The following is a 235,778-nucleotide window of genomic DNA, read 5'->3' as shown; positions in this document are numbered from 1 at the left end:
TATAACATATGCAACCAGAAATCAAAAGAAATCCAGAAACAGCAATATATATGCAATTAATACATGATACTTTTTAGAGGGGGGGATATGGGGAAGAAACTGATCACCTCTGATATAATCTCATTTTAAACCATTTTAGGGATGAGTTGACAACTTGTGTTTGTCTTGATACCTTTGATGTAAATCACTGGCAAATAGAAAGATTATGAGCTCTATGGATACATTCATTGAAATGATAACAATAGTGACCTTTCAATGATGGAATTTTAAGTGATTATTACGTTTTCTTTGTAATATTCTTGCTTAATATTTTAAACAATTGACATATGTCATTTAAAATATTATAAAGACATTATCAAAATTGAAGGACAAATAACAGAATAAGCAGTTTTAAAAATATATATGCATTTAATAAAATCACTATAAATTAAAAATTATATTCCAAATGACATGGTTAATATATGAAAAGCTGTTCAAATATTAGTAATTTAAGACAAATCCACTTTGAAATATAAGATTTCATTTTCAAAACAGCGTATTTAAAAGTGCTAATAATTCCCATTGTGGATGAGGGCACATGTCAATGGGAAGTCATAAAGATGAAAGCATGCTATAATAAAAAAAAATAAAGCATGCTGTAAAGCTGCTAAAAACAGCTAGCATTATATTAAGAGTTTTATTCAATTTTTAGTTCAACATACACTTATTGAGCATGTATAACTTACAAAAGAATGCTTGGCTTGTTCTCGTGGATACAGAGATTTAATGAGACAAAAGCATAAAATCAGAAATATCAGGTTGTCCACAAATGCAATTTGGATATCACATTGTATTCTTCTACAAGTCTATATCATTTTAACTTGGAGCCTCAATTATCTAAGTTGGCAGGATTCCAGAGTTATTTTGGGGACATATACCTCAAAACTTCTCCATCTGAGGTATCAAGATTCCAGCATCTTCATAAAATTCCAAAATTATGGGCCAGAGAACAAAGAAAGTATGTCAATGGTTTTTACTTTTCTGTTCAAAAAGATTACTAGGTTTATGGAAAAGCATACTTTGTCCATGTCCACTTTGTAGTTCTACAATTTTATGCCTTTCTCAATAGATTTTGTCAATTTTATTCAGAGGAAAATATAGTTTTTTTTTTGTTTAGTTTCTTTAAGTGGTGAATTACCTTTATATATTTTAAAATGTTAAGCTAACTTTGCACTAGGATAAGCCTACTTGGTCAAGATGTAGTGACCTTTAAAAAAAAAACACATTGCTTTATTTGATTTGCTAAAAATTTAGTGAGAAGTTTTGCATCTATGTTATTGAGAGTTATTGGTCTGTAGTTTATTTTTCTTCTAGTTTCATCTGCCTTTAGTATCAGAATAATGCTGGCCACATAAAATGTTTGGAAACATTCTCTCCTCTTCTATCCCTGAAGGAGTTTGTGTACAAATTGGAAGTATGTCTTTCTTCAATATTTGGTAAGTTTCTAGTAAAGATAACTGCAGGTTATTTAAGTATAAATTTATTTTATGTAATAGTTATTGGACTATTCACTTAATCTATTTCTTCTTGAGTGATTTTTCTCCTCACATGTATGGGGGATCAGTATTGGCCACCCCAAAATGTGTCCCTTTGGCTTGATTATTTTTAAGAAGAAAAGACTCTCAAAGAAACTTTGACCTTCCCCCTAACTGCCTAAAAGAATTTAAGATAGAAGTCCTGTTCCAGGAAGGAGCTAATACCAGAAGATAACATTGTATACAACAGCCCAGCAAACACTTGTTTAACAAGCGTTTACATTTCCATCTCCATGTAAATTGCCTTCCTCCTCTTTGAAGCCCCAAACCACTACCCCCAACATCCTCCTCTGACTTTAGCTGAAAATAGCATTTTAGGTGGCAATCACCACCATTCTGGTGAGTTACTCAGTTTTCCTGGGTTTCTCCTATGTATAAGCACTATAAAGATTTGTTTTATTTTCCCTTGTTATTCTGTCTCATGTCAATTTTATTCTTACACCAGCCAAGAGGACCTAGAGGGTAGAGGAATTGTCTTCCTCCCCTACAGTGTGGCAACTTACACAGGATAAAACTTCACTGACTGGATACTGCTTGCTCCTGGACTACTGTAGCTGAGAGATCCTGGACCCCTGACAAGAGCCAGCAGAAGGTAAAAGTTCTTACCATGTCAGTTTCCTGGATCTCTGCCTGCAGGGTCCAATGGAAGTGAGAGTGGTGAGTTTTGTTTCCTTTTCTAAATTTAGATTAGCAGGAGAAAATATTGGTGAAGCTAGCTCCTTAGACTCAGTGACTCTAGGAAATTTGGTTTGAGTACCTATTGGTTAAGATTCTTTTCCACCCAGAGATGGTCACTATTTTTCCTTATTCTGTCTTTTGTGTCATTTGTCATAAAAAGGAAAAACCATAGGGCAAATTCAGGCATCTCTATAAGCCTGTTGTCTGGGCTGGTCCCAGAGTAAACTTCACCGTGCGTTATGAGTTTTTTTTCTTTTGTCTTGTTCTGTGCCTTGAGAGCTTGGCTTTGTGACCTCTCTGCCATCCAGAGGATGCACGTACCAGTGTACATCTTGGCAGCCAGTCCAATAGACTGGGGTTCTGAGACATACTCTCTTTGTCCAGCTGTGTCAGCTCTCAGGGGAGTTTGTCATAAGGGGTCCCAATTGCTTTCATTAAAGGCCTTTGTTGTTTCAACCTTCCTTGCTTGTTAGTGCACTCTGCCTGTGCAACGAAGGCTTTTGTTTTCTTAGACTATTTTTGGGATGAATTTTCTGGAACTTGTGAGGGCTGCTTCTTTTGCACTCTCATTTGGGGATGCCTCTCACATCCATGGTTAAGCTGTAAAAGGCTTATTGCTTTGAGTAGCTATTAAGATCCTACTCATCAGTGTGGCCAAACAATGAATCATTTAAATTGGAAAAAATTATAAATTGAACAAAACTTTTGAGACCTCTCATCATAATTGTTTTATTGGTACCTATGAAAAGGCCAAATTAAAAAAGTAAATACAAAAAGAAAATGATAACTAGCCTTAAGACTCTGATTCGGGCTACAATTAAATTGAAAAAAAAAAGTAAAACTATAAATGCTGATAAGATTATAAAGGTTGGAATGTTTGAGCTAATTTTATATAAAGAGGTTATATCAACTTTGCCTGAATGTGTTTTAAAAATAGATGTTGTGTCTGGCTGGGAATGCTTCCCCTATCCAAAATTATAAGACCAAGACCTATTGATAAAGTCCTAATGAAAGCTATGATTAGAGGTATAAAAGTTGACTGAATTCAGATGAAAATTTGCAGGAAAACTGATATATTTATGGGCTTTATGTGAAGTTATTGCATCTCTTTTTGCCTGATTGTATTATAGATTGTATTATGGGGATAAACATTGTAACTCACTGAGGAACATTTCCCCTGCCTGATTGTAAGACAGCATATAAATCTACCCTTCAGACAATGTTAATTAAACATGCTAACAGGAAGTTAATAGGGCTGCCTGAGCCCACAATATATGAAATAAAGGCTGGAGGCTAATCTCAGGTGCTAATAAAGAAGATAGTAGGGGCCCACCACCCCGAGGTAAATTGGTCTGGGATTGAATTGTACACTTAGAAAGAAGGCCTCTGTTAAATGCTTTGTGCAGACTTTTAAAGGTGTAGTACACTGTCTTAAAGTGTTAAAACAATAGTTGTGGAGTCTTTGTGTATGTGTGTTTATATGTCCATTATACATGTGTGATATTTTACCTCCAGACGGTATGGCCAAAATGAAGATCTCTGTTTAATTGGCTTAAAGTAAGCACTTACATAAATTATTTCTAAATGTAATAGAAATTAACCCAAATGTCTTTCAAGTTAATATGATATAAAACATTCTTTGATAAACAAAAGCTTATTTGGGTTTGTTGGTTTGATTGAAATGGGCACATCTTCAGAGTTATCAGCATTGGATATAATGCAGACAGGCAGCCTGGGTTTACTAGTCAAATGAACTCATGTTATCTGTTACAAATTTGTCAGCAGGAATAACTTAGATTGATAGCTAGTTTTGTCTAATGTCTCATGAAGTTTTCGCGGGTAATGTAAACATAGTTGTTGGGAACAAATGATTTAGATGTAAGTGAGATAAGTATTTATAGATAAACTTTTAGCAAAATTATAGTTTATGGCATGTGTATTTAAAATGACTTCCAAAATCTCTTTGGTAACTTGAAACTTTGAAGTGTTGTAGGCTAATTTAAATGATAAAAATTGATGATTTAGATCATTTCCAAATAAGATAAAATACTGAAATATTAATTGCTAAACATGTCTAAGTTTACCTACTTTTGTCTTATTACAGAAAAATAAATGTTTGGGTCTATTAGTAAACATGTCTTGTATTTTATTAAAAGATTGTACTATAAAGTAGCACGTTTCTAGAAATTCAAAAACTATTTATACACTTGACAAGCCACAGAATGCTGATGTAAAAGTTTTTGATTGCTACTTCTTAGTTTTCACTAAAAATTAAGGTTTATGAGTTAAAAATTTTAATTAATATATGTAATTGAAGCTACTGAAAATTAATAAGGAAAACATTTTTGTATTCAAGAAAAGAAAGATATATGTTTTCAGTAAAGAAGGTATAAAAATGGAAATATTTGTGTTTAGTTGGTTAAGAAAAATAAATTTCTCCTAAAGTACTAGAAGGGGGAAAAAAAAGAAGGCATAGGACAAATTCTGAATGTAAAAAAAGAAAGTTATAAAAAGTTTGTGAAGGAATAACTCTCAGAAAAGAGTTCTGTACATGGTCAAGCTGGCTAAGATTAAAATGAATTTAATTAAGTAAATAAGTTTTAATATAAAAAGTAAGCTGGTACAAGGTTAGAATTAGGTTTTTTCCCCCTCTTAAAAGGATAATTTTCTTGAACATTTAGTCTGTTATTGATAAAGAGATTATGAAACGTTTCTCTTTGAGTAGTCTACCAGAAGGGTAAGGATTTTATGTTTTATCAAAATAAATTTCCAGTATTGTTTTTACCAAGTCTTTAATCACAGGTGCTAAGGATTTTCTTATGGCTATTTAATCTTCTGGAATTGCCTAGAAATCTCTAATTGTGACCATGGTTAAATGAATAACTAAGCATTGTTTATTGGGATCTATGATATTGTGTGGGTTAATGAATTTATATAATAAGTTTTTTAAAAATTATATAACATTGCTGGGCTGGCCCCATGGCTTAGCGGTTAAGTGCGCATGCTCCGCTGCTGGCGGCCTGGGTTTGGATCCTGGGTGCACACCGATGCACCGCTTCTCCGGCCATGCTGAGGCTGCGTCCCACATACAGCAACTAGAAGGCTGTGCAACTATGACATACAACTACCTACTGGGGCTTTGGGGGAAAAAAAATTAAAAAAAAATTATATAACATTGCTAAAATTCTGATCTGTCCTGGTTATCAGTCATAATTCTAGTTATTATCTTAAAATGTTGTATGTCACAGAAATAACCAAGTTTCTTTGTCAATTGCCATTTTAAAATCTTTTGTCATTTACAGACAGTTATTGTTTTACTCTGCTTTTGCAGATATGTTTCACCTTCAGAGAGATTCATTCAGGTTTCTGATAAACTTTCACATAAAACTGAACTGGGTGAGAAATTACAGAACTCTAATGGAAAAACTGATGACTTAATGAAACTGCTAACAGAAGATCAAGAGTTGATTACATGGGACTGAATGAACTGATGGGGATGACTGTAATTTTTATGAATTTTCATTTGAAATATTGCTGCATTTTTAAATGTTTTGTTTTTTCAGATTTAAGAAAAACTTTCTCTTTTCTCTTAAGCTAACTATAACTTACAGCAATTTGGTAAATTATACTCTTTTAAACAGAATTGAAACATTTATCTTTTCTCCCTACCTGATCCTTCCAGAATTTGGAAGCTCTTAGTGAGTAAATATTCTCATTTTCATGGCAATACAGTTATTTGCATAAGTTCCATAAGAATCTCTTCTCCTTATAACAGGACATAATTGGAAACATTTGTTATATTGCCAAAGCTTTAACTGGAATGTCATATTTGAGAGAAATATATGTGGACTCAGATATGACCAGACAGCTTTTGGGGAACAAAGATTGGACTTTATGAAATAAAGCCACTTGTAAATATTGGCCTGGTACCTTTTTCACAGGGTACCCAGCAACCTTACCAGATGAGTAAGAAAGGTCAAGTCTCTGGCAGGTGCAAGGAACCTTGAAACATTTTGGGGAACCTCAGAAGAAGACAGGAATTCACCCAAATTCAAGGTATTACAGACCTTGTCTGATAACAAGTTCTTGGCTTAGCCTGGCTTCGAGAGCCCTATAAAGTTCAATCTGAGATTCCTTATAAAAAGTTCCAGCAAAGCAGATTTAAAAGAGCCTATATGACCAATTGCTATTATTGCTGTACTTATGTAAATAACTGGGCCAAATTTATTGAAACTAGACTTATTTTGCAAACCAGTTATTCTTAATTTGGCTATCTTTGGTAAAAATGAGGGTGATTTTAGAGAGAAAAATTATGTCTCAGTAAAAACTATAGCACACATTTGTAAATATTATATTTGAGTTCTCTTAATTGTCTTTGAGGTTTTTGTTTTCTACCTGTAAACTGGCCTGGATTATGAATTCTTCTAGTCTCCTAAAATATCTGGCTACAAATCTCCAAACTAACATTTTCAATTTTTTCCATCCTTTTCATTTGGAATCATTGAGAACAGAAACCACGCTTGCTCCTGAAGCCCTCAAACTGAAGCTGGACAACTTGATATAAACTTAAGAGAGATCACCACAACAGCATGCTTGTTGCTATATAAGCCACTCAAAAGGATACCTGAACACCAGATGACATCATCAGAGACATTTAAAGCAGCAACAGATGTTTCAACCCTGACATCTAGAAATCTTCTTGACAGACTGCCCCCTGGGCTCAGAAACCAGTTTATAATTTGGTCCAACCATTAACCTTGTTTTTCTTTTTATTTCCATAGAAATGCTTCCTACTAAATACCTGATTGCTTGCTTATACAATACAGGCCAAATTTTGGGAGCCCACCTGCATCACCACCTTCTAAAATAAATTTAACTGGACTTAGCTGTTATCAGGACTAAGAAATGTGTTCAGTGAGATGGAACAATCCACCAACTCAGCTTCTGGACTGTGAAACTTCTTAAAGTTTCAAAGGTGAGACTGTGGGGGATCAGAATTGGCCACCTCAAAATGTGTCCCTTTGGCTTGATTATTTTTAAGAACAAAAGACTCTCAAAGAAACTTTGACCTTCCCCATAACTGCCTAAAGGGATTTAAGGTAGAAAGCCTGTTCCAGGAAGCAGCTAATACTGGAAGATATCATTGTCTACAGACAGCTCAGCAAACACTTGTTTAGCAAACATTTACATTCCCATCTCCATGTAAATTGCCTTCCTCCCCTTTGAAGCCCCAGACCACTACCCCCAACATCCTCCTTTGTCTTTAGCTGAAAATGGTATTTAAAGTGGTGACCTTGGCCATTCTGGTGAGTTATTCAGTTTTCCTGGGTTTCTCCCATGTATACATGTTATAAAGCTTTGTTTGATTTTTTTCCTGTTATTCTGTCTCATGTCAATTTAATTCTTACACCAGCCAGAAGGACCTGGAGAGTAGAAGAATTATCTTTCTCCCCTACACATGGATCCTATTTTCCTATTTCTTTGCTTGACTGGTAATTTTTGATTGGAAGCCAAGCATTGTGACTCTTACCTTGTTGGGTGCTTGATATTTTTGTATGCCTAAAAGTACTATTGAGCTCTATGCTCAATTTACTTGGAAATACTGATCTTTTTATGTCTTCCATTTAAGGATCTCTAGGTTACACAAGAGCAGTATTTAGCCTAGGGTTAATTTTTTCTGCTATGGAATCAAATTCTGAGAATTCTACCAAAAACTTCATGTGAATTCTGAGGTTTTCTACTCTAGATGATGGAAATAAGCACTATTGCCACCCTGGTGTGAAATTCAGGGAGTTTTACCTCTAATCATCTAGGATGGGTCTTTCCCCATTCTTACGTATTTTTCTCACATGCATAAGTGTGTCTTCCTATTCCTCTATCTTATTGAAATCACTCAGTCATTATTTCTTCAAATATATCTTCCACCTTTTTCTCTGCTCTGCCCTTCTAGGACTTTCATTATGCATATGTCGGTACACTTGATGGAGTCCCACAGGTGTCTGAGGTTCTGTTCCATTTTCTTAATTCTTTTCTTTAGTTCCATAAACTGGAAAATCTCAACTGACATCTCTTTAAATTCATTGCTTATTTTCTGACAGCTCAAATCTGCTGTTGAGATCCTCTAGTAAATTGTTTACTTCCATTATTGTACATTTCAACTCAAGAATTTCTATTTCATTCTCTTAATATTTCCGTCTTCACTCATATTCTCTATTTGGTGAGACATCTTTCTCATACTTTCCTTTAGTTCTTTAATGTTTGTGGATATTTTATTTTTAGTCCTGAGAGTATTTAATATAGTATATTTAAGCATTTGTCTAATAAACCAATGTCCAGGTTTCCTCAGGTACAGTTTATATTGATTGCTTTCTTTTCCTGTATAGGAGTCATAGTTTCTTGTTTCTTTGCATGGCTCAGAACTTTTGTTGAAAACTACATCTTTTCAATAATATAATATGGCAACTCTGGAAATCAGATTTTTCCGCCTTTCCCAGTGTTCGCTCTGGTTGCTGTTGCTTTTTGTAGTTTGTTTAGTGACGTTGTGTGAACAAATTTTGTAAAATCTGTATCCTTTTCCATGTGTGGCCACTGAACTCGGCACTTGGCTAGCTTAGTGGTCAGCTAATGAATTAGTGACCTGCAACCAATAAATGTCTCAGATTTTCCTGAGAGGCTCTGAATGTGTGTTGGACATGCCTCCAACACTCAGCCAGATAGTCTGATCTCTGACTTTGCCTTCACTTAATGCTTGTACAGAGCCTCCAGGTCATGCAGAGGAGAGAGCTTAGGGCATTCCCTAGATTTTCATGAGTATGCACCCACACCTACACATGAACATGACCTTCTAGACTCCAAAGAATAGTTTGGAGTTTTCTAAAGCCACTATAGATATTTTATTCCTCATCTTCTCATTTTAGCTTTTTTCGTTTGCCTGTTGTTTCCCTAATTGTTATCCATCAACTCAGCCATCCTGTGACCTCAAAACACTTGCCAGTAAATATTTGCAGCAATTGCCCCCAGGGGAGAGGCCTTTTCTGTTGATCAAATACAGACTGCTTTCCAAATAGGATCTCAGGCAAACCACCAGGCAGGTCAAATAGTGACAGTTGTTTGTGAATGAAGCTTTGAAATAACTCAAGCTTTGTTCTCCCTCTTTTGCTAAGAATGTAAGTCATCATTTTTCAAGGCTGCAGCAAAGCTAGGGAGTAGGAAATGGGACTAGGATATGTTAAAACACCTTAACACTCACTATTCTTACTAGAATTTGTCCATTTTTCTTGAACAAAATATTTCTTGAATTGCTGCAAGCTTTAGTTCATTTTCAGAGTTCTGAAAAAGTTTATTCTGACAATCTATGCCAGTTTTTGTTTTCTTTTGCTATTATGGAGCAACTTATTTTTGGAGGTCTTTATTCTGTCATTTTGCAGGAATCACCTCCATGACAATTCTTAGTGCTAGAATGCTCTTCTAATTTCAGACATTTATTGAGGTAAATTTGCTGGCTTTTACTTTTATCCAATATTACTTAAAATGATGAAAAGCCTTCAAATCATTTTGATCACACAATGCTTTCTGAAGTTAAAATTACTCAAATATTACTCAAAATTACTGAGTATGTTATTTTATTTTAAGAAAAATAATTTCATGATAATTCTCTGTCTACTATGTAACTATGACTAAAAAATGCCATCCTCCTAAGTAGCATGTCATTCTATTCCTTCTTTTCTTTTTTTTCCCCTCAAGTGTCACAGTGGGCACTAATGAAGAATGTGGCTCAAGACCAGGCCAGGGAACAAACAGTTCCCAAGTATCAGGATTATACTTTCTCTTCTCACCACAGTCTCCTTTATAGGCAAATAATCTGGAGATTATCCATACCTGGAGAACAAGGAGAAGATGAATAAGGGTATAGACATTGTCAGTTGCAGTGTGCACCAGTCACAAATGGAAAAAGCCAGTCCTCCCAGGAGTATCTGTCTAATACTGCAGAAAGTTATTATTATCCCTGTTGTCATAGCTATTGATTGGAGCTCTGTCCACTCTGACATTGGAAGAAAACATAGATAATAATAATAATTTCAGACAAATGGCAATTTCAAGATCAATTAAAGGCACCAAGACAATAAAAGCTCAAAACACTAACTTACTAATAGCGAAAGAGTTTGTAATAACAGTCATGATACAGAAGCCCAAGAAGCATAATGAGCAGTAAAGGAGGAAGGTGGGAGCAAAGGATGCACAGGTGTTAGCAATGGCGAACTAGAACAAACACCATCTGAACACCATCTTCCTAAGATGGCGAACCTAAGAAATAGTGAACCGTGTGGATTATTTAGGAACAAAGATAATACGTGGAAAACGTGACAGAAATTGACATCTTTTGAAATTTAGAATAAATGTTTAACAAGTGAAACACTGCACTTGAGACCTGGAAGAATAATTATATTAATCAAATGCAGAAATCACAGATGTCACCCTCCATATTTGTCAAAATGAGACTGTAGGAGAGAGAAGTCAAGATGGCGGCATAAGCAGACTCTGAACTCACATCCTCCCACGGACAGAGCCAATTTACAACTACTCGTGGAAAAATTACTCCTGAGAGAGAACTGAAAACTGGATAAGAGGAACTCCTGCAACAAAGGACAATCCTAATTGAGGTGTAAGAGGCAGAAACTCCCTTCTGGAGAGAAAAAAACACCACCTTCACAAGCCGCAGTGCCTCATGGCCACCTGGGAGCAGCACAAAGGTACACAGCCCTCCCTGGAGGAGCGAGGGCCCTGAGCCGGGAGCGCTCCTTTTGTGGACCCAGCACAATCGAGACAAGTGGCATAATATCTGACTTTGCCTGCTACTAAAACATTGGGGACTACCCCCAGAAAAGTTGGTTCGCAAAGTAATTAAAACTGGCTCTTAAAAGGCCCACACACAAACTCTCCCATTTAAGAAAGCAACCTAAAATCACTAGAAAGTAAGGTGCACAGTGCTTTGGTGAAAAGAGACTCACCTGATAGGATCTGAGTGCATCTCAGTGAGAGGTGAGACCTCTCCGGGGACTGGGACATTGGCAGCGACCATTGTTGTGGCCTGGTGTGGGAGTGCTGATACAGACATCATTGGAGTTCTCCCTGGGGCCTGCTAGCCCAGGGTCTGCCCCACCCACTAGAGCACTGATTTAATCCAGCTCAGCCAGGGCAGGCAGCCCACCCTAGAGATTGATCCCACCCAACAACAAGCCCTCAGGCAACTTGTGGGCCTGTATAGATTGGTGACTGGATTTTCTGCAGCCTGGCAACTGAGCCAACTTGAGCAGGGCAGGGTGTGCACAAGGAGCGGGTGGAGAGTGTGGGGCAGTGGTGGAGTGTGTGGGGCTCCCGCCATGGAGAGACTGGGTCCACTTCAGGAGGTCAGGGTGCACACATGGGGTAGGACTGTGTTGACTGTGTGTGTGAACCTGTGGGTGGCAGGGCTTGTCAGCTGCAGAAGAGCTGTGCTTCTCAAAGAATCAAAAAGGGGGTTTTCCCCACCTTTCAAAGCCTGAAATAATTGGATGCTCCCATGCCTGAGGCCAGCCCCACCCAGCTGTAATCCTCAGAGAGCTGACAAGAGGCCCAAAGGCTGGAGGCTTATAGCATTTGTAAGCCCCTGAGCCTAACAACCTGCCAGGCTGGGCGCCTACTCACTTAAAAGAAATACTGAAACACAAATGTGGTGTTAGAAATTTCAGCCAACTGTGCTGCGGCTACCTACACCTGATAAAGAGATTGAAGGGCACACAACAACTACAAGCAGATGAGCATTACAACAGCTGGGCAGGAGCATAACTCAGCCTCCCTGGGCACCTACAGGGAGAGCAAACAGGCCACAACAGAAGGACACACGTAGCACACATAGGGGTCACCCCTGGAACATTGAGCACTGAGGGAAGCACACTGCAGGCCTCCTAAGTCATCACTTATATAAGGTCTCCTATCCAAGAGCAGGAGACGTAGCTGACCTACCTAATACGTAGACACAAGCACAGGGAAAGAAGCAAAATGAGGAGGCAAAGGAATACATTCCAAGTAAGGGAACAGTACAAAACCACAGAAAAGGAACTAAGTGAAACAGAAATGAGCAACCTACCCGACAGAGAGTACAAACAAAGAGTGTTAAGGATGCTCACTGATCTGGGGAGAAGAATAGATGAATTCAGTGAAAATGTCAGCAAAGAAATGGAAGATATAAAAAAGAACCAATCAGAAATGAAGAATACAGTACTGGAAATGAAAAATTCACTAGAGGGACTCAAAAGCAGAGTAGAGGATACAGAAGAACAGATCTGCGAGCTGGATGAAAGACTAGACGAAATTACCCAAGCTGGACAAGTAAAAGAGAAAAGAATTAAAAAGAGTGAGGACAGTCTAAGGGACCTCTGGGACAACATCAAGCTCACTAACATCCGTGTTATAGGTGTCCCGGAAGGAGAAGAGTGAGACAAAGGGGCAGAGAATCTACTTCAAGAAATAATAGATGAAAACTTCCCTAACCTAAAGAAGGAAACAGACATCCAGGTACAGGAAGCACAGAGAGCCCCAAACAAGATAAACCCAGAGAGGCCCAAACCAAGACACATCATAATCAAAATGTCCAGAATTAAAGATAAAGAGAGAATCCTAAAAGCCACACGAGAGAGTCAAGTTACATACAAAAGAAACCCCATAAGGCTATCAGCTGACTTCTCAGCAGGAACCTTACAGGCTAGAAGAGAGTGGCACGGTATATTTAAAGTGCTAAAAGGAAAAACTTACAGCCAAGAATACTCAACCCAGATGGGTTATAATTCAAAATGGAAGGAGAGATCAAAGTCTCCCAGTCAAGCAAAAATTAAAGGACTTTCTCACCAAGAAACCAGTGCTACAAGAAATGTTAAAGGGACTGATTTAAGGGGAAAAGAGAAGACCACAAATAGGAAAAATTTTCTATTTCCATGATAAGAGGGTAATGGATACAAATGCACAAAAAAGATGTTAGACATGATATCAAAAACAAAATGAGGGAGGAGGGGAGTTAAAGAGTAGAGCTTTCAGACAGAGGTCAAACTAAAGAGACCATCAATTCTGTATAGAAGGAGAAAGAAACAGAGAAGGACTACTACAACACTGAGAAAAAAAAGTTAAAAAATGGTAGTAAGTACATACTTATCAGTAGCTACTTTACCCGTCAATGGACTAAATGCTCCAATGAAAAGGCATAGGGTGGCTGATTGGATAAAAACAACTAGACCCATATACATGCAGCATACAAGAGACACACTTCGGACCTAAAGACACTCACAAACGGAAAATGAGGGGATGGAGAAAGATACTCCACGCAAATGGCAATGAAAAGAAAGCTGCAGTAGCAGTACTCATATCAGACAAAACAGACTTTAAAACAAAAACTGTTAAAAGAGACAAAGAAGGACATTACATAATGATCAAGGGAAAAATCCAAAAGGGGATATAACAATTGTAAATATCTACGCACCCAATGTAGGTGCACCTAAATATATAAAGCAACTATTAACAGACATTAAAACAGAAATAGACAGTAACTCAATAATAGTAGGGGACTTTAACACTCCACTCACACCAACGGATAGATCATCCAAACAGAATTTCAATAAGGAAACATTGGCCTTAAATGACACACTAGAACAGATGGACCTAGTACAGATACAGAGCATTCCATCCAAAAACTGAAGAATACACATTCTTTTCAAATGCACATGGAACATTCTCCAGGATTGATCACATACTAGGCCACAAATGAGTCTCCATGCCTTTAAGAGGATTGAAATAATACCAAGCATCTTTTCTGACCACAACGGTATGAAACTAGAAATCAAGTATAGGAAGAAAATCAGAAAAACCACAAATATGTGGAGATTAAACAAAATGCTACTGAACAACGACTGGGTCAAGGAGGAAATCAAAGAAGAAATCAAAAAATACCTGGAGACAAATGAAAATGAAAATACGACATGCCAGAATTTATGGGATACAGCAAAAGGGGTTCTAAGAGGAAAGTTTATAGCAATACAGTACAGGCCTATCTCAACAAACAAGAAAAATCTCAAAAAAACAATCTAACAATGCACCTAAAGGAACTGGAAAAAGAAGAACAAACAAAGCCCAAAATCAGTAGAAGAAGGGAAATAATAAAAATCAGAGCGGAAATAAATGAAATAGAGACCAAAAAAAAAAAAAAAAAAGAAAAAATTAATAAAACCAAGAGCTGGTCCTTTGAAAAGATCAACAAAATTGACAAACCTTTAGCTAGACTCACCAAGAAAAAAAGAGAGAAGGCACAAATAAATAAAATCAGAAATGAAAGAGGAGAGGTTACAACAGACACCTCAGAAATACAAAAGATTATAAGAGAATACTATGAAAAGCTATATGCCAACCAATTCGACATTCTGGAAGAAATGGATAAATTCTTAGAATCATACAACCTTCCAAAACTGGATCAAGAAGAAGTAGAGAATTTGAATAGACCAATCACCAGTAAGGAGATCGAAACAGTAATCACAAACCTCCCCAAAAATAAAAGTCCAGGACCAGAAGGCTTCCCTGGTGAATTCTACCAAACATTCAAAGAAGACTTAATACCTATCCTTCTCAAACTCTTCCAAAAAATTGAGTAGAGGGGGAAGCTCCCTAACTCATTCTACGAAGCCAACATTACCCTGATACCAAAACCAGACAAGGACAACACACAAAAAAAAGAAAATTGCAGGCCAATATCACTGATGAACATCGATGCAAAAATCCTCAACAAAGTACTAGCAAATCGCATACAACAATACGTTAAAAAGATTATACACCATGATCAAGTGGGATTTATTCCAGGTATGGAGGGATGGTTTAACATTCGCAAATCAATCAACGAAATACACCACATTAATAAAATGAAGAATAAAAATCACATGATCATCTCAATAGATGCAGAGAAAGCATTTGACAAGATGCAGCATCCATTTTTGATAAAAACTCTGAATAAAATGGGGATAGAAGGAAAGTACCTCAACATAATAAAGACCATATATGACAAACCCACAGCTAATATCATCCTCAATGGTGAAAAACTGAAAGCTATCCCTCTAAGAACAGGAACCCGAAAAGGATGCCCACTGTCACCACTCCTATTTAACATAGTACTGGAAGTCCTAGCCAGAGCAATCAGGCAAGAGAAAGAAAGAAAAGGGATCCAAATTGGAAAGGAAGAAGTGAAACTCTCACTATTTGCAGATGACATGATTTTATATATAGAAAACCCTAAAGAATCCACCAGAAAACTTTTAGAAGTAATAAACTAATATGGTAAAGTTGCAGGATGCAAAATCAACATACAAAAATCAGTTGCATTTCCATACACTAACAATGAAGTAGAAGAAAGAGAAATTAAGAATACCATCTCATTTACAATTGTAACAAAATGAATAAAATACCTAGGAATAAACTTAACCAAAGATGTGAAAGATCTGTACACTGAAATCTATAGAACATTTCTGAAAGAAATTGAAGAAGACACAAAGAAATTTAAAGATATTCTGTGCCCTTGGATTGGAAAAATTAACATAATTAAGATGTCCATACTTCCTAAAGCCATCTATAGATTCAATGCAATCCCTATCAAAGTTCCAATAACATTTTTCACAGAAATAGAACAAAGAATCCTAAAATTTATATGGAACAACAAAAGACCCCGAATAGCTAAAGGAATCCTGAGAAAAAAGAACAAAGCTGGAGGTATCACACTCCCTGATTTCAAAATATACTACAAAGCTATAGTAACCAAAACAGTATGGTACTGGCACAATAACAGACACACAGATCAATGGAATAGAATCGAAAGCCCAGAAATAAACCCACACATCTATGGACAGCTAATCTTTGACAAAGAAGCCAGGAACCTACAATGGAGAAAAGGAAGTCTCTTCAACAAATGGTGTTGGGAAAATTGGACAGCCACATGCAAAAAAATGAAAGTAGACCCTTTCCTTACACCATGCACAAAAATTAACTCCAAATGAATTAAAGACTTGAATGTAAGACCTGAAACAATGAAACTTCTAGAAGAAAAGATAGGCAGTACGCTCTTCGACATTGGTCTTAGCAACATATTTTCAAGCACCATGTCTGACCAGGCAAGAGAAACAATAGAAAAAATAAACAAATGAGAGTACATCAAACTAAAAAGCTTCTGCACAGCAAAGGAAACCATCAAGAAAATGAAAAGACAACCTAACAATTGGGAGAAGATATTTGCAAACCACACTTCTGATAAGGGCTTAATCTCCAAAATATATAAAGAACTCATGCATCTCAACAACAACAAAACTACCAACCCAATTAAAAAATGGGCAAAAGACCTGAACAAACATTTATCCAAAGAAAATATACAGATGGCCAACAGACACATGAAAAGATGTTCAAAATCATTAACTATCAGGGAAATGCAAATCAAAACTACAGTAAGATATCATCTCACGCCCGTCAGAATGGGTATAATTAACAAGACAGGAAACAACATATATTGGAGAGGATGTGGAGAGAAGGGAACTCTCATACACTGCTGGTGTGAGTGCAAACTGGTGCAGCCACTATGGAAAACAATATGGAGATTCCTCAAAAAATCAAGGATAGAACTACCATATGATCCAGCTATTCCACTGCTGGGTATTTATCCAAACAACTTGAAAACAGCAATGCATAAAGATACATGCAGCCCTGTGTTCATTGCAGCGTTATTCACAATAGCCAAGACTTGGAAGCAACCTAAGTGCCCATCAAGGGAGGAATGGATAAAGAAGCTGTGGTATATATACACAATGGAATACTACTCAGCCATAAGAAACGATGAAATCCAGGCATTTGTGACAACATGGGTGGACATTGAGGGTATAATGCAAAGTGAAATAAGTCGGAGGGAGAAGGTCAAATACCATATGATTTCCTTCATTAAGTAATAGATAATAACAACAATAAACAAACCCATAGTGACTGAGATTGGATTGGTGGTTACCAGAGGGGAAGGGGGGAGTGAGGAGGGCGAAAGGGATAATTCGGCACGTGTGTGTGGTGATGGGTTGTAATTAGTATTTGCGGGTTGAACATGATGTATTCTATGCAGAAATAGAAGTATAATGATGTACAGCTGAAATTTATACAATGTTATAAACCAATGTTACTGCAATAAACAAAAATTAAAAAAAAATAAAAGATATTCTGGAAAGAAAGTAGTGAGCTTTTCTCTTTTAATTGATAGTTTTGGCTTTATGTAGAAGCGGCTTGCGTCTCTCCTTAAAATAATATCCACCTAAACTACAGCAGGAATCACAAGGAAGGCGCTAGTGATGAGAATTGTTATGCACAGAGTGTTTTACGACAGAAATTTGTGTAATCTCCTTCAGAGTATGATAAAATTAGGACTAAGTAGTTGTTCACCTCTGTGGGACAATATAATTATAGCTCTTCTGGAAGCCATGGACATTAACACGTTGCAAAGTTCATTATATCTCTTTGACATTGTGATTGGAGATTAAGTAAAAGAAATATGATAGTGTTCTTTATTGAAAAGAAATGAGAACACTTCTGCTTTTTCCCAGAAGGAATTAAAAGTTTGTTGTTCTTTACATTGAGAACTATAACTAGCCTAGTCATAGATCACTCTATTTTTACTGTTATCCACAGAATAAAAATATAAATGTTACATCAAAGATATAAATATTAATGTTCCCATATCAAGAAGTGTCCCTTGTTCTATCTATTTTCTCCCAAAATGCTATTTAGCCCATTTTATCATCACATACTGTATTTCATTATCAGATAAAGTTTTGTTAGCATTGTTATTGTTGTTTCAATCAAATAAAAGACCATGAGAAAGAGAGTGGAAGGAGCTTGATAGCAAAAATAAAATACAAATAAATGAATATTTTACTTGTTTTTTGCCTGTTATTGATACATATTTATTTATCTTTTTTTGATTCAATAAATGTTAATTGAACATAAAAAAAATGAGACTGTAGTAAAGCTCTCTCACCAACCTATCACCAGGAAGCCTCTTAAGCCATGTGACACCATATAAAAGAAGACAAAATATGGAAAGTTGTCACAAATGTTTATTATAAAATATATGAGGTTAGGATAGGAGATATGTATGCTGTGGTTAGAGCACTGAGGAGTGAAATCAAGAGATCTCTACGTGGGTCTGTATTATCAAGGTAAAGGCTAAAAGTATTTGAGAGGAAGAGTGGGATTACAATACATCAAATTTGCAGAGAGATTGCATAAGAGCCACTCTCAGCTGCGTCTGGGTTTAAAGGCCTTGAGAAACATATTTCAGCTCAAACAGACGATAACCCAGAAACCATTCCATTCAGTGCAGGAATTGATCGGAAGTTCACAGAGGAAAGGATGACGTGAGGCACAGAATAAGGAACATAGAAGGGAAAATAAACAAAAAGAAGGGAATTCACTATGTCAGGGAGTGGCAGGAAGGGGCCCATTCTGGAGTCAACTTGAACAAAACTACATGCGCTGATACTAAATTCCCAGTAGTATTAACATATGGACAAATCTTGATTTTGGACTGAAACATTTGTTGCTTTAGTAGTAGTATATTTAAATCATTGTAAGTCTTGTAAAAGGTGTTACTTTTGGGGTATTTTTACAATATATATTTTACTACTATATATGTATCTGAGAACTCATGATAGAATTGTGTTATCTTTTTTAAAAGAGCTATACTTAAGGACATATGGAAAACTGAGAAATGAAAACACAGTGAGTATAGTAAGAGTCTGCATATCCTAAATAAATCCTCATGGTACTGGTGCCAGAGGTTCAGAGGGAGAGATGAATAGTTGGAGCACAGGACATTTTTAGGAGATGCACTTCTAATGGTGGATACACGACATTATCCATTTGCCCCTAAAACTGTACAACACAAAGAGTGTGTCCAAATGTAAACGATGGATTTATTCAATAATGTATCAATATTGTTCCATCAATTGTAACAAATGTAACACACTAATGAAAGACATTAATAACATGGGAAACTGTGTATGAGGGGTATTTGAGAACTTTCTGTACTTTCTACTCAATATTTCCATAAACCTTAAATTTCTCTAAAAATTAAAGCCTTCAGTAAAAAAATTGTCATGATAAAGGGACATATATCAAGACGTTAATATAGTGTAGGTGTGGTGTTAAGGATGTTGTGGGAATCAGGGAAACTATTGCTGGGAAAGAAAATAGGTCAAGTGTTGAGGGCTCACCATTGAGAGCTACAGAGTAGTTTGAAGCCACAGACTACATATACACACAGAAATATAAGTAGATTTCCAAAACTTCATAATGAATGATAAAAAGCAAGAAAGAGACTGGATAAATACCATAATGCCATTTATGTAAATTAAAATACAGGCAGTCCCAAACTTGCTACAGTTCAGTTTACAATTTTCTGACATTAGGATGGTGTAAAAATGATATGCATTCTGTAAAAACTGTACCTTTCATTACAAAATTTGATCTTTCCCTGGGCTAGCAATATGTGGTACAATACTCTCTTGTAATGCTGGACAGCGGCAGCAAGCCACAGCTCCCAGTCACCCTGCTATCACAAGAGTAAACAACCAATACACTTACAACCATTCTATACCCATGCAAACACTCTGTTTTCCATTTTCGGTACAATATTCAATAAACTACATGAGATAGTCAACATTTTATTATAAAATAGGCTTTGTGTTAGATGATTTTGCCCAACTGGAGGCTAATGTAAGTGTTCTGAGCACGTTTAAGGTAGGCTAGACTAAGCTATGATGTTCAGTAGGTTAGGTGTATTAAATGCATTTTTGACTTAAATGATATTTTCAACTTAAGATGGGTTCATCAGGAAGTAACCTCATCATAAATTGAGGAAGATCTGTACCTATCTACATACCCAATGATATTATACAGTTTATAATAACATATACAAATAAAGAGATAAATAGTAAACACATTAGAAAGATCTCTGGTGAAGGATGGGAATGGAGACAAATGGAAATACATAGAAACAGATGTCCATATAAGAAAAAAGTCTTGCCCAAACCAATGAGGATACTACATCATGAATGAGGAAAATGATTAACCGAACTTTTTTGATTTGTTAAAAATATAATTGAGGAGCCAGCTCTGTGGCCTAGTGGAAAATTTGACAGGGTCTGCTTCAGCGGCCTGGGGTTCAGTTCCTGGACGGAGGCCTACACCACTCATTATTGGCCATGCTGTGGCAGCAACCCACATACGAAACAGAGGAAGGTGGGCACAGATGTTAGATCAGGCCAAATCTTCCTCAAGCAAAAAAAACCAAGATTGGCAACAGAAGTTCAGGGAGAATCTTCCTCAGCAAAAAAAAAATATATATATATACATGTATATATAGTTGATGCACAGTCTTGCTAGAGTCTTACCATCCCTTTCCTTCTTTCAGGGCATGCAGGAAGACAAAATTCCCCAAAACTACTGAAGTTACCAGGGGGGCCTAAAGCTAGGTCAATTGGATGTGGCAAAGAGTGGAATGCCAATTCCAGGGGTGATCATAAAATGTCCTTTGTGGGCTTACATACTCTCTCACAGATGTTAGTCCTACAATGGATAGAGCTGGTTCCGTGAGCCACTGCCTGAAAGATGAATACCCAGGGTGTTCAGTCTGCCATATCTGACTGAAACATCAGTGAGCACTATCCTTTTATGATGGTAACTGATTGAGATTTGGGGTAGCTAACTACCATGACTAATATGACACTGCTATGATGAAAATGCTGTTTGATGAAGATAAGTAGAAAAGTTTAACGAGCATTTTTGATTGGAGAAGGAGGAAGGAGAGGAAGAAAGGAGAACATCTAGGATGAAAAAGTGTGTCAGTCTTGATACGATTTAATGATGAGACCTTAGGTTAGGGCAAAAGTGGATGCTAGTGAAAAAGAAATGAAGGCACAGATGGATACAGAGTGCATAATGAACAACTTTGGGTGGATTTGCAATCTGACAAAGAAAGAAGTTAAGCCTGGAAAACCAGGTAAGAGAAGGACAGCTCCAGTGGTGGTGATGTAAAATGGTGATCACATGGTGAGTTATTGCCTTAGGCAGGGTTGAATCTACTTGATATCACTGGTATCTAGCTGCATTTCTTTCCTGAGTTATCTCTACAATCCTCATAACTATGAAAATATTTATATGGTGATAAAGACTAATATCCAGCCTTGACCTGTGACCTTAATACCTGAATCTCCACATGTATGTCTACTATGCAACTCCATCTCAGGAAGTCCAGCGAGATGTCTTGATTTTCTCCCCAAATTTGCTTCCACCTTAGTACTCTCCCATCTTGTATAGTGGCATCAGAATTTACTCATTTGTTCAGGCCAAAAGCCTATATCCCCTTGAAGATATCTATTTCTCCACTAGAAATCCCCCAATAGTAGAAAGTAATCTAAACCACCAGCAGGTCTTATTGTTCTATCTCTAAAACATTTCCCAAATCCAGTTACATGTTACCAGCTCCATGGATAACTCTTTAATTTACATCCCTATCATCTCTCTTCTGGACTATTTCGATAGCCTTCTAGCTGGTCCCTGCTACCCCTCAGTGAAGAATTGTGACCTTTAAAAGTCCACGTTAAAAAATTTCCCTTAAAAAATAGAGGCTGGGTAATGTAATGAGAATAACTCGGGCGGAGGCATCACTAGGTAGAAACTCAGGGAAGAGCTCTTTGAGGAGTTGATATCGGAGCTTGAAAAATTAGAGGGTATAGGCTGAGCCATGTGCAGGGAACAGAGTATTTGGAGTAGAAGGAAGAGCAAGTGTAAGGGCTGTGTGGTGGAACCAGCATGATGTTTAGAAGACTAGAGGGAATGGGAGACAGTGGTAGGAGAAGAGGTGAGAAGGGATGCAGGGGGAGATATAGTCCTGGAAGGACTTGGATTTTGTTATAAGTATATCAGAATACCATTGGAGTGTCACTTGGGTCCTGTGGTAGGAAGACAGGAAAAAGTCCAAGCTTGAGAATGCACAGATAAGCTCAGTGTGTGGATGAAATATGTCACATTAACAAGAGGCACATACGAGCAGGTGGTCCCTTTTAAAGAAGTGAGATACACAGTCTCAAAAGGTATCTAACAGAAATTAGGTGATTGTTAGGCAGAAATGCAGAGCTGTCTTCATTTTGCAGAGTGTTGAACTTGATACTTCTAAGGCTCCTTTATCTCTTTTAAAGTATCCTTTACTAGTTAAGATCTGATAGGATCATTTGACAAATCTGAACTATGGGTATTGAAATGAATCCTCTTACAACTGGTCTTCTGGCTGCCACTACTAGTTCCTACCCAACTGTCTTCACAACCCAGCTGTCACATCCCCATCATTCTTATACTCTTATTAAACATTACCTTGAAGTTTGTTACACACAAAAAAGTGCACAAATATGTACAAGTTTGTTAATTCTCACAAAATAAATATACCTATTTAGGCAGTTAGTAGGTGAAAAAAGAATATTGCTATCACACAAGAAGCCCATATTGTGCCTCTTCCTAATCACTGCTCCCACCAAAGTTATCCACCATCATGCCTTCAATACCATAGATTAGTTTGCCTGCTTTTGACCTTTATAAAGATTGGAATCATATGGTATGCAATTCTTAGTCATATAATGATTTTTCCATGTTGTTTCATGTGGCTATTGTTTGTTCTTTCTTATTGCTGAATACAAATTTATGAGTCTACCATAATTTACTTTTTCATTCTATTGTTGATAGTTATTAACCTGTACCTATGCTCCAAGAAGACTTATTTATCCACTTTTCTTTATTAGATTGCTTCATTCATTAATTCACTATACATTCATTCATTCATTATGTTATTTGAGTTAATGGTATAGAAGCCTGAGTCTGAACACTCAGGGAAATGAATGCTCTGATCCAAAGATCCGTGTAGGTAATATTTAATTGTGAAAAATTCAAAGGTCATGATTTTTAGTTGCACTGGGAGTGTCCAGTGACATATAAATTACCCTCAGTGCCCTCATGTGAGACATGCTTGGGTGACAGCAATGGTTGACTGCCTCCTTCAGAAGGAACTCTGTCAGGACACAGGACCTCCCAAAGTGAGGTGACACTCACCTGTCTGAAAGATGGCCAAATACCAGACCTCCCAGCAGCTGGGCAGCCATAAATAGGAATTGAGCCACTGATCTTAGTGATTGAGATCCACATACCAGGTCTCATTGGAAGAGAAGGAAAGCAGCACAGCACTTTTAGGAGAGCTTAAACACTTTCGTGGAAACTGACTCCAAACTCCTACATATGATGTACAGGATCCTCTACTGTGTGGGTCCTGCCTTCCTCTCCAACCACTCTCCACTAGCTTCCCACACACTAATAATACTGAACTATTTCAATACTTCAAATACAGCTGGCTCACTCTCTCTTCCCTCAGATCCTTTATATAGTCTCTATCCACATGTCTATATATATTTCTTCACTTTCCTCTTCGACCACAAGTTCCCTTTATTGTATTTACTTACACACATTCTTCAGATACTGTCTCAAACATCGTTTCTCCAAGAAACCTTCTGTCATCCGACAGGTAACATAAGAGCTCTGCCTTTGAGTTCACTTAGAAGTCTATATTCAACTCGTACAGTAACCTTCATCTCTGGCCACACATCCAATTACTTGAAAATCTTAAAAAATACTGATGCCTGAGTCATTTGCCAAGAGGTTCTAATTTACTTAATCTGGGCATCAGTTTTCAGTGAGGATTAAGAACCACTGACCTAGCATAACACTACTTTTTAAATTATAGGTCTCACCCACTAGATTAAATGATGTAATCACAGGTTCATATATACTTTGTTCAGTTCATTAATCTCAATACTAATACTCTTGACTGTCATAGTATAGATAAGCAATTACTATCTGCTGAAGAAATAAAAAAGGGCTGATTGCAGTATCCATCTGGGGACTAAATGTATAAAGCAAGTCAGTTTTTTTGTGTTAGTTCTAAACCCTTTGCTCATATAGCAGAAGATATATATGGGACCTCTTACCTCAGTCACAATGGTGGAGGAGAAGGAGCTTTAGTCATACACCCAGCCATCTACACAAGGCTCCGTATCCAGCTCAGTTGTTTCGGAGAAGGTCCCATTCATGTGAAGGAACTGCCACCGGGGATGGAGGAAGCGACGACATTTCTCTGGCCTCAAGTTTGAGTCCAGTGGGATGGAGATTCTCGGGCGGGCATCTTGGCTGAGGATTTCAGTGCCATTAGCTGAGACAGTGTCAATGTCAAGGATGTGGACCCAGAAGCGGTGACCAGGGACGGCTGCAGTGAAGTTCTCCAATGGAATATGAGGGTATACTATAAGGATGCAGACACAAAAGAAAGCAGTCTGAAGGACATGGAATCTCCCAGGCTTCCAACTTGATCCAGGAGGTCCTGAAAGGCCATCAAGGCTGAACAAGTGATCCCAAAGAGGAGGCACAATGACTTCACAGAGATAAGGTCAAAGAGAGAAAGTATTTCCTTTTACTATGTCAACTAAGTTCATGTTGATCCTGACATCACTTTCTCCTCAGGGGCCGCACCTCACCACTACAGAAGAGCAGTGGGAGGAGATGACTCCAAGTCTTTTGAGGTTAGGCAGCTAGATAGTACCAATAAAGTCACAGATATAATTATTTGGCAAAGAGACTTTTAGTTGTTGACAACTAAACCTGCTTAAAAGCCTACTCAGCTGAAATCCTTGCTCCACATCGTCAAAATCTCACACAAAACAGAAAAATTAAAGGAGAGGAAATTCAGTGCCATGGACTTAAGTAAGTACTATGGTAACCAAATGTAGACACAAAAGAATGATGAAATTGAATGTTCCATGGATCAGCCTGTAATTCATCCTTAGAGTAATGGGGAAAAGAGGAGGATTCAGAGCAATAAGTATTAACAGTGGCAATAATGATCACTAAAAATATATTCATATATGGGCCGGCCCGGTCGCATAGCAGTTAAGTGCACGCCCTCCGCTTCAGCGGCCCAAGGGTTCACAGGTTTGGATCCCGGGCGCGCACTGATGCACCACTTATCAAGGCATGCTGTGGCTGCATCCCATATAAAGTGGAGGAAGATGGGCACGGATGTTAGCCCAGGGCCAATCTTCCTCAGCGAAAAAGAGGAGGATTGGCTTTGGATGTTAGCTTAGGGCTGATCTTCCTCACAAATAATTATATATATTTATATTTATATTTATTTATTTATTTATTTATATCTTCCTACAAAGCACTGGGCAAGGTCCTTTCCACGCACCTGCTATTTATCCTTCACAACCACCCTATGAGATGGGTATTATTCCCCTCGGTTTGCAGGAAAAATATAACATGGAGAAGTCTGTAATATGCCCAACCAAGTTGACTGTTCTAGTAAAATGTGAACAGTGTATAAACTCTAATGAAATCTGGCAGGAACTCCAAAGTTGGATTTGGATATGTAGTGGGGGATGAACTAGCTGGCCAAGGATGGACAAGGAAATCAGGGAACTATGCATAATTATGCAAACACCTACCTGTAAATTCCCACTCCATCATCTTAGTACACAGGCTTCTTTTATGTCACAGACTCCATAATTATTTGTAGGACAAAAGAAGCCCAAGCACTGTGACATTGCTGTGAGTAGTTTATGTCTTATTGAAATGGAGGAGAGGTGGGAGATGCTCATTTTATGCTGAATTCCCATTGGGCACCACCGCTGCTATATCTCTGGGTTTTGTTGTGTATGAGCTCTTATCCTGATACATTGGTTTATTTATTTCTCCTTTCCTTCCAGCATCACTGGTTGTTTTGCTGGCTTGATTTAAGTTTCTGTAATTAGACATTTGCAGTGATTTGCTACTGTGTTCAGCTTTCCTTTGATCCCATTGAAACTCTTCAATATTACAAGAGGGCAAAACTAGAATTCACATCCATGTTTGCTTATTGGGGACAGAAGTGCACTAGACCACATGAGAAACTTCCATAAGGTAAGGCTGCCTTGAAAACTGAGGCTTCCTCAAGGAGCCTCCTTAGAAAGATGCCCCAGGAAGATGCTGCCCTCATCCCTGAATATGCCTCCTGGTAAATCAATGGAACCAGAACCTGCCCCACCTTTTGGGGAGGGAAGGAAATACAGACACAGGCAAAAAAATTCTATAGCATAAAATAAGCTTCATCCAAGAATCACCAAACCCCTGACATACAAAAGGGCTGTGATGTCTCCCAACTCAAACAAAAACAAAATAAACTTCTGACGAACCCACTTTCTCCTTCAGCTACTGCCCCATTATCTGATCTCATTGACAGAGAAAAATTTCCATCTCAATTACTTCCTTCTCACTTATATTTTTACCCAATCCTATCAGGCATTAATATCTACCAAATTTCTTCTGAAAGTCCTACTGTTTTCCATATTTTCAGATCCAAATGTTTATGTTGTAGTTGATAAATTCCTCTTTCTAGAAACAGTTTCTCTATTTGCCTATCAAGACCTTACTTAATTTGGGTTACTCATTCATTGCCGGCTGCTCTTTCTCATACTTCTGTGTTGGCTCTTCAAACATTGGAGTGTTGGAGGGCTCAGTTCCTGAATATTTTCTCTTCTCTATGTATACTCACTTTCCTCATCTCTTTACTAGCGGCTCCTGAATTCACATATCCAGCACAACCTCTCCCATAAACCTTAAGTTTTAAAACTTGCTCCAACTCAAAAGATATCCAGAATCTGACTGCCTCTAACTACCTGCTATATTACCCACCAAGTCTAAGTCACTCTTTTTTCTCACCTAGACTATTGTCCACTCCCATATTCATTGACATATATCTTCAAGTAAGTCTTTTATTGTTTTTTTTTATTGAAGTAACATTGGTTTATAACAGTATATAAATTTCAGTTGTAAATCATTATACTTCTATTTCCCAATAGATTACATCATGTTCCCACCCAAAGACTAATTACAATCCATTACCACACACATGTGCCTAATCATCCCTTTTGCCCTCCTCTCTCTCCCTATGCCCTCTGGTAACCACCAATCCAATCTCTGTGTCTAAGTGTCTATTTGTTCTTGTTTTTATCTTCTACTTATGAGTGAGATCATATGGAATTTGGCCTTCTCCCTCTAACTTATTTCACTTATCATAACACCCTCAATGTCCATCCATGTTGTCACAAATGGCTGGATTTCATCATTTCTTATGGCTGAGTAGTATACCATTGTGAATACATACCATATCTTCTTTATTCATTCATTCCTCGATAGGTACTTAGGTTGCTTCCAAGTCTTGGCTATTGTGAATAATGCTGCAATGAACACACATGTGTGTGTATCTTTACGCATATGTGTTTTCCTGATCTTTGGATAAATACCCAGGAGTGGAAAAGCTGGATCGTATGGTAGTTCTATTCTTAATTTTTTGAGGATTCTCTGTACTGTTTCCCATTGTGGCTGCACAAGTTTTCACTTGAACCAGCAGTGTATGAGTATTCCCTTCCCTCCACATCCTCTCCAACAATTGTTCCCTTTCTTGTTAGTTATAGCCATTTTGACGAACGTGAGGTGATATCTCATTGTAGTTTTGATTTGCATTTACCTGATAGTTAATGATGTTGAACATCTTTTCATGTGCCTGTTGTCCATCTGTATATCTTCTTTAGAGAAATATCTGTTCAGATCTTTTGCCCATTTTTTAATTGGATTGTTAGATCTTTTGTTGTTGAGATGCATGAGTTCTTTATATATTTTGGATATTAATCCTTTATAAGATAGATGTTTTGCAAATATCTTCTCCCAATTGTTAGGTTATCTTTTCATTTTATTGATGGTTTCCTTTTCTGTACATAAGCTTTTTAGTTTGATGTAGTCCCATTTGTTTATTTTTTCTATTGTTTCCTTTACCTGGTCAGACATGGTATTTGAAAATATGCTGCTAAGACCGATGTCGAAGAGTATACTGCCTAGGTTTTCTTCTAGAAGTCTCACAGTTTCAGGTCTTACATTCAAGTCTTTAATCCATTTTGAGTTAATTTTTGTGTGCAGTGTAAGATAATGGTCAACTTTCATTTTTTTTGTATGTGGCTGTCCAGTTTTCCCAACACCATTTATTGAAGAGACTTTCCTTTCTCCATTGTATATTCTTGGCTTCCTTGTTGAAAATTAGCTGTCCATAAGAAATTACAACAGACACCTCAGAAATACAAAAGATTATAAGAGAATACTACAAAAAGGTATATGCCAACAAATTGGATAATCTAGAAGAAATGAATAAATTCTTAGAATCATACAACCTGTCAAAACTGAATCAAGAATAGAGAATTTGAATAGACCAATCACCAGCAAGGAGATTGAAACAGGAATCAAAAACCTCCAAAAAAATAAAATTCTAGGACAAGATGGCTTCCCTGGTGAATTATACAAAACATTTGAAGAAGACTTAGTACCTATCCTTCTCAAACTATTCCAAAAAATTGAAGAGGACAGGAAGCTTCCTAACTCATTCTATGAAGCCAACATTACCCTGATACCAAAACCAGACAACGACAATGCAAAAAAAAGAAAATTACAGGCCAATATCACTGATCAACATTGATGCAAAAGTCCTCAACAAAATACTAGCAAATAGAATACAACAAAACAATCATCTCAGTAGATGCAGAGGAAGCATATGATAAGATACAGCATCCATTTATGATAAAAGTTCTCAATTAAATGGGTAGAGAAGGAAAGTACTTCAACATAATAAAGACCATATATGACAGCTAATATCATCCCTGATGGTGAAAAACCGAAAAATATCCCTCTAAGAACATGAACCACACAAGGATGCCCACTTTCACCACTCCTATTTAACATAGCATTGGAAGTGCTAGCCAGAGCAATCAGGCAAAAAAAAAAAAAAGAAATAAAAGGGATACAAACTGGAAAGGAAGTGAAACCACCACTATTTGCAAATGACATGATTTTATATATAGAAAACCCTAAAGAATCCATCAAAAACCTTTTAGAAATTATAAATGAGTATAATAAAGTTGCAGGATACAAAATCAACATACAAAAATCAGTTGCATTTCTATAAACTAACAATGAAGTCATAGAAAGAGAAATTAGAAATTAAGAATACAATCCCATTTATGATTGCAACAAAAAGAATAAAATACCTAGGAATAAACTTAACCAAAGAGGTGAAAGATCTGTACATTGAAAACTATATAACATTTCTGAAAGAAATTGAAGAAGACACCAAGAAATGGAAAGATAGTCCATGCTCTTGGATTGGAAGAATTAGCTAGTTAAGATGTCCATACTTCCTAAAGGAATCTATAGATTCAATGCAATCCCTATCAAAGTTCCAACAACATTTTTCACATAAATGGGACAAAGAATCCTAAAATTGTGTGGAACAAGAAAAGACCCTGAGGAGGCAAAAGAATCCTGATAAAAAAGAACAAAGCTGGAGGTATCACACTCCCTGATTTCAAAATATACTACAAAGCTATAGTAACCAAAACAGCATGGTAGCATGGCACTGGCACAAAAACAGACACACAGATCAATGGAACAGAATCCAGAGCCCAGAAATAAATCCACACATCTATGGACAACTAATTTTTGACAAGGGAGCCAAGAATATACAGTGGAGAAAGGAAATTCTCTTCAATAAATCGTGTTGGGAAAACTGGACAGCCACATACAAAAAAATGAGAGTAGACCGTTATCTTACACCATACACAAAAATTAACTCAAAATAGATTAAAGACTTGAATGTAAGACCTGAAACCGTGAGACTTCTAGAAGAAAACATAGGCAGTATACTCTTTGACGTTGGTCTTAGCAGCATATTTTCAAATACCATGTCTGACCAGGCAAAGGAAACAATAGAAAAAATAAACAAATGGGACTACATCAAACTAAAATCTTCTGCACAGCAAAGAAAACCATCAACAAAATGTAAGTATAGTCTAACAATTGGGAGAAGATATTTGCTAACCAAATATCTGAAAAGGGGTTAATATCTAAAATATATATAGAACTCATACACCTCAACACAATAAAACTAACAACCCAATTAAAAAATGGGCAAAAGATCTGAACAGAATTCTCCAAAGAAGGTATACAGAAGGCCAACAGGCACATGAAAAGATGTTCAACATCACTAATTATTAGGGAAGTGCAAATCAAAACTACAATGAAATATCACTTCATGCCCTTCAGAATGGCTATAATTAACAAGAAAGGAAATAACAATTGTTGGAGAGGATGTGGAGAGAAGGGAACTCTCATACACTGCTGATGGGAGTGAAAACTGGTGCAGCCACTGTAGAAAACAGCATGAAGATTCCTCAAAAAATTAAGACTAGAACTACCATATGATTTAGCTATTCCACTGCTAGATATTTATCCCAAGAACATGAAAACATGAATGCATAAAGAGGTATGAACCCTTCTGTTCAATGCAGTATCATTTACAATAGCCAAGATTTGGAAGCAACCTAGGTGACCATCAAAGGGTGAATGGATAAAGAAGATGTGATATATATACACAATGGAATACTACTGAGCCATTAAAAAGGATGGAATCTGGCCATTTGTGACAACACGGGTGGAGCTTGAGGGTATTATGCTAAGCAAAATAAGTCAGAGGGAGAAAGTCAAATACCATAAATTCTCACTCACAAATAGAAGATGAAACCAACAACAAACACACACATAGAAACAGAGACTGAATTGGTGGTTACCAGAGGGAAAGGGGGGAGCGAGGAGGGCGAAAGGGGTGATTAGGCACATGTGTATGGTGATGGATTGTAATTAGTCTTTGGGTGGTGAACATGATGTAATCTATACAGAAATCAAAATATATGATGGACAATTGAAATTTACATAATGGTATAAACCAATATACTTCAATAAAAAAAAAGATAGCAGGCACTCTCTCACTACAGAATTTCTGCATTTTCTTTTTCCACAAAAGACTTACTTCAAAAACTCCTTCACTTCTTTCAGTTCTCTGGTCAAATGTTATTACCATATTTGAGAGCCCTTCCCTATGCATTCTCCTTAAATGTTAATATAGACCCCATCTCTCACTCCCTATCTCCTTGCTTTGTTTCATTTTCTTCATACCATATTAGCACTACCAGCAATATATTTGCATATTGTCTATTTCCTCACTACTCAAATAAAAGTCCAGTGAAACAAAACAGTCTGCTTTGTTCTCTGTTGCATCCTCATCACCTTCAAGAGTTCTTGGAACATACCAGGAGTTCTTGAAACATATTAAATAATTGTGGAATATTGAATAAAAGGGACATGTGAAAGTCCAAGGCATTGGGATCTTATCACAAAACCACAAAAGATCATTTATTTCAATAGAAAGAATTTAATATGGTGAACTAAGTTGCAAATGTTCAAACAAGCCATGGCATGACAACTTAGATGGCAATAACGGGAAAGAAGCTGCTACCACAAGGACTAGAGAACAAATAGACGAGTTCATGCTACCAGAGTTCAGGTTCCAGGGTCACCTAGAGGAGCCTAGAAGCAATGGCCTAGATGGTGAGGGCTGGGACAACAGAAGAGATATTGCCACTGATGGAGGAACTGTCTAAAACAATAGGAGTGTCGCTCCATTTGCTCTCCAGTCTTCCCCCATAGCCTCCTACTGCCTAAAGCAACCATAATCCAATTGGCAGGATAACCTGGAAATGTAGTTTGCAAGGACATTTACCTGGTTATTATCTCTAATTCTATTGGGGTTCCACTCTAGCAAATGCTATCCACCTTTATTTGTTTTCAGAATGGATTATATCTCCATCACAATATTTTAAAAAATGATGATCCACCCCCTTTATATGTTATGCTTCCTAAATTATATAACAGCTTCTTTATGCTCAAAAGTACCTATTCTGTTTTATTGGTCAGCCTATCTTCTCCTGTTTCAATAACTCAGTGTTTTTATAACTCCAATAACTCACTTGTTTTGTATATTATAAGTCTTAGAGGGAAAGTCACTTACCTTTGTTTTTCTTTTTCAAAAATTAGCATAGATATCAGCAAAAATTTATTATTCCATATAAACTTTTAACCTTAAATAAGCATTGAAATTTACATAGAAAAGAGTAGATAAAATATATATGTACATTTTAAAGAGTTATTATAAAGATAACTGTGTAACCACCATGCAAGTTACAAAATGTAGCACTCTAGTGACTAAGAAGATACACGTGTCCCTCCAGAAAAATATTTCTTCCTGCCATTTTACGAGTAACCACCATCTAGATGTTTGTAATAATCATTTCCATACATATTATTTTTTTGTGTTTATGGTTCTTTTATTTTAGGTAAAATTTGCACATGGTCAAATATACAAATCCTAAGTTCAGATTTCAATGTATTTGGATAAATTCAAATACCAGTGTAAACCACAGTCCTATTAACAGGCGTATTAATTCCATCACCCCAGAGAGAGCTTTATGCTCATTCCTCGGTCATTGTTGTCCCCTAGCCCTCACTTCTTCTCATTATATATTTCATTAGGTATTAATTTTGCTTGTTATAGAACATCACATAAATGCAATAGACTAAGTATGCTTTTTACTTGCCTTCTTTTGCTCAGTATAGTGTATGTGAAATTCGTGCATATTTTTATTTCTATCAGTATTTTGCTCCTTTTTATTGTTGAGTAGTACTGCATAGTATGAATGGGAAAGTATTTTTTAACCATAGATCTGATAAGGGGTTAATGTCCAAAATACATAAGGAACTCAAACAACTCAATAGCAAAAAAACAAATAAACCAATTTAAAAATAGGCAAAGGACTTGAATAGACATTTCTCCAAAGAAGACACACAAATGGCCAGCCGGTATTTGAAAAGTTGCCCTACATCACTAACCATCAGGGAAATGCAAATCAAAGCTACAATGAGATATCACCTTATACCTGTTAGAATGGCTATCATAAAGCAGACAAGAGATAAGTGCTGATGAGGATTTGGAGAAAGGAAACCATTATACACCATTGGTGGGAATGTAAATTGGTTCAGCCACAATGGAAAACAGTATGGACGTTCCTGAAAACATTAAAAATACAGCTACCAACAATCTGACTTCTGGTCATTTATCCAAAGGAAATGAAAACAGTTTATTGAAAAGATATCTGTACTCCTATATTTATTGCAGCATTAATCACAATAGCCAAGATATGGAAAAAATCTGCATTTCCATCAATGAGTGAATGGATAAAGAAGTAGTATGTATATACAATGGAATACTATTGAGCCATGAGAAAGAAGGAAATCCTACCGTTTGCAACAACATGGGTGGACCTTGAGAGTATTATGCCACGTAAGATAAATCAGACAGAGAATGACAGATACTATACATAAATTACATGCCAAATCTAAAAAAGTCAAACTCATGGACACAGAGCGTAGAATGGTCATTATTAGGTAGTTATCAGGTTATCAGGAGAATGGGGGATGAGGGAATTGGGAAGATGATGTTTAAGGGTACAAACTTGCAACTAGCAGATAAGATCTGGAGATGGAAAGCACAGTTAACTATTATAGTCAACAATACTGTATTATAAACTTCAAACTTGGTAAGAGACTAGATCTTAATTGTTCTTACCACAAAAAAGAAATAATAATTTTGTGACATGAACAAGGTTTTAGCTAACATTATGGTGGTAATCACATTGCAATATTCAAATGTTTCAAATCAACATGTTGTACACCTCAAACTTATACAATTTTATGTGTCAATTATATCTCAATAAAAAACAAACAAAAACTATAAACAATCCAGATGGCCTTCCCCAGGTGAATGGTTAAACTAACTTTTGTATATTCATTCTATGTATTCAGCAATAAAAAGAAACAAGCTATTAATACACTTAGCAACTTGGATGAATATCTGTGTAATTTGGCTTAGTGAAAAAAGGCAATCCCAAAATGTTACATACGATATTATTATTTTTAATTAAATTTTTTCACCTTTGTTGAGACATCTGCATAAGCATTGTGTAAGTTTAAAATGTACAACATGTATACATTGTGAAATTATTACCACAAGAAGGTTAGTTAACACATCCGTTACCTCACATAGGTACAGTTTTTTTTGTGGTGAACCTTAAAATTCTAATCTCTTAGCAACTTTCAAATGTATAACACAATATTGCTAACAATAGTCATCACGCTGTACATTACATTCCCAGAATTTGTTAACCTTATAACTGGAAACTTGTACCCTTTGAACACATCACTCATTTCCACCACCCCTACACCCCTACCCCTGGCAACCACGGATCCATTCTCTGTTTCTATGAGTTCAATTTTTTAACATTCTGCGTATAAGTAAGATTATACAGTTTTTGTCTTTCTCTGTATGATTTATTTCATTTAGCATAACGCCCTCAAGGTATCATCCATGTTGTTGCAAATGGCAGGATTTTCCTTTTTCTCATTGCTAAATAATATGCCATTTTATACATATATATAAAATGGATTGGAAGAATTAATTTATATATAATTTATACATATATAAATAAAAACTCACATATTCTTTATCTATTCATGTGTTGGTGGACACTTAGGTTGTTTCTGTGTCTTGGGTATTGTGAATAATGCTGCAATGAACATGGGAATGCAGAGATCTCTTTAAGATAGTGATTTCATTTTTTTAGTTATGTACCCAGAAGTGGGATTGCTAGATCATATGTTAGTTATATTTTTTAATATTTTGAGGATCCTCCATACTGTTTTCTGTAGGGGCTGTTCCAATTTCCATTGCCACCAACAGTGTACATGGGCTCCCTTTTCTCTGCATCCTCACCAGCACTTGTTAGCGCTTGTCTTTTATACCATAACTGTTCTAACAGGTGTGATTATTAGTGATGTTGAAATCCTCTTCATGTATCTGTTGGCTTTTTGAATACTTTCTCTGGAGAAATGACCATTCAGGTCCTTTGCCCATGTTTTAATCTTATTGCTAGGTATTTGCTATTGAATTGTATGTATTCCTTGTATATATTGGGTATTAATCTCTTATTAGAGATATAGATTGAAAGTATTTTCCACTATACCATAGTTTGTCTTTTCATTTGTTGATCATTTCTTTGATGTGCAGAAGGTTTTTAATTTGATGTAGTCCCACTTGTGTAGTTTTGCTTATGTTGCTTATGTTTTTGGTGTCACATCCATAAAATCATTGCCAAGACAAATGTCAAGATGTTTTTCTCCTACGTTTTATTCTAGGGGTTTTACATTTTCAGGCCTTACATTTAAGTCTTTAATCCATTTTGAGTTTTAGTTTTCTGAGTTTTATTTTTCATTTTTATTTTTATTTTTGTGACTATCTTTTCCCAATTGAGTATTCTCGGCTTCCTTGTCAAATATTAGTTGACTATATACGTGAAGAGTTTATTTCTGGGCTCTTGATTCTATTCTGCTGGTCTGTGTATCTGTTTTTATGCCAATACCCTACTGTTTAATTACTATATCTTTTTAATATAATTTGAATGAAGATGTGTGATGCTTCCAGTTTGTACTTTCTGGGGATTACTTTTGCTATTTGAAATCTTTTGTGGTTTCATACAAGTTTTAGGATTTCCATGTCTGTGAAAAATACCATTGGAATTTTAATAGGGATAGCATTGATTCCATAGATAGCTTTGCATAGCATGGACATTTAACAATATTAATTCTTCCAATCCATGAACATGGGATATCCTTCCATTTATGTGTGTCTTCTTCATTTTCTTTCATCGTTGCCTGAGAGTTTTCAGTATACAGATCTTTCATCTCCTTGGTTAAGTTTATTCCTAAGTATTTCATTGAGTTTGATGTTATTGTTAATGGGATTGTTTTCTTTATTTCATTTTCAGATAATTCATTGTTAATGTATAGAAACACATCTGAGGTCTGCATCTTGATTTTGTATCCTGTAGCTTTACTGAATTTGTTGATTAGTTCCATCCATTTTTTGTTAAGTCTTTAGGAATTTCTCTGTATCATATCCTCTGCAGATAACGACACTTTAACTTCTTCCTTTCTGATTTGGACGCCTTTTATTTCTTTTTCTTTCCTGATTGATCTGGCTATGACTTTCAGTACTTTGTTGAATAGGTATGGTGAGAGCGAGCACATTTTTCTTGTTCTTGATCTTGGAGGAAAATCTTTCAACCTTTCACCATTGAGTGTAATGTTAGTTGTGGGCTTGTTGTATATGGTCTTCATTATGTTGAGATATGTTCCTTCTATATGTAATTTGTTGAGAGTCTTTATCATCAAAAAGTGTTGAATTTTGTCAAAGCTTTTTCTGCATCTTTTGTGAGGATTATGTGATATTTATCTTTCATTCTATTAATGTGATGTGTCGTATCTATTGATTTGCCTATGTTGGGCCATTTTTGTGACCCAAGGATGAATTCCACTTGGTTATGTTATATTTTCATATTCTGTATCATTTGTTTCTGCTCAAATCTTCATTACTCCTTTATTTCTTCTAACTGTATGCCTACTTGCTTTATCTTTTTCTAGTTCCTTATGGTGTAAAGTTAAGTTGTTGTTGGGTTTTTTTTTGAGATATATCTTTTTTTCATAATGTAGGTGTTTATCACTACAAACTTCCCTGTCAGAACTATTTTTGCTGCATCCCATAACTTTTGGTATGTTGTGCTCCATTTTTATTTCTCTCAAGATTTAAAAAATTTTTATTTTGATTGCATTTTTATCCATTAGTTGTTCAGAAGTGTGTTTCTTAATATCTATGTATTTGTAAACTTTCCGAATTTCCTCCTGTGACATTTCTAATTTCATACCATTGTGGTCAGAAAAGTATCTTGATATAATTTTTGTCTTCTTGAATATATTAAGACATGTTTTTTGGCCTAATAGACGATTTATCCTAGAAAATGCTCTGTGTGCATCTGAGAAGAATGTGTATTCTCTTGTTGTTGGATGAACTGTTAGGTTCATTTGGTCTATAGTGTTGTTCAAATTCATTTTTTCCTTATTGGTTTTCTGTCTGGATGATCTATACACGGTTGAGAAGTAAGTATTAAAGTCCTCAACTATCTTTGGACTGCTTTTATTTCTCATTTTAGTTTTGTTAATATTTACTTTATATATTTAGGTGCTATGATGTTTGGCACATAGTTACAATTGTTAAATTTTCTTAATAGATTGACCCATTTGTCATTATATAATGATCTTCTTTCTCTCTTTGACCATTTTAGCTTAAAGTCTATTTTATATGATATAAGTATAGCTACCCCTGCTTTCTTTTGTTTACCATACACTTGAACTATCTTTTCCCATTCCTTTACTCTTCATCTATGTGTGTCCTTAAAGCTAAAGTGAGTGTCTCATAGGCAGAATATCACTGGATCCCATGTTTTCTTTAATTTCCTTCATCCATTCTGTCTCTTTTTTTTTTTTTTTTTTTTTTTTTGTGAGGAGATCAGCCCTGAGCTAACATCCGCCAATCCTCCTCTTTTTTCGCTGAGGAAGACGGCCCTGGGCTAACATCTGTGCCTATCTTCCTCCACTTTATATGGGACGCCACCACAGCATGGCTCACCAAGCAGTGCGTCGGTGCGCGCCCGGGATCCGAACCAGCGAACCCCGGGCCGCCGCAGCGGAGCGCGCGCACTTAACCGCTTGCGCCACCAGGCCGGCCCCCATTCTGTCTCTTTTGATTGGAGAATTTGATCCATTTATGATTAGAGTAATTATTGATAGGTAAGGACTTCCTATTGCCATGTTGATTGTTTTCTGACTGTTTTGTAGATCCTTTTTTTCTTTTTTCTTCTCTTATTGCCTTCATTTGTGATGTGATGACTTTTTCTGATAGTATGCTTTGAATCTTTTATAATAATCTTTTGTGTGCCTACTACAGGTTTTTCCTTTGTGGTTACCATGGGGCTTACATAAAATATATTTATAACATCCTATTTTAAATCGATATCACTTAACTTCAATGCATATAGAAACTATATTATTACTGCTTCCCGTCACATCTTACGTTATTGATTTACAGTTTACATATTCTTTATATTGTGTATCCAATAAAAAATTACTGTAGTTATCATTATTTTTAATATGTTTGTTTTTTAAATTTTGAAGTATACCTGTTGGTGAATTACATACTACCCTTACAATATTAGGGAGTCAGACTTTTATCTCTATTTAATTATTTAGTTCAGTCATTGTATTCTTCACCTCTGGATTTTTGGGTTGGTTTTTTTTTCAATAGTTTTTATTTCTTTGTTGAGCTTCTCATTTTGCTCATGCATTGTTTTCCTAATTTAATTTAGCTGGCTGTATGTGTGTTATTGTAGTTTACTGAACTTTGTTTTTTGAGGACTGAATAGCTCCTTGCACATTTTCTTTCTTTCTTTTTTTTGCAGGGAAGATTCACTCTGAGCTAACATATGTTGCCAATCTTCCTCTTTTTTTCTTTTTTAACTCCCCAAAGCCCCAGTGCATGGATGTATATCCTAGTTGTAAGTCCTTCTAATTCTTCTATGTAAGCCACCACCACAGCATGGCAACTGAGAGACAGGTGTGTGGTTCTTGACTGGGAAGTGAAACCAAGTGGCTTAAGCAGGGAGAGGACTGAACTTTAACCACTAGGACATCAGGGCTGGCTCTCACTGAACTTTTTAAAGAAGATTATTCCTGAATTCTTTGTCAGACTGTTCATACAACTCCATTTCTTTAGTGTCAGTTATTGGAGGTTTATTAGTTTCCTTTGGTGGTTTAATGTTTATGTGGTTCTTCTTGATCCTTGATTCCTTGCATTGTTATCTGTGCCATTGTTATCCATCTCCTCTTCCAAACTTTATAGGTTCACTTTGGCAGGGTAAGATCTTCACCAGTCAGCTCAGTTTGGGGTATTGGATGGGTCAGATGGTAGCTTTTGCGGGAATATGGGGCCTGCTATTGGAGTCTCTAGTTGGGCAAGGCCACTGTCTGTTCTCTGAGGTTGTGGTAGGGGTGCTGCTGGCTGGGACCCATGGTTGGGTTGTGCTGCTGGCTGCCAGTTCAAGTAAAGATGCTGTGTGGTCTCCCTATTGGGCAAGGCTTCTGGCTGTGCTCCATGATCAGGTGAGGCCGCTAGCTGGGCTCTGCAATCACCTCTGGTTGGGCAAGGTTGCAGACTGTTCCTTGGCTAGGTGGTGCCACTAGTTGCACTCTGTGATTGGGTAGAGCAATAGGCTGAGCTCCACAATCTCTCCTGGTTGGGTGGGTCTTAGGCTGTGCTCCTCAACTAGATGGTGCTCCTGAGTGGACTCTCTGTTCAGGTGGGGTGACAGGCAGGGCTTTACAGATGGATAGGGTCTCAGGCTGTGCCCAAACTTGGGTGACTCTGTAGGCTGGGCTTCACAATAAAGTAGGCCACTGACTCTGGTCTGCTGTTGGGAAAGGTTGCTGACTGGATTTCTGCTTGGGAGGGGCCTCCACTGTATATCACAGTTGGGTGGGCCTAGAGGCTGTGCACCATGGTCAGGTGGGGTTGCTGTCTGGGCTTCTGTGTTGGGTGAGGCTGCAGGCTATGCTCCACAATTGGGTGAGACCACTGGACAAGGTCTGGATGAGGCTGTGTTCAGCAGTCAGGCACGGCCATAAGCTGGGCTTTGTTGTGGGACAGGGAGGTTGTCAAGACTCTGCAACTGGGGGTACCATAGTCTGGGCTCTAGGCTGCCCAGGGTCACTGTTCAGGTTCCTTTGTTACTTGGGGCCAGAAGATATACTTATCAGTTGAGCAGGACTTCTGGCATGGCTTTCTGTCCAAGTGGGGCCACAGGATGGGCTACATGGCTTCCTGGGTTCTCTGGCCAGGTTATCTAGTTGGGAGGGAATGGACGCTATACTTAGCAGTTGGTCTGGGCTGTGAATTTGCTTCCCAGTCCAGGCGGGGTCATAGAACCAGCTCCGCGGCTGGTATACTTTCTTTGCTGGGGACCCAAATCACACAGAGCTGCCAACTGAGCTCCCTGGCCAGACAGGGCCACTGGCTGGGATCTTCTTTGTCATCACTGCAAGCAGGAATGCTGTCTGCCGAGACCTGAGCACTGGTTGCTGTAAGCTCTACCCGCTTCTTCATCGCTATTTGATTCCCAGTGTTTGAGCCCCACAAATTCTTTCAATGATCCCCATGAGGTGAGACCTGACTGGGCCTCCCAGGAAGCATCTCAAAATTCTAGGGCAGCTGTATGTCCACCTTGGGCTCTCTTTCACTGGAGAAACCATAGGTCCAGGGGTTCCTCTTGGTGTGGTGCTTTGCTGGCCTAGGGGAGGGGTGATGCAGTCAGAGTGTAGCTGCTCCTCTTACCGTTCTAATGTGGTTTTTCTCAGTCTCTGTGGTTCAGGGGTTGCTTCAGCCTTACCCCCAGGTTCTGGAATTTTCTCACTGGTGTCTTGTCTATGGATGGTCGATCTTCTAGTTGATCTTCTTTTGAAGGGTTCTGAAGTTGGGAATCACCTATGTCACCACCTTGATGATGTCACTCCCCCATATTATTCTTTGTATATAAACATTTTTAAGTGACAGAAGTCAAAAATTGGAAAACGGATTAGTAGTTGCCAAATGGAGGAAAGGGAGTGACAAGGACAAGAGGGAGGTGAGTATACTTATAGCGGAACAACAAGAGAGATACCTGAGGGGATGGAACAGTTTGGTATCTTGACTGTGGTGGTGAGCATACTAAGCTACACATGTGATGAAACTATACAGTACTAAATACACACACACACACAAGGACAGGTAAGACTGAGTAAATCTGAAAAATCAGTAGACTGAAAATATCAGTATCAGTATCAATATCCTAGTTGTGATATTATACTATAGTTTTGAAGATATTACTGTTGGGAGAACGTGGGTGAAGAAAGTGGGTGATGTTGCAACATCATGTGAATCTACAACAATATCAATGAACATTTCAATTAAAAAATATAAAAGATTGGAAAGTTATGCCATGCAGACTGTAAGTATAAAGAAACTGGAATGGCTATATTACTATAAGGAAATAGAGACGTGAAGTCAAAGAGCGTTACCAGAGATAAGGAGGCCAGGTTCATAATGATAAAATGATCGGTTCATCAGGATTTTAAACACTAGTGCAGAAAAGATTCCCGAATATACTACATAGAAGAGTAAATAAACCTGAGAAAATAAACTTTTTTTAATTAATTAATAATTAATTAATTTATTTTTAACTTTTTTATTTATTGCCATAACATTGGTTTATAACATTGTATAAATTTCAGGTGTACATCATTATACTTCTATTTCTGCATAGATTACATCATGTTCACCAGCCAAATACTAATTACAACCCATCACCACACACATGTGCCGAATTATCCCTTTCGCCCTCCTCCCTCCCCCCTTCCCCTCTGGTAACCACCAATCCTATCTCTGTCTCTATGTGTTTGTTTATTGTTGTTATTATCTACTACTTAATGAAGGAAATCATACGGTATTTGATCTTCTCCCTCTGACTTATTTCACTTTGCATAATACCCTCAATGTCCATCCATGTTGTCACAAATGGCTGGATTTCATCGTTTCTTATGGCTGAGTAGTATTCCATTGTGTATATATACCACAGCTTCTTTATCCATTCGTCCCTTGATGGGCACTTAGGTTGCTTCCAAGTCTTGGCTATTGTGAATAACGCTGCAATGAACACAGGGGTGCACGTATCTTTACGCATTGGTGTTTTCAAGTGCTTTTGGATAAATACCCAACAGTGGAATAGCTGGATCATATGGTAGTTCTATCCTTGATTTTTTGAGGAATCTCCATACTGTTTTCCATAGTGGCTACACCAGTTTGCACTCCCACCAGCAGTGTATGAGAGTTCCCTTCTCTCCACATCCTCTCCAACATATGTTGTTTTCTGTCTTGTTAATTATAGCCATTCTGACGGGTGAGAGGTGATATCTCATTGTAGTTTTGATTTGCATTTCCCTGATAATTAATGATTTTGACCATCTTTTCATGTGTCTGTTGGCCATCAGTATATCTTCTTTGGAGAAATATCTGTTCAGGTCTTTTGCCCCTTTTTTAATTGTGTTGGTAGTTTTGTTGTTGTTGAGATGCATGAGTTCTTTATATATTTTGGAGATTAAGCCCTTATCAGATGTATGATTATCAAATATCTTCTCCCAATTATTAGGTTGTCTTTGAGTTTTGTTGATGGTTTCATTTGCTGTGCAGAAGGTTTTTAGTTTGTTGTAGACCCATTTATTTATTTTTTCTAGCGTTTCTCTTGCCCGGTCAGACATAGTGCTTGAAAATATGTTGCTAAGACCGATGTCGAAGAGCGTACAGCCTATGTTTTCTTCTAGAAGTTTCATAGTTTCAGGTCTTACATTCAAGTCTTTAATCCATTTGGAGTTAATTTTTGTGCATGGTGTAAAGTAAGGGTCTACTTTCATTTTTTTGCATGTGGTTATCCAGTTTTCCCAACACCATTTGTTGAAGAGACTTTCTTTTCTCCTTTGTATGTTCTTGGCTTCTTTGTCAAAGATTAGCTGTCCATAGATGTGTGGGCTTATTTCTGGGCTTTCGATTCTATTCCATTGATCTGTGTGTCTGTTTTTGTGCCAGTACCACGCTGTTCTGGTTACTATAGCTTTGTAGTATATTTTGAAATCAGGGAGTGTGATACCTCCAGCTTTGTTCTTTTTTCTCAGGATTCCTTTAGCTATTTGGGGTCTTTTGTTGTTCCATATAAATTTTAGGATTCTTTGTTCTATTTCTGTGAAAAATGTTGTTGGAACATTGATAGGAATTGCATTGAATCTATAGATGGCTTTAGGAAGTATGGACATCTTAACCATGTTAATTCTTCCAATCCAAGAGCTCCGAATATCTTTCCATTTCTTTGTGTCTTCTTCAATTTCTTTCAGAAATGTTTTATAGTTTTCGGTGTACAGATCTTTCACCTCTTTGGTTAAGTTTATTCCTAGGTATTTTATTCTTTTTGTTGCAATTGTAAATGGGATGGTATTCTTAATTTCTCTTTCTGCTACTTCGTTGTTAGTGTACAGAAATGCAACTGATTTTTGTATGTTGATTTTGTATCCTGCAAATTTACCATATTCGTTTATTACTTCTAAAAGTTTTCTGGTGGATTCTTTAGGGTTTTCTATATATAAAATCATGTCATCTGCAAATAGTGAGAGTTTCACTTCTTCCTTTCCAATTTGGATCCCTTTTCTTTCTTTCTCTTGCCTGATTGCTCTGGCTAGGACTTCCAGTACTATGTTAAATAGGAGCGGTGAGAGTGGGCATCCTTGTCAGGTTCCTGTTCTTAGAGGGATAGCTTTCGGTTTTTCACCATTGAGGATGATATTAGCTGTGGGTTTGTCATATATGGTCTTTATTATGTTGAGGTACTTTCCTTCTATCCCCATTTTATTCAGAGTTTTTTCATAAATGTATGCTGCATCTTGTCAAATGCTTTCTCTGCATCTATTGAGATGATCATGTGATTTTTATTCTTCATTTTATTAATGTGGTGTATTTCATTGATTGATTTGCGAATGTTAAACCATCCCTGCATACCTGGAATAAATAACACTTGATCATGGTGTATAATCTTTTTAATGTATTGTTGTATGCGATTTGCTAGTATTTTGTTGAGGAGTTTTCCATCGATGTTCATCAGTGATATTGGCCTGTAATTTCCTTTTTTTTTTTGTGTCGCCCTTTTCTGGTTTTGGTATCAAGGTAATGTCGGCTTCGTAGAATGAGTTAGGGAGCTTCCCCCGCTCCTCAATTTTTTGGAAGAGTTTGAGAAGGATAGGTATTAAGTCTTCTTTGAATGTTTGGTAGAATTCACCAGGGAAACCGTCTGGTCCTGGACTTTTATTTTTGGGGATGTTTGTGATTACTGTTTCAATCTCCTTACTGGTGATTGGTCTATTCAAATTCTCTACTTCTTCTTGATCCAGTTTTGGAAGATTGTGTGATTCTAAGAATTTATCCATTTCTTCCAGATTGTTGAATTGGTTGGCATATAGCTTTCCATAGTATTCTCTTATAATCTTTTGTATTTCTGAGGCGTCTGTTGCAATTTCTCCTTTTCATTTCTGATTTTACTTATTTGTGCCTTCTCTCTTTTTTTCTTGGTGAGTCTAGCTAAAGGTTTGTCAATTTTGTTGATCTTTCCAAAGAACCAGCTCTTGGTTTTATTAATTTTTTCTATTGTTTTCTTGGTCTCTATTTCATTTATTTCTGCTCTGATTTTTATGATTTCCCTTCTTCTACTGATTTTGGGCTTTGTTTGTTCTTCTTTTTCCAGTTCCTTTAGGTGCATTGTTAGATTGTTTATTTGAGATTTTTCTTGTTTGTTGAGATAGGCCTGTATTGCTATGAACTTCCCTCTTATAACTGCTTTTGCTGTATCCCATAAATGCTGGCATGTCGTATTTTCATTTTCATTTGTCTGCAGGTATTTTTTGATTTCTTTGATTTCTTCATTGACCCAGTCATTGTTCAGTAGCATTTTGTTTAATCTCCACATATTTGTGGCTTTTCTGATTTTCTTCCTATAGTTGATTTCTAGTTTCATACCGTTATGGTCAGAAAAGATGCTTGGTAATATTTCAATCTTCTTAAATTTATGGAGACTTGTTTTGTGGCCTAATATGTGATCAATCCTGGAGAATGTTCCATGTGCATTTGAAAAGAACGTGTATTCTTCGGTTTTTGGATGGAATGCTCTGTATATATCTACCAGGTCCATCTGTTCTAGTGTGTCATTTAAGGCCAATGTTTCCTTATTGATCTTCTGTTTGGATGATCTATCTGTTAGTGTAAGTGGAGTGTTAAAGTCCCCTACTATTATTGAGTTACTGTCGATTTCTGTTTTTATGTCTGTTAATAATTGCTTTATATATTTAGGTGCACCTACCTTGGGTGCGTAGATATTTAGAAGTGTTATATTGTCTTGTTGGATTGTTCCCTTCATCAGTATGTAATGACCTTTTTTGTCTCTTTTTACAGTTTTTGTTTTAAAGTCTATTTTGTCTGATATGAGTTCTGCTACCCCAGCTTTCTTTTCATTGCCATTTGCATGGAGTATCTTTTTCCATCCCTTCACTTTCCGTTTGTGAGTGTCTTTAGGTCTGAAGTGTGTCTCTTGTATGCAGCATATATATGGGTCTTGTTTTTTTAACCAGTCAGCCACCCTATTCCTTTTAATTGGAACATTTAGTCCATTGACGTTTAAAGTAGCTATTGATATGTATCTACTTACTGCCATTTTGAACTTTTTTTTCTCAGTGTTACGGTAGTCCTTCTCAGTTCCTTTCTACTTTTATACAGAATTGATGGTCTGTTTTGTTTGACCTCTGTCTGAAAGGTCTGCTCTTTAACTCCCCTCCTCCTTCCTTTTATGTTTTTGATATCATATCTAACCTCTATTTTGTGCATTTGTATCCATTACCCTCTTATCATGGAAATAGATAATTTTTCCTATTTGTAGTCTTCTCTTTTCCCCTTAAATCAATCCCTTTAACATTTCTTGTAGCACTGGTTTCTTGGTGACAAACTCATTTAATTTTTACTTGTCTGGGAAATTTTTGAGCTCTCCTTCCATTTTGAATTATAACCCATCTGGGTTGAGTATTCTTGGCTGTAAGTTTTTTCCTTTTAGCACTTTAAATATATTGTGCCACTGTCTTCTAGCCCCTAAGGTTTCTGCTGAGAAGTCAGCTGATAGCCTTATGGAGTTTCCTTTGTTTGTAACTTGACTTTCTCTTGCAGCTTTTAGGATTCTCTCTTTATCTTTAATTCTGGACATTTTGATTATGATGTGTCTTGGTGTGGGCCTCTTTGGGTTTATCTTGTTTGGAGCTCTCTGCGCTACCTGTACCTGAATGTCTGTTTCCTTCCTTAGGTTAGGGAAGTTTTCATCTATTATTTCTTGAAATAGATTCTCTGCTCCTTTGTCTCACTCTTCTCCTTCTGGGACACCCATAACACGGATGTTAGTGCGCTTGATGTTGTCCCAGAGGTCCCTAGACTGTCCTCACTCTTTTTAATTCTTTTCTCTTTCACCTGTTCAGCTCGGGTAATGTCTTCTAGTCTTTCATCCAGCTCAGAGATCCGTTCTTCTGTATCTTCTACTCTGCTTTTGAGTCCCTCTAGTGAATTTTTCATTTCCAGTATTATATTCTTCATTTCTGATTGGTTCTTTTTTATATCTTCCATTTCTTTGTTGACATTCTCACTGAGTTCATCTGTTCTCCCCAGATCAGTAAGCATCCTTAACACTCTTAGTTTGAACTCTCTGTCAGGTAGGTTGCTCCTTTCTGTTTCACTTAGTTCCTTTTCTGGGGTTTTGTCCTGTTCCTTTACTTGGAATGTATTCCTTTGCCTCCTCATTTTGCCTCTTTCCCTGTGCTTGTGTCTACGTATTATGTAGGTCAGCTACGTCTCCTGCTCTTGGATAGGTGACCGTATGTAAGTGATGCCTTAGGAGGCCTGCAGTGTGCTTCCCTCTGTTCTCAACGTTCCAGGAGTGACCCCTATGTGGGCTACGTGTGTCTTTCTGTTGTGGCCTGTTTGCTCTCCCTGTACGTGCCCAGGGAGGCTGAACTATGCTCCTGGCCAGCTGTTGTAATATTCAGCTGCTTGTAGTTGTTGTGGGCTCTTCAGTCTCTTTATCAGATGTGAGGAGCCCCAGCACCGTTGGCTGCAATTTCTAATACCACATTTGTGTTGCAGTATTTCTTTTAAGTCAGTATGCTCCCATCATGACAGGTTGTTAGGCTCAGGACCTTACAATTGCTGTAAGCCTCCAGCCTTTAGGTCTCTTGTCAGCTCTCTGAGGATTGCAGCTGTGTGGTGCTGGCCTCAGGTACAGGAGCACCCAATTGTTTCAGGCTTTTGAAGGTGGGGCAAACCCCCATGTGGGTCTTTGAGAAAGACAAGTCTTCTGCAGCTGACAAGCCCCACTGCCCACAGGTCCACACACACAGTCAACACAGTCCTGCCCCGTGTGCGAGCCCCAACCTCCTGAAGCGGACCCAGTCTCTCCATGGTGGGTGCCCCACACACTCCACCACCGCCCTACACTCTCCACCTGTTCCTTGTGCATGCCCTGCCCCACTGAAGTGGGCTCAGTTGCCAGGCTGCAGAGAATCCAGTCACCAATCTATATAGGCCCACAAGTTGCCTGAGGGCTTGTTGTTGGGTGGGGCCAGTCTCTAGGGTGGGCTGCCTGCCCTGGCTGAGGTGGATTAAATCGGTGCTCTAGTGGGTGGGATGTTCCTGGGCTAGCAGGCCTCAAGGAGAACTCCAATGGCTTCTGTGTCAGGCCACAACAATGGCTGCCGCCAATGTCCCAGTCCCTGGAGAGGTCTCACCTCTCACCGAGATGCACTCAGGGCCTATCAGGTGAGTCTCTTTTCACCAAAGCACTGTGCACCTTTCTTTCTGGTGATTTTACATTGCTTTCTGAAATGGGTGAGTTTGTGTGTGGGCCCTTTAAGAGTTGGTTTTAATTTCTTTGTGAACCAGCTTTTCTGGGGGTACTCCCCAATGTTTTAGTAGCAGGCAAAGTCAGATATTATGCCACTCGTCTTGATTGCGCTGGGTCCACAAAATGCCCACAATGGGGGTGCTCGCCGGCTCAGGGTCTCGCGCCTCCAGGGAGGGCTGGGTACCTTTGGGCTGCTCCCGGGCAGCTGTGAGGCACTGCAGCTTGTGAAGGCAGCGTTTTTCCTCTCCAGAAGGGAGTTTCTGCCTCTTCTACCTCAGTTAAGATTGTCCATTGTTGCAGGAGTTCCTCTTATCCAGTTTTCAGTTCTGTCTCAGGGGTAATTTTTCCAAGAGTAGTTGTAAATTGGCTGTGTCCGCGGGAGGAGGTGAGTTCAGAGTCTGCCTATGCTGCCATCTTGACTTCCCTCAGAAAATAAACTCTTATATGAGCTTACCGCTGCTTTCCTCCCATATCTACATGTCAAGGAATTCAAAATTACTGTGAGTTCCTGGTATGATTTAAAGTGAAACATAATATCAGTTTCTAAAACGTAGTTATTGCACCGCATTCCACTTTGCTATAATTAAAAGTAAAGGATTTAATTATTAATTATTCTAATCTAAATTCAGCACTAAACCAGAAAAACACTTTCTGTTCTTTCCACAGAAAAAATCATAAAGCAACTCACTTTTGCATCTCTCAAATTCCATTTTCTGGTAATGATTCAAGACTGTGTCTCAGCCTTATTTTAATTATTTAGAGACCTTGTACAAAGTCCAATGTTAACTTTACAGAATCACTGAAGACAAGTGCATTCAGAGAGTAAACCTTTAAACAGATTTCATTGTCAACGGCTAGAAGTGTCTCTGGTATATACTTTTCTCTATGATGTTACTAAAAAAATAATACCTCCCAATTCCAAAGGACTAGAGATACTGCTTCCACTGCTCTGTTGCAGTAGTGAGGTGGGTGGGACCCATTGATGAGAAGCTGGTGTGAGTTCACACAGACTTAGCCTAAATTAATGAAAGGAAACTTTTTTCTCCCTTTAAACTTATCTCCATAAAGCTATTGTGCCTCTTCTTGAGGATCACCTGTTCATGCTCAATGGCCTTTGAGGAGCTCCTGGATCGAGTTGGTGGCCTTGGGAAATTCCAGATCCTTCAGATGGTTTTAGGTCTTCCTTCTGTCATGATACCAATCTGTCATTTGTTATTGGAGAACTTCACTGCAGCCATTCCTAGTCATCGTTGCTGGGTCCACATCCTTGACAATGACACTGTCTTTAATAATGACACTGGGATCCTCAGCCCTGATGTCCTCCTGAGAATCTCCATCCCACTCGACTCAAACTTGAAGCCAGAGAAATGTCGTCGCTTCCTCCACCCCGAGTGGCAGCTTCTTCATCTGAATGGGACCTTCCCCAACATGACTGACCTAGTCACGGAGCCCTGTGTGGATGGCTGGGTGTATGACCGAAGCTCCTTTCCCTCCACCATTGTGACTGAGGTAAGAGGTCCCATTTACCTCTTGTGAGTACATGGTCTGGGTGTTTAGAATAACGTAAATAAACATGGTTCAAGTCTTCAGTTACTGTGTAGATACTATAGTTAGCTTTCTTTCATTCTCAGCAAATAGTGATTGCTTATCTTTTTAACTGCCAAGCACTTACGCTGAAATTAAGGTCAGTGAAATCAACAAATTAGACATGAATTCTACTATCACAGAGCTTGAAATCAAGTGTGAAGACTGATTAGACAAGTAGGTACTTGATATAATGTGTGAAAAATTATTCTTGGTCACTTGCGCATGGCCTAGCTGCAAATTGGAAATATCTGTATTAATTTTTAAAAATCTCCATGCCCCGACTACTTGTGAGAGAGGCAAATCAGAGTGTGTTTCAGTCTAGGTGTGAAATTCAGGCATTAGTATTTTTTGGAAAATCTCCTCAATGTTTTCAATGTGTGGCAAAGATTGGGAACCACTAAGGTATGGAGTGCTGAGTGAATATAAAGATTGGCCCTAATATAACTTAGGAGAGTTAATTGAGGATTTCAAGAGAACGCCAGGCTTAAGCTGAGACTTGAATGATACAGATCAGTAAATGTAGTAAAAGCAGGCTGGAGAGTCTGTCCACTGAGGTGTGTTAGAGTGAGTGAACACTGAGGGATTATAAGCTGCTGTGAACTCCTCTGTGCTGGTTTCCTTCTCTTCCAGTGGGACCTAGTATGTGACTACCAGTCACAGAAATCAGTGGTTCAGTTCCTATTCATGGCTGGAATGCTGGTGGGAAGCCTCATATGTGGCCCTCTCTCAGACAGGTGAGTGTCCCCAGGTCACTGTTGTCCTTATTCTGTGATGTTTTCATCTGCTTATGATTAATTCTTTCATAAAGAAGTCTTTACTGAGTTCCAGTATGCAATTTACACTGTTGTGGGTTGCCTTGGTTCCCAGGGAGCTAGAGATGGAAATGTAGAGTTAGAGTCAGTGTGATGAATGCCATTTTGTTGCCACATAGCTCTCTGTACAGAACACAGAAATGACAGCTCCATAAGACTTGGGGGCCTTTCAGAACAGAGTTTAGAGGAAAGGCACCATTATACAAAATACTTTATTTAGAAAGAGAAGAAGGAGTTACCTATGGGAAGGGAGAGGAAGGTGCTGCAAGACAGTGTGTTCAGCTTGTTTGAAGACACAGATATGGAGAACAACTTTGTAGGCCTTCCCCAGGGCTTCTGTGTTAAGTCCCTCTTGGACTAAGTGAGCTAAATGCTTGTGGGTTCCCAGATTGGTGGTCAGGTCATGATTGCCCCATTTTAATGAGTAGACATTTCTATAAAACCTGGATGCGTAGTGAGGTGGCACTGAAGATGTACTAAGAAATAATTGTGGTTATAATCTGGATGGTAGATCTTGTAAAAAAAAAAAAAGCTTGTTAGAGGTAATTTTTGCAATCATATAAGGTAATTAATCTAAAGACCTCGAGTGTCATGATTTGTGGTGTGAGAAGTTTGGGGTATGTGGTGCCTAGCAGTTTTCATCTTGAAGTAGGCAGAAAACTATGACCGTCACACACTCAGGTCTCCCATAAAGGAAAAGGAAAACTTAAAGTATCCTCTATCATCAATAAGCTTAACATCATTGAATATTTCAGCTGAAAATTGTGAACTCTGAGTGTATCACCCTAAATGTAATTCATAAAAGATTTCAGAGTCACATTATTAGTATCAACCAGTCTTCTGACCAAGCCCTTTACGATGATTCACAATAAAATGCTAATTGATCAGTTTACATGGGCATAGGAGAGGAGATGTGTGTGTGTGTGTGTGTGTGTGTGGGAAAGAGGGTTATGACAGGAGATGAGAGTGGAAAATTGGGTGAAGAATAGGGATACTTATAGCTAAGCTAAAGATTTTCAACTAAACATAGGTAAAAAGCTTCTGTACATTGGCTTTGGCAGCAAAAGTACAGCCGATGAAAGCAGAAATAGACAAGTGGGATTACATCAAATTAAAAAACTTGTTTACAGCAAAGGAAACAATCTACACAACTAACAGGAAACTACCACAATGGGAGAAAATAGTTGCAAACCATATATCTGATAAATGGTTAATATTCAAAATATTAGGGAAGTACTACTCAATTAAAAAAAACACAAATAACCTGATTTAATAAATGGGCAAAGAAACTCAATAGATATTTCTCCAAAGATGACATAGAAATAGCCAAGAGACATATGAAAAGGTGCTTAACATCACTAATCATCAGGGAAATGCCAACCAAATCACAATGAGATTTAACCTCACACTGGTTCGGATGGCTATTATATCCAAAAAAATAGCGGATACGGACCAATGTCCGGGAGGATTTTCCCCATGTTTTCTTTTAGGAGTTTTATGATTTCAGGTCTAATGTTTAAATCTTTAATCCATTTTGAGTTAATTTTTGTGAGTGGTGTAAGATAGGGGTCAAATTTCATTCTTCTGTATGTGATTATCCAGTTTTTCCAACACCATTACTAAAGAGACTATCCTGTCCCCATTTAGTATTATTGACTCCGTTATCAAAAATTAGTTGACCATAATTCTCTTCAGCCTAGGGAGTGGGTCCACCTCTGTGGGGCAGGGCATGTGCAAAGAGCATGTGGAGAGTATAGGGTGTTGGTGGAGGTGTGGGGCCCCTGCCTTGGGGTGACTGGGTCTGCTTCAGAGGGTTGGAGCATGCACACAGGGAAGGACTGTGTTGACTGTGTGTGTGGCCCTATGGGCAGCAGGGCTTGTCAGCTGCAGAAGACTTGTGCTTCTCAAACAGCCACACATCGTATTAGCCCCACCTTCCAAAGCCTAAAACAATTGGGTGTTCCTATGCCTGGGGCCAGCCCCATCCAGCTGCAATCCTCATAGAGCTAACAAGAGCCTTATAGGCCAGAAGCCTATAGCAATTGTAAGCCCCTGAGCTTAGCAACCAGCCACACTGGGGGCCTATTCACTTAACAGAAAAACTGCAACAGGAATGTGCTATTAGACCATGCAGCCAACTGAGCTAAAACCGTAAAACTCTAAAAAAAACATAGAAGTAAATCTTCATGACCCTGTATTTTTCAATGGATTCTTAGACATCAAAAGCTCAAACAACATAAGAAAAACAGGTAAATTGGACTTCATCAAAATTAAAACATTTGTGCATCAAAGAACATTATCAAGAAAGTGGAAAGACAACTTACAAATGGGTGAAAATATTTGCAAATCATATATCTGGTAATGTTTCATATCCAGAATGTATAAAGAACTCCTAAAACTCAACAACAAAATGATAAACCAATTAAAAATTTGGCAAGGGACTTGAATAGATATTTCTACAAAGAAGATATACAAATGGCCAATAAGCGCATGAAAAGATCCTCAACGTCATCAGTTAGTAGGGAAATGCAAATCAAAACAATAGGAGAAACAACACCTACTAGGATGGCTATAATAAAAGAAATCAGAAATAACAAGTGTTGGTGAGCACGTGGAGAAATTGAAACCCTTGTACATTAATGGTGGGAATGTAAAGTGGTACTAAAAACTAAGACTAAAAAACTAAACATAGACTTGCCATATGAACCAGCAATTCCATTCCTAGGTACATACTCTAAAAAATTGAAAATAGGAACTTAATTGTACATCAAGGTTTGTTGTAGCATTATTTACAATAGCCGAAGGTGAAACAATCCAAGCATTCATCAACAGATTAATGGATTAACAAAATATATATATAGATATGTATATTTTGTTAATCCATTAATACATAGACACACACACACACACACACACACACACACACACACACACACGATGGAATATTCTGCATCCAGAAAAAAGAATAAAGTTCTGGTACATGGTACACCATGGATTAATCTTGAAAAAATTATGCTAAATGAAATAATCCAGACACAAATGGACAAATGTTGTATGCATTCCCTTATATGAAATATCTAGAATAGGCAAATTAATGGAGACAGAAAGTAGATTAGAGATTATCAGAAGGATAAGAGGGAAGAGAGGAATGGGGTGTTATTGCTTAATAGTGATAGAGTTTATGTTTTGAGGGGATGAAAATGTTTTGGAAATAGATAATGGTGATGGTTGCATAACACGAGTGTAATTCACTACTGAATTGTACATCTAAAAAGGATAAAAATGGCAAATATTTTATTATACAGTCATGTGTCAGATAACAATGTTTCAGTTGAGGACAGACCGCATATATGATGGCGGTCCCATAAGTTTAGTACCATATACCTGAGATGTATAGGAGAATATCCCATCTAGGTTTGTGTAAGTGTACTCTATGATGTTCACACAATGACAAAATCACCTAATGACACATTTCTCAGAACATATCCCCAGTGTTAAGCGATGCATGACTGTATATATTTTACCACAATAAAAATATTCAAAAATCTCTTCAACAATCATTGTGAATTGTCTAACTAATTCTGTCACTTTTGCTTCATGTGTTTTGAAGATTTATTGAGTTCATATACATTTGACATTTTCAGCATTATTATTTCTAGAAGTATATTTGGTTACAAATTTACTTTATTTGATATTAATATAAAGACTCCAGGCTTCTTATTATTCCTATTCAAGTTGTATACTTTTTCTGTCAATTTACTTTCAACTTATAACATTTTAAGTACTATTGTGGACAGCATATAATTAAGTCTTCCTTTTTTTAACTCTTTCTGGTAATCTCTATCATTTGATAGTGTTTAACCATTAGCAATTACTTTGCTGTGATTGTTATGGTTTTGTTTCAGTTTATTATTTTCTTTTTGTTTTCCACATTATTTACTTGATGATGACAATGATGATTATGATTTTCAGGCATTGTTTTTGTTCCTAACACTTCCTGCCATTTTGGGGAATTATTTGAATGTTTTTAGAATTCTATTTCAAATATCGCAGAGCAATCCCCAGTCCCAGAATTTGTCTATTTGTTTTCATTACTGGGTATATAGATTAACACATCCTGTTTAGTCCAAGTTGTCTCCAGGAAGGCCTTCTTTTCTTGGCATCCAATGAAACACAGAATTCCCTCTTTCTTATTTGTCCTTCATCTTCTTTCCCTTTCATTCTCCATCTTACATAATTCTTTCCTCTGAGAACTTTCTATAATTTCCTCTCTCTGGGTTGTGGCACTCGTATATTCTGTTGCAGATAAAGCACATTGCTTGGGGCTTATAAATCCTCTTTGTTGTCAAAGAGGGCCTCTTATACAACCCTTAAGCAACTTTGATGATTGTTCCACTGATGTTTCTTTTGCATCAGTTCAGCCTTTGCCTGTACTGTCCTAGAGACCCAAAAACACATTTAGCTTTCTTGTGTTCTACACGCTATACAGACTCTCTATTATGCTAAATACATATGTTAGTGCAATGCATGCTTAAGATCTATTACAATTTCCAACAATGTAGTCTCTTTTATATGGTATCTCTTGGTGTGAGAGACCTCCTGCTGATTGGATGACGAAGCTTTGATATTGTTAGTCTATATTACAAGCAGTGAGCATTACATTTGAGGAAATTTCTATTGTTGATTTAGCTCTTGAGTTTTCAAGCTTTCAGGTCCAAAGAATCACTTGTTAAAACATTCTCTACATTTCAGAATATGCTTTCATTTTCTTAAGTTTTTACAACAAATTGTTATTGCTCCTGTAATCTAACCTGAGTCTCCGTTTCTTAGATTTGGGCGAAAGTTGATTCTCAGATACTGTTTGCTCCTGCTCGCCGTCTCTGGGACCTGCACAGCCTTTGCTCCCACCTTCATCATTTACTGCTTACTACGCTTCTTGTCAGGTTGTTCTTCCACGGCCGTCATCACAAATAACTATATACTTAGTAAGTCATTAATTTTAATCTTCTCCACATTCCAAGTCTTGAATTTGACCTTGAAATTTCACCTTTATCTGACATTAATATCCCAATTGGATTGTCTTTCAGTTGTAGAGTGGACAAGGTCTCAGTCTAAAGCCATGGTAATAACACTGCTGGGCTGGGCCTTTAGTATGGGGCAGATAACCCTAGGAGGACTGGCTTTTGTCTTTCGAGAGTGGCGCACCCTGCAGCTGGTGGTGTCTGTACCATTCTTTGTCTTCTTTCTCTCCTCAAGGTATGAGCTTTGTCTCTCACGTTGTCTCACTGGGATGAAAATGAATATTGATTCAAGACATATTGATTTTCTTATTCCCTGGGTCCTTTCTTATTGTCTGGACCTAAAACCCATGTCTCTCATCTGTTCACTCTCATCTGGAGTGGTCATTCTCGTACTTTCCTAGTATTTGTATAATAGAACATGAGTTTCTATTCCTAACCCAACAAGTAGGGGATATTAGATGGAAAGCAAAAAGCCTCTGTAGTCGATAATCATGTGACAAATAAGTAAGAGAGAGTTGGCTGCACTTGCGAGCTCTTCTTTCATCAGGTGGCTGGCAGAGTCTGCTCGGTGGCTGATTGTCACCCTCAAACCAGATGAGGGCTTAAAGGAACTTAGAAAAGCTGCACACACAAATGGAGTGAAGAATGCTGAAGAAACCGTGAACATGGAGGTGAGCAAGAAAGGGAAGGCAGTTACTGGGCTGGAGGGAAGACTGACATCTGCCTTCTCCTTATTGAGATAGACAAACTGCATCTCTAACAAGGGCGGCTAGCTGAGAATGCAAGCTCAGTTCCCTGTCTCTCATGAGGATCTCAGATAGGAGAAGCTCTGAGCGCTGTGCAACTACCTCTTCCTTTAGTTCACTTCCTGATCTGAATCTATAACCTATGCACTCTTGTGGGTGCCCTGCATCCCCCTATGACCTCATTTTCAAAATAGCATTGGTGCTGAATGATTTTCTGGAGTCTCGCTTAACTCCCTACATCTTCCTTCATATTACTTCACATGATCTGAGAGAAGTGATATTCTAGAAAAAAAGGGAACACATCTTTTTTTCTATACTACAAAAAAAGGGAACACATCTCCAGTGTCCTATTGGGTGCCAGTGCTCACCACAATGCCTGGCACTATGCTGGCAAATGATACATGTTTGTTGTTGTTGTTGAAGGTTTTGAGATCCACCATGCAGGAGGAGCTGGAGGCAGCACAGACCAAAACTACTATATTTGACCTGTTCCGCACACCCAACCTGTGTAAAAGGACCTGTATCCTGCTCTTTTTGAGGTTGGCTTCACACAGTGCATGACAACATTAAAGGAGTGGAGATATGAATATATTTATTTCAAAGGTTATAACAATGTTGTACGGAGGAGATGCTGATTTGGAGATAAAAGATGAGGAAAACACACCAAATAATTGCTGTGTTTGGAGATCATCAAAGGGTTAGAAAAAGACTCACATGGAACTGATTATACAATGACAAGTTAATTATGTCATATCACTCTATCAGTCTCTTCACTGGAGATTGATGTTGAGAACTTTCCTCACAGTACACATTTTGGCATTTAATTTTCATTTTTTCTTTCAGTTTTAATTGAAGCAAATCTTGGAAACAGTAAGGTGAAGAGCTTGTGAATATATACAGCTCAATGAATATTTCAATGTGTAAAATGTAACCAACATCCTGAGCAAGATAGAAAATTCCTAATTCCCCAGAAGGTCCCCTCGTGTATCCCCTATGACAACAGCCAGCACCACCACCACTGCCCCACTCTCATTCCCTCCTCACTGCGCACTCCCTGGCCAAATAAAATTTAACAGCTGTTCTGATCACCATCACCAAAGAGGAGTGTTGCCTGATCTTGACCTTCACATAATGTAAATGATAAAATGGTTCTGTGACAGGCCCCTTTTCCTCAAGTTTATCCATACAAGATTCATCCATTTTGTTGCATGTAGCAGTATGTTGTTTTCTCCCACTGTTTTTACTCCATTAGATGAATACACTACAATTTCTTCACGTACTTTGATGTTAGTGGAAGTGTGTTTGTTTCCAACTTGGGGTGTTCGCACACGGGCTTCTGTAGAAAATCTTGTCCATTATCTCTTGGGGGATATAAGTACTTACATTTATAGGGACAGGAGGGGAAATTTTGAAGACTTACAAAAAAAAAAAAAAAAAAAAAGGACGCAGGACAATATATACCCATTGCCAAGCGTAAGAAAGCAACTATCGAATAGTACAGTTTGGTTTCCCTCTTCCTAGGCATACCCTAGGAGACTGTTCTTCATTTAACTGCATTGTGCTTTTCACCTTTCCCCTATTCACTAGGTCACAGACTCAGGTTTCTGAATCCTAGACAATCAGGGTGGAAAGAAAAAGAAGAGATAAGGTTCAAGAAAGGACTTACTGCCTGGAGATTGCTGTGGTCTATGGTGGTTTCTTCTGCAGTAATGTTGAAATCTAGCTCCCTCTGGGTGGTGTAGATTATTGAAGTGGACTCCTTTCCTTTAGATGCTTTCTGGGTAAATTGTAAATCCCCAGTGGGAACCTTTGATTCCATTTCCTATGGTATAGTTGGTGCATGTTTGTCTGCCTGAATTCTTACATTTTGTCTTAGCCCTAGGAAGTCAGATATGAACCTTAAGTTCCCTCGAGTTGAGTCAGATCCCAGGATGCTGTGCTTCCAAATCAAGGGGACACAAGTAGTCTCTTTGAAGCCTCAATCACTACTTGAGCAGAGGGAAAGTTCTCAAAGTGTTGGGGTTGGGGGAAAAGAGGGAAGACTCCCAGCATACTGACAACCTACAGAAAAGAAATTCTTTCCCTAATTTCCAAGTTTTAATCCTTCTATACTCAACTTCTATACCCCATCCAGTTTGGTGATTGGGTCAGGTTATGTTTCCCTGTCACTGGTAACTCCTAGGGACTCAGACTAAAGAACGACAGGAGGAGTATCATTTTCATATATTGTCATGCAATTATTTATGGTAACTTTAAATTATCACCTTAAAATGAAGTATTATACAAATCAGAGTGGGCCTTTATTCTGTAACATTGATCATTGATTGCCTGGGTCAATATGATCATCAGCTGCAGCATGTAGGCTCTAAATCTTATGGGATGTGTCTTTCCTCTTTTGTTCACTACAGATTTGCCAACATCATAACATTTTATGGCATCTTTATCAATCTTCAGCACTTTGGGAGCAATATTTTCCTGTTCCAGGTAGTCTTTGGAGTTCTGTCTGCCTCAGCCCGATATGTTGCACTTTTAGCGCAGAAGCATATGGGCCGTCGAATAACCCAGATGCTTTTCATGTTCCTGGAGGGACTTTGCATTTTGGTCAACATTTTTGTGCCCCAAGGTGAGATAAGATTGGATTTTTGGGGAAAGAAAGTATCTTTTCCCCATCTTTTAGGGATTGTATTTGTCACCATTGTCTGAAGCAAAGAATAGTCCCAATTAAGGGCTAAGTATTCTCCAAAACCAATCTGGGAGTTTATGATACAGTCTGCTAATAAGTTGTTGGGAAAAGAGCCAAAGGTCAGCTTGGGGCAGCTCAGACATATATTTATCTTCTTCATATCCTGGAAGTATCTGGAAACTGGTGCTATTTCTTCCTGACAGTTTCTCTCAGGCAGCAATTGATCACTTGCCTTTTGGCTATTCACATTTTTAATAACAAGCATGGAGGAACAAGGCCTTCCAATTATATCCCATGTGAGGACACAATATGGTCACTCCCTCTGTCTGGGCTCTTCCTTACTAGCTTTGATAACTAGTCTATTTCCCAATCTCTACCTATCCACATGTGAGTGAGGTGTTAAGTCACCATGACTGCAGCCTTTGCATATGGGAGTCTTCTTGACTTGCAGGAAATGAAAAGAATCCCCCTTTTTCAAGTAGCGAAGGAATGTACAGTGGGAATAAGGAAGTAAACAGATTAAAAGCCTAGTTCATTCCCTGTTAGATTACTTTATAAGTTAATAGAATGATGATATGTATTGATTACGAGAACCTCAGTGGGCATTATGTTTCATCTATCTCTCAATGCAGGAATGTACTTTACAGCATTACAGATAGGTGGACTGCTCCTCAGAATATCATTAATGATGCAGGCTTACTCCCTTACGAAAGAGTCCTTTCCAATGTTATAAAGCTATAATTAGCTTTCTTTTTATGTTGGGCAGAAAACTGACTATCTGAAACTTCTCTTCAGTGGTTCCTTAATTCTGAAATTTTTTTCCAAATAGAAGTTTCCATCCTTTGTTCCTTGTGTCTAACATTCTTCTAGATCTAGCCTCTCTTCAGCCTGTCCACTAGCAGAGTAGTCCTGTCCTTTGATTACTCTATCATGTCATATCCATCCCATGACAATGTTGTATCTACAGTAGGTTGACTGACTCATCCAGGTTTACCTGGGACTTTCCTGGTTTGATCAACGAAAATCCCACATCACTAAAACCCTCTGATTCCCAGGACAACCAGAATGGCTGGTCATTTTCAATTGCGCATTTTAATTGTAAGGTCCTCAAGTTTAGAGCTGAGTCTTAGATTCCATAATTGTCCACATGATGATGCTACCTTCTACAATAAGGATATAACAAGCACTGCACAGAATAGGTAAAAGTAAATTCCTTCCAGACTCACCTTTTCTTCTCCCCTGGCAAATCTCAGATACACAGAGAGATTTTCTGCAATTAATCTGATAATTTTATGTGCTTTTTACCACTCAAGTTGCAAATTCTAAATTTCTCAGCTTATCCATCACTCCATGCTCTCTGTCACTGTACACTTTTTTACAGTATATTTCAAATGTACAAATAACCTATATGGTCTTTTTTCTGACTACATTTGATGGATGCTGATTCCTTCAACCCAGATTTATTAGTCTCACTGGTCTTCCTCTCTCCAGAAATGCAGACCATGCGTGTGGCTTTGGCAAGCGTGGGAATTGGCTCTTCTGCTGCCTCTACCTCCAGTAATTCTGTCCACACAGCTGAACTCATCCCCACCATCCTCAGGTGTGAGTTTATGGATGCTCTTCCAGGGCCCAAAACAGGACTTTCCCAGCTAATCAACATTTATTGCAAGAATAATACAATAAGACCTCTATATTATAAAAGCAATCATTGCAATAGTAATAGTAATGTTATACTAACAACAACTATAGCCAAAGTTTATTGAAAGCCGATTTCATGCCACGCACTGTGCCAAGCAGTACTTCAATGCTCATCTCATTAATCTTTTGGACTACTCATCAGTGTAGTACAATATGTAACATTCGATTTAAAATGATAACAATGAGTCTTAGTACACTTTGAACCTAACAAAGAGAGCTACAAAATTATAGAGCAATGCTCAGAAACAAGTGTTTAACATCAAAGGCCATATATTTAACAATTGTGTTCTACTGTCTTCCATAATCAAGTTAAAACAACATATCACAAATTATGTATGTGGATTTTTACTGGATTATTATGTGTTGTCGTTTACCTCTCAGGGCAAGAGCTTCAGGACTAGATATAGTGGCCAGTAGGATTGGGGCAGCACTGGCTCCTCTCTTGATGATTCTCAAGGTATATCTTCCCACTTTGCCATGGATCATCTATGGAGTCTTCCCCATCATTGGTGGTCTTGTTGTCCTTTTTCTACCTGAAACCAGGAATCAGCCTCTGCTTGACGTCATCCAGGATGTGGAAAAAGGGTGAGTAAACTTTCTAGCCACCCCCTGGGACGAAGGGGCTGGTTTTAGTGGTGAAGAGATAAATATTAGCTCTGTTGTGATGGTGCATACTACCTGCCCTCATGAGAGACACACATTCATGATGGTATTTCATGATTCTCAGATCCATAACAGCCTGGGATACGAAGGGGAAAGAAATGAGATAGCCAATGAAGGAATAATGTTTTGAAGATCACATAGAGTTAAAGACTCTCTTTGAAAAGACAATAAAGGAAATAAATCTTGTTTAGTTGCCTGTGAGAGTTGGGCAATTTTGCTGCCACAAGTAATGGAAAGATTGAGGATAGAGAAAATAAGAAACTAATAAGAGATGTTTTTAAATGATACAAATGGTATATTAGTTTCCTAGGGCTTCCATAATAAAGTTCCACAAATTGAATTACTTCAACGACAGAAATTTATTTTCTCACAGTTCTGAAGCCTGGAAGTCTGAGCTCAAGTTGACAGCAGGGCCATGATCCCTCTGGAGGCTCTATGGAAGTATCTGTTCAGGCTTCTCTCCTAGTTTCTGGTAGTTCCTTGGCTTGTGGCAGCAGAACTCCAGTCTTCACATGGCATTCTCCCTGGCATGCCTCTGTGTCCAAATTCCCCCATTTTATAAGCACACCAGTCATATTGGATTCGAGGCCCACTGTACTCCAGTATGACTTCATCTTAACTAATTATATCTGCAACAACCCTATTTCTGAATATAGTAACCTCACATTCTGAGAAACTGAGAGTTAAGATTCAACATATGAATTTTGGGGGAACACAGTTCAACCCAAAACAAATAGGCAGTCCCCTTAAGATTTTTAGTTCACCTCTTGACTTTCAAAAGTTGTCATTGACCAGAAGTCTAAAGAGACCAATGAGAGTTGTAACTTTAAAAATTGCTTTGTTGGGTCTGCCCAAGCAGCAAGGCCTTTTCCAGCATGAGTGTCAATCCCTCATGGATTTTACTGGATTGTAAAAAGCTGATGATTAGAAGATCAGTTTGTACGTATGCATGGATAAAGACAAACTTATTTTTATCTTTTCTGTTTTTTTAGTGTTTGTTTTTGTTTGCTGATTGGTTGTTTCTGTTTTGTTTCTCCAGCAGAAAATTCTCAAGAAAAGTAAATGAAAAAGATTCCTACATAAAAGTGACAAAATTTTAACATGGTCTCATGAGCAGACCAGTGAGGAAAAGAAAACTATGAAAGAAAAAACCCCAGAAGTTTTCCTTTAAATCTATAAACTAGCGAGATAGTACACTGGAAAATTCAATCTCTTTTACAATATGGCTCTAATATGCAATTAAAATAATTTGTGGGAACATGTAATTCTATGAAAAATCCAATATTTTTGGAAAGTTGTTGAAAAAATTTCAAATTTATCAATAAATATTAGTAGACAAAATGATTCAGAAATCAAGGGTAATCATGGAATTAGGATGTAGCTGGTTGATGTGTGAAGCAGAATATTATGAACTCTATCATAAATCTGCAAAAATCAGAGCAATATAGAATATGCAACCAGAAAGCAAAAGAAATCCAGAAACAGATACCAATATACATGCACTTAATAAATGAGACTATTTGTGGGGGAGGGGGAATGAATTAGAAACTAGTGTCATCTCTGATATAAGCTCATTTAAACCATTTTAGGGTTGTGTTGACAACTTGTGTTTGTCTTGATACTTTATTTTTTATTTATTTTTATTTTTTATTATTTGTAGAGACTTTTTATTTTTTTAATTTTTTGTTTATTGCAGTAACATTGGTTTATAACATTGCATACATTTCAGGTGTACATCATTATACTTCTATTTCTGCATAGATTACATCATGTTCACCACCCAAATACTAATTACAACCCACCACCACACACATGTGCCGAATTATCCCTTTCACCCTCCCCCCCCCCCCCGTTATTCACAATAGCAAAGACTTGGAAGCGACCTAAGTGCCCATCAAGGGATGAATGGATAAAGCAGATGTGGTATATATACACAATGGGATACTACTCAGCCATAAGAAGTGATGAAATCCAGGCATTTGTGACAACATGGATGGACATTGAGGGTATTATGCAAAGCAAAATAAGTCAGAGGGAGAAGGACTAATACCGTATGATTTCCTTCATTAAGTAGTAGATAACAACAATAAACAAACACATAAAGACAGAGATTGGATTGGTGTCTTGATACTTTTGACATCATATCACTGGCAAATAGAAAGATTATGTGCTCTTTGGTTACATTCATTGAAATGATAACAATAGTGACCTTTCAATGATGGAATTTTAAGTGATTATTACATTTTCTTTGTACTTTTCTCTCGTCATATTTTAAATAATTACCATATGTCATTTAAAATATTGTAAAGTTATTACCAAAATTGAGGGCAAATAACAGGGTAAGCAGTTTTCAAAATATATATGCATTTAATGAAGTCACTATAAATTAAAAATTGTATTCCAAATGACATGGTTAATTAATACATGAAAATCTGTTCAAATATAGTAGTAAATTTAACTCAAACCCACTTTGAAATATAAGATTTCATTTTCAAAACAGCAGATTTAAAAGTGCTAATAATTGCCATTGTGAGTGAAGGCACACTGCAGTGGGAATTCATAAAGGTGAAAGCATGCTATAATAAAAAATCAAGCACATTAAAATGGTTAGCATCACATTAAGAATTTTATTCAATTTTTAGTTCAACAAACACTTATTGAGCATGTATAACATACAAAGGACTTGGCTTGTTCCTGTGGATACAGAGAATTAATGAGACAAAGGCACAAAATCAGAAGTATCAGGTTGTCTACAAATGCAATTTGGATGTCACATTGTACTTTTCTACAAGTCTATATGATTTTAACTTGGGGGTTCAATTCTCTAAGTTGACAAGGTTCCAGAGTTATTTTGTGGGCATATACATCAAAACTTCTCCGTCTGAGGTATCAAGATTCCAGCATCTTATACAATGCCAAAATTATGTGCTGGAGAATAAAGAAGGAGTGCAGTGGTTTTCACTTTTCTATTCAAAAGATTACTAGGTCTCTGTAAAAGAACATTTTGTCCATGTCTACTTTGCAGTTCTACAACTTTTTGCCTTTCTCAATAGATTTTGTCAATTTTATTGAGATGAACATATGGTTTTTCTTGTCTTAATCTCATTAAGTGGTGAATTACATTGATATATTTTTAAAATATTAAGCTAACCTTGCACTAGGATAAGCCTACTTGGTCAGTATGGAGTAAGCTTTTTAAAAATATATATATATTGCGGGGCCGGACTGCTGGCATAGTGATTAAGTTCACGCATTCCACTTCGGTTGCCTGGGGTTCACTGGTTCAGATCCTGGGTGTGGACCTACTCACTGTTCATCAAGCCATGCTGAGGCGACATCCCATACAGAAGAGCTACAACTCTACAACTACGATACGCAACTATGTACTGGGAATTTGGGGAGAAAAAAGGAAAAAGAGGAAGATTGGCAACAGACCTTAGCGCAGGCACAATCTTCCTCAAAAAAAAAAAAATACCTACTTAAATATATACATATATAGCTGAGTTGATTTGCTAAAATTTTAGTGAGAAGTTTTGCATCTATGTTAATGAGAGTTGTTGGTCTGTAGTTTACTTTTCTTCTATCTTCATCTGTTCTTGGTATCAGAATAATGCTGGCCACATAAAATGTTTGAAAACATTCTCTCCTCTTCTATTCCTGAAGGAGTTTGTGTACAATTGGAATTATGTCTTCCTTAAATATTTGGTAAAAGTTTCCAGCAAAGATACCAATTTCTTTGTGAGAGGATGTTTAACTGTAAACTTATTTTACAATGTAGATATAGGACTATTCAGTTTATCTATTTCTTCTTGAGTGATGTTTATCCTCACATGGATCCTATTTTCCTATTTCTTTGCTTGCATGGTAATTTTTGATTGGAAGCCAAGCATTGTGATTCTTACCTTGTTGGGTGCTGGATATTTTTGTATGCCTAAAAATATTATTGAGCTTATGGGATATGCTTAAGTAACTTGGAAATACTGATCTCTTTGGGTCTCGCTTTTAAGCATCTTTAGGTGACACATGAGCAGCATTTAGCCTAGGGTTAATTTTCTTCCCTACTGAATCAAATTCTGAGAATTCTGCCCAAAACCCCATATGAATTCTGAGGTTTTCTACTCTGGATGATGGGCACTATTCCCACCCTCGTGTGAAAGTCAGGGAGTTTTACCTCTAATCATCTAGGATGGGTCTTTCTCCATTCTGATGTATTTTTTCACATGTATAAATACTTGCAAGAGACCCTCTGCTGAATGCTCCGTGGAGTCTCTCTGCAGATCCCAGACTCAAAATAATTTCTAGGAAAGCCAATTGAACAAGGTAGTTAAAAAAAAACTTAGATGTATGTAGAAGAATTTATGACATAGGTGAAATTAGAAATAGTGAGGAAAGTATAGTTCTAGAAAAAATTATTTAAGTGTTTTAGGAAATATTATAGCTTTATATCACATTGAATAAATTCTGATTAATTTAAGAGCAAAAATTTTAAAGAAAAGCAAGTCATAAAAATCCTATGAGAAAATACAGATAAACATCAAATCTTCAGAATGTGAAAGATTTCATATCATATATATATTCAAAATATATTAAGAGGATGGATCTCACATTCAGTGTTCTTACAAAAAACTACAAAAGAACACAAGGAAATTTTTGGAGGTGAACAATATGATTAGTACCTTGATTGTAGTGATGGTATCATAGGTGTATGCATATGTAGAAATTCATCAAGATATGTACACTAATGTGTGCAATTTTTTGGTATATCAATTATACCTCAATAAAGGTAAAAAAGAGCATACATAAGAACTTGAAGAAATTGTCATCCTAAATGGTGAAAGGCTAATTTCTTTACCATAAGTTCAGGAACAATATAACGCTATCTTCTCACAATGTACATTCAACATTGTGTTGAAAATTCTAGTGAGGGTAATTAGACAAGAAAATTAATAAAAAACATCTGTATTGGAAAAGAAAAAGCAAAACTATCTTTATTTGCAGATGACATATATAGAAAATCCCAAGGAATCATCTAAATATCTGCTAGAAGTAATAAATGACTTTACCAACATTGCAGATACAACTGTATTGCAAAAATCAATTGTATTTCTTTACATTCACAATAAACAATCAAAAAATAAATCTAAGAAAACAAATCAATTTACAGTAGTATCACAGAAATAAAATACATAGAAAAATTAATAAAAGGAATGAAAGAATTTTCCACTGTAAACTACGAAAGTGTTGTAAGGAAATAAAGAAGATCTAAATAAATGAAAAGATACCTCATATTCTTGTATCAGGAGGCTTAATATTGTTAATATAGCAATACTCCCCAAATTTATCTACAGATTCAACACAATTTCTATCCAAATGTCAGTTGGCTTTTTTTTTTGCAGAAATTGATAAGCTGTCATTAATAGTCACATGGAAAGTCAAGGACCCAGAATGTCAAAACAATATTGAAAAAGAAGAATGAACTTAGAGGACTCATATTTTTCAATTTCAAAGCTTACTGAAAAGCTATAGTATAGTGTGATTCCAGATAACGATAGATATAGAGAAAAAGTAATATAGTTGAGAGTACAGAAATAAACCCTAAATTTTTGATCAATTGATTTTTTAACAAAGGGAACAAGAAAACAGTCAATGGGAGAAAGGAAGTCTTTAAGACATGGTGCTTGGGGCAAATAGATATACACATACAAAAATATTAATTTGGATCTCTACCTTACACTGTAAAAAAATAACTCAAAGTTAATGTTAGACATAAATATAAGAGCTAAAAGTAAATTCTCAGAAGAAAACATGGGTAAATATTTATTATTTGGAGTTAGACAATGATTTCTTAACTATGACATGAGGAACAAATGATAAAAGAGAAGATTGAGGAAAGATTGACATCAGCAAGATGGCAGAATAGGAGGTCCCAGACCCTCTCCCCGACAGAAACACCAATTTTACAACTGACGATGGATGAAAATTTCTTTATGAGATATCTGGAATCCAGGTGAGATGTTACAGCACCCTGGTGGAGGACTGAAATGAGAAAAGACCCATTTAAAAGAGTAAATAGAAAAGTTCCACTTTCCCTGTGTCACCCTATTCCCAACCTGGCATAGCACAGCACTGAAAGAGATCCCTTTGGCTCACAAGTGCTCCCACAGGGGAGAGAGAAAGCCTGTCTGCAGATTCTGGAGAGGCTCATCTGTGGACTCCACCAGCCAGCCCACTGAAAGATTGTCCCTGCTAATTGGCCTACCCAGAATCTCTGGCCAAGCTGACTGGTGTAGGCCTTTCCATGCTGAAGCCAGTCTATGAAGACTGGAAAGGCTCACTGCTTCTTCAAATGTGCAGACACAAATGCTAGGCTATAAGGGTCATGAAGAATCAGGGAAATATACAACTAAAGAAACAAAATAAAGCTCCAGTAACTGACCCTAAAGAAATGGAGATCTATGGAACTGCCTAACAAAGAATTCAAAATAATCATCTTAAAGAAGCTCAAGGAGTTCTTTAAGTTGAAATGAAATGATGCTAAGCAGCAACATTAAAGTATAAATCTCACTGATAAAGGTAAAGGAAAATATATAGACAAACAGAACATAATGTAATACTGTAATGGTGGTGCATAAATCATCTTTTAGCCTGGCATAAAAGAAAAATACAAAAGTATTAATAATAAATATGACCATAAAAATTTGTTCTATAAACACACAATATAAAAAGATGTAAATTCTGATGTAAATAACATATAGTGTGTGTGAAGTAAAATCATAGAGTTTTTGTATGCAACTGAAGTTAGTTGTTATCAACTTAAAATAGACTATTATAACTGTAAGAAGTTTATGCAAGTCCCATGGTAACTACAAAAACAACTGACAGTAGATACAAAAAGATAATGAGAAAATAAAGTATATTACCACACACAAATAAAATCAAGTCACAAAGAAATACAGCAAGAGATAAAGAAAGGAACAAAGGACTACAAATCAACCAGAAAACAAAAATGTCAATTGCTAAGTACTAATGTATCAATGATTACTTTAAATGTAAATGGATTAAACTCACTAATAAAAATATATAGAGTGGTTGAGTGAAAAAAAAAAAAAAGACCCAACTGTTATCTACAAGAGACTCATTTTTTAATAATATATGTTTTTTATTTATTTTTTTATTGCAGTAACATTGGTTTATAACAGTATATAAACTCCAGGTGTACATCATTATATTTTGATTTCTGTGTAGATTACATCATGTTCACCACCCAAAGACTAATTACAATCCATCACCATACACATGTGCCTAATCACCCCTGTCACCCTTGTCCCCCTACTCCCACCCCTGTGCTAACCACCAATACAATCTCTGTCTCTATGTGATTGTTTGTTGTTGTTTTTATCTTTTACCTATGAGTGAGATCATATGGTATTTGACTTTCTCCCTCTGACTTATTTTGCTCAGCATAATACCCTCAAGGTCCATCCATTACAAGAGACCCATTTTAGATTTAAGTATACATATAAGCTGAAAGTGAAGGGATGGAAAACCATATTCCATGCAAATTGTAATTAAAGGAGAGGAGGAGTGACTATTCTTATGTAAGACAGAATAGACATTAAGTCAAAAACTGTCACAAGGGAAAAAGAAGGTCATTACATAATGAAAAAAGAGTCAATCTCCCAGGAAGATATAATAATTATCAATATATATATAAAACACTCAACATCAGAGTACCAAAATATATAAAGCAAATGACAGATCTAAGTAGAAATAGAGAGACATCAGCAACATGGCAGAGTGAGCTGTTCCTTTTACTCTCCCCCTTTGAACTATAACTAAATAGACATTCATTGACCAATGGAGGAAGCCCACACTCCACAACAGGATGCCTGAGAGACCCATGCAGCTATACATCTGAAGATGGATTGACTGGCCTTCCAGGAAGTAGTGGAGATAGGTGAGCACTCTCTGCCCTTCCCTGGAAGCCCTGTGCACATGCAGAAATATTTTCCAGCCTGGCGTGAGTGCCCATAACACCACTGCACCCTGAAAGTGGCAACACACCCCGGAGTGACTGTATGCAGAGGTGGATGCAGCCTTTAGCCTGCTTATGATCACTTTCCTGGTGGTGGGAGATCCCATCATGCAACTGCAACCCTAAGGACTGGCTCTGTCCCCATGAGGAAGCCCCACCCACCAAGCACAGCAGCTGACATGAGCACAAGAATAGGTGACAGCAGATCTACATGAAGAGGTGAGCACATTTCTGGCATGCACGAGTGCTCATAGTACCCCTGTGCTCCAAAAGTGGGAACATGCCCCAGGGCAATGGTATGAAGTGGCAGCAGCAGCCCTTAGCCTTCTTGTGATCACTTTCTTGGTGGGGGGGAGGCCACCATACTGCTGTGGCCCCAAGGACTGGCCCTGGCTCAGTCCGTGTGAGGAAGGCCTGCTCACCAGGCACAGTGGTGGGCAGGACCACAAGAAGAGGTGGCAGCAGTTCTACACTCCAGGGCATTGCATTCCTGGCCCACGCAAGTGCCCATAGTACCTCTGTGCCCCAAAAGTGGGAACACCCCCCAGGATTACTGTAGGAAGAGGCAGCAGCAGCCCTCAGCCCACTAGTGATCACTTTCCTGGCAGTGGGAGAGCCCACCATACTGCTGTGGCCCCAAGGAGTGGCCCTGACTCTATCCCCATGAGGAAGCTCTGCCCACCAAGCATAGTAGCTAGCAAGATGACAAGAAGAGGCCACGACAGATCTACACACTGAAGTGGGTGCATTCCTGGCCCACACAAGTGCCCTAGAACTACTGCACCCCAAAAGTGGGAAGGCACCTTGGGGGGACCAAATGAGGAGGCAGTGGCAGCCCTTAGCCCACTCATGGTCACTTTCCCAGTGATGGGAGAGCCCACCATGCTGCTGAAGCCCCAAGGAGAAGCCCAAGCTCGGACCTGCAAGGAAGTCACACCAACCAAGCACAGTCTACACACTCACCAGAATGCTCTCCAGGCTGGCAAAAGTGCCCATAGTACCCTCATAACTTCCAGCAGACAGAGTGGGATCAGAAACGCAGCTTCTGCTCCCCCCCAGTGGTAGCAAGGGGAATCTGCCAACTAATACTACCACAAATGTGCCAACAGATTAGTTCATCAAACACCATGGGGAACTACAGCAACAATTCAGACAACAAAGAAAATAATAATTCTCCAGAAACCAACCCTGAAGGCCCAGAAATTTACAATCTAAATGACAGAGAATTCAAAATAGCTGCTATAAAGAAACTCAATGAGTTAAAAGAGAAACCAGAAAGACAGTTCAATGAGATCAGAAATACAATTAATGAGAAGGAATACTTCACCAAAGAGATTGAAACTGTTTTTTAAAATCCCAGAAATCCTGGATATGAAGAATACAATTAATTAAATAAAAAATAATCTAAATCCTTAACAAATAGAGCTGATATTATAGAGGAAAGAATTAATGAGTTAGAGGATAGAAATATAGAAATGCTACAGGTGGAGGAGGAGAGAGAAATAAGATTTTAAAAAAATCAAGGAGGGAAGAGTGACTTTAGCATCATGGTGGAGTGAACTCTCCCCTTAGACTCTCCCCTCTAAGATACAATGAAAAGCATATTCATATACCAACAGAGGACATTCACACAACACAAAAGACGCCTGAGAAACCCACACAGCCATACATCTGTTGGTGGAGGCAGAGCCTCAGAAGAAGTGGAAGGAGGTAAGGAGATCTCCTCTCTTTCCCCAACAGCAGCAACACTGGGCTCTGGACCACACAGCTCTCAGAGGAGAGAGGGGAGGAGTGGCCAATGGCAAGAACACACTTGCTCTCCAAGTTCCCTCACAGCCTGTGGGAAAGGCCCACACAGAGATGACTAAGCTGCTGTGGGGGTTTCTTCATCAAGCCAGCACCTCAGGAGAGCAGATAGTGAGGGCAGAGTGAGAACATCCCTGGGATCATGCAGATGAAAGAAAGGGCCTCTCCCCCCATCCAGCACTCCAGCTAAGCCAGTCATCCAGAGAGCCTATGCAAAGGATGGAAAGCCAGCAGCTGGGAGCGAGCAAGCCAGGGTCACAGGGGGACCAGAATACACAGCTCTTAACCCCCACCCAGTAGTGGCAAGTGGAAGCTGCAACCAGATACCATCACTATGCAGAGGCACAAATCTATGCCATTATACAGTATGAAAAAATATGTTAAATCTCCAGACCAGAAGGAAAATGACAAGCACCGAGAAATCAATGCTGAAGGCACAGAAGTTTATAATCTAAATAACAGACAATTGAAAATAGCTATCATAAAAAACTCAATGAGTTACAAGAAAGTATAGATATATAGTTCAATGAAATCAGGAACTTCTTCACAAAAGAGATTGAAACTGAAAAGAAAACCCAATGAAAAATGTTGGAGGTGAAAAACGTAATGACTGAGATGAGGAAAAATCTGGAATTCCTGAACAACAGAGCTGATATTATGGAGGAAAGAATTAGCAGCTTGGAGGACAGAAATATAGAAATGCCTCAGATGGAAGAGCAGAAAGAACTAAAACTAAAAAGAAATGAAGAAATTCTCCAAAAAGTATCTGACTCAGGAAATGCAACATAAGGATTATATGCATTCCAGAAGGAAAAGAGAAGGAGAATGGAGCAGAGAGTTTGTTCAAAGAAATAATAGTTGAAAAGTTCTCAAACCTAAGGAAGGACCCAGAAATACAAGTAGAAGAAGCTAACAGAACTCCTAAATATATCAATGTAAAAAGACCTTCTCCAAGGCATATAGTAGTAAAACAGACAAAAGTCAATGACAGTGAAAAAATATTAAGAGCAGCAAGGAAGAAGATAATAACTTATAAAGGAACCCCTATCAGACTTTCAGAAGATTTCTCAATGATAACTTACAGACTAGGAGAGAGTGGAATGATATATTCAAAATTCTTAAAGACAAAATCTTTCAGCTAAGAATACTCTATCCAGAGAAAATATCTTTCATAAGTGATGGAGAAATAAAAACTTTCCCAGATAAACAAAAGCAAAGTGAGTTCATCACCACAAGACCCCCCCTCCGAGAAGAAAGGCCTTCATACCTGAAAAAAAAGAAAGAGGTTACAAAGACTTGAGCAAGGAGAGAAATAGGTAGACTAAATCAGAAAATTGCAGCTCTCTATCAGAACAGGTTAGCAAACACTTAATTATAACATTAAAGATAAAGGGAACAAAAACATCAAAAATAAATATAATCTTGTCATCTTAACCACAAGCTCACAACGCAAGATAGAATAAGTTGTGACAATAATAAATTAGAAGAGAAAGAGGAAAGGGATGGAATCAGCTTAGTCTAAGGAAATAAGAGGCTATCAGAAAATGGTCTATATCATCTATGAGATTTTTTATACAAACCTCATGGTAACCACTAAACAAATAATCAGAACAGAGACACGACTGATAAATAAAGAGAAAACTAACAAAATTACCATAGAGAACTACCAAACTGAATTTGTAGTCCAAAATAAATGGAACAAGAAAGAAGGGAAATGCAGAAGAACCAGAAAAAGAGCAAAAACATGGCAGCATTAAGCTGCCTGATATATCAATGATCACTCTAAATGGATTGACTTCTCTAATCAAAAGACACAAAGTGGCAGGATGGATTAAAAACAAGGCCCAACAATATGCTGCCTCAAGGAAACACATCTTGGCTCTAAAGACAAAGACAGGCTCAGAGTGAAGAGATGGACGATGATACTCAAAACTAATGGCAAACAAAAGAAAGCAGATGTTGCCATACTTATATCTGACAAAGTAGACTTCAAGATAAAACAGGTAATGAGAGACAAAGAGGGACAGCATATAATGATAAAAGGGACACTCCACCAAGAAGACATAACACTTATAAATATATATGCACCCAACACAAGAGCACCAAAGTACATAAACCAACTATTAACAAACCTAAAATGGGATATTAATAACAGTACAATAATAGTAGAGGACCTTGACACCACACTTACATCAATGGATAGATCGTCCAGACAGAACATCAAGAAGGAAATAGTGGATTTAAATGAAAAACTAGACCAGATGGACTTTATTGATATGTATAGAACACAGAATCCAAAAGCAGAAAAATACACATTCTTCTCTAGTGCACATGGAATGTTCTCAAGGATAGACCATATGTTGGGAAACAAGGCAAACTTCAATAAATTTAAGAAGACTGAAATCATATCAAGCATCTTTTCAGACCATAATGTTACAAAACTAGAAATCAACTACAAGAAAAATGCTGGGAAAGTGAAATATATGTGGAGACTAAGCAACATGCTACTGAACAACCAATGGATCACTGAAGAAATTAAAGGAGAAATCATAAAATATCTGGAGACAAAAGAAAATGAAAATACACAATACCAACACTAATGGGATGCAGGTAAAGCAGTCCTAAGAGGGAAAATCATAGCAATACAGGCCAACTTAATAAACAACATAAATCTCAAATAAGCAATCTTAAACTACACAACACATAATTAGAAAAAGTAGAACAAACAAAGCCCAAAGTCAGCAGAAGGAGGGAAATAAAAATTAGAGCAGAAATAAAGTTTCAATATCAATTCAATATCAATAAATGATATTGAAACAAAACAAACAAACAAACAAACAAACAAACAAAACAGTAGAAAAGATCAATGAAAAAAACAGCTGGTTCTTTGAGAAGATAAATAAAATTGACAAACCCTTTGCCAGACTCACTAAGAAAAAAAGAGAGAAGGCCCAAATAATAAAAATTAGAACTGAAAGAGGAGAAATTACAATGGATACCACAGAAATACAAAGGATTATAAGAGAATACTATGAAAAACTATATGCCAACAAGTTGGACAATCTAGAAGAAATGGATAAATTCTTAGACTCATACAACCTCCCAAAACTGAATCAAGAACAAATAGAGAATCTGAATAGTCCAACCACAAGCAAAGAGATTGAAATGGTAATCAAAAACCTACCAAAAAATAAAAGTCCAGGACCAGATGGCTTCCCTGGAGAATTCTACCAAACATTCAAAGATTTAACACCTATCTTTCTCAAACTATTCTACAAAATTGAGGATGACAGAACTCTTCCTAACACATTCTACAAGGCCAACATCACCTTAATACCAAACCATACAAGCACAACACAAAGATGGAGAATTACTGGCCAATATCATGGATGAACATAGAAACAAAAATCCTCAACAAAATATTGGCCAACCGAATCCAGCAATACATTAAAAAGATCATGCAGAATGATCAAGTGGGATTTATTCCAGGGATGCAGGGATGATTCAGCAAATCAATGGATTGATGTGCAAATCAATCAATGAGATACACCACATTAAAAAAGTAAGAAACAAAAACCACATGATCATATCAATACACACAGAGAAAGCATTTGAAAAGGTCCAACATCAATTTATGATAAAAACTCTCAATAAAATGGGTATAGAAGGAAAGTACCTCAACATTATAAAAGCCATATATGACAAACCTACAGCCAACATCAAACTCAATGGTGAAAAACTGAAAACCATCCCTCTGAGAACAGGAACAAGACAAGGGTGCCCACCCACATCACTCTTATTGCCCACAGTACTGGATGTTTTGACCAGAGCAATTAGGCAAGAAAAAGAAATAAAAGGAATCAAAATTGGAAAGGACGAAGTTAAGTCTCACTGTTTGCAGATGAAATGATTCTATATATGGAAAACCCTAAATAATCCATGAGAAAAGTATTAGAAATAATCGACAACGACAGCAAATGTTGAAGTGTACAAAATCAACTTAAAAAAATCAGTTGTATATGTAAACTCTAATAACGAACTAACAGAAAGAGAGCTCAAGAATACAACACCATTTACATTCACAACAGAAAGAATAAAATATCTAGGAATAAATTTAACTGACGAGGTGAAAGATCTATACAATGAAAACTATAAAACATTATCGAAATAAATCAATGATGACATAAAGAAATGGAAAGCTATTCCATGCACATGGATTGGAAGACTAAACATAGTTAAAATGTCCATACTTCCTAAAGCAACCTACAGATTCAATGCAATCCCAATCAGAATCCCAATGACATTCTTCATGGAAATAGAACAAAGAATCCTAAAATTCATATGAGACAACAAAATACCCCAAAAAGCCAAAGCAACCCTGAGAAAAAAGAACAAAGCTGAAGTCATCACAATCCTTGACTTCAAAATATACTCCAAAGTTATAAATTTCAAAACAAAATGGTACTGGTACAAAAACAAACAGATCAATGGAACAGAATTGAAAGCCCAGAAATAAACCCACACACCTATGGACAGCTAATCTCCGATAAAGGAGCTAAGAATATACATTGGAGTAAAGAAATTCTCTTCAAGAAATGGTATTGGAAAAACTGGGCAGCCACATGCAAAAGAATGAAAGTAGACCATTATCTTGCACCATACACAAAAATTAACTCAAAAAGGATCAAAGACTTGAATGTAAGACCTGAAACCATAAAACTCCTAGAAGAAAATAAGGCAGTACAATCTTTGACATCAGCTTAAAAGGATCTTTTCAAATACCATGTCTACTTGGACAAGGGAATAAAAGGAAAAATAAACAAGTGGGACTTCTTCACCTGAAGAGTTTCTGCAAGACAAAGGAAACCAGGATGAAAATGAAAAGTCAACCCACCAACTGGAAGAAAATGTTTGCAAATTATATATCTGACAATGGGTTAAACTCCATAATATATAAAGAACTCACACAACTGAACAACAAAAAACAAACAACCCAATAAGAAATGGGCAGAGGATATGAACAGACAATTTTCCAAGGAAGATATACAGAGATCCAATAGGCATATGAAAAGATGTTCAACATCACTAATCATCAGGGAAATGCAAATCAAAACTACACTAAGATATAACCTTACACCCATTAGAATGGCTATCATCACCAAGACAAAAAATAACAAATGCTGGCGAGGTTGTGGAGAAAAGGGAACTCTCATACACTGCTGGTGGGAATGCAAAAAGGTGAAGACACTGTGGAAAACAGTATGGAGATTTCTCAAAATATTAAAAATAGAAATACCATATGACCCAGCTATCCCACTACTGGGTATTTATCCAAGGAACTTGAAATCAACAATTCAAAGAGACTTATGCATCCCTATGTTCATTGCAGCATTATTCACTGTAGCAAAGAAGTGGAAGCAACCCAAATGTCCCTCAACTGATGATTGGATAAAGAAGATGTGGTGTGTGTGTATATATATATATATATATATATACATATATATAATATATGTGTATACCACATATGTATATGTATATTATATATATACACAATGGAATACTACACAGCCATGAATAAAGACCAAATTGCCCCATTTGCAACAACATGGATGGACCTTGAGAGTATTATGTTAAGTGAAATAAGCCAGATAGAGAAAGGCAAACACAGGAAGATTTCAGTCATGTGTGGAAGATAAACTAATACACAGACAGAGAGAATAGCTTAGTGGTTACCAGGGGGAAGGGGGTTGAGGGGTGGGCACAAGGGGTGAAGGGGTGCATCTATATGGTGACTGACAAACGATAATGTACAAGTGAAATTTCACGTTATAAACTATTATCACCTCAATAAAAAAAAAGAAGGAATACTTCAAGAGATATCTGACCCAATTAGGAAAATAAACATAAGGATTATAGGTATTCCAGGGGGAGAAGAGAGGAAGAAAGGAGCAGAGAGATACTTCAAAAAAATAACAGCTGAGAACTTTCCAAACCTGGGGGAAGGAACCATATTTACAAATACATGAAGCTAATAGAATGCCTAATTACATAGATGTTAAAAGACCCACTCCAAGATTTCTCAAAGAATTAAAAATAGAGATGCCCTATGATCCAGCCATCCCACTACTGGGAATCTATCCAACGAACCTGAAATCAACAATCCAAAGAGGCTTATGCACCCCTATGTTCACTGCAGCATTATTCACCATAGCCAAGAAGTGGAAGCAACCTAAGTGTCCCTCGACTGACGATTGGATTAAGAAAATGTGGTATATATATACAATGGAACACTATTCAGCCATAAAAAAAGACAAAATCGTCCCATTTGCAACAACATAGTTGGGTCTGGAGCATATTATGTTAAGTGAAATAAGCCAGAAAGAGAAAGACAAACACTGTATGATCTCACTCATATGTGGAATATAAACCAACACATGGACAGAGAAAACTGGACTGTGGTTACCAGGGGCAGTGGGAGTGGGGGTGGGGGATGGGCACAAGGGGTGGAGGGAGTCATATATATGGTGATGGACAAACAAAAATGTACAACCCAAAATTTCACAATGTTAGAAACCATTAAAACATCAATAATAATAAAAAAAGACCTACTCCAAGGCATATAAGAGTAAAACTGGCAAAAGTCAATGACAAAGAAAAAATATTAAGGGCAGCAAGGCAGAAGCAAATAACCTACAAAGGAACCTTTATCAGGCTTTCATCATATTTCTCAGCAGAAAGCTTACAGGCTAAGAGAGAATGGAATGATATATTCAAAATACTGAAAGACAAAACTTTCAGCCAAGAATACTCTATCCAGTGAAACTGTCCTTTGGATACGATGGAGAAATAAAAACTTTCCCAGATAAACAAAAGCTGAGGGAGTTCATTGCCACTAGACTTCCCTTGCAAGAAATGATTAAAGATGCTCTCACAGTGGAAACAAAAACACTTAAGTTCTACAAAGATTTGAGCAAGGAGATGAATAGACAGAAAAATCAGAAAACTCAGCTCTCTATCAGAACAGGGAAGCAAATACTCAATTTTAACCTAAAAAATAAAGGGATAGACAGCATCAAAAGTAACTATAGGGCCAGCTGGTTGGTGTACTGGTTAAGTTCATGCACTCCATTTTGGTGATCCGGCGTTCGCATGTTCAGATGCTAGGCATGGACCTAGGCACCACTTATCAAGCCGTGCTGTGGCAGGCATCTCACATATAAAATGGAGGAAGATGGGCAGGGATGTTACCTCAGGGCCAATCTTCCTCAGCAAAATTAGGAGGATTGGCAATGGCTATTGCCATTGAAGAAGATGGAATGCTTCCTATCTCATTCTATGCGGCCAACCTTACCTTGATACCAAAACCAGACAAAGACAACATAAAGAAGGAAAATTAAAGGCCAATGTCACAGATGAACATCGATTCAAAAATCCTCAACAAAATACTGAAAAATTGAATACAGCAATACATTAAAAGGATCATATATCAAGATCAAGTAGGATTTATTCCAGGGATGCAGGACCGGTTCAACATCCACAAATCAATGAGTGTGATACACCACATTAACAAAATAAGGAATAAGAATCATATGATCCTCTCAATAGATGCAGAGAAACCATCTGACAAAATCCAAGATCCAGCATCCATTTGTGATAAAAACTGTCAATAAAATGGGGATAGAAGGAAAGTACCTCAACATAATAAAGGCCACATATGACAAACCTACAGCCAACATGAACCTCAACAGTGAAAAACTGAAAACTATCCCTCTGAGAATAGGAACAATACCAGGGTGCCCACTCTCACCACTCTTATTCACCATAGTACTGGAGATTTTGGCCAGAGGAAATAAGCAAGAAAAGAAATAAAAGGAATCCAAATTGGAAAGGGAGAAGTGAAACTGTCGCTGTTTGCAGATGACATGATTCTATATATAGAAAACCCTAAATAATCCAGGAGAAAAGTATTAGAAATAATCGACAACTACAGCAAAGTTGCAGTGTACAAAATCAACTTGAAAAATCAATTGTGTTTCTATACACTAGCAACAAAGTAGTAGAAAGAGAAGTCAAGAATACAATCCTATTTACAATCACAACAAAAGGAATAATATATCTAGGAATAAACTTAACCAAAAAGGTGAAAGACTATAACACTGAAAACTATAAGATATTATGGAAACAAATTGAAGAAGACATAAAGACATGGAAAGATATTCCATGCTCATGGGTTGGAAGAAAAAACATAATGAAAATGTTCATACTTCCTAAAGTAATCTACAGATTCAATGCAATCCCAATTGGAATCCAATGACACTCTTCACAGAAATAGAACAAAGAATCATAAAATTTATATGGAACAACAAAAGACCTCGAATAACCAAAGCAATCCTAAGGAAAAAGAACAATGCTGGAGGCATCACAAACCAGACTTCAAAATATATTACAAAGCTATAGTATCAAAAGAGCAGGGTACTGGCACAAAAACAGATACACAGATCATGGAATGGAATTGAAAGCCCAGAAATAAAACCACACATCTATGGACAGTTAATCTTTGACAAAGGGGCCAAGAACATACAATGGAGAAATAAAAGTCTCTTCAATAAATGATGTTGGGAACACTAGACAGCCACATGCAAGAGAATTAAAGTAGACCATTATCTTGCACTATACAAAAAATTAATTCAAAATGGATTAAAGACTTGAATCTAAGACCTGAAACCATAAAACTCCTAGCAGAAAATATAGGCAGTACACTGTTTGACATTGGTCTTAGCAGCGTCTTTTTGAATACCATGTCTACTTGAGAAAGGGAAACAAAAGAAAAAATAAACAAATGAGCCGACATCAGGCTAAAAAGCTTCTGCAAGGCAAAGAAAACCATGAACAAAATGAAAAGACAACCCACCAACTGAGAGAAAGTATTTGCAAATTATATCCAACAAGGGGTTAATATACAAAATACATAAAGAACTTATACAACTCAATAAAATAAACCAAGCAACCCAATCAAAAAAAGGGCAGAGGATCTTAACAGACCTTTTCCTAAAAAGGATATAGATAAGGCCAATAGACACATGAAAAGATGTCCAACATCACTAATTACTAGGGAAATGCAAATCAAAACTACAATGAGATATCACCTTATACCAGTCAGACTGGCTATAATTACCAAGACAAAAAACAAAAAATGTTCAAGAGGATGTGGAGAAAAGGGAACCCTCAGGCACTGCTGGTGGGAACGCAAACTGGTGCAGCCACTACGGAAAACAGTATGGCGATTTCTCAAAATATTAAAAACAGAAATACCATAAGATCCAGCCATCCCACTATTGGGTATTTATCCAAGGAACTTGAAATCAATGATCCAAAGAGACTTATGCACCTCTATGCTCAATGTGGAATTATTCACAGTAGCCAAGACGTGGAAGCAACTCAAGTGTCCTTCTACAGATGAATGGATAAAGATGTGGCATATAGATACAATGGAATATTACTTAGCCATAAAAAATGACAAAATTGTCCCATTTGCAACAACGTGGATGGACCTGGATGGTATGATGTTAAGCAAAATAAGCCAGACAGAGAAAGACAAATACTGCATGATTTCACTCATATTTGGAAGATAAACATATATAAGGATAAAGAGAACAGATTCATGGTTACGAGAAGGGAAGGGGGAAAGGGATGGGAGAAAGGGGTAAAGTGGCACATATGTATGGTGTCGGACAAAAATTAGACTACTGGTGGTGAGCACGATGAAGTCTATTCAGAAATTTATAGAGGAGAAGTCAAGATGGTGACGTAGGGAGTCTGTGAATTCAACTCCTCCCATGGAAACAGCAGACTTACGACTACTCTTGGAAAATTTATCCCTGAGAGAGAACTGAAAACTGGATAAGAGGAACTCCTGAAAAGCCACAGTCCTAACTGAAGTGGAAGAGGAAGAAATTCCCCTCTGGAGAGAAAAAATGCCACTCACAAGCCACAGTGCTTCACAGCCGCCCAGTAGTAATCCAAGGTGCACAGTCTTCCATGGAAGAGTGGGGGTCCTGAGCCAGAAAGCATTGCCATGATAGGAATTTTTTGGACCCAGTACAACCGAGACAAGTGTCATAATATCTGGCTTTGTTTGCTACTAACAACAATGAGAAATACCCCCAGAAAAGCTGGGATGTAAAGAAATTAAAGCCAGCTCTTAAAGGGCCCATGTACAAATTCACCCATTTCAGAAAGCAATCTAGGAGGCGGAGTCAAGATGGCGGCTTAAGCAGACTCGGAACTCACCTCCTCCCGTGGACACAGCCAATTTACAACTACTCGTGGAAAAATTACCCCTGAGACAGAACTGAGAACTGGATAAGAAGAACTCCTGCAACAACAGACAATCCTAACTGAGGAAGAAGAGGCAGAGACTACCTTCTGGAGAGGAAAAATGCCGCCTTCACAAGCCGACAGCTTCACGGCCGCCGGGAGCAGTTCACAGGTTCGAAGCCCTCCCTGGAGGCACGGGGCCCTGAGCCAGGGAGTGCCCCCACTGTGGGCATTTTGTGGACCCAGCACAATCAAGACCAGCGGCATAATATCTGACTTTGCGTGCTACTAAAACATTGGGGAGTACGCCCAGAAAACCCGGTTCACAAAGAAACTAAAACCGGCTCTTAAAGGGCCCACGTGCAAACTCACCTGTTTCAGAAAGCATCCTAAAATCACCAGAAAGAAAGGTGCACAGTGCTGTGGTGACAAGAGACTCACCTAATAGGCCCTGAGTGCATATCAGTGAGAGGTGAGACCTCTCCAGGGACTGGGACATTGGCAGCGGCCATTGTTGTGGCCTGGTGTGAGCGTGCTGACACAGATGCCATTGGAGTTCTCCCTGAGGCCTGCTAGCCCAGGGTCTGCCCCACCCGCTAGAGCACCGATTTAATCCAGCTCAGCCAGGACAGGCAGCCCACCCTAGAGACTGGCCCCACCCAACAACAAGCCCTCAGGCAACTTGTGGGCCTGCATATATTGGTGACTGGATTCTCTGCAGCCTGGCAACTGAGCTGAATTGAGCGGGGCAGGTGTGCACTAGGAGCGGGTGGAAAGTGTGGGGCGATGGCGGAGTGTGTGGGGCTCCCGCCGTGGAGAGACTGGATCCACTTGGGGAGGTCGGGGCACTCACACGGGGCAGGACTGTGTTGACTGTGTGTGTGGACCTGTGGGCGGCAGGGCTTGTCAGCTGCAGAAGACTTGTGCTTCTCAAAGACCCACATAGGGGGTTTGCCCCACCTTGCAAAGCCTGAAACAATTGGGTGCTCCTATGCCTGAGGCCAGCCCCACCCAGCTGCAATCCTCAGAGAGCTGACAAGAGAGAGACCTAATAGGCTAGAGGCTTACAGCAATTGTAAGGCCCTGAGCCTAACAACCTGCCACACTGGGGGCCTACTCACTTAAAAGAAATACTGCAACACAAATGTGGTATTAGAACTTGCAGCCAACTGTGCTGGGGCTCCCCACACCTGATAAAGAGACTGGAGGGCCCACAACAACTACAAGCAGCTGAGCATTACAACAGCTGGCCAGGAGCATAACTCAGCCTCCCCGGGCGCCTACAGGGAGAGAAAACAGGCCACAACAGAAGGACACACGTAGCCCACATAGGGGTCACCCCTGAAACATTGAGAACTGAGGGAAGCTCAGTGGAAGCCTCTCAGGGCATCATTTACATAAGGTCACCTATCTAAGAGCAGGAGACGTAGCTGACCTACCTAATACCTAGACACAAGCACAGGGAAAGAGGCAAAATGAGGAGGCAAAAGAATACATTCCAAGTAAGGGAACAGGACAAAACCCCAGGAAAGGAAATAAGTGAAACAGAAATGAGCAACCTACCTGACAGAGAGTTCAAACTAAGAGTGTTAAGGATGCTCACTGATCTGGGGAGAAGAATAGATGAACTCAGTGAGAATGTCAACAAAGAAATGGAAGATATAAAAAAGAACCAATCAGAAATGAAGAATACAGTACTGGAAATGAAAAATTCATTAGAGGGACTCAAAAGCAGAGTAGAGGATACAGAAGAACGGATCTGTGAGCTGGACGAAAGACTAGAAGAAATTACCCAAACTGAACAGGTAAAAGAGAAAAGAATTAAAAAGAGTGAGGACAGTCTAAGGGACCTCTGGGACAACATCAAGCGCACTAACATCCGTGTTATAGGTGTCCCGGAAGGAGAGGAGCGAGACAAGGGGGCAGAGAATCTATTTCAAGAAATAATAGATGAAAACTTCCCTAACGTAACGAAGGAAACAGACATCCAGGTACAGGAATCACAGAGAGCCCCAAACAAGATAAACCCAAAGAGGCCCACACCAAGACACATCATAATCAAAATGTCCAGAATTAAAGATAAAGAGAGAATCCTAAAAGCCACAAGAGAATGTCAAGTTACATACAAAGGAAACCCCATAAGGCTATCAGCTGACTTCTCAGCAGAAACCTTACAGGCTAGAAGAGAGTGGCACAATATATTTAAAGTGCTAAAAGGAAAAAACTTACAGCCAAGAATACTCTACCCAGCAAGGTTATCATTCAAAATGGAAGGAGAGATCAAAAATTTCCCAGACAAGCAAAAATTAAAGGAGTTTGTCACCAAGAAACCAGTGCTACAAGAAATGTTAAAGGGATTGATTTAAGGGGAAAAGAGAAGACCACAATTAGGAAAAATTATCTATTTCCATGATAAGAGGGTAATGGATACAAATGCACAAAAAAGAGTTTAGATATGATATCAAAAACATAAACGGAGGGAGGAGGGGAGTTAAAGAGCACAGCTTTCAGACAGAGGTCAAACTAAAGTGACCATCAATTCTGTATAGAAGAAGAAAGGAACAGAGGAGTACTACTAAAACACTGAGAAAAAAAAAGTTAAAAAATGGCAGTAAGTACATACTTATCAACAGCTACTTTAAACGTCAATAGACTAAATGCTCCAATTAAAAGGAATAGAGTGGCTGACTGGATAAAAAAACAAGACCCATATATATGCTGCATACAAGAGACACACTTCAGACATAAAGACACTCACAAACTGAAAGTGAAGGGATGGAAAAAGATACTCCACGCAAATGGCAAAGAAAAGAAATCTGGGGTAGCAGTACTCATATCACACAAAATAGACTTTAAAACAAAAACTGTAAAAAGAGACAAAGAAGGGCATTGCATAATGATCAAGGGAACAATCCAACAAGAGGATATAACACTTGTAAATATCTACACACCCAATGTAGGTGCACCTAAATATATAAAGCAATTATTAACAGACATAAAACCAGAAATAGACAGTAACACAATAATAGTAGGGGACTTTAACACTCCACTTACACAAACGGATAGATCATCCAAACAGAAGATCAATAAGGAAACATTGGCCTTAAACGACACACTAGAACAGATGGACCTAGTAGATATATACAGAGCATTCCATACAAAAACCGAAGAATACACATTCCTTTCAAATGCACATGGAACATTCTCCAGGATTGATCACGTTAGGCCACAAAACAAGTCTCCATAAATTTAAGAAGATTGAAATAATGCCAAGCATCTTTTCTGATGACAACGGTATGAAACTAGAAATCAACTATAGGAAGAAAATCAGAAAAGCCACAAATACGTGGAGATTAAACAAAATACTACTGAACAACAACTGGGTTAACGAAGAAATCAGAGAAGAAATCAAAAAATACCTGAGGACAAATGAAAATGAAAATACGACATGCCAGAATTTATGGGATACAGCAAAAGCAGTTCTAAGAGGGAAGTTTATAGTGATACAGGGCTATCTCAACAAACAAGAAAAATCTGTAATAAACAATCTAACAATGCACCTAAAGGAACTGGAAAAAGAAGAACAAACAAGGCCCAAAATCAGTAGAAGAAGGGAAATCATAAAAATCAGAGCAGAAATAAATGAAATAGAGACCAAAAGAACAATAGAAAAAATTAATAAAACCAAGAGCTGGTTCTTTGAAAAGATCAACAAAATTGACAAACCTTTAGCTAGACTCAGCAAGAAAAAAAGAGAGAAGGCACAAATAAGTAAAATCAGAAATGAAAGAGGAGAAGTTACAACAGACACCTCAGAAATACAAAAGATTATAAGAGAATACTATGAAAAGCTATATGCCAACCAATTCGACAATCTGGAAGAAATGGATAAATTCTTAGAATCATACAACCTTCCAAAACTGGATCAAGAAGAAGTAGAGAATTTGAATAGACCAATCACCAGTAAGGAGATTGAAACAGTAATGAAAAACCTCCCCAAAAATAAAAGTCCAGGACCAGATGGCTTTCCTGGTGAATTCTACCAAACATTCAAAGAAGACTTAATACCTATCCAAAAAATTGAGGAGCGGGGGAAGCTCCCTAACTCATTCTACGAAGCCAGCATTATCCTGATACCAAAACCAGAAAAGGACAACACAAAAAAAGAAAATTACAGGCCAATATCACTGATGAACATCGATGGAAAACTCCTCAACAAAATACTAGCAAATCGCATACAACAATACGTTAAAAAGATTATACACCATGATCAAGTGGGATTTATTCCAGGGATGCAGGGATGGTCTAACATTTGCAAATCAATCAATGAAATACACCACATTAATAAAATGAAGAATAAAAATCACATGATCATCTCAATAGATGCAGAGAAAGCATTTGACAAGATACAGCATCCATTTATGATAAAAACTGTGAATAAAATGGGTATGGAAGGAAAGTACCTCAACGTAATAAAGGCCATATGTGACAAACCCACAGCTAATATCATCCTCAATGGTGAAAAACTGAAAGCTATCCCTCTAAGAACAGGAACCCGACAAGGATGCCCACTGTCACCACTCCTATTTAACATAGTACTGAAAGTCCTAGCCAGAGAAATCAGGCAAGAGAAAGAAATAAAAGGAATCCAAATTGGAAAGGAAGAAGTGAAACTGTCACTATTGGCAGATGACATGATTTTATATATAGAAAACCCTAAAGAATCCACCAGAAAACTTTTAGAAGTAATAAACGAATATGGTAAAGTTGCAGGATACAAAATCAACATACAAAAATCAGTTGCATTTCTGTACACTAACAACGAAGTAGCAGAAAGAAAAATTAAGAATACCATCCCATTTACAATTGCAACAAAATGAATAAAATACCTAGGAATAAACTTAAGTAAAGAGGTGAAAGATGTGTACACCGAAAACTATAAATCATTTCTGAAAGTTATTGAAGAAGACACAAAGAAATGGAAAGATATTCCGTGCTCTTGGATTGGAAGAATTAACATAATTAAGATGTCCATACTTCCTAAAGTCTTATATAGATTCAATGCAATCCCTATCAAAGTTCCAACAACATTTTTCACAGAAATAGAACAAAGAATCCTAAAATTTATATGGAACAACAGAAGACCCCGAATAGCTAAAGGAATCCTGAGAAAAAAGAACAAAGCTGGAGGTATCACACTCCCTGATTTCAAAATATACTACTAAGCTATAGTAACCAAAACAGCATGGTACTGGCAGAAAAACAGACACACAGATCAATGGAATAGAGTCGAAAGCCCAGAAATAAACCCACACATCTATGGACAGCTAATCTTTGACAAAGGAGCCAAGAACATACAAAGGATAAAAGAAAGTCTCTTCAACAAATGGTATTGGGAAAACTGGATAGCCACATGCAAAAAAATGAAAGTAGACCCTTACCTTACACCATACACAAAAATTAACTCCAAATGGACTAAAGACTTGAATGTAAGACCTGAAACTATGAAACTTCTAGAAGAAAACATAGGCAGTGCGTTCTTTGACATTGGTCTTAGCAACATCTTTTCAAACACCACGTCTGACGGGGCAAGAGAAACAATAGAAAAAATAAATGGGACTACATCAAACTCAAAAGCTTCTGCACAGCAAAGGAAACCATCAACAAAACGAAAAGACAACCTAACAATTGGGAGAAGATATTTGCAAACCATACATCTGATAAGGGCTTGATTTCCAAAATATATAAAGAACTCATGCATCTCAATGACAAAAAAACTACCAACCCAATTAAAAAATGGGCAAAAGACCTGAACAGACATTTCTCCAAAGAAGATATACAGATGGCCAACAGACACATGAAAAGATGTTCAAAATCACTAACTTTCAAGGAAATGTAAATCAAAACTACAATGAAATATCACCTCACGCCCATCAGAATGGCTACCATTAACAAGACAGGAAACAACATGTGTTGGAGAGGATGTGGAGCGAAGGGAACTCTCATACACTGCTGGTGTGAGTGCAAACTGGTGCAGCCACTATGGAAAACAGTATGGAGATTCCTCAAAAAATCAAGGATAGAACTACCATATGATCCCGCTATTCCACTGCTGGGTATTTATCCAAAGAACTTGAAAACACCAATTTGTAAAGGTACATGCACCCCTGAGTCATTGCAGCGTTATTCACAATAGCCAAGACTTGGAAGCAACCTAAGTGCCCATCAAGGGACGAATGGATAAAGAAGCTGTGGTATATATACACAATGGAATACTACTCAGCCATAAGAAACGATGAAATCCAGCCATTTGTGACAACATGGATGGACATCGAGGGTATAATGCAAAGTGAAATAAGTCAGAGGGAGAAGGTCAAATACCGTATGATTTCCTTCATTAAGTAGTAGATAATAACACAAATAAACAAACACATAGAGACAGAGATTGGATTGGTGGTTACCAGAGGGGAAGGGGGGAGGGAGGAGGGTGAAAGGGATAACTCGGTGCGTGTGTGGTGATGGATTGTAATTAGTATTTTGGTGGTGAACATGATGTATTCTATGCAGAAATAGAAGTATAATGATGTACACCTGAAAGTTTTACAATGTTATAAACCAATGTTACTGCAATAAACAAAAAATTAAAAAAAAAAAAAAAAGAAAGCAATCTAAAATCACCAGAAAGAAAGGTGCATAGTCCTTTGGTGAAAATTTTGAGACTCACCTGATAGAGTCTGGGTGCATCTCAGTGAGAAGTGAGACCTCTCCAGAGACTGGGACATTGGTGGCAGCCATTGTTGTGACCCGGTGTAGGCATGTTGACACAGCTGCTGGCCAATGCCTTTAGAGTTCTCCCTGTGGCCAGCTAGCGCAGGGTCTGCCCCCATCCACTATAGCACCAACTTATTCCATCTGAGCCAAGGATATCTGCCCATGCTCAAGACTGGCCCTACCCAACAACAAGCCCTTTGGCAACTTGTGGGACTGCATAGGTGACCTGCCTGGATTCTCTGCAGTATGGTAAGTGGGTACACCTCTGTGGGGCAGAGCGTGCATGAGGAGCCAGTGGAGAGTGTATGACGTTGGTGGAGAGTATGGGGCCTCTGCTGTGGGGCAACAGGGTCCACATGAGGTGGTTGGGGTTGGTGCATGGTGCAGGACTGTGTTGACAGGGTGAGTGGCCCTGTGGGCAGTGGGGCTTGTCGGCAGAAGAAGACTGTGTTTCTCAAACAGCCACATACGAGATCGGCCCCACCTTCCAAAGTCTGAAACAATTGGGTGCTCCCATGCCTGGGGGCAGCCCCAACCATCTGTAATCCTCAGAGAGATGACAAGATCCTTATAGGCCAGAGGCCTACAGCAATTGTAAGCCCCTGAGCCTAACAATCAGCCACGCTGGAGCCCTATTCACTTAATAGAAAAACTGCAACAAGAATGCGATATTAGAACTTGCAGCCAAATATGCTGGGGCTCCACACACCTGATAAACAGACTGAAGGGCCCACAACAACCACATGCCGCTGAGCACTTCACCTAGCCAGCCAGTGGTACAGCTCAGCCTCCCTGGGCACCTGCGGCAAGAGAACCCTGCCACAACAGAAAGACACACGTAGCTGACAAGGGAGTCACTCCTGGAACATTTGGAACTGGAGATGAGAGGGAAACACACTGCTGAGTCTCAGGCTTAACTTACATAAGGTCACCTCTCCAAGTTTAGTAAACATAACTGACCTACCTAACACATAGATACAAGTGCAGAGAAAGAGGAAATATGAGGAGGCAAAGGAATATGTTCCAAGCAAGAGAACAGGACAAAACCCTGAAAAAGGAACTAAATGAAACAGAAATGAGGAATGTAACTCACAGAGAGTTCAAACAAAGAACCATAAGGATGCTCATTGATCTTGGGAGAAGATTGGTTGAACTCAGTGAGAATGTCAACAATGAAATGGAAGATATAAAAAAGAACAAATCATAAATGAAGAATACAATACTGGAAATGAAAAATGAACTAAAGAGACTTAAAAGCAGAGTAGAGGATACAGAAGAACAGATCAGCGAGCTGGATGAAAGACTAGAGGAAATCACCCAAGCTGAATAGATAAAAGAAAAAATAATTAAAAAGAATGTGGACAGTCTAAGGGACCTCTGGGACAACAATAAGCACACTAACATCTGTGTTACACGTGTCCCAGAAGGAGAAGAGAAAAACAAAGGGGCAGAGAATCTATTTGAAGAAATAATAGCTGAAAAGTTTACTAACCTAAGGAAGGAAACATACATCCAGGTACAGGAAGTACAGATAGCACCAAAAAAGATAAACCCAAAGAGGCCTACACTAAGACATATCACAATTAAAATGTCCAGAATTAAAGATAAACAGAGAATCCTAAAAGCCACAAGAGAAAACCAACAAATTACATACAAAGGAAACCCAATAATGCTATCAACCGACTTCTCAACAGAAATCTTACAGGCTAGGAGAGAGTGGAATGATATATTTAATGTGCTAAAAGGAAAAAACCTACAGCCAAGAATGCTCTACCCGGCAAGGTTACCATTCAGAATGGAAGGAGAGATAAGGAGTTTCCCAGACAAGCAAAAATTAAAGGAGTTTATCACCAAGAAACCAAACCTACAAGAAATGCTAAAGGGACTTATGTAAGGTGGAAAGAGAAGACCACAAACAGAAAAAAATTATTTATTTCCATGATAAGTGGGTAATGGATACGAACGCACAAAAAAGAGGTTATATATGATATCAAAAACATAAAAAGTGTGAGGAAGGGAGTAAAACAGTAGAGTTTCAAGAAAGAGATCCAACTAAAGAGATCATCACCTTAATATACATTCCTATATAGGTAGGTTAATATGTATGAACCTCATGGTAATCACAAACCAGAGACCTATAATAAATACACAAAAAACGGACAGAAAGAAACCCAAACATAATACTAAAGAAAGGCATCAAACCACAAGAGAAGAGAACAAAAGAAGAAAGGAACAGAGAAGAATTACTAAACCACCCAGAAAACAAGTAAAAAATGGCAATAAGTACGTACTAATGAATAGCTACCTTAAATGTCAATGGACTAAATGCTCCAAACAAAAGCCATGGGATAGCTGTCGGGTAAAAACACAAGACCCATATATATGCTGCATACAAGAGACACACTTCAGACCTAAAGACACTCACAAACTGAAAGTGAAAAGGATGGAAAAAGATACCCCACGCAAACGGCAATGAAAAGAAAGCTGGGGTAGCCATACTCATATCAGACAAAATAGACTTTAAACTAAAAACTGTAACGAGACAAAGAAGGGCACTACATAATGATCAAGGGAACAATCCAATAAAAGAATATAACACTCATAAGGATCTATGCATCCAGTATAGGAGCAGCTAAATATATAAAGCAATTATTAACAGACATAAGAGGAGAAATAGTAACACAACAATAGTAGGGGACTTTAACACTCCACTTACACCAATGGATAGATCATCAAAACTTGAAGATTAATAAGGAAACACTGGCCTTAAATGACACATTGGACCAGATGTACTTAGTAGATATATACAGAACATTCCATCCAAAAACCAAAGAATACACATTCTTTTCAAATGCACATGGAACATTCTCCAGGACTGATCACATATTAGGCCACTAAACAAGTCTCAATAAATTTTAAGAAGATTGAAATAATACCAAGCATCTTTTCTGATCACAACAGTATGAAACTAGAAAACAACTACAAGGAGAAAATCAGAAAAGCCACAAATATGTGGAGATCAAACAAAATGCTACAGAACAATGATTGGGTCAATGAAGAAATCAAAGGAGAAATGAAAAAATACCTGGAGACAAATGAAATGAAAATACGACATGCCAGAATTTATGGGATACAGCAAAAGCTGTTCTGAGAGGGAAGTTTATACCAATACAGGCCTATCTCAATAAACAAAAAAATCTCAAATAAACATTCTAACAGTGCACCTAAAAGAACTGGCAAAAGAAGAACAAACAAAATAAAAAATCAGCAGAAGGAGGGAATAATAAAAATCAGAGCAGAAATAAATGACATAGAGACTAAAAAAAAAAAAAAAAAAAGAAAAGAAAAAAATCAATGAAACCAAGAGCTGCTTTTTTGAAAAGATGAATAAAATTGACAAAACTTTAGCTGGACTCACCAAGAAAAAACCAGAGAAGGCTCAAATAAGTAAACCAGAAATGAAAGAGAAGAAATTACAACGGACACCTCAGAAGTACAAAAGATTATAAGAGAATACTAAGAAAATCTATATGCCAACAAATTGGATAATCTAGAAGAAATGGATAAATTCTTAGAATCATACAAACTTCCAAAACTGAATCGAGAGGAAATAAAGAACTTGAATAGACCACCTTCCCAAAAACAAAATTCCAGGACCAGACGGCTTCCCTGGTGAATTCTACCAAACACTCAAAGAAGACTTAATACATACCCTTCTCAACTCTGGCAAACAATTGAAGAGGATGGGAAGCTTCCTAACTCATTCTGCAAAGCCAACCTTACCCGGATGCCAAAACCAGACAAGGACAACCCAGAAAAGGAAAATTACAGGCCACTATCACTGAAGAACATCGATGCAAAAATCCTCAACAAGGGGCTGGCCCAGTGGCGCAAGCGGTTGGGTGCGCGCGCTCCGCTGCGGCAGCCCGGGGTTCGCTGGTTCGGATCCCGGGCGTGCACCGACGCACTGCTTTGGCAAGCCACGCTGTGGCGGCGTCCCATATAAAGTGGAGGAGGATGGGCACGGATTTGCCAGGGCCATCTTCCTCGGCAAAAAAAGAGGAGGATTGGCGGATGTTAGCACAGGGCTGATCTCCTCACAAAAAAAAAAAAAAAAAAAAAAAATCCTCAACAAAATACTAGCAGATCGAATGCAACAATACATTAAAAAGATCATACGCCATGATCAAGAGGAATTTATTCCAGGGATGCAGGGATGGTTCAACATCCACAAATCAATCAAAGTGATACACTACATTAACAAAATGAAGACTAAAAATCATGTGATCATCTCAATAGATGCAGAGAAAGCAGTTGACAAGATACAGCAGCCATTTATAATAAAAACTCTCAATAAAGTGGGTAGAGAAAGAAAGTACCTAAACATAATAAAGGCCATATATAACAAACCCACAGCTAGTATCATCCTCAATGGTGAAAAACTGAAAACTATCCCTTTAAGAGCAAGAACCAGACAAGGACGTCCACTTTCACTACTCCTATTTCACATAGTATTGGAAGTCCTAGCCAGAGCAACCAGGCAAGAAAAAGAAATAAAAGAGATCCAAGTTGGAAAAGAAGTGAAACTGTCACTATTTGCAGATGATGTGATTTTATATATAGAAAACCCTAAAGACTCCACAAAAAAACTTTTACAAATAACAAATGAATATGGTAAAGTTGCAGGATACAAAATCAACATACAAAAATCAGTTGCTTTTCTATAAACTAACAACAAAGTAGCAGAAAGAGACATTAAAAATACAATCCCATTTACAATTGCAACAAAAAGAATAAAATACCTAGGAATAAACTTAACCAAAGAGGTGAAAGATTTGTATAGTGAGGACTATAAAACATTTTTGAAAGAAATTAAAGAAGACACCAAGAAATGGAAAGATATTCCATGCTCTGGCATTGGAAGAAATAACATAGTTAAAATGTCCATACTTCCTAAAGCAATCTACAGATTCAATGCAATCTCTATCAAAGTTCCAACAACATTTTTCACAGAAATAGAACAAAGGATCCTAAAATTATATGGAACAACAAAAGACCCTGAATAACCAAAGGATTCCTGAGAAAAAAGAACAAAGCTGAAGGTGTCACAATACCTGACTTCAAAATATACTACAACGCTATAGTAACCAAAACATCAGGGTATTAGCACAAAAACAGACACACCGTGGAATAGAATTGAGACTGCAGAAATAAATCCACACATCTATGGACAGCTAACTTTTGACAAGGGAGCCAAGAATACACAATGGAGAAAGGAAAGTCTCTTCAATAAATTGTGCTGGGAAAACTGGACAGCCACATACAAAAAAATGAAAGTAGACTATTTTCTTACACCATACACAAAAATTAACTCTACACGGATTAAATACTTGAATGTAAAACCTGAAACCATGAAACTTCTAGAAGAAAACGTAGGCAGTATATTCTTCGACATCGGTCTTAGCAACATATTTTCAAGCACCGTGTCTGACCGGGCAAGGGAAACAACAGAAAAAATAAGCAAATGAGACTACATCAAGCTAGAAAGCTTCGGCACAACAAAGGAAACCACCAACAAAATGAAAAGACAAGCTAAACATTGGGAGAAGATATTTGCAAACCATATATCTGATAAGGGGTTAATATCCAAAATATATAAAGAACTTATACATCTTAACAACAAAAAAACAAACAACCCAATTAAAAAATGGGCAAAAGATCTGAACAGACATTTCTCCAAAGAAGATGGCCAACAGGCACATGAACAGATGTTCAACATCACTAATTATCAAGGAAATGCAAATCAAATTACAATGAGATATCACCTCATGCCCGTCAGAATGGCTATAATTAACAACACAGGAAACAACAAGTGTTGGAGAGGATGTAGAGAGAAGGGAACTCTCATACACTGCTGATGGGAGTGCAAACTGGTGCAGCCACTATTGAAAACAATATAGAGATTCCTCAAAAAATTAAGAATAGAACTACTATACTATCCAGCCATTCCATTTCTGGGTGTTTATCCAAAGAACATGAAAACACGAATATGTAAAGATACATGCACCCCTGTGTTCATTGCAGTATTATTCACAATAGCCAAGACTTGGAAGCAACCTAAGTGCCCATCAAGGGACGAATTGATAAGGGAGATGTGGTATATATACACAATGGAATACTACTGAGCCATAAGAAATGATGAAATCCAGCCATTTGTGACAACATGGATGGACCTTGAGGGTATTATGCTAGGGGAAACAAGTCAGAGGGATAAAGTCAAATACGGTACACATACTCACACATAAGTAGAAGATAAAAACAACAGCAAACAGTCACATAGAGACAGAGATTGGATTGGTGGTTACCAGAGGAGAAGAGGGGATTGAGGGGAGCAAAAGAGATGATTAGGCAATAACTCACCATGTGATCACCATTTTACATCACCACCACTGGAGCTGTCATTCTCTTACCTGGTTACTCAAGTTTTGCAGGCTTGACTTCTTTCTTTGTCAGCTTGCAAATCCACACAAAGTTGTTCATTATGCACTATGTATCCATCTGTGCCTTCAATTCTTTTTCACTAGCATCCACTTTTGCCCTAACCTAAGATCTCATCATTAAATCATATCAAGACTGACACATCTTTTCATCCTATATGTTCTCCTTGCTTCCTCTCCTTCCTCCTCCTCCAATCAAAAATGCACATGATGCTGTTCTACTTACCTTCATGAAACAGCATTTTCATCATGACATTGCCATATTAGTCATGGTAGCAAATCTCAATCAGTTTCGATCATTAAAGGATAGTGCTCACTGATGTTTCAGTCAGGTGTGGTAGGTTGATCCCCCTGGGTATCCACATTTCAGGCAGTTTCTCAAAGAACCAGCTCCATCCATTGTAGGACTCTAACATCTGTGAGACAGTAAGACCACAGTGTAGCGTTTATGGTTAGGCCTGGAATTGGCATGCCGTTCTTTGCCACATCCAATTGACCCAGTTATAGGGCCCTGTGGTAACTACAATCAGCTTTGGGAAATGTCTCCCTGCATGTCCTGAATGAAGGAAAGGGACTGTAAGACTCTAACAAGACATCAATTTTATTTTCAAGGAAATGAAAAACTTCAGTTAACCACTCTCATCATTCATGATGTAATACCCTCAGTGGTTTGAACAAGGCTTCTTTCTTATATGTACATCTCTTTGTATGTACTCCCATTTGTCTCCATTCCCCTCCTTCACCAGAGACCATTCTCATGTGTTTACTATTTATCTCTTTATTTGTATATGTTATTATAAAGGTGTAATATCATTGGGTATATAGGTAGGTACAGATCTTCCTCAAATTATGATGAGATTACTTTCTGATAAACCCATCTTAAGTTAAAAATATCATTTAAGTCAAAAATGAATTTAGTACACCTAACCTACTGAACATCATAGCCTAGCCTCGCCTACATTAAACATGCTCAGAACACTTACATTAGCCTACAGTTGGGCAAAATCATCCAAGTCACATCCTATTTTATAATAAAGTATTGAATATCTCATGTAATTTCTTGAACATTATGCTGAAAGTGAACAACAGAATGTTTTCATTCTGAGACATTTCATACAGAATGGTTGTAAGTGTATCGGTTGTTTACTCTCGTGATTGCAGGGCTGACTGGGAGCTGTGACTTGCTGCCACTGTCCAGCATCACAAGAGATTATTGTACCACATATTGCTAGCCCAGGGAAAGATCAAAATTTCTAATTCAAGGTACAGTTTCCACTGAATGTGTATCATTTTACATCATTTTAATGTTGAAAAATCGTAAGTTGAACTATAGCAAGTCAAGGACCACCTGTATTTTAATTTACATAAAAGATATCATGGTGTTTATCCAATCTCTTTCTTACTTTTTATTAGTCACCACTGAGTTTTTGAAATCTACTTGTATTTCTGTGTGTATATCTAGTCTGTGGCTTCAAACTACTCTGTAGCTCTCCATGCTGAGCCCCAACAATTTTTCCTCTTCTCTTTCCCAGTGATAGATTCCTTGATTCCCACAACATCCCTAACACCACACCTATCACTATATTGACATCTTGATATATGACCCTCTACAATGACAATTTTTTTTTACTAAAGGCTTTAATTTTTAGAGCAATTGTAGGTGTACAGAAATATTGAGTAGAATGTACAGAGAGTTCTAATATACCCCCTCATACACACAGTTTCCCATGGAATTAATGTCTTCCATTAGTGTGGTACATTTCCTTCAACTGATGGACCAATATTGATACATTATTGAATAAATCCATAGTTTACATCAGGCACACTCTTTGTGTTGTATAGTCTTAGGGGCAAATGGATAATGTCATGTATCCACCATTAGAAGAGATCCCCCTAAAAGTGCCCTGTGCCAGAACTATTCATCCCTCCCTCTGAACCTCTGGCAACCAGTACCATGAAGATTTATTTAAGATATATAGACTCTTACTATACTCATTATATTTTCATTTCTTATTTTTTCAATGACTGTCTCTCTATCATGTCCTCAATTATAGCTCTTCTTAAAAGGACAATTTGGTTCTATCATGAGTTCTCTTACACAAATACAGTAATAAAATATGTTGTAAAAATACCCCAAAGGTAACACATTTTACAATGACTTAAATATACTACTACTAAAGTAACGAATGTTTCAGAGCAGGTGTCCAAAACCAAGATTTGTCCATGTGTTAATACTACTGGGAATTTAGTATCAGTGCAAGTAGTTTTGTTCAAATTGACTCCAGAGTGGGCCCCTTCCTGCCACTCCCTGACATAGAGAATTCCCTTCCTTTTGTTTATTTTTCCTTCTTCATTCCTTATTCTCTGTCTCACCTCATCCTCTCTTCTGTGAACTTTCTATCAGTTCCTGCACTGAATGCAATGGTTGCTGGATTATCATCCATTTGAGCCAAAACATATTTCCCAAGGTCTTTAAACCCAGACACAACTGAGAGTGGCTCTTATGCAATCTCTCTACAACTTTGATGTGTTGTAATCCCACTCTTCCTTTCAAATACATTTAGCCTTTACCTTGATAATGTGGACCCGAATAGAGATCTCTTGATTTCACTCCTCAGTGCTCTAAACACAACACACAAATCCATAGCCTAAATGCATGTACTGTATAATAAGCATTTGTGACAACTTTCCATATTTTATCTTGTTTTGTATGGTTTCACACAGCTTAAGAGGCATCCTGGTGATAGGTTGGTGACAGAGCTTTGACAACAGTCTCATATTGACAGATGAAGAGGGTTACATCTGTGATTCCTGCTGTTGACTAATATAATTATTCTTCCAGGTCTCAAGTGCAATGTTTCACTTGTTAAACATTTATTCTAAATTTAAAGATATGTTAACTTTTTTCAAGTTTTCCACATATTATCTTTGCTCCTAAATAATCTACCTGATCCACTATTTCTTAGATTTGAACAGAAGATGGTGTTCAGATGGTGTTTGCTCCAGTTCGCCATTGCTGACACCCGTGCAGCCTTTGTTCCCACCTTCCTCGTTTACTGCTCACTGTGCTTCTTGTAATCATTACTATTAATACAAATGTTCTCACTCTCAGTACGTCAATATTTTGAGCTATTATTGTCTCCTTGTCTTTAATTGACCTTGAAATTGCCCTTTGTCTGAAATTATAATTATTATCTGTATCTTCTTCCAGTGTCAGAGTAGGCAGAGCCCCAATCGATAGCTATGGTAGCAGGGATAATAATATATTTCTGTAGTATTGGACAGATACTCCTGTGATGACTGGATTTTACCATTTGAGACTGGTGCACACTGCAACTGACAAGGTCTAGAGCCTTATTTGTCCTCTTCTTGTTCTCCAGGTATGGACAATCTCCAGGTTAATTGCCTATAAGAGAGGCTGGGGTGAGAACAGAGAAGAGAATTCTGACACTTGATCTGTTTATTCCCTGGCCTGATCCTGAGCCTGGTTCTCGTTAGTATCCACTGTGACACTTGAGGAAAAAAAAAGAAGGAATAGAATGGCATGCTACCCAAGAGATTGACATTTTTTTGGTCATCATTGTTGCATAGTAGACACAGAATTAGCATGAAATCATTTTTCTTAATAGAAAATAACATACCCACTTATTTATGAAGCAAATATGCCATATTATTTTTTTAACTTTTGGAAAAGGTTGTGTGATGGAAATGATTTGATGGCTTTTTGTCATTGTAAATAAGATTGGATAAAAATAAAAGACAAGTTTGTCTCCATAAATATTCGAAATTAAAAGAGCATATTTTCTCTACCACTAAGAATTAGTATGGAGGTGATTTCTGAAAAATAACAGAATAAGGACCTCCGAAAATCAGCTGCTCCATAATAGCAAAAAAAACCTTGCAAAAACTGGCAGAATAAACCTTTTCAGAGCTCTGGAAATGAATTAAAGCCTTGCAGCAATGCAAGAAATCTTTTGTTCAAGAAAAATGAATAAATTCCAGTAAGAATAGTGAGTGTTGTGGGAGATCAAAATTGGCCACCTCAAAATATGTCTCTTTACCTTGATTATTTTCTCTGAAGGACACTTGACCTTCCTTTCCCAAACTGCCTAAGAATTTAACATAGAAGGCCTGTTCCAGGAAGGAGTCACTACCATATGATAGCTGTAATATAATGTACAATAGTTGTGATAAGAAAGGCACTAACAAGCCCATTGTATCAAAAATTCTGTCTCTCCAGCCACATTCTCTATAGGTGGGCCTGTAAAGAGTTGTCTGACAAATATTTGCATTTCCATCTCCATGTGAATTGTCTTCTTAACCTCGGAAATCCCAAACCACTACCCCAACACTCTCCTTATCTTGAGCTGAAAAATACTTAAGGAAGCAACTTAGTCAGAGTGATGAGTTGCTCAGTTTCTATTTTCTGAGTTTCTCCCACATATACACGTAATAAAGCTTTCTTTGACTTTCTCCTGCTATTCAGTCTCATGTCATTTAATTTGTAGCCCAGCCATAAAGGACCCAGAGTGGGTAGAGGATAATCTTCCTCCCCTTCAGTGTTAAGATGTTTTAACATGTCCTGTCCATTTCCTACTCCTCAGTTATGCTGCACCCTTGAAAAATGACGACTAACAGTTTTAGTAAAAGGGGGAGAAGAACAAAGCTTGAGTTATTTGAAAGCTTCATTAACAGAGAACTGTTACTATTTGGCCTGCCTGCTGGTTTCCCTAAGATCCTATTTGGAAAGTAGTCTGCATTTGACTAACGTGAAACGCCTCTCCCCTGCTCCACTTGCTGCAACTATTTACTGGCAAGTGTTTTGAGGTCACAGGATGGCAGAGTTGATGGATAACAATTAGAAAAACAATAGACTAACAAAACAAGCTTAAAATGAGAAGCTGAGGAACAAAATATCTACAATGGCTTTGAAAAACTCCAAAATATTTATTGGAGCCAAAAGACCATGTGCATGTGTAGGACTGTGTGCATACTCATTAAAGTCTGGGGAATACCCTAAGCTTTCTCCTCTGGATGACCTGGAGGCTCTGTACAAGCGGTAAGTAAAGCCAAAGTCAGAGATCAGACTGCCTGGCTGAGTGTTGAAGGCGTGCTTCAACACATATTCAGAGAGCCTCTCAGGAAAATCTGAGACATTTATTGGTTGCAGGTCACTAATTCATTAGCTAACCAGTGAGCAAGCAAATAGATGCCAGCTCTGATATCAGTTCCCCTACATTGAACCTGTTACCACACAAAGGGCATGATCTGCTTGCCGTGAGACAAAAGCCAATCATCAAGAGGCAAGATGGTGGAAAGTTGACCCTCTGGTGTTACAGACTGAGAGTGCCCCACCAGATCTTTCAGTTTTCATTGATGATGGCTATCAGCATAGACTCTCTGTTTGGGGGTCATCACATTCCTAACGAGCTCAAAAGAACAAAGTTATCATCTTATCACAGCTGGGAGGTACATGCAGAAGCAGGGGTCATAAAATCTACAGAGCAGTTAGATCTCCTGGAGTGTGCATATCCAGCTGGGTTAGTTTGTCAGGGGTCATTCAAAGTTACAATAGGGCTTCTTTTCTACAATATGGCTTCCCACAAGTCAACCTTGTGTTGAGCCAGTGTCAAACCCAGCATATATGGGGTTAAAAATGAAAAAACACTCATTCCCTTTCCCTGCTTAAATTGTTAAAAGCCAAGGTGGCTTTACACTGAAGTTCTGGCTAATTACAAGTTCTTGGGGTTTTTTTTTACAGGGAAACTGACATCCAAAAGTTATCAAGAAGGTGAAGCTCCCCAACTCTTTGTTCCTGGTGCCGAATTCACCATTCATCACAGAGACAGACAAATGGAGGACACCTGCAGCTCCCCTTACCTTGGCCAAATGCAGGCTGATGGGAGGATGCTGGACTGCAAAGCCACATCTCCCCTTCCTCTATCTAAAACCTTGTAAACTTAGTAATCATTAATTGGTGGAAGTTTTCTTCCACTCCCCAGGGCCCAATTTCATGCAACGTGGGAAAATTGATCAATGGAGGCCAAAATCTCCTGCTATAGATAGAGATAACAGCTAGCCCTGCACCAGAAGGTCTGGGACCCCTGCAATATTCCTCCCCAACAAATAATCACAGTCACAAAGAGTATACTCTTTCCCACAGAGTTTCCTTTAAAAACCCCAACTCCTAATGCCCCAGGAGGACTGTGGACTTTGGGGCACAAGCCCACCACAGCCTAATTTGCTGGCAAAATTAAACCATTTTTCTCTTCCTTGATCCCTTGTCATTGTGTTCATTGATTCAGCTATGGTGACAGGGTCCTGGGTTTTTTTCTGGCTACACAAGTACAGAGGTCAGTGCCTATGCATGAAAACCGATACAGATTTTACAGAATTTGTTCACAAAAGGTCACCAACCAAACAAACTACAACAAGCAGCAGCAACAACAACAAACAATAGGAAAGGGGGAAAAATCTGATTTCCAGAGTTACCACATTACATTATTTAAAAGATGCAGTTCTCAACAAAAGTTCTGAGCCATGCAAAGATACAAGAAAGCACAACTCTTACACAGGAAAAAAAAGCAATCAATATAAACTGTACCTGAAGAAACCCAAATGTTCACTTATCAGACAAAGCCTTAAATCTGTTATATTAAATATTCTTGAGACTTAAAATAAAACATCCACAAAATTAAAGAACTAAAGAAAAGTATGACAAAGTTATCTCACCAAACAGAGTATGAGAGAAGATGGAAATTATAAGTAGGAATGAAATAGAAATTCTGGAGTTGAAATGTACAATAACTGAAGTAAAAAATTCACTAGAGGGTCTCAACAGCAGAGGTAAGCAGGCAGAAAATGAGCAATGAATTTAAAGAGAGGTCAATTGGAATTATCCAGTTTAAGGAACTAAAAAAAAGAATGAAGAAAAATGAACAGAACCTCAGACACCTGTGGGACTCCATCAGGTGTACTGACATATGCATAATGAAAGTCCCAGAAGGGCAGAGCAGAGCAAAGTGTGGAAATGTATTTATAGAAATAATTGCTGATGGGGCTGGCCCCGTGGCTTAGCAGTTAAGTGCGCACGCTCAGCTACTGGCTGCCCGGGTTCGGATCCCAGGCGCGCACCGACGCACTGCTTCTCTGGCCATGCTGAGGCCATGTCCCACATACAGCAACTAGAAGGATGTGTGACTATGACATACAACTATCTACTGGGGCTTTGGGGGAAAAAAAAAAGGAGGAGGATTGACAATACATGTTAGTGCAGAGCCTGTCTTCCTCAGCAAAAAGAGGAGGATTAGCACGGATGTTAGCTCAGGGCTGATCTTCCTCACAAAAAAAAAAAAGAAATAATTGCTGAGTGATTTCAGTAAGATGGAGGAGTAGGAAGACACATTTATGCATGTAAGAAAAATACGTAAGAATGGAGAAAGACCCATCCTAGATGATTAGAGGTAACACTCCATGAATTTCACACCAGGGTGGGAATAGTGCTTATTCCCACCATCCAGAGCAGAAAAACCTCATAATTCACATGCGGTTTTTGGTAGAATTCTCAGAATTTGATTCAGTAGGGAACAAAATTAACCCTAGGCTAAATGCCGCTCTTGTGTCACCTAAAGATGATTAAATGCAAGACACAAAAAGATCAGTATTTCCAAGTAACTTAAGCACATTCCATACAGCTCAATAATATTTGTAGGTATACAAAAATATCCTGCACTCAACAATGTAAGTGTCACAATGCTTGGCTTCCAATCAAAAATTACCAGACAAGCAAAGAAATAGGAAAATAAGATCCATGTGAGAAGAAAAATCACTCAAGAAGAATATATAAACTGAATAGTCCTATTCCACTACATAAAATAAATTTATAGTTAAACATCCTCCCACAAAGAAAACTACAGGTATTTTTACTCGAAACTTTTACCAAGTATTTAAGGAAGACATAATTCCAATTGTATACAAACTCCTTCAGGAATAGAAGAAGAGACAATGTTTCCAAACATTTTATGTGGCCAACATTATTTTGATACCAAAAGCAGATGAAGATATAAGAAGAGTAAACTACAGACCAATAATTCTCATTAACATAGATGCAGAACTTTTCACTAAAATTTTAGCAAATTAGATAAAGCAACATGTTTTTTTTTTTTTTTAAAAACGTTACTACATCTTGACCAAGTAGGCTTATCCTAGTGCAAGGTTAGCTTAACATTTAGAAATATATCAATGTAATTTACCACTTAAAAAGAATAAAACTAGAAAAACTGTTATGTTCAACTCAATAAAATTGACAAAATCTATTGGGAAAGGCAAAAAGTTGTAACACTGAAAAGTGGACATAGAGAAAGAGTGTTTTTTCCCAGAGACCCAGTAATCTTTTTGAACCAAAAAGTGAAATCCATTGGCACCCCTTCTTTGTTCTCCAGCCCATAATTCTGGCATTGTATAAGATGCTGGAATCTTGATTCCCCAGTTGGAGAGGTCTTGGTGTATATGCCCCCAAAATAACTCCGGAATCCTGCCAACTTAGAGAATTGAGCCTCCAAGTTATAATCATATAGACTTTTAGAAAAGTACAATGTGATGTTGAAATTGCATGTGTGACTAACACTGCAATGAACACAGGGGTCCATGTATCTTTACACATTGGTGTTTTCAAGTTCTTTGGGTAAATACCCAGCAGTGGAATAGCTGGATCATATGGTAGTTCTATCCTTAATTTTTTGAGGAATCTCCATACTGTTTTCCATAGTGGCTGCACCAGTTTGCACTCCCACCAGCAGTGTATGAGAGTTCCCTTCTCTCCACAACTTCTCCAACACATGTTGTTTCCTGTCTTGATAACTATAGCCATTCTGACGGATGTGAGGTGATATCTCATTGTAGTTTTGATTTGCATTTCCCTGATAGTTAATGATGTTGAACATCTTTTCATGTGCTCACTCATTAGGTAGTAGATAGTAACAACAACAAACAAACACATAGAGACAGAGATTGGATTGGTGGTTACCAGAGGGGAAGGGGGCAGGGAGGAGGGCGAAAGGGATAATTTGGCACATGTGTGTGGTGATGGGTTGTAATTAGTATTTGGGTGGTGAACATGATGTAATCTATGCAGAAATAGAAGTTTAATGATGTACACCTGAAATTTACACAATGTCATAAACCAATGTTACTGCAATAAACAAAAAATTAAAAAAAAAAAAGAAATTGCATGTGTGGACAACATGATACTTCTGATTTTATGCTTTTGTCTCATTAAATCTCTGTATCCACAGGAACAAGCCAAGTCCTTTGTAAATTATAACTACTCAATAAGTGTTTGTTGAACTAAAATTAAATACAATTCTTAATATGATGCTAAGTGTTTTAACATGCTTGAATTTTTATTATAGCATGCTTTCGCCTTTATGAATTCCTATTACAATGCGCCCTCACCCACAATGGGAATTACTAGCACTTTTAAATATAGTGTTTTGAAAATGAAATCTTATATTTCACAGTGGGTTTGTCTTAAATTACTAATATTTGTACAGCTTTTCATATATTAATTAACCATGTCATTTGGAATATAATCTTTAATTTAAAATGATTTTATAAAATGTATACACATTTTGAAAATCACTTAGCTATTTGCCCTTTGATTTTGATAATATCTTTATAATATTTTAAATGACATATGGTAATTGTTTAAAATATGAAGAGAGAAAATTACAAAGAAAATGTAATAATCACTTAAAATTCCATCATTGAAAGGTCACCATTGTTATCATTTACATGGAATGTAACAAAAGAGTACATAATCTTTCTATTCACCAGTGATTTATGATGTAAAAAGTATCAAGACAAACACAAGTTGTCAAGACAACCAGAAAATGGTTTAAATGAGCTAATATCAGAGATGATACCAGTTTCTACCCCATACTTACCCCCCAAAAAAGTATCATGCATTAAGTGCATATATATTGCTATCTGCTTCGGGATATCTTTTGATTTCTGGTTGCATACGCTATATTGCTCTGATTTTTGCAGATTTATGATTTAGTTTACTGTGTGCTGCTCCACACAACAACCAGCTACATCCAAATTCCATGGTTTTCCTGTTTCTGAGTCATCTTGTCTATTAATATTTATTGATAAATTTGAAAATTTTTTCAACTACTTCCCAAGAATATTGGATTGTTCACAGAATTACATGTTCCCACAAATTTTTTAAATTGTAAATTAGTGCCATAAATGTAAATGAGATTGATTTTTCCAGCAGATTGCCTTGCAAGTTTGTAGATATAAAGGAAAACTTCTGGGATTTTTTCTTTCATATTTTTCTTTTCCACAACAGTTAGCTTACAACAGCACCTTAAAATTTTGTCACTTTTATGTAGGAATCTTCTTCATTTACTATTCTTGAGAATTTTTGCTGGAAAAACAAAACAGAAACAACCAATCAACAAACAAAAATGAACATTAAAAAACTATAAAAGTTAAAAATAACTTTATCTTTATCCATGAACAAGTACAAACTGATCTTCTAATCATGAGCTTTTGAGCCAGAAAAATCCATGAGGGATTGATTAATGAGATGACTCATTAAAGTACTGCGTGGCACAGTGCATGGCACAAAATGCTAGAAAAGGCCTTGATGCCTATACAGACCCAACAAAACAGTTTTGAAAGTTACGACTCTCACTGGTCTCTTTAGACCTCTGGTCAATGACATCTTTTCTTTTTTTATTTTTTCAAATTTTTTGCTTATTGCAGTAACATTGGTTTATAACATTGTATAAATTTCAGGTGTACATCATTATACTTTTGTTTCTGCATAGATTACATCATGTTCACCACCCAAATACTAATTACAACCCATCACCACACACATGTGCCGAATTATCCCTTTCACCCTCCTCCCTCCCCCCTTCCCCTCTGGTAACCACCAATCCAATCTCTGTCTGTATGTGTTTGTTTATTGGTGTTATTATCTACTACTTAATGAAGGAAATCATACGGTGTTTGACCTTTTCCCTCTGACTTATTTCACTTTGCATAATACCCTCAATGTCCACCCATGTTGTCACAAATGGCTGGATTTCATCGTTTCTTATGGCTGAGCAGTATTCCATTGTGTATATATACCACATCTTCTTTATCCATTCGTCCCTTGATGGGCACTTAGGTTGCTTCCAAGTCTTGGCTATTGTGAATAACGCTGCGATGAACACAGGGGTGCATGTATCTTTACGCATTGATGTTTTCAAGTTCTTTGGGTAAATACCCAGCAGTGGAATAGCGGGATCATATGGTAGTTCTATCCTTGATTTTTTGAGGAATCTCCATACTGTTTTCCATAGTGGCTGCACCAGTTTGCACTCTCACCAGCAGTGTATGAGAGTTCCCTTCTCTCCACATGTTGTTTTCTGTCTTGTTAATAATAGCCATTCTGACGGGCGAGAGGTGATATCTCATTGTAGTTTTGATTTGCATTTCCCTGATAGTTAATGATTTTGAACATCTTTTCATTTGTCTGTTGGCCATCTGTATATCTTCTTTGGAGAAATATCTGTTCAGGTCTTTTGCCCATTTTTTGATTGGGTTGTTAGTTTTTTTGTTGTTGAGATGCATCAGTTCTTTGTATATTTTGGAGATTAAGCCCTTATCAGATGTATGGTTTGCAAATATCTTCTCCCAATTATTAGGTTGTCTTTTCGTTTTGTTGATGGTTTCCTTTGCTGTGCAGAAGCTTTTTAGTTTGATGTAGTCCCATTTGTTTATTTTTTCTATTGTTTCTCTTGCCCAGTAAGACATGGTGCTTGAAAATATGTTGCTAAGACCAATGTCAAAGAACGCACTGCCTATGTTTTCTTCTAGAAGTTTCATAGTTTCAGGTCTTACATTCAAGTCTTTAGTCCATTTGGAGTTAATTTTTGTGTATGGTGTAAGGTAAGGGTCTACTTTCATTTTTTTGCATGTGGCTATCCAGTTTTCCCAACACCATTTGTTGAAGAGACTTTCTTTTCTCCCTTGTATGTTCTTGGCTCCTTTGTCAAAGATTAGCTGTCCATAGATGTGTGGGTTTATTTCTCGGCTTTTGATTCTATTCCATTGATCTGTGTGTCTGTTTTTCTGCCAGTACCATGCTGTTTTGGTTCCTATAGCTTAGTAGTATATTTTGAAATCAGGAAGTGTGATACCTCCAGCTTTGTTCTTTTTTCTCAGGATTCCTTTACTTGTTCGGGGTCTTTTGTTGTTACAAATAAATTTTAGGATTCTTTGTTCTATTTCTGTGAAAAATGTTGTTGGAACTTTGATAGGGATTGCATTGAATCTATAGATGGCTTTAGGAAGTATGGACATCTTAACTATGTTAATTCTTCCAATCCAAGAGTACGGAATATCCTTCCATTTCTTTGTGTCTTCTTCAATTTCTTTCAGCAATTTTTATAGTTTTCCGTGTACAGCTCTTTCACCTCTTTGGTTAAGTTTATTCCTAGGTATTTTATTCTTTTTCTTGCAGTTGTAAATGCAATGGTATTCTTAATTTCTCTTTCTGCTACTTCGTTGTTAGTGTATAGAAACGCAACTGATTTTTGAATGTTGATTTTGTATCCTGCAACTTTACCATATTCGTTTATTACTTCTAAAAGTTTTCTGGTGGATTCTTTAGGGTTTTCTATATACAAAATCATGTCATCTGCAAATATTGAGAGATTCACTTCTTTCTTTCCAATTTGGATCCCTTTTATTTCTTTCTCTTGTCTGATTGCTCTGGCTAAGACTTCCAGTACTATGTTAAATAGGAGTGGTGACAGTGGGCATCCTTGTCTGGTTCCTGTTGTTAGAGGGATAGCTTTCAGTTTTTCACCATTGAGGATGATGTTAGCTGTGGGTTTGTCATATATGCTCTTTATTATGTTGAGGTACTTTCCTTCTATACCCATTTTATTCAGAGTTTTTATCATAAATGGATGCTGTATCTTGTCAAATGCTTTCTCTGCATCTATTGAGATGATCATGTGATTTTTATTCTTCATTTTATTAATGTGGTGTATTACCTTGATTGATTTGCCAATGTTGAACCATTCCTGCATACCTGGAATAAATCCCTCTTGATCATGGTGTATAATCTTTTTAACGTATTGTTGTATGCGATTTGCTAGTATTTTGTTGAGGATTTTTGCATGGATGTTCATCAGTGATATTGGCCTGTAGTTTTCTTTTTTTGGCTATCCTTGTCTGGTTTTGGGATCAGGGTAGTGTCAGCTTCATAGAATGAGTTACGGAGCTTCCCCCCCTCCTCAATTTTTTGGAAGAGTTTGAGAAGGATAGGTATTAAGTCTTCTTTGAATGTTTGGTAGAATTCACCAGGGAAGCCTTCTGGTCCTGGACTTTTATTTTTGGGGAGGTTTTTGATTACTGTTTCGATCTCCTTACTGGTGATTGGTCTATTCAAATTCTCTACTTCTTCTAGATCCAGTTTTGGAAGGTTGTATGATTCTAAGAATTTATCCATTTCTTCCAGAATGTCGAATTGGTTGGCATATAGCTTTTCATAGTATTCTCTTATAATCTTTTGTATTTCTGAGTTGTCTGTTGTAACCTCTCCTCTTTCATTTCTGATTTTACTTATTTGTGTCTTCTCTCTTTTTTTCTTGGTGAGTCTAGCTAAAGGTTTGTCAATTTTGTTTATCTTTTTAAAGAACCAGCTCTCAGTTTTATTAATTTTTTCTATTGCTTTTTTGGTCTCTATTTCATTTATTTCTGCTCTGATTTTTATTATTTCCCTTCTTCTACTGATTTTGGGCCTTGTTTGTTCTTCTTTTTCCAGTTCCTTTAGGTGCGTTGTTAGATTGTTTATTACAGATTTTTCTTGTTTGTTGAGATAGGCCTTTATTGCTATAAACTTCCCTCTTAGAACCGCTTTTGCCGTATCCCATAAATTCTGGCATGTCGTATTTTCATTTTCATTTGTCTCCAGGTATTTTTTGATTTCTTCTTTGATTTCTTCGTTGACCCAGTCGTTTTTCAGTAACATTTTCTTTAATTTCCACGTATTTGTGGCTTTTCTGATTTTATTCCTATAGTTGATTTCTAGTTCATAATGTTGTGGTCAGAAAAGATGCTTGGTATTATTTCAATCTTCTTAAATTTATGGAGACTTGTTTTGTGGCCTAATATGTGATCAATCCTGGAGAATGTTCCATGTGCATTTGAAAAGAACATGTATTCTTCGGTTTTTGTATGGAATGCTCTGTATATATCTACTAGGTCCATCTGTTCTAGTGTGTCATTTAAGGCCAATGTTTCCTTATTGATCTTCTCTTTGGATGATCTATCGGTTGATATAAGTGGAGTGTTAAACTCCCCTAGTATTATTGTGTTACTGTTTATTTCTCTTTTTATGTCTGTTAATAATTGCTTTATATATTTAGGTGCTCCTACATTGGGTGCGTAGATATTTACAAGTGTTATATCCTCTTGTTGGATTGTTCCCTTGATCATTATGTAATGCTCTTCTTTGTCTCTTTTTACGGTTTTTGTTTTAAGTCTATTTCGTCTGATATGATTACGGCAACACCAGCTTTCTTTTCATTGCCATTTGCATGGAGTATCTTTTTCCATCCCTTCACTTTCAGTTTGTGAGTGTCTTTAGGTCTGAAGTGTGTCTCTTGTATGCAGCATGTATATGGGTCTTGTTGTTTTATCCAATCAGCCACCCTAAGCCTTTTAATTGGAGCATTTAGTCCATTGACATTTAAAGTAGCTATTGATAAGTATGTACTTAGTGCCATTTTTAAACTTTTTTTTTCTCAGTGTTTTAGTAGTCCTTCTCTGTTCTTTTGTCCTTCTATACAGAATTGATGGTCTCTTTAGTTTGACCTCTGTCTGAAAGCTCTACTCTTTAACTCCCCTCCTCCCTCCTTTTATGTTTTTGATATCATATCTAACCTCTATTTTGTGCATTTGTATCCATTACCCTCTTATCATGGAAATACATAATTTTTCCTATTTGTGTTCTTCTCTTTTCCCCTTAAATCAGTCTCTTTAACATTTCTTGTAGCACTGGTTTCTTGGTGACAAACTCCTTTAATTTTTGCTTGTCTGTGTAGTTTTTGATCTCTCCTTCCATTTTGAATGATAACCTTGCTGGGTAGAGTATTCTTGGCTGTAAGTTTTTTCCTTTTAGCACTTTAAGTATATCACGCCACTCTCTTCTAGCCTGTAAGGTTTCTGCTGAGAAGTCAGCTGATAGCGTTATGGGGTTTCCTTTGTATGTAACTTGTCTTTCTCTTGCGGCTTTTAGGATTCTCCCTTTATCTTTTTTTTTTATAATTTTATTTATGTATTTCATTTTCCCCAAAGCCCCAGTAGATAGTTGTATGTTGTAGTTGCGCATCCTTCTAGTTGCTGTATGTGGGATGTGGCCTCAGCATGGCCGGAGAAGCAGTGCGTTGGTGCACATCTGGGATCCGAACCCGGGCTCCCAGCAGCAGAGCATGCACTTACTCGCTATGCCATGGGGCTGGTTCCTCTCTTCATCTTTAATTCTTGACATTTTGATTATGATGTGTCAGGGTGTCGGCCTCTTTGGCTTTGTCTTGTTTGGTGCTCTCTGTGTTTCCTGTACCTGGATGTCTGTTTCCTTCCTTAGTTTAGGGAAGTTTTCATCTATTATTTCTTGAAATAGATTCTCTGCCCCTTTGTCTCGCACTTCTCCTTCCGGGACACCTATAACATGGATGTTAGTGCACTTGAGGTTGTCCCAGAGGTCCCCTATACTGTCCTCACTCTTTTTAATTCTTTTCTCTTTTACATGTTCAGCTTGGGTAATTTCTTCTAGTCTTTTGTCCAGCTCGCAGATCCATTCTTCCGTACCCTCCACTCTGCTTTTGAGTCCCTCTAGTGAATTTTTCATTTCTAGTACTGTATTCTTCATTTCTCATTGGTTCTTTTTTATATCTTCCATTTCTTTGCTGACATTCTCACTGAGTTCATCTATTCTTCTCCCCAGATCAGTGAGCATCCTTAACACTCTTAGTTTGAACTCTCTGTCAGGTAGGTTGCTCATTTCCATTTCACTTAGTTCCTTTTATGGGGTTTTGTCCTCTTCCCTTACTTGGAATGTATTCCTTTCCCTCCTCATTTTGCCTCTCTCCCTGTACTTGTTCTATGTATTAGGTAGCTCAGCTATGTCTCCTGCTCTTGGATAGGTGACCTTATGTAAGTGATGTCTTAGGAGGCCTGCCATGTGCTTCCCTCAGTTCTCAATGTTCCAGGGGTGACCCTTATGTGGGCTATGTGTGTCCTTCTGTTGTGGCCTGTTTGCTCTCCCTGTACGCACCCAGGGAGGCCGAGTTACGCTCCTGGCCAGCTGTTGTAATGCTCAGCTGCTTGTAGTTGTTGTGGGCCCTTCAGTCTCTTTATCAGGTGTGGGGAGCCCCAGCACAGTTGGCTGCAAGTTCTAATACCACATTTGTGTTGCAGTATTTCTTTTAAGTGAGTAGGCCCCAAGTGTGGCAGGTTGTTAGGCTCAGGGGCTTATAATTGCTATAAGCCTCCAGCCTTTAGATCTCTTGTCAACTCTCTGAAGATTACAGCTGGGTGGGGCTGGCCTCAGGCATGGGAGCACCCAATTGTTTCAGGCTTTGGAAGGTGGGGCAAACCCCCTATGTGGGTCTTTGAGAAGCACAAGTCTTCTGCAGCTGACAATCCCCACCTCCCACAGGTTCACACACATCGTCAACAAAGTCCTCCCCCATGTGCGTCCCCCGACCTGGTGAAGTGGACCCAGTCTCTCCACGGCGGGAGCCCCACACACTCCACCACTGCCCCACACTCTCCACCTGCTCCTTGTGCATGCCCTACCCCACTGAAGTCAGCTCAGTTGCCAGGCTGCAGAGAATCCAGTCACCAATCTATGCAGGTCCATAAGTTGCCTGACGGTTTGTTGTTGGGTGGGGCCAGTCTCTAGGGTGGGCTGCCTGCCCTAGCTGAGCTGGATTAAATCAGTGCTCCAGTGGGTGGGGCAGACGTGAGGTAGCTGGCCTCAGTGAGAACTCCTATTGCGTCTGTATCAGCATGCCCACACCAGGCCACAACAATGGCTGTCGCCAATGTCTCAGTCCCTGGAGAGGTCTCACCTCTCACCGAGATCCACTCAGGGCCTATCAGGTGAGTCTCTTTTCACCAAAGCACTGTGCACCTTTCTTTCTGGTGATTTCAGGTTGCTTTCTGAATCGGGTGAGTTTGCGCGTGGGCCATTTTAGAACCATTTTTAATTTCTTTGTGAACCAGCTTTTCTGGGGGTACTCCCCAATGTTTTAGTAGCAGACAAAGTCAGATGTTATGCCACTCATCTCGATTGTGCTGGGTCCACAAAATGCCCACAGCAGGGGTGTTCCCCGGGTCTGGGCCTGCGCCTCCAGGGAGGGCTGCATACATTTGGGCTGCTCTTGGGTGGGCGTGAGGTGCTGTGCCTTGTGAAGGCAGCATTTTTCCTCTCCAGAAGGGAATTTCTGCCTCTTCCACCTCAATTAGGATTGTCGTTTGTTGCAGGAGTTCCTCTTATGCAGTTTTCAGTTCTGTCTCAGGGGTAATTTTTCCACGAGTAGTTGTAAGTTGGCTGTGTTTGTGGGAGGAGGTGAGTTCTGAGTCTGCTTACGATGCCATCTTGACTTCTCTCCTAAGATGGATATTAAATAAAGGCTTGTTGGTAATGGGAACCTCTCAAGGAAAAACTCACAAAATTCATGTGCATGGCTGGAACATTTAAAAGCTGTTAAAACACTTGCTGTCTCCTAACCACACAGCAAGTCTCTCTTAGGTATTAATTTGGCTCAGATCACCCAAAAGCCTTAGATAAAAGAAATGAACCCATCAAGTTTCAAAGAATTGAGTGCACCAACTTCTCACACATCTGTTTATTTTATATCCAAGAATTGTGGTCCCGGGAGTCATAGATATTTGTAAAAATGGCGAAATTTGACTAGAGACAACCTAGAATCACAATGGTCATTATGGGGAACATTCCAATTAGATAAAATCAATGCAGAAGCTTAGAAAACTCTTCAGCATTCAGCATTGAAAGATTCACTGCAAAAGATTCATAGAAATTAAAGAGATAAGAAGTATCTAAAACAAAAGATTGTAAGACCGATGTAACACTGACAGAACACCTACTGCCCCATCTATCCTTCTGTACTTGAGTACTTATTCTAATAATCTTATGTCTGAATTGTTTTTACACTCTGAAAAGACAACATGATCATAAAAAACGCTGGCGAAGTTAATGGCCTTACCGACACCCCATATCTACCTTTGAAAAAGGATCCCTGTATGGGCTCCTACCAATGTTGACAGGACTCTGAGGGATTTCTTGTTAAACTGCTATATTATTCACTTAAACTCCCAAGGAGAAACTAAAGTTATAATTAATGAAGTTGTCCAATACTACCAGATATATTTAGTGTTTGTTCTAGTTGAAACCTGATGAGATATTTACAAGGATTTAATAACTTTATGATAAGAAATTTGGCCAAATCAAAAACTGATAAGTAGAGCCTGACAGGAATTTTTTTGCAGGCCTTCTCCACTAAGCTGAAATAAAGCTATATACCCAGAGGGAAAGAAATATTCCAACAATAGGTAGATGAGTATGTCATTCCTTTTTGCCAATCCCAAAACTTTCCATATTCATCTCAAAAGAGTTGCACATATTTGGATCTTAGAAACACAACTGTTCTGCAAATATGCCTCCAAAACTCCATTTTGAAGAAAACTTGGATAACTTCTCTGTACCTTTCTGATGTATATTTTCTACCCACATCTCCTCTGGGACTTAAGAGTCGTTCTTTGAAATGCAATGTTTCTCATCAGAAGGAAAATAAAGGAGAGAGAAAGTATTTGGAAATTGGGTTAATGAGAAATCATAAAAATCTTCTCCACAAAAATTAGTAACTATAAGGTCTCTGTGTCTGTCTATGTATCTATCTCTACATCTATATATATGTATTGTTGATGTGTGGTATTTTCTACTTCCATAAGTTATTGCTAAAATTAATTTGTAAAAGAGCTCTATTTAATTGAGTTAAAGGTCAAGCACTTGTAAGGATTGGGTATTTTAAAGTTCTCAGAAATATAGCACAAACTAACCCAAATTCTTTTCAAGTTCAAGTGATCTGGGAAATACCAGGTGGAAAATCTAGCTTAAGGTTGTTGGTTTAATTAAACAGACATATCTTTAAAGATACTGACATTGAATAAAATGGAGATAACTTTTATTCTACCCGGATTAACTAGTTAAATTTATGTTATTTCTGTTGCAAATTTTTCATCAAAAAATAATTTAAAATGATAGCTGATTTTGTCCAATATACAATATACAATTTGTGGGTAATCTAAATGTAATTATTGACAGAAAATCATTTAGATATATGAATTGAGATAAAAGTTTATAAACTTTTTAGCAACAATTATATCTTATGGCATCTTACTTAAAAATAACTTCCAAAATTTTTTTGTTAACTTGAAACTTTAGGGTTTTGCTAAGTTAAATTACATGAGAAATTTATTAAATATCTAGACCATTTTCAAATAAGATAAAATAGTGAAACATTAATTATTGAACACAGGTTTATTTACCCTTGACATCCTATGACAGAGAAACTAAAGGTAAATTTGGATTTATTAGTAAACGTGTTTCATGCCACACTGAGAAATTTTCTATGAAAAAGCATTATGTTTCTAGAAATTGTAAAAAAAATTTATAAATCTGCCAATCCACAGACTTCTAAAATAAAAGACAGCTTATAATTGTTTATTGCCTTATTTTTCACTTAGAAATTAAGGTTTTTAAAGGTAAAAATTCTGGGCCGGCCCCGTGGCTTAGCGGTTAAGTGCGCGCGCTCCCCTGCTGGCGGCCCGGGTTCGGATCCCGGGCGCGCACCGACGCACCACTTCTCCAGCCATGCTGAGGCCGCGTCCCACATACAGCAACTAGAAGGATGTGCAGCTATGACATACAACTATCTACTGGGGCTTTGGGGGTAAAAAAAATAAAGGTAAACATTCTAGTATGAAGACACATTTTGTTAATTGAGATTAATTTTGTTAATTAATCACCTCATCAGAGACTGAAACTCACATAGACAAAATCAGACAACAAGCTACCTGGCTACAGCAGGTATCCATAGAAGAACTGGACCCAGACTGGTTTTCAGGACTATTTTCTTGGATTCCCAAGGGATTAGATCTATTTTTCAGGGACTATTAAAATTTGGGTTCTCTATATTTCTTGTCCTTCTGGTCAGAATCTTAATTATAAAATGTGCCTTTAAATATTGTACCCAAACTATTGAATAAGGTACAAAAATTCTAATAATGCAAAATTTCAGCCTGAAGCTGAGAACAAGAGAATGTTTCCAAATGAGTGCTAAACAGTTCCATTCCTCTAACCCAGATCTATGACTCAATTCAGCAGGAAGTAGCTAGATCAGTCATCACCCTGAATCCCTCAAGAATGAGGAATGACCAAAGAATAGGGGTGACTGAAACCTGCAAACAGCCATTAATGATTAGGTAGCTAGTAACTCCTCTTTTTTTTTTTTTGCAAATGCAAATTATAGCTTTTAGTTGTTCATCTACCCATTGTTATCTGTGTTGCTTAGGCAATATATTAACTGGCTCCCACTAGGTTCCTATAGATAATATCTCCCCGGCACCTGGGTCATCATGGTAATGGGTATTTGAGCTGTTTTTCAGGATTTAGGACCCCCTTATCCAGTTCAGGCCAGTTGAGACCACCAACTCATTAACTGGGCCTGTGTGGGTGCTCAAGTGACCTTTTTGACATCAAGAGGCTAAAAACTCCACCCTCAGATCATGGGAACACCACCATTTTTTGAACATGCATCTTATGAAGAGTCATGGAACTGGACAACACTTGTGCCAATCATCACTTATGTCACTTCTCCTTACCTACAATCATCTTTGCCCACACTTCAGACCATCTTTCTCCCTACCCCGTAAATATCCCGGAGTCCCCATTTTCAGGGAGGCAGATCTGAGATTGTTTCTCCTGCCTCCTCACTTGGCTGACTTGTGACTAAATCCTTTCTCTTTGCAAACTCCTCATCTCAGTGACTGGCTCAATCATGTGGCAGGCAAAATTTACCTGCTTTGGTTACATTGTATTATATCAAAAACTTTTAATGCATGTTTGCAGTTGCTAACCACCAAACAAATGATCTCCCTAGACTGAAACATCAGAGAAGGAACAAAGAAAATGATCCACTTAAAGGCTGTGAACCTGAAGACATGACATGTAATTATCACCGGGATTAAGCAAAATCATCATGACCTGCAAATATCACACAGAAGGACAGAAAAAACCATGGGAACTATGGAACAGTAGTTGAGACTGATGCTAATGCCTTAATTTTTTTTTTTAAATCACCTCTCTCAATGTGGCTGAGTGTTTTAATCAGAGAAGGGGAATTGAGAAAACAAAGAAATAACAAGCCCAAAATGGTCCTTGTGACAGCAAACCAAGGTTTAATTACAGTTTCAGCCCTCCCAGGAATGTGACCTTTAAACAGTCAATCTGAAGTTTCCTGAGTTGCACAAGTAAGGTAATCTGCAAGATAAAACACATGCCAGTTCCCTTTCCCCCAATAAGGTGTTCTGGCCCAAAATAACACTTTGTTTTCTTCTGGTAATGATGTCCTTACCCCATGCTCTTTCCTATAAAAACTTTCCATTTTGTATACTTCCTCATAGTGCCCTTCTAGTATCTGGATGAGATGCTACTTGATTTATGAATTGCTTAAGAAAGCCAATTAACATCTTCAAATGTACTCAGTTGAATTTTGCTTTTGAACAGATGGTACACAAATTATATCTCAATGAAGCTGTAAACAAAGAAATTTCTAGTAGATGATTTAGTGATAATAAATAGTGCTATGACATTTTATTCCATATTTTCTCTTGAATTCTTCCCTAGCAGATTGTGCATGTACCAGATAGGAATTTTACGAGGTCATGGTATAAATCTCCCTCACTTACTGGAGTTTAAGAGCCATGAAAACCTTGTCTGACACATTACTGTATTCCTAGAACTAGCACAGAAAAGGTCCTCAAAAATGTTATCTGAATGAATCAATAAGCCAATAAAAATAAACCTTTATATGAGCTTTACCACTGGTTTACCCTTCGGGCCTCCATCACTGCCTACTCTGCCCCGATTTCAAGTAAGTTATTTTCAGTGTGAATTTGTGATATGATTTGAACCGACACAGAATGTCACTTATGAAAACGGAAGGATTGCACCACATTTCACTAGCTTTTATTTAACTCAGGATTGTTTTCATTAACTCTTTTAATCAAAGTTCAGTGCTAAACAAGCAAAATGCTTTCTCTATTTTCAAAGAAAAATCAAAAAGCATTTCACTTTTGAGTCTCACCAAGTAGATTTTCTGGTAGAACTACATACAATGTAGCAGGTTTATTTTTAGATTGTTTACTAAGATTCTGTAGATCAAAGTCCAATGTTGACTTTTAAGGGCTGCTGGGGACAAGAACTTTTACAAAGTACACCATTAACAGATTTAACTGTCAATTGCTGGAAGTACATCAGCAAAATAATTGTCCATGTAACTAATGAGAATAGCTACTAAACTGACCCTAAAACAATTTGGAGAAACAGCTTCCAAAGCCCTGCTTTGGAGGGGTTACAGGGCCAGTTGAGGACAGAATGCGGCCCTCACAGACTCGGTGTGGAAAAAACATTTTCTCCCCTTGAACTTTTATAGATAAAGTCATTTTACCTCATCTTGGGGATCACCTGCACAGCCTCAATGGCCTTTCAGGACCTCTTGGATCAAGTTGGAGGCCTGGGGAGATTCCAGATTCTTCAGATAGTTTTCCTTTCTATCTCCAACCTCATAGTATACCCTCATACGATATTGGAGAACTTCACTGCTGCCATCCCTGGTCACCGCTGCTGGGTCCACATCCTTGACAATGACACTGTCTCTGCTAATGGCACTGGGACCCTCAGCCAAGATGCTGTCCTCAAAATCTCAATTCCACTGGATTCAAATCAGAGGCCAGAGAAGTGTCATCGCTTCCTCCACCCCCAGTGGCAGCTCCTTCATCTGAATGGGACCTTCTCTAATATGAGTGAGCTGGACATGGAACCCTGTGTGAATGGCTGGGTGTATGACCAAAGCTCCTTCTCCTCCACCATCGTGACTGAGGTAAGAGGCCCCATGTATGTTCTGTGAGTACATAGTGTGGGTGTTTAGAGGTAGAAAAAATAATGAAGATACTTCAAGCCTTTAGTCACAACACAGCTACTCATTCTTCACTGTTTCAGCAAATATTAATTACTTCTCTATTAAATGCTGGCCACTTTCCTGAATAATAATACGAATGAAATAAAAAATAGACATGAACCCTGCTATTGTAGTGCTTTTACTCTTGGAAAGACCAAGTTTAAGCAAGAAATTTATGTAATGTGTTAAAAACGTCATGGTAGGTCGGTAATGCTTACCATTTGGTTGCAAATTATAAGTATTTGAGAGCTTGATGAAAACCTCCAGGCTCAGACTGTACCCCAGAGCAGTCAAATAACAAAGTCTATGATGAAATTCAAGCATGAATAAAATTTTAAAACTAAAATAATTGCACTCTATGGCCAAGATTAAGAACCAGTTAGCAAGGAGTAAAACAGGGCATTAATAAAACCTACAATTTTAGAAGAGTCTTCCAGAAAAGTTATATTTAAACCAAGATCTGAATGAGAAGGTCAGCTAATATAGAAAGGGAAGCTGGAAAGGAAGATAGCGACCCAATATTCTAAAATTCACAAGTAATGTTAAAGTGTTTCCACTGTGGGGTTATAAGCTGCCGTGGAGCTCTCCTTTGCAAGTTTGCTTCTCTTCCAGTGGGACCTGGTATGTGAATTTCAGTCACTGGACTCAGTGTCTAGATTCTTATTCATGGCTGGAGCGCTGGTGGGAAGCATCATATATGGCCATTTATCAGACAGGTGAGTGTCTCTGGATCACAGCTCTCATTACTCCTGAGTATTTTCATCCTTTCATGAATCATTCTTACATTAGGAAATAAATATTGCAAATTACACTCTTCTAGAGCTACCTTGGTCTCCAGTGTTCTAAAAATACAAATGGAGAATTAATCAGCGTGGTGAGAGCTATTTTTATAAAATTGAGATTGGTGTACAGGACACAGTATGATATTTCCATCAAATCTGAAACCACATCAGGACAGGACACTGTCCTGTACATGTTATTTCTAATACACTATAGCATGTACATTAGAAACATGACAAAGTGTTACCTATGGGAATGGAGAAGAAAATATTTCATGGTATGAGATTCAGCCTGTTTGAGACCCAGACATGGAAAACTACTTTGTTGGCCTTGGCCAGAGGTGCTATGTTCAGTCCTTCCTGGACCCTGTGAGCTGAATGGTTGTGGCTTCCCAGAGAACGGTCATCATGGCCTAGTTGCTCTAGTGTGATGTGTAGATTTTTCTATAAAACCTGTGGGGTATAGAGAAATGTGTTATTGGTGGTGTGTTGAAAATTTATGCCAGTAACCTCAACTTTTGCTTTTGCAAAAACAGGTTTTTAAAGGTAAGTTTTGCAATCACGTAAAGTAATTAATCTAATCACAACTGCTGTCACAGTTTGTCATGTGAGTAATTTGGGGTAGTCTGTGCCTTACAGTACCTCTTCTGAAAGAGACTTCCACGGAAATCATTGCCAACACCCAACCATGTCTCTCCTGAGGGAGATAGAGAACATGAGGTGCCCCTTACCATTCACCAGCATAATATTAACTGTTGTCTCAGCTGAGAAATGTGAACACTAAATATATCACAGTAAATGTAACATATAAGTGAGTTCAGAGACAGCGTGTTCATTTTCAGCAGTCCAGTAAGACAGTCTTTGATGGAGTCATGAGAAATTATGGATATGTCGATTTTTATGGATTGCAGGGTGGTTGAGGTGGGAGGTGGGCCTAGTAGCAAATTACAGTGGAGAACTAGCTTAAATTGAGGGGGTAAGATAATCTAAGGAATTTGAACTTCATCAGGAAGCTAAGAGGAAAAATGAAAGGATTATGCACATGAGAGGGGCATGAACACACTGTTACTTTGTAACTAACAGTCTCAACTATTTATAATATCCCAATACTGGAAACAATCTAGATGTCTATCCATAATAGAATAAGATGTAGGATATTCACACAATGAATTAATATACAGTAAAGAAAATGAACAAACTACTCTGCAGTAACATGAATGAATATCAAAACCATGTAGTGGGGCAGAAGAAGCAAAATACAAATGATTACATGCTAGACAATTACACTTTGGTAGATTCAAAAACAAGCAAGTTATACTATGTCATTGAAAGTCAGAAAATTGGTTATATTTAGAATTTTATTGGGTTTGCCTTGAATCTACAGAGCAGTTTAGGTTAGATTGCTGTTTTGAACATTGATTTATCTTATCTTTGAACATTATGGAGCTCTCTGATAATTTAGATTATTTTAATTTCCTTTCTCAGTGGTTATAGTTTATAGAAACAGTCATGCATTTTCTATTAAATGTGTTTCTAATTAACTTGGTTTTTCAGGCTATGAAGTTGTTTTTTGTAACTTTAATTTCTAATTATTTATTGCTGCTATGTAGAAATGCATTAACTTTTACATACTGACCTTACCAACTTACCAATTTATTTATTAGTTCTAGTAGCTTTATTGTGAATTCCTTAAAGATTTCTACTACACTATCTCTTCGTCTGCCAGTAAGGATAGTCTTACTTACTATTTTCCTATCTTCTTCCTTTCACTCTTTTTCTGTAGATACCTAGAATATTCAGTATCATGCTTAATGAAACTGGTCAGAGATAATCTTGCCTTACTCTGACCATAGGTAGAATGCATTGATTCTTTCAAACTTGAGTATAATGTGAGCTGTAGGATTATAGTAGACACCCTTAATGAGATTTAAGAAGTTTTCCCCTTTTTCTGGTTTTCTGAGTATTTTGTAAAATTATTTTATTGAGGTCATAATGGAATATAACATCGTGTAATTTCAGGTGTACATTATTTTTTATCAGTTTCTGTATAGACTGCATCATGTTCACCACCAATAGTCTAATTTTTATCTGTCATCATGTATGTGCCCCTTTACCTCTTTCACCCACCCTCCAACCTCCTTCCCCTCTGGAAACCACCAATCTGTTCTCTTTATCCATGTGTTTGTTTATCTTCCACATATGAGTGAAATCATGCATGGTTTGTCTCTCCTTGTTTGGCTTATTTCGCTTAACCTAATGCCCTCAAGTCAATCTGTGTTGTTGCAAATGAGATGATTTTGTCTTTTTTATGGCTGAGTAGTATTCCATTGTATATATATACCACATCTTCTTTATCCATTCATCAGTTGAAGGACACTTGAGTTGCTTCCACATCTTGGCTGTTGTGAATAATGCTGCAATGAACATAGGGGTGCATAAATCTCTTTGAATTGTTGATTTCAAGTTCTTTTGGATAAATACCCAATAGTGGGATAGTTGGATTGTATGATAGTTGTATTTTTAATTTTTTGAGAAATCTCCATACTGTTTTCCATAGTTGCGGTACTAGTTTGCATTCCCACTAGCAGAGTATGAGGGTTCCCCTTTCTCCACATCCTCTCCAACATTTCTTACTTTTTGTCTTGGTAATTATGGCCATTCTGACAGGTGTAATGTGATATATCATTGTAGTTTTGATTTGCATTTCCCTAATTAGTGATGTTGAACATCTTTTCATGTGCCTCATGGCTATCTGTATATCTTCTTTGGAAAAACGTCTGTTCGTATCCTCTGCTCATTTTTTGATTGGGTTGTTTGTTTTTTTGTTGTTGAGTTATATATGTTCTTCATATATTTTGGAAATTAATCCCTTGTCCAATATATGATTTGAAAATATTTTATCCCAGTTGGTGAGTTGTCTTTTCATTTTCTTCATGGCTTACTTTTCCTTACAGAAGCTTTTTAATGTGATGTAGTCCCATTTGTATATTTTTTCTTTTGTTTCTCATGCCTGAGTAGACATGGTATTCGAAAAGACGCTGCTAAGACCGATGTCGAAGAGTGAACTGTCAACGTTTTCTTCTAGGTGTTTTATGGTTTCAGGTCTTACTTCAACTCTTTAATGTATTTTGAGTTAATTTTTGTGTATGGGGTAAGATAATGATCTACTTTCATTCTTTTGCTTGTGGCTGTCCAGTTTTTCCAACACATTGAAGAGATTTTCCTTTCTCCATTGTATGTTCTTGGCTCCTTTGTCAAAGATTAGCTGTCCATAGATGTGCGGTTTTGTTTCTGGGCTTTCAACTCTGTTCCATTGATCTGTGTGTCTGTTTTTGTACCAGTACCCTTCTGTTTTTATTACTATAGCTCTGTAGTATATTTTGAAGTCAGGGATTGTAATGCCTCCAGCTTTGTTCATTTTTCTCAGGACTGTTTTAGCTATTTGGGGTCTTTTGTTGTTCCACATCAATTTTAGGATTCTTTGTTCTATTTCTCTGAAGAATGTCACAGGAATTCTGATCAGGATTGCATTGAATGTGTAGATTGCTTTAGGTAATATGCACATTTTACTATGCTTATTCTTCCAGTCAATGAGCATGGAATATTTTTCCATTTCTTTATGTCATCTTTGATTTCTTTCAATAATATTTTATACTTTTCAAGGTACAGGTCTTTCACCTCCTTGGTAAATTTATTCCTAGATATTTTATTCTCTTTGTTGCAATTTTGGAAATGAACCCCTTGTCAGATATATGATTTGCAATATTCTGTCATTATAATTTTCTCTTCTAAATGGGATTGTTTCCTTGAGTTCTCTTTTTGCTAGTTTGTTATTAGTGTTTTGAAATGCAAGTGAGTTTTGTAAGTTGATGTTCTACCCTGCAACTTTGCTGTAGTTGTTGATTATTTCTAATAGTTTTCTGGTGGATTCTTTAGGATTTTCCATGTATAGGATCATGTCTCCAGCAGACAACAAGAGTTTCACCTCCTCCTTTCCAATTTAGATAACTTTTATTTCTTTTTCTTGCCTAATTACTCTGGCCAGATCCTCCAGCACTATGTTGAATAGGAGTGGTGAGAGTGGGCACCCTTGTCTTTGTCCTGTTCTCAGAAGGATGGCTTTCAGTTTTTCACCATTGAGCATGATATTGGCTGTGGGTTTGTCATATATGGCTTTTATTATGTTGAGGTATTTTCTTTCTATACCCTTTTTATTTAGAGTTTTTCATCATAAATGGATGTTGGATCTTGTTAAATGCTTTCTCATCTATTGAGATGATAATGTGATTTTTATTCTTCATCTTATTAATGTGGTGTATCACATTGATTGATTTGTGGATGTTGAACCATCCCTATGTTCCTATTATAAATCCCATTTGATCATGGTGTATGATCCTTTTAATGTATTGCTGTACTTGGTTTGCCAATATTTTTTAGAGGATTTTTGCATCCATGTTCATTAGCAATATTGACCTGTAATTTTCCTTCTTTGTGTTGTCCTTGTCTGGTTTTAGTATCAGAGTGATGTTGGCCTCATAGAATATTAGGAAGTCTTCCATTTCTTCTTCAGTTTTTTGGAATAGTTTGAGAAGGATAAATATTAAATATTCTTTGAATGTTTGGTAGAATTCTCCAGAGGAGCCATCTGGTCCTGGACTTTTGTTTTTTGGTTATTGTTTCAATTTCTTTCCTTGTTATTTGTTTATTCCAATTCTTTATTTCTTATTAATTCAGTTTTCGGAAGTTGTATCAGTCTAATAATTTGTCCATTTCTTCTACAATTTATTGGCATATAGTTTTTCATAGCATTCTCTTATTCCTTTGTATTTCTGTAGTTTCCATTGTAATTTCTCCTCTTTCATTTCTAATTTCATTTATTTGAGCCTTCTCTATTTCCTAGTGAGTTTGGCTAAGGGATTGTCAATTTTGTTAATCTTCTCAGAGAACCATCGCCTGGTTTCATTGATCTTTTCTACTGTTTTTTTGTCTCTCTATTTCATTTATTTCTGCTTTAATTTTTCTTATTTCCTTCCTTCTGCTGACTTTGGGCTTTGTTTGATCTCCTTTTGGTCTAGTTCTGTTATGTGTAGTTTAAGATTACTTATTTGAGATTTTTCTTGTTTGTTGGGCTTGTATTGCTATGAATTTCCCTCTTAGACTGCTTTTGCTGCAACCCATATGAGTTGGTATGATGTATTTTCATTTTAATTTGTCTCCAGGTATTTTTTGATTTCTCCTTTGATTTCTTCATTGATCCAATGGTTGTTCAGTAGCATTTGTTTAGTCTCCACATATTTGTGAGTTTCCCAGCTTTTTCGTGTAGTTGATTTCTATTTTCATACCACTGTGATCAGGAAAGACGCTTGATATGATTTCAATCTTCTTAAATTTATTGAGGCTTGCCTTGTTTCCCAATATATGGTCTATCTTTGAGAATGTTCCATGTGCACTTGAGGAGAATGTATATTTTGCTGTGTTTGGATGGAATGCTCTCTGTCTATCTATTAAGTCTATCTGCTCAAGTGTTTCATTTTAATCCACTATTTCCTTGTTGACTTTCTGTCTGTATATTCTATCCTTCGATGTAAGTGTGGTGTTCAGGTCCCCTACTATTATTGTGTTGCTGTCAATTTCTCCCTTTAGGTCTGTTAATAGTTGCTTTATATACTTTGGTGCACCTGTGTTAAGTGCTTATATATTCATAAGTGTTATGTCCTCTTGGTGGATTGTCCCTTTTATCATTATATGCTGCCCCTCTTTTTTTCTCCTTGCTTTTTTTTTTATCTTGAGGTCTGCTTTGTCTGATATAAGTATGGCAACATCTTTTGCTTTCCATTTGCTTGGAGTATCATCTTCACTCTGAGCCTGTATTTGTCTTTAGAGCTGTGTTTCCTGGAGGCAGAATATAGTTTGGTCTTGATTTTTAATCCATCCATATACTCTGTGTCTGTTGATTGGAGAATTCGATCCGTTTACATTTAGGGTGATTACTGATATATGAGGGTTTAATACTGCCATTTTATCTCTTGTTTTCTGGTTGTTCTATTTTTCTCTTGTTTCTCTTCCCTTGTATTTCTTACTGCCATTTCATTTTGGTGGTTTTCTGTTTATTTATGATTTGTGACTCTGCTCTGATTTTTTTGTTTAGTGGTTACCATGAGATTTGTATAAAAGATCTCATAGATGAGATAGTCCATTTTCTGATAGCCTCTTATCTCCATTAACCTAAGTAGGTTCCATACTGTTCCTTTTCCCCTTCTAAGTTATTGTTATCTCAAATTATTCCATTTTTGTTTTGTAAATTGGTGATTAAAATGAATTTTTTATAGTTATTTTTGATGCTTTCCTTCTCTTATCTTTTATGTTTTATTTAAGTGTTTGCTAACCTGTTATGATAGAGATCTACAATTTTCTGATTTTGTCTATCTATTTATCCCCTGCTCAAGACTTTCTAAACCTTTCCCTTTTTGTTTCAGGTATGAGGGCATCATTGATCATTTCTTCTAAGGGAGGTCTAGCGGTGATAAACTTCCTCAGATTTGTTTATGTGGGAAAGCTTTTATTTCCCCATCATATATGAAGGATAGTTTTGCTGGAAAGAGTATTCTTGGTTGAAAATTTTTGTCTTTCATTTTTTTAAATATATGATTCCAAACTCTACTAGCCTGTAAGTTTTCTGCTGAGAAATCTGCTGAAAGCCTAATAGGGGTTCCTTTGTAGATTATTCTCTTCTGCCTTGCTGTCCTTAATAGTTTTTTTGTCATTGACTTTTGCCAGTTTTACTATTATAAGCCTTGGAGAAGGTTTTTTTGCATAGATGTAATTAGGAATTCTATTGGCTTCGTATACTTGTAAGTTCAGTTTCTTCCCCGCGTTTGGGAAGTTCTCAGATATTATTTCTTTGGACAAGCTCTTTGCTCCTTTCTACCTCACTTTTCCCTCTACAATACCTATCATCTTTATGTTGCATTGCCTAGTTGATTCAGATATTTCTCCAAGTGTTTCTTCGTTTTTTAAAAGTCTTAGTTCTCTCTCCTTCTCCACCCAAATTATTTCTATTTCTGTCCTCTAAATTACTAATTCTGTCCTCCATAACAGTAGCTTTGTTTTATAAGGTTTCTAGATTTTTTCCATCTCATTTATTATGTTCCTCATCTTCTAAATTTCTTTTTTTTTTCGAGTTTCAATATTTTTGGAGAAGAATTCCTTGTGCTCATTAATTTTATTCCTAAGTTCATTGAACTGTCTTTCTGTGTTTTCTTGTAACTTGAGTTTCTTTATGACAACTATTTTGAATTCTCTGTCATTTAGACTGTAAATTTCTGTGACTTCAGGATTGGTTTCTAGAGACTTGGTGTTTTCCTTCTGCTCTGAATTGTTAATGTAGTTCTTCATGGTGTTTGATGAAATGATCCTTTGCCAGTGCACAGTGAGAGTATCAGGTCACAGATCCCGCCTGCTACCTCTGGGATGTGGCAGGTGCTGCATTTTCTGCACCTGCCATATCTTCTGGAATTTATGTCAATAAGGATGTGGAGCTGTTCTTGCGTGGAAACACTACCTTGGCCCAGAATCAGCTGAACTGGTGTGCTAGGTTGGAGGGGCTCTTTCTTTCATGCATACTGGCACACTCTGCAGTCTTGGGTTGTTTGCATGGGCTGCAGTGCTTGGTGGGGGTGCCTGCTTGGTGGGGGTGCCCACATGGTGGCTGAGCCATGCTACTTGGTGTGGAGTGTTCCTGCAGGCCAGCCTCAACTCTGAAAATGAAAGTGTTCATGTGCATACCCTCTTTTACAGTCACACAACAGCTGCTACATGAAGACCCATAACCTAGATCAATGCCACTGCAGACGGGGAGGGGATCCACTCACCTCCTTCCACTGCTTTCCAGGGATCCAATAATCCATACTTTCAGATGTATGGCTGTGTGGATCTCTCAGACGTCCTTTTTTGCTTTGTAGGGAATCCTCTGTTGGTTAACAAATGTCGGTTTGGTTGTAACTTAGGGGGAAGAGACTAAGGGAACAGCTCACTCTGCCAATATGCTAATGTCACTCTTCTGAGTATTTTATTTGAAAAGATTTTGACATACAATAAACACTACTGAAGACATACAATAGACCATCTAAGACATGAAGGAGAAGCTTGGCTGAGACTCTTTGGGAAATTAAGACATTCAAAAGCAGCCATATATAAGGGTGAATTGGGAAAGCCATGTGCAATGCCAGGCAAAGCAGGTAATCAGAAAAGACATGAGAATATCTAAAGCTTTACCTCAGGTTGATTCCTACCCACAGTGCAAGCCTAGCTAAGTCTTTAAGGAGTGTCCTAAAACAGATCCAATCTGCAAACACTAGAAAACCTCAACATTCAAGAAAATCTGTCAAAACTTAGCTGAACATGAGCTAATAGTTTTGCAGAATAGTTTGGAAATGTCTCAAAAAAATAGTCTAGTAAACCCTTCAACAATGAAAATAAGAATGAGCATTCTCTGGGGAAGAGAGGATATCTGATTTCCAGAGTTATCACATTATAATAGTCAAATGCCCAATGTTCCACACACACAAAAAATATCAGAAGGCATTCAAAGAAACAGGGAAATATGGATCTTTAAAAGGAGAAGAAAACTGAGAGAGACTGTTCATGAGTAAGCCCAGAAGTCAGACATCCAGGGAAAGACTTTAAAAACTCCGTCCTAAATATGTTCAAAAAGCTGAAGTAAAACATGGGAAAATAACTAAAATAACTGAGGAAAATATTGCATGAACAAAATGAGAATATCCACAAAGTGATACAATTTTAAAATGGAGCCAAACAGAATTTTTGGAGGTGAAAAGTATAATTGAATTGAAATTTTCTCTAGGGGGATTCAACAGTAGATCTGAGCAGGCAAAAGAAAGAATGAACAGGAAGAGAAGGCAGTTAAAATTATCGAGTCTGATGCACAGAAAGAAAAAAGAATGAGGAAAAGTAAACACAGCCTAAAGGACTTATGGAACATCAGCAAACAGACCAATATACTAATTATAGGAGTCTCAGAAAGAGAAGAGAGAGTGAGAGAAAGGGGCAGAGATATTATGTGAAGAAATGATACAGAAATCTTTCCAAATTTCGTGAAAGATATCAGTATACAAATCCAAGAGCTTCAACAAAATCTAAGTAGGATTAACTCAAAGAGACCCACACTGAGAAACATTGTAATCAAAATGGCAAAAATGAAAGACAAAGAAAGAGTCTTGAAAGCAGCAAGAGAGAAGCAATTCATCACATACAAGGGCTCCTCAATGAAGTCATTTGTTGATGTCTCATTAGAAACTTTGGAGGGCAGAAGTAGTGGATGATATATTTAAAGTACAGAAAGAAAAAAACTGTCGAACAAGAGTTCTACATCTGGCAAAAGCATCATTTAAAAACGACCTAAAAATTAAGAAACTTACAGGTAAGCAAAAGCTGATGCAGTTCAATACCACTAGATCTACCCTAAAAAATGCTTGAAGGGGTCCTTCCATTTGAAATAAAAAGGCACTAGACAGTAACTCAAAGAAGATATAGATATGAAGAAAAAAGGTCTCTGATAAAAGTAAATACATGGGCAATTATAAGAACAAGTATTAAGGAAATTTTTGTGTATAAATTTACTTTTTATATTCCAAAGGATTTAAAACACAAAGGTATTAAAAATCATTTTAAATCCACATTTAAATGTCTAGATGTGTAATTTGTGATATCAGTGATGTAAACAGGGCAAGCATATTGCTGTATAGAAGTAGAGATTTTATGCAATTGAAGTTAAGTTGGTATTAATTCAAACTAGATTACTATAACTTTAGGATATTATATGGTAACCACAGAGAAAAAATATACCACAGAGTATACACAAAAGGAAATGAAAAGGGAAACAAAGCATTCCACTACAAAAAAATCAAGTAAACAAAAAATAAGTCAGTAATGGAGGGAGTAAGAAATAAAAAAAAGCTGTAGGACATTCAGAAAACAAATAGCAAAATGGCAAAAATAAGTCCTTCCTTATCAATAATTACCTTAAATGTTAATGGATTACACCCTCCAGTCAAAAGGCAAAGATTGCCAGAATAGTTTATAAAGATAGGATCCAACTATATGCTGTCTGCAAGTGATTCATTTGAATCTAAAGACACAAATAAGTTGAAAGTGAAAGGATAGAAAAAGATATTCCATGCAAATTGTCACCAAAAGAAAACTTGGTTGGTTAGTCCTAATATGAGATAAAATAGACTTTAGCTCAAACACTGTGATATGTGACAAAGAAAGAATTTATATATTGATTTTCATAAAGTCAATTCAACAAGAATATATAACAATGATAAATATATGTGCACTAAACAATAGAGCTCAAAATATAGGAGGCAAATACTGGCAGAGTTGAAGGGAGAAATAGACAGTTCTATAATACACTTATGTACTTCAATACCCCACTTTCAATAATTGACAGAACCACTAGACCAAAGAGCAATGAGAAATAGAGAACTTGGACACTATTAAATCTACTAGATCTTACACACATATATAAAACACCCAACAACAGCAGAATACACATAATTCTGACATGCAAATGGAATATTTTCTGGGGTAAACCACATTTAGGACACAAACAGGTCTCAAGTGAAATAAGACAGGCACAAAAGGACAAATATTGTATGATTCCACAAATTCATAGAAGAAAAAGTAGGTTAGAGGTGACCACAGAGTAGGGGGAAGGGAGAAAAGGAGAGTTATTACACATTAAGCACAGAAATTCTTTGGAAGTAATGAAAAATTTTGGGCAGTAGATGGTAATGAAGGTTGCACAACATTGTGAATGTAATTAATGTCACTAGTTTATACACTTAAACATGATTAAAATGGCAAATTTATTTTATGTATATTTTACTGTAATAAAAATAAACACAAATATTAATATAAAAGGGAAAACAAATATGAACATTGATAGACACTGTATGTGGCTCACAATGCATAAAATAATAATTATCTAGTCTTTATTGGAAATATTTGCTGACTCCTGGTGTAACAGCACTCTGAGGCTCTGTGTTGATTATTTTAAAGCATTGTTTTTCTCTGCTCTTCACCTTCTATAACTTCTAATGCTCTATCTTCAAGTTCACATAGTCTCCCTCTTGTGTCCACATGGCTGTCAAGTCTATACAGTGAATTTTTATATCAGAAGCTATATATCAGTTCAAGAATTTCAATTATTTTGGATTGTTTGTGTTAATTTCTCTGCTGAGAGTGCCTATTTCTCAGCTGTGAGTTTCATATGTTAGTAAGTCATATTTAATTTACATCTTTAAGGATACTTGTACTACCACTTTAAAATACTTATTGGTTAATTCCAAAATTTTTCTCACCTCAGGAGAAGATTCAAATCATTTTCATTCTTTTGAGAATGGGTTTCATTTTCTTGGCTCTTCATGTGTCAGGAAATTTTGAATTGTATATTTACTATTACAAATATTGTTGTGGAGATTCTGGATTCTGTTATTATTCATCAGTAGTACTGAGTCATTCATTTTAGTGAGTAATTTTCATGCCTGGGATTGAAATGCCCTGTTTCTTATGCAACTGGCCTCAGTTCAGATCTATGTCTTTAGCTAACTTGCTTTGAGCTTATTCTGCACACGCCTGTTTCAGCAGCCAATCAGGGATGTATGGTAGACACAGCTGAGAGATCCCCTCTTTGCCGCTTTCTCTTGCTGGAACTCTCACTCTCTGCAGTGGTCTCAGTCTCCCACGGTCTGTGACCTGGTTCTCCAGACCACGAGGGCAGATTTGCACATGCACCCAACCACTGTACTTACTATGTAGATTGCCCCTTAGTCCAGGTTATAGCCATGGAAATGAGATCTTCCTTACATTGCTCCCCATTGGTTTCCTTTGAGGGAGCATATACTCCCCACCACAGTCTACCTGCTTCTATCCACTCTCCAACACTCCAATACTCTCTTTTGGTACTTGCTTTTTGTGTTATGCACAGGCTTTACATTTCTTCTCTGAGGGAGTGGAGGGCAGGCTGTAGAGTTTAAGTCCTTTATTCCCTAAACCTGAAATGCAGGCATCAAAGGTCTTTAAGAGAAGTATTATGATAGAATCTTTTAATCTTCATTATTAGTGCCTCAGTGATAACTAACTTGGGGAGCAAAAGTGGTGCTAGGGACATCATTTAACAGACTATCAAATAATTCTAAGGAAAAATTATGGGAATTTTAATTAGGAAGGTGTCCATGGAAAAGGTAACAAGGATCTGGATTGGGAAGCTATCTGTAGAAAGATGCAATAAGATTTCCTGATGGCTTCAAATATTTAAGAAGGAAGCTATGATATGGCAAATGGGGGATGAAAGATGATAGCTATATCTTCAGCCTGAGCAAATGGTTGAATGCTGATACCATTAAGATGAGGGAAGACGGGAAAAGAAACCCACATGGAGGAGAAAGCCAAGACTTCTGCTTTGGAGATAATAAATTCGAGGTGTCTATTAGTCATGCAGCAAGAGATGTCAAGTAGGGGAAAGCAGTACTAAGAATATTGACCTGCTTGAAAATAATCTACCTCAAGCATAACCTTTAGCCAGGCTGATATTCAGCTCATAAATATTAAAACAATCATCCCTCATGAGAAATCTACCAAAGGGGAATTGTAGGGCCCAGCAGGTATACTGTATTTGACCACTTCGGTGTCAAGGCCAATGTCCATTATTAATGGTGAATTTCCCCCAGAGTATTGGTTGTTAAACATTTGGAATATCCCTCCCACCCACTAGAACAGCCCTTTCCATCAAAATTCACAAATATGCAGTCTTATACTTTTCTCTGGAGGCCTTATTCCTTTAAAATGTTGAATATCTAAATGTTCAGATGTAAATAAAGCAACAAAAAACTTCATGGTTTGAATCTCTCAAACAAATCAGACGTCACCTTTGCTCCATTGCAAGGATAAGAGCCATGCTGGTGCCCTTGTAGAAACAACTTATAAATATTTTTGGTGAGGGTGGCACAGAGTGTAGATATGGGCTTCTGGCACTCAGACAACTACCTCAGTGATCACAATCTTGTGCAGACTGAACACTAGTCTGAGCTTAGACAAACCTACTCAGCATCAGTTCCTAGAATCCTTTCCTTTTGCATATCTAATGTAATATCCCAACTTCCCTTATTCCTTGAGTGACTGGTCATCCCATTTGCCTGGTCACTCTAGGCTTAATTATTAATAACATCCCTTTTTGGTCTCAAAAGTATCCCATTGAGCATAATAATTTTATGGAAAGAACAGAAGACTCCTACGTCTCAGAGTTGGGAGAAAGGCAATCATCATTAATGCATTCAAGTCTTTTTTTAATGATGAAGAATTTATTATGAACCCTCATGTAGGACACTCACTTTGAGAATATAAAGAATGTCATCAGGTTATTTTCTGCCTAGCCTCTTTCAGAACCATAGAAGCATTAAATAATTTGGGTAAAGAGGAGGAAGTGATAAGCCATACTCAGTGTCATAGAGTAGAATCTGTTTACTGGTGGCTCTTTGCATAACGTTAGTAACAAAAGCCCTTCCCTATTCCTGCTTAATATTAAAAAGACTCTCAAGATGTCACTTCTTCCAAACTTGATCTATAGATTCAATGCAATCAAAATCAAATCTCAAAATTATTTTGTGGATATCAACAATGAATTCTAAAGTAAATATTGAGAGGCGAAAGACCCAGAATTGTCAACACCACATTAAAGAGGAAAAACAAAGTTGGAGGACTGACACTACTCGACTTCAATACTTACTATAAAGCTCCATTTATCAAGACAGTGTGGTATTGGTGAAAGAATAGACAAATCAATAAATAAAACAATGTAGAATGCCCAGAAATAGACCCACATAAATACAGTCAACTGATCTTTGACAAAGGAGTATAGACAATACAATGGAGCAAAGACATTTGTTTCAACAAATAGTGCTGAAACTACTAGACATATATGTGAAAAAAGTGAATTTAGAAAGAGACTTTATGTCCTTCGCAAAAATTAATTCAAAATGGATCATGGACTTAAAGTAAAACACAACACTGTAAAACTCCAGGAAGATTACAGGAAGAAGTCTACATAACCTTGGGTTTGGTGATGACTTTTTAGATATAACACCAAAGGTATAACCCATGAAGGAAAAAATTTATAAATTTGACTTCATTAAAGTTAAAATTTTCTGTTCTATGAAAGACACTGTCAAGAGAATGAAAAGACAAACCACCAACTGGGAGAAAATATTTGCAAAAACATATCTGATAAAGGATAGTTAGCTAGAAATTTACAGACCTCTTAAAACTCAACAATAAAAAAACAAAACAAAAAACCTGATTAAAAACTAGGCCAAAGACCTTAAGAGAGACCTCACCAAAGAAGATATACAGATAGCAATTAAGTACATGAAAAGATGCTTAATGTGACGTGAACCCTAATCTAAACTATGAATTTTGGATTATTATGATGTATCAGTGTAGCTTCATCAGTTTTAATAAATGGGGATGTGATAATGGGAGAAGCTATGCATGTGTGTGGGGGTCGGGTAGGAGGTATTTGGGAAATCTCTGTATCTTCTGTTCAATTTTGCTATTAACCTGAACCTGCTCTAAAAATACTGTATATTTGCAAAAAGGACTCTCAAAGCCATCAGCAAATAAAATGCAAATATATATTTTACTTTTTTAACCTTTTGTTATTTCCTGACCAAAAAATGTGTGAGGAAAAAATTAGAATATGGATAAAAATTAAAAATACATTTTAAATTGTCCTGGTTTCACATTCTATAAGACAACTGACCAGGACTCTTCAAAAAGGTGACATCATGCAAAAAATAAATGGAGTGATCATTCTAGATTTAAAAACTGACAAAACGTAAAAACAAAATGCAATGTGTAAACTCCAACAACGTCATGGATGGAATAAGGAAGAATAACAGCTAGAAAGAGATACTGAGGACCTTTGTGGCAATTTGAATATGGTCTAATAGCTGATATGAAGGAATTATTGTTAGTGTTCTTACATGTGATAATGGAAGTTTAATAATATCAGAAATTGTCCTTATTCTTCATACTGCATGCTAAAGGAGTGATATGTCGTATGATTTGTAACTGCCTTTCAAATGATTCAACAAAAAAAAGAGTGTGTGTGTGCTTGTGTTCACATACATGCAAAGAAATAAAGGCAATGCAGCAAGATGATATCTTGTCATGAATCTGGTTGAAGTTTATGCCAAGATTCACTATAGTATTCATTTAAATTGTCTTTAATTTTTGAAAATTTTCAAAATAAAGAGTGGTTTGTAATAAATCCTCACAACTGGTAACCAACATTAACATCATTTGTTATATTTACATACATCACAAATACATGTTTTAAGTAAAATTGGGATATGTGTGATATGCGTATCTGTAGTTGCATAACCTCTTTTGACATATTTGTTTATAAATATATATCACATTTTCTTTTCAAATAAAAATTTTTTAAAAATAAATTTGATAACATATACAAAAATAAATAGACACAAAGCTTCTCTAGTCATCTTCATTAAACGTCATTGTAATCAAGCATTATTGTATTAGTCAAGGTAACTGGTTGCAGTAAAAAAATCCAGAATCAAAATTTGTTACCTGAATAAAAGAATGATTCTCACTGATGTCATATTTAGTGTGTGTCAAGTAACCATCCAGGCCCCCATCTTCTAGGCAATGACTCAGGAAATATCTCCTTCCATCACGTGACTTTTCATCAAAAGTTCTTTGTTTCCAGCTGCGTTGTCAGATGGAATGGGTAGAACCAAAATAGATCCAGTATGGACAGGCCTGGAATTGGCCTATGTCACTTCTGTCCATAGTGCATGGTCTGCACACAGGTGCATGGACCCTAATTAATTATAAGACTGGGAAGTATAGTCTTCCTCTATGTCCAGAAAAAGGATAAGCAATGGTGAGCTTCTAACCAGATCATGCAGTAATTAATAATAAAACAATAGCCTTTAAATATTGCACAACACAAATTTCTCTGTTTTTGGATGTCAAGAACAGGTGGTTGAATTATCATACTTTTCATTATATGAGACAGTGTCCTCATCAATTTGGCCTTGAATTCACCTCATATATATCCGTATAAATCTGTTTCACTTTTTCTCCATGCTCCACTCCCATTTCTCTCCTCCAAATGTGGGGATTATTATAATGTGTTAACTATACTATTTTAAATTTATTTGTGTTTTCACAAAGCAAGTGACATTGTATCATTTACATATATTGTAGTTTACATATTATGTAAATATGTTTTCTCATTTTTTTTGTTTGTTCAACTACCACTATGTTTTTGAGACATATACACATTCCTACGTATAGTTCCAGTTTATTTTCCTAATTCCTGCATAGTGCTCCACAGTGTGGCTCCATCATGATGTTCCTAATCCCCCTTTTGGGAAAGGACAATCAGATTGCCACCAAAGGCATGATAACATGAATATCACTACATTTAACAAATTTATCTGTGACCATTTTGTATGAGTACATTATATATCATATATGTAACTGCTTTTATTCTAACTGACCAGGCTTTCCAATAATCATCACTACATCATTTCCTTCATCATAGCACTTCTTTGTATAGATTCTAGTCCATTCAGAATTGAAACACAAACATAGGAGTAAAGTACATATTGTATAATAACTCAGACTATAAAAGATTTAACAGTTGTATTATAATATAAATATAGTGTGGGTAAAGCAGAGGTTACAGAGCAGTTGCCCAATCCTAAGTTTTGTCCTTTCATTAGTATTACTGGTCATATAGAATCATCACAGGTTTTTTAGTCCAATTTGCCTACAGGAAGACCCCTTTTACCAGAAATCTGTGAAACATAGAATTTTCTTTCCATTTATCTTTTAACCTTATAGTTCTATGTTTCTTCATTCTTCATCTTACCTAATTTTTTCCTCTGAGAACTTTCTATAAGTTCTTCTGTCTGGATTGTGGCTCTCTTCTATTCTACTTTAGAGGAACCATGTTGTCCAACATCAGCAAACCCACACTCAGCAGAGAGCAGCTCTTATGCAACCAGTAATTAACTTTGGCATATTCTTTCACAGATTTTCCTTTCACATCAGTTTATTTTTGCTGTTAGAATGCTCCATATTCCTTTTTCCATGTTAATTGAGACATAGTTAACATATAACTTTGTGTAAGTTTAAGGTGTACAACATGAAGATTTGTACAAATATATATTGTGAAACAATTACCACAATAGGGTGAGACAAAACAAGTCTTTTCAAATTCAAGAAGAATGAAAGGATACCAAGTATCTTCTCTGACCACTATAGGGAAACTAGAAATCAATAACGGAGAAAAACTGAGAAATTCACAAATACATTTAAAATAAACCACACCTCTCTGGAACAACCAACGGATCAAGGAATATATACTAAAGGGTAAATAAAGAAGTATCTTGAGAAAATGACAAAGGAAACACAACATACCAGAACATACGGGATATAACAAAAGTAGTTCTAAGAGGGAAGTTCATAGCAGTAAATACATAGACTAAGAAACAAGAAAGATCTCAAATAAAATCCCTAACTCAATGCTTCCAGGAAGTAGAAAAATAAAAAAAAAACTAAGCCTAAACTTAGCAGAAGGAAGGAAATAATAAATGAAGCATAGAACAAGAGAACAATAAAAAAGATTAACAAAACTAATAGTTTGTTCTTTGAAAAGATAAACAAAATTGACAAACAATTAGCTAGAGTAACTAAGGAAAAAAAGAGAGGACACAAATCAACAAAATTATAAATGAAAGAGGAAACATTACAACTGATACCACAGAAATACAAGAGGTCCCTATAAACAACTGTATGCCATGAACTGGACAACCAAGCAGGAATGGAAAAACTCCTAAAAACATACAACTTACCAAGACTGAATCAAGAAGAAATAGAAAATCTGAACAAACTAATTAGTAGTAAGGAGATTGAATCAGAGATCAGTAATCTCCAAACAAAGAAAAGCCCAGGGTAAGATCGCTGCTGGTGAATTTTACCAAACATTTAAAGAATAATTAACACTAATCCCTCTCAATCTCTTCCAAAAAATCAAAGGGAAGGAACATTTCCAAACTCATTTTATGAAGCCAGCATTATCCTGATACCAAAGCCAGAAAAGGACAATAAAGGAAAAGAAAACTAGAGGAGTGATGTCAGCATCATGGCAGAGTGAGTTGTTCCCTCTGTCTCTCCCCTCTACATTGCAAGAGTAGGACATCCATTGACCAACAAAGGACTCCCTGCACAGCACATCAGAATGTCTGAGAGATCCATGTATCTATACATCTGAAGGTGAAAAAACTGGACCTGTGGGAGGCAGTGGATCTAGGAGAGCAACCCCTTCACCCTCCAGTGGTGGTGGTGATCCAAAACGCATATACTCCCAGTGGTGGTGGTAGTGCCCTGTCCTGAGGTTCAAGAGAGGCAACAGCACCAGAGACCAGAGGCTGCAGGAGCAGCAGAAACACTCATGGCTTACCCCTTTTCCTCTCCCAGTGGTGGCAGAGGGCTCAGGAAACACAGCAGTACTGGTGGCCCAGCTCCCTCCCTCTTCCCTGGTAGTGGCAATCCAAAATGTGGATACCCCCAGCAGAAACAATGGCACTTTGATCTGAGATTTCAAATGTGCACCAGCAGTGGAGACCAGAGGTTGCAGGAGCAGCAGTGGTGCTGATGGCTGAGCCACTCTCCCTTCCTCCAGCAGTGGCAGGTAGCATCTTTGACCTGAGGCTTCACAAATCACAACAGAAACTTTGACCCAACCTCCGGTGGCAACACCCCCACACCAGCCTTATCAGCAGCAGGTGATGTATACAAGACCCATGGCCCCTGGCAGTGGCAGCAAGACCCATGAATCCAGCACCCAGCAGTCGTGCTGCCTGCACCCTCACATAACCCAGGATCAGCATTATAGGTGGTGCATGGGGCAGCAGCACCTGCGCCTGTGGAGAGCCCACAGAGAGCCAGTGGGGGAAAGTGAGGTCCTGGTGACCCTGGAAGCAGCAGAGGTGCTTGCATCCTGGTGACCCAGGAGGTGACAGCCAAGACTGAAGTGACACTGTAAGCTGCAAGGCACCAGCATCCTTGGAGGCACAAGTAGGACAATGACAATGTCTCTGGCACAGGCAGTGAGGGTGGAAAGTGCAGGCTCTCAAATACAACCAAAAGCGTATCAGAATCAAGTAGCTAAAGCCTTACCCAAATAAGAAAAGTGTATACTACCACAAATGCACTGGCAGAGGATCAACTCATCAAGCACCATGAAAAACTACGGTAACATGGTAGAACAGAAAGAAAATGACAACTCTCCAGAAACCAAAATTGAAGTCAGAGAATATTGCAATCTAAATGACAGAGAATTCAAAACAGCTGTCATGAAGAGACTCAATGCATGTAAGAAAACTCAAAAAGACAACTCAATGAGCTCAGGAATAAAACTAATGAATAGGAGTACTTCACCAAAGAGACTGAAACTCTAAAAAAAAAAAAAATTCTGGAGAAAAGAACCCAATTAAAGAGAGAAAACAAAGTAAAAAGCATTGGAAATAAAGTAGGCCATGAGGAAGACAGAAGTAGGGAGCTCAAAGAAATCTAGAAATGATTCATGTGGAAGAGGAGAGAGAACTAATAATTTTAAGAAGTGACGAAATTCTATGAGAAGTATCTGAATCAATTAGAAAAAAGCAGCATGAGAGTAATAAGAATACACATTCTTCTCAAGTGCCCATGGAATGTTCTCCAGCATAGATCATTTGTTAGTTCACAAAACAACTCTTAGGAAATTTAAAAGTTTGAAATAATATCAAGTGTCTTTTCTGACCAATGGTATGAAACTAGGAATCCATAACAGAAGGAGACCTTTCACATCACTTTGCCTTAGCCTGCAGGGCCCTAGAGTCCAAAGAAAAGATGTAGCTCCACTGTGTTCTAGACACTATACAGACTGTACTATTCTAAATCCATCTGTTACTACAAGGAACATTTATGGTGTGTTAAAATTTCCAGTATTGCAGTCTGTCTTATTTTGTTTCAATTGGTGTCAAAGATCTACTGGTAACAGATTAGAGAAGAAGCTTTGTTACACTCAGTCTCTATTTACAAACAGGGAGGGTTGCTTCTGAGATGATCTGTTGTTGATTATCTGTTGAAAATTTAAGGTTTTAAGTGCAAAGTTTCACTTGCCGAAACATTCCCTGAATTTCAATATGTGCCTTCTTTTTCACGCATCTTTTTACAATAGATTGTTTTTGTTCCGTAATCTAACCCGTATCTGTTTCTCAGGTTTGGGAGGAGGTTAATACTCAGATGGTGTTTGCTCCAGTTTGCCATTGCTGACACCTGTGCAGCCTTTGCTCCCACCTTCCTCATTTACTGCTCACTACGCTTCTTTGCTGGCCTTTCTGTCACGACCATCATGTTAAATAGTACTTTTCTCAGTAAGTCAAAGCTTTTGATCTTGTACATTTTGCAAGCCTTGACTTTGATGTTGACATTCCACCTTTGTTTAAAGTCAAAATCCTGTTTGTGTTTTCTTTCAGTTGTAGAATGGACAGTGCCCCGATACCAAGCCGCGGGAATGACAACGAAAACCTGTGCAAATAGTATCGGGCAGATATTATTAGGAGGTCTGGCTTTTGCCATTCGAGACTGGCGCACCCTCCAGCTGGTGGTCTCATTGCCAGTATTTGCCATCCTTCTGTCTTCAAGGTATAAGCTCTCTCTTAGTTTTAGAGGATCCTGGAATGAAAGATTCATGGAATCAGGACACAGGACTTCTGTTTGGTCTTTGGTCAATGCTTGAGCATGTGCTCTACTAATTTGTGTGATTCCAGAAGCTGAACAGACAGCATTGCCAGACTACATCATAGACACTAACTTAAATTTGGATTTCAGATAAACAACAAATATTTTTTATAATAATATTATAAATATTAAATGGCAGACAGTTACACTGAAAATTATTCATTGATTTTGTGAAATTTCTTTTTATCTGAGAGTTCTCTATTGTTAGGTGCTAACTGGATAAAATATGGAATGTCCCATTAAATTCAAATTTGAGGTAAATAAAAAATAAAATGTTAGTGTGAGTTGTTCCAAGTATTGCACAGAACATTGTTATACTAAAGTGTTATTCACTGTTTATTTGAATACAAATTTAACTAGGCACACTGTACTTTTAGTTGCTAAAATTGGCACTTCCTCTGAATAAGAGGGAAGCCAATATGACTCCAAGTCTGTGTTCACAGCAGCAAAAGTGTACCGCATTAAGGTACCATCCTCATATTTTTCCTAGTTATCACATACGAGGAAGTAAATTTATATTTTCTGGTATAAACAAACATTGGTGGGTATTAGATTGGAGGGAAAAGATATCAGCAGGGGAGGAGAAACTTCCTTCTACGCTCTTAGGTTCTGTGGATGGTCTAAGAATTAAGATGACATAAGACAGATTAACAAGAGAAATGCAAACAAATTTCTTTAATATTTTTTCATGTACACAGGAGTCTTCAGAAGAAAAATGAAGACCCAAAGAAATCATTAGGCCAAAAACATATATACACTTTTACACCCAAAAAAATCTTTAAATTGAGGAGATGCGGCAAGACAAAGTGACTTGGACCAGGGGCGGTAATTTGTGGGACTGTGACTAAGAAATATTGGGAAACTTTGGGAAAATGAATCATTCTAGTGTTTGTTTCTACACATCCATTTCAGTGTCAACTCCCAGTCTCTGGTGATAAGAATGTTCTTCTCTTCCTGGCACAGGAAGGGCATCTTCTCATGTAAAATTTGATGACCTATGTTTAGGTAGAAAGGGGGAAGACAGAGAGTTCTTCCTGCATCTGCTGTTTCTCAAGTGTCTTCAGCTCAAGTCATCAATATGCCAAAGCAGCATATTTTGGGTGACGTATTCAGAACCCCTTCCCATCTCTGGACAAAGGTTATGTGAAAAATGGGTAAATAAGAGTTAACTGCATCTCTGTTCTGTTCTTTGATCAGGTGGCTTTTGGAGTCTGCTCGGTGGCTGATTATCACCAACAAACCTGAGGAGGGCTTAAAGGAACTTAGAAGAGCTGCGCACAGGAATGGAAGGAAGGATGCAGGAGACACCCTAACCCTGGAGGTGAGCAGGATGGGAGCTGGATATGGGATATAGGGAAGACAGGACCTGACATCTATATTAGTCAGTATCCATAAGAGGAATGGAAGGTAAGATCTCAGGAGTGGTTATGGGTTTTCTGTCCTCACTGTCCTGGTTCTCAGTGAGTGTCAACATTGTCTGGATTAACGTTAGAAAAAGACATGCTGTTGCTGAAAGCATTGGACACATATTTTACTCGAGACAGAATGCCCTGAGTATTAACAATTATAAATTGTAGACTCACAAAGAAAGAGAGAAGGCTCAAGTAAATAAAATTAGAAAATAAAGAGAAGAAATTGCAACCATACCACAGAATACAAAGATTATAAGAGAAACAGTGAAAACTTATATGTCAAAAAATTAGATAATCCAGAAGAAATGGATAAATTCTTAGAATTATACAACCTTTGAAAACTGAACCAAGAAGAAATTTAGCATATGAATAGACTGATCACTAGTAAGGGGATCAAAACAGTAATCAGAAACCTCCCAAAAAACAAAAGTCAGGACTGCATGACTTCCCTGGTGACTTCTACTAAACATTCAAAGAAGATTTTATACCTCTTCCTAAACTCTTCCAAAAAATTTAAGAGGACATGACACTTCCTAATTCATTGTATGAGGCCAACATTACCCTGATGCCAAAACCAGACAAGGACAACACAAAAAAAGAAAATTACAGGCCAATATCACTGATGAATAGGTGCAAAAATCCTCAACAAAATATTAGCAAATCAAAAATAAAGCAATACGGTAAAAATATTGTACACCATTATCAAGTGGGACTTATTCCAGGGATGCAAGGATGCTTCAACCTCCATAAATGAATCAATGTGATACACCACATTAACATAATGAAGAATAAAAATCACATGATCATCTCAATAGATGCAGAGAAAGCATTAAACAAGATACAGTGTCTATCTATCATAAAGACTCTGAATAAAATAGATGTAAAAGGAACTTATCTCAACAGATGACATTTTTTTTTATTGATGTTTTAATGGTTTCTAACATTGTGAAATTTTGGGTTGTACATTTTTGTTTGTCCATCATATATATGACTCCCTTCACCCCTTGTGCCCACCCGCCACCCCCACTGCCCCTGGTAACCACAGTCCAGTTTTCTCTGTCCATGTGTTGGTTTATATTCCACATATGAGTGAGATCATACAGTGTTTGTCTTTCTCTTTGTGGCTTATTTCACTTAACGTAATAAGCTCCAGGCCCATCCATGTTGTTGCAAATGGGACGATTTTGTCTTTTTTTATGGCTGAGTAGTATTCCATTGCATATATATACCACATTTTCTTAATCCAATCGTCAGTCGAGGGACACTTAGGTTGCTTCCACTTCTTGGCTATGGTGAATAATGCTGCAATGAACATAGGGGTGCATAAGCCTCTTTGGATTGTTGATTTCAGGTTCATTGGATAGATTCCCAGTAGTGAGATGGCTGGATCATAGGGCATCTCTATTTTTAATTCTTTGAGGAATCTCCATACCGTTTTCCATAGAGGCTGCACCAATTTGCATTCCCACCAGCTGTGTATGAGGGTTCCTGTTTCTCCACATCCTCTCCAACATTTGTTGTTTTTTGTCTTGGTGATTATAGCCATTCTAACAGGCGTGAGGTGGTATCTTAGTGTTGTTTTGATTTGCATTTCCCTGATGATTAGTGAGGTTGAGCATCTTTTCATGTGCCTATTGGCCATCTGTATATCTTCCTTGGAGAAGTGTCTGTTCATTTCCTCTGCCCATTTTTTGATCGGGTTGTTGGTTTTTTTGTTGTTCAATTGTGTGAGTTCTTTATATATTATGGAGATCAACCCCTTGTCAGATGTATGTTTTGCAAATATTCTCTCCCAGCTGGTTGGTTGTTTGTTCATCTTGATTCTGGTTTCATTTGTCTTATAAAAGCTCTTTAATCTGATAAAGTCCCACTTGTTTATTTTTTCTTTAGTTTCCCTAGTCTGGGTAGGCATGTCATCCGAAAAGATTCCTTTAAAACCAATGTCAAATAGCATGTTGCCTATATTTTCTTCTATGAATTTTATAGTTTCAGGTCTCACCTTCAGGTCTTTGATCCATTTTCAGTTAATTTTTGTGAATGGCGATAGCACATGGTCCACTTTCATTCTTTTGCATGTGGCTGTCCAGTTTTCCCAACACCATTTATTGAAGAGACTTTCCTTTCTCCATTGCATGTTCTTAGCACCTTTGTCGAAAATTAGCTGTCCGTATATGTGTGGTTTTATTTCTGGGCTTTCAATTCTGTTCCATTGATCTGTGTGTCTGTTTTTGTACCAGTACCATGCTGTTTTGATTACTATTGCTTTGTAGTATGTTTTGAAGTCAGGAATTGTGATGCCTCCTGCTTTGCTCTTTTTCTTTAGGATTTCTTTAGCTATTCGGGGTCTTTTGTTGCCCCATATAAATTTTAGTATTCTTTTTTCTATTTCTGTGAAGAATGCCATTGGGATTCTGATTGGGATTGCATTGAATCTGTAGATTGCTTTAGGTAATATAGACATTTTAACTATGTTTATTCTTCCAATCCACGTGCATGGGATATCTTTCCATTTCTTTATGTCATCATGGATTTCTTTCAATAATGTCTTGTAGTTCTCATTGTATAGGTCCTTCACCTCCTTGGTAAGATTTATTCCTAGGTATTTTATTCTTTTTGATGCAATTGTAAATGGTATTATCTTTTTGAGCTCTCTTTCTGTTAGTTTGTTATTAGCATATAGAAATGCAACTGATTTTTGTAGATTGATTTTGTACCCTGCAACTTTGCTGTAGTTGTTGATTGTTTCTAATAGTTTTCCAACAGATTCTTTAGGGTTTTCTATATATACAATCATGTCAACAGATGACATTTTTTATATTATAGAAAACTCTAAATAATCCAAAGAGAATTATTAGAAATAAGAAATGAATACAGTAAAACTGCTGGGTACAAAATCAACATTCAAAAATCAGCTGTGTTTCTGTACACTAACAATGAAATCGCAAAGAGAAATCAAGAACACAATTTCATTTACAATCGCAACAAAAAGAATAAAATACTTAGGAACGAATTTAACCAAGGAAGTGAAAGACCTGTACCCTGAAACCTATAAAACATTGTTGAAAGATATCGAAGAAGACCACAAAAAAAGGGAAAGATTATCTGTGCTCGTAGATTGGAAGAATTAAGATAGTTAAAATGTCCATACTTCCTAAAGCAAGCTAAAGATTCAATGCAATCTCATCAAAGTCCCAATGACATTTTTCAAAGAAATAGAACCAAGAATCCTAAAATATACAAGGAACAAAAAAAGATCTCAAATAGCCAAAGCAATCCTGAGATAAAAGAACAAAGCTGGAGGCATCACAATCCCTGACTCAAAATATATTACAAAGCTATAGTAATCAACACAACATGGTACTGGCAGAAAAACAGACACACAGATCAATGGAACAGAATTGAGAGCCCAGAAATAAAACCACACATCTATAGACATCTAATTTTCAACAAAGGAGCCAGGAACATACAATGGAGAAAGGAAAGTCTCTTCAACAAATGATCTTAGGAAAACTGGACAGCCACATGCAAAAGAATGAAAACAGACCATTATCTTACACCATAGAAAAAATTTAACTTGAAATGGGTTAAAGACTTGAATGTAGGACCTGAAATCATAAAACTCCTAAAAGAAAACATAAGCAGTACACTCTTTGACGTCAGTTTTTTTTAAAATTTTTTGTTTATTGCAGTAACATTGGTTTATAACATTGTAAAAATTTCAGGTGTACATCATTATACTTCTATTTCTGCATAGATTACATCATGTTCACCACCAAAATATTAATTACAACCCATCACCGCACACATGTACCGAATTATCCCTTTCACCCTCTTCCCTCCCCCTTCCCCTCTGGTAACCACCAATCCAATCTCTGTCCCTATGTGTTTGTTTATTGTTGTTATTATCTACTACTTAATGAAGGAAATCATACGGTATTTGACCTTCTCCCTCTGACTTATTTCACTTTGCATTATACCCTCAATGTCCACCCATGTTGTCACAAATGGCTGGATTTCATCGTTTCTTATGGCTGAGTAGTATTCCATTGTGTGTATATACCACATCTTCTTTATCCATTTGTCCCTTGATGGGCACTTAGGTTGCTTCCAAGTCTTGGCTATTGTGAATAATGCTGCAATGAACACAGGGGTGCATGTACCTTTACAAATTGGTGTTTTCAAGTTCTTTGGATAAATACCCAACAGTGGAATAGCTGGATCATATGGTAGTTCTATCCTTGATTTGTTGAGGAATCTCCATACTGCTTTCCATAGTGGCTGCACCAGTTTGCACTCCCACAAGCAGTGTATGAGAGTTCCCTTCTCTCCACATCCTCTCCAACACATGTTGTTTCCTGTCTTGTTAATTATAGCCATTCTGACGGGCGTGAGGTGATATCTCATTGTAGTTTTGATTTGCATTTCCCTGATAGTTAGTGATTTTGAACATCTTTTCATGTGTCTGTTGGCCATCTGTATATCTTCTTTGGAGAAATGTCTGTTCAGGTCTTTTGCCCATTTTTTAATTGAGTTGGTAGTTTTTTTGTTGTTGAGATGCATGAGTTCTTTATATATTTTGGAGATTAAGCCCTTATCAGATGTATGGTTTGCAAATATCTTCTCCCAATTGTTAGGTTGTCTTTTCGTTTGGTTGATGGTTTCCTTTGTTGAGCAGAAGCTTTTTAGTTTGATGTAGTCCCATTTGTTTATTTTTTCTTTGTTTCTTTTGCCCGGTCAGACGTGGTGCTTGAAAATATGTTGCTAAGACCGGTGTCGAAGAGCGTATTGCCTATGTTTTCTTCTAGAAGTTTCACAGTTTCAGGTCTTACATTCAAGTCTTTAATCCATTTGGAGTTAATTTTTGTGTATGGTGTAAGGTAAGGGTCTACTTTCATTTTTTTGCATGTGGCTATCCAGTTTTCCCAACACCATTTGTTGAAGAGACTTTCTTTTCTCCTTTGTATGTTCTTGGCTCCTTTGTCAAAGATTAGCTGTCCATAGATGTGTGGGTTTATTTCTGGGCTTTTGATTCTATTCCATTGATCTGTGTGTCTGTTTTTCTGCCAGTACCATGCTGTTTTGGTTCCTATAGCTTTGTAGTATATTTTGAAATCAGGGAGTGTGATACCTCCAGCTTTGTTCTTTTTTCTCAGGATTCCTTTAGCTATCCGGGGTCTTTTGTTGTTCCATGTAGATTTTAGGATTCTTTGTTCTATTTCTGTGAAAAATGTTGTTGGAACTTTGATAGGGATTGCATTGAATCTATAGATGGCTTTAGGAAGTATGGATATTTTAACTATGTTAATTCTTCCAATCCAAGAGTACGGAATATCTTTCCATTTCTTTGTGTCTTCTTCAATTTCTTTCAGAAATGTTTTATAGTTTTCGGTGTACAGATCTTTTGCCTCTTTGGTTAAGTTTATTCCTAGGTATTTTATTCTTTTTGTTGCAATTGTAAATGGGATGGTATTCTTAATTTCTCTTTCTGTTACTTCGCTGTTAGTGTACAGAAATGCAACTGATTTTTGTATGTTGATTTTGTATCCTGCAACTTTACCATATTCATTTATTACTTCTAAAAGTTTTCTGGTGGACTCTTTCGGGTTTTCTATATAAAATCATGTCATCTGCTAATAGTGAGAGTTTCACTTCTTCCTTTCCAATTTGGGTTCCTTTTATTTCTTTCTCTTGCCTGATTGCTCTGGCTAGGACTTCCAGTACTATGTTAAATAAGAGTGGTGAGAGTGGGCATCCTTGTCTGGTTCCTGTTCTTAGAGGGGTAGCTTTCAGTTTTTCACCATTGAGGATGATATTAGCTGTGGGTTTGTCATATATGCTCTTTATTATGTTGAGGTACTTTCCTTCTATCCCCATTTTATTCAGAGTTTTTATCATAAACAAATGCTGTATCTCGTCAAACACTTTCTCTGCATCTATTGAGATGATCTGTGATTTTTATTTTTCATTTTATTAATGTGGTGTGTTACATTGATTGATTTGCGAATGTTAAATCATCCCTGCATACCTGGAATAAATCCCACTTGATCAAGGTGTATAATCTTTTTAACGTATTGTTGTATGCGATTAGCTAGTTTTTTGTTGAGGATATTTGCATCGATGTTCATCGGTGATATTGGCCTGTAATTTTCTTTTTTTTTGTGTTGTCCTTATCTGGTTTTGGTATCAGGGTAATGTCAGCTTCGTAGAATAAGTAAGGGAGCTCCCCCCCCACCTCAATTTTTTGAAAGAGTTTGAGAAGGATAGGTATTAAGTCTTCTTTGAATGTTTGGTGGAATTCACCAGGGAAGCCATCTGGTCCTGGACTTTTATTTTTGGGGAGGTTTGTGATTACTGTTTCGATTTCCTTACTGGTGATTGGTATTCTTTGACGTCAGTTTTAGCAGTATCTTTTTGAATACCATATTTACTCAGGCAAGGGAAACAAATGAAAAAAGAAACAAATGAGACTACATCAAATAAAAAGCTTCAGCACAGGAAAGGAAATCATGAACAAAATAAAAAGACAACCTAACAATTGGGAGAAGATATTTACAAATCATATATCTGATAGGGGGTTAATAACTAAAATATATATAAGTGATAATTAGGCACATGTGTGTGGTGATGGATTGTAATTAGTATTTGGGTGGTGAACATGAGAACATGATGTAATCCATGCAGAAATAGAAGTATAATGATGTACACCTGAAATCTATACAATGTTATAAACCAATGTTACTGCAATAAACAAAATAATTTTAAGAAGTATATAAAGGATTCATACAACTCAACAACAAAGAAAGAAACAACCCAATTAAAAAGGGGGAAGAGGATATATACAGACATTTTTCCAATTAAGTTACACAGATGTTCATGAAGCCCATGAAAAGAAGTTGAACATCATTAATTATAAGAAATGGAAATCAAAACCACACTGAGATGTCACCTCACATCTGTCAAAATGACTACTATTAGAAAGACAAGAAATAACAAGTGTTGGAGATGATGTGGAGAAAAGGGAACTCTCAGACACTGCTGGTAGCAATGTAAACTGGTGCAGTCTCTATGGAAAAGAGTGTGAAGATTCCTCAAAAAATTAAGAATAGAAATACCATATGATCCAGCCATTTCACCTCTGGGTATTTATCCAAAGAATATGAAAACACTAATTTGAAAAGATATATGCACCCTTATGTTCAGTATTCATAATAGCCAAGATTTGGAAACAAGCTAAGTGCCCGTTAATGCAAGAATGGATAAAGAAGATGTGTTATATATACACAATGGAATACTTCTCAGTCATAAAAAGAATGAAATCTTGCCAATTGCAATAACATGGATGGACCTTGAGGGAATTATACTAAGCAAAATAAGTCAGATGGAGAAAGCCAAATACTTTATCATTTCACTCATGTATGGAAAGATAAAAAAGAACAACAACAAACACAGTTAGACACAGAGAATAGGTTGGTGGTTACCAGAGGGAAAGGAGGAGGGCAAAATGGGTAAAAAGGCACATGGATTTGGTGATGGATGACAATTAGACTTTGGGTAGTGAACGCAATGTGGTCTACACAGAAGTCAAAATATAATCATGTACACCTAAAATTTACATAACATTATAAGCCAATGTTACCTCAAAAATTAATTAAAGAAAAATTATTTTTAAAAAACCTTGTATGTTGGCCTCACCCTATGTAAGAGAAAGTAATAAAAGGTAATCCATTCTCTTCCAATTAATGGTCTGATGGCCATTTTACAGATCAGTAACACCAGTAGAAAGATTAGTGACCACGCAGAATAGAGCATAATGAGGTTCTCTTATTTGTTTATTCACCCATGCAGTTCATTTCATGGTATCTTTACTAAGTGCCTACCTGTGGCAGGTTTTCTTCTATCCCTGGAAATATGGCAGTGACCACAACAGTCCAAATCCCTGTTGTATGGAGTTTGCATTCTCCTTATAACAAGTTCCAAGAGCATGACTGTAATGGAAATGCCTCAGAGAAGTCTTTCTCTTCTTATTTTTTCATCCCAAGTATGGAAGGCAGATATTGCTGTGCATCATTAGTTAAATCATCCTTTATGTCATGCACATACATAAAGTATTTATTGAAAAATTATATTGTGCCAGGTATGGTGCTAAATCATGAATACAGAAAAAGTCAGAGTCTCAGACTTCAAGGAAATTTCATATTAATATGAGAGTGAAAAATTTATAGACACTTTTAAATCCAAATGTTTAAAATGATTAGAGAATGTAAAGAAAGCTAATGGATATAAGGAAAAAAATCTACCCTCCTTTTTTTGATAAAAGAGAAGATTAGAAGCCAACCATTCAAAAAGGATGATAAAACATTTCTGGACACATGTACAATGGCACACCGGATGGAAGTTCTTATAGTCCCAGAAAAAAACAGGAGCCTTTAGAAGATTTCAAATAATGCTCCTGAGAGTTCAGATCCCACTAAAGATGGTGGGATGAAATCAAGGTTTTCCAGAGGTGAAGCCATTACACAGACAATGGCACTGAGGGTTCCTGATATGATCGGAAGGACATTGGCTTGTGCTTTAGAAAAAAAAAAAAAGGATGGGGGTTGTCCTTAAAATTTAGGTAGACCTCTATGGCACATTCATACTGTGTCAATATATGCCTAAATTATACAAAATTCTTTTGGACCAACTATCCTCTCAGGAATTATGTTGGGTTCCAAGCACACACTAGTATTTTGCCTACCACATTGGTCCAATCCAGAGAAGGAAAGCTTAAGTATTTACAGGGCGCAGGCAGATACAAAAATAAGTGATACTAGCTGAAACCAAGAAAAAGAATGCATGATCAAGGAGAATGGCAACTGACAATCACTCCATACCAGGGGAAAGAAAGAGAGCATGGTGCAGGAGTAGCAGTTAAAATGCGGTTTAAGCAAGGGATTCTATTCATGAATGGATAGCTAATATACATTCATTTTATTTTAAAAAAATTTTTAAAAAGATATTCAGAAATTTGTGGTCTTAGTCCTGTTTAAATATCCATCTGATGGATTGCCAAACACACCTCCTGCAGATAATTCTTCTAACTTAAAACTGGTCCACTTTATATCAATACCAATCTGTTGATTACTCCAGATCTCTGGGAAGGGTGGCCATTCATTTTTCTGAATTTTCATTCAGAAAACCTGCCACAAAAATTTCATCATGGAACTTTTTCTAATGAGTCTTATGGCATTGTTTCATTCATAGATATAGGAAGAGAATAGAGCTAATAGCATTTGAATAATTAACATATCAATAACTACCTGAGCTGTGCTAGATATGATTTCATACACACATTTGCGACCTCATGTATGCCTTGGAAATCTTTGTGAGAGAGACATCATTTTTTTCTCCTACTTCTTCTTGTCTTGATCCTAATTCTTTTATAGTTTCTTTTCTTTTTTGAGGTATAATGGACATATAACATTATATTAGTTTCAGGTGTACAACAGAACAATTCCATACTTGTATACATTGAAAAATGATAAACCACAGTAAGTCTAGTTAACGTTCATCACCATACATAGTTACAAAATTTATTTTTCTTGAGATAAAGTTTTTTATATAAAGTTTTTTTAATTGTGAAATTTTTGTTGTACATTATTGTTTGTCAATCACCATAAAAAAGCATCCCTCCTCCCCTTGTGTCCACCCCCCCACCCCCCTTGCCCTTGGTAACCAACAAACAGTTCTATCTGTCCATGTGTTCGTTTATCTGCCACACATGTGTGAAATCGTGCAGTGTTTGTTTTTCTCTTTCTAGCTTATTTTGCTTAACTTAATATCCTCCAGTTCCATCCACATTGTTGCAAATGGGATGCTTTTGTCTTTTTTTTATGGCTGAGTAGTATTTCCTGGTATATATATACCATTTCTTCTTTATCAAATCATCAGTCGAGGGACATTTGGGTTGCTTCCATGTCTTGGCTATAGTGAATAATGCTGCGATGAACATAGGGGTGCATAAGCCTCTATGGATTATTGATTTCAGGTTCATTGGGTAGATACCCAGCAGTGGGATAGCTGGATCATAAGGTATTTATATTTTTAATTATTTGAGGAATCTCCATACTGTTTCCCATAGAGGCTGTGCCAGTTGCATTCCCATCAACAGCAGATTAGAGTTCGCATTTCTCCACATCCTCTCCAGGATTTGTTGTTTTTTGTCTTGGTGATTATAGCCATTCTAACGGGTGTAAGATGATATCTTAGTGTGGTTTTGATTTGCATTTTCCTGATGATTAGTGATGTTGAGTATTTTTCATGTGCCTATTGGCCATCTGTATGTCTTCTTTGCAGAAGTGTATGTTCATTTCCTCTTCCCATTTTTTGATCGGGTTGTTTGTTTTTTTGTTGTTCAGTTGCATGTGTTCTTTACATATTATGGAGATTAACCCCTTGTCGGATACATGGTTGCAAATATTTTTTCCCAGCTGGTGGGTTGTCTGTTCATTTTGATCCTGGTTTTATTTGCCTTGTAGAGGCTGTTTAATCTGATGAAGTCCCACCTGTATATTTTTTCTTTTGTTTCCCTTATCTGAGTACATGTGGAATTCAAGAATAACCCTTTATGGCCGATGACAAATAGTGTACTACCTATATTTTCCTCCAGGAGTTTTATAGTTTCAGGTCTCACCTTCAAGTCTTTGATCCATTTTGAGTTAATTTTTGTGTACAGCAAAAGAAGATGGTCTACTTTCATTATTTTGCAAGTGGCTGTCCAGTTTTCCCAGCACCATTTATTGAAGAGACTTTCCTTTCTCCATTGTGTGTTCTTAGCTCTTTTGTCAAAAATTTGCTGCCCGTAGATGTGAGGTTTTATTTCTGGGCTTTCAATTCTGTTCTATTGATCTGTGTGACTGGTTTTGTACCAGTACCATGCTGTTTTAATTACTATCATTTTGCAGTTTTGAAGTCACAGATTGTGATGCCTCCAGCTTTGTTCTTTTTTCTCAGGATTGCTTTAGCTATTCGGGGTCTTTTGTTGCCACATATGAATTTTAGTACTTTTTGTTCTATTTCTGTGAAGAATGTCCTTGGGATTCTGATTGGGATTGCATTGAATCTGTAGATTGCTTTAGGTAGCATGGACATTTTAACTATGTTTATTCTTCCAATCCAAGTGCATGGAATATTTTTCCATTTCTTTATGTCATCACTGATTTCACTCAATACTGTCTTATAGTTTTCATTGTATAGGTCTTTCACTTCCTTGGTTAAATTGATTCCTAGATATTTTATTCTTTCTGTTGCAATTGTAAATGGGATTGTCTTCTTAAGTTCTCTTTCTGTTAGTTCATTGTTAGTATATAGAAATGCAACTGATTTCTGTAAGTTGATTTTGTACCCTGGAACTCTGTTGTAGTTGTTGATTATTTCTAATAGTTTTCCAATGGATTCTTTAGGGTTGTCTATATGTAAGATCATGTCATCTGCAAACTATGAGAGTTTCAGTTCTTCATTGCCTATTTGGATTCCTTTTATTCCTTATTCTTGCCTAATTGCTCTGGCCAGAACCTCTAGTACTGTGTTGAATAAGAGTGGCGAAAGTTGGAACATTTGTCTTGTTCCTGTTTTCAGAGGGATGGCTTTCAGTTTTTCCTCATTAAGTATGATGTTGGTATGGGTTTGTCATATGTGGCCTTACTATGTTAAGGTACTTTCCTTCTATACCCATTTTGTTGAGAGTTTTTTTTTTTTTATCATAAATGGATGTTGGATCTTGTGAAATGCCTTCTCTGCATTAAGATAGAAATAGACTTCTGTGTCTATTAAGATTATCATATGGTTTTTATTCCTCATTTTGTTAATGTGGTGTATCACATTGATTCGTTTGCAGATGTTGAACCATCCCTGTGTCCCTGATATAAATCCCATTTGATCATGGTGTATGATCTTTTTAATGTATTGCTGTATTTGGTTTGCCAATATTTTGTTGGAGATTTTTGCATTTACGTTCATCTGGGATATTGGTCTGTAGTTTTCATTCTTAGTATTGTCATTGTCTGGCTTTGGTGTCAGGATGTTGGCCTCATAGACTGTGTTAGGAAGTGTTCCATCTTCCTCTATTTTTTGGAATAGTTTGAGAAGGATAGGTATTAAATCTTCTTTGAGTGTTTGGTAAAATGCTCCAGAGAAGCCATCTGGTCCTGGACTTTTATTTTTGGGGAGGTTTGTGATTACTGTTTCAATCTCTTTACTTGTGATTTGTCTATTCAGGTTCTCTATTTCTTCTTGATTCAGTTTGGGAGGTTGTATGAGTCTAAGAATTTATCCATTTCTTCTAGATTGTCCAATTTGTTGGCATGTAGTTTTTCATAGCATTCTCTTACAATCTTTTGTATTTATGTGGTGTCTGTTGTAATTTCTCCTTTTTCATTTCTAATTTTATTTATTTGAGCCTTCTCTTTTTCTCTTTTCTTGGTGAGTCCGGCTAAGAGTTTGTCAATTTTGTTCATCTTCTCAAAGAACCAGCTCTTTGTTTCATTGATCCTTTATGCTGTTTCTTTGATTTCAATTTCATGTATTTCTGCTCTGATTTTTATTATTTCTCTTCTCCTGCTGACTTTAGGCTGTGTTTGTTCTTCTTTTTCTAATTCTGTTAGGCATAGTTTGAGGTTGCTTATTTGGGCTTTTTCTTGTTTGTTAAGGTGGGCCTGTATTGCTACGAGTTTCCCTCTCAAGACTGCTTTTGCTACATCCCCTATGAGTTGGTATGGTGTATTTTCATTTTCATTTGTCTCCAGATATGATTTGATTTCTCCTTTAATTTCATCGATGATCCACTAGTTGTTTAGTTGCATGTTGTTAAGTCTCCACAGCTTTGTCCCTTTCCCGGTTTTTTTCTCCTAGTTGATTTCTAGCTTCATGGTGTTATGGTTAGAAAAGATGCTTACTATGATTTCAATCTTCTTAAATTTATATAAGCATGACTTGTTTCCCAACATATGGTCTATTCTTGAGAATGTTCCATGTGTGCTTGAGAAGAATGTGTAACCTGCTGTGTTTGGATGGAGCGCTCTATATATATCTATTAAGTCCATCTCATCAAGTTTTTCGTTTAAGTCCATTACTTCCTTATTGATTTTCTGTCTGGATGATCTATCCATTGATGAAAGTGGGGTGTTAAGATCCCCTACTATTGCTGTGTTGTTGTTAATATCTCCTTTTAGGTTTGTTAATAGTTGCTTTATGTACCTTGGTGCTCCTGCGTTGGGTGCGTATATATTTAAAAGTGATATGTTTTCTTGGTGGAGTGTCCCTTTTATCATTATATATTGCCCTTCTTTGTCTCTCATTACCTGTTTTATCTTGAAGTCAACTTCGTCTGATATAAGTATGGCAAAATCTGCTTTCTTTTGTTTGCCATTAGCTTGGAGTATTGTCTTCCATCCTTTCACTCTGAGCCTGTGTTTGTCTTTAGAGCTGAGATGTGTTTCCTGGAGGCAGCATATTGTTGGGTCCTGTTTTTTTAATCCATCTAGCCACTCTGTGTCTTTTGATTGGAGAAATCAGCTGAGAGCCTGATAGGAAATCCTTTGTACGTTTTTTTTTTTTTTCTTTTTTTGGTCTAGCTGTCCTTAATATTTTTTCTTTGTTGTTGACTTTTGCCAGCTTTACTACTATATGCCTTGGAGAGGGTCTCTTCGTGTTGATATATTTAGGAGATCTATTTATTTCATTCACTTGTATTTCCAGCTCCTTCCCCAGGTTTGGGACATTCTCAGCTATTATTTCTTTGAACAAGTTCTCTGCTCCTTTTCCCCTCTCTTCTCCTCTGGAATACCTATAATCCTTACGCTGGATTTCCTAATTGAGTTGGATATTTCTCAGAGAGTTTCTTCATTTCTTTTTAGTCTTAGCTCTCTTTCCTCCTCCATCTGGAGCATTTCTGCATTGCTGTCCTCAATATTGCTAATTCTTTCCTCCATATTTTCATCCCTTATGCTTAAGGCTTCCAGATTTGTCTTTATCTCCTCTATTGTGTTTTTCATCTCTAATATCTCTGATTGGTTTTTCTTTATAGTTTCAATCTCTTTTGTGAAGAAACTCCTAATTTCATTGAATTGCCTATCTGTTTTTTCTTGTATTTCATTAAGCTTTTTTATGATGGCTATTTTGAATTCTCTGTCATTAAGGTTATACATTTCTGTGCTTTCCAGGTTAACTTTTGGGCACTTGTCATTTTCCTTTTGGTCTGGAGATTTAATATAGTTTTTCATAGTGCCTGTTGGTGTTGGCTTATTTTTTCACATAGTGAAAATATATGGTTTCAGTTTCCTCTTGCTGCCACTGGGTGGGGGTCAAGGGCTGTGTATTCTGGCCTGCCTCGATCTGCAGGCACTCTGGTCAGCCCTAGACTCAGCTGAAGCACGGCTGATCTAAAGTGAAGCTGAGCAGAGGCTGCTGAGGGTGAAGCGTGGCAACAGCTGGAACTGGAATGTGGGAACAGCTGGGACTGGAGCACTGCTAGGCAGAAGCAGCTGGGGCTTGGGTGCAGATGGGTTGAAGCAGTTGCAGCTGAAGCGCCACTGGGCTGAAGAAGCAGGAGCTGGAGTGACACTGGGCTGATGAAGCTGGAACTGGAGTGCTGCTGGGCTGAAGTTGCTGGCGCCAAGTCATCTGGAGCCTGAGCATGGCCAAGCTGAAGCAGCTGGAGTTAGGAGGGCAGTCAAGGCCAAGGAGCTGGGAGTGGGGCACAGTCGAGCTGATGCAGCTGGGGCCCAGGCACAGTCTAGTCAAAGGAGCTGGGGCTGTATCGCGGTGGAGCCAGGACAGCTGGGTCTGTGTCGTGATCCACCCAGAGCAGCTGGGGCTGTGGTGCAGTGGAGCCTGAGCTGCCGCCACCTCTGGTGTGGGGGCGCAGGCATGCTGGTGGGGCCTGGTCACCTGGGGGCCACTGCCTCTGGGGGCAGGGCACAGGCACGCTGTGCTGCTGGTGGGGCCTGGGCACCTAGGGGCCACTGCCTCTGGGGGTGGGGCTGAGCTGAAGTGCCACTGTGCTGAAGCACCAGGTGGCAAGGCCAGGTGGGGGAGGGGTACTTACCTTCGCATCCCCTATCTCAGAAGTCTCTCACCTCTGCTCTCCTGGGGGTCTAGCTTGTCAAAAGAACCCTTGGAACAGTTCTGTTCCCTCTGTAGGGAGATTCCCCACAGGCTGAGGGGACTTGGAGAGCACTGGCTTTCCCGCATATAGCCACCCCTCCCCACCCCCCGACAGCCACGTGGTCTCACTCTCAGGGTCGCAGTCCTTGGGGAAGGAAGGGAGCTCCTCTTACCTCCTTCCACTTACTCTTGTAATTCCAGCACCTCAGTCCTCGGGTGTATGGCTGCCTAGGTGCCTCAGATGTCCCCTGTGTTGTGCGAATAGCTTCTGTTGGAATACGAATGTCCTTTTTATTGTGTTTTAGAGGGGGAGAGTTCACTGGGGGAGGCTGACTCAGCCATGATGCCGATGTCAGTCCGAGATAAGAACTTTTAAGATCTACTATCTTAGCAACATTCAAATGCGCAATACAGTCTTATTAACTGTAGTAACAATGCTGTACACTACATCCCCATGACTTACTTATTTTATAATGGGAAGTGTCTTCCTTTTGATCTGCTTCGCTCAGTTTGCCCACTCTCTCAACCTCTGCCTCTGGCAATGATCAGTCTGTTCTTTGTATCTATGAGCTTGGTTTTGTTTTGTTTTATTTTTTTAGATTCCACGTGTAAGTGAAAACACATAGTATTTGCCTTCCCTGTCTGACTTATTTCACTTAGTATAATGTCCTCAAGTTCCATCCATATTATCTCAAATGGCAAGATTTCTATTTTATCCTTGAGTAATATTCCATTTTATATAAATATACACCACATTTTTTTATCCATTCATCCATCAATGGGTACTTAGTGTGTTTCCATATCTTAGCAATTGTAAATAAATCTGCAATGAACATGAAGGTGCATATATCTTTTGAAGTCAGTGTTTTCATTTTCTTCAGGTAAATATCCAGAAGTGGAAATGCTGGATCATATGGTAGTTGTATTTTTAATTTTTTGAGGAACCTCCATACTGTTTTCCATAGTGGCTGCACTAATTTACATTCCCACCAACAGTGCACAAGGGTTCCTTTTTGTCCACATCCTCACCAACACTTGTTATATCTTGTCTTTTTGAGGATAACCATTCTAACAGGTGTGAGGTGATAACTCCTTGTGGTTCTGATTTGTATTTCCTTGATGATTAGTGAGGTTGAGCACCTTTTCATGTACCTGTATGTCCTCTTTGGAAAACTGTCTGTTTACATCCTCTGCCCATTTTTAATCAGATTGTTTGTTTTTTGCTATTGAATTGTATGAGTTCTGTATATATTTTGGATATTAACCCCTTATCGTATATATGATTTGCAAATATCTTCTATTTGGTAGGTTGCCACATCTTCTTCTTCTTATCTTTTTAATGACAATGAAATTGAGACTTGAAGGTTTCCTGTTGCCTTCCTCAAGGTATACCTAGCACGTGGCAGAGCCATTGTATCATGCTCTGGGTTATACAAGTCTGGGTATAAATCATACTACATCAAGATCTCCCCTGATTTGATCCTCAGATTTAATTCTAGGCATCTCAGTCATGGAGGCACAACATATGCCAAGATTTCTCTGAAAGAGGCTGACCCGAGAACCAGAATAAAGGCTCTTAGGAAATTGTTCTCCTTCCTGAAAAAAACTGTTTTTCTACTAAGAGCAGCCAGCTGAGAACCAAGCTCAGTTGCCAGGCCTTTCATGCCCTTCTAGTGTAAATGAAGCTTTGGACTATAATGCAAGCAACTCTTCATTTAGTCCCCTTCCTGATCTATGTCTCTAACCTACCTACCCATTTTTATGCCCTGCAGCCAAATTGATTCTCAAGTTAAAATGTCCTTGTCAATGTAAAATTTCCCTCATGTCCCTTTAACTCCCTAATTCACCTTTCATACCGCTTTTACACCTGTCATTGCATCTTCCATGACTATATTTTCCACTGGACAAAAAGGGAAGTCATCTATCTTGTCCTCTGTTGGGGCTTCACAATGTCTACCATTTTGTGACAACTGAACAGTTTGTTGTTGTTGTTGTTGTTGAAGGTTTTGAGATCCACCATGCAGGAGGAGCTGGAGGCAGCACAGAACAATACTCTTGTGTATGACTTGTTCTGAAAACCCAACATGTATAAAAGGATCTGTTCACTGTCCTTTATGAGGTAGGCTTCAGACTGTGCATGAGGAATGTTAAAATAGTGGAGACATGATTCTATTTTTTACTTCAAAGATATAACATGCTATAGGGACAGATTTGAAATAAAACACGAGGAAAACACAAAGATAATGACTATGTTTGGGGACAGTGAAAGGGTTATGAAAAGACTAACAGGGAACTAATTGTATTATGAGGAGATTTTTATTTTTTTTATTGAGGTCATATTGGCTTATAACATTGTGTAAATTACAGGTGTGCAATATTCTATTTCAGTTTCTGTATAGACTGCATCATGTTAGCCGCTAATAGTCTAGTTTTTATCCATCACCATACATGTACCCCTTTGTCCCTTTTGTCCTCCCCCACCCTCTTTCCCTCAGGTAACCACTAATCTGTTCTCCCTATCTATGTTTTAGGTTATCTTATGCATATTAGTGAAATCATACACTGTTTGTCTTTCTTTCTCTGACTTAATTTGCTTAGCATAATACCCTCAAGGTCCATCCATGTTGTTGTGAGTGGCACGATTTCGTCTTTTGTTATGGGTGAGTAGTATCCCATTGTATATGTATATATATACCACATATTCTTTACCCACTCATATGTTGATGGGCACTTGGGTTGCTTACACATCCTGGCTATTGTGAATAATTCTGTGATGTACATACGGATGCATAAATCTCTTTGAATTGTTGATTTCATGTTCTTTGGATAAATACCAAATAATGGGATAGCTGGATCATGTGGTGTTTCTGTTTTTAATTTTTTGAGAAATCTCCATACTGTTTTCCATAGTGGCTGCACCTTTCACATTCCCACCAGCAGTATATGGGGATTCGCTTTTCTCCACATCCTCTCCAACACTTGTTATTTCCTGTTTTGTTAATTATAACCATTATGATGGATGTGAGGTGAAATCTCATTATAGTTTTGATTTGCATTTCCCTAATATTTAGTGATGTTGAACATCTTTTCATGTGCCTATTGGCCATCTGTATAACTTCTTTGAAAAAATGTCTGTTCATGTCCTCTGCCCAGTTTTTGATTGGGTTGTTCATTTTTTTGCTGTTGAGTTGTATGAGTTCTATATATTTTAGAAATTAACCCCTTGTTGGATATATGATTTGCAGATATTCTACCCTAGTTTGTGTTGTCTTTTCATTTTGTTTATGATTTCCTTTGTCATGCAGATGCTTTTTAATCTGAAAGAGTCCCATTTGTCTATTTTTAATTTTGTTTCCCTTGCCTGAGTAGACATGATATTCAAAATGATTCTGCTAAAACCAATGTCAGAGTGTACTGCCTATGTTTTCTTCTAGCAGTTTTATGATTTCAGATCTTACATTCAAGTCTTTAATGTTTTTTGAGTTAAGTTTTGTGCATGCTGTAAGACAATGGTCTGCTTTCATTCTTTTGATGTGGCTGTCCAGTTTTCCCAACACTATTTATTGAAGAGGCTTTCCTTGCTCCATTGTATGTCCTTGGCTCCTTTGTTGAAGATTAGCTGTCCATAGATGTGTGGGTTTATTTCTGGGCTTTCAGTTCTGTTCCATTGATCTCTGTGTGTTTTCTTCTGCCAGTACCATGCTGTATTGATTTTTATATCTTTGTGGTATATTTTCAAGTAGGGAGTGTGATACCTCCAACTATTTTTTTTTTTTCAGGATTGCTTTGGCTATTCAGGGTCTTTCATTCTTCCATGAAAATTTTAGAATTCCTTTTTCTATTTCCATGAAGAATGTCATTGGAATTCTGATTCAGATGACATTGAATCTGCAGATTGCTTTAGGTAATATGGACATTTTAACTATGTTTATTCTTCCAATCCATGAGCATGGAATATATTTCCATTTCTTTATGTCTCCTTCGATTTCTTTCCATAATGTCTTATAGTTTTCAGTGTATAGGTCTTTCATTTCCCTTGTTAAATTTATTCCTAGGTATTTTGTTGTTATTGTTGCAGTTGTACATGGAATTGTATTCTTGATTTCTCTTTTTTCTAGTTCATTATTAGTGTATAGAATTGCAACTAATTTTTGTATGTTGATTTTCTACCCTAAAAATTCACAGTATTCGTTGATTAGTTCTTATAGTTTTTTGGTGGATTCTTTAGAGTTTTCTATGTTTAAAAATGTGTCATCTGCAAGTGACAGTTTTACTTTTTCCTTTCCAATTTTGATACCTTTTATTTCTTTTTCCTGCCTAATTGCTATAGCTAAAACTTCCAGTAGTATGCTGAACAAGAGTGGTGAAAGTGGGCATGCTTGTCTTGTTCCTGTTCTCTGAGGACTAGCTTTCAGTTTTTCATTGTTGAGTATGATTTTCGTAGTGTGTTTGTCATATATGGCCTTTATAATATTGAGGTACTTACCTTCTATGCTAATTTTATTGAGAGTTTTTTTTTTTTTACCATAAATGGTTGTTGGATCTTGTCAAATGCTTTCCCTGCATCTATTGAGATGATAATGTGATTTTTATTCTTCATTTTGTTAATGTTGTTTATCACATTGAATTATTTGTGGATGATGAATCATCCCTGCATCCCTGGAATAAATCCCACTTGATCATAGTGTATGATCCTTTTAATGTATTGTTGTATTCGATTTGCTAATATTTTGTTGAGGTATTTTGCATTTATATTCATGTATTGGTCTCTAATTTTCTTTTCTGGTTGTGTCCTTGTCTGGTTTTGGTATCAGGGTAATTTTGGCCTTGTAAAAAGAGTCCGGAGGTCCCATCATTTTCAATTTTTTTTGGAAGAATTTGAGAATGATAGGTATTAAGATTTCTTTGAATGTTTGGTAGAATTCACCAAAGAAGCAATCTGGTCGTAGACTTTTGTTTTTGAGGAGGTTTTTGATTACTGTTTCAATATCTTTACTTGTGGTCGATCTATTCACATTCTCTATTCTTCTTAATTCAGGTTTGGGAGGTTACATGATTTTAAGAATTTATCCATTTCTTCGAGGTCATTCAATTTTTTGGTGTATAGTTGTTCATAGTTTTCTCTTATAATCCTTTGTATTTCTGTGGTGTCCATTATAATTTCTCCCTTTAATTTTTGATTTTATTTATTTCTGTCTTCTCTCTTTTTTTCTTAGTGATTCTAGCTAAGGTTTTGCCAATTTTGTTTATCTTTTCAAAAAAGGGCTCTTAGTTTCATAGATCCTTTCTATTGTTTTTTTAGTATCTATTTCATTTATTTCTGCTCTATTTTTATTATTTCCTTCCTTCCTCTGAGTTTCAGGTTTGTTTGTTCTTCTTTTTCTAGTTCTTTTAGGTACAGTATAAGATTGTTTACTTAAGATTGTTCTTGTTTTTTGAGGTAGGCCTATATATCTATAAACTTCCCTCTTAGTACCACTTTTGCTGCACCCCATTAGTTTTGGCATGTTGTGTTTTCATTTTCATTTCTGTCCAGGTATTTTTTTTTATTTCTCCTCTGATTTCTTCATTGATCTAATAGTGTACAGTATTATGTTGTTTAGTCTTCACGTATTTGTGACTTTTACAGCTTTTTTCATGTAGCTGGTTTCTAGTTTCATACCACTGTAGAAGGAAAAGATGCTTGATATGATTTCAATCTTCTTAAATTTATTGAAGCTTGCTTTGTTTCCCAATATATGGTCTATTTTTGAGAATGTTCCATGTGCACTTGAGAAGAATGTATATTCTGCTACCTTTGGGTGGAACGTTCTATATATATCTATTACATTTTACTGGTCTAGTGTTTCAGTTAAGGCCACTGTTTCCTTGTTGACTGTCTGTCTGGATGATCTATACATTGATGTAAGTGGGGTGTTCAGGTCCCTACCATTGTAGTGTTGCTGTCAATTCTGCCTTTAGGAATGTTAATAGTTGCTTTATATACTTTGGTGCTCCTGTGTTAGGTGCATACATATTAATAAGTGTTATGTCTTCTTGGTGACTATCCCTTTCATCATTATATAATCTCCATCTTTATCTCTTCATACCCTTTTGTCTTTAAGTCTCTTTTCTCTAATATAAGATTGGCTACACCTACTATCTTTTGGTTGCCATTTGCTTGGAGGGATCTTCCATCCCTTCACTCTGAGCCTATGTTTGTCTCTAGAGCTGAAATGAGTTGTGCTGGAGGCAGCATTATTTTAGGTCTTGGTTCTTAGTCCATCCAGCCACTTTGTGTCTTTTCATTGCTGAATTCAATCCATCTATATTTAGAGTGATTATTAATATAGGAAGCCTCAATATTGCCATTTTATATTCCAGTTGTTCTACATTTCTACTGTTTCTTTTATTTTTTTAAAAAATTTTTTGTTTATTGCAGTAACATTGGTTTATAACATTGTATAAATTTCAGGTGTACGTCATTATACTTCTATTTCTCCATAGATTACATCATGTTCACCACCCGAATACTAATTACAACCCATCACCACACACATGTGCCAAATTATCCCTTTCGCCCTCCTCCCTCCCCCCTTCCCCTCTGGTAACCACAAATCCAATCTCTGTCTCTATGTGTTTGTTTATTGTTGTTATTATCTACTACTTAATGAAGGAAATCATACGGTATTTGACCTTCTCCCTCTGACTTATTTCACTTTGCATAATAACCTCAATGTCCATCCATGTTGTCACAAATAGCTGGATTTCATCATTTCTTATGGCTGAGTAGTATTCCATTGTGTATATATACCACATCTTCTTAATCCATTCATCCCTTGATGGGCACTTAGGTTGCTTCCAAGTCTTGGCTATTGTGAATAACTCTGCAATGAACACAGGGGCACATGTATTTGTACGCATTGGTGTTTTCAAGTTCTTTGGATAAATACCCAGCAGTGGAATAGCTGGATCATATGGTAGTTCTATCCTTGATTTTTTGAGGAATCTCCATACTGTTTTCGATTACTGTTTCAATCTCCTTACTGGTGATTGGTCTATTCGAATTCTCTACTTCTTCTTGATCCAGGTTTGGAAGGTTGTATGATTCCAAGAATTTATCCATTTCTTCCAGATTGTCGAATTGGTTGGCATATAGCTTTTCATAATATTCTTTTATAATCTTTTGTATTTCTGAGGTGTCTGTTGTAATTTCTCCTCTTTCATTTCTGATTTTACTTATTTGAGCCTTCTCTCTTTTTTTCTTGGTGAGTCTAGCTAAAGGTTTGTCAATTTTGTTGATCTTTTCAAAGAACCAGCTCTTGGTTTTATTAATTTTTTCTATTGTTTTTTTAGTCTCTATTTCATTTATTTCTGCTCTGATTTTTATTATTTCCCTTCTTCTACTGATTTTGGGCTTTGTTTGTTCTTCTTTTTCCAGTTCCTTTAGGTGCATTGTTAGATTGTTTATTTGAGATTTTTCTTGTTTGTTGAGATAGGCCTGTATTGCTATAAACTTCCCTCTTAGAACCGCTTTTGCTGTATCCCATAAATTCTGGCATGTTGTATTGTCATTTTCATTTGTCTCCAGGTATTTTTTGATCTCTCCTTTGATTTCTTCATTGACCGAATCTTTGTTCAGTGGCATTTTGTTTAATCTTCACGTATTTGTAGTTTTTCTGATTTTCTTCCTATAGTTGATTTCTAGTTCATAATGTTGTGTTCAGAAAAGATGCTTGGTATTATTTCAATCTTCTTAAATTTATGGAGACTTGTTTTGTGGCCTAATATGTGATCAATCCTGGAGAATGTTCCATGTGCATTTGAAAAGAATGTGTATTCTTCGGTTTTTGGATGGAATGCTCTGTATATATCTACTAGGTTCATCTGTTCTAGTGTGTCATTTAAGGCCAATGATTCCTTATTGATCTTTTGTTTGGATGATCTATCCTTTGGTGTAAGTGCAGTGCTAAAGTCCCCTACTATTATTGTGTTACTGTCTATTTGTCTTCTTATGTCTGTTAATAATTGCTTTATATATTTAGGTGCTCCTACCTTGGGTGCGTATATATTTACAAGTGTTATATCCTCTTGTTGGATTGTTCCCTTGATCATTATGTAATGCCCTTCTTTGTCTATTTTTACAGTTTTTGTTTTAAAGTCTATTCTGTCTGATATGAGTACTCCTACCCCAGCTTTCTTTTCATTGCCAATTGCGTGGAGTATCTTTTTCCATCCCTTCACTTTCAGTTTGTGAGTGTCTTTAGGTCTGAAGTGTGTCTCTTGTATGCTGCATATATATGGGTCTTGTTTTTTTATCCAGTCAGCCACCCTATGCCTTTTAATTGGAGCATTTAGTCCATTGACATTTAAAGTAGCTATTGATAAGTATCTACTTACTGCCATTTTTAACTTTTTTTTCTCAGTGTTTTAGTAGTCCTTCTCTGTCTCTTTCTCCTTCTATACAGAATTGATGGTCTCCTTAGTTTGACCTCTGTCTGAAAGCTCTACTCTTTAACTCCCCTCCTCCATCCTTTCATGTTTTTGATATCATATCTAACATCTTTTTTTGTGCATTTGTATCCATTAACCTCTTATCATGGAAATAGATAACTTTTCCTATTTGTGATCTTCTCTTTTCCCCTTAAATCAGTCCCTTTAACATTTCTTGTAGCACTGGTTTCTTGGTGACAAACTCCTTTAATTTTTGCTTGTCTGGGAAATTTTTGATCTCTCCTTCCATTTTGAATGATAACTTTGCTGGGTAGAGTATTCTTGGCTGTAAGTTTTTTCCTTTTAGCACTTTAAATATATAATTCCATTCTCTTCTAGCATGTAAGTTTTCTGCTGAGAAGTCAGCTGATAGCCTTATGGGGTTTCCTTTGTATGTAACTTGTATTTCTGTTGCAGCTTTTAGGATTCTCTCTTTATCCTTAATTCTGGGCATTTTGATTATGATGTGTCTTGGTGTGGACCTCTTTTGGTTTATCTTGTTTGGGGCCCTCTGTGCTTCCTGTACCTGGATGTCTGTTTCCTTCCTTAGGTTAGGGAAGTTTTCATCTATTATTTCTTGAAATAGATTCTCTGCTCCTTTGTCTCGCTCTTCTCCTTCTGGGACACCTATAACACGGATGTTAGTACGCTTGATGTTGTCCCAGAGGTCACTTAGACTGTCCTCACTCTTTTTAGTTTTTTTCTCTTTTACCTGTTCAGCCTGGGTAATTTCTTCTAGTCTTTCGCCCAGCTCACAGATCCATTCTGCTGTATCCTATATGCTGTTTTTGAGTCCCTCTAGTGAAATTTTCATTTCCTGTATTGTATTCTTCATTTCTGATTGGTTCTTTTTTATATCTTCCATTTCTTTGTTGACATTCTCACTGAGTTCATCTATTCTTCTCTGCACATCAGTGAGCATTCTTAACACTCTTGTTTGAACTCTCTGTTGGGTAGGTTGCTCATTTCTGTTTCACTTAGTTCCTTTTCTGGGGTTTTGTCCTGTTCCCTTACTTGGAATGTATTCCTTTGCCTCCTCATTTTCCCTCTTTCCCTATGCTTGTGTCTACGTATTAGGTAGGTCAGCTACGTCTCCTGCTCTTGGATTTCTGACCTTATATACGTGATGCCTTCGGAGGCCTGCAGTGTGCTTCCCTCAGTTCTCAATGTTCCACCGGTGACCCCTATGTGGGTTACCTGTGTCCTTCTGTTGTGGCCTGTTTGCTCTCCCCATAGGCGCCCAGGTAGGCTAAGTTATGCTGCTGACCCGCTATTGTAATGCTCAGCTTCTTGTAGTTGTTGTGGGCCCTTCAGTGTCTTTATCAGGTGTGGGAGCCCCAGCATTGTTGGCTACAAGTTCTAATACCACATTTGTGTTGCAGTATTTCTTTTAAGTGAGTAGGCCCCCAGCATGGCAGGTTGTTAGTCTCAGGGTCTTACAATTGCTATAAGCCTCCAGCCTTTAGGTCTCTTGTCAGCTCTCTGAGGATTGCAGCTGGGTGGGGCTGGCCTCAGACATGGGAGCACCCAGTTGTTTCAGACTTTGGAAGGTGGGGCAAACCCCCTATTTGGGTCTTTGAGAAGCACAAGTCTTCTTCAGCTGACAAGCGCTGCTTCCCACAGGTCCACACACACAGTTAACACAGTCCTGCTCCGTGTGTGCACCCCCACCTCTTGAACTAGACCCAGTCTCTCCACGGTGGGAGCCCTACACACTGCACCACTGCCCCACATTTCCACCTGCTCCTTGTGCACGCCCTACCCCACTGAAGTGGGCTCAGTTGCCAGGCTGCAGTGAATCCAGTTACCAACCCATGCAGGCCCACATGTTGCCTGAGGGCTTGTTGTTGGGTGGGGCCAGTCTCTAGGGTGGGCTGCCTGCCCTGGCTAAGGTGGATTAAATCTGTGCTCTAGTGGGTGGGGCAGACCTGGGCTAGCAGGCCCTAGGGAGAACTCCAATGGTGTCTGTGTCAGCTCACCCACACCAGGGCACAACAATGTCCACCGCCAATGTCCCAGTCCCTAGAGAGGTCTCGCCTGTCACCGAGATGAACTCAGGGCCTATTAGTTGTGTTTCTTTTCACCAAAGCACTGTGCACCTTTCTTTCTGGTGATTTTAGGTTGCTTTCTGAAATGGATGAGTTTGCACGTGGGCCCCTTAAGAGCCGGTTTCAACTTCTTTGTGAACCAGCTTTTCTGGGGGTACTCCCCAATGTTTTAGTAGTAGGCAATGTCACATATTATGCCACTCGTCTCGATTGTGCTGGGTCCACACAATGCCCACAGCGGGGGTGCTCCCGGCTCAGGGCCCGCTCCTCCAGGGAAGGCTGCTTACCTGTGGGCTGCTCCCGGGCGGCCGTGAAGCTGGCGGTTTTTGAAGACAGCATTTCTCCTCTCCTGAAGGGAGTTTCTGCATCTTCCACCTCAATTAAGATTGTCCTTTGTTGCAGGAGTTCCTCTTATCCAGTTTTCAGTTCTGTCTCAGGGGTAATTTTTCCACGAGTAGTTGCAAATTGGCTGTGTCCTCGTGAGGAGGTGAGTTCAGAGTCTGCTTATGCCACCATCTTGATCTTCCCCCTCTACTGTTTCTTTTTCCTTGTATTTCTGTCTGCCATTTCAGTTTGCTGGTATTCTGGGATGTTTTTCTCCGCTTTCTCTTTATTTATGATTTGTGATTTTGCTCTGAATTTTTGCATTGTGGTTAACATGAGATTGTATAAAAGATCTCATAGATGAGATATTCCTTTTTCTCATTGCCTCTTATCTACATTAGCCTATGCATATTCTGTCCTTTTCCTCTTCCCATTCTATGTTTTCATTATCACCAATTTTTTTTCTTGTTATGAGTTTGTGAACAAATTGAAGTCTTTATAGTTATTATTGATGCTTTCTTTTTCTTCATCTTTTATGTTATAATTAAGTGTTTACAGATGTATTCTCGTATAGAACTGCAATTTTTCAGTTCTGTCTCTCTATTTATCTCCTTGCTCAAAGTTTTGTAAACTCTTGCCTTTTTGTTTCAGGTGAAAGGGCTCCCTTCATAATTTCATGTAAGGCAGATCTAGTGGCAATGAACTCACTTAGCTTTTTTTTTTTGTCCAGGAAATCTTTTATTTCTCCATCATATCTGAAGGTTAGTTTCACTGGATAGAGTATTCTTGGTTGCTAATTTTTTGTCTTTCAGTGTTTTAAATATATTATTCCACTATCTCCTAGCCTTCAAGATTTCTGCTGAGAAATCTTCTGAAAGTTTGATGGAAGTTCCTTTGTAGGTTATTTTCCTCTCTCTGCTGCCCTTCATACTTGCTCTTTGTCATTGACTGTTTTTTTTCTTGAGGAAGATCAGCCCTGAGCTAACATCCATGCGAATCCTCCTCTTTTCACTGGAGAAGACTGGCCCTAAGCTAACATCTATTGCCAATCTTCCTCCTTTTTCCCCCTTTTTCTCCCCAAAGCCCCAGTAGATAGTTGTATGTCATAGTTGTACATCCTTCTAGTTGCTGTATGTGGGATGCTGCCTCAGCATGGCCAGACAAGTGGTTCGTCAGTGTATGCCTGGGACCCGAACCAGGCCACCAGTAGTGGAGTGCACATCCTTAACTGCTAAGCCATGGGGTCGGGCCCTGTCATTGACCTTTGAGAGTTTTATTATATGCCTCAGAGGACGTGTTTTTGTATTGAGGTAATTAAGAGTTGTATTAGCTTCATATACTTGCATGTCCACGTCCTTCCCCATGTTTGGGAAGCTCTCAGCTATTACCTCTTTGAATAAGATCTCTGCTCCTTTCTCTTCCTCTTCTAATTCTGGGATACCAATAATCGTTATGCTACTTTTCCTAATTGAGTGAGATATCTCTCAAAGAATTCCTTTCTCTTTTAAAAATCTTGGTTTCCCTCTTCCTTGGCCTGATTCATGGGTTTCTATCATAGAAATTTCTAGAAAATTCTATCATATAAAATTCTGTCATATCATAGGGCTTGTATAGGTTTCAATCCTTGACGTCACTAACTGTGTCCTCCATATAGTCTGCTCTATGTTTAATGCTTTATACATTATTTTTCATCTCATGAATTGCATCTATCTTCCATGGCTATATTTTCTGTTGGACAAAAAGGAAAGTCATCTATCTTGTCTTCTGTTGGAGGTTCACAATGTCTACCATTTTGTGACAACTGAACTGTTTCCTATTCTTGTTGTGAAGGTTTTGACATCCGCTATGCAGGAGGAGCTGGAGGCAGCACGGACCAAACCATCTGTGTGTGACTTGTTCCGCACACCCAACCTGCGTAAAAGGATCTGTTTACTGTCCTTCGTGAGGTAGGCTTCAGAAAGTACATAAGGAACATTAAATTAGTGGGGACGTGATTCTGTGTGTTATTTCAGGAGATACCATATGCTTAAGTATAGATTCAAGATAAGAAATGAGAAAGTCACAAAGATAGTTGCTATGTTTATAGGTAGAGAAAGGGCTAAGAAAAGACTGACATGGAACTATTTGTATCATGAGGAGTTTTGTTGTCACATCATTCTACTAGGCTCATCACTGGAGATGGTGCTGAGAACTTCAATCATGGTACAGATCTTGGCTTAGCATTCTTCATTTGTTTTCATTTTATTTGAGGTAAAATTACAAACAGCAAAGCACTCAAACATATGCATCAATGAATAGTTCCATATGTAAATATACGACCATCACCCAGATCAGGATATAGAAAAACTCTAAAACTCTAGAAGGCCCCCTCTTATATCCTCCAAAAGGAATACCCTCCACTTCCCCCCAAAGAAACTTAACAACAATTATAACCCCCTTTATCATACTATTATTTTATGGTAATTTTTAAATCATTAGCTTGTAAGGAAATTGTGTTTAAAATGTACCTACGGTTTGTTTTAATCATGTATGCTAAGACACACAGACTCAGGAATGATTGTTGTGAAGGAAGTTTATACTCACAGATCCTTAGAAAGAGGAGGCATGAAACAGCCCACAGGGTCATTCAGGGAGGCACTAGGGTCGGTTAGATGGTAAAGTAGAGGAGAAAAGAAAGATCATGGCCAAGAGTCTTTATTGTTTTTTTTTTTTTTTTTTTTGTCAGAAGGAATGGGAAAGGAAGGTAGGTACTCTGAGAAAGCTTAGGATTGGAAAGTTTGAATAATTTTAGCGGACTCTGGGCTATAGTGGTGGTCCATAGTTGTCCAGTACCAGGCCCTTGGTTGATTTAGGATGGGGGAATATTGACTTGTTGTGTGAGTTTGATAAAGGAGATTGTTGGGAGTTTGGACTCTGGATTGTTGGTTTGTATTTAAAGGTGCACTCACAGGGGAGTCATTTGCTATCTCTAGGAATTAGTTAACCCTGGGAAAGGAACACTCTCCAGGATCAAGACCCTAAATGCCAGAGTATCAAAATATAGAAAAAAAGATAGTATAATCAACACAAATATTCTACAAATCAGACCATGCCTTCTTACATGACAACAACCCTTGGCTTCTTGACTCAGTATTATCATTTGTAAGACAGAGAATCTAAAGATTATGATATCTGTGTTTCTTCCTTTTACCACAGATTTTCAAGTTTTATTCCTTTTTTCGGCCTGACTCTCCACCTCCAGCACTTGGGGATGAATATTTACTTGTTTCTGATTCTTTTTGGTGTAGTCACACTTCCAAGCAATTATGTTGCACTTTTTGCACTGAATCACCTGGGCCGTCGATTCAGCCTGATGCTTTTCCTGTTCTTGCTGGGAATTTCCATTCTGACCATCACATTTGTGCCTGAAGGTGAGAAAAGAGCACAGAGTGGGAAATGGCTTCTCTGCATTCCTCAAGGATTGTGTGGGTCACACCTATCCGAAGCCAGAAGGAAAGGGAGAATTATATTCTAAGGGATTAGTACATCTTATACCATGATGTTGCTGGGAAAGGAACCAGAGGTGAGTATAGGTCAGCACAGCTATATGGTTGTCTTCATCACATTCTAGAGGTATCTGGAAACTGACGCCATCTAATACTGACAGTTTCTCTAGGACAGCAATTAACCACTTACCTTTGGCCAATCACACTTTATGTAGAAATCATGGAGGGTCTAGACCTTGTCATTGTATCCCATGTGAGGACCCAGTACTGTCACTTCCTCTGTCTAGGCTCTTTCTTGTTACTACAGCTTCAGTGACAATTTATTATTTGATCTCTATGTGTCTACTCATGTGTCTCATATCAGGTCTCCATAACAGAAACACTGGTTCAGGGGAATCATCTTGACCTCTAGAAAACAAAAATTCCTTGTCTTCAGGCAGACAGGTGTACAGCAGGAACAAGGCACTAAGCCTCTCTCAGAATCTATTTTACTAAATTGAATGATTGTATGTAATGAATAGGTGACCCAGGTGGTCACCATGCCTCACCTGACGACCAGCATAGTTATGTGATTTCCAAGATCTCACATTGGTGGGCTCCACTCATCCTGAATGTCAGCAATGATGCAAGTTTGCTACCTAACTGCAGAGCTCACTTCAATCCTGCTATGCTCTTAATGAAATTTTTTGGGGGGAGGGAGGGCAAGTCAGGGATAGAAAACTAAAATTTCACTTCATTAGTTTCCAAAGCCAGGATTTTTTGCTAATAGAGATCCTTATACTTGAATAGTGAAACATTATTCTAGATCAAGCTACTCACCAGCTTTTCCATTACAATAGGAGTCCTGTTTCTTTTATTACTCTCTTTACATTAATAGCCTCTTGTCGATATTGTGCAAGTTCCTAGGTTTAAAACTCTCAAATGGATGAGTCTTACACCACTCAGTAATTGCTCACATGACAGTCCTACGTTTCATGTGAAGGCAAAGGAGACACAGAACAGAATTAATGCAAGACAGCACCTGATGGACTCCCCTTCCCCTCTCCTTTTTCAGAAAATCTGAGATATGCAAATGGAGTTGATGAAATAACTCAATCTTTTTATTCACCATAATCCATAATATGTAGCTAAGTCACATTTCTCACCTGATTGGACAATGCACGTTTTCTGACTCCATGCAGTTTCTCTACAATATATTTTATACATGCAAAAACACCTCCAATATGGTCTTCTTCATTTGTAATTTGAGGAATGTTGATTTCTTCAGCTCCAATTTTCTGAGTCTCACTGGTCTTCTTTCCAGAAATGCAGACCCTGCGTGTGGTTTTGGCAACTTTGGGAGTAGGATTTTCTTCTGCCGCTCTCACCAATTTTGTTACCTATGGAAATGAACTAATCCCCACTGTAATCAGGTAAAAAGTTCATGGATGGTCACTCAGAATAAAAACAGATCGTTTCCAGATAACTTACACTTATTGGGGGAGGTAAACTAAGGCAGGTTAGTTATGAAAAATAATTAATTAAAATAGTAATAATAATGACAAAAATTATAGCCAAAATTTACTGAAAGCTGACTTGTTGCCAGCCACTGAGTTAAATCCTCTAATGTTTCTTCTCCGGTAATCTTCTCAACCACATGAAGTGTAAATGCTATAGATAAGAGTAGTTTATTAATGATTGAATTTTGTCCTAATGCAACGCAAACTTGAAAAAAATTGCTAGCAAATAAGAGAGAAAATTTCCAACACAAGAGTATGTCATCAATCTGCATTTCTAAACACTCTGATGTGCTATCTACCATAACCAAAGCAAAATAATAAATCACAAGTAATATGTGTGGATTTTCACCAATTTTTTTGTATTATTGTTTGCACCCCAAGAGCAATAGCTTTAGGAGTCATTGGAATTGCTGGTAATATTGGGGCAGCCCTGGCTCCCCTCTTGATGATCTTAATGGTGTATTCCACCCACCTGCCATGGATCATGTATGGAGTCTTCCCGATCCTCGCTGGACTTTTTATCCGACTCCTTCCTGAAACCAGGAATCAGCCTCTGCCTGACTCCATCCAGGATGTGGAAAATGAGTGAGTAAATCTTCTAGATGTCTCTTAGGGTTGCTGTGCATTATACATCTGTGATGAGAAGGACAACACACAATTCAAGGTCATTTTCCCCAGGGGAAGCTTTAGACCTAGACTATTTCCATGTGGTCAGTGTCTTTGGTTAAGCTACAGGCTTATTCTTCTCCCACAGTGACCTCAGACTCCCACAAGTCTCCCTAGATCACACAGATCTGCTCTGCACAGCCTGAACTAGTAGGTTTGTGGTGAAGAGGCCAAAATTAGCCACCCTAGTGTGACATACACAGCCCCTAAGGTATTTCACAAACGTGCACGTATCCAAACACCTGATTCTCATCTCCCTGTCCCTGGAAGCCCTCAACCCAGGGAGTGCAGGTAAGGTCTCTGAGATTGCTGATTCCTGTAGACCTGTGTAATTTGATTCTTATTCTCCAGAGAAACAGCACCAATAAGATGTGTATATATACCACAAGAGAGATTTACTTTAAGGAATTGGCTCACAAGATTGGAGGGGTTTACAAGTCTGAAGTCTGTAAGCAGACTGCAGCCTGGATTCCTAGGGAATAATTGAAGGAAGATAAGAGTTCTCCAGTTGAAAGGCAAATCTGGAAGCAGAATTCCTTATTCCTCTGGGGGATCTGTCTTTTTCCCATAAGGCCTTCAACTGATTGAATGAGACCCTCCACATTGTGGAGTGTAATGTGCTTTACTTGAAGTCTACTGATTTAAATACTAATAACATCTAAAAAATACCTTCAAAGAAACATCTAGACTGGTGTTTGACCAAACATCTGGGCACTATGGTCTAGCCAAGTTGACCTACAATATTAACCACCACAAGGCCTGAGGACTGCTTTGGTCACTGAGGAATCTGTGGAAGGTCAGGGAGAGGACAAGAGCCCTTCCCACAGATGACAACATTTCTCAGGGGAAGGAGTCCTGTTTTGCTTCCTGTGAGATTCAGACCATATGTTTTTGACTGGGAAAGACAGTGTTGAGAACCAGAGATTTTAAACTGATGAAGAAAGTGGAAAGGTTCTAAAACTTTTCTATACTTCTTTGCCTTTTCCAAAACCATCTTTCCAATGCCAAGCTGTCCAAGGGTGAGACAAGAAACTATCAAAGCTGCCTTGTCAGATCCTGCTCTGGACACAGGGTCTTTTTCTTCACAAGATTTACTCAAACCCTTGGGACAGGGTTCATGGTTTGTAGTAAAGCTGCTTGGTGAAAGATAAGCTTACTCTAAAGAATACAGGACATGTATGCTTATTTCATGTCTTTTCATTTTTTGTGTTTGTTTATTGGTTTCATTGTATTTTTACCAGGAGAAAAGGCTGGAGAAAAGCAAAGAAGGAAGATATTTCCATGAAAGTCACACCATTTTAAGGATCTCCAGGAACTAACTAACTGCTGATTCAAGACCAAAATAAAGGGGGAAAATGAGGTAATTCCTCATAAGGGAAAATATGTAAAATAAATAAATAAAATATATAATGGAAAAATGAAATTTTTTCCCATTGCAGAGTTACATTACTAAGTATAAAATACCTATAATTATCATAATAAGAAATGTGAAGAAAAGATAATATTTTAAAACAACTTATAATAGTAGTATAATTGTAGCTAACCAGCATGCTCCTGGATAGCCAGTTTGATTAGTACTAAAAATAACAATTCTTCACCCAGTTAATAAGTAGAATAATTGATGTAGCAATTACAATGAAAAAATACATACTTTTGGAAGATTTGAAAAATAGTTACATATTTATCCAGAAACTAAAAATAAGGTAATTCAAAAAAAGAGGATCATGGAGTGAGGGGAGGCTGGCTACTGTATGAGGTAGCATATGTGGGATTTTATTATAAGTGCAATAGTCAAAATAGTAATACCAGATGCATGTACATATCAAGGGAATTCCAGAAACAGACCATAGTAAATGTAACACAATATATAATATTGGCATAATAAATCACAGGGCAAAAATAAGGATTATGTAACAGATCACATAAATAATTATTTAAAAATAAATGACTAATAATGAGACTTCATAACCTAAACTAAAATAATTCCACTTTAATGAAAAGTTAAATGAAATAAAAGAACTATAATTTTCATTACAAACCTTGGCTGCAATATCTTGGGTTAAGTACTTTTTGGATAGTAAAACAGAAGCCAGAAATTTAAAGACAAGTAGATTTGAATACTACTCATTTGAAGACTCTGCGGGGCAAAACCCTAACAACTTATTAGACAAAACTAGAAAAATATTCATCAAAATGATAAAAACAGTTAACTTTTAGTGGTGGACTTTGAAATGACTGTTACTTTCTTCTTTGTAAGTTTCTGTAGTCAAAGTTTAAACAAAGAACACATAAAATTTCAAAATATTATATGTCAAAAATGAAAAGAGCAAATGACAACATAAACTGTTTTCAAAATGTGCTTTAAAATGTAGAATTCTCATAATTTCTACTCAAAAAGATAATAAATAATTCCATAGAAAATGAATAAAAGGTAGAACATATCATTTTCAAGTGATAAAAAGAAACATGGGCAATAAATCTATGAAAAACTGTACAAACCCACTGCAATTAAACAATACAAAATAAAATAAAATGTAAGATGAACTTACAATGTGCTCATTGTCAAGGCTAGTGGAGTGCAGTTAAATAGAAACTCATTGATTGATGGTGAAATTATAAAATAATTCTTGCTAGAGACCTGCTAAAAACACAGATTGGTGTCATTATTATGAGCTTTGAAATAAACTTTCATTAATTCAATAGCCATTCTTTGAGCATGTAGTAACTACCAAGAAGTATGATAAGCATCAGAACATGAAATGAAAAAATAGGAATAAAATACATATAACAGGTTTGTATCTTAGTACATAAGTGCGGGTGTTTTCTCACATTTTTATTTTCTACAGGTCAACGTAATTTAATTTAAGTTCCCATTTCCTCCAGGTTGGCAGTAAATCACAAATCAGTTAATTTTGGGGATTATTTCCACAATCCTTCCCTAGCAGAACTATCTAATTCCCCTGGGCACATACAATGCCAAAGATATGGCATGACAACAAGAGAGGGCAGCTGCTGGTTATCAGTTATCTGTTCAAAGAGATTACCAGGTTAATAATAGCCTTGTACACACTTGGTTGCTACAACATCCCATTTACCACATGAGGTGTTGGAATCTGGGGCTTCCACTCTGACTGTTCTGCTCCCTATGCAGCCACTCTGTTTGTGTCATCTGCTTCCCTAAGGCACTACTATTGTTCAGGACTGGGTCTTTCTCCTCCATAACCTACAGACCCTCTGCATATTTTGCCCCTTCCCAAACACTCAACTTCCTTCCTCTTCTCTGATTACCTCTTCCAGAGACCCTCAAGTTATCTTATGAACTTTAGATTTTGAAAACAAAGCCAATCAAGCTTCTTCCTTTCACCTCTATAATGCCTTCTGAGAGACAAAGAAGTAGAAAAATTACAAACTATAGAATTTGAGAAAGACACATCAGAAATTCCAAAGGAATCATCCATAACGAATGTCATTGGCTTCTCCAGCCACATTCTTTCTCCTAATGAAATGTTTGAGATCCTATCACAAAAAGGAACAGGTTGAACCTATGGTTGTTTACTTTGAAGGATGGTGGCCAATCCATAGATTCTGGTGTGTCTGGGGGAGAGTGTCCCACAGTTCTTCATGGGCGTTTAATGGTGCAAACCAGCAGCTGTGCTCCGTGAGATGGTCAGTGGTGCAAAGATTGAGAAAGAGTGATGTAAGTAGTAACATCAGGGAAGATGGCAGAGTAGGAAGCACCAGGAAAACATCTTTGCATGTGGACAACAAAAGTAATGGTAGAAAGTATCTGGTTAACTATTTTAGAAAAATAAAGTCAGGTCAAAGCTTGCAGCTCCCAGGTGAGGCTTGGCTGATAAACTGTGATTAATTTCAGTCAATTTCAACAATTACCATAGTAGTGGCTACCATCTACACACACTTATCCCTATGGTGAGTAGCCATGCCCATGTTTTTGGAGCAGGTTGTGGGAGCTGGGGTGGGCAAAAAGGACCTTCTCCTTCAAACATCAAGGATCTGTGTTCTGATTGCTGCTTCTGATACCAGAGGTGCCTACATAGAGGTAGGTGGCCATTGTTGCAAACTGCACAGGCTGAAGAAGCTTTAAGAGACGTAAAGAAAAAGCACTTTTTTCTTCTTTTTCCCTTTTTCTCCTTTTGTGAGCTATACATTTAAAGACTAGGACAATAAAAAGCAACCACATATACATGGAAGTTTAGAAGCCAAAATTCAGGCTCAGGTAAAGATTTAGTCTCAGAATAGAACCAAGAAGACCTTAAGATTTCATCTTAGGTTGATCTCTCGCACAGAGATACCCTGTAACAATTTTTTTAAATGAAAGAAAACCCTGGTAAAGGCAGAAAATCTGACTTCCAGTTTTACTGCATTAAGCTTCAAATGTCTAGTTTGCAACAAAAAGACATAGGAGACATAAAGAAAGAGAAATATATTATCCATTTACAGGAACAACGCAAATCAACAAAAGCCATCCCTGAGGAAGCTGGAGGATGAATTTACTAGGCAAAGCCTTTAAAACAACTGTCTTAAAGATACGCAAAGAGCTGAAAGGAGACTTGAAAAAGGATGAGAAAATGATGTGTGATCAAAATGAAAATGGCAATAAAAAGCTTGAAGATATGAGAAGGAACTAAAAAGAAATTATAGAGCTGAAATGTACAATAATTGAAATGAAAATTTCACTAGAGGGGTCCAAAAGCAGATTTCAGGAGGCAGAAGAAAGAATCAGTGAACTTAAAGATAAGACCATTGAAATTATCAAATCTGGGAAACAGAAACATAAAATATTGAAAAAAGAGAGACAAAATGCATGATGGGAATCCCAGAAAGAGTTATAGAAAAAAGGACCAAAAAAAAAAATTGAAGAAATAATGGCTGAAATTTTCCCAAATTTCATGAAAGACATGAATATACAAATCTAAGAACCTCAACAAAGTCCAAATGTGATAAACCTATACAGGCCCACACAAGTCACATTATAACCAAGCTGTCAAAAGATAAAGACAAGGAAAGACTCATGAAAGCAGCAAGAGAGAAGAAACTCATCAGGTACAGAGATCCTCAATAAGATTATCAGTGAAATTCTTCAATTTCTTGGAGGCAAGGAGGCAGTGGGTTGATATATTCAAAGTGCTGAAGGAAAAAATTATCAGCTGAGAATTCTATATCTGACTAAACTGTCCTTTAAAAATGAGAGATAAATTAAGATATCCCTAGATAAGGAAAAGCTCAAGGAGTTCATTACCACTAGACCTGCCCTGCAAGAAATGCTAAAGGTAGTTTTCAAGTTGAAATAAAAGAACAATAGACAATAATTCAAAGCTGCAACTATATGCTGTGTATAAGAGGCTCACTTCAGAGGCAAAGACACAGATAGTTTGAAAGTGAAAGGATAGAAAAGGATATTTCATGCAAATAGTAATCAAAAGGGATCTGGTTGGCTATACTAGTATTAGACAAAATAGACTTGAAATAAAAAAGTTTACAAGAGACAAAAGAGAATATTGTATGTTAATAAAAGCTTCAATACAGCAAGAATATCTACAATTATAAATATTTACACATCTAATAACAGACCCTCAAAAGATATAAAGTAAGAGGGGGAAAGGTGGCAAACTAGGAAACACAAGGCATTTATTGCCCTATGGCAACATTAATAAAAAAACTAGAGACTGAGTAAAGTAACTTTATCTGAGTTCTGGAAAACAACCAAAGGACTACAGTAACCAAGCAAATGCCAATAAAAAAAAAGGCACATTTAACAAGGTGGGAAATTTTTACTCATGCTTTCCCCACCCCTTCCCCAGTGCAGCACAGTAATGGTCTAGAGGAAGCAGCAGCCCAGCTCCCAATCCCTTGTGTAAAACTGGAAGGAGCAGAGAAGACCTTAATTGCAATGTTCTAAACTGTCTGGGAGCTGCATAAAGCAGTTGTCTTCGTTTTGTGTAAGAGCTCAGGGCAGGAAAAGGAGCATAACTCAGATCTCAAGCTGGAAAAAGAGACTGAAACTGGTGAACAATGGTCGCAAAAGCTCGGAGGGACTACAGGCATATGAACATGATGATATTTCGGTCAATGAGAGACTGCATATAAAACAGTGGTCCAATAAGATTATAATGGAGATGAAAATTTATGAGAAGAGCAACACCTCCTCAAGAAGAGTCTCAGGCAGGTCCTTCAAAAGGTATTCTAGAGGAAGGTATTGTTATAAGAGATGACAGCTTCATGTATTTTATTGCCCCTGAAGACTTTCCAGTGGGACAAGATGCAGAGGTGGAAGATAGCGATATTGATGATCCTTACCCTGTATAGGCCTAGGCTAAAATTTGTATTTTTGTCTTAGTGTTTAACAAAAAAGTTTAAATTAAAAAACAGTTTTTAATTTAAAAATAGAAAAAAGCTTATAGAATAAGGGTATAATGAAAGAAAATATATTTTTACAGCTGTACAATGTGTGTTCTAAGCTAAGTGTTATCACAAAAGATTCCAAAAGTTTAAAAAAGTTAAAGTTTATAAAGTAAAAAAGTCACAGTAAGCTCTTCATTTATTATTGAAGAAAGAAAAATTTTTTTTTTCTTTTGTGAGGAGATCAGCCCTGAGCTAACATCTGCCAATCCTCCTCTTTTTTTGCAGAGGAAGACTGGCCCTGGGCTAACATCCGTGCCCATCTTCCTCCACTTTATATGGGACACCGCCACAGCATGGCTCGTCAAGCAGTGCGTCGGTGCACGCCCAGGATCCGAACTGGCGAACCCCGGACCACCGCAGCGGAGTGCACGCACTTAACTGCTTGCGCCACCGGGCTGGCCCCTGAAGAAAGAAAATTTTTAAAAAAATAAATTTAGTGTAGCCTAAGTGTACAGTGTTTATAAAGTCTATAGTAGTGTACAGTAATGTCCTAGGCTTTCACATTCGTTCACCACTCACTCACTAACTCATCCAGAGCAACTTTCAGTCCTGCAAGCTTCATTCATGGTAAGTTACCTATACAGGTGTGCCAGTTTTTTGTTTTTTTTTTTTTTTGAGAAAGATTAGCTCTGAGCTAACGTCTGTGTCCATGTTCCTCCATTTTACGTGGGACTTCTGCCACAGCATGGCTTGATAAGTGGTGCTTTGGTCCGCACCCAAGATCTGAACCTGCAAACCCTGGGCCACTGATGAGGAGATTGTGAACTTAACCACCATGCCGCTGGGCTGGCCCCCAGGTGTACCAGTTTTTTAATCTTTTATACAGTATTTTTCTGTAGCTGTTCTATGTTTAGATATGTTTAGACATACAAACACTTGGTATTGTATTACAATTGCCCACAGTATTCAGTACAGTAACATGCTATACAGGTTTGTAGCCTAAAAGCAATAGGCTATACCATATAGCCTAGGTTTGTAGCAGGCTATACCATATAGGTTTGTGTAAGTACACTCTATAATGTTCATACAATGACAAAATCACCTAATGATGCATTGCTCAGAAACTGTCCCCATCATTAAGAGACACATGACTGTAAAATCTATAGAAGCCTGAGGGAGAGATTACTAGTGGAGAAATACAATAGACTTTCTAAAGTTCCAAAGCAGAGACTCTTTGCAAAATAAACAAATTTAAAAGCAGCTATGTATATAAGGGAATTGACAAAGCCAGAGGAAGACTCACGCAGGATGCATTCTCAGAAAAGACCTGAGACAACCTTAAGCTTCACCTTGAGCTGATTACAAGGCTCAAAACACACTCTGCTAATTAGTGAAGACCATGCCCCACAGAAAGCCCATCTACAAAGATAAGCAGAGGGAGCTGTTTCTTCAAATGCCCAATATTCAACAAAACATCACGAGTCTTACAAAGGAACTGAAAAATGTCGTGCAATTAAAGGAAGAAAATGGCAGCAGCAACCATCCCTCTGTAAAGATAGGCCTCGGATCCACCACATAAGGACTTTAAAACAACAATCTTGAATAAGCTGAAAGAACTAAAAGAAAACATGGACAAAGAACTAAAAGATACCAGGAAAACTATATATGAACAAGATGAGAATATAACAAGAGAGAGAAATTGTAAAAAAAAAGAACCAAGCAGAAATTGCAAAGGTGAAAAATACAATAACTGAATTGAAAACATAAGGATGTTATGCAACTCAATAGCCAAAAAAAAAAAAAAAAACCCCAAAAATCCAATTTTAAAATGGGCAGAGGACCTGAATAGACGTTTCTCCAAAGGAGACATACGTATATGCAAAGGTGCTCAACATCACTAACAGTCAGAGAAATGCAACTCAAAACCACAAGGAGATATCACCTCACACCTGTTAGAAAGGCTATTATCAAAAAGAGAAGGCATAATAAGTGTTGGTGGAGATGTGGTGTTATCTATTGCTGCAAAACAAATCACTCCAAAACTTAGCATCTTAAAACAAACATTTGTTATCTCACACGGTTTCTGAGGGTCAAGAATCCTGAAGTAACCTAGCTGGATACCTCTGGCTAACGGTCTTTTATGACGTCACACTCAAGCTGTTAGCAGAGGTTTAACTTATCTAAAGGTTTGACTGGTGCTGGAGGATCTACTTCCAACATGGCTCACTTTCTGGATGCTATTGAAAAATGGCCTCAGTTCCTTGTCACAGGGGTCTCTTCTCAGAGAATGTCCTCATGATGTGGCAACTTGCTTGCCCAGGAGCAAATAACTCAGAAGACATAGCTACCAAGATGGCAGCTGCAGTTTCTTTTCATGACTTAATCTCTAAAACCACACATTATCATTTATACTCTGTTCACTTATTCAGAGATGAGTCAATAAGTCCAGCCCCTGCTCAAGGACATGCAGGGGGAGGCACTCCAACTTTTAAAGGGAAATTTATCAAACTGTGTATGGATATATTTATTTTAAAAACCACGAACTGCCTCTTTGTTCAATTTCTACTTCTGAGTCCCTTATACGATTACAAATGTTGGTTCTAGAAGCACTTTTCATAAAATTTCCTGCATATATGTTTCTGCCTCAGATTCTCTTTCCCAGGGACCAAAAAAAAAAAAAACAAAAAAAAACAAAAACCACCTATGGCAATGGCTAATGAAACACAGTAACACTTTGGGAAAAATATAGAAAAATGGGAAGCCAACAAGAGTATTACTTAATATATACAATCAAAATAAATCAAGGAAGGATAATCAACAATTTGAGGGTAGCTGTCCCAAGAAAAAATCATGATCCCTTATCTAATTTTCATACCAGAGCTAGTTCTCAGAACCCAAAACCACTGACTGGAGGAGAAAACTTATCCCCATAAGTAAGAACTCTGGAAAACCATGATAATTGCATGCAGGAAAGATTCTTCCAGTCCTTCTTAGAGAGATCTGACATGATTTACTTGGGTGTACATGCACTGAAAACATTTTGAGGACTGCTTGACACAGAGTTCATGGTGACACTAAGATTGAAGGACTCAAAAAAATCATCATGCTCCACATCTAAGAACAGGAGCTTAGGGGCTCAGGTAATTGAGTGTCTTGACTAAAGCCTGACTCACAGTAGGACCACAAGGTCCACCCTCTTAAAATGATTATGTCCCTAGTTCCTGGCTGTGTAATGGGATTGAGCATACTGAGAGGTTTGCAGAAACCCCATATTGGTTCCTTGGCCTGTGGAGTAAGAGCTATCCTAGCAGAAAAAAACAAGTAGAAATTGAAAACTACTGTCTAACTCCCTCCCAAGACAGTAAATCAGAAACAATAGTGTATTCCTGGTGAATAGCAAAAGTTATTCCACCCTTAGAGGCCTAAAGCACACAGGGGTAGTAGTTTCCATCATGTCTCCATTTAATTATTTGTAGGGTCAGAGTTAAGTAAATTAAGTCTGGCACTGCAAATAGTTGACTTATCTTGGATAATGGGAGACTACCATAAATAGAACCAAACATTAGACTGAATTACAGCTTGTTGCCACATGTAGTGTCTTTACTGGAGCCAATTAACTCAGATTCATGTCATGGCACATGGGTCCTAATCTGTGGAATGTGTTGTTTCCATCCCTATTAAGTATAATAACTAAAAGTAGTCCACATTCACATGAGATGTGCAGCAATATACGCTTATTTTCTTGCCCCCAGAATCTGTTACCTCTCTTTCCTATCCTTATAATATAATCCAAAAGACCCGGACTGTGTGCATATTGCATAGAATATCATGTTGGTCCTTTATACCAATGACATGATCAGAATAGATGATCAAGAAATGGCAGTACATTGGAGACTTTGGCCAGACATATGTGATACTAAGTGGGAGAAATAAACTGCAAATATTCACAAGCCCACAACATCAGGGATATTTTAGAATTCCAGATGGCTTGGGCATGCCATGATATGTCCTACAAAATAAAAGACAAATTATTATATCTTGCATCTCCCACTACTAAGAAGGAAGCACAGTGCCTAGGAGGCCTCATTACTGCTATAGGTAGATTTTCCATACTTGAAGTTCTTTTCAATCTATTAGTTGAGTATCATGGAAGACTGCCAGGTCTTACGGGGACCCAGTATATGAAATGGCTCTGGAGAAGCTGTGAGCAGTCTCGCACTTGGGTCGTACTACCTGAAAATACCTCCTACAGTAGAAGAGTCATCTGGAGTGGGAACAGGTGTATAAATTTTATGTCATCTCTGTAGGAGAAATACATCATAGCCTCTGATGATGTGGAACAAGGTCATGCCACCTGAAGCATGACTAAAGACTCTAAATTGCCATGTGACCAGAGCACATGATCACTAAGTTGTCTTAAAGCCACCAAGTCATATTGTCAGGTGGGCCAGCAGCAATCCATCCTAAGATGGGGGTGGTTCATCTGCAACAAGTATAGGTAGGGACAGAGGACACAAATAAGATGCATAAGAGGTGGTTGTGAGACCCTATCATCTACTAATGTTACACCTAATTCCAGTTGACACCAAGCCCCCCTGGGTGTCTGTTATCACCAGATGACACAGGAAGAAAATAATTGAGCTAGGCTCACATGTGGAATGACTCAATATATGAATACAAGCCACAAATGGACTGCTTCCATACTACTGGCCCACTCTGCATGACCTCGAAAGTCAATGCTGACAGGAAGCTCTCTAAGTGGGCAGAGATCCACACATTATACATGATCATCCACTGTCCGTGGAAAGAAACAGCCTGCCATAAGATATATATGGATTAAAGAGGTTTTCAAATGGCTTAGCTTCCTGTTCTGGGTGGGAAAACATAAAAATTGGATGATAGCAGTATAGGAGGCCTGAGCAAGAGGCATGTGGCAACACTTGCGGGAGTAGAATGAGGTGTGAAGATCTTTGTATCATATTTATCAACCACGGGAGACCACAGACCATAGGTGAGGCATTAAACCACTGAGTAAGCAAAATGACTTCGAGTTGATATCCACCATCCTCTTTCGTCAGCCTCCCCAACATGGGCAAAATTGGCTTCTGACTGGAGGCAAGTATTGAGGCTATGCAGGGGTCCAATGGCATGGGCTCCCACTCACCATCTCTAAAATATCTGCTGTTGCTGCCAAATGTCTAAACTGCAAGCAGCAGAGACAAATGCTGTGTCATCAATATAGCACCATTCTTCAAGGAGACCAACCAGCACCTTGATGACAAATTGATTAGATTAGTTCCCTTTCATCTCCGAAGGTTCAGGGGTTCATACTGAACAGAATCAACATATATTCTGGGTAAGGATTTCTCTTTCTTGCCTTCATGGCTTCAACCAGCACAACTACCCAAAGGCCGAGAGTGTATGATCAATCAACACAGGATCCTTCATAACGCTTCATTGAACTGAGAGACATACATGGAAGGAAAAGAGGTATGGTAGTGGATTCATGAGCATAGGATCCCCTGGTTTTATCATACAGTCTACCACCCAGAAGCTCCCAGTTCCAAGAGCAATGGGACAGCCTTGTGAAAGTGCAGATGAGATTCCAGTTGAGATGATACTCTGCTAAAATGGGATATCATTTTCCAGGATGCAACATATGCTCTAAATCTGAAGCACAATACATGGTGCTTTGTTCCCCCAGAGGTAGGATAAATGGCCTAGGAACAAAATGGTGGGAGCTGAAATGGCTCCTTTTACCAAACACCCAATGTCCCACTTAGGGACTTGTTCTTTCTGTCACAGCAAATCAAGCCTCTGTGAGTAAAGAGATCACGGTATACAGAATGGAAAGATTTGCACCTGAAGAAATAGGGAGGGTGTCAAACATTAAGCTATGCCTATCCCTTAGTCACATCAGATTTCTGGGCTAAGAGGCTAGTAGGCAAGGAAAAGAGTCACCAATCTGACTAGAATAACAGAGCCTGATCATCAACAGGAGGTAGGGCTGATATTCCCAGTGTGCCTACATAATTTTCTCTCCCAACAGTATTCCATTGGGACATCTATTGGTTTTACCCTGCCTGATTTTGATAGTAAAAGGATATGAGAATTTGCCAGGACATGAAAAGGCCATGGTGTGTAGAGCTCTGACACCTCAGAGATTGGGTCTGTGTCACTCCTTCTGGTATACCACCTAGAATAGGAGAATGAGAGATATCTATAATGGATTGTGGAGGATAGAGATGATGAGTAACATCTGCAGCCCTGAGACCAGCTATAATGGTGGGATATGTGTGTAGATAATCACTCTAACTCCCTCTTAAAAATTTTTCCTGAAAGAGTTGTTCCACAGTGAGATGAACTTATACAAATCAAGTACATCTGTGTAGCACAAATGTTGAACTGTCATGGAAATTGTGATACCTGTGAAGCACCATCTAGATTTCCCTTTCAGGATTGAAATACTAATTCTTAAATGCTGTGACTTTTGCCAAGTGATAGTTCACAGCTTCCCTTGGAATTGCTTTTAGCCAAAGGAAACTACGTCCTCCAAGGTTACACTCCTCTACTAAGGGGCAGCTTCTATTGACTGAGTAGTCAATGTTGGGTTACAGTTGTTCACACTATGGCTTAATTCCAGACATTTATGCAGAGCTATTCCATCTCCATATCTGCCCATGGAATGGCTTAAAGACTATCTATCATGGTTCAAAATGTACCTTTCAACAATCATGCTTCCCTCACACATTTACAGATTGTAGTTCTTAGAGTATGTTCTACTAAACCTCCTGTGTGCAAACTTGTGCCTCAGATTTTCTTTCCCAGGAAACCAAGCCAAGACAAACACTAAAGTGTCCATGTGCCTGCAGTGAAGCAGCCCAAGATAGCATGGATATTGTTTCTTCATTTTTCACTGGAACCATATTGAGTCAGGCAACACTACAATTTTCTCTCTGGTCTTATTGTGATTATGGAAAGATATTTAGTAGGTAGAATTGACTGGATTTGGAATTGACTGAGTTTTGAGTGAGTGTAAAGGGAGAGTCAAAGGTATTGTAAAAGCTTTTGACATGGGTAAATGGTGGATGGGAGTACCATTTACAGAGATAGATAAGAGGAGCAAGTGATAGCAAGAGGAGGAGGATCTGAAGGAGACAGTAGCAATGATACATTTCTGTTTCTCTTGTAGTTTTTCTAGACATTCCTAATATCTACTTTGCTGGATCAATCTTCTTGATGCTGTATTTAAAATCAGAGTTCCAAGAGCTCATCCCTAGCCTTCTTCATTTCTCCTTTGACATAATCTTCTTTGGTGCTCCTGACACTAATAGGCACTTAACCTGTATCTATACCTACTACGTCTCCAACCCAGACCCTCTATTTAGTCTAGACACATGTTTCAAACACCAACTAGAAAACCCTACCTAAATATCCCTAAGCAAATAATAGAAGGAAAGCATAAATCTGCTCCTCTTATATTTTGAATTTAGAGAATGTCATTCAGATGCACAAGAAAGAAATCTAACAGTCAATTTGATTTCCTCCCTCTCCCTATTCATAAATTCAATACTCAATGATTCACAAAATTCTGATGATAAAAATGTATCATCATATAACATCTCCATAAAAATATCTCTCCAAATCATCTCTTTATGTCCATCTCACTTCAACAAATTTAATTAAGACCTTCTTCATATCTCATGCAAGCTATTGCAATATCCTTCTGTCTAGGTCTCCTTGACTTCAGCCATATTCTGTTTCCCTTTTCCTTTTCAACTTCCATGACAGGGATTTTTTTTTTACTAAACACATGGGAATATGGCACTCTTTTAAAAATCCTTTGGTGAGAAGTGACATCAGTGTCATGGTGGAGTTAGTTGTTCCCTTTGTCTCTTCCCTCTTAGTTACTATAAAACAGACATCCATTGACAAACAGAGGATTCCCTACATAGCACAACAGGATGTGTGAGGGATCCATACTGCTATACATCTGAAAGTAGTTGACTGGACCCACGGGAACTACGGGAACTAGGGGAGTAGCCCTTACCCTATCCCCAGCAGCAGCATCCAGGATGTGGATCATCACACAGCAGCCAGCATGACTGTGAGTGGGGGTAGGGGCAGCCTGGCTCACACACAAACATCTCCAGATGGCAGTGGCTCAGCCTGTGAGAGGAATCAACAAGTAGCAGCAGCCCCATCAGCATGAGTATGACATATTGATGGGAAGTAGCCCCACCCGTGTGAATATGTCCTACTGTAAGGCAACAACCCAGCCATGCAAACAGGCCTCGCCAAGTGGCAGCAGTCCCACCCATGTGAACACAGAGTGGCTCAACTGGCACTACTATGAACTTATGAGGTGGGAACAGAGAAAACAGCCCACAGTGGTAGAAGGTGGACTCCGCAACCAGATGCATCAGGAATGATAGCAGAACCAGTGATCCAGCTTCTAGTGGGGACAACCGCAACAGCACCTCCACCAACAGGAGGGTTGCATAAAAGTCCCCAGGTCCTCAGGCTCCTGTCAGCAACAATGACCCCCATGAAACCAGCCCCACTGGCAGCAGTGAAACCAGTACCCCAAGACAACCAGAGAACAGCAGCATAGGTGGTGCATGGGGCAGCAGCAGCCAAGCCTGTGTGGAGCCATTGGAGGAATAAGAGATCCTGGTTAAGCGAACCTAATTAACCAAGCTGTAACCAAATAAGAAAAAGTGACTACTACCACAAATGCTCCAGCAGAAGATCAATTCATCAAACACCACAAAGAACTACAGTAACATGAGAGAACAGAAGGAAAATGACAACTAACCAGAAACCAAACTGGAAGTCACAGAAGATTATAACCAAAATGACAGAGAATTCAAAATAGCTGTCATGAAGAACTCGACAAGTTACAAGAAGACTCAGAAGGACAGTTTAATGAGCTCAGAAATAAAATAAATGAACAGGAGTACTTCTCCAAAGATATTGAAGCTCAAAAAAAAAAAAACCCAAAACCCCCCAGAAATTCTGGATATAAAGAACACAATTAACAAGATAAAAAGTAATGTAGAATGCAAAAAAACAAAACAAAACAAAAAACTAGAGCAGACCTTATGGAGGAGAGTGTTAGTGCTCTTGAAGATAGAAATCTAGAAATGTTTCAGGTGGAGGATGAAAGAAAACTAAGATTTAAAAAATAATGAAGAAGTTCTTCAAGAAATATCTGACTTAATTAGGAAAAGTAACATAAGGAAATAGGTGTCTGAGAGGGAGAACACAGGGGAGAAGGAGCAGAGAGCTTAATCAAAGAAATAATAAATGAGACCTTCTGAAACCTGGGGAAGAAACTGGATATGCAAGTACATGAAGCCAATAGATCTTCTAAGAACATCAATGAAAAAAAGACCTTCTCCAAGGCATATACTATTAAAACTGTCAAAGGTCAATCACAAAGAAAGAATATAAAGGATAACCAGAGAGAATAAAAAACCTACAAAGGAAGCCCCATTAGGCTATCAGCAGATTTCTCAGCAGAAACCATACAGGCTAGGAGAGAGTGCAATGATATATTCAAAATATTGAAAGAAAAAAATTATTAGCCAAGAATACTCTATCCAGTAAAGTTACCCTACAGCTATGAGGGAGAAATAAAAGTTTCCCAGACAAACAGAAGCTGAGGGAGTTAATTGGCACTAGATCTGCCTTACAAGAAATGTTGAAAAGAGACCTCCTGCCTGAAACAAAAAGGCAAAGGTTTCCAAAGCTTTCAGAAAGGAGATAAACAGACAGGCAAACTCAGAAAATTGCAGCTCTGTATCAGAATAGGTTAGCAACACTTAATTATAACATAAAGTTTAAAGGGAAAGAAAGCATCAAAAATAACTACAAACACTTCAATTTGGTCACAAACTGACAACACGAAAGAGAATAATTTGTGACAACTAAAGCATAGAAAAGGAAGAGGAAATGGATGGAACCTGCTTAGGTTAACAAAGAAAAGAAGCTATCAGAAAATGGTCTATCTCATCTATCAGATCTTTATACAAACCCCATGGTAACCACTAAACAAAAAATCAGAGCAGATTCACAAATTATAAATGAAGAAAAAAGAGTAAAACATCATAGAAAGCCCCAAACTGAAATACAAAGGAAAAGAAAAAAAGGAAATATAGAATAACCAGAAAACAAAAGATAAAATGGCGCTATTGAGCCCTCATATATCAGTAATCACCCTAAATGTTAATGAATTGAATTCACCAATCAAAAGACACAGAGTAGCTAGCTGGGTTAAAAAACAAGACCCAACAATATACTGCCTCCAGGAAACACATCTCAGCTCTAAAGACAAACATAGGCTCAGAGTAAAGGGATGGAATATGATACTCCAAGTAAATGGCAAGCAAAAGAAAGCAAGTATAGCCATACTTATATCAGACAAAGCAGACTGCAAGATAAAAAATAAGAGATAAAGATGGAGATTATATAATGATAAAAGGGACATACCATCAACAAGACAAAACACTTATTAACATATATGCACCTCACACAGGAGCACCAAAGTATATAAAGCAAATATTAACAAACCTAAAGAGAGAAATTGACAACAACACAGCAATTGTAGGGAGACATTAACACCCCACTTACATCAATGTATAGATCTTCCAGACAGAAAGTCAACAAGGAAACAGTGGCCTTAACTGAAACACTAGACCATATGGAGTCAATAGATATATATAGAACATTCCATCCAAAAACAGCAGAATACATATTTGTCTCAAATATACTTGAAACATTCTCAAAAATAGAGCACATGTTGGGATGCAAGGCAAGGATCAATAAATTTAAGAAGATTGAAATCATATCAAGCACCTTTTCTGACCACAATGGTATGAAACTAGAAATCAACTGCAAGAAAAACGCTGGAAAAGGCACAAATATGTGGAGGTCAAACAACATGCTGCTAAACACTATTGGATTAATGAAGAAAACAAAGGAGAAGTCAAAAAGTAACTAGAGACAAATGAAAATGAAAACACAACATACCAAACTTATGGAAAGTACCCAAGTAGTACTAGGAGAGAAATTTATAGCAATAGAGGCCTGCCTCAACAAACAAGAAAAATCTCAAATAAACAATCTCAAATATACCTAAAATAACTAGAAAAAGAAGAACAAAGCCCACAGTCAGTAGAGGGAAGGAAATAATACAAATCAGAACAGAAATAAGCACAACACAGACTAAAGAAACAAAGAAAGGGTCAATGAAACTAAGAGCTAGTTGTTTGAGAAGATAAACAAAATTGATAAGCCCTTAGCTAAACTCACTAAGAAAAAAAGAGAGAAAACTCAAATGAATAAAATTAGAAATGAAAGAGGAGGGGCTGGTGTGGTGGCATATGGTTAAGTTCATGTGCTCCATTTTGGTGGCCCCAGGTTCAGATGTTCAGATCCCAGGTGTGGACCTACATACTGTTCATCAAGCCATGCTGTGGCGGCATCCCACATACAAAATAGAGGAAGATTGGCACAGATGTTAGCTCAGGGACAATCTTCCTCACCAAAAAAAAAAAAAAAAAAAAAAAGAGGAGAAATAAGAGAATACTTGAAAAGCTACCAACAAACTGGATATCCCAGAAAAATGGATAAATTCTTAGAATTGTACAACTTTCCAAAACTGAATCAAGAAGAAATAGAGATTCTGAGTAGATCAATCACCAGTAAGGAGATTGAAACAGTAATCAAAAACCTCCCAAAAAACAAAAGTCCAGGACCAGATGGCTTCTCTGGAGAATTCTTCCAAACATTCAAGGAAGATTTAATATTTCTCCTTCTCAAACTATTCCAAAAATTGAAGAAGAGGGGACGTTTCATAACCCATTCTATGTAGCTAACATTACCTTGATATCAAAACCAGACAAGGACAACACAAAAACCAAAAATTACAGGCCTATATCGCTGATGAACGTAGATGCAAATATCCTCAGCAAAATATTAGTAAACCAAATAGACCATACATTAACAGGATCATACACTGTGATCAAGTGGGATTTATTCCAGGGATACAGGAATGATTCAACAGTGGCAAATCAATCAGTGTGATACACCACATTAACAAAATGAAGAATAAAAATCACGTGATCATCTCAGTAGATACAGAGAAAAATTTGACAAGATTCAACATCCATTTATGATAAAAACTCTCAAAAAAATGGGTATAGAAGGAAAATACCTCAATATAATAAAGTCTATATACAACAAACTCACAGCCAATGTCATACTCAATGGAGAAAACTGAAAGTCATTCTTCCGAGAAAAGGAATAAGACAAGGATGCCCACTCTTGCCATTCTTATTCAACATAGTACTGGAAGTTTTAGCCAGAGCAATTAGGAAATAAAAAGAAATAAATGGGATCCAAATTGGAAAGGAAAATGTGAAAGTCTCACTATTAGCAAATGACATGACTCTATACGTAAAAATCCTACAGAACCCACCAAAAACTACTGGAAAGAATCAACAAACAAAGTAAAGCATCATGATACAAAATCAACATACAAAAATCAGTTGTATTCTATAAGCTAATAATGAACTGGCAGAAAGTGATGTCAAGAATACAATCCCGTTTACAATCTCAACAAAAGGAACAATATACCTAGAAATAAACTTAACCAAGAAGGTGAAAGACCTATACACTGAAAACAGTAAGACATTACTGAAAGAAATTGAAGAAGACATTAAAAAATGGAAACATATTCTGTGCTAATTGATTGGAAGAAATAACATAGTTAATAAGTCTGTACTTCCTAAAGCAATTGACAGATTCAATGCAACCCCTATCAAAGTCTTTGTGTTGTATTTTATGGAAATAGAACAAAGAATCATAAAACTTACATGGAACAACAAAAGAACACATAAACACAAAATTTAACTTGAAATGGGTTAATGACTTAAATGTGAAACCTGAAACCATAAAATTCCTAGAAGAAAATGGGAAAAAAGATCCTTGACATGGGCCTTAGGAATGATGTTTTGGATACGTTACCTAAAGCACAAGCAACAAAAGCAAAAATAAACAAGAGAGACTACATCAAACTAAAATGCTTCTGCACAGCAAAAAATAAATTGATCAATAAAATTAATGCACGACCTACAGAAGGGGAAAAAATATTTGCAAATCATATATCTGATAAGGAGTAATATCCAAAATATATAAAGAAGTCATACAACTCAAAAGCAAAACATCAAATAATCCAATTACAAATGGGCAAAGGACTTGAATAGACATTTAACCAAGGAAGATATAGAGATGGCCAACATGTCCATGAAAAGGTGCTCAACATCACTAACCATTAGGAAAATGCAAATCAAAACCACAATGAGATTGCCTCACATCTGTTAGAATGGCTATCACCAAAAAGAGAAGAACAAATTCTGGTGAAGACGTGGAGAAAATGGATGCTTATGCACTGATGGTAGTGTTGTAAATTGGTACAGCCAGTGTGGAAAACAGTATGTAGGTTCTTCAAAAAATTAAAAATAGAACTACTATATGATCCAGCAATTCCACATCTGGGTATGTATCTGAAGAGAACAAAAACACTATGTTGCAGAGATATCTGCACCCCTGTATTCATTGTAGCATTATTTACAATGGCCAAGACATGGAAATGACCTAATTGTCCATCAAGGGATGAATGGATAAAGAAGTTGTGATTATATATATACATATATGTATAATAATATATATGTACATATATACTATATGCATAATCATATATATACATAATCATATACATATATACATACATAAATAAGTATATACATATATATAATTCAGCCGTAACAAAGAAGAAGGAAATCTTGCCATTGGTAGCAACATAAATGGACCTTGAGGACATTATGCTAAGTGAAATAAATCCGACAGAGAAAGACAAATACTGTATGATCTCACCTAATGTGGATTCTGAAAAAACAAAAACAAACCCATAGAAGAAGAGATCAATCAATTTGTGGTTACTAGAGGCCTGCGGGGCGGGGTGGGTGGGTGGGGCGGATTAGATGAAGTGGTAAAAAGGTACAAACTTCCAGATATAAGATAAATAAGTTCAACATGAGACTATAGTTAAAACTGCTGTATGATATATTTGAAAGTTGCTAACATAGTAGATCCTAAAAGTTCTCATCACAAAGTAAAAATTTATTTTTATTTTTGTATTTCTATGAGATGATGGATGTTATCTAAATTTACTTTGGCAATTATTTCACAATATATGTAAGTCAAGTCTTTATGCTGTACACCATGAACCTATACAGTACTGTATGTCAATTATATCTCAATAAAACTGGAAAATAATATATACGCCAAATATCAAAATATGTAAATATATTAAGCATTTACTAACACATATGAAGGAAGAAATAGACAACAGCACAATAATAGTAGGGGGCAGACATATACAGAATATTCTATCTAATAGCAGCAGACTATCTATTCTTCCTAAGCGCATGTGGAAAATTCTCCAGCATAGATCATATGTTAGGTCACAAAAAAACTCTTAGAAAATTTAAGAAGATTGAAATCCTATCAAGTATCTTTTCTGAACACAGTGGTATGAAGGTAGAGATCAATAAGAGAAGGAAACCATCCACATCACTTTAGCCTTAGCCTACAGGGCCCTAGAGTCTCAAGAACAGAGTTAGATCCACTGCATTCCAGACACTATATAGACTTTCTACCATGCTAAGTGCTTCTGTTTGTACAAGGAATATTAATGAAGTGTTAAAATTTCCAATAATGCAGCCTGTCTTATTTCATTTCAATTGGTGTCAAAGATCTGCTGGTAACAGAACAGAGAAGAATCTTTGTTAGACTCAGTATCTATTTACTAACAGGGAGGGTTGTTTCTGAGAAGATCTATTGTTGATTATTTGATGATTCTGTAAGGTTTTAAGTGCAAAGTTTCACTTGGGAAAACATTCCCTAACTTTCGAAATACACCTTCTTTTTCACACATATTTTTACAATAGGTGGTTGTTGTTTCCTAATCTAACCCATACCTGTTTCTCAGGTTATGGAGGAGGTTAATTTTCAGATGGTGTTTGCTCCAGTTCGCCATTGCTGACACCTGTGCAGCCTTTGCTCCCACCTTCCTCATTTACTGCTCACTATACTTCCTGGCTGGCCTTTCTGTCATGATCATCATGGTAAATAGTACTATGCTCAGTAACTCAACATTTTTGATCTCGTAAATTTTCCAAGCCTTGACTTTCCTGTTGACATTCCACCTTGGTTTAAAGTCAAAATTCTGTTTGTGTTTTCTTTCAGTTGTAGAATGGACAGTGCCCTGATTCCAAGCCATGGGAATGACACTGACAGATTGTGCCAGTATTGGGCAGATAATATTAGGAGGTCTAGATTTTGCCATTCAAGACTGGTGCACCCTCCAGCTGGTGGTTTCTGGGCTGGCATTTGCCATCTTCCTGTCTTCAAGGTATAAGCTCTCTCTTAGTCTTAGAGGATCCTGGAATGAAAGATGTATGGAATCGGGACACATGAATTCTGTTTGGTCCTTGGTCAACAATTGAGCCCTTGCTCTGCTAATCTGTGTAAATCAAGAAGCTGAAGAGACAACATTGCCAGATAACATCATGGACACTAAATTCCATTTGAATTTTTGGATAAATGACACAGGTTTTTGTATTCTAATATCCTAAGTATTATATGGCACATAGTTACCCTGAAAATTATTCATTGTTTACGTGAAATTTCTATTTACCTGAGAGTTCTATATTTTTAAGTGCTAACTGGATAAGATACAGAATGTCTCATTAAATTCAAATTTTGGATAAATAACAAATAACATTGTATATAAGTATGTCCCAAGTATTGCACGTAACATTGTTATACTAAGGAGTTATTCACTGTTTATTTGAATACAAAATTAACTAGGCACGCTGTACTTTTAGTTGCAAAAACTGGCACTTCCACTGAATAAGGGGGGATCCAATATAACTCCAAGTCTGTGTTTCCAAGAGTGAAAGTGTACTGCATTAAGGTGTCATCCTAATATTTTCCTAGTTATGGTACAAGAGCAAGTAAATTTATGTTTTCTGGTATAACTGAACAGTGATAGGTAGTAGATGGGTAGGGAAAGTCATCAGCAGGGAAGGAAAAACTTCCTTCTACCCTCTTAGGTTTTGTGGATGTCCTAAGAATTAATCTGACATGAGACAGATCAACAGGAGAAACATACACAAATTTAATCATACAACGTATTTCAATCCTGACACTATCTACCTGGAGTTAGCATCAGAGCCCACAGGATAAGGGCTCAGTCCCATAAGGCTGCTTCTCCCAACATCAGATGCCACTTACAAACCCAGGTTATTACCTGTGCCCCTGACAAACTGGCTATAGATTGGAGGTTCCAATGACCCTCTCTTTGGCCTCCATTAATTTGCTAGAGTGGCTCAGGGAAATATTTACTTATATTTACCAGTTCATTAAAGGATATGATAAAGGATACAAATGAGCAGCCAGGTGAAGACATACATAGGGTGAGGTCTGGGGGTGTTCTGAGCACAAGTGCTTCTGTCCCTGTGGAGTTGGGGTGTGTCACCCTTGGGATGTGGATTTGGATTCCAACCTGGAAGCCCTTTCACCTGAATCCTTTTGGGTTTTTTGGAAGTTTCATTACATGGGTAGCATGACTAAATCATTAGTCATTAGCAGTTGATTCAACCTTCAGCCCCTCTCTGCTCCCTGGAGGCCAGGAGGGTAGAGTGAAGGTTCCAACCCTCCAGTACATGGTTGGTTCTCCTAACAACCAGCCCTCATCCTTAGGTGCAGTCCAAATGTTACCTCATTAACATGACAAATGATATCTTTGTCAATCTCATCACTTAGGACATTCCAAGTGTTTTAGGAGCTCTGTGTTAGAAGCAGAGATGAAGATCAAATATATATTTCTTATTATAAATTACAATATCATAGGCAGGAAAAAAATGAGTACATTAGAGAAAATTGGAGCCTCTGTCACCTGCAGCTAGTTTTTTTGGTGGTGATAAAGATGTTCTGTCATGACATAGTGGTGATGGTTACACACTCTATTGTAACTCAAAGCCACTGAATTGTACACTTCAGATGAGTAAATTAGATGTGTTACAAAAAAGAAATAATAGGCCCCAAATGGCCCCCATAACATCAAACCAAGACTTAATTACAGTTTCAGCCCATCCCAGGAATGTGACGTCTAAACAGTCAATCTGAAACTTCCTGAGTTGCACTAGTGAGGCAATCTGCATGATAAAACCTATCCTAGTTCCCTTTCACCCAAAATAGATTTCCCAGTCCCCCCAAAACACTGTCTTTTCTTTTGCTAATAACTTCCTAGCCCCACCCTCTTTCCTATCAAAACCTTCCATTTTGTACAACTCTGAGACTGGCCTTCTAGTTGATAGAACTGATACTGTTCAATTCAAGAATCATTTAATAAGAGCAATTAGATCCTCAGATTTACTCAGATTAATTTTGTTTTTTAACAATTTGGTGGCAGTGGCAGACCAAAGTGAACTTCTGAGAACATTCTTGGACAACAAGAAACACAGGCATGGTGCCCCATGAACCCCATTTTGAGTTCACCGTCTTTCTCGCCATTTCTGAGGACCATTGGTAAGTTCCTCTCAGTTTGATCTCCTCTCTCTTTTTGTATTCAAGCTACCAATCTGTGGCTTTCCTTTACAGGGCAGGTCAGCTTGAGCTGGTGGATGACTCTGCCTGGAGCCCAATAGAGCTGGCAGAGGATTCTTCCCAGAGCCAGTTGAGCTAGCAAAAGGTTCTACTCAGTGCCAAAACCTTAGTCTTTCAGACTACAATTCCTTGGTGGAAAATTCCAGCCCTTAGCCCTTTCTTTCAATTCCACTTTGGGAACTGCTGATGGTTTAGTCTGTAATTCCCCATTCCTTTGGAATCGGCCCTCTGATTCCATGCTGGGAACTGTTGGTGGCAGCTACAGTTCTCCGTTTTGTTTGAAATCAGTCCACAGTCTCCATTGTTTGGGGTTTGCTGGTTTAATCCTTTGTCCTAGCTCAAAGTTCCATGGGAATTATTGGTGGTTACCAGCCAGAATCGGACTGGGTCTGATGAAGGAAACACACTGGGTCTGGGGTCAGACTGGGTCCGATTTAAGCTGGACTGAGTCCAGTGGGAGGCCTCAGGTAAATATTAAATATGAGCTAATTGGTAATGGGAATCTCTGAAAAAAAAAAAAACCCGGCAAATTGGTGTGCACGGGTCCAGCATTTAAATGCTCTTAAAACACTTGCCACCTCCCAACCACACAGCAAGTCTCTCTTAGGTATTAGTTTGGCTCAGATAACCCAAAGGCCTTGGATAAAAGAAATGAGATTCTCAAGTTTCAAAGAATTGAGTACACCACCTTCTTGCACATCTGTTTATTTTATATCTAAGAATTGTGGTCCTGGGTGTAGTAGATATTTGAAAAAAATGGCAAAATTTGTCTAGAGACAACCTAGAATTACAATGTTCAGTATGGGGAACATTCCAATATGATAAGGTCAATGTAGAATCTTAGCAAAGGTTTCAAGATTCAGCATTGAAAAATTCACTGCAAAGACACGTAAAAAATTAGAGATAAGAGATGGTCTAAAACAAAGACTATAAGACTGATGTAACACTGACATAACACCTACTGCCTCCTCTAACCTCTTCTACTTGAGTAATTATTCTAGCAATCTTATGTCTGAATTGTTTTTCCACTCTGAAAAGATAGCATGACCATAAACAAAAGCTGGCCAATTTAATGGCCTTACAGACACCCTATATATACCTCGAAAAAGGATCCCTGTAAAGGCTCCTACCAATGTTGATGGGACTCTGAGTGATTTCCTGATAAACAGTTATGTTATTCCCATAAACAACCAAGTGGAAACTAAAATTATAATTAATGAAGTTCTCCAATACTGACAGTTATATTTACTGTTTGCTCCAGCTGAAAACTGACAAGATATTTACAAGGATTTAATAACTTTATGATCAGAAATTTGGCCAAATTGAAAACAGATATTTAAAGCCTGTTAGAATTTTTTTGTAGGCCTCCTCCCTTAAGTTAAAATGAAACTATGTACCCAGAGGGAAAGAAATGTTCCTACAATAGGTGGATGAGTGTGTCAGTCCTTTTTGTCAATCCCAAAACTTTCCCTATTCACCTCAAAATAATTGTAGATATTGGGATATTAGAAACAGAATTGTCTTGCAAATATTCTCCAAAAACTTCACCTTAAAGAACACTTGGATACCTTCTCTGTGCCTTTGTGATGTAGGTTTTCTACTCCAAACTTCACTATGACCTAAGAGCCATTCTTTAAAATGCAATGTTTCTCATCAGAAGAAAAAAAATGAGAGGAAAGTATTTGGAAATTGGGCTAATGAGAAATCTTACAAAACTTCTCCACAAAAATTAGTAAGCATAATGTCTCCGTTTGTGTCTCTCTCTATATCTGTCTGTACATCTATATATGTATGTGTTGTAGATGTGTGATATTTTCTACCTCCAGATGTCATTGCTAAAATTAATTTGTGAAAGTGCTCTATTTAATTGAGTTAAAGGCCAAGCACTTGTAAGGATTGGGCATTTTAAAGTTCTCAGAAATGTAATACAAACTAACCCAAATTCATTTCAAGAAGTTATCTGGGAAAATGTTCAGTATAAAACCTAGCATAGGGGCTGGCCTGGTGGCATAGCAATTAAGTTTGTGCACTCCACTTCAGCAGCCTGGGGTTCACCGGTTCAGATCCTGGGCATGGACATACTCATCACTTGTCAAGCCATGCTGAGGTGGCATCCCACATAGAAGAAATAGAAGGACCTACAACTAGGATATACAACTATGCACTGGGGCTTTGGGGAGAAAAAAAAGAAAAAGAGGAAGATTGGCGACAGATGTTAGCCCAGTGCCAACATTCCTAAAAAAACCCGAAAAACAAAAAACCTAGCTTAAGTTAGTCAGTTTAATTAAACAGACATATCTTTAAAGTTGCCAATATTGAATATGATGCACATAAACAGCTTTTATTCCACCTAGGTTTACTAGTCAAATTTATGTTATGTTATCTTTGTTGCAAAATTTGTCAGCAAAAAATAACATAAAATGGTGGTTGATTTTGTTCAATGTCTCATGAAGTTTTTATGAGTAATCTAAATGTAGTTGTTGGGAGCAAATAATTTAGATTAGTGTAAATGGGATAATAGTTTATTGATGAGCATTTTAGCAACAATTATATTTTATGGCATGTGTGCTTATAAATAGCATCCAAAATTTTTCTGGAAACTTGAAACTTTAGAGATTTTCTAAGCTAAATTAAATGATGAGAAATTTACTAAATATCTAGATCATTTTGAGTAAGATAAAATAGGGAAACATTAATCATTGAACATAGCTTTATCAACTTTTGGCTGCCTATTGCACAGAAACTAAAGGTAAATTTGGGTCTATTAGTAAACATGTTTTATGCGATATTGAGAAATTTTCTATGAAAAAGTGTATGTTTCTGAAAGTTATAAAAAATATTTCGTTGCAGCGTTATTCACAATAGCCAAGACTTGGAAGCAACGTAAGTGCCCATCAAGGGACGAACGAAGATGGGGACGAAAGAAGATGTGGTATATATACACAATGGAATACTACTCAGCCATAAGAAACGATGAAATCCAGCCATTTGTGACAACATGGATGGACATTGAGGGTATTATGCAAAGCGAAGTAAGTCAGAGGGAGAAGGTCAAATACCTTATGATTTCCTTCATTAAGTAGTAGATAATAACAACAATAAACAAACACATAGAGACAGAGATTGGATTGGTGGTTACCAGAGGGGAAGGGGGGAGGGAGGAGGGTGAAAGGGATAATTCAGCACATGTGTGTGGTGATGGGTTGTAATTAGTATTTGGGTGGTGAACATGATGTAATCTATGGAGAAATAGAAGTATAATGATGTACACCTGAAATGTATACAATGTTACAAACCAATGTTACTGCAATAAATAAAAAATAAAAAAATAGAATAAAGAAAAAGAGAGACATACTCCAAAAAAAAAAAAAAAATTCCCAATATCGCAGCCTGCCTTATTTCATTTCAATTGGTGTCAAAGATCTACTGGTAACAGATTAGAGAAGAAGCTTTGTTATACTCAGCATCTATTTACTAACAGGGAGGGTTGCTTCTGAGAAGATCTGTTGTTGATTATTTTTTGATAATTTAAGGTTTTAAGTGCAAAGTTTCACTTGCTAAAACATTACCTAAATTTTGAAATGTGACTTCTTTTTTACACTTAGTTTTAAAATAGGTTGTTACTGTTCCCTAATCTAACCTGTACCTGTTTCTCAGGTTCGGGAGGAGGTTAATCTTCAGGTGGTGTTTACTCCAGTTTGCCATTGCTGACACCTGTGCAGCCTTTGCTCCACCTTCCTCATTTACTGCTCACTGTGCTTCTGGGCTGGCCTTTCTGTCATGACCATCTTGTTAAATGGTACTATGCTCAGTAAGTCAACACTTTTGATCTTGTACATTTTCCAAGCCTTGACATTAATGTTGACATTCCACCTTTGTTTAAAGTCAAAATCCTGTTTGTGTTTTCTTTTAGTTGTTGAATGGACACCACGCCAATTCCAAGCCATGGGAATGACACTGGTAATCTGTGCAAATAGTATCGGACAGATAATATCAGGAGGTGTGGCTTTTGCTATTCGAGACTGGCGCACCCTCCAGCTGGTGTTTTCTGTGCCGGTATTTGCCATCTTTCTGTCTTCAAGGTATAAGCTCTCTCTTAGTCTTAGAGGGTCCTGGAATGAAAGATGAATGGAATCAGGACACAGGAATTCTCTTTGATCCTTGGTGAACGCTTGAGCATGTGCTCTACTAATTTGTGTGATTCCAGAAGCTGAACAGACAGGGTTGCTAGATAACACCATGGACACTAAATTAAATTTGAATTTCAGATAAACAATGTATATTTTTGTATAATAACATCTCAAATGTTATATGGCACATAGTCATACTGAAAATTATTTATGGTTTATGTGAAATTTCTATTTATCTGAGAGCTCTGTATTTTAAGTGCTAACTGAATAAAATACATAATGTCCCATTAAATTCAAATTTTGGATAAATGATGAATAATATTTTAGTACAACTATGTTCCAAATATTGTACAGGACATAGTTATACTAAAGAGTTATTCACTGTTTGTTTGAATACAAATTTAACGAGGCTCACTCTATTTTTAGTTGCTAAAATTGGCACTTCCTCTGAATAAGAGGGAAGCCAATATGACTCAAAGTCTGCATTTCTAGAAGTAAAAGTTTACTGAATTAAGGGCCAGCCTCATATTTTTCCTAGTTATCACATAAGAGCAAGTAAATTTATATTTTCTGGTATAACCAAACAGTGGTAGGTATTAGATTGGAGGGAAGAGGTATCCGCAAGGGAGGATAAACTTCCTTTTGCACTCTTAGGTTCTGTGGATGGTCTAAGAATTACTCTGACATGAGACAGATTAACAGGAGAAATGCATGCAAATTTATTTAATACTTTTTCATGTACACAGGAGTCTTCAGAAGAAAAAGGAAGACCTAAAGATGTCATTAGGCCAAAAGCTTACATACATTTTTACACATTAAAAAAACTTTAGATTGAGGGGATGTGACAAGACAAAGTGCCTTGGACCAGGGGCAATAATTTGTGGGAGTATGACTAAAAAATATATGGGGAAACTAAGGGAAAATAAGACTCATTTTAGTAAATTAATTTTACAGATCCATTTGGGCATCAACTCCCAGTATCTGGTGATAAGAATGTTCTCTTCCTGCCACAAGAAAGGCATCTTCTCATGTGAAATTTTATGACCTATTTTTAGGTAGAAAGGGGAAGACAGAGAACTCTTCCTACATCTGCTGTTTCTCAAGTGTCTTCAGTGCAAATAATAAATATGTCAAAGCAGCATATTTTGGGTGACATATTCCAAACCCTTTCCCATCCCTGGACAAAGGTTATGTGAAAAATGAGCAAATGAGAGTTAACTAAACCTCTGTCCTGTTCTTTGATCAGGTGGCTAGTGGAGTCTGCTCGGCGGCTGATCATTATCAACAAACCCAAAGAGAGCTTAAAGGAACTCAGAAAAGCTGCACACATGAATGGAAGGAAGGATGCAGGAGACACCCTAACCCTTGAGGTGAGCAGGATGGGAGCTGGATATGGGATGTAGGGAAGACATGACCTGACATCTATATTAGTCAGCATCCATAAGAGGAATGCAAGGTAATGTGTCAAGAGTGGTTAGGGGTCTTCTGACCTCATTGTGCTGGTTCTCAATGAGAGTCAACATTGTTTGGGTTAACGTTAGAAAAGGACATGCTGTTGCTGAAAGCATTGGACACGTATTTTACTCAATGGAGACAAAGCACTGAGTATAAACAATTATAAATTGTAGACTCACAAAGAGAAAAAAAAGAGAGAAGGCTCAAATAAATAAAATTAGAAAAGAAAGTGGAGTAATTACAACACATACCATAGAAATACAAAGGACTATAAGAGAAACAGTGAAAACTTATATGCCAACAAATTAGATAATCTAGAATAAATAGATAAATTCTTAGAATTACACCACCTTTGAAAACTGAATCAAGAAGAAATTTAGAATCTGAATAGACTGATCACCAGTAAGGAGATCAAAAGAGTAATCAAACCCTCCCCAAAATCAAAAGTCAGAACTGACGACTTCCCTGGTGTATTCTACCAAACATTCAAAGAAGATTTTATATCTATCCTTGTTAAATTCTTCCAAGAATTGAAGAGGACAGGACACTTCCTAACTCATTCTATGAGGCCAATATAACCCCGATAAGCAAAACCTGACAAGGACAATACAAAAAAAGAAAATTACAGACCAATATCACTGATGAATAGATGCAAAAATCCTCAACAAAATATTAGCAAATCAAAAAATATACAGTAAAAGGATTATACACCATTATCAAGAGAGATTTATTCCAGGGATGCAAGGATGCTTCAGCCTCCACAAATCAATCAATGTGATACACCACATTAACAAAATGAAGAATACAAATCACATGATCATCTCAATAGATGCAGAGAAAGCATTAAACAGGATAGAGTATCTATTTATGATAAAGACTCTGAATAAAATAGGTATAAAAGGAAAGTATCACAACAGATGACATTTTTTATATTATATAAAACTCTGAAGAATCCACCAAAAAACTTAGAAATAAGAAATGAATACAATAACATTGCAGGGTACAATATTAACATGCAAAAATCAGTAGTGTTTCTATATATTAACAATGAAATAGCACAAAGAGAAATCAAGAGTACAATTTCATTTACAATCCCACAAAAGAATAAAATACTTAGGAAGAAATTTAACCAAGGAGGTGAAAGACCTGTACCCTGAAACCTATAAAACATTGTTGAAAGAAATTGAACAAGACACAAAAAGATGGAAAGATATTCAGTGCCCATAAATTGGAAGAATTAAGATACTTAAAATGTCCATACTTCCTAAAGCAATCTAAAGATTCAGTGCAATCCCTGTCAAAGTCCCAGCAATATTTTTCACGGAAATAGAACAAAGAATCCTAAAATTTACATGGAACAAAAAAAGACCCCAAATAGTCAATGCAATCCTGAGAAAACAGAAAAAAGCTGGAAGCATCACAATCCCTGACTTCAAAATATACTACTGGAAGAAAAACAGACACACAGATCAATGGAGCAGAATCAAAAGCCCAGAAATAAAGCCACACATCTATAGACAGAGGATCAAAGAGCATACAATAGAGAAAGGAAAGTGTATGATTTGTATGATTTACAAATCATATATCTGATAAGTGATTAATATCTAAAATATATAAAGAATTCATACAACTCAACAACAAAGAAACAAACAATCCAATTAAAAAGGGGGAAGAGGATATATACAGACATTTTTCCAAATAAGATACACAGATGACCATGAGACACATGAAAAGATGTTCAATATCACTAATTATAAGGAATGCAAATCAAAACCATACTGAGATATCACCTCACATCTGTCAAAATGACTACTATTAAAAAGACAAGAAATAACAAGTGTTGGAGATGATGTGGAGAAAAGGGAACTCTCAGACACTGCTGGTCGCCATGTAAACTGGTGCAGCCACTATGGAAAACAATATGAATATTCCTCAAAAAATTAAGAACAGAAATACCATATGATGCAGTTTTTCACTTCTGGGTATTTATCCAAAGAACAGGAAAGCACTAATTTGAAAAGATATATGCTCCCCCATGTTCGTCTCAGCATTATTCAACAGCCGAGATTTGGAAACAACCTAAGTGCCCATTAATTGAAGAATGGATAAAGAAGATGTGTTATATATTTGCAATGGAATACTACCCTTTCATAAAAAAAGATGAAATCTTGCTATTCACCACAACATGGATGGTCTTTGAGGGCGTTATGCTAAGTGAAATAAGTCAGACAGAGAAAGCCAAATACTTTATGATTTCACTCATGTGTGGAAGGTTAAAAAAACGAAGACATAGACACAGAGAATAGGTTGGTGGTTACCAGAGGATAAAGGAGAAGGGGTGAGGGCAAAATGGGTAAAAAAGTACATAGGTATGGTGATGGATGGCAATTAGACTTTGAGTAGTGAACACAGTGTGGTCAACACAGAAGTCAAAATATAATCATGTACACCTGAAATCTACATAGAATTATAAACCAATGTTACCTCAAAAATAATTAAAGAAAAATTATTTTAGAAAAAAATTGTATATTGGTCTCACTCTGTGTAAGAAAGTGGTAAAAGGTAATCCATTCCCTTCCAATTAATGTTCTGATGGTCATTTTTCAGAGCAGTAACATCAGTAGAAGGATTAGTGATGATGCAGAATAGAGCATAAGGAGGTTCTCATTTATTTACTCACCCATGCACTTTATTCCATAGTATATTTAGTAACTGCCTATCTGTGGCAGGTTTTGTTTTATCCCTGGAAATATGGCAGTGACCATAACAGTCCAAATGCAGGTTGTATGGAGTTTGTGTTCTTATCACAAGTTACAAGAGCATGACTGAGTGGAAATACCTTAGAGAAATCTTTCCCTCTTTTTTTTAATTGATGTTTTAATAGTTTATAACATTGTGAAATTTTGGGTTGTACATTTTTGTTTGTCCATCACCATATATATGTCTCCCTTCACCCCTTGTGCCCACCCCCTACCCCCATTGCCCCTGGTAACCACAATACAGTTTTCTCTGTCCATGTGTTGGTTTATATTCCACATATGAGTGAGATCATAGTGTTTGTCTTTCTATTTCTGGCTTATTTCACTTAACATAATATCCTCCAGGCCCATCCATGTTGTTGCAAATGAGACGATTTTGTCTTTTTTTATGGCTGAGTAGTATCCCCTTGTATATATATACCACATCCTCTTGATCCAATCATCAGTTGAGGGACACTTAGGTTGCTTCCACTTCTTGGCTATAGTGAATAGTGCTGCAATGAACATAGGAGTGCGTAAGCCTCTTTGGATTGTTGATTTCAGGTTCATTCGATAGATTCCCTGTAGTGGGATAGCTGGATCATAGGGTATTTCTATTTTTAATTCTCTGAGGAATCTCCATACCGTTTTCCATAGAGGCTACACCAGTTTGCATTCCCACCAGCTGTGTATGAGGGTTCCTGTTTCTCCACATCCTCTCCAACATTTGTTGTTTTTTGTCTTGGTGATTATAGCCATTCTAACGGGCGTGAGGTGATATCTTAGTGTTGTTTTGATTTGCATTTCCCTGATGATTAATGATGTTGAACATCTTTTCATGTGCCTATTGGCCATCTGTATATCTTCTTTGGAGAAGTGTCTGTTCATCTCATCTGCCCATTTTTTGATCGGGTTGTTTGATTTTTTGTTCGGGTTGTTTGATTTTTTGTTGTTCAGTTGTGTGAGTTCTTTATATATTATGGAGATTAACCCCTTGTCAGATATATGTTTTGCAAATATTTTTTCCCAGCTGGTGGGTTGTCTGTTCATCTCGATTCTGGTTTTGTCTTGTAGAAACTCTTTAATCTGATAAAGACCCACTTGCTTATTTTTTCTTTAGTTTCCCTAATCTGGGTAGGCATGTCATCTGAAAGGATTCCTTTATGACCAATGTCAAATGGTGTGTTCCCTATATTTTCTTCTATGAGTTTTATAGTTTCAGATCTCACCTTCAGGTCTTTGATCCATTTTGAGTTAATTTTTGTGAATGGTGATAGCAGATGGTCCATTTTCATTCTTTTGCATGTGACTGTCCAGTTTTCCCAACACCATTTATTGAAGAGACTTTCCTTTCTCCATTGTACGTTCTTAGCTCCTTTTGTCAAAAATTAGCTGTCCGTATATGTGTGGTTGTATTTCTGGGCTTTCAGTTCTGTTCCATTGATCTGTGTGTCTGTTTTTGTACCAGTACCATGCTGTTTTGATTACTATTGCTTTGTAGTATATTTTAAAGTCATGGATTGTGATGCCTCCAGCTTTGTTCTTTTTTCTTAGGATTGCTTTAGCTATCAGGGTCTTTTGTTGCCCCATATGAATTTTAGTATTCTTTTTTCTATTTACCTGAAGAATGTCATTGGGATTCTGATTGGGATTGCATTGAATCTGTAGATTGCTTTAGGTAATATAGACATTTTAACTATGTTTATTCTTCCAATCCATATGCATGGGATGTCTTTCCATTTCTTTATGTCATCATCGATTTCTTTCAATAATGTCTTGTAGTTTTCATTGGATAGGTCTTTCATCTCCTTGGTAAGATTTATTCCTAGGTATTTTATTCTTTTTGATGCAATTGTAAATGGTATTATCTTTTTGAGCTCTCTTTCTGTTAGTTCATTATTAGCATATAGAAATGCAACTGATTTTTGTAGATTGATTTTGTACCCTGCAACTTTGCTGTAGTTGTTGATTGTTTCTAACAGTTTTCCAACAGATTCTTTAGGGTTTTCTATATATACAATCATGTCATCTGCAAATAGTGAGAGTTTCACTTCTTCATTGCCTATTTGGATTCCTTTTATTCCTTTTTCTTGCCTAATTGCTCTGGCCAAAACCTCCAGTACTATGTTGAATAGGAGTGGTGAGAGTGGGCAGCCCTGCCTCATTCCTGTTCTCAGAGGAATGGCTTTCAGTCTTTCCCCATTGAGTATGGTGTTGGCTGTGGGTTTGTTATTATGTTGAGGTACTTTCCTTCTATACCCATTTTGTTGAGAGTTTTTATCACAAATGGATGTTGTATCTTGTCAAATGCCTTCTCTGCGTCTATTGAGATGACCATGTGGTTTTTATTCTTTGTTTTGTTGACATGGTGTATCACGTTGATTGATTTGCAGATGTTGAACTATCCCTGTGTCTCTGGTATAAATCCCACTTGATCATGGTGTATGATCTTTTTAATGTATTGTTGTATTCGGTTTGCCAATATTTTCTTGAGGATTTTTGCATCTATGTTCATCAGCATTATTGGCCTGTAATTTTCCTTCTTTGTATTGTCTTTGTCTGGCTTTGGTATCAGGGTGATGTTGGCGTCATAGAATGATTTAGGAGGTGTTCCGTCTTCCTCTATTTTTTGGAATAGTTTGAGACGGATGGGTATTAAATCTTCTTTGAATGTTTGGTAAAATTCACCAGAGAAGCCATCTGGTGCTGGACTTTTATTTTTTGGGAGGTTTTTGATTACTATTTCAATCTCTTTACTTGTGATTGGTCTATTCAGATTCTCCATTTCTTCTTGGTTCAGTTTTGGGAGGTTGTATGAGTCTAAGAATTTATCCATTTCTTCTAGATTGTCCAATTTATTGGCATATAATTTCTCATAGTATTCTCTTATAATCCTCTGTATTTCCATGGTATCCGTTGTAATTTCTCCTCTTTCATTTCTAATTTTATTTACTTGAGCCTTTTCTCTTTTTTTTTTAGTAAGCCTGGCTAAGGGTTTGTCTATTTTGTTTATCTTCTCGAAGAACCAACTCTTTGTTTCATTAATCCTTTCTACTGTTTTTTTGGTCTCAATATCATTTATTTCTGCTCTGATTTTTATTATTTCTCTCCTTCTGCTGGCTTTGGGCTTTGTTTGTTCTTCTTTATCTAGTTCTGTTAGGTGTAATTTAAGTTTGCCTATTAGGGCTTTTTCCTGTTTGTTAAGGTGGGCTTGTATCGCTATGAGTTTCCCTCTCAGGACCGCTTTTGCTGCATCCCATATGGTTTGATATGGCATGTTATCATTTTCGTTTGTTTCCAGATAGTTTTTGATTTCTCCTTTAATTTCATCAATGATCCATTGGTTGTTCAGTAGCATGTTGTTTAATCTCCACATTTTTGTCACTTTCCCAGTTTTTTTTCCTGGTTCATTTCCAGTTTCATAGCCTTATGGTCTGAAAAGATGCTTGTTATGATTTCAATCTTCTTAAATTTATTGAGGCTTGCTTTGTTTCCCAACATATGGTCTATCCTAGAGAATGTTCCATGCGCGCTTGAGAAGAATGTGTAGTCAGCTGTTTTTGGGTGGAGTGCTCTGTATATGTCTACTAGGTCCATCTCGTCCAGTTTTTCATTTAAGTCTAATATTTCTTTATTAACATTTTGTCTGGATGATCTATCCATTGCTGTAAGTGGGGTGTTAAGATCCCCTACTATTATTGTGTTGTTGTTGATTTCTCCTATTAGGTTTGTTAATAGTTGTTTTATGTACATTGGTGCTCCTATGTTGGGTGCATATATATTTATAAGTGATATGTCTTCTTGATGGAGTGTCCCTTTTATCATTATATATTTCCCTTCTTTGTCTTTCTTAACCTGTTTTATCTTGAAGTCTACTTTGTCTGATACGAGTATGGCAACACCTGCTTTCTTTTGTTTGCCATTAGCTTGGAGTATTGTCTTCCATCCTTTCACTCTGAGCCTGTGCTTGTCTTTAGTGCTAAGATGTGTTTCCTGAAGGCAGCATATTGTTGGGTCTTGCTTTTTAATCCATCCTGCCACTCTGTATCTTTTGATTGGAGAGTTCAATCCATTTACATTTAGGGTAATTATTGAAATATGAGGGCTGAATGTTGCTGTTTTGTCACATTTTCCGGTTCTTTTGCATTTCCTTTGTTTCTTGTCCCATTTGTTTTGGACTGCCAATTCAGTTTGGTTGTTCTGTCTTATGATTCTTCTAGTTTTCTCTTTGTTTATCATATGTGGTTTTGCTTTGATTATTTGTTTAGTGGTTACCTTGAGGTTTGGGCAAAAAATCTTGTGTATGAGATAGTCCATTATCTGATAGCCTCCTATTTCCTTATACTAAGTCAATTCAGTCACTTTCCTCTTTCCCTTCTAAGTTGCTCTTGTTATACCTTATTCTATCTTGTGTTGTGGCTGTGTGTTTACAGTGATGAGGTTAAATTTATTTTTGGTGAATTTCTTCCTTTGATCTTTGAGTTTAGTATTTAAGTGGTTGCTAACCTATTCCGGTAAAGATCTACTATTTCTCTGATTTTGTCTACCTACTTTTCTCCTTCCTCCAAGCTTTGTGTTCCCTTTCTCTTCTTTTTTTCAGGCCTGAGGGCCTTCTTGAGTATTTCTTGTAGTGGCGGTCTCGTGGCCATGAACTCCCTTAGCTTTTGTTTATCTGGGAGAGTTACTATTTCTCCATCATATTTGAAGGATATTTTTGCTGGATAGAGTATTCTTGGCTGAAAGTTTTTGTCTTTTAGTATTTTGAATATATCATTCCAGTCTCTTCTAGCCTGAAAAGTTTCTGTTGAGAAATCCACTGAGAGCCTGATGGGAGTTCCTTTGTACGTTATTTTTTGTTTTTGTCTAGCTGCCTTAATATTGTTTCTTTGTCGTTGACCCTGGCTAGCCTTACCACTAGGTGTCGTGGTGAAGGCCTTTGTCTGTTAATATATATAGGTGTCCTGTTGGCTTCGCTTACTGGTATTTCCTGCTCCTTCCCCAGATTTGGGAAATTTTCAGCTATTATTCCCTTGAATAGGCTCTCTGTTCCTCTTTCCCTCTCCTCTCCCTCAGGAATACCTATAATTCTTATGTTACATTTTCTAATAGAGTCCGATATTTCTCGGAGTCTTTCTTCATTTCTTTTTAGTCTTAGTTCTCTCTCTTCTTCCATCTGGAGAATATCTGTATTCCTATCCTCTAAAGTACTAATTCTTTCCTCCATATTGTCAGCTCTGTTCTTTAAAGATTCCAGATTCTCCTTTATCTCCTCCATTGTGTTCTTCATCTCCATCAGCACTGATTGGTTTTTCTTTATGATTTCAATCTCTTTTGTGAAGAAACTCCTAATCTCATTGAATTGTTTGTCTGTGTTGTCTCGTATTTCGTTGAGTGTTTTTATGATAGCTATTTTGAAATCTCTGTCATTTAGTCTATGGATTTCTGTGTCTTCGGGGTTGATTTCTGGGTGCTTGTCATTTTGTTTCTGGTCTGGTGATTTCATATATTTTTGCATTGTGGTTCCTGTGTTGGTTTTGATTTTCCTCATCCTGGAAGTCTCTGGTTGCAATTTCCACCTGCCGCCACTGTCTGGTGGTAAAGGGCTGTGTAGTCTAAGCCCCCTGCGCTCTGCCCCAGTTTTTCTGCTGTGATCCGCAGTTTTTTTTTTTTTTTTTTTTCCCGCTGCGATCCATGGGTCCAGTCCAGTTTGTTCAGGTCTGCCTCGGATCGCTAGGTCTGGTCGAGCTGCCGACTCCGGGTTCCGGGGAGGGGGGAGCTCTCTCTTTTGCCCTCTGGGTCCCTGACGTGGGAGGCTTCTCGTTTGCCCCTCTTTATCCGCTCTCTGGGGTGCTCAGATGTTGATGGTAGCCCTGTGGCTCCTCTGAGTCCTCTGTGCAGGAGTTTCCCACTGGCTGAGAGAGCCCGAAGAGCTACAGTTTTCCCGCCGAGGGCCGCCCCTCCCCCCTCTCTGGGAGCCGCGCGGACCGGGATCGCTGATCTGATGGGGAGGGAGTGGAGTTCTCCTTACCTCTCCCCACTTCCTCCGGGGGCCCAGCACGTTCCGCTCTCAGATGTGCGGCAGTGTCGATCCCTCCGCTCTAGGTTTTCACTGTCTGGGATTCCGTTGTTGGTCTGTGGCTGTTGCTTTTGTTGTATCTTGTGGGGGAAGAATTCACGGGAAAGCTCACTCTGCCATGATGCTGACGTCACTCCTGCCTTTTTTTTTTTTAAATCTCTGAGTAGTATTACATTGTATATATATCACATCTTTATCTGTTCATTTGTTGATGGGCACTTGGGTTGCTTACACATCACGGCTATTGTGAATAATTCTGTGATGAACATAGTGATGCATAAATCTCTTTGAATTATTGATTTCATGTTCTTTGGATAAATACCAAGGATTGGGATAGCTGGATCATGTGGTATTTCTGTTTTTAATTTTTTGAGAAATGTCTATACTGTTTTCCATAGTGGTTGCACCTTTTGCATTCCTGACAGCAGTATATGATGGTTCCCTTTTCCATATCCTCTCCCACACTTGTTATTTCTTGTTTTGTTAATTATAACTACTATGACAGGTGTGAGGTGAAATCTCATTATAGTTTTGATTTGCATTTCCCTAATAGTTAATGACTTTGAACATCTTTTCATATGCCTATTGGCCATCTGTATATCTTCTTTGGAAAAATATCCTCTGCCCAGTTTTTGATCGGGTTGTCCTTTTTTGTTGTTGTTTAGTTATATGAGATCTTTATATATTTTGGAAATTAACCCATTGTTGGATATAGGATTTGTAAATATTTTATCCTATCTTGTGTATCTTTTCATTATTTTGATGGTATCTTTTGTCATGAAGAAGCTTTGTAATATGATGTAGTCCCACTTTTTTATTTCTTCTTTTGTTTCCCTTACCTGAGTAGACAGGGTATTCAAAAAGACACTGCTAAAACCGATATCAGAGTGTAGTGCCTATGTTTCTTCTAGCAGTTTTATGGTTTTGGGTCTTACATTCAAGTCTTTAATTCTTTTTGAGTTAAGTTTTTTGCATGCTGTAAGATAATGTTCTACTTTCATTCTTTTGCATGTGGCTGTCCAGTTTTTCCAACATCATTTATTAAAGAAACTTTCCTTTCTCCACTGTATGTTCTTGGCTCCTTTGTCAAAGATTGGCTGTCCATAGACGTGTGGGTTTATTTCTGGGCTTTCAATTCTGTTACATAGATCTCTGTGTGTTTTTTTTCTGCCAGTACCATGCTGTATTGATTGCTATATCTTTGTAGTATATTTTGAAATGAGGGAGTGTGTTACCTCCAGGTTTGTTCTTTTTTCTCAGGATTACTTTGACTATTTCGGCTCTTTTGTTCTTCCATGTAAATTTTAGGATTCTTTGTTCTATTTCCATGAAGAATGTCATTGAAATTCTGATTCAGATTGTATGAATCTGTAGATTTCTCTAGGTAATATGAACATTTTAACTATGTTCATTCTTCCAATCCGTGAGCATGGAATATCTTTCAATTTCTTTTTGTCATCTTCAATTTCTTTCAATAATGTCTTATAGTTTTCAGTGTATAGGTCTTTCACTTCCCTGGTTAAATTTATTCCTAGGTATTTTATTTTTATTGTTGCAATTGTACCTGGAATTATATTCTTGATTTCTCTTTCTCTTAGTTCATTATTAGTGTATAGAAATGCAACTGAGTTTTGTATGTTGATTTTCTACCCTGAAAATTTGTTCTATTTGTTGATTATTTCTTATAGTTTTTTGATAGATTCTGTAGGGTTTTCTATATTTAAAAAATGTCATCTGCAAATAGTGACTGTTTTATTTATTCCTTTCCACTTTGGATCCCTTTTATATCTCTTTCTTGCCTAATTGCTATGGCTAAAACTTCCAGTACTATGTTGAATAAGAGTAGTGAGAGTGGTCATCCTTGTCTTGTTCCTGCTCTGAGGAATAGTTTTCAGTTTTTCATTGTTGACTATTGTTATCTGTGGGTTTGTTGCATATGGCCTTTATTATATCAAGGTATTTTCCTTCTATATCCATTTGATTGAGAGTTTTTATCATAAATTAATGTTGGATCTTGTCAAATGCTCTCTCTGCATCTATTGAGATGATCATGTGATTTTTATTCTTCATTTTGTTAATGTGGTGTATCACATTGAATGATTTGTGAATGTTGACTCATCCCTGCATCCCTGGAATAAATCCCACTTGATCATGGTGTATGATCTTTTTAATGCATTGTTGTATTCGATTTGCTAATATTTTTTTGAGGTACTTTGCATCTATGTTCATCTATTGGTATCTAATTTTCCTTTTTTTGTGTTGTCCTTATCTGTTCTTGGTATCAGGGTAATGCTGACCTCATAAAATGAGTCAGGAGGCGTCTCATCCTTTTCAATTTTTTTGAAAGAATTTGAGAAGGATAGGTATTAAGTCTTTGAAGAAGGCAGAATTCACCAGAGAAGCCATCTGGACATGGACTTTTGTTTTTGGGGGAGGTTTTTGATTACTGTTTCAATCTCTTTACTTGTGATTCATCTATTCATGTTCTCTATTTCTTCTTAATGCAGGTTTGGGAGGTTGCATGATTCGAAGAATTTATCCTTTTCTTCTAGGTCATCCAGTTTGTTGGTGTATAGCTTTTCAAAGTATTCTCTTATAATTCTTTGTATTTATGTGGTGTCTATTGTAATTCGTCATCATTCATTTTTGATTTTATTTATTTGTGTCTCTCTCTTTTTTTCTTAGTGAGTCTAGCTTAGGATTTGTCAATTTTATTTATCTTTTAAAAAAAGCGTCTCTTAGTTTCACAGATCTTTTCTGTTGTTACTTTAGTCTCTATTTCATTTATTTCTGCTCTATATTTATTATTTCCTTCCTTCTACTGAGTTTGGAGTTTGTTTGTTCTTCTTTTTCTAATTCTTTGGGTATAGTTTAAGATTGTTTATTTAAGATTTTTCTAGTTTTTTGAGGTAGGCTTGTATTTCTATAAACTTACCTCTGAGTACGACTTTTGCTGCATCCCATAAGTTTTGGCATGTTGTGTTTTCATTTTCATTTGTATCCACGTATTTTTTGATGTCTCTGATTTCTTCATTGATCTAATAGTTGTTCAGTAGCATGTTGTTTAGCCTCCACGTATTTGTGACTTTTCCAGCTTTTTTCATGTAGTTTATTTCTAGTTTCATATCACTGTAGTAGGAAAAGATGCTTGATACGATTTCAATATTCTTAAATTTATTGAGGCTTGCCTTCTTTCTGAACATATGATCTATATTTTAGAATATTCCATGTGCACTTGAGAAGAATGTGTATTCTGCTATTTTTGCATGGAATGTTCTATATGTATCTATTAAGTCCATCTAGTCTAGTGTTTCATTTAAGGCCACTGTTTCCTTGTTGACTTTCTGTCTGGATGATCTATCCATTGATATAAGTGGGGTGTTCAGGTCCCCTACCATTATAGTGTTGCTGTCAATTTCTCCCTTAAGTCTGTTAATAGTTGCTTTATATACTTTGCTGCTCCTGTGTTAGGTGCATACATATTAATAAGTGTTATGTCTTCCTGGTGGAATATCCATTTTGTAATTACATAATCTCCATCTTGGTCTTTTGTTGTCTTTTTGTCTTGAAGTCTCTTTTCTCTAATAAAGATTGGCTATACATGCTATCTTTTGGTTTCCATTTTCTTGGAGTATCATCTTCCTTCCCTTCACTTTGAGCCTATGTTTGTCTCTAGAGCTGAGATGACTGTGCTGGAGGTACCATATTGTGTATCGTTTTTTAGTTTATCCAGCCACTCTGTGTCTTTTGATTGGTGAATTCTATTCATTTACACTTAGAGTGATTATTGATATACGGAGGCTTAATACTGCCATTTTATCTTTTGTTTTCTACTTGTTCTATATTTCTATTGTTTCTTTTTCCTTGTATCTGTCTGCCATTTTGGTTTGACGGTTTTCTGTGATGTTTTTCTCAGTTTTCTCTTTATTTGTGATTTATGGCTCTGCTCTGAATTTTTGTATTGTGGTTACCATGAGGCTGTATAGAATATCTCATAGATAAGATAGGTCTTTTTCTGATAGCCTCTGGTCTCCATTAGCCTGTGCAGATTCTGTCCTTTTCCTCTCTTCATTCTGTGTTTTCGTTGTCACAAAATTTATTTCTTGCTTTGTGAGTCTGTGACCAAGTTGAAGTGTTTGTAGTTATTTTTGATGCTTTCTTTCCCTTCACCCTTTATGTTATAATTGTTTACTAACCTATTCTGTTATAGAGCTGCATTTTTAAAAATTATGTCTGTCTATTTATCTCTTTGCTCAAAGCTTTGCAAACTCTTGCCTTTTTTTTTCAGGTAAGAGGGCACCCTTCATCTTTCTTGTAAGGCAGATCTAGTAGCAATGTACTCTCTTAACTTTTTTTTTTGTTGTTTGGGAAAGCTTTTATTTCTCCTTCATATCTGAAGGATATTTTTGCTGGATAGAGTATTCTTGGTTCTTATGTTTTGTCTTTCAGTATGTTGAATATATCATTCCACTCTCTCCGATCCTTTAGGATTTCTGCTGAGAAATCTGCTGAAAGCTTGATCAAGGTTCCTTTGTAGGTTATTTTCTTCTCTCTGCTGCCCTCAGTATTTTTTGCTTGTCATTGACTTTTGACAGTTGTATTATATGCCTTGGACAAGGTGTTTTTGCATTGAAGAAATTTGGAGTTCTATTAGCTTCATATACTTGCTTGTCCAGGTCCTTCCTCATGTTTGGGAAGCTCTCAGTTATTACTTCTTTGAATAAGCTTTCTGCTCCTTTCTCCCTCTCTTCTAATTAGAGGATACCTATTATCTTTATTTTACTTATCCTAATTGAGTGATATATCTCTCAAAGAGTTCCATCAGTTTAAAAAAAAAAATCTGTTTTCTCTCTTTCTCCACCTGAATCATTTCCAGGTTTCTATCTTTGACTTCACAACTTGTGTCCTCCCAATAGTCTGCTCTATTTTTAATGCTTTTTACATTACCTTTCATCTCATTAATTTTGTTTCCCTTCCCTGGCTATATTTTCTACTGTACTAAAAATAGAATTCATCTCTCTTGTCCTCTGTTGGGAGTTCACAATGTCTACCATTTTGTGATAACTGAATTGTTTCCTATTCTTGTTGTGAAGGTTTTGACTTCCACTATGCAGAAGGAGCTGGAGGCAGCACAGACCAAACCTGTGCATGACTTGTTCCACACGACCCTCCTGTTTACAGATCCTGTAAAAGGATCTGTTTACTGTCCTTCGTGAGGTAGGCTTCTGACAGTGCATGAGGAACATTAAAATAGTGGATATGTGATTCTATGTGTTATTTCAGGTGATACCATATGCCTAGATATAGATTTGAGATAAAACATGAGAAAGACACAAAGATAATTTCTATGTTTATACTTAGAGAGAGGGTTAAGAAAAGAGTGACATGGAACTATTTGTTTCATGAGGAGTTTTTTTATCACATGATTCTACTAGGCTCATTACTGAAGATGATGTGAGAACTTCAATCACAGTACAGATCTTGTCTTAGGATTCTTCACTTGTTTGTTTTCATTTTATTTGAGGTAAAATTACAAACCATAAATCACTCAAATATATGCAGCTCAGTGAATAGTTCTATATGTAAATATAGTAATATAGTAAATATAGTAAATATATAACTGTCACCCAGAACAGAGTATAGAAAAAACTCTAAAGCCCTAGAAGGCCCCCTCATGTATCCTCCACAAAAACACTCTTCACCCCCCAAAAAAAACTTAGCAACAATTATAACCACCTTTATCATACTATTATTTTATGGTAATTATTATATCATTAGCTTGTCAGGAAATTGTGTTTAAAATGTACCCATGATTTGTTTGAATCATGTATGCTAAGACACACAAACTCAGGAATGACTGTCATGAAGGAAGTTTATAATCACACATCCCTAGAAAGAGGAGGCATGAAACAGACACAGGGCCAGTCAGGGAGGCACCAGGGTCAGGTAGAAGGCAAAAGAGAGAAGAAAAGAAAGAACATGACCAACAGCCTTTATTTTTTGTCAGAAGGAATGGGGAAGGAAGGTAGCTACTCTGAGTAAGCTTAAGATTGGAAAGTTTGAATAATTTTAGTGGACTCTGGGCGATAGTGGTGGTCCATAGTTGTCCAACACCTAGCCATGGGTTGATTTTGGGTGGGAAAATATTGGCTTGGTGTGTGATTTTGATCAGGGATATGGTTGGGAACATGGGCTCTGGATTGGGGATTTGTATTTCAAAAGTGCACGCACAGGGGAGTAATTTGCTGTCTCTACAAATTAGCTAGCCCTGGAAAAGGCATCACATCAGGATCAAGGCCAAAAATGCTGGAGTATCAAAAATATAGAAAATCAGAAAATATAATCAACATAAATATTCCACAAATCAGATCATGCCTTCTTACATGACACCAACCCTTGGCTTCTTGGCTCAATATTATCATTTGTAAGACAGAGAATCTAAACCTTATGACATATGTCTTTCCTCTTCCTTTCACCACAGATTTGCAAGTTTATTTCCTTTTTTTGGTCTGAGTCTCCACCTCCAGCACTTGGGGACAAACATTTTCCTGTTCCTGGTGATTTTTGGAGTAATCACGCTTGCAAGCAATTATGTTGCACTTTTGGCAGTGAATCACCTGGACCGTCGAGTAAGCCAGATGATTTTCCTGTTCCTGCTGGGAATTTCCATTCTGTCCATCATATTTGTACCCCAAGGTGAGAAAAGAGCACAGAGTGGGAAATGACTTCTCTGAATTCCTTAGTGATTGCATGAGTCACACCTATCTGAAGCCAGAAGGAAAGGGAGAATTGCATTCTAAGGATTCCCTGAAACCAATATGGGGGATTAGTATAGCTTCTGCAGTGAATATTCTGGGAAAAGAACCAAGGTGAGTAAAGGTCAGCTCAGGTATATGGTTGTCTTCATCACATTCTGGAGATATATAGAAACTGATGCCATCTATTACTGACAGTTTCTCTAGGACAGCAATTAATCAATTACCTTTGATCAATCATGCTTTATACAGCAAGCGTGGAGGGCCTAGAACTTGTCATTGTTTCTGATATGAGGACCCAATACTGTCACATCCTCTGTTTGGGATCTTTCTTGTTACTACAGCTTCAGTGACAATTTATTATCTGATCTCTATGTATCCACTCATGTGTCTCATATAAAGTCTCCATAACAGCAACACTGGTTTAGGGACATCATCTTTACCTCAAGAAAACAAAGATTCCTTGTCTTCAGGCATGAAGTATACAACAGGAACAAGGCATTAAGCAGTTAAGAGCCTCTGTCAGAATCTATTTTACTAAATTGAATGATCATATGTAAGGAATAGGGGAACCCAGGTGGTCACCATGCTTCACCTCCCAGCATAGATATATGTTTTACAAGATCCCAGATTGGTGGGCTCCACTCTTCATCTTGAATGTCATCAATGATGCAAGTTTGCTGCCTTACAACAGAGCACAATCCAATGCTGTAATGCTCTTAAGGAAATTTTTTGGAGGGAGGGAGGGCAAGTCAGGGACAGAAAACTGATTCTCTGAAATTTCCCATTAGTGGTTTCCAAAATCATGCTTTTTTCCTAATAGAGGTCCTTATACTTGAATATTGAAACATTATTCTAGATCAAGCTGTTCTCCAGTTTTTCCATTAATACAGGAGTACTTTTTATTATTACTTTCTCTGCATTACTAGCCTCTTGTTAAGATTGTGCAAATTCCCAGGTTTAAAACTCTCAAATGGATGAGTCTTACACCCCTCAGTAATTGCTCACACGACAGTCCTATGTTTTACGTGAAGGGCAAAGGAGACACAGAACAGAAGTAATGCAAGACAGCACCTGCTGGACTCAACTTCTCCCCTCCTTTCTGGCAAATCTCAGATATGCAAGGGGAGTTGATGAAATGACTCAATCCTTTTATTCACTGTAAGCCATAATATGTAGATAAGCCATAATATGTTTCTCAGCTGATTAGACACTGCACATTTTCTGACTCCATGCAGTTTCTGTACAACATATTTTATAATTGCAAACACCTCAAATATGGTCTTCTTCATTTGTAATTTGAGAGATGTTGATTTCCTCAGTCTCACTAGTCTTCTTCTCTGTAGAAATGCAGACCCTAAGTGTGGTTTTGGCAACTTTAGGAGTAGGAGTTTCTTCTGCCACTATCATCTGTTCTATAGCCCATGGAAATGATCTAATTCCTACCATAATCAGGTACCAAGCTCATGGATGCTCACTCAGGATCAAAACATATCTTTTCCAGATAACATACATTTATTGGGGGAAGCAAACTAAAGTAGGTTACTAAAAGTAATTAATTACAATAGTAATAATAATAACAAAAATTATATCCAAATTTTATTGAAAGCTGCCTTTTTGCCAAGCATGAGTTAAGTCTTTTAATATTTCTTCTCCTGTAATATTCTGAACCACACGATGTGTAAATGCTATGGATAAGAGTACTTTTTTAATGATCAAATTGTCTTAATGCACATGTGAACTTTAAAAAAACCACTAGCAAATAAAATAGAAAATGTCCAAAACAAGAACATGCCATATATCTCCATTTCTAAACACATTGATGTGCTATCTATCATAGCCAAAGCAAAATAATAAATCACAAATTATATTTGTGGATTTTCACCAGTTTTTTTTTTTTGTATTATGATTTGCACCCCAAGAGCAATAGCTTTAGGAATCATTGGAATTGCTGGTAATATTGGGGCAGCCCTGGCTCCCCTCTTGATGATCCTAATGGTGTATTACCTCCACCTACCCTGGATCATGTATGGAGTCTTCCCCATCCTCGCTGGATTTGTTGTCCTACTCCTTCCTGAAACCAGAAATCAACTCCTGCCTGACTCCATCCAGGATGTGGAAAATGAGTAAGTAAACTCTCTAGCTGTCCCTTAGGGTTGCGGTGCATTATAGGTCTGTGATGAGGAGGACAACACAACATTCAAGGTCATTTTCCCCAGGGGAAGGTTTAGACCCAGATTATTTCCATGTGGTCAGTGCCTTTGGCTTAGCTACAGGCACATCCTTCTCCCACAGTGACCTCAGACTCCCCCAAGACTCCCTAGATCACACAGATCTGCTCTTCCCAGCCTGAACCAGTAGGTTTAATGGTGAAAAGGCCAAAATTAGGCACCCTAGTGTGACATACACAGCCCTGAAAGTATTTCACAAATATACACAGATCCAAACACCAGATTCTGATCCCCCTGCCCCTGGCAGCCCTCAGCCCAGGAAGTGCAGGTAAGGTCTCTGAGACTGCTGATTGCCATAGACCTGTATAATCTGATTTGTATTCTCCAGAGAAACAGAATCAATAGGATGTGTATATATACAGCAAGAGAGATTTATTTTAAGGAATTAGCTCACAAGATTGGGGGGCTCGCAAGTCTGAAGTCTGTAAGCAGACAGCAGCGTGGAGACCCAGGGAAGAGTTGAAGGAAGAGAAGAGTTCTCCAGTCTGAAGGCAAATTTCTGAGCAGAGTTCCTCTTCCTCTGGGGGCCCTATATTTTTCCCCTAAGACCTTCAACTGATTGGATGATACCCACCACATTGTGGAGTGTAATGTCCTTTACTCAAAGTCTACTGATTTAAATAGTAATAACATCTAAAGAATACTTCTACAGAAACATCTAGACTGATGTTTGACCAAACATCTGGGCACTATGGTCTAGCCAAGTTGACATAAAATATTAACCACCAGAAGGCCAGAGGACTGCCATGGTCACTGAAGAATCTGAGGGAGATCAGGGAGAGGACAAGAGCCCCTCCCACAGATGACAACATTTCCCAGGGGAAGGAGTCCTGTTGTGCTGCCTGTGTGATTCACATCATCCGGTTTTCACTGGGAAGGAAAATTTTGGGAACAGATTTTAAAGTGATGAAGAATGGGAAAGGATTCTCAAACTTTTCTTTACTTCCTTTGGCTTTTCCAAAACCCCTCTTTCCAATGCCATGGTGTCCAAGGATGAGAGTAGAAACTATCAAAGCTGCCTTCCCAGATCCTGCACTGAGAGCTAGGTCTTTTTGTTCACAAGATTTACTCGACCCTTTGGGGCAGGGTTCATGGTTTATAGTAAATCTGGTTGGTGAAGGATAAGATGGGTTAAAGAATGCAGGATATGTATGCTTATTTCATGTCTTTTCATTTTTTGTGTTTATTTGTTTATTCATTTCATTGTATTTTTACCAGGAGAAAAGGCTGGAGAAAAGCAAAGCAGGAAGATATTTCCATGAAAGTGACACCATTTTAATGAATTCCAGGAGCTAACTAACTGCTGATTCAAGAGCAAAATACAAGGGAAAAATGTGGTAATGCCTCATAAGGGAAAATATGAAAAATAAATAAATAAACATATATAATGGAAAGTATATTTTTTCCATTGCAGTATTAAGTTACTAAGTATAAAATACCTATAATTATCATAATAAGAAATGTGAAGAAAACCATACATTTTAAAACAACTTAAAATATTAGTATAATTGTAGATAACCAGCATGTTTCTGGATAGGAAGTTTGGTTAGTAGTAAAAATAATTAATTCTTCCCCCAATTAATTGGTAGAATAATTGATGTAGTAATTATAATGGAAAACTACATACTTTTGGAATACTTGAAAAATAGTTACAAATTTTTCATAAACTAAGAATAAGGTAATCCAAAAAAAGAGGATCATGGAGTGAGGGGAGGCTGGCTAGTGTATGGGGTAGCATATACTGGACATTGTTACAAGTGCAATAGTCAAAATAGTAATAGCAGATGCATTTACATATGAAAGGAATTTCAGAAACAAACCATAGTAAATGTATCACTTAATGTATAATACTGGCATAATAAATCACAGGGAAAAAAGAAGGATTATGCCAACAAATAGCATTAATAACTATTGTAAAATAAATGACTAATAAGGTGACTTCATAGTATAAACCAAAAAAATTGCACTTTAATAAAATGTTAAATGAAATAAAAGAACTATAATTTTCATTAGAAAGCCTGGCTACAATATCTTGGGTTAAGTCAGTTTTGAGTAGGAAAACAAATACCACAAATTTAAAGACAAGTAGACTTGAATGATACTCATTTCAAGCCTCTGTGGGGCAAAACCCTAACAACTTATTAGAGGAAACTAGGAAAATATTCATCAAAATGATAAAAACAGTTAACTTTTAGTGGTGGACTTCAAAGTGATTGGTACTTTCTTCATTGTAAGTTTCTGTATTCAAAGTTTAAACAAAGAAGACATAAAATTTCAAAATATTATGTGAAGTCAAAAATGAAAGAGCAAATGACAACATAAACAGTTTTCAAAATGTACTTTTAATATGTAGAATTCTCACAATAACAATCCAAAAAGATAATAAATAATTCCATAGAAAATGAGTAAAAGGCAGAACATATAATTTTCAAGAGAAAATAAGGAACATGGGCAATGAATCTAAGAAAAACTGGACAAACCCACTGGAATTAAACAATAGAAACTAAAATGAAAGTTGAGGAGAGAAGTCAAGATGGCAGTGTAAGCAGACTCTGAACTCATCTCCTCTCGCGGACACAGCCAATTTACAACTACCCATGGAAAAATTACCCCTGAGAGAGAACTGAAAACTGGATAAGAGGAACTCCTGCAACAAAGGACAATCATAATTGAGGTGGAAGAGGCAGAAATTCCCTTCTGGAAAGAAAAAACACCACCTCCACAAGCCACAGCAATTCCTGGCCGCCTGGGAGCAGCTCAAATGTATGGAGCCCTCCCTGGAGGAGCGGCGCCCTGAGCCGGGGAGCGCCCCCACTGTGGGCATGTTGTGGACCCAGCACAATCAAGATGAGTGGCATAATATCTGACTTTGCCTACTACTGAAACATTAGGGAGTACCCACAGAAAAGCTGGTTCACAAATAAATTAAAACCAGTTCTTAAAGGGCCCATGCAGAAACTCATCCATTTCAGAAAGCAACCTAAAATCACCAGAAAGAAAGGTGCACAGTGCTTTGGTGAAAAGAGACTCACCTGAAAGGCTCTGAGTGCATCACAGTGAGAGGTGAGACGTCTCCAGGGACTGGGACTTTGGCAGCAACATTGTTGTGGCCTGGTGTGGGCCTGCTGACACAGATGCCATTTGAGTTGTCCCTGGGGCCTGTTAGCCCAGGGTCTGCCCCACCCACTAGAGCACCAATTTAATAGAGCTTAGCCAGGGCAGGCAGCCCACCCTAGAGATGGGCCCCACACAACAACAAGCCCTCAGGCAACTTGTGGGCCTGCACAGATTGGTGACTGGATTCTCTGCAGCCTGGCAACTGAGCCCACTTCAGTGGCGCAGGGTGTGCACAAGGAGCAAGTGGAGAGTGTGGGACGGTGGTGGAATGTGTGGGGCTCCTGCCGGGGAGAGACTGGGTCCACTTCAGGAGGTCAGGGCATGCAGACAGGGCAGGACTGTGTTGACTGTGTGTGTGGACCTGTGGGTGGCAGACCTTGTCAACTGCAGAAGACTTGTGCTTCTCAAAGACCCACAGAGGGGGTTTGCCCCACCTTGCAAAGCCTGAAACAATAGGGTGCTCCCATGCCTGAGGCCAGCCCCACCCAGGTGCAATCCTCAGAGAGCTGACAAGAGATCTAAAGGCTGGAGGCTTATAGCATTTGTAAGCCCTTGAGCCTAACAACCTGCCATGCTTAAGGGGTCCTACTCACTTAAAATAAATACTGCGACACAAATGTGGTATTAGAACTTGCAGCCAACTGTGCTGGGGCTCCCCACACCTGATAAAGAGACTGAAGGGCCCACAACAACTACAAGCAGCTGAGCATTACAACAGCTGGTCTGGAGCATAACTCAGCCTGCCTGGGAGCCTACAGGGAAAGCAAACAGGCGGCAACAGAAGGACACACATAGCCCACATAGGGGTCACCCCTGGAACATTGAGAACTGAGGGAAGCACACTGCAGGCCTCCTATGGCATAACTTATATAAGGTCACCTATCCAAGGGCAAGAGACATAACTGACCTACCTAATACGTAGACACAAGCACAGGGAAAGAGGCAAAATGAGGAGGCAAAGGAATACATTCCAAGTAAGGGAACAGGACAAAACCCCAGAAAAGGAACTAAGTGAAACAGAAATGAGCAGCCTACGTGACAGAGAGTTCAAACTAAGAGTGTTAAGGATGCTCACTTATCTGGGGAGAAGAATGGATGAACTCAGTGAGATAGTCAAGAAAGAAATGGAATATGTTAAAAAGCACCAATCAGAAATGAAGAATAAAATACTGGAAATGAAAAATTCACTAGAGGGACTCAAAAGCAGAGTAGAGGATATAGAAGAACAGATCTGTGAGCTGGACGAAAGACTAGGGGAAATCACCCAAGCTGAACAGGTAAAAGAAAAAAGAATGAAAAAGAGTGAGGACAGTCTAAGGGACCTCTGGGACAACATCAAGTGCACTAACATCCGTGTTATAGGTGTCCCAGAAGGAGAAGAGCGAGACAAAGGGGAAGAGAATCTATTTCAAGAAATAATAGATAAAAACTTCCCTAACCTAAGGAAGGAAACAGACATCCAGGTACAGGAAGCACAGAGAGCACCAAACAAGATAAACCCAAAGAGGCCCACACCAAGACACATCATAATCAAAATGTCGAGAACAAAAGATAAAGAGAGAATCCTAAAAGCCACAAGAGAAAGTCAAGTTACATACAAAGGAAACCCCATAAGGCTATCAGCTGACTTCTCAGCAGAAACCTTACGGACTAGAAGAGAGTGGCATGATATATTTAAAGTGCTAAAAGGAAAAAACTTACAGCCAAGAATACTCTACCCGGCAAGGTTATCATTCAAAATGGAAGGAGAGATCAAAAGTTTCCCAGACAAGCAAAAATTAAAGGAGTTTGTCACCAAGGAACCAGTGCTACAAGAAATGTTAAAGGGACTGATTTAAGGGGAAAAGAGAAGACCACAAATGGGAAAAATTATCTATTTCCATGATAAGAGGACAATGGATACAAATACACAAGAAAGAGGTTAGATGATATCAAAAAAAGAAAATGAGGGAGGAGGGTAGTTAAAGAGTAAAGCTTTGAGACAGAGGTCCAACTAAAGAGATCATCAATTCTGTATAGAAGGAGAAAGGAACAGAGAAGGACTACTAAAACACTGAGGAAAAAAAAGTTAAAAAATGGCAGTAAGTACATACGTATCAATAGCTACTTTAAACATCAATGGAGTAAATACCCCAACTAAAAGGCATAGGGTGGCTGATTGGATAAAACAACAAGACCCATATATATGCTGCATACAAGAGACACACTTGAGATCTAAAGACATTCACAAACTGAAAGTGAAGGGATGGAAAAAGATACTCCACGCAAGTGGCAATGAAAAGAAAGCTGGGGTAGCAGTACTCATATCAGACAAAATAGACTTTAAAACAAAAACTGTAAAAAGAGACAAAGAAATGTATTACATAATGATCAAGGGAACAATCCAACCAGAGGATATAACCCTTGTAAATATATATGCACCCAAGGTAGGAACACCTAAATATATAAAGCAATTATTAAGAGACATAAAAAGAGAAATAGAGCGTAACACAATAATAGTAGAGGACTTTAACACTCCACTTACACCAAAGGATAGATCATCCAAACAGAAGATCAATAAAAAAACATTGGCCTTAAATGACACACTAGAACAGATGAACCTAATAGATCTATACAGAGCATTCCATCCAAAAACCGAAGAATACACATTCTTTTCAAATGCACAAGGAACATTCTCCAGGATTGATCACATATTAGGCCACAAAACAAGTCTACATAAATTTAAGAAGATTGAAATAATACCAAACATCTTTTCTGAACACAACGGTATGAAACTAGAAATCAACTATAGGAAGAAAATCAGAAAAACCACAAATACGCGGAGATTAAACAAAATGGTACTGAACAACGATTGGGTCAACGAAGAAATCAAAGGAGAGATCAAAATATACCTGGAGACAAATGAAAATGACAATACGACATGCCAGAATTTATGGGATACAGCAAAAGTGGTTCTAAGAGGGAAGTTTATAGCAATAGAGACCTATCTCAACAAAGAAGAAAAATCTGAAATAAACAATCTAACAATGCACCTAAATCAACTGGAAAAAGAAGAAAAAACAAAGCCCAAAATCAGTAGAAGAAGGAAAATCATAAAAATCAGAGCACAAATAAATGAAATAGAGACTAAATAAACAATAGAAAAAATTAATAAAACCAAGAGCTGGTTCTTTGAAAAGATCAACAAAATTGACAAACCTTTAGCTAGACTCACCAAGAAAAAAAGAGAGAAGGCTCAAATAAATAAAATCAGAAACGAAAGTGGAGAAATTACAACAGACACCTCAGAAATACAAAAGATTATAAGAGAATACTACCAAAAGTTATATGCCAACAAGTCCGACAACCTGGAAAAAGTGGATAAATTCTTACAATCATACAACCTTCCAAAACTGGATCAAGAAGAAATAGAGAATTTGAATAGACCAACCACCGGTAAGGTGATTGAAACAGAAATCAAAAAACCTCCCCAAAAATAAAAGTCCAGGACCAGACGGCTTCCCTGGTGAATTCTACCAAACATTCAAAGAAGACTTAATACCTATCCTTCTCAAACTCTTCCAAAAAATTGAGGGGAGAGGGAAGCTCCCTAACTAATTCTATGAAGCCAACATTACCCTGATACCAAAACCAGAGAAGGACAACACACACAAAAAAAGAAAATTACAGGCCAGTATCACTGATGAACATCAATGCAAAAATCCTCAACAAAATACTAGCAAATCGCATACAACAATATGTTAAAAAGATTATATACCATGATCAAGTGGGATTTATTCCATGTATGCAGGGATGCTTCAACTTTCACAAATCAAACAATGTAACACACCACATTAATAAAATGAAGAATAAAAATCACGTGATCATCTCAATAGATGCAGAGAAAGCATTTGATAAGATACAGCATCCATTTATGATAAAAATTCTGAATAAAATTGGTATAGAAGGAAAGTACCTCAACCTAATAAAGGCCATATATGACAAACCCACAGCTAATATCATCCTCAATAGTGAAAAACAGAAAGCTATCCCTCTAAGAACAGGAACCAGATAAGGAGGCCCACTCTCACCACTCCTATTTAACATAGTACTAGAAGTCCTAGCCAGAACTATCAGGCAAGAAAAAGAAATAAATGGGATCCAAATTGGAAAGGAAGAAGTGAAACTCTCACTATTTGCAGATGACATGATTTTATATATAGAAAACCCTAAACAATCCACCAAAGAACTTTTAGAAGTAATAAACAAATACGGTAAAGTTGCAGGATACAAAATCAACATACAAAAACCAGTTGCATTTCTATACACTAACAATGAAGTAGCAGAAAGAGACATTAAGAATACAATCCCATTTCCGATTGCAACAAAAAGAATAAAATACCTTGGAATAAACTTAACCAAAGAGGTGACAGATCTGTACACCAAAAAGTATAAAACGTTGCTGAAAGAAATTGAACACGACACAAAGAAATGGAAAGATATTCCGTGCTCTTGGATTGGAAGAATTAACATAGTTAAGATGTTCATACTTCCTAAAGCAATCTATAGATTCAATGCAATCTCTATCAAAGTTCCAACAACACTTTTCACAAAAATAGAACAAAGAATGCTAAAATTTATATGGAACAACAAAAGACCCAGAATAGATAAAGGAATCCTGAGAAAAAAGAACAAAGCTGGAGGTATCACACTCCCTGATTTCAAAATATACTACAAAGCTATAGTAACCAGAACAGCATGGTACTGGCACAAAAACACACACACAGATCAATGGAGGAGAATCAAAAGTCCGGAAATAAACCCAAACATCTATGGACAGCTAATTTTTGATGAAGGAGCCAAGAACATACAATGGAGAAAAGAAAGTCTCTTCAACAAATGGTGTTGGCAAAACTGCACAGCCACATGCAAAACAATGAAAGTAAACCCTTACCTTACACCATACACAAAAATTAACTCAAAATGTATTAAAGACTTGAATGTAAGACCTAGACTATGTAACTTCTAGAAGAAAACATAGGCAGTACCCTCTTTGACATCGGTCTTAGCAATATATTTTCAAGCACATGTCTGCCCAGGCAAGAGAAACAATAGAAAAAATAAACAAATGGGACTACATCGAACTAAATAGCTTCTGCACCACAAATGAAACCATCAACAAAGTGAAAAGACAACCTAACAATTGGGAGAAGATATTTGCAAACCATGCATCTGATAAGGGCTTAATCTCCAAAATATATAAAGAACTCATGCATCTCAACAACAACAAAACTACCAACCCAATTAAAAAAGGGGCAAAAGACCTGAACAGATATTTCTCCAAAGAAGACATACAGATGGCCAACAGACACATGAAAAGATGTTCAAAATCATTAACTACCCGGCAAATGCGAATCAAAACTACAATGAGATATCACCTCACGCCCGTCAGAATGGCTATAATTAATAAGACAGGAAACAACATATGTTGGAGAGGATGTGGAGAGAAGGGGACTCTCATACAATGCTGGTGGGAGTGCAAACTGGTGTAGCCAGTATGGAAAACATTATGGAGATTCCTCAAAAAATTAAGGGTAGAACTACCACATGATCCAGCTATTCCACTGTTGGGTATTTATCCAAAGATCTTGAAAACACCAATGCGTAAAGTTACATGCACCCCTGTGATCATTGCAGCGTTATTCACAATAGCCAAGACTTGGAAGCAACCTAAGTGCCCATCAAGGGACGAATGGATAAGATGTGGTCTATACACACAATGGAATACTACTCAGCCATAAGAAATGCTGAATCCAGCCATATGTGACAACACGGAGGGACATTGAGGGTACTATGCAAAGTGAAATAAGTCAGAAGGAGAAGGTCAATTACTGTATGATCTCCCTCATTAAGTAGTAGCTAATAGCAACAACAAACAAACACATAGACATAGAGATTGGATTGGTGGTTACCAGAGGGCAGGGGGGAGGGAGGAGGGCAAAAGGGATAATTCAGCACATGTGTGTGGTGATGGGTTGTAATTAGTATTCGGGTGGTGAACATGATGTCATGTATGTAGAAATAGAAGTATAATGACGTACACCTGAAATTTATACAATATTATAAACCAATGTTACTACAATAAACAAAAAATAAAAAAAATAAATAAATAAAATGAAAGATGAATCTATAGTGTGCTCATTGTCAAGGCTGGTGAGAGTGTAGTTAAATAGAAAATCATCGATTGATGGTGAAATTATAAAATAATTCATGCTGGAGACCTGCTAAAACCACAGATGGGAGTCTTTAAGAGCTTTGAAATAAACTTTCATTAATTCAGTAGCCATTTATTGAGCATATAGTTGCTACCAAGAAGTGTGATAAGCATCTGAATATGAAACAAAAAAATAGACATAAAATAGGTGTAAGAAGTATGTATCTTAGTACACAAGTGCAGATGTGGATTCACATTTTTATTTTCTATGTGTCAACGTAATTTTAAGTTTCAATTTCCTCCAGGTTGGCAGTAAATCACAAGTCAGTTCATTTTGGGCATTATTGCCACAATCCTTCCCTACCAGCACTATCTAGATCCCACGGGCACATGCAATGCCAAAGTGATGGCTTGACAACAAGACAAGGCAGCTACTCGTGATCAGTTATCTGTTTAAAGAGATTATAGGGTTAATACTGGCCCTGTACACACTTGGCTGCTACAACTTCCCATTCACCACATGAGGCGTTTGAATCTGGGGCTTCCACTCTCACTGTTCAGCTCCCTAGGCAACCACTCTGTTTGGGTCTTCTGCTTCCCTGGGGCACTACCATGGTTCAGGATTGTGTCTTTCTCTGACATAACCTACAGATCCTCCACATATTTCACCCCTTCTCAAACACTCAACTTTGTTCCTCTTCTCATTACCTCTTCCAGAGACCCTCTAGTTAGCCTATGAACGTTAGATTTTGAAAACAAAGTCCATCAAGCTTCTTCTGTTTTTCACCTCCAAAATGCCTTCTGAGAGACAAAGAAGCACAAAAATTACAAACTATAGAATTTGAGAAAGACACATCAGAAATTCCAAAGGAATCATCCATAATGAATGTCATAGGCTTCTCCAGCCACATTTTTCCTTAATGAAATGTTTGAGATTGTATCATGACAAGGACCAGATAGAACCTATTATTGTTCACCTTAAAAGATGGTGGCCAGTCCATAGATTATGGTGTGTCTGGGAGAGAGTGTTCCACAGTTCTTCATGGGCATTTGATGTTGCAAACAAGAAGCTGTGCTCCATGAGATGGTCAGTGGTGCAGAGATTGAAAAACAGTGATGTAGGGAGTGATATCAGGGAAGATGGAAGAGTAAGAAACACCAGGAAAACATCTTTTCATATGGACAACAAAAGTAATGGCAGAAAGTAACTGGTTAACTGTTTTAGAAATATGAAGTCTTGTCAAAGGTTGGCCTCCCAGGTGAGGCTTGGCTGATAAACTGTGATTAATTTCAGTCAATTTCAACCATTACCACAGTAGTGGCTACCATCCACACACAGTCATCCCTATGGTGGGTAGTCATGCCCAGGTTTCTGGAGCAGGTTGTGGGATCCAGGGTGGGCAAAAAGGACTGTGTCCTTCAAACATCAAGGATCTGTGTTTTGATTGCTGCTTCTGATCACAGAGGTGCCTACATAGAGGCAGGTGGCCATTGTTGCAAACCCAACAGGCTGAAGCAGCTTCAAGAGATGTAAAGAAAAAGAATTTATTTTTTTTCTTATTTTTCCCTTTTTCTCCTTTTGGGAGCTATACATTTAAGGACTATGACAATAAAAAGCAACCATATATACAGGGAAATTTAGAAGTCAAAACTCATGCTTAGGTAAAGATTCAGGCTCAGAATAGAACAGAGAAGACCTTAAGATTTCATCTTAGGCTGATCTCTTGCACAGAGACATCCTGCAACAATGTTTTTTAAAAGAAGGAAAACTCTAGGAAAGGCAGAAAATCTGACTTCCAATTTTACCACATTAAAATTCAAATGTCAAGCTTTCAATAAAAAATCATAAGAGACACAAAGAAAGAGAAATACATGACCTATTCAAAAGAACAATATAAATAAACAAAAACCATCCCTGGGGATGCCCAGAGGATGAATTTACTAGATGAAGTCTGTAAAACAAGTGTCTACAGGAGCTGAAGCAAGACTTGAAAAAAAATGGGAAAATGATGTATAAACAAAATGAAAATATCAATAAAAAGCTTAAAAAATATGAGAAGGAACTGAAATGAAATTATGTAAGTAAAAGGTACAATAAGTGAAAGGAAAATTTCACTAGAGGGTCTCAAAAGCAGATTTCAGGAGGCAGAAGAAAGAATCAGTGAATCTAAAGATAAGACCATTGAAATTATCAAGTCTGGGAAACAGAAAGACAAAAATATTGAAAAAAGAGACACAGAGCCTAAGAGGCCTGTGGAACACCATCAAGATGACCCACAAATTAATTGTGGAAGTCCCAAAAGGAGTAACAGAAAAAGGGAAAACAGAATATTTGAAGAAATAATGGCTGAAACTTTCCCAGGTTTTATGAAGGGCAGGAATCTACAAATCCAAGAAGCTGAACAAACTCAAAATAAGATAAACCTAAAGAGACCCACACCAAGACAAACTGTAACCAAACTGTCTAAAGAATAAGACAAAGCAAGACTCATGAAAACAATGAGATAAGCAACTAATCACATACAGAGATCCTCAATAAGATTATCAGCCAAATTCTTCAATGTTGTCAAGGCAAGAAGGCAGTGCGTTGATATATTCCAAGCACTGAAAGAAAAAATTATCAACTGAAAGTTGTATATACAACAAAACTGTCCTTTAAAAGTGACAGATAAATTAAGATATGCCTCGATAAGGAAAAGCTCAGGGAGTTCATTACTACTAGATCTGCCCTGCAAGAAATGCTAAAAGTAGTTTTCAAGTTGAAATAAGAGAACAATAGACAGTAATTCAAAGCTTCAACTATGTGCTGTGTATATGAGGCTCACTTTAGAGGTAAAGACACGAGTAGTTTGAAAGTGAAATGATAGAAAAAGATATTTCATGCAAATAGTAATCAAAAAGCATGTGGTTGGCTAAACTAGTATTAGACAGAATAGACTTGAAATCAAAAAGGTTACAAGAGACAAAAGAGAACATTATATATTAATAAAAGTTTCAATACATCAAGAATATCCCATTTACACACCTAATAACAGACACTCAAAATATATAAAGTGAGAGGTAGAAATATGGCAAACTAGGAAACACAAGATACTTATTCCCCATGGTAACATTAATAAAAATATAGAGACTGAATAAAATAACTTTATAAGAGCTCTGGAAATCAATCAAAGTACTACAGCAACCAAGCAAATACCAATCAAGAAAAAGACACATTGAAAAAGGTAGGAAATTTTTACTCACCCTCGGTCCACCCTTTCCAGTGCAGCACAGTAATAGTCTAGAGGAAGCAGAAGCCCAGCTCCCAATCCCTTCTGTAAAACCAGAAGGAGCAGAGAAGATCTTATTTGCAATATTCTAAACTGTCTTGAGGATGCATAAAGTAGTGGTCTGTTTTGTGTAAGAGCTCAGGGTAGGAAAAGGAGCATAACTCATATCTCATGCTGGAAAAAGAGACTGAGAGTGGTGAGCAATGGTTGCAAAAGCTGGGAGTGACTATAGTCATATGAATATGATGACATTTTGGTCAACTTGAGATTGCATCTATGACAGTGGTCCAATAAGATCATAATGAAGCTCAAAATTTCTGAAAAGAGTGACGACTCCTCAAGAAGAGCCTCAGGCAGGTCCTTTAAGAGATATTCCAGAGTAAGGTGTTGTTATCCTAGGAGATAACAGCTCCAAGTGTGTTATTGCCCCTGAAAACCTTCCAGTGGGACAAGATGTGGATGTGGAAGACAGTGATATTGATGATCCTTACCCTGTGTAGGCCTAGGCTAAAGCATGTATATGTGTCTTAGTGTTTAACAAAAAAGTTTAAAAAGTAAAAAAGAATTTAAAAATATAAAAAACCTTATAGAATAAGGATGTAATGAAAGAAAATATTTTTACAGCTGTACAATGTGTTTGTGTTTTAAGCTGTTATTGTAAAAGATTCAAAAGTTTAAAAAAATTAAAGTTTATAAAGTAAAAAAGTCACAGTAAGCTAAGGTTAATTTATTATTGAAGAAAGAAAAACATTTCTCTATAAATTTAGTGTAGCCTAAGTGTACAGAGTTTATAAAGTCTACCGTAGTGTACTAGTAATGTCCTAGGCCTTCACATTTACTCATCACTCTCACTGACTCACCCAGAACAACTTTCATTCCTGCAAGCTTCATTCATGGTAAGTTACCTATACAGGTGTACCAGTTTTTATCTTTTATACCATATTTTCACTGTAGCTTTTCTACGTTTAGATATACAAATACTTACAGTTTTAAAAAAATTGTCCACAGTATTCAGTACAGTTACATGCTATACAGATTTGTAGCCTGAAAGCAATAGGCAATACCATATAGCCTAGGTGTGTACTAGGCTATACCATGCAGGTTTGTGCAAGTACACACCACGATGTTCACACAAAGACAAAATCACCTAATGATGCATTTCTCAGATGTCCTCATCATTAAGAGACACATGAATGTAAAATCTATAGAAGCTTGAGGCAGAGATTACTAGTGGAGAAATACAATAAACCTTCTAATGTCCCGAAGGGGAGCCTCTTTGCAAAAGAGGTTATGGGACTCTTTGCAAAATAAGGGAATTTAAAAGCAGCTGAGTTTATAGGGTAATTGATAAAGCCAGAGGAAGACCCACGCAGGATGCATTCTCAGAAAAGACATGAGGTGACCTTAAGCTTCACCCTGAGCTGATTACAAGTTGCAAAACACACTCTGCTAATTGGTGAAGACCATGCCCCACAGAAAGCCAATCTACAAAGATAAGAAGACGGAGTTGTTTCTTCAAATGCCCAATTTTCAAAAAAATAAATCGCCAAGTTTTAAAAAGAAACAGAAAAATATTGTGCAATCAAAGGAAGAAAATGGCAGCAGAAACCATACCTCTGTAAAGACAGGCCTCAGATATACCACATAAGGACTTCAAAACAACCATCTGAAGTATGCTGAAAGAGCTCAAAGAAAACATGGTCAAAGAACTAAAAGATACCAGGAAAACTATATGTGAACAAGATGAGAATACAACAAGAGATAGAAATTATAAAAAGGAACCAAACAGAAATTGCAAAGTTGAAAAATACAATAACTGAATTGAAAACATAAGGATGTTATGTAACTCAATAGCAAAAGAAAAAAAAAAGACCCCCAAAACCCAAAAAATCCAATTTTAAAATGGGCAGAGGACATGAATAGACATTTTTCCAAAGGAGACATACAAATGGCCCATAAATATATGCAGAGGCGCTCAAATCACTAACCATCAGGGAAACACAACTCAAAACCACAATGAGATATCACCTCACACCTGTTAGGGTGGCAATTATCAAAAAGAGTAGATTTAAAAAATGTTGGTGGAGATGTGGAGTTATCTATTGCTGCAAAACAAACCACTCCAAACTTAGCAGCTTAAAACAACAAACGTTTGTTATCTCACACAATTTCTGAGGGTCAAGAATCCTGAAGCAACCTAGCTGGATACCTCTGGCTCAAGGTCCTTTATGATGTCACACTAAAGCTGTTAGCAGAGGTTTGACTTATCTAAAGGTTTGATGCTGGAGTAGAAATCTACTTCCAAAATAGCTCACTTTCTGGTTGCTATTGAAAAAAGGCCTCAATTCCTTGTCACAGGGGTCTCTTCTCAGAGAATGTCCTTATGACATGGCAACTTGCTTTCCTGGGAGCAAATAGCTCAAGATACACATCTACCAAAATGGCAGCCGCTGTTCTTTTTTACGACTTAATCTCCAAAACCACACATTATCATTTCTGCTTTGTTCAGTTATTCAGAAATGAGTCACTAAGTCCAGCCCTTGCTCAAGTATGTGTGGGAGGAGCTTCAACTTTTAAAGGGAAGTTTATCAAACTATGTGTGGATATATTTCTTTTAAAAACCAAGAAATGACTCTCTGTTCAATTTCTACTTCTGAGTGCCTTATACTATTGGTTCTAGGAGCACTCCCCACAAAATTTTCTGCAGATACATTTCTGCCTCAGACTCTCTTTCCCCGGGAAATGACAAAAACAAATAAAGAAACAAACAAAACTATGGCAATGACTACTGAAACACAGTAACACTTTGGGCAAAAAAAAAAAAAAAAGGGCCGCCAACAAAAGTATTACTTAAAATATTACAATCAAAATAAATCATGGAAATCAACAGTTTGAAGGTAGCTGCCCCAATAAAACATCATTATCTCTTATCTAATTTTCACACCAGAGCTAGTTCTGGAAGCCAAAACCACTGACTGGGGGAGAAACCTTATCTGCAGAAACAAGAACTCTGGAAAACCATGGTAATTGCATACAGGAATGATTCTTCCAGTCCTTCTTAGAGAGTTCTAACATGATTTACTTGGGTGAACATGCACTGGACTCATTTTGAGGAGTGCTTGACACAGAGTTCATGGTGACACTAAGATTGAAGGACTCAAA

General features: G+C 37.5%; 2 protein-coding genes and 2 pseudogenes across 3 annotated transcripts; 3 read left to right on the top strand and 1 right to left on the bottom strand.

Annotated features, from left to right (window-relative positions):
* Nucleotides 1-22,856: 22,856 nt before the first annotated feature.
* Nucleotides 22,857-24,774, bottom strand: LOC131395284 (steroid transmembrane transporter SLC22A24-like; annotated as a pseudogene).
* A 24,184-nt stretch (nucleotides 24,775-48,958) lies between these two features.
* Nucleotides 48,959-97,889, top strand: LOC131394919 (solute carrier family 22 member 10-like). Of its 2 annotated transcripts, XM_058526616.1 has the most exons (10): nucleotides 48,959-49,360; nucleotides 50,069-50,172; nucleotides 55,081-55,235; nucleotides 55,338-55,506; nucleotides 55,819-55,942; nucleotides 56,441-56,556; nucleotides 58,426-58,640; nucleotides 60,192-60,300; nucleotides 60,780-60,983; nucleotides 62,101-62,161. In XM_058526616.1, exons 1-10 carry the CDS (start codon nucleotides 48,959-48,961, stop codon nucleotides 62,159-62,161), a joined length of 1,659 nt encoding a protein of 552 aa, XP_058382599.1. The 2 variants fall into 2 exon arrangements, with proteins under 2 accessions (XP_058382599.1, XP_058382600.1); XM_058526617.1 differs by lacking the exons at nucleotides 55,819-55,942; nucleotides 56,441-56,556; nucleotides 58,426-58,640; ... (1 more) ...; nucleotides 60,780-60,983; nucleotides 62,101-62,161 and adding an exon at nucleotides 97,868-97,889.
* A 19,457-nt stretch (nucleotides 97,890-117,346) lies between these two features.
* On the top strand, nucleotides 117,347-173,955 carry LOC131394918 (organic anion transporter 7-like). The gene is made up of 10 exons (XM_058526615.1): nucleotides 117,347-117,748; nucleotides 118,439-118,542; nucleotides 138,982-139,136; nucleotides 139,239-139,407; nucleotides 140,701-140,824; nucleotides 168,731-168,846; nucleotides 170,096-170,310; nucleotides 171,689-171,797; nucleotides 172,266-172,469; nucleotides 173,792-173,955. The coding sequence occupies exons 1-10, from the start codon at nucleotides 117,347-117,349 to the stop codon at nucleotides 173,850-173,852; spliced, it is 1,659 nt and encodes a 552-aa protein (XP_058382598.1). The 3' UTR covers nucleotides 173,853-173,955.
* A 25,666-nt stretch (nucleotides 173,956-199,621) lies between these two features.
* On the top strand, nucleotides 199,622-221,471 carry LOC131394920 (organic anion transporter 7-like; annotated as a pseudogene).
* Nucleotides 221,472-235,778: the final 14,307 nt, after the last annotated feature.

The sequence above is a fragment of the Diceros bicornis genome, chromosome 31 (assembly GCF_020826845.1).
Source record: "Diceros bicornis minor isolate mBicDic1 chromosome 31, mDicBic1.mat.cur, whole genome shotgun sequence".
Classification (NCBI taxonomy): domain Eukaryota; kingdom Metazoa; phylum Chordata; class Mammalia; order Perissodactyla; family Rhinocerotidae; genus Diceros; species Diceros bicornis.
The sequence above is the reverse complement of the archived record's forward strand: the minus strand, read 5'-3'. Positions and strand labels throughout refer to the sequence as shown.

Coding starts and splice junctions, on each gene's coding strand:
- LOC131394919 (XM_058526616.1), top strand. CDS start 48,959: ATGGCCTTTGAGGAGCTCCTGGATCGAGTTGGTGGCCTTGGGAAATTC. Junction 55,507..55,818: donor GTCTTCTTTCTCTCCTCAAG/GTATGAGCTTTG, acceptor TTCTTTCATCAG/GTGGCTGGCAGAGTCTGCTC. Junction 60,984..62,100: donor ATCCAGGATGTGGAAAAAGG/GTGAGTAAACTT, acceptor TTGTTTCTCCAG/CAGAAAATTCTCAAGAAAAG.
- LOC131394918 (XM_058526615.1), top strand. CDS start 117,347: ATGGCCTTTCAGGACCTCTTGGATCAAGTTGGAGGCCTGGGGAGATTC. Junction 170,311..171,688: donor CATCACATTTGTGCCTGAAG/GTGAGAAAAGAG, acceptor TCTTCTTTCCAG/AAATGCAGACCCTGCGTGTG. Junction 172,470..173,791: donor ATCCAGGATGTGGAAAATGA/GTGAGTAAATCT, acceptor TATTTTTACCAG/GAGAAAAGGCTGGAGAAAAG.